This window comes from Lampris incognitus, chromosome 8 (assembly GCF_029633865.1).
Source record: "Lampris incognitus isolate fLamInc1 chromosome 8, fLamInc1.hap2, whole genome shotgun sequence".
Lineage (NCBI taxonomy): Eukaryota > Metazoa > Chordata > Actinopteri > Lampriformes > Lampridae > Lampris > Lampris incognitus.
The window spans coordinates 53,794,010-54,082,367 of NC_079218.1; the positions used below are offsets into that span (position 1 = coordinate 53,794,010).

General features: G+C 44.6%; 4 protein-coding genes across 4 annotated transcripts in view; 1 reads left to right on the forward strand and 3 right to left on the reverse strand.

Annotated features, from left to right (window-relative positions):
* Positions 1 to 45,451: 45,451 nt before the first annotated feature.
* Positions 45,452 to 148,798, reverse strand: LOC130116604 (3-methyl-2-oxobutanoate dehydrogenase [lipoamide] kinase, mitochondrial-like). Its single transcript, XM_056284566.1, has 11 exons — positions 148,424 to 148,798; positions 114,112 to 114,180; positions 110,208 to 110,318; positions 107,963 to 108,010; positions 106,141 to 106,260; positions 105,031 to 105,129; positions 100,902 to 100,975; positions 94,551 to 94,679; positions 75,617 to 75,706; positions 54,840 to 54,995; positions 45,452 to 48,189 (listed from the first exon to the last, which is right to left on the reverse strand). Exons 1-11 carry the CDS (start codon positions 148,667 to 148,669, stop codon positions 48,045 to 48,047), a joined length of 1,287 nt encoding a protein of 428 aa, XP_056140541.1. The 5' UTR covers positions 148,670 to 148,798; the 3' UTR covers positions 45,452 to 48,044.
* Positions 148,799 to 154,321: 5,523 nt separating this feature from the next.
* On the reverse strand, positions 154,322 to 158,401 carry LOC130116451 (uncharacterized). Its single transcript, XM_056284357.1, is given in 1 exon segment — positions 154,322 to 158,401. A coding segment is annotated over 1 exon segment (4,080 nt).
* Positions 158,402 to 198,136: 39,735 nt separating this feature from the next.
* LOC130117149 (proteasome assembly chaperone 1-like) lies at positions 198,137 to 220,381 on the reverse strand. Its single transcript, XM_056285304.1, has 7 exons — positions 220,224 to 220,381; positions 219,672 to 219,772; positions 216,510 to 216,655; positions 211,149 to 211,211; positions 208,230 to 208,428; positions 199,085 to 199,215; positions 198,137 to 198,282 (listed from the first exon to the last, which is right to left on the reverse strand). Exons 1-7 carry the CDS (start codon positions 220,340 to 220,342, stop codon positions 198,205 to 198,207), a joined length of 837 nt encoding a protein of 278 aa, XP_056141279.1. The 5' UTR covers positions 220,343 to 220,381; the 3' UTR covers positions 198,137 to 198,204.
* A 21,471-nt stretch (positions 220,382 to 241,852) lies between these two features.
* Positions 241,853 to 288,358, forward strand: part of LOC130117273 (hepatic and glial cell adhesion molecule-like) — a 50,935-nt gene continuing 4,429 nt past the window's right edge. The window contains exons 1-3 of the mRNA XM_056285477.1: positions 241,853 to 242,025; positions 273,345 to 273,686; positions 274,586 to 274,867. Of these exons, the coding sequence (XP_056141452.1) occupies positions 241,875 to 242,025; positions 273,345 to 273,686; positions 274,586 to 274,867 (775 nt within the window). The 5' untranslated portion in view covers positions 241,853 to 241,874. The remainder of the gene's footprint in view (positions 242,026 to 273,344; positions 273,687 to 274,585; positions 274,868 to 288,358) is intronic.

Genomic DNA, 288,358 nt, shown 5'->3' on the forward strand with positions numbered 1-288,358 from the left:
TGCTGAGCATAACGAATGATGCACATTTCTGCCTCAAGAGGGTCGTCTGGTGAGACGCTCTGGCCCCCACATGCACTTCTGACCTTCATCTCCAACTGCATATGACTTGATGGCTTATTTGCATCAGAAGCCTGCAACTCCTCTCTCCTTTGGCTCAACTTCAACAGCGTCCTCTTTACCTTGAGGAACCAGGCAGCAGCAACCTTAAGCCTCCTCCAGGCAGAGAAATAAGCAATAAGTTGGCCAGTAGCATCAGGCAAGTCCTTGGCAATTACAGCATTCACAGTGAAGTCTTTCTTAACTTCTGGGTCATCCAATAAAATGGCGTTTTCCACAGTACTTTCTGGCCAACACTTCTCTGGCTTCCAAAGAAAGTCAGGCCCTTTAATCCACCTGCTGCCAATCAGTAGATCGTCAACTTTCATACCTCTGGACGCGTCGTCTGCCGGATTGTCTTTGGCGTTGACATACCTCCATTGTGACACCTTTGTAGTGTCTCTGATGGTTGAAACCCGGTTTGCCACAAAAGTATGAAAGCGCCTGTGCTCATTCCTTATATACTTCAGAACAGAGGTGCTGTCTGTCCAAAAGACTGAGTCCTGTAACTGCAGCTGGAGTTCTGCTCTTAACATCCTGTCCACACGAACGGAAAGGACCGCAGCTGTAAGCTCCAGGCGTTGGATGGTAACCTGCTTTAGCTGTCTAACTCTTGCTTTGCCGAGCAGGAAGGCGACATGAACATCATGCTGGTTATTCTCCATCCGTATGTAACTGGTGGTGCCATATCCACCTTCACTCGCATCGGAAAAGTGATGCAGCTGAGCCAGTGTAGGCTGTCCCAAGGTCCTTTGGTTTAATGCACCTCCTGATTTAGAACTCTGACATCTTGTTAAGCTTTTCCAGCCACTTCGTCCAGAGTTGCTGTATATCATCAGGAAGGTTGTCGTCCCAACCACAGTTTCTCCTGCAGAGCTCCTTTAACAAGATTTCTCCAGGCAGAGTAATTGGTGCAATAAACCCCAAAGAGTCGTACACTGAACTGAGCAGAGACAGCATGCCACGTCGAGTGTAAGGCCGTTCTTTCACCAGAATCTTAAACTGGAAGGCATCACTCTCGATGCACCACTGCAGACCTAGGGCTCTCTCTAAGGGAAGATTATCCCTATCCAGATTCAGTTCATGTAAGTCCTTGGCTCCGTGTTCCTCGGTGACCGTGCGGAGCACTTTATGGCTGTACTGACCCACTTTGTCAGACGAAAGCCTCCTCTTTGGCAGACAGCTGTTAGATCTTTAATCATTTTAATTGCCTCTTCTTCTGAAGAGATGCTCTTTAAACAATCATCCACGTAGAAGTTTTGCTTCACTGTCTGAATCACCTCGGCTGGAAAGAGTGCCTGATTGTCCTCGGCTGTCTTCCTGAGCGCATAGCAGGCACAACTCGGAGATGAAACGGCCCCAAATAAGTGGACGGTCATCCTGTACTCTGCAATCTCTTGACTCAGGTCACCCTCAGGCCACCACAGGAAACGAAGGAAGTCTTTGTCTGTTTCTGCCACCTTGACCTGATAGAACATCTGCTGTATGTCTCCCATCAAAGCCACAAGCTCCTGCCTGAACCTTGTGAGCACGCCAAGCAAACTGCTAGTAAGGTTGAGACCCTGCAAAAGTTGGCTGTTCAGTGATGTTCCCTTAAAGGTTGCCCCACAGTCAAATACCACCCGCAAAGTATTCTTCCTTGGATGGTAGACTCCGTGATGGAGGATATACCAGACCTTTCCTTCTTCATAGTTCAACTGGTGCTGAGGTATTTTTTCTGCGTAACCTTTGCTGATGACGTCAGTGACGAAGCTTGCATATTCCAGATAAAACTGCTAATTTTCTCAAATCTTCTTTTTAGCCCAAGTATCCTTTGCTTGGCTACAGAGAGATTATTGGGGAGCGTGGGCTGCTCTTTCCTGAAAGGCATTTTTAGACTGTAGTGCCCATCCAACAGCTTTGCAGAATGGTTTGCAATTTCCAATAACATCATGTCTTCTCTTGACATTTCCTAGTCCTCATATGTCCGTTCATTGAAATCATGCATGTACTGGTTGTTTAGCAGTTCCTTCAGCTGGCAGACTGAGATTCTATTCACAGCAACGACAGCCAGTCCAGCATCCGGGTTAGCGGTGTTGCTGCCTTGCACTGGACCATTAATGACCCAACCAAGCACTGTCTTTATGGCGTATGGGCCTCCTCCACAGCTGTTGACGATATCCCAGGGTTCCAGTAACTTGGGAGCGTTGCTACCAATCAACAAGTCAACACTGGCTTTGATGCAAGGAATTTGGATGGTTGACAGGTATGGCCACCGTGCCAGGTCTTCCTGTGTAATGATATTGTCAGATGTTACAGGCATTTTCCTTTGAGTGAGCACATCTGGTAGCTGGTAATAGCACTCGTTGTTAAGACCAGACACTTCAAGGTCGGTAAGTGTGTATGTTGGGACGACCTTCTCCTGACTCATGGTGCGTAGGAGAAAGTTTGCATCTCTACCTTCAATATTCAACTCTTGCATGAGACTCTCCTAACAGAATGTGGCTGAACTGCCCGGATCCAAAAAAGCGTAAGTATGTATCGCTTTGCCTCCTTTGGTGGTCTTAATCTTTACAGGCAATATTGACAGGACACACTCATCCTTTCCAGCCCCTGTATGCCCACAAGTTCCTTGAGAAACTGATGCACCACTGCATGATGGTCCCTTGGACTGTTTCCAAGTCTGTGCTAGCTCTTTCCTTCTTAACATGAAGAACGGTGGGATGTCCTTTGCCACAACTTTTGCAAGTAAGGCGCCTTTCGCAATCCTTGCTCATGTGTCCAATACACAGGCAGGCAAAGCAGATTCCTTTCTCCTTTAGAAAGTTGAATTTCTCCCGATGCTTCTTTCTGTTCAGGGTGGACACTCTTCCAATGAGTGCTCACGAGAGCAGTACATACAAACAGTGGGATTACGCTTCTCAGTCATTCCTTGTTTCCTTTGGGCATTACCATTAGCTCCTGTTTCATCCGCATTATCAGCAAGCTTTATTGTTGTGGCAAACCTACTTCCTTTTACCTCCTTCCTGTGCAGGGGCTTAGTCATATTCCTCAAGCCAGTTTTCACAAATGAAGAGTCCTGAATATCACCAAAAAACAGAGTCAGATAAAACTTTAACTTCACGTTCAGTGAAAGCAACAAGATCTGTGAACTGTGCCCGGCGTTTGTACTTCTCCAATACGTCATGTGCAGTGGTCCTCCATCTTTCTCTCAATTTGAACGGCAGTTTTGACATTACTGTTCTCGTGGTGGCTGGTGTGTCCAGCTCAGTCATGTATTCAAGTTCTTCCATCATGTTACAACAACTTCGCAAGAACAAAGAGTAGGCCTGCAATGCCTTCACATCCTCAGATTTAACTGGAGGCCAAGCCAGAGCTTTTTCGGTTTAAGCAGCAGCGATCTTGAATTCATTTCCAAAATGTTCGTGCAGAAGCTCCTTTGCCAGTGCATAGCTGCGTTCAGGAACCATATGCTGACAGCTGCATACGTGTTCCCTAGGCTGCCCCCTAGTGAACTGCTCCAGAAAATACAAGCTGTCAGCTTTGCTGGCTCTGTCTTCCACACCATGCTCAAATGCTCGTGTGAAAGCTTTGTATTCAAGAGGATTTCCGTCAAACACTGGGGTGTCTCTAGCTGGTAGAGACATTGGGCGCTGCTGTTGAACGAGAGTTGCTGTAATCTCACTTTGTCTCTGCATTATGTTGTAGATGCCTCCAAATGCTTCCTCTTCAGGTTGCAGTTGCATAGGTTGTGTGAAATCCAGTGATGGTTGCACATGAGGAACAGAGAGCACACGCTGTGCTATTTCATGATAGCTTGTATTGACATGAGCTTCTTGAGTTGGTTTAGCTTTAAGCTGTTTACTTGTCTCCTTAGGACGTGCACCACTTGAAAATGGAACAATTTGCGTTGCTGTTGACTCGTTTTTGTGCCTTAACAAGTTTCCTGAGAGAGGTTCATACTCCTTTGCCATGGGGTTGAGAGATTTGGAAGTTGAATGCTGTTGAGCTTTCCTTTCCAGATAGGAATTCATGCCATCAGATGAAGCTTTGGATACACTCTTGCTGCCTGAAGCTTGAAGGATTTCCATTTTAGCAGCTGTTGCAGCTATTTCAGCTTCTAGCTTGAGCTGCTCCCTTTTTCTCCGTAATTGCTGTTCCTGCTCCTCCAACGCACGCTGCCCCTTCAGAGCTGCTGCACGGGCAACAAGTGCAGCTCTCTCAGCCTCTGCTTTAATGCGTGAAGATGCTGTGGAACTACTGCTTTTCCTGCTGCCAGCGCTGTCTGCTCAAATGCTTACTAGCAACATTTGACACACTGTCTTCATGGTCAATATCATCAATGACCTCATTTTCATCATTGTCATTGTTTTCAACTTGTGATGACCCATTTTTGTCACCATTTTTGATAGTTTGTGTCAACCATTTTTGCACATCATTAATTAAGTCATTATTTATCATCAATTTTGCCTTAAACCATGTTTGTTGTCTTTCAGGTTCATCACCATTCAATAAACCCATCAATGAATTATGCAATGATTTAACTTCATCCCACAAAGCAACAAACTTAGCAAAAATGCATTTTACCTCAGGTTCGCAATCATTTTCTGTCATCAACTCTCCCACAATCTTCTTTAGATTACTCTCTGTCGTGTATTGATTATGTAATTATGTCACGCTTTGATGCAGAATGTAGATGAAGAAGAAATATAGAGTAAAGTGAAGTGATGTTAAACGTGGCTCTCGGTGTGCGTATGATTTAATTAGGTTCTACTTGGCATAATATGCAAGTTAGAAGTGTAACAGTGGCGACGAGGATACTAAATTCGAATAGTTAAATCTGGAAAGTGAGTTTAGTTCGTCCGCGAGATGGAGAACACCAACGTGCCAAAATTTGATTGCTACAACGAGCCTGCTACGCTAGGTCCTCGTTGGAGTAGATGGCTAACGGTTTTCGAGTTGTTCGCAGATGGTAAAGGTCTGATAATGACAGACAATGTCAGCGCAAGTACAAAGATTAGGAGAAGAGCATTACTTTTGCATCATGCAGGGACAGATGTGCAGAACATTTTCTCTACCCTTGATGACACGGGAGGTCTTGAAGATTATGCCAAAGCAGTGGATGCACTGAATAACTATTTCGTGCCTCAGGTGAATACCGCTTTCGCGCACCAGACTTTCTACCAATTGTCACAGAACAATGGCGAGACTGTACAACAGTTTGTAACACGTTTGCGCCAGACAGCTAAAGACTGGTTTTGGGGCGGATATGTCTAACCAGCTCAGGGATGCGGTGCTGAGTAAATGCACGTCAGAATATGTGCGGACAAAGCTGCTTGAGGAGGGTTCGGGACTGACTTTAGCGAGAGCGCTAGAGATTGCTGCACAGTGTGAAAGAGTAGAACAACAGATGGCAGCAATGAAAGTGAGTAACACGAACACAAAGGCAACTGAGACTGTGAACCAGGTATCCAAAGGGAAATGGGTCAAGAAGAGCCGAAAACGTGAAGGGGAAGGAAAAGGGAAAGAGAAAGTGTGCTATCGTTGTGGGCACGGAGACCACTTTGCAAAAGATGAAACATGTCCAGCACACGGGCAAACCTGCAGGAAGTGCGGTGGTAAAGACCACTATGCGAAAATGTGCAAATCTAAAGGTGGCAAACAGTCAGTGAAATATGTAGACTCAGAAAAGGAAGAATAACAGGATAAAGATTACACATTTGTAGTACGTGACAGTAGAAATATTGATAGATTAACATTTAATGTGGGTGGTGTAGACCTAGTAATGTTAATTGACTAGGGGCTACGACCAATATAGTAGATGAAAACACATGGGAAGGACTAAAGAGAGAAAAAATTAAGTGTCAGTCCTCCACTTCAGACAAAAAGCTGTATACATACTCGTCAAAGGAACCACTGTCAGTGAAGGGAGTGTTCACATGTGAGGTGAAGATAGGGAAAAGGGAAACCCAAGCAGAGTTCCCAGTAGTAGCGGGTCAGGGAATACCAATACTAGGGAGAGAGACAGCTATTGAGCGAGATGTGCTAAAAGTGGGTGTAGATGTAGCAGCGGTGACTGATATCAGGGCAGAGGTAAAGAGGGAGCACCCAAAGCTCTTCACAGGGGTTGGTAAGCTCAATACCAAACAGATCAGTCTGCACATCGACAACGACGTGGAACCCGTAGCACAACCACTGAGACAAGTAACGTTCCATCTGAGGGAGGCAGTCGACAAGAAGATAGAGGAGCTGCTAAGCATGGACATTATCGAAAAGGTTGAGGGCCCAACACCGTGGGTAAACCCAGTCGTAGTAGTTCCCAAAGCAAAAGATACTGACATCAGACTATGCCTAGATATGAGAATGGCAAACAGGGCTATCATCCAGGGAAGGTTACATGACATGAACGGTTCAGTTGTGTTTAGTAAACTCGATCTAAAATGGGGCTACCATCAAATGGAGCTCACACCAGAGTCAAGAACCATAACAACATTCGCCATGCACAGTGGAACATACCGCTACAAAAGGCTCATATTTGGAGTCTCGTCTGCGAGTGAGCAGTACCAACATAAAGTGGCAACGGCACTGGCTGCCATCGCAAGAGTTGCAAACATATCCGATGACATCACCGTCCACGCCCCGGATCATGAGACACATGACCAGCGACTACACGCCGTACTGGAGAGACTTGAGAGATGCGGCTTGACCTTAAATGGTCAGGAGTGTCAGTTTGAGATGGACAAACTAGTGTTCATGGGCATGTTACTATCAGAGAAGGGGATAGGGCCCACAAGCGAGAGAGTGAGAGCACTGGCCGAAGCACGTGAGCCGGAGAACGGATCAGAGGTCCGCAGTTTCCTGGGTTTAACTGGGTACAGTAGTAGATTCATACCCCAGTTCGCCGCCATCTCGGAGCCGCTGCGGAGACTGACCAACAAGGATATGCCATTTGTCTTTGGCCCAGAGCAGAAACAGGCATTTGAGACACTGAAAAATAAGTTAGCTGAGGCGGGCCCACTGGCATACTTTGATAAAGATGTCTCCACAAAAGTGATAGCTGATGCAGGGCCGGTAGGCATAGGAGCAGTTCTGGTACAGGAACAGCAGGGAGTTATGATGCCTATATGTTATGTGAGCAGGAGCTTGACAGACTGACAGGAGATATTCTCAAATGGAGCGCGAGGCCCTGGCACTGCTTTGGGCGTGTGAACGCCTACACCCATACATATACGGCAAGAGGTTCGACCTGATAACGGATCATAAGGCTCTGGAGGTGATCTACAGCCCCAGATCAAAACCATGCGCCCGGATCAAGCGCTGGGTGCTCAGTCTCCAACCTTATGACTTTCAAGTGATACACATATCTGGAAGGAACAACATTGATGATCCTCTGTCTCGTCTCCTGGGGGACACTGCAAAGAAGACGACACACGCACATGGAGCGGAAGAATACGTGCAGTTTGTGGCACTGCAAGTGACGCCCAGGGCGCTGACTACAAAAGAGGTGGAGAGAGCCTCTGCAGAGGATGAAGAACTGAAAGGTGAGGAAAGCGATACAGAGTGGCCAGTTTGAGAAGTGTTCAGCCTATGCGCCGATCGCAAAGGAACTATGCACTATAGGACAGTTAGTGTTAAGAGGAATGAGAATTGTTCTACCGCAGAGCCTACAGAACAGAGCTCTAGCGTTAGCTCATGAAGGACATTTAGGTATTTTAGGGACAAAACAGCATCTCAGGGGAAAGGTGTGGTGGCCAGGGATGTACGGGGCAACAGAGAAATATGTTAAGTCATGTCATGGGTGCCAACTAGTGGCGCGGCCCGACGTACCAGCGCCATTGCGGCCCACAGCTCTCCCTGATGGACCATGGCAGGATATTGCCACGGATTTATTAGGTCCGTTACCAACAGAACATTCTATCTTAGTAGTTGTAGACTACTACAGCAGATATTATGAGTACGAGACCATGCGATCCACCATGACAGACAAAGTGATAGACCGTTTAGAGAACATATTCAGCCGCCACAGTCTACCTGTCTCTATCAGGTCCGACTGTGGACCACAGTTCTTGTCATCACAGTTCCAGGAGTTCTGTCAAGACAACGGCATACAGCATGTGAAAACAACGCCTAAATGGGCACAAGCAAATGGAGAAGTGGAGAGGCAAAATGCGTCGATCATGAAACGGATATGCGTCGCACAGGCGGAGGGACTGGACTGGGAGAAGGAACTCCGGAGGTACGTCACCATCTACAGATCCATAGACCACTCCACCACGGGCAAGAGCCCAGCCGAATATACGCCGACGACCGAAGCGGAGCCAAACCATCCCAAGTACAAGTGGGAGATGAAGTCCTTTTGAAACAGGACAAAGCAGATAAGTTCACGACAACTTTCAACCAGACACCACACACGGTAATTAGTAAGAACGGTAACAATGTGGTAGTCGAGTCACCCACAGGAGCTCAGTACTCCAGAAACACAACCCATGTCAAAAGGTGAGCTGAGCTGACGTCATCACCTGCTGGAAAAGAAACACAGACAACACTGAGTGAGAATGAAAACCAGGGACTTGAACACACAGAGAGGTCCACACCAGAGACACTCAGTCAGGGGTCATCCCCATGCCAACCTCTGACAGCACAGACAGAGAGACCTCGACGAGAAATAAAGATGCCCCAGAGATTCACAGGTTTTGTTATGAAGTGAATTCAATGTGAGAATGCATATGTTCATGTGTATGGTAATAGAGAAAATTAATACACAATGCTAGGGGGCAGGAATGTTTATTCTGTGAGAGAATATGTTATTAAAATTCAGATATGACCTGTTGTTTATGTAAAGGAGACATTAGAGTTCTAATCCAAGTAAGGGGTGAATGTCGTGTATTGATTACGTCATTACGTCGCGCTTTGATGCGGAATGTAGATGAAGAAGAACTATGGAGTAAAGTGAAGCGATGTGAAACGTGGCTCTCGGTGTGCATATGATTTAATTCGGTTCTACTTGGCATAATATGCAAGTTAGAAGTGTAACACTCGCTTTGTTTAATTTAGCCTTTCTTGTACTCTGTAACTTTTCAATTTTTTCACAAAGTGCCTTGCTGGTTAACTTAACAATCCGCTTTGGCCTATCTGACTTGATTTCCCCATTTTCATTTGAATCAATATCAGACATGCCATGATCATTCAAGCCTTTAGCGGCCGCCCCGATAGCCGCAGCAGTTCCAGTAGCCTCAGCAGGCCAGTCCAGCAAATTATCGCTGTTGTTTACGTCTGCCATTGCAACAGTCCCGCACGAACCCGGAAACGCAAGTCAAGTCAAAGTCAGCTTGTTTTCTTTTCAACTACCAAGCTTGGATTTACGCTCAAAAATGTGTGCACACAGAGTCAAATGGCCATTAATTATTGTGTAGCGCTACTCATACCTCATGAGGAAGAATCAATATCGGCGTCCCCACCGGTCCCACTGAATCAACATCCGCTGCCGCACTGGACACCCGCCTGGATCCGCAGTCGGCGTCCCTCACCTCGGCAAACCTCGTCCCGCACCGCGGCTCCAGCGTGCACAGGTGGTCAGTCCTCATTCACACTCAGGCAATGCGTGACGATAGTTTCAAAGTTCATGGAAGCGAGTTTTTTGACTATTGTAAGTGGCTTTCCAGTAAGTCACTGGTGCATGCCAGTGAAAGTAATTAACGCGCGCCGGCATCAGCTGTTGCATACACAAACAATGTCCAGACGTTACCGTTGATTTGCTTCTTCATTTATTACTTACGCACTTCTTTTACAGCGTTTCTTTGCATTCAAGTACATCAAACTTCATCTTTCTCACAGTTAGGTAGCCTATAGTAACTTTACACTGCTACTTTATCCTCGACGCCTCGGACGCGGTCAAAAAACTGTATGCCACCTAGCATCCACACCTGACCTCATTAACCCACTTGTATAAATGCACTTCCCACAATAAGAAACTGCCACCTACTGACCAAAAGGTGAATTGACTCAAAATACACAAATAAATAAGTGGCTGTTACAGCCTTTGAGCAAAATTTTCTCCATTCCATACATTTTGGACACATGAAAATAATTGAAATTTTAGCTTGTGACAAATGTAATCTGAAGAAGAAACTTTCAAATTCTGCCCCGAGTTCCAACTTTGTCAGTCATCTTTTTTCTACAATTACTTTTCACTTTTCCTCAGCTGAATTTATGCTATCTTTTTGCTGTTTTTATTTGACTTGCTAAATGTACTTACACATTTTTCTGGTTGAAATCAAACTTCTTGCTCCTTACAATCTCCAGTACATGACAAAGACAGAAACAAGACTAGGTCAAAACCTAGTATATGTGCAATGTTCGAAATTGTGGCCAATTTGTTACAGGTATAGTCAGTGGTAGTGTCTGCTACTGCTTTCGGCTGCTCCTGTTAGGAGTCGCCACAGCGGATCATCCGTTTTCATCTCTTCCTGTCTTCTGCATCTTCCTCTGTCACACCAGCCACCTGCATGTCCTTTCTCACCACATCCATAAACCTCCTCTTCGGCCTTCCTCTTTTCCTCTTCCCTGGCAGCTCCATATTCAGCATGTCCAAACCATCTCAATCTCGCCTCTCTTGTTTTGTCTCCAAACTATCCAACCTAAGATGTCCCTCTAATATACTCGTTCCCAATTCTGTCCTCCTTCATCACTCCCAATGAAAATCTTAGCATATTCAACTTTGCCACCTCCAGCTCCGCCTCCTGTCTTTTCATCAGTGCCACTGTCTCCAAACCATACAACATAGCTGGTCTCACAGCCATCCTGTAAACCTTCCCTTTAACTCTTGCTGGTACCCTTCTGTCGCAAATCACTCCTGACACTCTTCTCCACCCAGCCTGCACTCTCTTCTTCACCTCTCTTCCGCACTCACCGTTACTTTGAACAGTTGACCCCACAGAATAGAGATCCTACAGAAGTACCAATGAGCTGTTCTACGTCACAAAAGACGCAAGCTCGTCCGCCATCGTTGTTTACCTGGAGCGGCCGGTGATCGCGCGCTGTCAGTAATTGACCTTTCGCAAAGTCCCGCCCCCTTTAGATACTTTTGCTATGCCCTTCAAGCATTTCAGAACTATCCAGGAAGTAGCCGGAAAACACCAAAGCATGAAGGAAGAAATCAGCGCATTCCCAGAGAAATTAGTGATGTATTTTGGAGTAATTCTTCCTCAATATCATCCCGTGAAAGGCAGGAGGGGTTACAGTACGCAGGAGGGATACATTCAGAATATTAAAATTAAATCTGACTTGCGTGGACTCCGGGCTGCCGGGTGCGACTGTGATTGAGCGTAAAGCTTACCGGTGATGAGAAACCCCATCAACTAATTCTGAAACACATTGTGGACCAATTGTGCTCTTGCACTGTAGGGTAAGTTGCATATTTCAGCTATTATTGGTATATTTTTGATAATCCAATGTCAACATCACCGTATTATAGTGTTGATTTTGGCCAAGGTTCCCCCATGGCGTTCTTTTATCCCGGCTTTTTCGGGGGTACTGTATGGGCTCCAGGGGGTCGCAGGGCGGCCAGGGACATGCCCCGAGGCCAGAGAACCGCCCCATGATTATTTTTTTTTTACCTTCGGACCAGAACCAGTATTTTCAACAAAATAAGCCAAACGAGATGCCTCCGCAGGCGGGATGCCTTTTCCGAACGACCGGTCCCGACCTGGAGCCCACAGAGGGGGAGAAACGTTTAAAATAGGCCGGATATGAGGAGGTCAGACTGGCCAGAGACCAACCCAGCCGACCATCCCCGCGGGTCTTGATGCTCTGAAATGAAAGGTGGAACCTGGCTAACCTGTGGCTAGCATAACAAAGTTATGTTAGTGGGCTAGCTATCATTAGCTATCATTAAATTAGGTATCTCTGGCCACAGACTAAGCTGGTTACATTCATCAGGTACATTAATAATGTTATTTTGTTAGTCAGTAATACGTTGATATGTTAATAATGGTAATAATCATTGTGTGGGAAATGTTACGGCTACCCCACCCCGCGCCGTGGCCCGCCCACCCTGCGCCGGCAGCCAATCAGCTCGTCAGGGCCGGGCTTAAGTTTGGTGGCCTCCCACGCGCCCGTTGTCAGTTCGTGTTGTAACCTCCTCGCAGTAGCGGCTACTCTTCCCTCACGGTCCTTTTCTCTCCGAACTCACCCCAGCCCTTGGTTTATGTTTTCCCTTGCAAGTTTCCCCGTGGAAGTATCCTGTCGTGTTCCCGTTTTGGATTACCCGCGAGTTTTTCCCCTTGGACTTTCCGTTTTTCTTGTCGCTCATTGCCTTCCTGTGTTTGACTATTTGTACGCGTAAGGAATAAAGTACGCCAGTTTTCGGCTAACCCCATCTCTGTCTGGTGTCGTGCGCTTGGGGTCTTCCACAAACCCTAACAGTACGAACTGACCATGACGACCCCAGCCGACACAGAGAGCGTACCGGCCAGTCCGCTTCGAGCGGCTCTCATCGGACAGATCCAACTGACTAACTCCCACACCCAGCAGCTAGAGGCGGCCTCCGCCGCGGTGAGAGATCTTCAGACTCGGGTCCAGCCCCTCCAGGCCTGTGTGGGTAACCTAACGAGCCAGCAGGCGGCGTTGGCGAGCCAACAAGCAGAGATCCTGCGGCAGTTGCAAACCATTACGGCGGCTCTCACCATCCAGCCGCCGGGCCAGCCTGCCCCTGGAGTCGTGGGTAACCCGCCCCAGTTAACCCTGTGGGGCTCAACCCAGTTCCCCGGGAGCCCTGCCTCTCCAGCCCACGACCATTTGATGGCGACTTTGAGACCTGTGCCATGTTCATCATGCAGTGTGAGCTGGTCTTCCTGCACCAACCCAGCATGTTCACGTCTGATGCTGCCCGGGTCGCTTACGTGACCAACCTGCTCACAGGCCGAGCAGCTCAGTGGGCCACTGTTTCCTGGTCCATGAAGGCCAGTTTCTGCCTCACCTACGAGGCCTTTGAAGCGGAACTACGGAAGGTTTTCCACCATCCATTCGGTGGCCAGGACCCTGGTGCTCGGCTGAGCAGTATCCAGCAGGGCAGTGGCAGTGTCACAGACTACTCAGTGGAGTTCAGCCTGGCCGCAGCTGAGAGCAGCTGGAACGACCAGTCACTTTGGGTCACCTTCCGGAGCGGTCTCAGCGAGGCTGTCAAGGACCAGCTAGCCACCCGGGAGGAGCCCACCTCCCTCGAGGACCTGATCAAGCTCGCCATCCGCATTGACGGACGCCTCCGGGAGAGGAGGCGCGAGCGAGCCCTGCGTGGATCCCCGTCCATTCTCCAGTCGTCCAGCACTCCTAACAGGACCCCTACTCCTGCTCGCCCCACTTTCCCTGTGGCCGTTTCTCCCCCCGCGCCCCAGACCACGACGGGGGAGGAACCTATGCAGCTGCATGGGGCGCACGCGCCTTAGTCCGGCCGAACGGGAGGCCCGGTTCAAGGCGGGTCAATGCCTCTACTGTGGCCAGAAGGGACATCTGATCAGCGGCTGCCCCACTCGGCCAAAAGACGAGGCTCACTGGGGCCCCGGGAGATCCTAGTGAGCCGCCTTTCCTGTTCCCGCCGTCCTGCCCCACAGAACCATCTAGTTAGCGTTACCCTGGCCTGGGCTGACCAGCGGCTCACGGTGGGTGCACTCCTCGACTCGGGGGCTGATGAGTGTTTCCTGGACTCAGAGTTTGCTGCCCAGGCTAACATCCCGCTAGAGACGCTGGAGAAGCCCATGGAGGCCTTCGCGCTGGAAGAGCGCTGCCTGGCCAGCGTCACCCAACGCACCCACTCTGTCTCTCTCACCATAGCAGGTAACCATGTGGAGAGACTTCAGTTCTACATCATCCAGTCCCCGTTAGTCCCTGTGATCCTAGGGCACCCCTGGTTCGTGCAGCATGAGCCACACATCGCCTGGGCCTCCGGTACCATCATGGAGTGGAGCTCCTCCTGTCATGCCCAATGTCTCCAGGCTGCTCCCGCCCCTAGTGCCCCGCCTCCCGACCTCTCCTCTGTTCCCCCTGAGTACCATGAGTTAGGTGAGGTTTTCAGCAAGACCCGGGCCCAATCTCTTCCTCCTCATCGGCCTTATGACTGTGCTATCGACCTCCACTCTGGGGCACCCCTTCCCAGCAGTCGTCTGTACAGTCTGACCATCCCTGAGAAGGCTGCGATGGATGAGTACATCTCCGAGTCCTTGGCAGCGGGGCTCATTCGGCCCTCGTCCTCCCAGGTGGCAGCTGGATTCTTTTTCGTGAAGGAGGAGGACGGGGGGCCTCCGACCCTGCATTGACTATCGCCAACTCAATGAGATAACCGTCAAAAACAAGTACCCCCTTCCTCTCATGAGTTCCACCCTTGAGCCCCTCGCAGGCTACAGTCTTCACTAAGCTGGACCTCCGGTGTGCCTATCATCTGGTCCGGATCCGGAAGGGGGACGAGTGGAAGACAGCCTTTAAGACGCCCCGGGGTCATTATGAGTACCTGGTCATGCCGTTCGGCCTCACCAACACCCCGGCGGCATTCCAGGCTCTCATGAATGACATTCTCCGCGACATGCTCGACGAGTTTGTGGTGGTCTACCTCGATGACATCCTCATCTTCTCCAGGACCCTCGAGGAACATGTCCAGCATGTCCGCCGGGTACTCGAACGTCTCCTCCGGAACCGGCTCTTCATCAAGGTAGAGAAGTGCCGGTTCCATTCCCCTTCCGTTGACTACCTGGGCTTCGTCGTTGAGAGGGGACAGACCCGGGCCGACCCCATCAAGATCCAGGCTGTGGTGGACTGGCCCGATCCCACATCACGGAAGGAATTACAGAGCTTCCTCGGGTTTGCAAACTTCTATCGGAGGTTCATCCAGAACTACAGCTGCATGGCAGAACCTCTCACCAGGCTGACCTCCCCCTCCCATCCATTCATCTGGTCCCCAGTTGCCCGCTCTGCGTTCCAGTCCCTCAAGGAGAGGTTCACCAGCGCCCCGGTCCTGCTCCACCCCGACCCCAAGAGGCAGTTCATCGTAGAGGTGGACGCTTCGGACACCGGGTTGGGAGCTGTCCTCTCCCAGCGGTCAGCGTCTGACCAGAAGGTCCACCCATGTGCCTTCTTCTCTCGCCAGTTCCTCCCCGCCGAGGAGAACTACGATGTCGGGAACCGGGAGCTGCTGGCAGTGGTGGCTGCTCTGGAGGAGTGGCGCCATTGGCTGGAGGGGGCGGAACAGCCGTTCACCATCTAGACGGATCATAAGAACTTGACGTTCATCCGGGCAACCAAGCGCCTCAATGGTCGGCAGGCACGGTGGGCCAGCTTCCTCAGTCGGTTTGACTTCATGCTGACTTATCGCCCCGGGTCCCGCAACACGAAGGCAGACTCCCTGTCCCGACAACACCCGAGGAGGGAGCCAGCTACAGAGGAGCCGACTCCCATCCTTCCTGAGGCCAGGGTGGTTGGCGTGGTTACCTGGGGCATCGAGACCGTGGTCAGAGAGGCGTTGTGCTCCCATGCCGCCCTGAGCCATGTCCCTCCACGCCGCCTATTCATCCCGGACACAGTCCGGCCCCAGGTTCTCCAGTGGGTCCATGCCAGTCAGTTTGCTTGCCACCCGGGTGTCCACCGCACCTTCACCTTTCTGGCTCGGCGTTTCTGGTGGCCTACCATGAGGATCGATGTCAGGGACTTCGTAAGGGCCTGCTCCGTCTGTGCTCGCACAAGGCCTCTCACCAGGCACCCGCGGGTCTGCTGCAGCCCCTCCCAACTCCAAGCCGGCTCTGGTCCCATGTGGCGTTGGATTTTGTCTCTGGACTGCCTCCCTCCTAGGGTAACACTGTGATCCTGACAGTCGTGGACCGCTTCAGTAAGAGAGTGCACCTGGTGGCCCTCCCCAGACTCCCATCGGCTTCTGAGACGGCGGACCTCTTGACGAGCCACATGTTCCGTCTCCACGGCCTTCCCCTGGACCTCGTCTCGGACCGAGGGCCCCAGTTCGTCTCCCAGGTATGGCGGGCCCTTTGTAAGGGGTTGGGTGCCTCTGTTAGTCTCTCCTCTGGCTATCACCCACAGACTGACGGGCAGACGGAGAGGATGAACCAGAGCATGGAGTCTGCCCTCCGGTGCGTGGCCGCCAAGAAGCCCAGCTCCTGGAGCCGGTTCCTCCCCTGGGTCGAGTATGCCATCAACTCCCTGGTCAGCTCTGCCACCGGCCTCTCACCTTTTGAGGTGTCCCTGGGCTACCAGCCCCCTCTCTTTGCTGCGCAGGAGTCGGAAGTGGCAGTTCCCTCCGTGCAGGCCCATCTGAACAGGTGTCGTCGCGTCTGGGAGGTGACCAGAGCTGCTCTGCTCCGGGCAGCTGAGCGCGCCAGTCGGGGAGCCAACCACCCCGTGCCGTGGCCCGCCCACCCCGCGCCGGCAGCCAATCAGCTCGTCAGGGCCGGGCTTAGCCGTCAGGGCTGGGCTTAGCCGTCAGGGCTGGGCTTAAGTTTGGTGGCCTCCCACGCGCCCGTTGTCAGTTCGTGTTGTAACCTCCTCGCAGTAGCGGCTACTCTTCCCTCATGGTCCTTTTCTCTCCGAACTCACCCCAGCCCTTGGTTTATGTTTTCCCTTGCAAGTTTCCCCATGGAAGTATCCTGCCGTGTTCCCGTTTTGGATTACCCGCGAGTTTTTCCCCTTGGACTTTCCGTTTTTCTTGTCGCTCATTGCCTCCCTGTGTTTGACTATTTGTGTGCGTAAGAGTGATCCCTTTGTCCTGGAGGAATGTGGAGAACGCAGCAGATGTAAAATGCAGTCCATTATCAGTGACCAGGGACTCTGGGTTGCCATAGCGGCTGAAGACACTGCTGAGGAATCCTACCACTGTTTCCGTGGTAACAGATGAAGCGAAAGCAACTTCGGGCGACTTTTAGTAGTCGATCAAAGTGATTGTGAACTTACAGTCCCATGTTGCAGTTTCAAACGGTCCAACAATGTCCACGCCCAGCTTACTCCAGGGGCCCTCCGGCAGAGGTACCGGTTGGAGTGGTGCCTCGGTCACTTTTGCTGACTTGTCGGAACTTTGACACAGTGAGCATGTAGATATCTCTGAGCGTACCAGTGCATCAATACCAGGAAACCAGTATAGCTCACGCAAGCGTTGCTTCGTTCGCACAATACCCTGGTGGCCGTCGTGAGCCAGGGCAATGAGTGTGCAGCGCAAGGAGACAGGCACAACCAAGCATGACGCTCAAAACACTAAGTTGTCCTTCACACATAGTTCCTGCCTGATCTTGTAGTATGGTTGCAGCACTGGATTCACCGTTTTAACAGATGGTGGCCACTGCTGGTTGATTTGCTCATGCAGAGATGCAAGTTCAGGGCAGGAGAAGGAAGCATCTTCAAACTTCCCCGCAGACACCGAGACAGGGGCCGTCGACAGCAAGGCCACTAACTCAGGTTCTGTGTCCTCGACCAGAGGGGAGGCAGCAGGTAGAGGTAAACGTGAGAGGTAGTCGGCTGTATGGTTTAATGATCCAGCCCGATACACGACATCATAGGTGAAACAGAGGAGACGCGCAGACCATCATGCAATATGCATCCCTGCTTGATCAGCACCTTTTGTAGAGAGGAGTGCAGTGAGGGCCTGATGATCAGTGCGCAGTGTGAACTTCCTGCCCCACAGATATGTCCTCAATTTCTCCACTGTCCAGATGCACGCAAGAGCCTCTTTCTCTACAGTTGAGTATTTCCTCTCTGTTGAAGTCAGCGAACGTAGAGCAAACGCCACTGTGCGTTCTGTGTGGTCTGGATACATCTGGGTGAGCACAGCTCCCAGTCCGTAGTCAGAGGTGTCAGTCGAAATTGTGGTTGGGAAGTCCGGATTGAATAGAGCAAGCGCCGGGCTGTCCACCAGCAGCTGTTTCACAGTCAGGAAGCATTTCTGAGCCTCTTCAGTCCACTCAAATGTGCTCTCTTGTCGCAGACAGGCACGGAGAAGCTCTACTTCTGTAGTGTAGTTGGGTATAAACTTTGCATACCACGAGAGCATACATAGGAAGGAGCGGAGGCTGCCCGCATCTTTGGGAGCCGGGGCCTGAGTAATGGCCTGCAAATGCTCTGAGTCAGGCTCGATGCCTTTTGCTGTCACCAGGTATCCCAGGAACTTCAGACTGGCTTGGCAGAAGTGGCATTTCTTTTCGTTCAGCCGCAGGCCTGCTCCTTCCAGCCGTTGTAGGACAGTTTCCAGAGCTGTGTCATGCTCCTGTGCTGTGCACCCGTAGCAGATGACGTCATCCAGGTAGTTCTGAACATTAGGCACACCCTTCAACATTGTCTCCATCAACTTTTGAAAGGCTGAAAGGGCTGAAGCCAGGCCGTAGGGAACTCTGCAGAACCGAAACAGCCCATCATGTGTGATGAAAGCTGTTAAATCCCGACTTTCGGGATGCAGCGGCACTTGGTGATATGCACTCTCCAAATCAATAGTTGAGAACACAGTAGCACCTGTCAGTGTAGAGAGTAGTTCCTCCATGTGAGGAAGGGGGTAGCTATCCACTACAATCCCTTTTTTGGGTTCTCGAAGGTCCACACACATTCGAATCCCTCCTGTTTTCTTCTGTGTGACCACAATAGGTGAGATCCACGGCGAAGCATCGATGCGCTCCATCACACCAGCTGAGAGGAGATGATTTAGCTCCGCTGACACCTCAGCTCGCACGGAGAAAGGAAGGTGTCTCAGTTTCTGACACACTGGCACAGCGTCCGGTGACACGGTCACTTCATGCATGAAACCTTTTGCACAGCCTACGGTTGCAGGTGAGGCTGGCTGGGTGTCGAGACATCCCACTGACACTGCAGCGGCGGGCAGAGATACCGCGTTACCTTCGATGCGCAGGCAGAGAGCGGATATGAGGTCTCTCCCCATAAGTGCAGTCCCTGAGTCCACTACATAAAAGCTGGCTGGCCCTTTTATGCCATCCATGTGAACGGTTGCTTCCATGCAGCCCAGCACGTTGATAGGGGTCCGTGAGTATGTCACGAGATGGACTGAGGATTGTTGTAGAGGAGCTTCTTTGAAGTGCTCCTCGTAGATGCATCGAGGTAAAACAGACACTGAAGCACCCGTATCCACCGTAAGTTTCACTGTCTTCACCACTTCCGCTGTTTGAATGTCCACTGAACACTGTATCTTATCAGAGGTGTCTGTTCCTTCCACAAGCAGGAGTGTATATTCAGGCATTTCAACCTCCTTCGCTGAATGAGTCTGCTAAGACTGCTTACACACACGGGCAAGTGTCCTGCTTTATTGCAAACTCTGCATGTTGCTTTTGCAGCTGGACATTCCTGTGAGTTAGCAAGGTGTTTCTCTGAATGACACTGGTAGCAGGTACATGAGGAGGAGGCTGTAGCAGATTTCTGAGCAGACTTTGCATATGCACCCTTGTGTGGCTTTCCCTGCCACGTGCAGTTTTCTGGGTCTGCACAACTTGTACTGGTATTTGCTGCTGACCTGCCATAGACTTAGCCTGTAGGGTAGCTGCTTCACATTGAGTAGCTATGGTAATAGCATTAGCTAATGTCAGGCTTGTCTTTAGCAATAACCTCTCTCTAATGCAAGGGTTAGCTACATGCTCCACGAGCTGATCTCGAATCATGTCATCAGTGTTTGGAAATTCACACGTTGCAGCCAGTTCTCTTAATGCAGCAATGTATTGCACTATGGATTCTTGTGCTCCCTGCACTCTTTTTCTGAAAGCATGCCACTCCACAACTATGTTCACTGTCAGCGTAAAATGGCCCTGTAATGCCGTAATGGCGGATGCTAAATCCTGACCTGTGTCTGGCAATGTATGGAAGATCCGCTGTCCTTCCGAGCCCAAACAACGCAGAAGTAGTGCTCTTTTCCTTGCCTCAGGCCACGCGTTTCCAGTTGCATTGATCACGAGAAGGTAATTCTCGAACATCTTCACCCACGTTTTGAAAAGTATCGCCGGTTATCCCGGGCACGGCAAAAAAAATATCTGGAAACGGTGCTTTGGCCATCTTGTCCGTTTTTAAAGTATGCAGGTCCGTCTCGTCGCCAATTTGTTATATTCTTTGGTAGAATAACCACACGAAGTATAGCTTAATAAACTTTACTAAAATAATTGCAAGGCAGACCGTTAGCTTCCAACATGCTCCGACAGGTTCTCAGCAGCAACTAACAACAAGATTCAAAGTCAACCTAACCTACTGTTACTAGTGACCTAAGAATACAGCGCTCTCTAGTGGTTGGCAGTATAGAAATCAATGTAATATATGGTAACTAGATTACTGAACACAACACAATGCAGAGAGTTCAGCTTCATAGACGTGTATACTACAAACCCCAATTCCAATGAAGTTGGGACGTTGTGTAAAATGTAAATAAAAACAGAATACAATGACTTACAAATCCTTTTCGACCTATATTCAATTGAATACACTACAAAGACAAGATATTTAATGCTCAAACTGATAAATGTTATTGGGGTTTTTTTTGCAAACATTCACTCATTTTGAATTTGATGCCTGCAACACGTTCCAAAGAAGCTGGGACAGGGGCATGTTTACCACTGTGTTACATCACCTTTCCTTTTAACAACACTCAATAAGCGTTTGGGAACTGAGGACACTAATTGTTGAAGCTTTGTAGGTGGAATTCTTTCCCATTCTTGCTTGATGTACGACTTCAGTTGCTCAACAGTCCGGGGTCTCCGTTATCGTATTTTGCGCTTCATAATGCGCCACAAATTTTAAATGGGAGACAGGTCTGGAATGTGTAGCGAATTCGGGAGGCAACCACAAGAACTGCCGCGGCCGGGACGCGAACCCGTATCGCCCGCACCGCGGGAGACATCGCTAAGCGCTCGACTAAAGGGTCGGACGCGCCAACCAGCGGCCAACGTGTCTACTTATCCATGCACGTTACACTACCCGCCTCCTTCGGGAAGCGTGTCCCCGCGCTTAAGCATATCAGCTCCTTCACGCCGCTGGGTGCATACGCTTCCGATGCCCTTACGGCCTCACCATCCCACTTCTGACACCAATGTAGGGAATTCGGGGGGCAGCTCGGGACGCCGCATCCGGGACGCCGCATCCGGGACGCGAACCCGTGGCTCCCACACCGCAAGCGACCACGTTAACCAGTCAACTAAAGGGTCCGACCCGTTAGCCAAGGACCAACGTGTCGAATTATCCATGCATGTTACACTAGTTGGACCCTGTAACCCACTCTTGGGATGCGCAATGCTTTAGGTTCGGGAGGAGCTAAGGGCAGAGTGTAATAACCACACACAGACAAATTAGTCTGAACTGCACCTTTGGTGTGCTGGAAAATACAAATACAATTTACAATTACAATGAAAATAATAATCTGGGCCCTTAAAATAAAGAAATAGTCCTGAAGTGTGGTTTTCTACACTTCAATGAGTCAATGACTAGTTAGAGTTAATTGCCAGAGTTAATTGTCAGAGTGCACTCTGGGGTTTTGTTCAAAGGATACCAGTCTGGGTGACTGGCACAACTTGCCACACCAGATGGTAAGTAGAGTTGTCCTGCAGAGGTTCAGATCCGCTTCTTACTGCTACTCTGGTGGCTCGCCATCTATCAGCTCTCAAATGACTTCTTAGGATTCCGATCATAACAAAAAACCTGACCTGTACATATAACACAGGTTCAGTTTCTTAAATTTATCTTATCTATGCTGTACAACATTCAACAATCAACATTCAAAATAATACTGAGTGTATTACATTGATGAAATAATAGATTCTAAATTAATCCCAAATACTGGAATTATTTAGTTCTACAGCACGTATTTAATATACATGAACAATTTACAAACATTTCACATCAGGATGTATAACATTCACATGCTAACAACACAATGCTACATTAACAGCCTTATTGCTAGCGTACGGCGATTAGCCGAATAGCCCGGTTGCTAGATTACCAAGACACGTGGGATGCGATAACCTCGTTAAAACGGCACTCTTCACAGCCCGTGGCTCGTGCTGTAAAACCGATTCAGTCAATTAGCCACTTGAAAAGTGTTAAGTTTTTATCTCTCAATTTTTCTTTTTATTCTCTTACCAAGCTCACACACATTGCGAAGCAATTATCGCTTGATAATGTGCTTGCAGCGTCCACGCTCTCGTCACGTGTCACTGCCCCTCCTTCTCTATTCACACAGATGCTCCCTCTATCCTAGACTCGATCAATCGAGGCAAGTTAAGAATGGAGCCGATAGAGGCAACCCATTTTAATGAAGTAATAAATCATAACTATAATATGAAATAAAATAAAACATAAACTTAAAAAGAATTAATATTTATAACATATAGTTTTTAAATAAGTTTCTTTTTCTTTAACCCATTATTTCTGGCTGGGTTACACCTGCAGGCAAGCCAGTCTAGTACCCGCACTCTTTTACTACGAAGCCGAAACAAGCAGGGACGTCCCTGAAAAAGATGTCGCTTGGATGGCAGCATATGTTGCTCCAAAACCTGTATGTACCTTTCAGCATTAATGGTGCCTTCACAGATGTGCAAGTTACCCATGATGCCATGGGCACTAACACCCCCCCATACCATCACAGATGCTGGCTTTTGAACTTTGCGCTGATAACAATCTGGATGGTCCTTTTCCTCTTTAGCCCGGAGGACACGACGTCCATGACTTTCAAAAACAACTTGAAATGCGGACTCGTCAGACCACAGCACACTTTTCCACTTTGCGTCAGTCCATCTCAGATGAGCTCGGGCCCAGAGAAGCCGGCGGCGTTTCTGGGTGTTGTTGATATATGGCTTTCGCTTTGCATGGTAGAGTTTTAACTTGCACTTGTAGATGTAGCGACAAACTGTGTTAACTGACAATGGTTTTCCCAAGTGTTCCTGAGCCCACGTGGTAATATCCTTTACATAATGATGTCGGTTTTTAATGCAGTGCCGCCTGAGGGGCCGAAGGTCACGGGCATTCAATGTTGGTTTTTGGCCTTGCCGCTTACGTGCAGAGATTTCTCCAGATTCTCTGAATCTTTTGATTTTATTATATACTTTAGATGAGGAAATCCCTAAATTCCTTGCAATTGTACATTGAGAAACGTTGTTTTTAAACTGTTGGACTATTTGCTCACACAGTTGTTCACAAAGTGGTGAACCTCGCCCCATCCTTGCTTGTAAACAACTGAGCCTTTCGGGGATGCTCCTTTTATACCCAATCATGACACTCACCCGTTTCCAATTAACCTGTTCACCTGTGGAATGTTCCAAACAGGTGTTTTTTGAGCGTTCCTCAACTTTCCCAGTCTTTTGTTGCCCCTCTCCCAGCTTTTTTGGAACATGTTGCAGGCATCAAATTCAAAATGAGTGAATATTTGCAAAAAACAATAAAGTTTATCAGTTTGAACATTAAATATCTTGTCTTTGTAGTGTATTCAATTGAATATAGGTCGAAAAGGATTTGCATATCATTGTATTCTGTTTTTATTCACGTTTTACACAACGTCCCAACTTCATTGGAATTGGGGTTTGTACAAGCTAAACGTATAATTGCTCTTAATTGCAACACTCGCGGCTTCCCGATCACCAGCACTCGCCAGAGCGGGTCTCGCACTCGGCCGCACTCGCGCCTTCATGACGTTGTCGTCGGGTGCTATTGCGCGCATTATCTCAGTGTCCTCGTGGCTCCGTAGTTTCGTTTTGAATTGGGCAAAAGGCATTGTCACATCACTTTCCGTGACATGAATAGCGAACGGTTTGAATGATTCTGGTAGTCCCTTTAAAATCATTGCTACTAACAGCCCATCACTCAGTGTCTCACCAGCGTTTCTCAATGCGGTGATGGCTGTCTCTGCGGGTATAACGTATTCGGTCATCCTCTCACTGCTCGACTTCTGAAGTGAAGTCAGTTCTGCATACAGGCTAATTATACGCGGCTTCCCTTTACCTGCATGATAGTCCCTCGGAATTTTCAGCACTTTCCACCCATTGTCCGCTGCTTCCCGCATTACCAGCGACAAACCTTCATCATCCAGAAACTGAATTAGCTCCGCATATACCTCGGCATTTTTCGCTCCATCTACTGCCCGTCCATCATCATCAGTAGTTTCATTTAAAATAGTGTCCTTTAGCCCTTGTAACCGAAGATGGCCCAAAAATTTCGTCTCCCACAGTTCATAGTTATTTTAGTCTCCTTCTCCGACGAGTCGAGACCAACGGCTACTCGAACTTTCCATCCTGGGTCTTTCGCCCCTGCTATTTGACTCGGCAACCCTTCTATTCATGGTGTTAGCATGCTAACTGACACACGCGGTACGTTGCGATATTTCTCTCGGTGGCAAATCGCTTGATAACTATCTCTGGGTAACACTGGGCCCATAACTTGTTGTCAGAGTTGAATTGTTCGGCGATTCTAGAGTGTATACCCAGCCTACTACTAATACTTTCGGCTGCTCCCGTTAGGGATCGCCACAGCGGATCATCCGTTTCCATTTCTTCCTGTCTTCTGCGTCTTCCTCTGTCACACCAGCCACCTGCATGTCCTCCCTCACCACATCCATAAACCTCCTCTTTGGCCTTCCTCTTTTCCTCTTTCCTGGCAACTCCATATTCAGCATCCTTCTCCCAATACACCCAGCATCTCTCCTCCACACACATGTCCAAACCATCTCAATCTTGCCTCGCTTGCTTTGTCTCCTAACCGTCCAACTTGAGCGGTCCTAGAGGGACCGCTCATTGAGTCTAATATAATCATTCCTAATCCTGTCCTTCTTCGTCACTCCCAGTGAAAATATTAGCATCTTCAACTCTGTCACCTCCAGCTCCGCCTCCTGTCTTTTCGTCAGTGCCACTGTCTCCAAACCATACAACATAGCTGGTCTCACAGCCATCCTGTAAACCTTCCCTTTAACTCTTGCTGGTACCCTTCTGTCGCAAATCACTCCAGGCACTCTTCTCCGCCCGCTCCATCCTGCCTGCACTCTCTTCTTCACCTCTCTACTGCACTCCCCGTTACTTTGGACAGTTGACCCCAAGTATTTAAACTCATATGCCTTCATCACCTCCACTCCTTGCATCCTGACCATTCCATTGTCCTCTCTCTCATTCACGCATAGGTATTCCGTCGTGCTCCTACTGACTTTCATTCCTCTTCTCTCCAGTGCATACCTCCACCTCTCCAGGCTCTCCTCAACCTGCACCCTACTCTTGCAACAGATCACAATGTCATCAGCGAACATCATCGTCCATGGAGACTCCAGCCTGATCTTGTCCGTCAACCTGTCCATCACCATTGCAAACAAGAAAGGGCTCAGAGCCGATCCTTGATGTAATCCCACCTCCACCTTGAACCCATCTGTCATTCCAACCGCACACCTCACCATTGTCACACCTCCCTCATACATATCCTGCACCACTCCTACATACTTCTCTGCAACTCCCGACTTCCTCATGCAATATCACACCTCCTCTCTCGGCACCCTGTCGTATGCTTTCTCTAAATCTACAAAGACACAATGCAACTCTTTCTGGCCTTCTCTATACTTGTCGATCAACATTCTCAAAGCAAACATCGCATCTGTGGTGCTATTTCGTGGCATGAAACCATACTGCTGCTCGCTAAACATCACTTCTCCTCTTAACCTAGCTTCTATTACTCTTTCCCAAATCACGCTGTGGCTGATCAACTTTATACCTCTGTAGTTGCTACAGTTTTGCACATCGCCTGTCACTCCCTCCAGGAATTAGACCAGACCATGAGTTCTTTGCCACAGATTAATTTATTTGTCTACACCGCTTTTCGTCCTTAAATCCACCGCTTTACATCCTTAAATCCCCCTCTTTTCGTCCCTAAATCCACCGTCAAACTCGCTGGCTGCACCAACCTTGAGGGAATGAGTCCACTTAAGTATAAATAAATAAAATCTTCAAAGGAATGAACACAGAAATAAAAACTCCCTACTTTAAATGGAGTACAAAACCTCTTACACCTGTCGACTTCTTAGAGGAAAACTGTGCCACTTTGAAAACATCACGTGCAACAACAATATATGTCCCCTGTGCAACACAAACTGCACACCCAGTTCCCGTGCAGCTCCAATACAAACAAAATCAAAATTCACGAAAATAAATCATATAAATACTGTGAGGAAACAAAATATATAAAATACTGACATAAATAATATTTATGGTAGTTAAACTCCCACCAAATCACAGTTATGGTGATTTCACTTCACAATTTCACCTTCACGTCACACTTTCAGGTCACAAAGTTCAGTTTCATACAATGAACTCAATATCTATGGAAAGAACAACCATGACACTTATTCTGCTTCAAGAAGTAGAACAGTCTTTTCTACAGGTCTATTAAGATAGACTGGCTTAGTGATGCGTTTTCCCTTGTTGTCTAAGGTCGAGTCACTCATTAACAGTTTCACCTTTCTGACTCTTCCATCAGTGCTGGTATACACCTCTGTTATTCTTGCCAGTCTCCATTGATTCCGTGGAGAACAGTCCTCACAGAGGAGGACAATGTCGTTAACTTTTGCATTTCTCTTATCCTTTTGCCATATTTGTCTTTGCTGAAGATTAAGGAGGTATTCCTTCTTCCACCTGGTCCAGAATTCATTTGCCAAGAACTGCACCTGACGCCATCTTTTGCGTAGATATAGATCTTGACTCACAAACTGACCAGGAGGGGGCGATATTATGCTGGATTTCATCATGATGTGGTTGGGATTGAGGGGTTCAAGGCTTGTTGGATCATTCAGGTGCTCTGTAGTCAGCGGTCTGCTATTTATAATAGCCATCACTTCATACAGAAAGGTTCTGAGTGAGGCTGTCAAGTCTTTTAGCAGACTGATCAAGGATTGCTGTTAGAACACTTCTGATCGTTCTTATTTGTCTTTCCCATACACCTCCCATGTGGCTTGATGACGGGGTGTTCATTATGAACTCACATCCATGTTCTTTCAACTGTTCATGATCCAAATACTTCATTAGATTCATGAACTCTCCCTTTGCGCCTACAAAGTTGGTGCCTTGATCGCATCTCAACTGTCTCACATGTCCACGCTCAACATAAAAATTATTTTGGATGAATGTAACAGCGTTTTGGCTAAATTGATCCTGACCTTCGGTGGCTAGATGTTTAAGTCCAAAATTGGCACAGCCGGGTGAGGAGGCTGCCCCAAACAGACGGACTTTCATCCGAAAAATTGATGGCGGAGACACTAGATCACCTTTCTCCCACCATAAGAACCTTAGGTAATCTTGGTCTTCAGGTCTTACGTGGAAGTGATGAAACATTCGTTCCACGTCGCACATAACAGCGACTGGGCCCTTGCGAAATCTACAAAGAACCCCCGCCAAGGTGTTTATGAGCTCTGGCCCAGTGAGAAGGTGGTCATTTAATGGTGTCTTGAAACCTTGCTGAACAATCGAAGACAACACATATCTCCCCAGGCTTTTGTGGATGGTATACCCCATGATGGGGAATGTACCAGACTGGCTGATTGTTACGTTCCTCATCTGGGACCTTCTCTGCATCGCCACAGGCGATAATGTCTTCCATGAAGTTCACATAGTCTGAATAGTATTTCTGGTCTCTCTTGAATTTGCGTTCCAAGCCCTTTAGACGCTGAACAGTGCATTACTTATTATTGGGTAGATTTGGTCTGTCTTGTTTGAAAGGTAAGGGCATTTCATAATGACCACCTTCTTTGTGTTTAATCCCATCTATCATCTTGGTCAAGAAGTGGAGATCTTGCTGAGAGATAGTCGTCTCTTCTCCAACTCTTTCACTGAAATCGGATTCCAGCAGCTTGATTATCTCATCAGGAGAGAATATTTCTTTGATCCGAGTCTTGCAGATGCAGTGAACTTCACCTTTGAGCTTGACTGGTGGTTTGGTTCCAGGTGTGACTTGCCGTACAATGATGAGATGACTTACTCCAACTGCATCACCTTCATGTCCACATGGGTCACCATAACTCACTATGCTCCAACCTAAATCGGTTTTCTGGGCAAAGGGTTGGGTTTCCTCCCCACACACAACCTCTCGAGGCATTAGAGCTTGTGGGCAATTATACCCAATCAGCAGACCAATCTCACATTCCATTTGCGGAGCAATGCATTCTGCTAGATGCTCCAAATGAGGCCTGCCTCGGCAGTCTCTGGAGTTGGGATGTGTGTCCAATTAGCAGCGATGTATTCACGAGTGTAAACTGTTGGCACTGTGATCTTCTTAGAGGAGAATAGCCCTCTTATTTGTAGGCCTTTGAGTCTTTTGCAGGGTACAATCGTCCCTTTTGATGACATTGTTGACAGTTTCAGCTTCACTTCTTATGTGTTTATGTCTAAAACATCTGCCACTTCCTCAAGAATGAATGAGGAATCACTTCGTGAATCTAGCAGAGCGTAGACAAGTACTTCCTTGCTTGAATCACTCTGAGTTGACACATAGACAGGTATTATTGTCGAAGTCTGGGTACTATTGCCATCTTGTACAACTCTGTTGGATGTGGTTTCATTGGTGACATCCTGTTGTAGTGTTGACTTTGGCTTTCTTTCCTTACTGTAACTTATTTCCTTAGATTGTTCTCTCTTTGGTTCTTGTTCTGGTTTTGAGCGATTTTCATTTAGGCATGTGGGGTGACGTGTTGAGCAGGAGTCACAGACCATCCGGTTACCACAGCTCTTGGAATGATGGCCAGGACTCAAACAGCCAAAACACAGTTTCTCACTCTGAATAAACTTGACTCGGTCAGCAACTGGCTTTTCAATGAATTTGCGACACTTGTGCAAGGGGTGTCCTATCTTCTTACAAAACGCACATATGACTATGTTCCTTTCACTGGTGTTGGTCATGAAGATATTGGCACCTACAGTTTGTTTCTTGGAGACGACTACATTTTGACTCTTAACCTTGGCTTTGTCAGGTTCACCTTGCCATAGTGCATGGTAGGACATTATAGGATTACACACAATACTAGCTTCCATTGTTAGGAACGTCACAAAATAGCTGAAGTTTGGGAACCTCCGGTATTCCAGTTGGTATAGCGTGGCCTTTCGGTTCCATCTGGTACTCAACCAGTCAGGTAGTTTGGCAGTCAGTTTCTGATTCTCAGTGCCATCATTGAGAACATTTAGGGCCGGTTTCACAGACAAGGCTTAAGCCTAGTCCCAGACTAAAATGTCTGTTTGAGTTGTCTTAACTCAAAGTGACTTGCACAGACACATCTTAAAATAGTGCTAGATTTAGCCTGTTCTGGATTAAACTAAACCGACTGCGAGAAGGAGGATCATAGTTACTCTAGGACTAAATTGAAGCTTAAATTAATCCTTCAAAGAGGCAGGTTTAATTTCTGCTTAGCAGTTTGTGAGGGAGCGTGGACTACTTGGAATATCTAAATGAAGACCAACATGCAATACAGAGGCCAGCCAGACGAGTACTTGTGGATAGAAGTAATCCATTAAATTACTTTGATGAAATAACTTTTCAAGACTGCTTTCGTATGTATAAAGAAAATGCACTGGAGATCATATCTTTGCTTGATCCTAAACTTTCCTCTCTGTCTCAAAGAGGAAGGCCTTTACCCAGTTCTCTCCAAGTTCTGATCACTTTGAGATTTCTGGCTTCTGGAATGTTTCATCGTGAAATTGGTGATTTATGTGGTGCCAGTGAAGCAACTGTGTGTAGAATAGTTCACACAGTCTATAGGGCCATTTGTGAACTGAGGAATATTTACATCAAGTTTCCTGATGCTCCTGGCCAAGCCAACTATAAAGTGCAATTCTATGAATATGGGCACTTCCCAGGAGTGATTGGCTGTATAGATGGATGTCATGTTCCCATCAAGTGTCCATCAACTCCTGATGCTGAGGAGTATAGGTGTCACAGCCTCTCGCCCTTGACATCAAAGCGATCGCCCTTGACACCTGCTACACGGGCTGACACCTGTTACACCAGCTGACACCTGCTGACCCCCCCTTCACCCTGGCACGCCAGCTGGCCATCAAGCAATCGCCCTCACCCTTAAAAGTCCTCCACTATGGACCAGTCTTCGCTGGAACGTCGCCATTCATGGACTTCTGCCTGCCTGCCTACCTGCCACTGAGCCAACTCCTGCTCTACCCCCGAGATCGGTCACTGCAATAAAGACTTGATTCTTCCCTTACCTGGTTGTCCCGTCTGCTTTTGGGTTCTTTCCTGACACGTGACAATAGGAACAGCAAGAACTGGTTTTCCATCAATGTTCAGGGTGTATGCACTCCTAATTTAGAGTTTTCTAACATTGTTGCCCGTTGGAAAGGTGCAACTCACGATTCAAGGATTTTTCTCAACTCTTCATTGTGTGCTCAGTTTTAGAGAGGACAACATAGTGGACTACTCCTTGGTGACAGTGGATATGGTCAGAGTAACTTTTTATACACCCCATACATAAATCCCACAACAGCTGAGCAGCAAAGATACAACAGAGCTCATATCCGCACTAGAGGGCTGGTCGAGCGTATGTTTGGAGTATGAAAAAATCGATTCCAGTGTTTACGCAATACACTTCATTTTGAGCCAAGAAGATGCTGCAAGGTGATAATTGCTACAGCTGTGCTCCACAACTACCTGAGGCAGCATTGCTGTCCTGATCCTCCAATGGAAGACCAGGATCAAACAGATGTGCCCATGGCTGAGGCAGGGAATGAACAAAGAGGACTTGCATACAGAGCTGCTTTCACATTGCAGCACTTCAGCTAGATGAGATGCATTTAAATATGGAATGTATTCATTATGGCCTATTTTTGCTTGGATGTTTTTCTGTACATGGTGTGCAGCAAATTAAATTAGTGACTAAACCAAAGCTGGTTTAAAATGCAGTTTGTGGTGATTAAAATACTCAAACTCATGAATATGCAAATGACAAAGCATTTACATATATTGTTCATCATGACTGGCAATCACAATTGTCTCATTACTGTATCTTTTTTGGATAGCTCTCTCTTCAAACTTCATATCCAATTCAACCTGTAGAATTCTCATTTTCATTTCATGTTCTTCCTTCAGATATTTCATTTTATGCTCATGAAATTTTCTGGCTAACCTTTTATGCATGGTCATCTTTTTTGTTCTCTGTTGAGAGGTGGCAGCAGCATCTTCTCTTAAGGATGTTATAGTAGATGTAGAGGGCCCACACTCACTGGACACTGCAGGCTCTTCCACACTGCTCAGATTCCTTTCCTCTGGAAAAACAACACTGTTAGAAGCGCAAATAAACTCATATGGTCCATAGAATGAAAGAAGAATAAAGATTGACACAGTCAGTGTAATACATTTACTAAAGGAAGTAACCAATTTACTTTCTTTGGTATATTTACCATTTGTGCTCAGTTCTTCATCTGAGCTATCCAAATGGTCATCGTCTGTATACCATCCAGAGGTCGCTGGGGTTCAATAATTCCAGACAGCAAGTCACTCAATTCATCAGCCTTGTCTTGTTTTGGTGGTCCACCAACAGTATTAAATCTCTCTCTTCTGGTCTGTGCGTTTTCTCTTTTTAAAGCCAGTTTAATGTTCTTCCACAGAGTCTAAAGGCAGATATCATTCAATATTAGTAATGTCAAAAATATGAATATGATAAATGTGGAATACTGATAATAATGTAGATTTCTCACCTGAAGTTGTACTGTTCTTGTGGTTACATTTTCATTTGCATTGAATTCACTGCACATTGCAGCCCACGCATTCTTTTTCTTTTGCTCAGTCGCAGTAGTAGGGTTTTTACTTTCAATAACTGGATGGTTTGATAAAATTTGTTTTAGTAGCGTTTTTTCATACTCACTAAAGTTTTTTGAACGAATTCTTTTTACCTCTGTCATTGTTATGTCTCAGGATTCATACCATTAATTTGTGTTTTCGATTTCACTCCGGGTTTTTATGAGCACCATGAGACGAACAGCATGTGCTCATACTTAACCTGATGAGGTTTAACCCAGGTGCTCTCATTTAGACTTACTTATCTTACTCCAGGACTCCATAGTATTCGACTAACTAAACCAAATTTAAGATACGTTCATGGAGGCTACTTAAATGTCCTAGTTTAACTAGTATGGATTAAGGACTGATCCTGGCTTGATTTAAGCCCTGTCTGTGAAACCGGCCCTTAGACTCTCATTGTGAGCCATGGCAGATTCACAACTGCGTAGAAAATCCACAAACTTTCTTAGATCAGCACTCTCCCTTGAGCCTATTTTTGGCCAGGCATGTAATTTGTCTCTGAAGGCTTTGGCAATCACAAAAGGCTCACCATATCGTTCGTTTAGCAGATCCCATGCTGTGTAATATGAATCTTCTTAATCATTCAGAAAATGGCCTTATACGGCCTCTTTAGCTGCTCCTCCAACATATTTCTGAAGGAAGAAGATTTTCTCTATCGTTGGAATATTTTTCCTCTCAATTAGTGTCTGAAAGGATGACTTCCAGTGATTAAACGTGAGTAGATCCCCACAAAAGATTGTAGGCTCTGGTATGGGTAGTCTGTTTCCTGATATAGCCTCAGCCAAAACCTTCACAAGCTCTCCTGTGTCATCTTGACGCACATTTCTTGGAGACATGTTTTTTGGCGGTTGTGTGTGCTGATACGCAGGGTTCACCTGATTACTTGCTTGTGCAATTGTAGGAAGTTCAGAGTTCTGTGGTTTAAGTTCTTGGTCTGGATAGAACTCATTTTCATCATAGACTTGAAGCCTTGCTCTGGCTGCATTCAGCTTTTTCATCTCCTCCAAACGCTCAAGCTCTCTTTTCAAATCTTCCACAGACCTTTGTCTTGCAGCATGCTCTTCTTGCTGTTTCTTTAAGAGAGCAGCCTCTTGTCTCTCCTTTTCTATCCTACGTTCAGGCTCTTCCTTTTCTGCTTGAAGACGACGAGTTAATGCAGCTGCTTCTTGTTCTGCAACTATCTGCTTATTCTCAGCTTCAAGTCTTTGCAGTTTCTCTTGTTGGCTCACTTGCTCAGCCATAATCTGCAATACAGCTTTTGTAGCTGCATACTCGGCAGCAGCCTCTTGTCTTTTGACTGACGATGTATTAGAACGAATGGAATTAGCCTTAGAACAATTGGAGGCTGGAGGTGAAACACTATAAGCTGAAGATGTGAACACGGAGCTGGAATCAGGCAAAATCAGCTCTTCCTTTGTTCCTTGAATTTGAGACTGAGCATTTTTTACAACAATGCTGGTGATTGATGTACACTTGTCCAGCTTGCGGCGCATGTCATGAGCTGGGCTATCAATTCTTTGGTAATCATCATAAACACTATTTAGTTCAGAAAATTCATTTTGAATAGTGTTGATGTGTTCTTGTAGGATGTTACTGGGATCCTGTTTTATCACAGATTTTGTAGCCACCTTAATTAAAGCTTTCCAGTGTTCATAAATGCTGTCAAAGCGAAGCAGGAGCCCTTGTGTTTTTTCTTTTTGCAATTCTTTTCCCTTTTCTGTTAATGTGCGGGCTCTTTCACTTCTACGAGGCTTTTTGAACTGTACTGCTTGTTGTACAATGTTAGACTCATCTGCCTGCTCTGGCTCTGCAGCTTGTTCTGTGGCAGCTGCTCCACACTGAGTCCTCTCACTTGTTTGTGACATTTCAAATTATTTGGAAATTATTTGTAGTCAGTTAACTTGTCTTGCATAAGCAGTGTAGTTAACAATAACATTTTCACAAAATACTCAAGTGAATCGGCTACACTAAATTAGGTCACTTTTCAAAATACCCTTATAGGAAGGTCAATTATAAAGGCTTGACATTATTACAATCACTTACAGCTGACGAAGGTCCTTCTGACAACACTTAAATGAACTTGCATAGAAAAATATAAACCCATGTATACAAACATTCCTTCAAAAAATCAGCTTACTTAAATGCACACATTTTCCCACGTAAATAAATAACTTTTTCCTTTTCTTCTTTCAGTTAAATGATGAATGATCAATAGACCAAGGACCAATAAATCAATTACATCAACGCCCCTTCTTATCTTATGAAACACTGTTAATGTTATTCGGCTTCACACAGTCTCTGGTGTTTTTCCAATCCTTGTGTCACCCTTCAGACATAAACTTTAATGTCTGACTTTTGGACGTTTTCATGAAAAAACTGATAAACTTGTATGTCCTTAACGCTTAACAGTGCCTTATCTGTATTCCCGTCTTGACGAGCTGTTGGACACAAGCAGGTCGAGGAACGTTCAAGCAGGTCCGAGTTTGACTGTCACTCCCTCCAGGAATTACACCAGACCATGAGTTCTTTGCCACAGATTAATTTATTTGTCTACGCCGCTTTTCGTCCTTAAATCCACCGCTTTTCATCCTTAAATCCCCTCTTTTCGTCCTTAAATCCACCGTTAAACTCGCTGGCTGCACCAACCTCGAGGGAATGAGTCCACTTAAGTATAAATAAATAAAATCTTCGAGGGAATGAACACAGAAATAAAAACTCCCGACTTTAAATGGAGTACAAAACCTCGTACACCAGTCGACTTCTTAGAGGAAAACTGTGCCACATGGAAAACATCACGTGCAACAACAATATATGTCCCCTGTGCAACACAAACTTCACACCCAGTTCCCGTGCAGCTCCAATACAAATAAAATCAAAGTTCACGAAAATATATCATATAAATAATGTGAGAAAACAAAATATATCAAATACTGACATAAATAATATTTATGGCAGTTAAATCGCCCGTGTTCTTGAAAATCGGTACCAGTATGCTTCTTCTCCACTCCTCAGGCATCCTCTCACTTTCCAAGATTGTGTTAAACAATCTAGTTAAAAAACCCACTGCCATCTCCTCTCCTAAACATCTCCATGCCTCCACAGGTATGTCATCAGGACCAACTGCCTTTCCACTCTTCATCCTCTTCATAGCTACCCTCACTTCCTCCTTGTTAGTCCACTGAACTTCCTGATTCACTATCCCTACATCCCCACCTTCTCTCTCTCTCATTTTCTTCATTCATCAGCCCCTCGAAGTACTCCTTCCACCTTCTCAACACATTCTCCTCGCTTGTCAGCACATTTCCATCGCTATCCTTGATCACCCTAACTTGCCGCACATCCTTCGCAGCTCGGTACCTCTGTCTAGCCAATCGGTACAAGTCCTTGTCTCCTTTCTTAGAGTCTAACCCGTCATACAACTCACCATACGCCTTTTCCTTTGCCTTTGCCACCTCTCTCTTCGCTTTACGCTGCATCTCCTTGTACTCCTGTCTACTTTCTTCATCTCTCTGACTACCCCACTTCTTCTTTGCCAACCTCTTCCTCTGAATACTCTGCTGTACTTCCTCATTCCACCACCAAGTCTCCTTGTCTTCCTTCCTCTGTCCTGATGACACACCAAGTACCTTCCTAGCTGTCTCCCTCACTATTTCTGCAGTGGTTGCCCAGCCATCTGACAACTCTTCACTACCACCCAGTGCCTGTCTTAACTCCTGCCTGAACTCCACACAAACAGTCTTCCTTCTTCAACTTCCACCATTTGATCTTCGGCTGTGTCTTCACTCGCTTCCTCTCCTTGGTCTCCAAAGTCATCCTACAGACCACCATCCGATGCTGCCTATACGTCACCACCTTGCAGTCTCCAATCCTTTTTAGATCGCGCCTTCTACATAAGATATAGTCCACCTGTGTGCACTTTCCTCCACTCTTGTATGTCACCCTGTGTTCCTCCCTCTTCTTGAAATATGTATTCACCACAGCCATTTCCATCCTTTTCGCAACATCCACCACCATCTGTCCTTCCACATTTCTCTCCTTGACTCCATACCTTCCCATCACCTCCTCATCACCCTTGTTCCCTTCACCAACATGTCCATTGAATTCCGCTCCAATCACCACTCTCTCCTCTTTGGGTACCCTCTCCACCACGTCGTCCAACTCACTCCAGAATTCGTTTTTCTCGTTCATCTCACACCCAACTTGCGGGGCATATGCGCTGATAACATTCAGCAATACACCTTCAATTTCCAGCTTCATACTCATCACTCTGTCTGACACTCTCTTCGCCTCCAGCACGCTCTTGACATACTCTTCCTTCAGAATTACCCCTACCCCATTTCTCCTCCCATTCGCACCATGGTAGAAGAGTTTGAACCCACCTCCGGTACTCCTGGCCTTACTCCCCTTCCACCTGGTCTCTTGCACACACAGCATGCCTACCTTTCTTCTTTCCATCATGTCAGCCAGCTCTCTCCCTTTACCAGTCACAGTGCCAACATTCAAAGTTCCGACTCTCACCTCCACATGCCTACCTTCCTCCTCTCTACCTGCCTCTGGACATGCCTTCCCCCTCTCCTTCTCCTTCGCCGAACAGTAGCATAGTTTCCACCGGCACCCTGCTGGTTAACAGTTTCGGTGGCGGTCGTTGGTGACCCGGGCCTCGACCGGTCCGTATGGAAATCTTATTTATGAGCCGCATATTTGATTTGGCAAAGATTTTACGCCGGATGCCCTTCCTGACGCAACCCTCCCCATTTGTCCGGGCTTGGGACCGGCACTAAGAATGCACTTGTGCATCCTCAGTGGCTGGGTTGGCGTGTATACCCAGTGCTAGGCCGAAATAAATGTTAACTTTACGGACGAATGAATACACAGCGGGGTGTCAGCTCTGTTCTTACCGGAATCAAACATAGAAAGAGGGACTCTATTGACAGATGCACTATTATATACGTACAGACCACATGTCAATCTCAGTGCATTTCATTGGCTGTTGTCATTGTTCGTCACACAGTACCCGTATGTACTCATGACGTTTTCCTGTGTTAATACGAAAATAAAGATTTATTTCTACAATTGAGAGGACACATTTTGTCAACAGGGATGCTTTAACTGTGCACTATCCCTCGTGCCTTTCAGTACATGGAGAGATGTCTCCCCCCCCCCTCACTCTGCTCTATGCTGGACTGTTACAGTGCGTAATCAGATGTTCTTAGCATTTTAGCAGTATCCACGAGCAGCAATATATTCCATTCATTTGCGTGCGATAAATGTGCAATGAGATGGAACCGTTGGTCATCAGATCCGGCGGCCAAATTGTGTAACTTGTTCTCTCAGTCTTTCTTTCTTTTCTTTTTTTTAAAATTCCCCCCCTTTTCTCCGAAATTGTGGCCAATTACCCTGTTTTCCGAGCTGTCCCGGTTGCTGCTCCACCTCCTCTGCCGAGCCGGGGACGGCTGCAGACTACCACATGCCTCCTACAATACATGTGGAGTCGCCAGCCGCTACTTTTCACCTAACAGAAAGGAGTTTAGCCAGTGGAACATAGTACGTGGGAGGACCACGCTATTCCCCCCAGTTCCCCCTTGCCCCTGAACAGACGCCCTGATCGACCAGGCGCTAGTGCAGCGACCAGCACACATACCCACATCCAGCTTCCCACTCACAGACAAGGCCAACTGACCCTTCGCTAAGCCCCGCCCTAGAACAGCCACTGTCCAGTCCTACGTTAGTAACCTGTACTAAGCAGGGGAGGCCTGGCAAGCTATCGAGGAAATGCCTGAAGCGGTGCGCTTACGGTATCTGCAAATCAGACAGCAGATATCCTAAAAGTTTGGAGGGTGGGGTCGTATTTTGGACTTTTCCTAAGCCTAAAACACAAGAGGAAAAATGTCGAATGCGGATCAAACAGTGTGGAAGAACTCACTCACAGCTGAATCCATCGAGGATAAACAAAAACACATTTGTTTGCTCAAAGGTAAGCTTGCTAACGTTAGCTAGCCTAGCTAGCTAGGTTAGCTATCTAGTACTAACAATGCTCGTTACATTTTAGTCCGGTTCCACCAAACCTTATACCTAACTTTGTATGTTATGAGTTATGTTATCATCTCAGTGCCCCAAACTCTTCCAACATCTCAATCAACAACATCTTTTCAAATGTAGAGAAGTTGCTAGCTAACGTTACATCTGACAACCCTAGTCTCTTATACAGACGCCGATAGTGCTGCTAGCTAGCTAGCTAGTTCAGAGAAAGGGGAAGTATCATAGCAAATTTAGCACATAAAAGAAACTAGCTGGTAACGTTGGTTGCGAAGGTATGCGTGCTCTTAACTATCAACTGTTATCTTTTAGCATTTTGCGAATGGACAGCCTACACCTGAATATCCGAATCCCATAGCTGCTATCCCTGCAACTGTCCAAAGGAAGGAACAGTATGGAGGTTGCCGAAAGCCTCCAACAAAAACGTGACGAGCAATCAAAGTAACATTAACAATTTTATTGAGTTTGAAAGGACATGACATTTCTTTCTACCACGCAGTTTACACACAACTTTTAATTTCATAGATTGATCAAGGAATATGTACATGAATGCATTTGGATTGCTAGGCTACTGAATGAATGCATTTAATTTTGTATCAAAACCCACCCCAGGATTCCCGCTTTCTGTCTGTTTAAAATGTTAAATACAGCATTTATTAATTAATTTGTGTTTTTGTTTCTAACTAAATGATTGTCAAACTGAACTTTTTTACAGAACCAGAAGTGAGGAACAGGACAGCCAAATCCAGTTGCTTGGGAAGGAACTTCATGCATACACTACAAATGCATTAACCGCAGAGTGTCTAAACAACAGTCATGTACCTGAGTACTTCCACTACTGCGCCTGTGATCAGTTCAACAGCTTATGTGAATTTTTCAAACTACCCAATGATCCCATCACTCCACAAACAAACATTCATCTCTCTTACAAAATGCCAGACATCGAGATCCAAAAACTTCCCGTGCGTAGTCAGTTTTTACTCACACTAATGAAACTAAGACAAAATTTTGACCACAAAGATTTAGCATTTAGATTTCAGATTCGTGTACAGTGTCAGCACACTGATAAACTCCTGGGTAGACTACATGTATGACAGACTCGGCCAACTGTCCATTTGGCTGCATAGAGATGTGATTTCACAGAACATGCCTGTTAACTTTAAAGAGGAATTCCCAAATACATTTGCAATTCTGGACTGCACAGAACTGAAAACACAGAAGCCAAGCTCATTACTGTTGCAGAGTCAAACCTATTCAACCTACAAGTCCTCCAACACACTGAAGTCACTAGTTGCTTATGACCCACGAGGTGCAGTTATGTATGTGTCTGCCCCCATTCACTGGATCTATTTCAGACAAAGCGATCTTTAATCAGTGTAATATCATAGAGCTACTGCAGGGTTGTATTCAGTGTGGCTACCTTAAAGTTGGAGATGGATTAATGACCGACAAAGGTTTTCTGATTGAAAAAGAAGTGGAAGAGATTGGTCTCAGACTGAACATTCCACCTTTTGCTAGATCCAACCGTCAGATGCCACATGCAGATGTTGAGATGACCAAAAAAATCGCTAAACACAGAGTTCATGTGGAAAGGGCAATTGCCAAAATTAAAAAGTTTAAGATTGTTTCTGGTAGAATACCAATGTCCCGACTTTCCAACATAAATCAGATATGGTACGTGGTTAGCATACTGTCCAACTTCCAACCACACATCATCAAAGACCAGTGATCAGGAGGCGCCCTGGTGGCTAAGGGTCCCCTCCTCTCGTACCTTTCTGTCTACAAGGTATTACTGTCCTATAATACAGGTACATGTCCATTACATCCTTTTTCATGTTTCTTTAGTCATATTAGTCCTATGTAATATTGTATGATACTAACCTACTTGAAATTACTTGTACACTATTGCCTTATGTAACAAATGACTTTTGGATACAAAATAAATACTTATGTTGACTCAGTCAAATCCTTTTTCGTTTACCTGTTGGCTCAAACCACTTCCAAGGGGGTACATGTTTTCCCCTGTAGTTATATTGATAGGCGGTCTGTTAGCCAAGTAGCTGATGGGTGCTCCCGTCTGCCGCCTCAGTAGTGCCAAGTCCTCGTCCGTTATTGAGGGGGTCTTTGGAAAATAATATGAAAACGTTATTAATATCAATATGGACTACTGCTGAATATGTAAAGTATGTCATTTCGAGGGGAATATGACAGGTCATTCCAGGTAGTCAGTGACAATCCAGTTAACTTACCTGCTCTCGGTGTAGTGACAGTCAACTGGTCTCCGCTTTCGATCCTGTCTAGCTTTTGCGACCACCACCAATGATACGGGCACAGCCTTTATTTTACCACCTCTTGGTTTGTGCCATTGTTGTGGCAAACTTGTGCAGGACTTAGCTGACTCTTCTGTTCTTGCCTTTATAAGATCCAGTGTATGGATCAAGCCCACGATGTGTGAGCAATATCCTGGTGCACTTTAAACAAACGGGAAAGTGCATGTGAGCTCCCCTGATCCAGCTGGCTAGCCTGGCTAGCTAAAACATAGCCTAATGTTAGCTAGATCAGAAAGCTAGCTGGTAGGCTATATGGACTCATAACTAAATGTCAGCTTAAAATACAACTTAAAATACAACTATCTATATTGTCTTACCCTGCTGTTCACAAGCATTGTTGTTCATTTATCTCCTTGTCCTTAACGTGAATAGTTAAGACGTGGGGTGCCTGTGTCTTATATTGGGACCTGTAGGCCTCGATTTTAATTTCCCCTTCATTCACACGCTGACAAATTATACCATGGATGTAGCTTTCAAATGCATATTGCAAGCCTTTCTGTCTACTTCTCTCTGATATCTCCTTGCTTTTCCAGAAATTGGATGCCAATTCACCTGGAATATCTGTCACTGACATGACAGTAAACGCCATGTTTAAATTTCGCGGACGGACGATAGCTTGCCAGGTGTAGCAACAGCAACCAAGGGGGGCGGGACATCGCGAAGGGTGAATTGTGTCTGTGGGGACGCGCAACCAAGCTGGAGGTAACACGGGGATTCCAACCGGCTATCTCCGTGTTGGTAGGCAACAGAAAAGACCGCGACGCTACCCGGACGCCCCTCACTCGGTCTTTCTAATTGGATCACTCAGTCACTTATGCTGTGTTTCATTCATGGATGTATCCCTGTTTTATCCATCCATGTCTTTAAATATCTATGGTTTCTTTAGTTGTTTCATTTCCCGTCGTTAGCTTCCCCTAAGCCTTTGGTAATACATAACAACATATACATCACATGGAAGGCACTTTTTATTTTTATTTTGACTTGTGACTTGGAAAGCAGAGGAAAATTGGGCGGGGAGGGGTGGAGGAGATAAGTGGAAGGCATCTGCCCTTGTGGACTTTAAGCCCAAACTGCAATGGATCGACCGCCACTTAGGCGTAATAATAATAATAATAATAATAATAAGGTTAGGGTTTGTGGAAGACCCCAAGCGCACGACACCAGACAGAGATGGGGTTAGCCGAAAACTGGCGTACTTTATTCCTTACGCGTACAAATAGTCAAACACCGGAAAGCAATGAGCGACAAGAAAAACGGAAAGTCCACGGGGAAAAACTCGCGGGTAATCCAAGACGGGAACACGGCAGGATACTTCCACGGGGAAACTTTGCAAGGGAAAGCATAAACCAAGGGCTGGGGTGAGTTCGGAGAGAAAAGGACCGTGAGGGAAGAGTAGCCGCTACTGCGAGGAGGGGACGATCAGGCGGCGTGGAGGGACGTGTCTCGGGGTGGGATGGCAGCGCAACGCCTGCCTGACCACGGTCTCGATGCCCCAGGTAACCACGCCAACCACTCTGGCCTCAGGAAGGATGGGAGTCGGCTCCTCTGTAGCTCGCTCCCTCCTCGGGTGTTGTCGGGACAGGGAGTCTGCCTTCGTGTTGCGGGACCCGGGGCGATAAGTCAGCGTGAAGTCAAACCGACTGAGGAAGCTGGCCCACCGTGCCTGCCGACCATTGAGGCGCTTGGTTGCCCGGATGAATGTCAAGTTCTTATGATCAGTCCAGATGGTGAACGGCTGTTCCGCCCCCTCCAGCCAATGGCGCCACTCCTCCAGAGCAGCCACCACTGCCAGCAGCTCGCGGTTCCCGACATCGTAGTTCTCCTCGGCGGGGAGGAACCGACGAGAGAAGAAGGCGCATGGGTGGACCTTCTGGTCAGACGCTGACCGCTGGGAGAGGACAGCCCCCAACCCGGTGTCCGAAGCGTCCACCTCTACGATGAACTGCCTCTTGGGGTCGGGGTGGAGCAGGACCGGGGCACTGGTGAACCTCTCCTTGAGGGACTGGAACGCAGAGCGGGCAGCCAGGGACCAGATGAATGGCTGGGAGGGGTAGGTCAGCCTGGTGAGAGGTTCTGCCACGCGGCTGTAGTTCCGGATGAATCCCTGATAGAAATTCGCAAACCCGAGGAAGCTCTGTAATTCCTTCCGTGATGTGGGATCGGGCCAGTCCACCACAGCCTGGCTCTTGCGGGGGTCGGCCCGGGTCTGTCCCCTCTCAACGACGAAGCCCAGGTAGTCAACGGAAGGGGAATGGAACCGGCACTTCTCTGCCTTGACGAAGAGCTTGTTCCGGAGGAGACATTCGAGTACCCGGCGGACATGCTGGACATGTTCCTCGAGGGTCCTGGAGAAGATGAGGATGTCATCGAGGTAGACCAACACAAACTCGTCGAGCATGTCGTGGAGAATGTCATTCATGAGAGCCTGGAATGCCGCCGGGGCGTTGGTGAGGCCGAACGGCATGACCAGGTACTCATAATGACCCCGGGGCGTCTTAAAGGCTGTCTTCCACACGTCCCCCTTCCGGATCCGGACCAGATGATAGGCACACCGGAGGTCCAGCTTAATGAAGACTGTAGCCTGGGTGAGGGGCTCAAGGGTGGAACTCATGAGAGGAAGGGGGTACTTGTTTTTGACGGTTATCTCATTGAGTTGGCGATAGTCAATGCAGGGTCGGAGGCCCCCGTCCTTCTTCTTCACGAAAAAGAATCCAGCTGCCACCAGGGAGGACGAGGGCCGAATGAGCCCCGCTGCCAAGGACTCGGCGATGTACTCGTCCATCGCAGCCTTCTCAGGGATGGTCAGACTGTACAGACGACTGCTGGGAAGGGGTGCCCCAGAGTGGAGGTCGATAGCACAGTCATAAGACCGATGAGGAGGAAGAGATTGGGCCCGGGTCTTGCTGAAAACCTCACCTAACTCATGGTACTCAGGGGGAACAGAGGAGAGGTCGGGAGGCGGGGTACTAGGGGCATGTCGGGGGGATGGGGTGGGAGCAGCCTGGAGACATTGGGCATGACAGGAGGAGCTCCACTTCATGATGGTACCGGAGGCCCAGGCGATGTGTGGCTCATGCTGCACGAACCAGGGGCACCCTAGGATCACAGGGACTAACGGGGACTGGATGATGTAGAACCGAAGTCTCTCCACATGGTTACCTGCTATGGTGAGAGAGACAGGGTGGGTGCGTTGGGTGACAGGGAAAATGTATGGCTTAAGTTGACCAATGGGTACGCGTTTCTTTGTCTAAGGAAAAGGCAATATAAGGGAGGTGACTCCTTTGGTCAGTGAGAATGCACGGATGGCCCCATTGGGGTCTGACTTGTGTTTCTCCGTATGGTACAGTGGGAAAATGCAGGGAGGTGCTCTCCTATACTATTTGTCTTGTCTTGTCTTGTCTTGTACAATACTAATTGTGTTATCATCAACCATCTTGTAATTTTTTCTGAGTCCAGAGTGTTTGCAGGTAAGTTTCCACGACATATTTGGAGGTTCCACCAAGATGCTAGTCTGCTGACCTTTTCTTGACGCGTTGACCGGTCCACATACGGGACAGTCCTGGGAGACTGAGGAAATCCCGAGCCCAATAATAAGTTGTTTTTTTTAAAAAATTTTTATAGATGTCTGCGGTCATCATTTCAGGAAATGGGATGGCAGTTAAGTGATCTACATTTTTGAAAACCTTTTGGTGGGTTACAGAAAATTGATTGACGCATGATTAATTTGTGGACATTGCATTACTCTTCCAAATTCTAAAAAAAAAGAGAAAAAGGGTTTAGTTTAAAAACACGCATTGATAATTGTTGAGGTTTTGTTGTGTGTGATGATGTTATACAAACTTAGCACAAAAAGTAAGGAAATTTGTGTTTGGTAGATTATTTCTTTGTTGTAACAATGCTTCTTGGCAATAAATCTTATATCAGGCACCTGATTGTCAGCACCTGGGGTACCAGAAGCTCAAAACAAGAGTCAATAGCAACAGCAAAATAATGTAACGATCACGGATGAAAAGGCTCGGTAGCCCTTGGCTAGCGGGTCGGACCCTTTAGTCGACTGGTTAACATTGTCGCCCGCGGTGCGGGATATCCTCGTTCGCGCCCCGGCTGCGGCGGTTCCTGTGGTTGTCCCCCGCATTCGCTACATTAGTGTCAGAAGTGGGATGCGCGCGGACGCGCCTCCCGAAGGAGGGGGGTAGGGTAACGTGCATGGAGAAGTAGACACGTTAGCCCTTGGCTAACGGGTCGGACCCTTTAGTCGAGCGGTTAGCGATGTCCCCCGCCGTACAGGAGATCTAGCTTCGCGTCCCGGCTGCGGCAGTTCCTGTGGTTGTCCCCCGAATTCACTACAATAAGCTGTTTGGCATTTGCAGAGAAGATTTGGCAAATTTTTCATGAGCGCAACCCACATACTCAGCTCTGCTTCTCATCCCACAAATGCATGTTGCTTACAAATGTGGCCCCATTTAAAAGGAAAATAAACAGACTTTCCAACGGTATAAGATTTATTGCCAAGAAGCATTGTTACAACAAAGAAATAATCTACCAAACACAAATTTTACTTTTTGTGCCAAGTATAGATACTCTAAGCTTAGAGGGGGAACTTCCTACCTTTTGGAGACAAGAAGGGAGGAAATGTGCCTATAGGGAGAATGAGAGTGGGAGAGAATCTACATAAGGAATTAAAGTGATCTTAGTAAGTTAGTGAGTAAAATAAGAGATCTAAATGAGAGCAATTCAGTGATCCTATTTAATAACTTTGATCTTGTTAAGTGAGTTTTGTTCCTATATTTGTGTCTTCACCAGTGTAACTCCAACTGAATTTTGTGTCCAGATGAACTGATTCACCCCTCTGGGATTTCCTTACCTGTATTACTGAGCATGCATCAAAATTGTTGATATATTTAGCATTTTTTCTCAAGAAAATTTAGTACACTTGGCCCGAATTTAATTTGTTTATACAAGGGCGTGATACGTACTTACTACCTTCGGCTGCTCCCGTTAGGGGTCGCCACAGCGGATCGTCCATATCCAAAACTTACCAATTAAGTAATTTTCAGGCTTTTGTTTTTAATTTGTTCAGAAAACATCTACATAACAAGAAGTAATTGTAAAGGTGTAAAAAAAACACTTAAATATATTTTAATTTGACTTTGTAACACAGTAAAACAAAGGAATGGGGAGTCAGTACTCTCAGAAGCCACTGTACATGTAATAACGCACTACTGACGCTGGCTTTTTGGTTGAACTAAATTTATTTTGTATGACCATGAAAACTCATTTGAGACAAAAGTTGCATTTATAAGAAAACATCTCCATTCCAACCATGGTGAGTTTATTGACGACTAAAAAATTTCTAAATCCAAAGTGAAATACCTGGAAGAAACCAAGTAAAAAAAATAAAATAAAATAAAAATAAAAAAATTGACCAATTATCTATGTCAGCACCTCCATGTCCGTAACAGTCCAATAGTTTGACAGTAAAAGGAATTTGTATTAACATTTCCCTTCAGTTGAAAAATTCATCACAAACACTTCCAATACCCCAGTCTACTAAAATGTTTAATCTTCTCTTTACGTTTCAAAAATAATGTGGAAATACACTGTAACAGTTTTACAATCTTAATGTACCAAGATGGATGATGTAGATTTTTTTAAAGTCTGTCTACATTTTTCTTTCAGGTCAGCAGAGAACAGACTGTACATTAAATGCTTCTGGAGTTAAAATAGTTTCCTCCCAAAGCCATGCTTGTCATATAGTCACTGTAAGTTATTTTAACCTGTCAGACTGTCAGCCTGAAGACATCTCCAAAATGAGAGCTGCTCATCTGCTAAAGGGTCTTGGTAGTGAAAGCAAAACCAGTCCGTTGGCTAATGGGTGGTGTTTATTCCTCATGATGCTTTTCTAGAAAAGTATCATGAGGAATAACCCCGTTATTTACAGACCCCATAGAAGGCACAAGGAACACTCTGGTGTGCAGAGTCCCTGTGGTGAAACCTGCTCAGAACATCTCCAGCACCATCAACCACCACTTCATGTGGGGGCCCTACATATTTTCATTTTAGAGTTCTTTATAGTCCATCAAATCCAAAATTGTTTTTGACTCATTAGTTTTTAACATCTCAGTCTATTAAGAACATTGATAATTAGAAAGCAATGATTCTCAGTGGAAAAGATGAAAACTGAGGAACTTTGAGAGCCTGTTCTTCACAATATCTTGTGTTTTCTGAGAGATTATATTTCATACCAGGATTAAAACAACTCGAGGTTTTCAATTTCCTAGCCTTGCTCAAAAGTTACTGCACACCGTTTCACTTCAAAAGAAAGTGAATTCGAGCAGTTGGGTGACTAACAGACAGCAGGCCTGGTTGGGGAGTGATCTACACGGTCTCGGAGAGCGCTGGTGATGAAACAATTTGAGGTGTGACGAAGAATTTTCTGACTTTCTTTCTTTGGAAGTGTTTAATTTACACCAGTGATAATGGTTTCAGGTCCATCTATGTCAGCTCTCCCGGAATGTAATCTGATAAGAAAAAAAAGTACAAAGTGGGCAAAAAAAACAAAACCAAACAAACCATGAAACATGAACAGGTTACTATGTTAAAAACAACAGCAGTTACATAAATAAGCAAAACTGAAGATAATCCATACCATTACTAGTATATCATACTCTGAAAGTGGCTATTAAGTTTAGAAACACTATGATTGATGCAAAAACAAAGCGTATTATAAATGTGTGTGAACTGCTGCAAAGCAACACAAAGATAAAGTGTGTAAAAGTCTGCCTACAGCTGAAGGACCAGCATCATACAGTAAGGCATCTTTTCTCCTCACCCTGCCTGAGAACATCCTGGAAGTCATGATGAACGAAGACTTCCACTAATGTTCAGCCCTGTGTAACTTTACTCTTGGGACAGAAAAAAAACGATTAACGGACATTCTGTCGTTTGGCAGTTTGTTTTGTAAATGTGTTCAACTTAAGTTGTGACCACATTGTAACCAACCCCAGCATCACCATGTCAAGTAAAATCAGACAAGTTATCTCCGATGCTTGGTGTACTGCAGTCCTGGTAGAGAATAATGGCACTATATGACAAGCTAATAAGCTTGGAAATAAGGAAACCAAAATGTATCTCTACTTATTTTTTTTTAGAGCCATCAACAAAGCTGTTAAACCCTTATTTCATACAACAAGGTGCTACAGCAAGCTCACAAGATTTTATAAGGTAGCTAGAGTACTGTAATACTATGATCATATGAAAGTATTATAGAAACAGTGTGGCTTTGACCCCCCCAAAAAAAAAAAAAAAAAAACTTTAGGCAAGGCCACTGGAGTGTAAGGGACATCCTCACCAGCTTCATCCGAGCTCTTCATCCTCACCAGCTTCATCTGAGCTCTTCCCATTTTTAAAAAGTGATGCAACCAGTAACTGAAAGTTTAAACAAATGAAGTTCTTCAAGGCTGAATTTCTTTTTCTCTCCTTTCTTACTCCTTACTTCACTAAAACAAGTACTTACCACCACACACCTCTCTTCTAGTGCCTAACATTCAAGAGTTCACAAAATCCATACAAATTCATGAGGACATGCAACAGGTATAAATCATAACAGATAACAGAAAGCCGCCGTTGCTTACAAAGAGTGTGGGGCAAGAAAGGGGGATGTTTACGATAATTTGGGAGCCTCCTAATCACATGTCAGCCATCATTTTGTGGGCAGAGAACTATTGAAGTCCATACTAGCTATGGAAAGGTCATTGTTTCCTGGTGGGAAACTTTATCAAATCAGTGTCTTGTTCCTTTGCAGGGTCTCTGAAGCTGAGCCGCAGGCGTGCTTCACACACGGAAGCTTTCTCCCTTGCCATCGATGTGACGCAGGCGCAAGTAGACGTCAGTGCCAATGCCCTGCATAGACTGAATGGAAACAGAGCCACCAAGGTATTCAGCATAAGCCCTGGACGTAGGCAGACCGAAGCCAAACCTGCAAGGCCACAAAGACAGAGAGGAGGCATCACATGAATTAATTATGTACTGCTGCTCCTTCAGGAGAGTCGATCAGAGAAAGTGAAATAACCTTCTTTGACTTTCAACAAGTCAAAATTTAATACAGGATATCAATAAAATTAAATTTTGAAGAATGGCACACTTTTGTTATGAAGATGCAAGATTTTTTTCTGACCCCCCCCCCCTTTTCTCCCCAATTGTATCCAGCCAATTACACCACTCTTCTGAGCTGTCCCGGTCACTGCTCCACCCCCTCTGTTGATCCGGGGAGGGCTGAAGACTACCACATGCCTCCTCCGATACATGTGGAGTCGCCAGCCGCTTCTTTTCACCTGACAGTGAGGAGTTTTGCCAGGGGGACGTAGCACGTGGGAGGATCATGTTATTCCCCCACTTCCCCAAACAGACTGACCAGAGGAGGTGCTCGTGCAGCAACCAGGACACATACCCACATCCGGCTTCCCACCTGCAGACATGGCCAATTGTGTCTGTAGGGACACCCAACCAAGCCGGAGGTAACATGGGGATTTGAACCAGCGATCCCTGTGTTGGTAGGCAACGGAATAGACCACTACGCTACCCAGACGCCAGATGCAACATTTTTTTAATGATCAAATACTGAAATCTGAACTATTGAAACCTCTATACAACCAAATCCTATTCCAAGTAACTAACTTTAAAACTAACTTTGTAATAACACGATCTACTTTGCATGTTGGAGCAAATTTGTGACCTAAATCTGAACCAAGCCCACAATGTTTCCTCTGACACAGGATGGAGTTGGTTGATGGACCATTGAAGATCCTCAGGACCACAGAATCCACCACTGCTAAAATGTACTCAATGTTTTATCAGTGGCAACTTGAGGCACATTTATCATTCATTTAACATCAGCAATAAAAACGGCATGACTTCAATGATAAAATAGGCAACAGGAGGAACAAGTCACAAAAATGTAATAAACAGTGCGTTTTGCTGTTTTATTTATCATGCTTGATTATGCAAATAATAGCGCGCCACACTTTAAGCATTACCATAAAGTTGATCGAGCCATTTCAAATTATAGATGTCCATTAACCATTATTCCAGTTTATATAATGAGTGTACACAACAACTTCACCTACTTGTCCCTACATTTAAGGAGATGACATCAGGCAATGCAGTCATAAATCTCTGTAAACCTAGTTCCAAATGGCTATGTTGGCTACCAAGCTTGACAACCACTATGAGTGCCAGCGTTAAGTATCTCAGTAGGGTTGTCAAGTGGACACCTTCCTTCACTGTTGTTTTGTTTAATTAGGTCCATGACACCTCAAGAATGCTAAATAGTTAATTCTGGCATTTCAGAACCATTCCCCTCCATACCAATGTCTAACGCCCTCCATTACCACTATCCTGCAAATTGATTTGAACAACCATCACCAGCACCACATGGACTTGCCCAGTGACTAACTCCACTTGGCACCTTTAACGTATGCTCTGGGACACCAGAGGGTAGACAAAGGGTAGAGAATTAGAGACCGATTTCCAAACTTTCTTTTTTATCCAAAAATCCTTGAAAAAATAGTTGCAGACCAAATCCTGCAGCTGACTGAGGGTCATAACATTTTCGATAAATTTCAATCCGGCTTTCATCACAAGCATAGTACTGAGACTGCATTACTAAGCGTGTTCAATGACATTCTTATGCATGCTGACAAAGGTGAATACTCTATTCTTATTCTCCTAGATTTAACTGCTGCCTTTGATACCATCGATCACACCATCTTACTTGATGGGTTGGAGAACTGGGTTGGCATTTCTGGTACAGCATTAAATTGGTTTCGCTCTTATCTGACTAATGGATATTTTAATGTTTGTATTAACAATCTTGCGTCGTCATCAGCTCCACTACTGTGTGGAGTCCCTCAGAGGTCTGTCCTTGGGCCAATCCTCTTCTCTTTACACATGCTTCCTCTGGTTCATTTGTTTAGTCACTTTCAAGACATCATACTACTGTTATGCTGATCATACTCAGATCTATTTCTCTGCCGAATGCAATAACCTGAATCAACTGTCCTCCCTCCATGACTGCTTAGCTGCTGCCAAAGACTGGATGTCTCTTAATTTCCTCCTTCTAAACCCCGACAAAACTGCAGTTCTTTTAATTGGTCCTGAGAACTTTCCCATTGCAGTTGATCAGTTTATTGGTCCACTTCATTCAAACATCAAACCTACTGCTAAAAATCTTCGTATCATCTTTGACCAGAATGTCTTTTGAGCACCATGTTACCAAGCTTGTCAAATTGTTTTCTTCAGCTAAGAAATATTACAAAAAAAGAAGAAAAAAATAAATAAATATGTTGTCTTTTAAGGATATCGAAATATTAATTCACACGTTGACTTTCTTCCATCTAGATTACTGTAACTCCTTCTACTCTGGCCTCAACCAAGCTACTTTATATCATCTACAGTTGATTCAGAATGCAGTATCTCCTTTCTCTTCTTCTGTGTGTGTGAATGGTGTGATGTGAGTTTCTCTTGTGTACATGTGTAGTCTGTCCTCCTGTCAGGTCTACATGGTGATGGTGGTCACGTGGCTCAGGTCCTGGGCTGTTCCAGTGGCATCTGGACACTGCTTAGCATCCACCTTGTCACATGCTTCATATATTTTATAATTCCATTATAATTTTGTGATCCTCTTCCAATGTTGTATTCTGTAAATTGTGTACAGACAACATCCATTGCATTGTCTTGGGAAAGAGATCCTTCCTCTTTTATGCTCCCTGATGTTTCTTCCTATTTTTTCTCCCTGTTAAAGGGGATTTTTTTAAGGAGTTGTTCCTTATCTAATGCGAGGGTCTAAGGACAGGATGTTGTATTTCTATGAAGTACACTGAGGCAAATTTGTAATTTGTGATAATGGGCTATACAAATAAAGTTGACTTGACTTCAGTTATAACTTCTCATCCGAAGGACGGCACAGTGTCCCCGTCACCGCACTTGGGCACTGGGATTTTTTGTTGCTTTAGTAGCACCAGAGCGAAGACTTCCCCCTACTGGTCCACCAACACCACTTCCAGCAGCAACTCAGCTTCCCCAGCAGGTCTCCCATCCAAGTACTAGCAAAGCCCATACCTGTTCAGCTTCCGTCATTTGGCAGAGCCAGGGTACACATTGGTATGGCTGCCTGTAGTTACCACAGAGGTATAAAGTTAATCAACCACAGCATGACGATATGGAAGTAGTGGAAGCTAGGTTAAGAGGAGAGGTGATGATTAGCAAACAGCAGTATGGTTTCATGCCATGAAAGAGCACAACAGATGCAAGGTTTGCTTTGAGAATGTTGATGGAGAAGTACAGGGAAAGTCAGAAGGAGTTACATTGTCTGTGGATTTAGAGAAAGCATATGACAGGGTGCCGAGAGAGGAGGTGTGGTATTGTGTGAGGAAGTTTGGAGTGGCAGAGAAGTACTATGTAGGAGTGGTGCAGGATATGTATGAGAGCAGTGAGACAGTGGTGAGGTGTGTGGTTGGAATGACAAATGGGTTCAAGATGGAGATGGGATTACATTAAGGATTGGCTCTGAGCCTTTTCTTGTTTGCAATGGTGATGGACAGGTTGACGGACAAGATCATGCAGCAGTCCCCGTGGACTATGGTGTTCGCAGATGACATTGTGATCTGTAGTAAGAGTAGGGAGTAGGTTGAGGAGAGTCTGAAGAGGTGGAGATATGCACTGTAGAGAAGAGGTATGAAACTCAGTAAGATGGAATAGTTACATGTTAATGAGAGGGAGGACAGTGGAATGGTGAGGATGCAAGTAGAGGTGACGAAGGTGGATGAGTTTAAATACTTGGGGTCACTGTTCAAAGTGCGAAAGAGAGGTGAAGAAGAGAGTCCAGGCAGGGTGGAGTAGGTAGAGAAGAGTGTCAGGAGTGACTTTCGACAGAAGGCTACCAGCAAGAGTTAAAGGGAAGGTTTACAAGATGGTAGTGAGACCAGCTATGTTGTATGGTTTGGAGATGGTGGCACTGACGAAAAGACAGGAGGTGGAGCTGGAGGTAGCAGTGTTGAAGATACCAAGATTTTTGTTGGGAGTGATGAAGAAGGACAGGATTAGGTATGAGTATATTAGAGGGGAAACCCAGGTTGGACGGTTTGGAGACAAAGCAAGAGAGGCCAGACTGAGATGGTTTGGACATGTGTGGAGGAGAGATGCTGGGTATATTGGGAGAAGGATGCTGAATATGGAGCTGCCAGGGAAGAGGAAAAGAGGAAGGCTAAAGAAGGTTTATGGATGTGGTGAGGGAGGACATCCAGGTGGCTGGTATGACAGAGGAAGATGCAGAAGACAGGAAGAGATGGAAATGGATGATCCGCTGTGGCAACCCCTAATAGCGGCAGCCAAAAGTAGTAGAAGTAGATTTACAAAATTAACAAAAGTAAAAATACACTATGTAATCTCACTAGGTGTACCTAACTAACTATAAAAAGCAGTGTGTGTGTGTGAGAGAGAGAGAGAGAGAGAGAAAGAGAAGGAGAGGGGAGTGTTTGTGTGTGTGAGAAAAAGAGAAAGGAGTGTGTGAGACTCCAGTACAGTAGTTGGTGGCGGTAATGCACCTTTAAGCTGGTTTGCCAACCACCAGTAAACACGAAAGAAGAAGAAAAGAAGTAGTAGTAGTAGTAATAGTGGTAGTAGTGAGCGTGTGTGCTCAAGTGGGCGCACGTAGTGTGCACCAAGAAGAATGTGTGTTTCTTTTTCCTACCCCGTGTGGTCAGAAAAAAAGGAGTTTGTAAAATGGGATCTTTGAGTTTCCTCTCCGTGTGCAGTAAATGTTCAAGGCCAATACAAAATATGTGGATGTAATCCAAGTAGGAAGACGTCCAAGTTAGGAAGAGGATGGTTAGTTTGAATGCAAGACCCTCTGTCTAAGGCGTAGCTAAATTCATGTATGGCATGGCGGAGCCAACTAAATACCTAACCATGAAAAGATATCATGACAATACATTTCAGTGAACAACCACCTCAACAAATGAACAGCAATAAAGTTAAGCAGCCCAACATGTAGCCATATAAAGTTATTCTATGCTTCCTAGAGTTGCCCTGTCACCAGTCCATAAAAAAATAAATAAAAAAAGGGGGGAGGTGTTCCTTGGTGTTCGCTGGTGATTCTGATGTTTGTTGATGAGCCAGGTTGGGCCAAGTCTGTGGTTCCGATGTTAGTTGCGGTCTTTGCAGTGCAGTGCAGGTCAGAGGAAACCGGTCGTTCCTTTGTTCTCCCAGAGAGTCTGCGGGTCATCTCTGCTTCAACTCGCTTCGCTGCTCCCGGTGATTGTAGTTAGCCGACTTCTGTTGCAGCTGCTCGCACTAAATAAACGTGTTTGCTCTCAGTTAATGGTGGCTAACAAGGGATCTTAGGCAGCCTCTTGCATTTCTGCCATAAGGCCATGGTCACACATGCGCAAAATTAACATTGGCGAATATTCGCCTCCCCATCCACTTATATTCTATGCAAGCTAAGGGGAAAATAAAACATTTGCTTCCGGTGGTCACTGGGAAGATTACCCTTGCATCCAATCATGCTGCAGTAGGTGGGATGATGGGCAGAGATGTGCCGTTCATTCAATGTTTTCACATCCAAGGTGCTGCGAACGGGCGGAGTATCTTTCCCGCTCTCTGTAATGTCAGCAGAGGTGAGCGGGGAGTTATGGGTATTGTAGTCTACAGGCAGGGCAGCCCCTACAGAGCCCTGACCTCAACTCCACTGAACATCTTTGGTATGAATTGGAATGCCAACTGCAAGCCAAGCCTTATCACTCAACATCAATGCCCAACCCCACAAATGTTCCTGCAGTTGAATGGGAGTGAATCCCCACAGCCATGTTCCGAAATCTAGTGGAAAGCCTTCCCAGAAGATTGGAGGCTGTTAAAGCAGCGGGGTGGGGGGAACTCCATATTCATGCCCATGGTTTTGGAATGAGATGTTCAACAAGCACATGTTGAACCAGCTGAAAATGCCATTACCAGCTGTGTGTGATGTTCAGGTGTCCACATACTTTTGGCCATGTAGTGTATCCATTTATCATGTTAACCAAGACTAGCTGTGATTCAAACACAAAAGAATACCACCAGTTTCATTTTTTGCTAAACATATCACATAAATAATGGCATCTGATAAATTAAGACATTTCCCCACTCTACATTATATTCAGGTTATATTCAATTATGTCCAAGCAGTACATGAGTAGATGAAAAGCTTATCTGAAAATGATCCAAGGTAATCGTTTCTTCATTTGTCATAATAAATATTACGTGCATATCTATGTCATCAGCAAAGCTTTAGTTGGCAGTTTTTCAGAACACCTAACATCCCCATCCTCTTATTTTTAAAGTATCAGTGTACACTGAGTTGTGGCACTGGACTTAGATATTAACAGAAGGAAATGTAGTTGAATTGCTGTCAATTTTAAAAATTTTTTGATATACTCTATTGATCCACGTAGGGAAATTATGCTCTGCATTTAACTCACCCTAGCTGTGTAGCTAGGAGCAGAGTTAACCCAGTTCAGATTGAAACTACGTATATTTGCTAAATAAGATTTCAATTTTAAGTATGTAGAACTTAATGCTATGCCATTCTCTTACCCATGCATAGGGCCAGACTGGGGACCGCTGTTGGTGATGTTGTTGAAGAGGTTGCTCATACGGGGGTCCTGGGCGCTTTCCTCAGCAGTGCTGAAGTGATAGTCCATCACCTTGTTTATTATATTGTGAGGGATACCACCACCACGGTCTGAAATCCTGACAAAAGATCACAAGATATACGTCACAAATGTATTCTTTCATTCTGTTTATCTGCTTATTTTAATTCTGGGATGAAGGGAGAGTTGGTGGAAGACACCATGGACAAATGGTTAGTGCGTTCCAAAGCCCACACACACGTTGACTCACATACCATTCACACAAATGGTAATTGTACAAGTAAGTCATTCATTGGACAAAATCCTTAATTCTCACAAGCCAATGTGTAAACAGTCTTGCTTTTCTCGTTTCCATTACAAAATGACAAACAAAAATGTTACGGGGATCGCCGGTTCGAATCCCCGTGTTACCTCCGGCTTGGTCGGGCGTCCCTACAGACACAATTGGCCATGTCTGTGGGTAGGAAGCCGGATGTGGGTATGTGTCCTGGTTGCTACACTAGCGCCTCCTCTGGTCAGTTGGGGCACCTGTTCGAGGGGGATCTGGGGGGACTAGCGTGATCCTCCCACATGCGAAGTCCCCCTGGTGAAACTCCTCACTTTCAAGTGCAAAGAAGCGGCTGGTGACTCCGCATGCATCGGAGGAGGCATGTGGTAGTCTGCAGCCTCCCCCCAGATTAGCAGAGGGGTGGAGCAGAGACCAGGACGGCTTGGAAGAGTGGGGTAATTGGCCAAGTACAATTGGGGAGAAAAAAGGGAAAAAACTGTTACAGTTCTTTAGACTTAAACTTATGGAACAACTGAAAAAATATTTGGCAACCCAACTCAAAACTTGCTAGACCATCAACAGATATGACACACAGAGTATTCATAAGTCATGACCAAGAAGTAAGGGTTGACCCTTACTTCACAACACCATATAAAAGGTACTCCAGGTACAAAGAAGACATTAAACGAACTCTTCCCGGGGCATCTACATAGCCGAATGGTTAGAGCATGTACCACATAGTCACAATGTCACGGTTTGCATCCAGCCAGCAACCTTTGTTGCATGTCACCCCCCCGCCCTGTCTTTCCTATCTACACTGCCACTGTCAATAAAAGAAGAAATGCCTAAATAAATAAATAAATTTCCTTGACCTGACTTGCTGCTTCCAGGAGAGTCTCTTCCACTAAAATGGGTGTTTCTATGTTTTTGAGTGCTTGGGTAATTTTTCTGCATTAAGTTCAAAAATATATTCATGACGTCCTCTAGTGTAAACTTTTAGGGTTTTTGCATTTGGCATGATTTACCCTTGGTGTGCCATGTTGTGAGCAACCATGATCCACACCCATACTGCACACACAGCTCCAGCCAGTTTCCATAGTACAGGAAAGGCAAAGGGAAGGGAATTACTTATTTTGGTAATGTAGGAGATTGGAGCTGGTAACGGAAAACAAACAACACATTCGTGTAGTGTTAGCTGTTCACATGGAGCTTGTAGTGCTTGCAGTGTTTCTGTTGAGTGTGTATTCTATATATATGAGAAATGGAGCTGGACAATGATGCAGATGAGTGAACACAAAATTGGCAACAGTTAAAGACAAAACTAAGACACGCCAAACGTAGTGCTGCCCTAAATCTGGACGCTTTCCCTTTTCCTGTGCCCTGAATGATGACACATTGGGATGCCAACAGCCTAGTTGAGGGCAAGTGCCACCCCACTTTAGCAATACTCACAAGCAGGACCTCAACAGCATGACATGACGCAGGTGGGCACAGGAATCTTCCATTGCGAATGTGTGATGGAAACACAACTCATCACGGCACCACTTGGCAGGCCACAGCTAAAGGGAAAAACCCTAATTGAAAGCAGCCCAAGGCCAATACCATGGTAGTTGGGTGTGGTTTGTGGTTCAGCTGGAAACAGAGCTTGGAGTGGCTCTGTCACATCAGCAACTCAATGGCAGGCGGTTAAGAATTAGACAACTGCAATCCATTTGTCATTAACCTCTATACATATTACACTGCAGTGGGCTAGGAGGAGAGAGGCTACTACACACCAGAGCTTCAAATAAGTTAAAGTTGACTGCCAAGTCTGCAGCAGAACCATTATAGAGCTGTAAATGCAGAAGAAGAAAAAGAGGATTGTGTTCCATTAAGTGTTTTTGTTGAATAATATAACTGGTGCATTCTTGTTGTTCTTTTGTGAGCCTTTCTGTCAAAAAAACATACCCGTTACCATCACATCTCTAAAAAATCCTGAGGGCTGGTATTTTAAGCATGCCTGAGCTTCACTGGGGTGTTAACACGTTTCTAAAAACAAGACAATAAACTATTTAAAGTAGGATTCTGCCACACTCAGTTGGGGCATATTTGAAAACAACCAACAGAAAGGTAAGCTCAGCTTCTTTTTTTAAACCTAGTTTAGGCAATGCACTTCTTCTTTAACTTTAATGCATACGCAGCTTTGCAACTGGACAGTGCAAAATCCACTTCAACCGAGTAGACAGTTTATTCAATTTCTCTAGAGCTGAATAAAGAAAACAGTCTTGTTTTATGAAAAGTTCTCATTTAAAACGAGAGGACAAAAAGAAAACAACTATAACATAATCCTCATCCAATGCTAGGCAGCATTGGATGGTAATCTGTAGGATGACTTTGGAGATCAAGAAGAGGAAGAGAGTGAAGGCAGAGCCAAGGATCAAATGGTTGAAGAAGGAAGATTGTTTTGTGGAGGTCTGGGAGGAGTTAAGACAGGCATTAGGTAGTGAAGAGTTGCTGGATGGCTGGGAAACTACTGCAGAAATAATGAGGGAGACAGCTACGAAGGTACTTGGTGTGTCATCTGGACAGAAGAGGGAAGACAAGGAGACTTGGTAAAGGAAGTACAGGAAAGTATATGGAGAAAGAGGTTGGCAAAGAAGTGGGATAGCCAGATGAAGAAAGTAGACCAGCATACAAGGAGATGCAAAAAAATAAAAAAATAAAGCAAAGAGAGAGGTGGGAAGGCAAAGGAAAAGGCATATGATGAGTTGTATGAGAGGTTGGATATTGAGGAAGGAGAAAAGGACTTGTACCGATTGGCTGGATAGAGGGAGCGAGCTGGGAATTTAGCTAAAATTGGGAATTTGCTAAAATGTTAGCATAATGCAGTTTATAATCAGCAAACAATGACAGATGGAGAGAAGGATGCATTCTTCCTTTTCTGATCTCGGCCTACCTGCAAACTACCGTGGCACCACACTTACAGCAATAGCAGCAAAGATATACACCAAGATGCTGCTAAACAGAGTACAGCCATCTATTAACAACATTCTTCGTAAAAATCAGAATGGATTTCGCAATAACAGACCAACAGTTGATCAAATACTGACAGTGAGGCGAATCATCGAGGGTGTAAAGGCAAAAATCTACCAACTGTAATTTTACTTTCGATTTTGCAAAGGCCTTTAATTCGATCGACCGTGATAGAATAGAGAAAATCACATGAGCTTGCTGCCTTCCACAATTAACTGTCGCAGCCGTCATAATGTTATACAAAGAAACGCGCTCAAAAGTTCACTCTCCGGATGGAGACAGAGTTTTTTGATATTGCTGCTGGCGTGTTACAAGGTGACATGCTAGCGCTATTTCTTTTTATTCTGTGTCTCGATTATGTACTAAGAACCGCCATCGACACAACCAAGGAGCTTGGCCTTACACTGAAGCCCAGCAGAAGCAGTCGACATCCTGCTCAAACCATAACTGATGTCGACTACGCAGATGATACTGCCCTTCTCGCTGACATTGAGCATGCTACCATGCTGTTGCAGTCTTGAAAATGCAGTGAAACAAGTAGGCCTCCACGTCAACGCTAGGAAAACTGAATTCATCAGCTACAACCAAGAAGGAATCAACTCCTCATCAGATGGTCATAACAAATCTGTGTCGGAATGAATTTACTTGGGAAGCAACATCGAATCCACCGAAAGAGATGTGCAGCTTCGAATTGGAAAGGCTTTGGGTGCCATCAAGGTACTTAATGTCATCTGGAGGTCCACGTTACCAGACAAACTGAAGCGGGGATTTTTTCGAGCAACAGTTGAGTCCGTTCTCACTTATGGATCATCTTCTTGGACCCTCACTAAACGGCTTGAATCCAAACTTGGTGGGGCTTTCACCAGAATGATGCATGCTAGACTAAATGTATCCTGGAAGGAGCACCCAACAAAGAATCTTCTTTATGGCACTATACCCGCCATCTCAAACACTATCTGAGAACGAAGAGTTCCATTTGCTGGTCATTGCTAGAGGAGCAAGAAATAACTTGCAAGCGACACTCTGCTTTGGTCTCCCAAATGTGGAAAGACAGGTGTGGGAAGGCCTACAAGAAATTACATCAATCAACTTGTCGAAAACACAGTATGTCCATCTGAGGATCAACCACCTGCTATGCAGTATAGAGACAGGGGGCGTGAGAGGGTCAGCTCCATCTGAGGATACTTGACCTGATGATGATGATTAGCATAATACAACATTAGTAACTGATGTCCAGAGTCCCAATCCACTATCCAGTCTAAAATGTTGCGGTTATAAATCATAATTAACTGCCATAAGAAAAAGAAGCAAAACCCAGGGGAGAGACACATGGAGCAGAAATTTACCATTTAGTAAGCATGTCGTCTGAGCCAATCAACTTGGTGAAGTCACTAAATCAGGTGCCATCTAAAAGCGAGCACCTAAGGACAAACTAAGGATAAAGGTATTTGGACCTGATCAGCCTGAAATAGTGGCCTTGAAGTTCAAAACAAAACAACATATCTACAAGAATGCACTCAGTAGAGTGCAGATCCCCACCAGACGTATCTCCCCTTCTTCGGTGCTCGGACTTAGGCCAAAAACCAGCTTAAGAGTTAAGTTCAAGTTCAACTTTATTGTAATATGTAGAGAAAAAAAACAAAGGACACAAGGCTAAAGAACACACTATCCACCCAAAAAATGAAAATAAATTATACAGCCGCAATTGGCAATTCTGGGGTTCAAGCCAACACAGACCATTAGAAGGTGAAAGCGTAAACAGCTTAATGTAAAAATATCCACTAAGTTTGGTGATGTTTGGAGAAACTGTCAAGGATTTATGGCCAAATTTGTGCCTGGCCCACGCATATGTGTGGAACTAGTGGCGCCCCCTATTGAGCAATTTCAAAATAGTTTTGGATACGCGTCTCAACATTATGTTACATATCATGTGAGTTTTGTAATTACAATTTCTGATTTATAGTCTGATTTGTGTTATACCACGCCCATTTTTGCATTTGTGGCGCCCCCTAGTGGTCAACTTGAATGAAACGTTCAGGGTATGTTTCAGATACTTATGTGGAAATATCCTGTGAGTTTTGTTAGGACTGGTCCAATGGTTGTTGATTTTGGTCTATTTATGTGCTGAGCCAAGCCCTTTTGTAGTTCATTGGTCAATATCTTGAAAACTAAATAAGATATCAATCAGCAAGATTTATAAAAAAAAATTGTAAGCCTAGCCGAAAAATGATCCACTGAAAATTTGGTAGCAATTGGACCTATGGTTCAAGTCAAAAATCTTTTTCCAAAAATTCAACATGGCGCAAAATCTAGATGGGCGGACTTTAATGGTTCTTGAAGCAAATTTGTAGTGAGGATAGAAGGATGTCTTTACAAAGCTTCATGCAGATCGGACTTCAGCATAGGAGTTATGAATTTTCAAAGTTTAAAATGTTGCCCTTAATTATAGCACCCCCATGACGGGGGCCATATTTCTTGGGTAGCACTTGCACACAACTTCCAGTCAATGGGCAAAATATCATGTCTCTATCGTTTACCATCTCACGGGACATTTCTGACTTCCAGTGTGGGAAGACGGTGGCGCGGACTCGCATTTGCGGCAGCCTCACCCAGTGCCGACTATGCAGACTCAGATCTACATCTGAGTCTGTGTCATCATGTGAATAACTTTTACGAGGATTTATGTCTATGATCGTCGATTTTGTTTGATGGCTGGGAGAGCGGGGCAAGCTAAGCTAACTGCTAGCCCATACAAACCGGCAGCTCCGATAACACCAAGATAACACCGAGGGCTGTCTGACGACGGCCTCGCCTCACGTCGATTGTGCAGTGTTTTAGTCTGCTTCTGCATCGCCGTGTGGAGTATGGGGGAGGTGTGTCGAAGGTATCTGCCTGGGAAAGCTAATGCTGAATCGGCTGAGGGAGCTTGGTCTACTGCATCCTGTGGAACCAAAGACCACGGCCCTGACCGGAGCTGTGCCCGAAGATGAAACACCGAGGGTGGTCTGACAGTACGCGGACGTGGGGCAGGCTAAGCTAACTGCTAACCCTTGCAGACTGGCAAGTCCGACAGTCATCCTGGCTGGCGTTCGTTCCCTAGGAAAGTGACATTTTTTGAATTGTGTAGCAAATTTACTGAATGGACTGTGTTGTTGACTGTTTTCTGTGTGTGTGTGTTTTGTTTTGTTTTTTTGCTCAGTTCTCTCCGGTTTTGTACGTTTTTGATAGTGTCATTTTTGGGAGGTTTTGGATATGTGTTTTTTCTTATATGTTGCACTGCTGTGGGCTGGGAGAAACGAAATTTCGTCTCTTTTGTGTACACAAGTACAAACCCCAATTCCAATTAAGTTGGGACGTTGTGTAAAACATGAATAAAAACAGAATACAATGATTTGCAAATCCTTTTCGACCTATATTCAATTGAATACACTACAAAGACAATATATTTAATGTTCAAACTGATAAACTTTATTGTTTTTTTGCAAATATTCACTCATTTTGAATTTGATGCCTGCAACATGTTCCAAAGAAGCTGGGACAGAGGCAACAAAAGACTGGGAAAATTGTGGAATGCTCAAAAAAACACCTGTTTGGAACATTCCACAGGTGAACAGGTTAACTGGAAACAGGTGAGTGTCATGATTGGGTATAAAAGGAGCATCCCCGAAAGGCTCAATCGTTCACAAACAAGGATGGGGCAAGGTTCACCACTTTGTGAACAACTGCGTGAGCAAATAGTCCAACAGTTTAAGAACAACATTTCTCAATGTACAATTGCAAGGAATTTAGGGATTTCATCGTCTCCAGTCCACAATATCATCAAAAGATTCAGAGAATCTGGAGGAATCTCTGCACATAAGCAGCAAGGCCGAAACCAACATTGAATGCCCGTGACCTTCGATCCCTCAGGCGGCACTGCATTAAAAACCGACATCATTCTGTAAAGGATATTACCATGTGGGCTCAGGAACACTTTGGAAAACCATTTTCAGTTAACACAGTTCGTCGCTACATCTACAAGTGCAAGTTAAAACTCTACCATGCAAAGCCAAAGCCATATATCAACAACACCCAGAAACGCCGCCGGCTTCTCTGGGCCCAAGCTCATCTGAGATGGACTGACGCAAAGTGGGGAAGTGTGCTGTGGTCTGACGAGTCCGCATTTCAAATTGTTTTTGGAAATCATGGACGTCGTGTCCTCCAGGCTAAAGAGGAAAAGGACCATCCAGATTGTTATCAGTTCAAAAGCCAGCATCTGTGATGGTATGGGGATGTGTTAGTGCCCATGGCATGGGTAGCTTGCACATCTGTGAAGGCACCATCAACGCTGAAAGGTACACACATATTTTGGAGCAACATATGCTGCCATCCAAGCAACGTCTTTTTCAGGGACGTCCCTGCTTATTTCAGCAAGACAATGCCAAGCCACATTCTGCATGTGTTACAACAGCGTGGCTTCGTAGTAAAAGATTGGGGGTACTAGACTGGCCTGCCTGCATTCCAGACCTGTCTCTCATTGAAAATGTGTAGCCCATTATGAAGCGCAAAATACAACAACGGAGACCCTGGACTGTTGAGCAACTGAAGTCGTACATCAAGCAAGAATGGGAAAGAATTCCACCTACAAAGCTTCAACAATTAGTGTCCTCAATTCCCAAACGCTTATTGAGTGTTGTTAAAAGGAAAGGTTGTAGAGGAGCTCAAGCAGGAGTCGTGACAACTTTCTCTTTCGGCTACACAACGTGCACCATTTATTCCTTCACCATTACGACAACAACCAAAACCCGCGCAGCATAAGTGTATCACTGTAAACCCGAACCGAGGAAACAGCAGCTGTAAACCAACGTTCCTACTAGCTCAATAAGGGGAATAATGTATCCCCATAACGACTACAAGGTGATGTAACACAGTGGTAAACATGCCCCTGTCCCAGCTTTTTTGGAACATGTTGCAGGTGTCAAATTCAAAATGAGTGAATATTTGCAAGAAAACAACAAAGTTTATCAGTTTAAACATTAGATGTCTTGTCTTTGTAGTGTATTCAATTGAATATAGTTCGAAAAGGATTTGCAAATCATTGTATTCTGTTTTTATTTACGCTTTACACAACGTCCCAACTTCATTGGAATTGGGGTTTGTACATGAATGAGATGACAATAAATTGTTCCTGATTCCTGAAGAAAAAAAAAAGGTTGATAATAAAAATAATCTACTACTACTACTGCTATTGGCTGCTCCCGCTACGGGCTCACCACAGTGGATCATCCATTTCCATCTCTTTCTGTCCTCTGCATCTTCCTGTCACACCAGCCACCAGGATGTCTTCCCTCACCAAATCCATAAACCTCCTCTTTGGCCTTCCTCTTTTCCTCTTGCTTGGCAGCTCCATCTTCAGCATCCTTCTCCCAATATACCCAGCATCTCTCCTCCACACATGTCCAAACCATCTCAATCTCGCCTCTCTTGCTTTGTTACCAAACCACCCAACCTGAGCTGTCCCTCTATATAATTCTTCCTTTTTTTTCAATATTTCACTGGAATTTTCAACATTTCAATATTTTATTTGCATTGGTTGTGCAAAAAACAACAACAAAAACAATGGAAATGATTGTGCCGCCATATTTTGGTAATTACCCCAGCCCCCTCCCACCCAACCTTAACCCACTGCCAATACAATAAAATAAAATAAAACAATAAAAAGAAACATTAAGTATAGTAATAACAAATAAGATAAATCAAAACGTACAAAATACAAATAAAATAGGTTAGAGTTTTACATCAAAAAGAGGCATTCAGTCATCTCATATGTACCAAGTTCAGGAACGTGAAGTACAGAGCACCATGTGCAAATGAGCAATTAGTAGTCATTTCTGTTTACATAAGTCATGCTTTATGATGTCATACATTTTAGTGACTGGACAAAAATATATCTCATATGTCAAAAGTACAATAGCTGATACACAGCATCCAATTAAAATTAAGACAAATAATAGAAGTGGTCTTAATCATAGGAAGGCACTGTCAGATGGTAAAAATAAGACAAGAGGAGCTGCCAAGTAGAGTAAAATTTCTGGGCTGATCCGTGAATGGCCAAATTGATTATTTTTTTTGTTTAAGGAACATCATCATGTCTTCTATCAGGGATGACGACGAAGGGGGTGCAGAGGACTTCCAAATAAGTAGTACCCTTCTGTGAGCAAGAAGGGAACTGAAAGCAATAATGTTTAGCTGCATCGATGTGACGTTTTCAACTAAGTCTGGCACTCCAAAAATAGTTATCCCTACACCAGGTAGGACCTCCACTCCAATGACTTCAAAAATGATTTAAAAATAGGAGGACCAGAAACTTATCAATTTAGGGCATGACCAGAACATGTGTGTTAGGTCAGCTGGGGATTGTGCACAGCGGTCACATTTTTCATCTACTTCAGGGTAAAATTTTGAAAGTTTAAATTAAGAGAAAGGAATTTGATGTAGAACCTTAAAATGGATTAGACTCAGACGGGCACAGTAGGAACAGGAGTTGACACATGTAGTGGCCCTCTCCCACCAGTCATCATTAAGCTTTGTACCCAACTCTTTCTCCCAGGTGCACTTAATATTGCCAAGACCATGGTCTTTGAAAGATATAATTTGGTTATAGATCCATGAGGTACGTCTAGGCATTGGAGGAGTTTCAAGGACTGTGTCCGTGCCAGATTTGGATGGTAATATTGGAAATTGTGCATTATGGCTTTTTAAGAATTGGCGTATTTGAAAATATCAAAAAAGATTTAAGCCAGGCAGGTTGAATTTTGCAGATACGGTCTGAAAGCTAGCAAAGGTACCATCAATATAGTCACTAAAATAGTTTAGTGCCCTCTGTTCCATTGCTCAAAAATAGCATCCAACTTTGCAGGGAAGAATAAGTAATTATCACAAATAGACCCCAGGAGGGAGAATTTCAAAATTTCGAATGCTGATGGAATTTTGTCCAAATTTTAAGTGTGAATGGGACATGAGGCTAGAGGTATGTCAGGAGGGGGATGATGGTATGGGGGCGCAAACAAGAGCTTGAAGGGACAATGAACAGGAGTCAGTTTCCATACGGCACCAGTCCATGTCTGGATGAAGTAGCAAAAAAAAGGTCTTTGGATGTTTGCTGCCCAATAATAAAACATAAATTTTGGGAGCACTAAGCCCCCTTTTGATCCATTTATCTGAAGCAGAGATTTATTTATGCGTGGAGCATGCCTCCTCCATATAAATATTGAGATCCGGCTTTCAACAGAGGAAAAAAGATTTGGGCAGAAAAAGAGGCAAACACATAAAAAGATAAACAAGTTGGGGCAAAACATTCTATTTCACACACTGAACTTTGCCAGTTAACACTAGAACGACTGGGATTTCACTCCTACCTAAAATGACCATGGCCCGTCAAAATGACCGCCCATGGTTTTTAAACTCTATATTCTGTCAAGATAAATACCCAATTGAGATATTAATGCATTGCATATGTTAGTATGTCTGTTAATATACAACTGACACCAAAATTAACATTTTAACAACTTCCATACTATTTTTCAAACAAAATCGCTGCTGTCCAACGCCTGTAAATATGCAATGCCTCGGTGGTTGTCCTGGTGCATCTGATACGGCGCCTGTAACCAGACATATTGGCAATAATCAAAAAATTAAGTTTAGACAATTACTCTGCACTGGAGAATGCTAGTGTGTTTCTAGGGCAGAGCAATGAACTTCGCAAAGGAAATGATGCGACCAACAGTCATAAATAGTGACATGATGCGCACGATGACGCGCAAATTACGAGCCGTCTTTTAAACCACTCATGGTCGTTTTAGGTAGATCTTATCTTTTTTTTTGTGCAACTGATCCAAAAGTCATTTTAACGCAAATATATGCAATTTTAGGGGCACTCACGGAGCGGCAGGTCTGTATCTTTATTTTGGCAAAGTGATAAACTTTGAAAATCCAAGACCGTCAAAATGACGGCCTTGGTAATTCTAGTGTTAAAGATAAAAGGAATAACCTTCCATTTCTGAAGGTCCAATCTCACTTTTCCCACTAGAGCTGTAAAATTCTCTTTATGAAGAGAATTAATGGAACGAGTGATTTTTATACTCGGGTATTTAAAACTAGTTTTAGAAAAATGAAAAGGAAGCTCACCTTTGTTGATCATTAATGCAGAGTTGCTAACTGGAAAACACTCGTTCTTTGGGAAATTTAATTTATATCCAGAGAAAGTGCCAAAGTTTTTCAATACATCAAATATTTCTGGTACACAGGCAACAGAGTCAGTGACATATAATAATAGGTCGTCCGCATATAAGGACAAACGATGTTCAATACCCCAACAATGAATGCCCTTAATCAATGGGGATGCTTTTAGCGCTATGGAGCGGTGTTCAATGGCTATAGCGAATAAAAGAGGTGATAGGAGTCCGTCCTTATGAGTTCCTCATGAGAGGGGGAAGTATGGAGAATGTAGATTATTAGTACAGACGCAAGCCTGTGGAGAGGAATAGAGAAGGCTGACCATTGAGGGGAATTTTTCCTCAAAACCAAATTTTTTCAAGACAGCAAATAAATATCCCCATTCCACCCAGTTCAGTGCTTTTTCTGCATCTAATGCCATAACTACCTCTGCGGCATCTGATGGGGATGCAGAATGAATAACATTTAGGAGGTGATGTACATTAGAAAAAGAGTGGCGGCCCATCATAAAACCTGTCTGGTCCTCTGAAATAATATCCACTAAAACAGTATCCAATCGGCTTGCTAGCTTTTTTGCCAGTATTTTAACATTCACATTCAAAAGCAAAATATGACAGTAGGAGGCACAGTTTGTAGGCTCCCTGCCGGGTTTTAACAAAATTGAGATTGATGCTTGGGGGTCAATGTTGGAGGGAAAGAGCCTATAGAAATGCATCATCAAATATATCCAAAAGAAGAGGGGCTAGTTTATTTGAAAACTTAAAAAAAAATCATTAGTGTACCTATCGGGACCTGGGGATTTGCCATTTTGCATACTTTGAATAGAGCTTACAACTTCCTCCAATAAGAAAGGTTCATCTAGCTCCAGATTGAATTCTGTACTAACAGTAGGAGTTTCTAAGTTATTAAGAAAATTATTCATTAATGTTATGTCACTAGGGGAGTAAAATGAAAATATATTACGATAGCAGAGCCTGAAGTTAAATTTTGAGAGGAGTCAACAATTTGGGAAATCACGTGTGATGCAGATTTACATTATATTTGATGAGCAAGGAGCCAACTTGCCTTGTCTCCATATTCATAAAGAGCGCCGCATGTATGGAGCAACAGTTGTTCTGCCTTGGCAGTTGTTAGTAAGTTGGATTCTGTCTGGAGGTCCAATCTCTTTTAATACAACTCTGGAGTAGGCATCTTGAATGGATTCGGTGAGTTCTTTTATTTTGATCCTACAGTATTTAACAGCATGAGCAGAATAAGAAATAATTCGTCCCCTGAGAACAGCTTTCAATATTTCCCATAGCAATGAAGGAGAAACAGCATCAGTTTAGTTAGAAGTGGTCAGTGGACAAGGCTATATTAATCACAAAATGATTTGTCTAATAATAGAGAGGAATTTAGCCTCCATAGAGGGCGTTGGGTGGCAACAGATGGGAAGGACAATTCAAGTAAGAGAGGGGCATGATCTGATATCACAATGACTTTACATTCTTTTGATTTAACAAATGAGAGAAGTGTCTTGTCAATGAAAAAATAATTTATTCTAGTACACAAGTAATGCACATGAGAAAATAATGAACATTCTTTGGTCTTTGGGTAAAGAAATCATCATGGATTCACACATCCTGTTTGGTTCATATGTGATAATATGGCTTTGGACATTTCAGAGGGGGGTGTATTTTTAGGACTGGTATGATCCAGTTTGGGGGTCAATCACACAGTTCAAGTCCCAATCTAGGATTGAATAGTGAGTATTAGTATAGTGAGACTGGGAAAGAGAGAATAGAGTTTGGTTACAAATTCAGCATTATCCCAGTTGGGGGCATAAACGTTAACCAGTATAACTGGTGTTGGGGACAGGGACTGAGTTACTATAACGACCCTGTGGGTCAGGAATAATGTCAGTGGGAAAGAAGGGAACATTTTTGTGGATTAATATAGCTATACCTCTGGACTTAGTATTAAATTCAAAGTGAAAGATCTGGCCCACCCAAAATTTACACTGTTGTTTTGGTTTAGTCACATAAATGTGTTTCTTGCAGAAATGCTATATCTGTCTGCAGTCCCTTCAGATGTGAAAAAACCCTTATCCGCTTTACTGGCCCATTCAAACCTTTCATGTTCCATGAGATCAGCCAAACAAGCATGTTTCCAATGTTACGGGAATCAGCCATTGGGGTTAGTGTTGACAAGAATATGTATTAAGAACAAGGCTAGTATGTGTGTATGTATGTATATATACACACACGTATATCAGTTCAAAATGATTGTATAGAACTGGCCTGGTCTGTGGCAAATAGGTGGTGTTACCCCACTTGAAATAATTAAACTGTGCCTTAAGCACCATAAAAACCGCCTAACTTGAATCCAACAATGTTAACCATACAAATATAATTCATAATAACATTTGCAATGACCCAGTTTAAAGCAATATCTAGGTTACAAAATAGAAAACAAAATAATATCGCTGGCATTGTCAGCTTTCTAGCATAGGCTAGCCACATAGTGAACTTTACACCTTTCTTATAAAGGGTCAACTTCATGCCATTGAACGTGGCCTGCTTCTTTGCGAGGTTAGCACTTAAGTCGTTGGGAAAAAAATATTTTCTTGCTCTGGTAGAGTGCCTGACCCTTCTCTCTCACCCAGCACATTACTTGTTCCTTATCCTGGAATCGATGGAAGCAGACTATCATCACCCTTGGCTGCTCGCCCAGTGCAGGTTTCAGGTACAGAGACCTGTGCACTCTGTCTAGCTCTGGGGGCTTCTTGAAAATGCCATCACCCATCACTTCCATCAGGAGCTTGGAAACACAATGGATGTTGGACTGGCATTTTCAGGTGCACCAACAATACGGATGTTTTGACACTGAGAGCGATTCTCCAAGTCATCCACTTTAACCTTAATGTAAGCATTTTCAGTCACTAACTCAGTCAGAGCTGCCTCCACTGATGTTATCCTGTCCCTGTGATTCATAAGGCTAGCTTCAATGGTAGTGAGAGTTTGCCCATGGTTGTCTGCAGTAAGATGGATTGCATCAAGTGAAGCTTGAATTGGAGACAGAGCGGTCTGTCAGTTCAGTTGAGAGGCTTGTTCTGAGCTTGTTGAGTTCAGAGATTAGAAGTGAGGCTGAAACAGGTTCCATATCGGCGGCCATGTTTCCCAAACTTTCTAAAAGACATGTAGTGCTTGAAATCTCAGGAATTGATATTTTCAGTTGTTTTTTTTATCCCAAGGGTCCACAGTAGTTTGAGTGGCAATTGGGTTAGACAAGTGTAGGATAAAATAAAACAAGAAACAATGTTTTTTCCAAGTAAAAAAAAAAAAAGTAATTTGATCGGGAGGGACTTCTCGCACATCTACTCTGTCCTACATCCCGGCCGGAAGTCAATATACTCATTCCTAATCCTTTCCATCTTCGTCAAAAATCTTAGCATCTTCAACACTGCTCCACCTCCTGTGTTTGTGTCAGTGCCACTGTCTCCAAACCATACAACATAGCAGGTCTCACTACCATCTTGTAAACTTTCCACTTAATACTTGCTGGTGCCCTTCTGTCACAAATCACTCCTGACACTCTTCTCCACCCACTTCACTCTGCCTCACATCTTCTTCACTTCTCTTCCACACCAGCCACCTGCATATCCTCTATCACCACATCCATAAACCTCTTCTTTGGCTTTCCTCTTTTCCTCTTCCTTGGCAACTCCATATTCAGCATCCTTCTCCCAAAAGAGATCTACTCTAACCACAAAAGTTACAAAAAAAGTCTCGAAAACAGTCTTTGCAGACTTGGAGAAAACGACTCCAATTAATTTACAACAAAATGAGGCTTGAGCGAATAAAATGCAAAATAACTTGCAATGCACAAAAAATAGCAACAAAAGGTAAAATAAAAGATTACAAACATGTACGTGGCAAATTGGCATGCAATGGATAGACTGATTTTTTGGATGCCTTGCAGTCTTTGAATGTTTCTTTCTTTTTCTTTTCACCCCCCCCCCCTTTTTTTCTTCCCAATTGTACTTGGCCAATTACCCCATTCTTCCGAGCTGTTCTGATCGCTGCTCCACCCCCTCTGCCGATCCGGGGAGGGCTGCAGACTACCACATGCCTCTTCCGATACACGTGGAGTCACCAGCTGCTTCTTTTCACCTGACAGTGAGGAGTTACACCAGGGAGACTTAGCGTGTGAGCAGATCACACTATTCCCCCCAGTTCCCCCCCTGAACAGGTTCCCCCGACCGACCAGAGGAGGTGCTAGTGCAGCAACCAGGACACATACTAATATCCGGCTCCCCACCTGCAGACATGGCGAATTGTGTCTGTAGGGAAACCCGACCAAGCCGGAGGTAACATGGGGATTCGAACCAGCGATCCCCGTGTTGGTAGGCAATGGAATAGACTGCTACGCTACCCGGATGCTGAATGTTTCTTTCTTGATGAGGTTTCAAGTCTTAAGCAGAAGTTGAAAATACAAGCCCAAATGCAAAAGGGGCGAGGACACAACGAAAAAGCAAAGGTCTTAACGCCAGGGCGAGGGCACAAAGCCATGGACATGGAGCGCCATGTACACGGGAGTGCAAAGCCCTTCAAAGCAAACAAGGAAACCGAAAGCCAAATTCAGAAAAGGTACAACAACTTTTATAATTTGTAGATGGGTGTGAAATGAAAGAGGACACTTTGGCAGGCTTTTCAAGGAACACCCATGTTTGCTAATTAATTTCTTTGTGTGAGCAGGGACAAATCTGTCTTGCCTTCAAATGAAGAATAATCTTATTAATGTCATATCTAGGGAAGATATTTAAAGACTACATGCTTTAAATCAACCTAGATAAACATTTCTGCCATCAATGTTGACATATCATTTGTTGACACTAAGGGCAAACACTTAGAAATTTCATAATATTAATCATACAAGTGAATACATTATAAAGACAATAAAACCTTGATTCTATAAACTGTGGCTAAGAATTAAGCTGAAGTGGAGTTCATTTCAATTCTGCAAGACACTAGTATTCAAATCATGACTAGATAATTCATTAAATTTCTGGGTTCCACAATCTCCCAGGACCTAAGGTGGGCATCCAACATAAGACACAATCATCAAAAAGGCCCAGCAGAGAATGTACTTTCTCCGCCAGCTCAAGAAATTCAACCTGCCTCAGGAACTGTTGATTCAGTTCTACTCTCCAATAATCCAGTCTGTCCTCTGCACATTCATCACTGTCTGGTTTGGATCAGCCACCAAACAGGACAGGGATAGACTATAACGGACAGTTAAATCTGCAGAGAAAATCACTTGTGCCAACCTGCCCTCCATTCAGGACTTAAACGCCACCAGACTCAGGTAACAGGCAGGCAACATCACTGCAGACCCATCACACCCTGGTCACAACCTGTTCCAACTCCTCCCCTCTGGTAGGCGCTACAGAGCACTGTACCCCAAAACAACCACAGATATTTTAAAAAGAAAGTTTCTTTCCGCGGGCTGCCATTCAAATGAACACTTTACAGTTGTCAAATAAAGCCAACCATGTTGTATTATACTGTACTGTACATTGTACGATACTGGTACGCTCTGTCATGTCCGTCTACCTCAGACATGTATGCAAGTAACCTGCTAACATCTATTTCAGCATCTCTGATATATTTTCTACACCATTGCACTTTGTCACCTCTTACTTCACCTGTTTAAGTCAATGCTTGTGTATACATATCTGAAAGTTGCTGTGTTGTTATTCTATGTTAAGTACACAGAGAGCCACGAAACCAGAGTCACACTCCATGTATGTGCAAACCTACATGGCCAATAAACATGATTGATTCTAAATCTGAATTTTAATAACTTATTTTATATCCCACAGATATGGGAGTTGAACTATTCTTCATGAAAACATTTGCTGAGTAATATTAACTGGATTACTAGATGGTTAAACATCTAATTAATACACATTAATTCAGACATGTACAGACCTTGGGAAAGTTACACTGAAGTCCTCCAAGGAATTCAAAAGAATGTATGACCTTAGATAAGGTGTGTACTTAGCAGAGGACTCAAGAAGGGGTAAGAATGTGTGTGTGTGTATGTGTGTGTGTGTGTGTGTGTATATGAGTGAGTGAGTGAGTGAGTGAGTGAGTGAGCGAGCGAGAGTGAGAGAGAGAAAGATCTGAATTAATCAATTTAAGTCATTGTCCTGATAAAAGAAAATATATTTAACCTTGAATGGAATTCCTGTCTTCATAAGACTTCATATGACCAATCACATGGTGAGGTGAGGAAGTTTTTACTCTGGTGTGAAAGTTTTGTTGTCTTGTGTGGAGATGAGATTAAATCTTTTTCCTCTGATCAATGGTGATGATGACCTGGAAAGGTTGTTAAGTGGTCCCATGTCCTGCTCTGAATCTGATAACCATGTCAAAGTTTCCTGTCGGGTTAATGTCAGTGTGGCACTTCGTGAGGTGAAGAGAAGGCCACTTGTATGTGAGTGTGCCCTTGTGCGCACACAGGCAGAATGTCAGATTAAACCACGTAATTTTTCTGGAAGAAACCAGACTTCTATGACTGGGTTTGCTTCACAGTCATAACTGAGCTCAAAAAATATTAGACCGATTGGTCCAGTAGTATTAGCTATGGACAGACACACATACACAAAGCGGTGGTCGAGTGATCTATAGAGTGAATGAACAAAGGGAGTGGCGGTAGTGAGGAGAAACATTTTTCAAAGCATTTGAATCACCACAACCATGAGAGGTTCTTGATCATATAATCAAAACCACACAAAAAATATTGGGCTGCTGGGTCCAGTAGTATGCGAGATTAGCTATGCACGCACACACACACACACACACACACACACACACACACACACACACACACACACACACACACACACACACACACACACACACACACACACACACCGCATGACCAAACAAATAATTAGCGGAGATAATAACACAGTCTGTGCCATTATCTCTATCAAGCAGTAAGTAGCCTGGGGGGAATATTGCGTTTACGTGTGTGTATGTGTGTGTGTGCGTGTGTGTGTGTGTGTGTGTGTGTGTGTGTGTGTGTGTGTGTCTGCTGATAGATGTCTGGTGAAATTCAGACATTTCAAACATATGATACAGTATGTATAGAAGAAGTTTTTATGACCCAGTGTTTCCCCCCCGTATTCACTTCCTTCACACAAATTTGTGGTCTGTTCATCTTCCGTCTTGGTAAAAGGGCTGCTGCTAAGCCCACAAATGCACAAAAGGCACATTTATCTTCTATTTTCCCACCCACGTCTCGAGAGCTAATGACTAAACTTTGGTGATCAGTCTATTATTGCTCATGTGTTTGTACCTTTCATGAGTTACAATCAAAAGTCAAGAGTCGATGGAATATTGTGACACTGTGGTGATGTTGATCAAGCAATAAGAAATCACTGAATTATAAATTGGCTTTTAATATGTCTACAGATACATCTGCCTAGAATTGTCAGTTGGTCCGTGATAGGGTCCATACAGATCAGTGGTAGATCCCCACTGGGTCAATCAGTTTCAGTGGGTGAAACTGACCGCCAGCCACCTGGGAGCAGTAATTCTGAGTGGCTGGTACTGTACCACTCTCTTCATTGCTGTGGTTTTATTTGCATGGGAAAGGAAGGAGGCAAACTTGGCTATTTGTCTCGTCTTACTCTTGGCCTGCTGAAACAGTCATATTTCTAAAAACTTGGCACCTTCTGATAGCTGGTTCACAAACCCTTTTTTGAATGGTTCAGAGCATTTCGGCCAAAAATAAATTGGTTGTGAACCCGAAAAGTTAGTTCCGAACCGGCACCAAAAAATAGCAGGTTTTTCTGTGATGACATCAATGGGTGCATGACATTCCAGAGGAAGAAGAGAGGAGATAGCCTAACGGTAGATAATGGCGAAATCGGCAGATAACAAGGGTGCGCAGTGGTCAGCTGAGGAAACTCAGGGTTTGGTTGTTATCTGGGCATGTCCCAAGTTTCAGGAAAAACTAGAGAGTAGCATGAGAAAGAGCAAGCTGTATGGCGAATTAGTAGAAGAGACTGCCAAGAATGGGCTCACTCGAACGCAAGAACAAATTATCAACAAGTTAAAAAAAAACTTAAGGACTTCCGAGACAATAACAAAGAGTTGTCCAAAAGTGGAGCTGGACGACGCAATAATATGATGCCATATTATTGGTAGCTAGTAGGTTTCAGTGGGATGTAGCTAATGTTTACATCCGGTGTGCAACGCACAAAGTCCCCTGTTGATGACATACAATGGTTCCGCTAAAAACTGGTTGAAACGCGGGCCTGTTCACCACACAACACCAAGATTCTCAGAATCCTGAACGGAACCGGTGCCTGAACCAGAGCTACTTTGGTCGAAAAGGGTTATGAGAGGAAGTGGCCTCTCTGCAGAAATAATACTTAGGTCCACCTAACATCAGAACTGAGTAAGCCAATCAGATGTGTGGTGAAACTTCTTCAAACTCTACGTTAGCCATCCAGTTGAGTGTATTTAATTACTTATTTGTATCGTGTTGTATTGACATGTATGTGAAACTTCAAATTCACAAACTACATCTATTCATCCATTATCTGAACCGCTTATCCTACTCTCACGGTCACTGGACAGGCTGTCAGGCCATCACAGGGCCCACACACACACACACACACACACACACACACACACACACACACACACACACACACACACACACACACACACACACACACACACATACCTAGGGACAATTTAGTACGGCCAATTCACCTGACCTACATGTCTTTGGACTGTGGGAAGAAACCGGAGCACCCGGAGAAAATCCACACAGACACGGGGAAAACATGCAAACGCCACATAGAGGACAAACCAGGATAACCCCCAAGGTTGGACTACCCTGGGGCTCGAACCCAGGACTTTCTTGCTGTGAGGCAACCAAGCTAACCACTGCGCCACCATGCCACCCACAAACTACATATATTTTGGAATTTTACTAATTTATTAACTACACTTTCAATTTAAAAAATTCAGTGTGGTTTGAATTAATTTCTTATGAAATACAAAACCGATTGCCAGTTAAAGGATAACAATTTTGCTTATACTTTTTAGACCACAAATTGCCTGGTTTAAATCCCAACTCCTAAATAAATGATCAAGGCCACAACTAACATTTTCAAATGCTCTAACCAACTGATTGTGGGGAAATAGACATCATTCACTCACCTGATAACAAAGTCAGTGTCGTTATTGGCAATAGTGACTACCACATCAGGCACATTGTATGGGGTGTCCAGGTGGCTCTCCATGGTGGCCCTGAGGGTTTAAACAACTAGATGTCACTTTTTTGTGATTAATTATTTATTAAGATAATACCAAACAAAATTGTAGATCACCAAGCACATAAGGAACGCCACTCTGGGAACAGGAATAAGAAAACAGGAATGAGAATTTAAAAAAAGATGAAATAGAAGAAAAAATAAATATAATAATCACTATTAATCAAAAATGCAAAAAGGAGAAAAAAAGCCCAAACAGATCAAAACAATAACAAGTCAAAATAAATGCACAAATAACCGAAACACCATAGACACAGAACAATATATGCTAACTAAGAAAAAATACCAATATGAACATACACATATGTACACAGCCCATTAAAGGGTTATGAGGGGGGAAAAAAAGAGGTCAAGGCAAGGCTAAAGCTTATGTTTATTTAAGCCCCTGGATGATCTCGATAACTTTAGACCAATTGATCACAGTATCAACTCAAGCCCTGTTAATTCTGGCAGTGGACCTTTCAACTAAGTAAAAATCTGAAAAAAAAAAGTTAACCATGTTCTCTTCATGACAACAGTGTGTTCACAAACCAATTCTTAATCGTTTTCTTGGCAGCATTTGAGGCAGCTAATATTATCCGTTTCTCCTGAAATAACAATATATTTGAATTTTACCCAATAAGATAAAGAGCAGGGTAGCTGTGAAGAGCTTTATTAGTGTTAGATCCAACAATCTTATTTATATATTCCGAAAGAGGTTTGGATACCTAAGTAGGTAAAGCCACAGTTTTGTAAGGAGACTGGAAGATAAGATGGATCAAGGTTTATATTCGACTTATATAGTGGCATAAGTATCGATTTTGACCAGTTTATTTTATAATCAGAGAAGGAGCTAAACTTGTGGAAACAATTCAGAACATGAGGTACAGAGGTAGCTATGCCCGAGAGATACAATAAAACGTCATCTGCATAAAGGGTAATATGATGAGATGTCCCTTTGATTATGACAAGAGATATGGCATGGTTTTACCTAACTGCCAGGGCTAATGGTTCCAATGTGAGAGCAAACAGACCTGAAGAAAGTGGGAAGCCCTGCCTAGTCCCTCTTGTTAAAACAAAGTAGGGTGGAACTACGGTGGCCAGTTTGGACATGCGCACTAGGAGAGGCATAAAGCATGCGAAACATTTTTAGAAAGGAAGAATAAAAGCCAAAGCATTGTAAAACTGCCCATAAATAACTCCATTCAACACAATACAGTATATAAAGTATATAAATTAAGAGTAAAAAGATGTCTTTATGCTTGCTCAATAATCCAGGTAAGGAAATCACAGAATTGAATAAGTTCATCTAGACACAACGTTTATTGTTTGACTGTTTTTTTCTTGTCTCTTTTCCCACATATGTTAATGTTGCAATGTGAGTCTCCCTTGTGTAGTGTGTCCTTCTGTCAGATCTACATAGTGATGGTGGTTGCGTGGCCCATAATTTGAAAAAACACAATTGGGCTCCTACAGCTTTTCCTAAAATTAATAACAAGAAAAAAATTTTCTGATTAAATCTGATTTGTGGGGGCTTGAAAAATAATTTACAAGGTATAAAAAAATAGAAATTTAAGTAGAGTAGCTATGTTGTATTAAACATAAAAAAATGCGATGTGTGAATGGGTGATGTGAGGCATAATTGTAAAAAAGCACTTTGAGTGGTCGGTAGACTAGAAAAGTGCTATATAAAATGCAGTAAATTTACCATTTACTAAAAAAGCAAGCATAATAAATACAGATTAAAACGTGAATAGAATGAAGGCAACAGTGGGAAGAAAAAGTTTTAGAATAGTGCAAATTGTGTTAGAAGAATGCCTAACCAATCAATAAAAGCTGGATTCGAATACAATGACTGCTAAAACTGCAGGAGAAGAAGACAAACAGCTAATTTGCACATCAAAACCTAATTGGATTTAAGTAAGAAATAAATCAACAAATCTATGTTATGGATATATTAGTAATGTACATCTTTCATTTTGGCCTCATTAAGAAAAATGACTCCAAAATTCTCACCATTTCAAGACATCCCTTGGTTACATAAAGTCAGCTAGATTTTAGTTGGCTGTATTTTTGGATGTACAACGGATATAAAAAGTCTACACACCCCTTTTAAAATGGCAAGTTTTTGTCATACAAAAAAATGAAACCAAGATAAATCATGTCAGAACTTTTTCCACCCTTAATGTGAAATTGCAAGCTATAAAAATAAGGTGAAAAACAATCAAACAATTTAGGAAGGGGCATCCAGGTAGCATAGCAGTCTATTCTATTGTCAATCAACACGGGGATCGGTGGTTTGAATCCCCGTGTTGTCTCCAGCTTGGCTGGACGTCCCTACAGACAATTGGCAGTGTCTGCGGGTGGGAAGCCAGATGTGAGTATGTGTCCTGGTTGCTGCACTAGAGCCTCCTCTCGTCGGTCTAGGCGCCTGTTCGGGGAGGGGATGGAACTGGGGGTGAATAGCGTGATCCTCCCACGCGCAATGGCCCCCTGGCAAAACTCCGGTCAGGTGAAAAGAAGCGGATGGCAACTCCACATGCGTTAGAGGAAGCATGAGGTAATCTGCAGCCCTCCCCGGATCGGCAGAGGGGGCGGAGCAGTGACTGGGATGGCTCGGAAGAGTGGGGTAATTGGCTGGATACAAGGAAAAAAGGGGGGGAACCCGCCCAAAATAAAAACATTTCACGGAAAAAAAGGAAAATACAAAACTTACTGGTTACATAAGTGTACACACCTTTTTACAATTGGGGATGTGGCTGTGCTGATAATTAACCAATCAAATACAAACTCATGTTAAGTAGTAGTAGTTAGTATACACCTGCCATCAATTAACTTTCATGCATGAATTATGACAACCTCAGTCAGGATTTTTTTTCCTTAGTGTTTTTATTCCTCTTCAGGCACAAAAAAAATGTGAACTTCATTTCTTTAAACACCTATTTTTCAAGAGTTTTTCACATGTCCACTCAGGTGGACCGCATGCATTTCAAATTTCAACTGAAGAAATACAAACCCCAATTCCAATGAAGTTGGCACGTAGTGTCAAATGTAAATAAAAACAGAATACAATGATTTTCAAATCCTTTTCAACATATATATTCATTGAATACACTACAAAAACAAGATATTTAATGTTCAAACTGATAAACTTTATTGGGTTTTTTTTTTTTTTGCAAATATTCACTCACTTTGAATTTGATGCCTGCAACAGGTTCCAAAAAAGCTGGGGCAGGGTTATGTTCACCCATGTGTTACATCACCTTTCCTTTTAACAACACTCAATAAGCGTTTGGGAACTGAGGACACTAATTGTTGAAGCTTTGTAGGTGGAATTCTTTCCCATTCTTGCTTGATGTACGACTTCAGTTGCTCAACAGTCCGGGGTCTCTGTTGTCGTATTTTGCACTTCATAATGCGCCACACATGTTCAATGGGAGAAAGGTCTGGACTGCAGGCAGGCCAGTCTAGTACCCCCACTCTTTTACTACGAAGCCACACTGTTGTAACACGTGCAGAATGTGGCTTGGCATTGTCTTGCTGAAATAAGCAGGGATGTCCCTGAAAAAGACGCCGCTTGGATGGCAGCATATGTTGCTCCAAAACCTGTATGTACCTTTCAGCATTAATGGTGCCTTCACAGATGGGCAAGCTACCCATGCCATGGGCACTAACACACCCCCATACCATCACAGATGCTGGCTTTTGAACTTTGTGCTGATAACAATCTGGATGGTCCTTTTCATCTTTAGCCCGGAGGACACAACGTCCATGATTTCCAAAAACAATTTGAAATATGGACTCGTCAGACCACAGCACACTTTTCCACTTTGTGTCAGTCCATCTCAGATGAGCTCGGGCCCAGAGAAGCCGGCAGCGTTTCTGGGTGTTGTTGAAATATGGCATTCGCTTTGCATGGTAGAGTTTTAACTTGCACTTGTAGATGTAGCGACGAACTGTGTTAACTGACAATGGTTCCAAGTGTTCCTGAGCCCACATGGTAATATCCTTTACAGAATGATGTCGGTTTTTAATGCAGTGCCGCCTGAGAGATCAAAGGTCACGGGCACTCAATGTTGGTTTTCAGCCTTGCCGCTTACGTGCAGAGATTTCTCCTGATTCTCTGAATCTTTTGATGACATTATGGACTGTAGATGATGAAATCCCTAAATTCCTTGCAATTGTACATTGAGAAACGTTGTTCTTAAACTGTTGGACTACATTACTTTACGTCATTTAGCCGACGCTTTTATCCAAAGCAACTTACAATAAGTGCATTTAACGTAGGAAATCAGGAGAACTACTAGTCATCAGAGGTCATAAGTGCATCTAAAGAAGCATCTAAGAGCAAAACAAGTGCTAAAGTAAAAGTGCAAGAAAGAGTTTTTTTTTTAAATGAGTGAATACAATAAGTGCTAAGAACAAGTAACAGGGTAGTAGTTCTTGAAGAGGTGAGTTTTCAACCTGCGCCGAAAGATGGGCAGTGACTCCGCTGTCCTGACATCAGTGGGGAGTTCATTCCACCACTAAGGGGCCAGGACAGAAAAGCGCCTTGACCGGGTCGATCGGCAGCAAGAGCCTCTGAGCGATGGGGCAACCAGGCGTCCCGAGGCAGCAGAGTGAAGTGGTCGGGCGGGGGTGTAGGGCTTGACCATGGCCTGGAGATAGGAAGGAGCTGTTCCTTTCACTGCGCTGTAGGCTAGCACCAGAGTCTTAAACTGGATGCGAGCAGCTACTGGGAGCCAGTGTAGGGACATGAGAAGGGGAGTTGTGTGGGAGAACTTAGGGCGGTTGAACACCAGACAAGCTGCAGCTTTCTGAACAAGCTCTAGAGGTCTGATGGCCGACACTGGGGTGCCAGCAAGGAGGGAGTTGCCGTAGTCCAGCCGGGAGATGACCAGAGCCTGGATGAGCACCTGTGCCATCTCGTCGGTGAGGAATGGGCGAATCCTCCTGATGTTATAGAGGAGAAATCTGCAGGAACGAGCAACCGATGCAACGTTTTCAGCAAACGACAGTTGGTCGTCCAGGATCACACTCAGATTCCTCACAGTCCGAGTTGGTGTCACCACGGTGTTGTCAATAGTGATGGCCAGGTTTTGGTGTGGGCAACCTTTCCCTGGGAGGAACATCAGCTCTGTCTTGTCCAGATTGAGCTTCAGGTGGTGTGTCGCCATCCACTCCGAGATGACAGTCAAGCACGCAGCAATGCGTGTCTCTACTTATGTGTCAGAGGAAGGCATTTGATACAGTTAACCGGGCCCTGCTGTGGCAAGTCCTGAAGAAATTTTGATGTCCACCCAAGTTTCTCACCATTCTTGGACAGTTTCACTCAGGAACGATGGCCCGAGTGGTAGTGGGGAACAGTTCTGAGCCCTTTGGTGTGCAGACTGGAGTCAGACAAGGCTGTGTGCTAGCCCCAGTCCTGTTCAATATCTTCTTAGTCTCTGTTACAACACTGTTACGAAGGAGGTTGGAGAAGCAGGCTGGAGTTCCCATTGACTTCAGGCTCGATGGAAACCTATTCAACATCAGGAGGTTTCAGGCAACCACCAAGTTGACCTCTGAGACCATTATTGAGCTACAGTATGCCGACGATTGTGCCCTGGTAGCTCACACACCAGAAGCCCTACAAAACACTCTGTCGGCAGTTGTAACTGCATACAGGAGAATGGGACTGATTATCAACACCCAAAAGACAGAGGTAATGTCAGTTGACTGCCGGCCTCCCAAACCACCCAACAACCTTCACAGCAGAAGGGCAACAACTGGCCACTATTCCTGCCTTCAAATATCTGTGAAGTATGCTATCCGACACCTGCACAATGGACGATGAGATTCAGCACCGCCTCATACAAGCCTCAACATCTTTTGGCCGTCTAAGGAGAAGGGTTTTCCAAAACAGCAACCTCAATCTCCACACCAAAGTGCTTGTTTACAGAGCAGTGTGCATCTCCACACAACTCTATAGATGTGAGGCATGGACCATCTACAGCCACCATCTCAGAAGCCTGGAGGCCTTCCATGTGAAATGTCTCCAGAGGATCCTCGGCATTACTTGGGAGGACAGAGTGCCACACACAGAGGTGTTGGAGCGGGCAGGCAGCTGCAGCATGGAGTCTACCCTAAACCACCATCAACTCAGGTGGCTTGGGCATGTTATTTGCATGCCCAGCGAATGACTCCCACGTCCTCTATGGCCAACTATGCCTTGGTCAATGCACTGCTGGTGGGCAGAAGAAGCGGTTCAAAGACCAAATGAAGACCACACTGAAAAGATGTCAGATCAACCCCTGTTCTTTGGAGGAACTTGCTTTCTGCCGCACAACCTGGCGCTCTCACATCTCAGAGGAAGTGAAGTATATAGAAAACCAGCACACACAACACCGTGTAGCAAAGCATGCGAAGAGGCATGCTCGCAAAGCTACCCCTACCCCCTCCAGCACCACTTTTACATGCCCAGTCTGCAACCGCAACTGTGCATCCAGGATCAGACTATTCAGCCACCAAAGGACCCACAAATAGGAGAAGATGGTCATCATCGGACATGATGGACAACCAGCGAGCAAGCAAGTCAGATGGAGGAAAGGACAAGATCAGCTGGGTGTCATCGGCATAACAGCAATGCGGGAGACTAGTTGCTCACGCAGTTGTTCACAAAGTGGTGAACCTCGCCCCATGCCTGCTTGTGAACAACTGAGCCTTTCGGGGATGCTCCTTTGATACCCGATCATGACACTCACCTGTTTCCAATTAACCTGTTCACCTGTGGAATGTTCCAAACAGGTGTTTTTTGAGTATTCCTCAACTTTCTCAGTCTTTTGTTGCCCCTGTCCCAGCTTTTTTGGAACGTGTTGCAGGCATCAAATTCAAAATGAGTGAATATTTGCAAAAAACAATAAAGTTTATCAGTTTGAACATTAAATATATTGTCTTTGTAGTGTATTCAACTGAATATAGGTCGAAAAGGATTTGCAAATCATTGTATTCTGGTTTTATTCACATTTTACACAGCGTCCCAACTTCATTGGAATTGGGGTTTGTATGTATTTAACAAACCAATGAAATAATTATATCTTTATTGCTGTTAAACCAATTTGTTCACATATTTTCAACATTACTCAACATTTTACTCATATTACATTACTCAATATAATATAATATAATATATAATAATAATAATACAATATATTATATAATAACAATAATAATATAACATAAAATTACTCAGCATTTACTTTCCACTCTCCTAAAAAAGAAGGCAAGTCTCCCTCAAACTGGTTGTCTTTGGTTTTCCAGACAATTCTGTTTTTTTTCTGTCCTTTGAGTTGAGCTTTAACAGGTGGCACATCCTAGGCATCCTCATTACCCTCAGCATCCCCAGCTCCCTCAGCATCCTCACCTCCCTCAGCTCCACTGCCACTACTGCTAGCATTTGTTAATCCCTCTTTTTCTGGCAGCCATTCGTCATCACTGCCACTAGCATCATCCTCACTTGACTCATATGGTATTTGCTCCACTATCCTGTAGCCCTTTTTATCATGCACTGCACTTGAGCATTACAAAATTGAAAGCCACTAACTGCTACCCACATAATGGAACTATCCACCCATCCATTATCCAAACTGCTTATCCTGCTCTCAGAGACGTGGGGATGCTGCAGCCTATCGAGCAGTCATTGGGTAGCAGGCAGGGAGAACCCCTGAACAGGCTGCCAGACCAACACACACACACACACACACACACACACACACACACACACACACACACACACACACACACACACACACACACAGACCTAGGGACAATTTAGTACAGCCGATTCACCTGACCTACGTGTCTTTGGACTGTGGGAGGAAACTGGAGCACCCAGAGGAAACCCAAGCAGACACTGGGAGAACTTGCAAACTCCACACAGAGGATGACCTGGGATAACCCCCAAGGTTGGACAACCCCAGGGTTCGAACCCAGCACCTTTTTGCTGTGAGGTTACCACTGCGAATCCATGACGCCCACAATGGAACTATGCATTCATCCATTATCCAAACCGCTTATACTGCTCTCAGGGTCACGGGAATGCTGGAGCCTATCCCAGCAGTCATTGGGTGGCAGGCGGGGAATACACCCTGGACAAGATGCCAGACCATCACAGGGCCCACACACACACACACACACACACACATCTAGGGACAATTTAGTGTGGCCGATTCACCTGACCTACATGTCTTTGGACTGTGGGGGAAACCGGAGCACCCGGATAAAACCCACACAGACACGGGGAGAACATGCAAATTCCACATAAGAGAACGACCCGGGACAACCCTGGGGCTCGAACCCAGGACCTTCTTGCTGTGAGGCGTCCACGCTAACCACTGTGCCACCGTGTAACTAATCTGCACAAAATATTGTTTTTTTACAAAAACTACAAGTTACATTATAATAACATAACTCAACTGTCTGTGAATGTACTCATTCATCCAGGTCATGGTTATCCAAAGGAATTGAATTGAGTGCAATGCTGTCCTTTCATCTCTACCCAGGAGACTCAGGAGGCTTAGCCTCCAAGAACAACAGTCGGTCACTAACGGCTCCAACGACTCATGACCACTGAATGGAGCACTAACGAAGTCGAAACTAACAGCCCCAACGACCGTCGCTGCTTAACATCGGATCACAAAGAGCCATGCACATCTATAGCTCTGATAACGACTCCAAAGAGGATAAATATCTGAGTTTCATCACCAGCCAGTCAGACTAGCTTGGTCTAGTCAGAAAGGCACGAACTGATGAAGCCTCTTGGATGAGAAGTGAAATGTCTTCACGGATATATACCAAGTCCAGTTGCACTCGATTCAATTCCTTTGGATAACTCAACTGATTTAAAGCCAAAAGGTTACTGCAGATGAATTATTTTCAAGAACAACAAAGTTGCAGTAATGGTATAACTATAGTAGAAAAATAGCCAGTGATGCATGATGTCCAATTTAGTGGACAGATGATAAATCGTAATTTCATCCAAACATAAAAACAATACTTGGAAATTTTAACAATTATATTACTCCTTAGTTGTTATTTGATGTTACCAAATTTTATTTACCTGCAAGGGTCTCCCACTATAGAATGATTGGCAAGATATTCCTGAGCTGCTCACCATTTCTGGCCATCTGCCAGCCATCTTGGGTTTGAGAAATATGTATTGCTTTTACAACGGCTGGCCAGTGGGTGACAGTGTATGGGATGGCGCACTAGCATCCACTGTGGTGGCTGATGTGCAACTATACCATCAAAACTCATGCATATACAAGAAAACGGCTTTTGAATAGCTGTCCAATGTAGTGACCACTATCGAGAAGGGTTAAAGTGACTGTGATTAACCCCATAGGAAGTTCAGCTTTTCTTGTAGGATTTTCCTGACATCTTCTTGGTTACATTCAACTACAAAAAACATGGTCCACAAAGAGCTTACAAAGCATGAATGAAATCTCATTGTTTAAAAGGTGTTGATCAGGGGAGGGGTACAAAAGAAATTCCGATGCATTAGATATATGAGCCCTGCCTGGAGCTGTGGCCAAAAAGGAAACATCGAGGGCAGTCTGACAGGATGCAGAAAGAGGGTAGGCTATGCTAACTACTAGCCCATGCAGACCGGCAGTTCCGACAGTCATCCTGGCGTTTGCGCTCTTGGACAGTGAATTTTTTTTTATATGTTGGATATATGTGTTTTGTAGTTTTTGCAGTTTGTTTGTAGTTTGGATATGTGTTCTTGTAGTTTGGATATTTTTTTTGTCTTTGTGTTGCACTGCTGTGGGGTGGGGGAAACAATATTTCTTTTCAGTTCATGTACGCAGGTGCATGGACTGAAATGACAAATAAATGTTCCTGATTCCTGATTCCATGGAACACAGTGAAGACAATAAAATATGGCCCAACAATGACATTAATAATGGTATAATGGTATTCAATTGATGGTGTGTGTGGGTGAGTGTGAGGCATTAATTAATTGTAAAAGCCTTTGAGTGGCTGTTGCAGCTAGAAAGTGCTATATGAAATTCAGTCCATGTAGAACAGGACGTCCCTCCCGAACTGAGGAGAAGACAAGGAGAAAACTGGTCTGGGAGGCTGCCAAGAGGCCAATGGGAACATTAAAAAAACTGCAGGAATTTCTGGCAAGTACTGGTGGCTCCCCGCATGTGACAAAAATTACCCATATTCTTCATATGTCTGGGCCTTGGGGTAGATTGACAAGATCGAAGTGTTTTCACATGAAAAAAAAAACATCCAAGCCTGGCTAAATATTGGAAAAAGATACATCCTTTCTCTTAAAACCATGTGGAAAAATGTGTTATGGTCTGATGAGGCAAAGGTTGAACTTTATGGGGACATGGGGGGAAAAAAAATTAGAAAATATAGCCGCAAGTGGTGATTCCGGGGTTCAAGCCAACACAGACTTAGAAGTTGAAAACTTAAACAGCTTAATTAATTATATCCCCCAAGTTTGGTGATGTTTGGACAAATTGTCATTGATTTATGGCCAAATTTGCATCAGGCCATGCACTTGTTTGGAGCTGGTGCTGCTCCCTATTGAGCAATTTCAAAATAGTTTGACACGCGGTGTTGTTATTGTTATGTCATTGTTATGAAACATATCCTGTGAGATTTGTAATGATTGGACAAACAATTACTGATTTATAGTCTGATTTTTGTAATGCCGCACCTATTTTTTGCATTTTTAGCAACCCCCTAGTGTTCGATTTGAATCAAACTTTCAGGGTATGTTTCAGGTACTTATCATGCAAATTTTGTGATGACTGGCCCAATGGTTGTTGACTTTGGTCTATATATGTGCTGAGCCAAGCCTTTTGGAAGTTAATTGGTCAATATCTTAAAAAACTAAATAAGATCTCAACAAGCTTTAAACAACTTTTGATAAGCATGGGTGAATAATGATCCACAGAAAATTTGGTAGCAATCAGACCAACAGTTTAGGAGATGTCAAAAATATGTTTTTAAAAAGATTCAAAGTGGTGCTAAAACTAGTCGGGCGGAGATTAGTGGTTCTTGGGGCAAATGTGTAGAGTGAGAATAGATGGATGTATGTACCAAGTTTCTTGTAAATCGGACTTTTCGACGTTGACCTGTAATTATAGCGCCCCCATCAGGCCGATTGGGGTTATATTTCTTGGGCAGCATTTGCACACAAGTTCTCCAATAAATGGGCAAAATCTCATGTGTCTAACATTTACCATCTCACGGGAATCTGCGCAAACATTTTTGAAGAAGAAAAACAATAGGGCGTCCGGGTGGCGTGGCAGTCTATTCCGTTGCCTACCAACACGGGGCTCACCGGTTTGAATCCCTGCATTACCTCCGGCTTGGTCGGGCGCCCCTACAGACATTATTGGCTGCGTCTGCAGGTGGGAAGCCGGGTGTGGGTATGTGTGCTGGTTAGTGCATTAGCGCCTCTTCTGGTCGGTCAGTTCAGGGGGGAGGGGGAGCTGAGGGAAATGGCCTGATCCTCCCACACGCTACGTCCCCCTGGTGGAACGCCTCACTGTCAGGTGAAAAGAAGCAGCTGGCGACTCGCACATGTATCGGAGGAGGCCATGTGGTAGTATGCAGCCCTCCCGGGATCAGCAGAGGGGGTGGAGCAGCAACTGGGACAGTTAAGAAGAGTGGGATAGTTGGCCAAAATAAATAAATAAAAATTAAAAGAAAATAAAAAATCAATTGGGAAGAAAAAGGGGAAGGAAAAAAGAAAACAATAACTAGACCTGCAGGCAGGTATGAACGGGGTCCAAGACCCCCACAAAATTTGAACTTGGCGGCCCGGATCCACGCAAGTCAGACCTGCAGGATCATGGCCCTGATGCAAGCTGTGAGCTGAGAGCATTACAGAGGGGGAAGTGTTGAGGAATGAGTTTGAGCCACTGCAGTACGAGTGTCATATCATTTGTATTTGTCAAGGATAGGGTGAAAGTGAAGCAAAATGTCACACAGGATATGTACAGTACAAGTCTGAATAAAGTATAGTACAGTTTTGTGAATTGTCAGGTGTTTGAAAGTGAAGCTTTCGCTGCAATTGTTTTGTAACTTCAAAACTAGCAAACATTTATAATGAGAAAGTATTGGAAATATGTAGACAAGTAAAATATTTCATGTAGATAGGCAAGCGAACATTATTTATACTGAACAAATGTGAGTTGACCTAAAAAGTAATTCCAGAGTTGATTCAGTTCATCTGGGCACAATGTTTAGTGGGAGAAACGCTTCATCACTCATCTAAGTGACCTCTTCGGTCTGACCTGACTGCAGGTATCCCCACCCTTTTAAACAATACAGTTGCATAACGACCAGAACCAAAGATCGGTTTCATATGTAAACTGCTGTGACCATTAACTAGAGTTACAACGGCCATGTGAAACCGATTGTTGGTTTGGTTGTTATGCATTCTGTGCTGTTTATAAGGGTGGGGATACCAGCAGTCAGTTGAGACTGACGAAGTCACTTAGATGATTGAGAAAACCCCAAGGATCAGGTCCTCCGGCACAAACAGAGCAATACAGTGTATGCTGTTAAGTACCAGGAGGATTGCCGTGACTTGTACATTGGGGGAACCAAACAGACGCTGGCCAAGAGGATGACACAACACAGAAGAGTTAACACGTCAGACCAGGACTCCACAGTCTACACCACCTACAGGCCAGTGGCCACTCTTTAAAGGATGAGGATGTGCACATCCTTGATAGGGAGGAAGGCTGGTTTGACTGGGGAGTGAAAGAGGCCATCTATGTAAAGAGGGAACGACCATTTCTCAACTGAGAGGGGGCTGAGAATACATCTCTCACCATTTTACAATGTTGTAACTGCAAACATTCCCCAATCCTCTGTGAATAGTACACATGGCCATTGTAACTCTAGTTAATGGTCATGGCAATTTGCAGATGAAACCAATTGTTTTGGGTTGTTATGCCACTGTATTGTTGATAAGGGTGGGGATACCTGCAGTCAGTTGAGACTGAAGCGGTAACTTAGATGAGTGATATTCAAATATGATATTGACCTTTATGTAGAGAAAATGGAAAACATTTATTGAGGCTTCATTAACAAGATCAACATTTTCTCTGAAGGTCTGTTCACATAACATTCACGATCTAGATATACACATAACAGACCTAAAACATGATCACAGGATATTGGATGCTGACATACTTTATATTGCAGAAACGTGGTTGCAACACAATGCACCACATAATAATATTGCAGTGCCAGGATGGACATTTCATTCATTATCAAGTCAGGTCTCAATCATACAGCAACATGTCTGTGAATGTTCTCATTCATCCAAGTCATGGTTATCCAAAGGAGTTGAATCAATAGATATGAGTGGCTCTTTCGTGTACGGAGCTACTCATATCTATGGCTCTGTTAGTGACGGGCGTTGGTAAACATCAGAACACAAAGAGCCATGGACATCTATAGCTCTGACGACGACTCCAATGAGGATAAATATCTGAGTCTCATCACCAGCCAGTCAGACTAGCTTGGTCTAGTCAGAAAGGCACTAACTGAGGAAGCCTCTTGGATGAGAGGCAAAACGTCTTCACGGATATATACCAAGTCCAGTTGCACTTGATTCAACTCCTTTGGACATACAGCAACATGGTAATTTTCTCTGGTTTACAGAAAGAACAACATGGTGGTGTTGTCTTCTATCACAAAAACCACACCTCTATTGCTGAGCAATTAGTGTTCTCATTTGGGTTTGATTTCAGAAATAAATGTCAATTTCTTTTTTCAATTTCTTTCGAATTGCCTTCATGTATGAAATATGCCATACAAATAAACAAATATCTCATTCTGACTTCTTAACCAGTGAAACCATTTAAATCCATTGTACAACTTGAAACAAAATTTGAAAATAGAATGAGTAGGATTGGTTGACTGAGGTTTGTAACACAACATTCAAAGTTGGCCCCTCCTCCTCGGCTCAACAACACCAGAAGCACATCTCCTGACCACAGTTACCAGAGCACATCCCCGAGTACAGGCCAACTCTGCACCACTCTTCATTCCCATCCTCTCCTTCAGTGCTCACTAGCATGTGAAACCCAACCCCATTTTCATTCTCATTATGGAATGAGCTATGTCCGCTTGGTATTTCGCCTCGCTATATCTGCGTCTTTTCAGAGCTATGTCATAGCTTCCTCTTGGATGCATGCTTATGATCTCGATCTGGCACCTGATCACTATGTTTTTAGAGTCCTGATAACCAAAGGTTAATGCCAAGAAATGTCCCGTACAAATCAAAATAAGAAAATACAGGCAGAGGACGGGGTTTCTGCAGATACAGACAGCCACACACATCTAGTGGATTGTAAGTGATGATTGAGAGGGATTGTTTTTGTATGAGTCTATACAGTATTTGTAGGAAAATCCTACTCATTCTACCTTTAAAGTTCCAGATATAATCAAAATACCATCAATTTTAGCCAACATTTATGTAAACAAAATTTTTAGGGATCATCTTTCTCTCCCTCAGCCATAACACCATTGCTACCTCCTGTCTCTCAAGTTCCGTTAGTGTTTTGTGGAAACATCAAGTGTGTGCAAAGGACAATGGTCATCATCATTACTGCAACAGGACCATGGGCTACTACTGTGTTATTATCTCACTTCTGAAACTACAATTTCTGAGAGGCTAGATACTGCGAGGCGTATTGTTGCCCTCCACAGTCAGTAGTACATATTGCACATCATTCTTCCTTAGCATTAAGCTCAGAAGAAACAAAAAGTGAACCTGAGTTTCAATGTTTCTAATGATTGACCTTTCACAAAGTACCACCCCAGAATGGTGCTTGTCCAATCCTACCTTAGCAACGGTTTCTATGTGAGGGAGGTCCGCCAAGCTTTCAAACAGACAGCAAAATGCTGAAACAGTGTACCTATGGGATCTGCAAATCGGATACTAGATATCCGAAAAGTTTGGAGGGGGTATAATTTTCTTTCCCTTCCCGAAACCCAGAATGCAAATAGCGCAATGTCGGCAATGGATTTCGCAGTATTGCAGACCCCATGGCAAGCTTAATCCATCCAAAATCAACAAAAATACATGTCTGCTCCAAACTAAGCTTTCTACTAGCTATTATTGATAGCTAATAAAGCTAACGTATTACTGTTACTTTTACCCACACAATGATTATTACCATTATTAACATATCAACGTATTATTGACTAACAAAATAACGTTATTAATGTACCTGATGAATGTAACCAGCTTAGTCTGTGGCCAGAGATATCTAATTTAATGATAGCTAGCCCACTAACATAACTTTGTTATGCTAGTCACAGGTTAGCCAGGTTCCACCATTCATTTCAGAGCATAAAGACCCGCGGGGAGGGTTGGCTGGGATGGTCTCTGGTCAGTCTGACCTCCCCAAATCCAGACTATTTTAAACGTTTCTCCCCCTCTGTGAACTCCAGGTGGGGACCAGCCGTTCGGAAAAGTCATCCCTCCCGCGAAGGCATCTCATTTACCTTATTTTGTTGAAAATACCGGTTCTGGTCTGAAGGTACAAAAAAAAATCATGGGGAGGTTCCCTTGGCCCCGGGGCATGTCCCTGGCTGCCCTGCTACCCTCAGGAGCCCATACAAAACCCCTGAAAAAGCCTGGATAAAAGAACGCCATGGGGATCTTTGGCCAAAATCATCACTATAATACGGTGATGTTGACAATGGATTATTAAAAATATACCAATAATAGCTGAAATATTTAACTTACCCTACGGTGCAAGAGCACAATTGGTCCACAATGTGTTTCAGAATTAGTTGATGGGGTTTCTATTTCTTTGATTGCGACCGGTAAGCTTCACCCTCAGTTACAGTCACACCCGGCAGCCCGGAGTCCACGCAAGTCAGTTTTACTTTTAATATTCTGAATGTATCCCTCCTGCATACTGTAACCCCTTCTGCCTTTCACGGGATGATATTAAGGATGAATTACTCCAAAATACATCACTTTATTTTCTCTGTGAATGCGCTGACTTCTTCCTTCATGTTTTGGGGTTTTCCAGCTACTTCAGGGATGGTTCGGAAAAGCTTGATGGGCATAGCAACAGTAACTAAGGGGGGGACGGGACTTTGCGAAAGGTCAATTGGACCAGCTTTTTAAAAAACAAAAATTCACTGAAATTTCAGTCAAATTGCTCAGCACTACTTGCTTCTGTTCTTGTAACTGTTGACGTTTTAGGCAACTTTACCTGGTTATTCAGGCTCTGTGCCTTAACTTCCAGAACTATGACATTGTCCTCTGCATTCAATATGTGCTCCTCTGCAAGTGCAACTCCGCTCTAGCAATTAGTCACATCATTTCGAAGTCTTGTTAAACCAAAAACCCAGTCTAGTTTACAGTTTACAGGAGAATTCAGATTTCATGCATTTGACTGCTCCAAGAATTGACTTTTGAGTGTTCTTGGTGCAGCTACAAGTTGTGAAGCCATGCTCCTCTTTTAGCATGGTGTAATTGCTGGTATAGTTTTCAGAAGTATTTTTTTCTTGTCCAGCTTTCTTTGCCAGAATTTTGCCTGTTTGGTGGCATTATATATGCAAATATTGATAGATATATTATTCTCTCGTTTAGGGAAGACAAAGTTGTCTCAAGTCACTATATTCACAGGATTTACTGCTGAGCCATGAAAATCAGCTTCTCAGTGTTACACCATAACCAGCAGTTCTCACATTGTTACACTTTCATCAAGGGACCTAGCAGGGGAAGAAGAAAGTCTATTGATCCCTGTGGGGATTCATTCTCTGCATTTGACCCACTCCACTACTATGAGGGGGCAGGGACCAACTCCCAAGTTCAGAGGCCAAGGCACTGGTCTCGGATAATTAATGCCTCACATTCACCCACACACTCCTACACTGATAGTGGTGTCAACCATGCATCTAGTTACCAGACGATCTGCTCTACCTCCTAAGTAACATTTACCAGACAAGCTGCTCTACCTCCTGAGCCACAGTTACAAGATGATCTGGTCTACCTCTTGAGCCACAGTTACCAGATGATCTGGTCTACCTCCTGAGCCAGTTACCAGACGATCACCTCTACCTCCTGAGCTACAGTTACCAGACGATCTGCTCTACCCCCTGAGTCACAGTTACCAAATGATCTGTTCTATCTCCTGAGCCACAGTTACCAAACGATCTGCTCTACCTCCTGAGCCACTGACGCCCAAATGTGTAATGTGTTTTGCTCACAATTTATCAAAGATCCCTTTGTCAATGAGAAACTGTTGTTACCCTGAACTGCCATCAGCTCAATGTCATGTGAGTGGTGGTCAAATCCTGATACACATGGTACACCTTTGAGCATGAAAAACCCTGCAGTAATGTAGTTTTTGATACACTTAAAATCAGCGCACCTGGTACCTACTTTCAAACCCAGAACAAAGGTACTTAGAACACAACCTCTTATCCATTCTTGCTTGCATTTTCTTCAAAACATTACAAATTTTTCATTAACCACATGACTGCAATACAACGGTTATGTTGTGCCTACTGCAGGGTTGAGCTCATCATCGCCTTCACAGCAATTTTTTTTGCTAATGAAAGTAAGCGGAGTGCATATGGTGTGTGATATGAATACAAACACAATAATCATTGTTTAGTTATCATCACTGACTGTCTTCAATCCTATGTTCAAGGGCTTCTAGAGAAAAAAAACTTTTCAGGTGCTCGTCACGTCAGCTTTGCGAGCAAGGGTTAGGGACAGTCCATTAAACATATGGGGGATTTCCTTGTGTGTTACACCGCTTCAGTCTCAACTGACTTCAGGTATCCCCACCCTTATAAACAATACAGTGGCATAACGACCGAAAACGATTGGTTCCATATTATGGCAATTAGCATATGAAACTGGTCATTGGTTTCGGCCGTTATGCCACTGTATTGTTTATAAGGGTGGGGATACCTGAAGTCAGTTGAGACTGAAGAGGTCACTTAGATGATGAAACGTTTCTTTCTCAATAAACATGTCAAGATGAACCGATTCAACTTGTTGTGACATAAAGTAAACAGTTGAAGTTAGATTTTAATTGCAGGTGCTTATAGCGAACACACTCTCATATGTGGTAACGCCCATACAGTTGATGCCAGCTGCGTGACATTATTGAATTCAACAATGGCGACAAAGCCAAATAATATGCCACCCATGTGGGCACATTTTGGCTTTGAGCCAGATGACAAGGGGCAGTCGGCAAATTTGGACAAGGCAATATGTCGCATTTGTAGACTTTTTTTGGGGGGGGGGCATTATTAGTAGGGATATGTTGCTTTTTCACCGCGGTAAGAAAAAATCCATTCTGTCACAGCCCTAGTGTTGAGTTTAATTTATCCAAACATGGACACAACATTCTTGAAAGTGGACACAACAAAATTAACGTAAATAATGAATTATATTGAAAGTAAGACTCCATTAAGATCTATGCAAATGCAAATTCCTAGCCGTACTTGACTCCCAACAAATGGCACAACACTGTCAATAAAACCAATTGCAAACATATACTTAGGTATGTGGACATATGTATTTCATACATATGTACAACTTTGATATAAATCTTCTGAAACCTATATAAATCCGACGATGGTTTAAAATGTGAATGGAGATGTACAATGGTAATGTCTTTCCTCGAGTAAAAGAAAATATTCTGTACCATGATGGAAATCCAAAGATCCAAAAAATTCTTTTCCATCAGTAAATCCGAATCTTACAACACAAAAGTTAAAGATAAGCAAAATGTAGATGGACAAGTAATTATGGATGTATGTTTGAGTGGTAGCTTTACCTCATTGCGTTTTTGAGCAGCTCAGGCAGGATATAATCCAGAGGCAGGGGGATGAAAGGAAAACGAGCTGCCACGTGGCCGTTGATCCTAACTCTGGGCGAGTTACCATACTGATGCTCACATAAACGCCTGGTGGAGAGAGGGATACATAGCATTTACCAGTCCACAAGATCTTACATTTCTAGTCCTCATGCTATATTAGACGAGTTCCTGCACAGAGAACTGGCCCGGATGTCACAGGAAAGTTTAGATGGAGGTGAGCAAGATCCTATTCATTATCATCTATCCATTCCATCCATCCATTATCTAAACCCCTTATCCTGCTCTAAAGGTCGCAGAGATGATGGAGCCTATTCCAGCAGTCATTGGGTGGCAGGCGGGGAGACATCCTGGACAGGCCGCCAGACCATAACAGGGCCTACACACATTCACACCTTGGGACAATTTAGTATAGCCGATATTCACTACATGTCTTTGGACTGTGGGAGGAAACCAGAGCACCCGGAGGAAACCCACGCAGACATGGGGAGAACATGCAAACTCCACACAGAGGACAACCCGGGATGACCCCCAAGGTTGGACTACCCCGGGGCTCGAACCCAGGACCTTCTTGCTGTGAGGCGACTGTGCTTACCACTGTGCCACCTTGCCACCCCCATTCATTATCAGACCCCACTAATAACAGATGTTTAGCTGAATAAGGCCGATGCCACCTCTGAATAGATCAATGGCAAATTTTGGTGTCCCAGCATCACAAAACCCCACACCCCCTCTCATCAGACCTAAACTCACCTGTATCATAATAACACTATAGACGGATATCCTGACATTATTACTTGTAGAAAACCTAAATAAAAACGAAAGAAAGCTGAAAGCCACTTTATTTGACATCGTATTCTTACAACGAATTGTGTTCTTACAATGAATGTGTCCTCTGCATTTAACCCATCCTGTTGTATAGGAGCAGTGGGCAGCTACAGTACCCGGGGACCAACTCCAGTTGTTCTTTCCATTGCCTTGTACAGGGGCACAGACAGCAGTATTAACCCCAACATGCATGGAAACCCACGCAGACATGGGGAGAACATGCAAACTCCATACAGAAAGGACCTGGGACAGCCTGGGGTTCAAACCCAGGACTTTCTTGCTGTGAGGCAACAGTGCTAACCACTAGGCCACCGTACTGCTGAAAAAGCTGCTAAGCATGTCAGAAACCCCACTGCTTTATCTAAAAATATCTATTGTTGGCTGATATAACTATACCAGTAGATGCCCAGTCAATTGAAATTTATTTGTATAGCCCTATTTCATATTTGGCTCTATCTATCTTGGAGGGTTTGACTTGCAAATTCTCAAAAAAGAGAACAACAATGTTCAGCACCTCCTGTCCTTGGATCCTCTATTCAGAGAAGACACCCTTTTTTGAAAGAAAAAAAAAAGGAAGAAACCCCAGGAAGACCATCATTGTTGATAGGTGTGCAGAGTAGACAATGAGGTTTAAAGATTTACAAATAAACCCTCAATGGGACTTAAGAGTTAGCTTCGTTTTTGTAGTCTGTTGTTCGGTGTCTTGTCTTGTGACTTTTTTTTTTTAACTTTTGACTTTTTTTGCAGAGGAGTGGCGGGCAGCGCGGGGAGGTTAATCAGGTGCCTATTTTGGTCAGCTGTGTGGGCTGATTGCCCCTTTGTCTCTCTCACCCCCTCTTTCTGGCGTTGTCCATCTATCATTGATTTATTTGGTACTGCTTTCACCCTTAACAACATCCATATGGTACACTTAGAATTCATCCATGTGCTACACCCAACATTGATTACATTGATTTCCATCTTCATGTTGTCTGTATCGTTGTCTGTATTTTTGTATATATTTTATCTCATCTTCAGCCGCTTCTCCGGGGTCGGGTTGCAGTGGCAGCAAGCCAAGTAGGGCACACTCCAGACGTCCTTCTCCCCAGCAACGCTCTCCAGATGCTCCTGGGTGATCCCAAGGCATTCCCAGGCCAGATTGGACATGTAGTCCCTCCAGCGAGTTCTGGGTCTACCCCGGGGTCTCCTCCCAGTTGGCTGTGCCTGGAAAACCTCAAAAGGAAAGCCCCGGAAGGCATCCTAATCAGATGCCCGAACCACCTCAACTGGCTCCTTTCGACAAGAAGGAGGAGCGGCTCTACTCCATGTCCGAGCTCCTCACCCTATCTCTAAGGCTGAGCCCAGACACCCTACAGAGGAAACTCATTTCAACTGCTTGTATCCGCGATCTCACCCTTTCGGTCACTACCCAAAGCTCATGACCATGGGTGAGGGTTGGAACAAAGATTGACTGGTAAATTGAGAGCTTTGCCTTCCGGCTCAGCTCCCTCTTCACCACAACGGTCTGGTACAATGTCCACATTGCTGCTGATGCTGCACCAATCCACCTGTTAATCTCCCACTCCATCCTACCCTCACTCGTGAACAAGACCCCAGATACTTGAACTCCATCACGTGAGGCAACAACTAATCTGAAGACTGAAGGGAGCAATCCACCATTTTCTGGTAGAAAACCATTGCCTCAGACTTGGAGGTGCTAACTCTCGCTCCTGGCCATTTCACACTCAGCTGCAAACTGCCCCAGTGCACGCTGGAGGTCACGTTAACACCAGTTCTTCTTTCCATTGCCTTGGTCAGGGGCACAGGCAGGAGGCACAGGCATGATAGGAAGACCCTAACATGCATGTCTTTCTGATGGTGGGAGGAAACCGCAGTTCCCAGAGGAACCCCATGCAGACACGGGGAGAACATGCAAACTCCACACAGAAGGGACATGCGACAGCCTGGGGTTTGAACCCAGGACCGTCTTGCTGTGAGGCAACAATGGTAACCTTTGGGACACCGTGCTGCCCACGTCCTATATGAGTCAAAAGCTGTTCATACACAACTCTCTCTAGTACTTTAGAAGAGAACTGACGATTAGAGACTGGTCGATAGTTATTAAGAGACCCTGGATCGAGGTGTGGCTCGTTACGTAGAGGTTTAACCACAGCTGTTTTAAAACTGAAAAAGGCAAATAGTTGGTAAAGAAGTTGACATGAACTTAGTCAAAGTATGAAGAGAGATGGTCTCAAAAGTTGTAATAACAGGGACTATCAGTGACTCATTGTATATATACGAATTTGGTAAGACAGGTTCTGCAGGCGTATCTGGAGTTGAGGGACTAATTTTGTTTCTGATCTCATCAACCTTATTGCAGAAAAAGTCTAGAAACTCATGGGCCGTGAATGGTGAGCAGCTAATAGACGGATGCTTTTTAGTAAGTTTATCTACAGCGTCAAAGAGAAACCTGGGACTATGTTTATTAATTTGATTAAGTGAGAGAAAGATATGCTGCTTTTGCAGCAGATAAAGCACGCTTGCATTTCAATAAACACTAATGTCACATTAGGTAAAAAACTTCCAATTTTGATTTTCATCAAGTTCCAGTCTCCTGCAGGCACGTGTCTCATCATTAAACCAGGGTGTAGGCCTCTTCAAGTCAATTAGCTCTGGTAGTGAGAGGTGCAACTGAATTGAAGAGACTAGAGAGGGCCACATTTAATAATAATGATAATAATAATGACATTTATATAGTGCTTTATCTAGACACTCAAAGTGCTTCACATCTGAAGGGGGTAACTCACTACAACCACCACCAATGTGTAGCACCACCTGGGTGATGCACGGCAGCCATTTTATCCAAAGGAGTTGAATCAAGTGCAACTGGACTTGGTATATATCCGTGAAGACGTTTCACCTCTCATCCAAGAGGCTTCCTCAATTCGTGCCCTTCTGACTAGACCAAGCTAGTCTAACTGGCTGGTGATAAGACTCAGAATTTATCCTCTAGGAGTCGTTGTCAGAGCTATTGATATGCGTGGCCCTTTGTGACCCGATGTTTACCAACGCCCGTCACTAACAGAGCCATAGATATGAGTGGTTCTTTTGTGTACCGATGTTACGGCCGCGCCCGTCGTTATCAGAGCTATTGATATGCGTGGCTCTCCTGTGCTCCGATGTCCAACCGCGCCCGTCGCTATCGGAGCTATTGATTTGCATTTGTTTAGCAGCGATGGTTGTTGTGGGTGTTAGTTTCGACTTCATTGTTCAGTGGTCATGAGTGGTTGGAGCCGTTAGTGACCGACTGTTGTTCTTGGAGGCTAGGCTTCTTGAGTCTCCTGAGTAGAGATGAAAGGACGGCATTGTAAGTGGGAGATAGGTGGTGTCACAGACCTCCTCCTCTATTGAGGGATGGTTTTTCCAGTTTCGCATAGATGGCTTCCTTCACCCCTCTTTCAAACCATCTATCTTCTTTGTCCAAAATGTGTACGTTGCTGTCCTCGAAGGAGTGTGTCTTCTCCTTTAGGTGTAGATAGACTGCTGAGTCTTGTCCTGAGGAGTTTGGCCTTCTGTGTTGGGCCATCCATTTGTGTAGTGGTTGTTTGGTTTCTCCTATGTATAGGTCAGTGCAATCCTCATTGCATTGTACGGCATACACCAGATTGCTTTTTTGGGTGTGTGGTACACGGTCTTTGGGATGAACCAGTCTTTGTCGGAGTGTGTTGCTGGGTTTGAAGTATACCAGGATGCAGTGTTTGTTGAAATTTCTCCTGAGTTTCCCAGAGACCCCAGAAACATACGGGATGACTGTGCTATTCCTTCTGTTCCTTTTCTCCTCGTCGCTCACCTGGTTGGTCTTTTTGGAACGTGTTGCAGTTTTCACAAAGGTCCAACTGGGGTAGCCGCAGGTTTTTAAAGCTCCCCTCAGGTGTTTGTGTTCTTCTCGTTGGGCCTGAATGATGCTGGGCACATTGTCAGCTCTGTGTTGCAAAGTTCTGATGACGCTCAGTTTGTGTTCCAGCGGGTGGTGTGAGTCAATTAGTAGAGATCGGTCTGTGTGTGTAAGTTGCCTGTACACCCCAATGTGGAGGCTCCTGTCTTCCCCAATGTGGACGTCACAGTCCAAGAAGGGCAAACTGTTGTTCTTTATGTCTTCCCTTGTGAACATATTGTTCTTGTCCACTGAGTTGATGTGTTTGGTAAACGCTTGCACCTCTTGTGTTTGGATTTTGACCCATGTGTCGTCCACATATCAGAACCAGTGGCTCGGAGATGTTCCTCTGAAGGAGTTCAGGGCCCTGTGTTCTACCTCTTCCATATATAAGTTGGCCACAATGGGCGATACTGGTGAGCCCATTGCACAGCCGTGTTTCTGTCTTTAAAACAGGCCCCTAAATTGGAAATATGTAGTGTTCAGGCAAAGGTCCAGTAGTTGGCAAATCTGGTCTGGGCTGAGGTTGGTCCTGTTGTAGAGAGTGTCGTCCTGTAGCAAACGTTGCCTCACAGTTTCCTAAAGCCTCCATGGTTGGGATGCAGGTGAATAACGAGGTCACGCCGTAGGATACCATGGTTTCATCCGGTTCCAGTTTTACGCCTTGGACCCTGTCCATGAAGTCAATGGAGTTTTGAATATGGTGAGGTGTTTCGCCCACTAAAGGGGTCAAGATGTTGGTTATATGTTTGGCAATGTTGTACGTGACCGAGTTTATGCTGCTGACGATGGGCCTGAGGGGGTCCATCTTTATGGATCTTAGGGAGTCCATATATGCATGGAATGTTATCTTGTGGGTAAAGACGGTGGTATTGTATCCAATCAATGGTTCCTCCTTTCTGTAGTTTCTGTAGGTACTCTATTATTCAGCCCTTTTATGCCAGAATGCTCACCACACATCAGCTTGAGGTGGAGAGGTAGGAATCATTGAGCCAAGTACACGGCTAAGTCACTAGTCAAGTCACTCGTGAAATTTTCAAGAGTCAGTGTCTACAGTGACTGACTGGGAATAAGGAACTATGTGTAATCTATATTTAAGTTCTGGATATAGATTTATATGTAATATGACTGCTAATTGTTGGTTATCAAGATTTTTTTTCTCCTTGAGCTCGTTTATTCTTCTTGATGGATACTTTTTTTTTAGAAAATTAAATGGAATCGAATGGGGGGGGAGAGATATTTCACTACAAATTTAAAGAAGTGTGTCCACTTGAAAATGGAATCTTGGTGAAATTACTCTGTTTGTTATCATTATATGCCTTATTCACCTTGGTGCCATGTTTGGTTGACTGACGTAATGAGGGGGATTAGACGCGGAAGTGCCATAAACTCCAATCTTAAAACTCAGCTGTAAAAATACTATTTCAAGGGTAATAATGAATAAAATAATGGATCAGACATTTCAAAGCCCTTATTAAAAGACTATGCTACACGTAAGCAAGAGGATTAAATAAAGTGTTCCATGTATACTGTTGGAAGGAAAATTCAAGGGAGGAAAACCCAAAGCTTACCTTGCAAAGTCAACCCACTTCTCAATACTCTTTTTTGGGGAGAGGCGCCTGCAGATGATCCCCACAAAATCGGGCTGAAATAAGAATGGAAATGTATTAAAACTCACTCCAATGCCAATTTTCTGGTTTGATTCATACAACAGTTTTCACACTGATGCCAGCTTTAGCTGCATTTACACATGGTTGATATTCTACAAATAAGAAGAAAGCAAAGTTTGGTAATCTTTCCGTGAATATAATGGCTTTTAGGTTTTAAAAATAGGTTTGAAATTTGTATTGCTTGAAAGAAATGGTGTAAATCCTTGACATATAAATTCACACATTCAAGGAATTGTCTTTGTAGGCTGCTCAACATAAAGGCACCAGGACATAAACATGTTGAGGCAGAAGAAAATATCTGCCATTATCATTAAAGTACGTACTTCTGCGCTAGGGTATTGAACTGGCAAGGAAGAAATTAAAACAAATACCAACAGAAATGACGAAAGTAGGTGGCTATAAAATACAATTCTTTAAAATGACATACAATGTACAAAATACAATTACAGTATAAATAGGATAACAGCTACTAACAAACTTCATAGCCTGTTAGTTAACATTATTTGTTATGCAAATTATTTTTTTTCCAGTGAGAAACATTGGTGGGTACTGAGAATCAGTAGGGAGCTGATAGTGTTTTAATGTCTAACTATTCGTGATAGTGCAGAGAAGCTGTGACAAACTGGTGCCTGTACAGTTAAGGTCAAAATTATTAGCCCCCAAGGAACTATGGAACATTTTCCCTAAAATTCTGCCCAATGTTTGCATCATTCATAAAACTATACATGGTAAAACATTCATCAATGTTAAGGCCCCTAATTGGTACATTTTGGAATGTAAAATAAATGTCCAGGTTTGCATTATACCAAATGTAGTGAAAATTGAGGTGGTCAAAATTATTAGCCTCCATGAGATTTTTTTTTTTTTTGCTTTCAAAACACACCTGAGCAATCAATCAGCTTTCAAACCACACCTGAGCAATCAATCAGCTTTGAACTTTACTTAAGGGCCTCCGATGAACAGAGCTAGTGGCACTTGAACACTTGATGGAGAGGGACCACTCTTACATTATTGGTAAGAAGTAACTTCATCATGCCAAAAAGTAAGGAAATCAGTCTGGAACTCATAAAGAAGACAGTGGATGCTGATCTTAAGGGGGAAGGCTATACTGCCATTTCCAAACGTTTCACAGTGTCTAGAGCAGCTGTACGTTGCATCATTGCAAAGCACAAAGAGACAAATTCTGTTAGAAACAAACCTGGGCGTGGTTGAAAGTGCAAGATTTCAAAAACTTTGGAGAGCAAAATAGTCAGAGATGTCAACAACAATCCACAGATCTCTGCCAAGATGATTGTTGCTGAACTGGCCTCTTCTGGACTTGATGTTTCAAGGAAGACTGTTGTGAGGGCTCTTCATTGTGGTGGGCTTCGAGGTCATCGTCCCAAGAAAAACTCCATTGCTCACACAGCGGCACATCAGAGCCAGACTGAAGTTTGCCAGTGAACATTTGAAACATGGGCATGAGTTTTGGAAGGCTGTCCTTTGGGCTGATGAGACAAAACTTGAGCTGTTTGGGCACATGGATGTTGCTTTTGTTTGGCAAAGGAAGGGAGAGGCCTTTTAACCCTAAAAACACAGTTGCCACAGTTAAACATGGTGGTGGGAGCATAATGCTGTAGGGCTGTTTTGCTGCTTCAGGCACAGGGAACCTTGTTCGGGTATATAGGATCATGAAGAAAGAAGATTATGTTGACATTTTGAAGGATAATGTAAAGAAATCCGCTGCCAGTCTAGCTTTAGGTCACTGCTGGGTCTTCCAGCAAGACAATGACCCGAAGCATTTTTGACCAAGTTGGTCCAAAACTTTTTGACGGACACCAAAATCAAGGTCCCGGAGTAGCCCTATCTGAGCCCAGATCTCAATCCTATTGAGAATCTGTGGCGGGAGCTCAAGGTTAATGTCCATGCTCGAAAACCACACAATTTGGATGAGCAGGAACAATTTGCCATGGAAGAATGGGCTAAGATCCCTCAAGAGACATGTGCCAACCTAGTAAGGAACTACTTTAAGAGATTGTTGTCAGTTATGGGTCAGAAAGACTACACTATTGACTATTAATTGTCAGAGGGCTAATCATGTTGGCCTTGTCATTTTTATTTTTTCAATTCAGCGCATCAATAAAATATCTTAAGGTTAGTGGAGATTTTGTCTTTGTTCTTTTGGAAGCAATTAAACTATAAACACTTTTGGTTATGGTCATTTCCATGGAAACGTTAAGGGTTTTGTTTGATTTCATAAAGGGGGGCTAATAATTTTGACCTTAACTGTATATATGCTTTTGTTATGCAAGTGTGTGTGTCTTTGTATTTTTATGAGAAGGGGGATCGGAAGATGTGCTGTTAATGAGGGTACCTGCACTGGAGAGGAAGCCATTAGCTTCCTGCTTGCATGTGTGTGTGTGCATGTGTGTGTGCATGTGTGTGAATGCCTGGTTGTGTGTGTGTTTAGCACGCCTGGTGGTGTGTGTGTTGAACAGGCTGGCTGATCCAGGAAGCCTTAGATTTATCTTTCCTCTTTATCCTGGATGCTGCTGGCTTGTATGAGCCAAATTAAGTTTTCAGTAAATGAGGGGAGGGGCCTCCACCTCTGCAGGTTGAGGAGAGCCTGGAGAGGTGGAGGTATGCACCGGAGAGAAAAGGAATGAAAGTCAGTAGGAGCAAGATGGAATACATATGTGTGAATGAGAGGGAGGACAGTAGAATGGTGAGGATGCAAGGAGTAGAAGTAATGAAGGCGTATGAGTTTAAATACTTGGGGTCAACTGTCCAAAGTAACGGGGGGTGCAGAAGAGAGGTGAAGAAGACAGTGCAGGCAGGGTGGAGTGGGTGGAGACGAGTGTCAGGAGTGATTTGAGACAGAAGGGTACCAGCAAGAGTTAAAGGGAAGGTTTACAAGATGGTTGTGAGACCAGCTATGTTATATGGTTTGGAGACAGTAGCACTAACGAAAAGACAGGAGGTGCAGCTGGAGGTGGCAGAGTTGAAGATGCTAAGATTTTCACTGGGAGTGGCTAAGGAGTACAGGATTAGGAACGAGTACATTAGAGGGTCAGCTCAGGTTGGACGGTTTGGAGACAAAGCAAGAGAGGCAAGTTTGAGATGGTTTGGACATGTGTGGAGCAGAGACACTGGGTATATTGGGAGAAGGATGCTGAATATGAAGCTGCCAGGGAAGAGAAAAAGAGGAAGGCCAAAGAGGACATTTATGGATGTGGTGAGAGACAACATGCAGGCGGCTGGTGTGCTAATAGAGCTTTACAAACTATTTCACAATCAAGGGAACTGACATTTGCAGTATGCGCACCTAGACAATGTGGTTGGGGATGGATTTACTCTGGCATGTATACGCTTCAATCAGCCCCGAACTGGCTTAGGCATTCTGCACATGAGCCATAGTTCCTGCGGCGGTCTTTCCCCCGGAAGCCAAACAGCATAGTATCAACATGACGAGTGCTAGAGCGAGAACTACACATTTCTGGACAGACGAGGAGACAAACTTTTTGTTGTGTCAGCCAAAAGTTGAATATCCTCAAGTACATGGATGGAAGGAGAACGCGGAATGTTTTCACTGCTCGACATAGAACCTGCTTGCTGCTTGCTAACTTGTTTGTTGCTTGTTTGGTATGTGACGCAATAGGTTACCCGAAGAAGGTCCAATAGCAACCAGCTGAAAGGGTCATGTCGCCACCTACCATACCGGGGTCGGACATACTTCCGTCAATAAAGTGATTCTCCCCCAGTTCTTGTATACGCGGACAATGACAGTAGTCCAATTACATGGCCTATTTGAGCTATAAACGTAGCTCAACTTAACTGTGCATGTAAATGCATTGACTGACAAATGATACACAGCATAAGTGGTACTGGTTTCCCAGATGCACACACAGAGAACACCTCCAGCTCTGTCCCCGGTCACCGAGAAGAAGAGTGTGTAAAAAAATTTATACCAATATTAAATTCAACACTTTCGGGACAGCACTGCATGAATTATTCTGAAAAATCAATTAGATGAGTGGAAAAATAAACATACATTTTCTCCATGAAGGGCGAGATGGTGTGTGGCCAACATACGTATTCCCAGACGAGAGCAAAGAGTGGTGTCCAGAAAATTTCGGATGATGGTTTCATCCTGCAACAAACAAGAAGACAAATGATGGGTGAAATGGCAGGTGTTTAAGTCAAGGAACTAATTCAATGGTCATGTCACAGAAACAAAATTGCCAATGAAACAAAACACCCAAAAGTCAGTTTCATATTCCCTAACTGTTGATACATTACTATAGTTGGCATTCATAGCTTCCTCACGGTGCAATAATCTAGACTCCCACAAAACACTCACGCATGATATAGAGAACATACCAACTATTTTCTATGTGCAATCAAATAGTTCCTGATTCTATAAAACCCTAGTCTTCAAACTTTTTGGTTTTTTAGGTGCTCCCTCCACAAAAGTTTTAGAGATGGTTGACTTAGACATTGGCTACTGTTCACTCTCATAACTATTTGGGACTGAAAGTCCATCCATTATCCAAGCCGCTTATCCAAATTCGGGCTACGGGATACTGAAGCCTACCCCAGCAGTCACTGGGATAGCAGGCAGGGAGACACCCTGGAAAGGCTGCCAGTCCATCACAGAGCCGACACATTCACACCTAGGGACAATTTAGTATGGCCGATACACCTGACCTACACGTCTTTGGACAGTGGGAGGAAACTGGAGCACCTGGAGGAAACCCATGCAGACAGGGGGAGAACATGCAAACTCCACACAGAGGACGACCTGGGATGACCCCCAAGGTTGGACAACCCTGGGGTTCGAATCCAGGACCTTCTTGCTGTGAAGCAACCGCGCCAACCACTGTGCCACCGTACTGCCCACACAAAAACATATAGCCTAAAATTTTGAAGACGATATTGTCAAAGTCTCAGAATTACCCTGTAACATATTTAAGTATTATATAGACACACTGTCAGCCTGTGAATCAATTCAAAAAGTGAAAAAAACTTTGTCGGTTACAAATACAAATCAAACTTTACATACTGCCCATAGAGGGGTCAAGCTTCTTCCCTAGAGTCCACACGGCATGTATGGAGCAGGGCTTTAAAATCACAGCAGTTGTATGGAAGATGAAGCCTTTACCTGGATGTGTTTGCGACACTCTCTGAAGCCTTCAGCAAGCAGCGTGACCACGTCTTTGTGGTCATCCAGGAGCTGCTGTACCAGCTTACTAAAGCGAGCCTCCACTTCTTGGTCCTTGATCTGTCAAAGCAACGTTAACACATGCTAATGCTCTCAATGCTGACCTAACGCCCATTCTAACAACAAGATTTTTCATGGTAAGTATCAGGATGTCAGACATGTTACTATATTTTCAAGATAGGAGACAATATGATGCTGTAACTGTATGATGAACACATTGTGTAGTCTAATGGACAAATGGTCCAGAGAAGACAATGTTAAGTGGTGTTGATCACTTAACATCAGGATCATTAACATACTGTGTCCCATCGAACCTGCCCTCTAACCCCCCAACCCCCACAGTCAAGCCCATCCACCTACCTTCTAAACCAGCGGTGGCTAACCATGTGCCATGGAGAGCCATGTGTATGCAGGTTTTCATTCCAATCCGACTCAACACCAGTTGATTTCACTGATACATTCTTCCTCTTTGGTTGAAGCGTTGTTAATCAGTGAAATCACCTGGTGTGGAGCCTGGCTGGAATGAAAACCTGCATACACATGGCTCTCAATGGCACATAGTTAGCCACCCCTGCTCTAAACCCCCCCACGGTCATGCCCATCCACCTACCCTCTAAACCCCCCCATGGTCAGGCCCATCAAACTACCCTCTAAACCAGGGGTGGTCAATCTTATCCAAAAGGGCCAGTGTGGGTGAAGGTTTTTGTTCCAACCAAGCAATTACACACCTGTGTCTCCTAATCAAGTTCCTCAGCAAAGACTCTACTGGTTGATTAGTGGGTTCAGGCATGTAACTGCTTGGTTGGAACACAAACCTTCACCCACACTGGCCCTTTTCTGGACAAGATTGTCCACCCCTGCTCTAACCCCCCCCCCCCTCACATTACCATCCACCTACTCTCTAAACCCCTCCCATCACATGATCATCCACCTACCCTCTAACTCCCCGTCACATGACCACCCACCTACCCTCTAAACCCCCCACCCCGTCACATGACCACCCACCTACCCTCTAAAAAACCCCCATCAGTGCTAGTCACTGGTTGACAGACACCAGCTGTCAACATTTATACTGAAATGCCACTTTGATGGACTGTGTTGTTAATCGTTTGTGCTTTTTTGTTTTGTTCTCTCTGTGTTTATGTTTGTAGTGGTATCGTTTTTGGGGAATTTTTAGATATACGTTTTTTTAGATATGTTTTTTAGATACATATATGTTTTTGTCTTTTCTGTTGCACTGCTGTGGGCTGGGACAAACGGCATTTTGTTTTTATTTATGTGCACAGGTACATAATGAAATGACAAACTAAATCTTGAATCTTGGTGGAACTGTTCATTTCATTTAAATGTTTTGTACCATGTGATCAGCTGAATGAACAGTAAACTCATGATTTCTCAAGTGCAACTCCAAATGTCTGTTGCTTTTTTTTTCCTGCTAGTCTGCACGGGAAAAAAAACGTTCAGTTCAAAAGAGCTTTGTGCCTTAAAAATAACCTCCATTTATGTATTACAAACGGTGATATTCTATACCATTACATTTCTGCTCAAAACAGATCAGTAAATCCTGGAGCTAGTGCACATGTAAGGTGTTACGACAACTCTACAATTACATGCAGGCCCTTGCACAGTTAAAAATAGTCCAGTCAAAACTAGTTAAACATAGTCCACAAAGATCATGATGTCCCACTTGGCTAACCCTTACCACTTCTATGTATGTATGAGTGTGTGTTTGTGTGTGTGTGTGTGTCTGTGTGTCACTCACCAGGGGAAAGTCACTGAGCATATGGTAGGCTCTGATGTAGAGTTCATGCTGTAAGAAGGTCATGTAGGCAAGATGAGGGTGTTAGAATTCCATCAATACACTGTATTCCTATTGGTGGTCATAAAACTACCCCCTTCACAGAACCACAGTGCTACATGAACCACAGTACCATATGAACCAGAGTACTACATGCGGCAACTGCACCAAGAAAAGTGAGGATGCTGCCACAGGAATGATCTGTCAGTCATAAATGTAGAAAACATGGAATCCAGACAATTTCAAGTATTCACTAAAAGTATTCTGCAAGAAACATAACTTTCCTAGTAGCAGTGACTTTTTTAATAAGCACAAGAACTCCAATTAAAGGAGGAAATCTTGTCAAAAGTTCATCTAGTGACTAGAGTTGCAATGGACGTAAACAGACAATAGAGGCAAGGTTGCAAGGCAAAGAAAAAAAAATACCCCAAAACATTCTCCAAGCAGGTCCAAAGAAATAATACATTCAAACTAAAAGATTAAAATTACAGCTAAAAGTTACATAAATTTATAGCAACTAAAAGAAAAACTAAAGGGATTAGACAAATGTGACAGTTAAGAAACGTATACTTTGGCACAGGCTCTGAAATGACCAAATTCTGTAGGTATAGAGATAGCCATTCTGTTTGCAAAAAATATCCGGTAGTTTTATACCCATGCCCTGACCTATGCCTCATCACAATGTTATCACACCGGTCTACACTGAGCTGCTTGGACTTCATGGCTTGGTTTTTGGCCTGACATGCAGTGTGAATTGTGAAACCTTATATACTACACAGGTGTGTGTGTGTGTGTGTGTGTGTGTGTGTGCCTTGCTAAACTAGGTCCAATCAATTCAATTTGCCACAGCTGGACACCAATCAAGTTCTAGACACATCTCAAGGATAATTAAAGCAACCAGCATGTATTGCTTGTTTTTTAATTGACCACAATTTGGAGTGCCACAGTAAAGGGTCTGAATATTTATGTAAATGAGAGATTTCGATTTTTGATTTTTAACACATTTGCAAAAGTTTCTAAAAACATCTTTTCTTTTTGTCAATATGGGTTATGGCAATTTTATCAATTTAAGATTAAATCTACCACTATCTATCTATCTATCTATCTATCTATCTATCTATCTATCTATCTATCTATCTATCTATCTCTCTCTCTCTCATATATATTTGTATCTGTTGGTTTAAATTCAAGTCATGAATAACTACTCCCCATCACTGCCACCACACCCCAACTCCCATTCTACTGCTCCTCATCACTGCCACCACCACCCCGACTCCCATTCTACTGTTCCCAATAGCTGCCACCACCCCCAACTCCCATTCTACTGCTCCCAATTACTGCCACCACCTCAGACTCCCATTCTACCGACCCCCATCACTGCCATCCCCCCGACTCCCATTCTACTGTTCCCCATCACTACCACCACCCCGACTCCCATTCTACTGTGCCCCATCACTACCACCACCCCCGACTCCCATTCCACTGCTCATCACTGCCACCACCCAATTCCCACTCTACTGACCCCCATCACTGCCATCCCCCCGACTCCCATTCTACTGTTCCCCATCACTACCACCACCCCGACTCCCATTCTACTGTGCCCCATCACCGCCACCACCCCCGACTCCCATTCTACTGCTCCCCATCACTACCACCACCCCGACTCCCATTCTACTGCTCATCACTGCCACCACCCGATTCCCATTCTACTGCTCCTCATCACCTCCACCTCCCGACTCCCATTCTACTGCTCATCACTGCCACCCCCCAACCCCGACTCCCATTCCATTGCTATGTAGCTGCAGTGTGGAGCTGATGTGATAACAGTAAAAAGCAACTGAAAGTTGTTCAAAATCATCAATATATGAAAAATTGCAACACATCAGAAAAATGTCCACCTGCCATTTTAGTCAAGCTCAACACACACAATATGAGCAACAATACAGATATGATTTCCCTTTCTAAGTTTCTTCCATTTTTCCATTAATTTGTCGTTGAAGCTGTGACAATGGCTGTTCTTTTGAAATTCCTACTTTACCTCAAACTTGTCTTCATTGCCACTGTTCAGACTACTTTAGATTTTAACATCTGAAAGAGCTCTCCAGAGTAATTCCCCTTAATGTTTTATCTACGCTGACCCTCAACAAAACTCAATTTTGAGGACAAGGGTAGGAGTATCTCTGGTGTTATCTTGAAATGTCTTACTTACCACTTGCAGGATGGTGGGGTTACAACCAATGATGAAAGGCAGATTACGGAAACCCTTGATGCGATGGGCGATGCGAACAGGCAGCTCCTTGTGCAAGTACTTAGCACTGCTCTGAGATCACACACGTGCACACACATGGACACAAAACACACCTATTAGTAAGGAGGAAAAAAACCTGATGCACTTCAGTGATTAAAGAGCATTCTTACTGATGATGTGCTTGATGTTTTGAGAAAGGGCCCAATTTAATATTCTTCTTAGTGTCTGCAAAGTTGGTTTTCCTCCTAATTTTCAATGCAAGTTCAGAATAATAAGAGTGCGGCTTCACAAAAAGACTTTTAAACTTTTCCAACCACAATAGGCAAGCAAAAGAATCAAGTTTAACAGGTTCTCTCAAAAAGATATGAAAAAAACTGATAGTTTTCTTACAGTTATTACACATGTAATGGGTCGTTTTATACCCATCAACAGAATATATTAACTCAAGCTCAATCAATCAAAATGTTAATGGTCATTTAATCAAATATTTCCAATTGAGAACTGTGTGTAGTTGATCCAGTAATCCATACATTACTGGATTTATTCAACAGATCTCCAAAACAACTTTTGAAAAGACACTGTAGTTTCTCCTGTTGTTTCTTACCACATAAAATAATCGGTCTGCTGCTTTACCATTTACACTTGGCTGATACTGTTATTTACTGGTGGCAGTACTGACATGTACCACATCACTTTAAATGCCATAGCTGCCCTGCACTCACTAGAAGTATCTGACATCTATTACATTCATAATAGGATACTCTTAACGAGGATATTCACAGCTGTTTAACCGCATGTATATTTGCAACAGGTATAGCACACGAAAAACACTTGCAATTTCTCCCTCAATCATTTCTGTTTCTTTGGGGCGGAAGTGAAACAGTGTTTTTTTTTCCCATCTACAGCCTGGCTTGGCTTGGGTTTTCGTCACTGCCCGGGCTCAGTCAACCATGAGCGACTCACATCTACGGTTGAGTCAGACTGGGCAGCGACAGTGTCAAAACCAAAACATTATGTATCTAGGTATGAGTCTTGAAAGTAAACAAGAAGTCGATCATATTTCTCAAACCAGCAAATCATTCACTGCTGGTCTCAGCACAGGAGAACTGGAGGGACACTGGATGAACCAAAAATAATTCACCTTATTCACCTCACCGCCATGCAGAAGGGTCATTGTCTCCAATATCAAAACACTATTTGAAGAGTAGGAGTAACCACAGTGACAGCTGTAAATCATCTCAGTAGCTACAATAAAACATTTACCATGGCTGAGCTGCTTTCTTACCGTTATTTTATTGCTTCAGAATCAATGAAAGTCAATCAGCGGAGCAGCCTTTCACCTTCATTCACTTTATATCATGAAAAACACGACGGTTAAACACAACTGATATCTTTTAAGAAGGGCTTTGAAATTATGATAGCCTGATCTCTGTCATTTCATGTCAGACGTCATCAAGATAGCACCAGGGATGGCAGCCTCGGTACAGTGCTCTTTAGACTTTCTCTGTTTTTGTTTATTATCTGTGTGTCTGGTTATTCAAACCCGATTACTTTAATTAGAGAAGAAGTGCTTAACATTAGGCAGTTAACTCAGATAAGTTTTTCACCAGTTTTCACAAACCCGTAATGTTTTTTGGAGTTCTTAGTTGGAGGAACAGCAGCTCTTTGCAAGACATGGAGGCAAAGCAGATGGGGGGAGCGGGCCAGTGTGCTAGTGAGGCTCCAAAAGCAGGAATTTTGATCTGCACTCAAGGAGAGTCACCTGACAATCTTAACTTCATGATGCCCAACAAAATAGATGAGCTGCTTCTTCTCAATGGGATGAACAAGGATGTTGCATGTTCTGCTGCCCTTCGTTTCACCAAAACATGGCTCAGTGAATCCACACCAGACAGCAGATTACATCTGCCGGTCTTACGCCTACACCAAGTGGATCGTGTTATGGCACTATCAGGAAAACTGAAGGGCAAAGGAATTTGCTTCTACATAAATGACGGTTGGTGTACAGATGACACAGTGTTAAGTAAATCTGCATCCCAAACTTGGGAGTCCCTGTTCATAAACTGCAAGCCATTTTATTCACTGCATGAGTCTTCATCCTTTATCATAGTCAGTGTTTACATCCCACACCAGGCCAGCATGAATGGCGCACTGCAAACCCTGGCCGGCCAGATTACCAGCTTGAAGCAAAAACATACGGACTCACTTTTCATAATCCTTGGGGACTAACAGAGCAAAATTAAACCACAAACTACCAAAATATAGACGGCACATTAATGGTGCCACCAAGGAAAATAACACAATGGATCACTGCTATCCTTTCGGTCACTACCCAAATCTCATGACCATAGGTGAGAGTTGAAACATAGATTGACTGGTAAATTGAGAGCATTGCGTTCCGGCTCAGCTCCCTCTTCACCAAAACGGTCTGGTACAACGTCCGCATTACTGCTAATACTGCACCAATCTGCCTGTCAATCTCCCGCTCCATCCAACCCTCACCCGTGAACAAGACCCCAAGAAATTGAACTCCTTCACTTGAGGCAACAACTCATTCCCAACCCAGAGGGAGCAATCCACCATTTTCCGGAAGAGAACCATGGTCTCAGACTTGGAGGTGCTGACTCTCATCTCGGCCATTCCACATTCAGCTGAAAATCACCCCAGTATGTGCTGGAGGTCGTGTTCTGATGAAGCAAACAAAACCACATCATCTGCAAAGAGCAGAGTTGCAATTCTGAGGTTCCCAAAATGGACACACTCCTCACCTTGGCTGCGCCTTGAGATCCTGTCCATGAATATCACAAACAGAATCGGAGACAAGGGACAACCTTAGCAGAGTCCGACACCCACTGAAAACGTGTTTGACTTTGTGCCGAGAATGTGGACACAGCTCTCACTTTGGTTATACAAGGACCGGATGGCTTGCAGCAACTTCCCGGGTACCCCATACTGCCACAGTACCCCCCCCAGGGTGCCCCCGGGTACACAGTCCTAAGTCTTCTCCGAGTCTACAAAACACAGGTAGACTGGCTGGTCAAACTCCCATGCCCCCCTCAGCAAGGGTATAGAGTTGGTCCATTGTTCCACGGCCAGGACGGAATCTGCATTGTTCCTCCTGGATCCGAGGTTCAACTATCGGTCAGAGCCTCCTTTCCAGCACCCTAGAGTAGACTTTCCCAGGGAGGCTGAGCAGTGTGATGCCCCAATAATTGCACCCCCCCCCCAATCAATTTTGTCAATTTCACATGATTAGCAAATCCATGTAAGAAAATAACTCTCATTGCAATTCCTTTGAAGATTGGCACTGCAATATAGTTTCCTCTTTGGATATTTTACGTAAGCTTGCTTTTAAGAAGGTTGACACCCAGGTTTCGCACAAAGATGTACATGAGCCATCTGGTGTATGAGCTAGCTTTGACTTAATTGCATATTGCAATTAGCACACTGGAGGCCAGCAAATGTGAACAATCTGAGAACATGATAGGGTTCAAGCTGGACTGAGCTATGAAAGGTGAAACAATAACTAAATCAATGATATAAGCATATCAAAATATGTCATGTGAAAAATGTAAAGAATTTTATCCAATTCCAAGACAACATCAATCTGCTTTTGCTGAATGAGATTGTGACAGTACAAGATCTTCAACTATTTAAAGCCATGTTTTAAGTCTGAATTCCACTTGTGTACACCCAGAATGCCCCATAACCAACCAGATAGGTGGAAAATCATGATTATTACTGGAATGACCCTTTAAAGCTTGGAGGGTAGTCATATTTTGTGAACGTGTGCATCAGTTTAGTTTTTGCTTTAATCTACTGAAACTGTTATGGTTGTGTTAAGGAACATGGGTGAAATATTTACCAAAATGTGGTGTCCATCTGGAGACTTCCCAGCATATAGCAGGGTAGCTGGAGTCAGCCGCACTGAGGCCTGAAGAAAAAGGAACAATCACAACATCATGTCCTTTGAGAACAGGTAAAAACCAAGACACAGATCTAGCAATTGGTGGGTTAACCAAGACACAGATCTAGCAATTGGTGGGTTGGGAGAGGGATGAAGAAGGTGGGGTAAATAAATGAAACACATACACACACACACACACCCCATTGATTCCTGCTCAAGGAAAACTAGTGTTTTATACGGTTTGTGAATGTTTTAAAACAAAAAAGGCAGGGGCACTTTTGCAAGTGATATTGGGTAGTTTTTTTTTTGTGAGTGGGGGATGAGAAATATAAGTGTAGTTTACTTAACAAGTAGCTAAACCCTCGACCATTTTTTAGTGAGTTTGCTAACATCTACAGGTAAAAAAAACCCAAAGGTTAAACACATGGTAGGCTTGCCTTGGTACACTGTGATGTTAGCATAGCAGGATAAACACAGCTGCAGCTAAAAAAATTAGTAATGAGTCTGTTGGACGTAGATGTGCGAAAGAACCAGCATTGACAGGGCTCCAGACTAACATTTTTTTAATACCCCCCCCCCCTTTTGTTTCTCTCTCCAATTGTATCCAGCAGATTACTCCACTCTTCCGAGTTGTCCCGGTCTCTGCTCCACACCCTCTGCCGATCTGGGGAGGGCTGCAGACTACCACATGCCTCCTCCAATACATGTGGAGTCCCCAGCTGCTTCTTTTCACCTGACAGGAGTTTCGCCAGGGGGCCGTAGCATATGGGAGGATCATGCTATTCCCTCCAGTTTCCCCTCCCCCCCGAACAGGCGCCCTGACCGACCAGAGGAGGCGCTAGTGCAGTGACCAGGACACATACCCACATCCGGCTTCCCACCTGCAGATATGGCCAATTGTGTCGTTAGGGATGACCGACCAAGCCGGAGGTAACACAGAGGTATTCGACAGACTAACTTTTTACATTGGTTGCACTGGTGTGTTTAAAGTTCTCATTTAGGTGCACTAGCACATAATTTAGGTACACCCAAAATCCCCCCCCGCTTTTGGCGCCACAATAATACAATCTAAGCATTACCTTACTTGTCAGCTCCTATACACATTGGTAATTTCTTAACACATGTAAATGATTGTAAATAGGAACAAAGGTGCAGATACATTTTTTCTATTTAAATCACAGCACTCAAAAAGAAATTGTAATAGCCTCAACTGTTTGAAATAAAACATGCTGATGCTTGACAAATTCATATAAATAAATCAAACTCAAATAACTCAAATGAAAGTTTGCTCTGCTCCCGAGTGCTTACGGAATATCTCCATCAGCTGGCCGGGGACAGGTGTAACAGTCATCACAGCACCCCCCCCCCTTTTTCTCCCCAATTGTATCCGGCCAATTACCCCACTCTTCCGAGCTGTCCCGATCACTTCTCCACCCCCTCTGCCGATCCGGGGAGGGCTGCAGACTACCACATAAGACATGTGGAGTCGCCAGCCGCTTCTTTTCACCTGACAGTGAGGAGTTTTGCCAGGGGACGTAGTGCGTGGGAGGATCACGCTATTCCCCCCAGTTCCCCCTGCTCCCTGAACGGACGCCCCGACCGACCAGAGGAGGCGCTAATGCAGCAACCAGGACACATACCCACATTTGGCTTCCCACTCGCAGACATGGCCAATTGTGTCTGCAGGGAAGCCCGACCAAGCTGGAGGTAACACGGGGACTCGAACTGGCCATTCCTGTTTTGGTAGGTAACTGAATAGACCACTACGATACTCGGACACCCCCACAGCATTTTTCTTGATGAAAAAATAATTAATATTTCTCTACATTTTGAAATACCAGTACATTTTAAGGACTGTGATGTCTCACCACGGGCAACTACATTAACCAGTCGAATAAAGGGTCCGACCCGTTAAGAACATAAATGCCAGGGGGTGAAAAACAGACAATAAAATAAGCAAAAAAAAGAAGAAAAAAACCCACAATATACCCAGCAAGGCTACCAATTCTGTTCCCACAACAAAAATCCATTAAACAAAGTCATTGTTTTTACAGCCTTCTTATTGTAACTGATGTCACGCAGTGTATAAATAGAGGAAGTGTGCTTGGAATATTACATTGACACACTTCCTCTATTTATACACTGGGTGACATCATTAGTGATGTCACAGGATTAGACAAAGTATGGGGGAAGGTTAATTGGTTTATTAGATGTTTTATGTTGATTTGTGATTTGCAGGTAAATTTGCAAATCCTTTGTTATCCGGTAGGTTAAGTGAAGGCATTTTCAACATTATGGTTGAGAATGAATCACTTTATTATGTACCTGGTTTCAGGAGAGGTGTTGGCTTTACCTGCCACAGTGGTGCAGCCTAAACTCAGGTGCTGCTGATTGACTTGAGGAGTATTTAACCAGTTGCTTTGGCGTTGTAAGATGTCAGGATGTAGATGTGTGCACCTGATGTCAATCTGAGCTCAATTGAGTTTTATTCAGTTGAGCCAAGTTTACTGTAGATTTGTTTCTTTGCTTGGTACATATTCTTTTGTTTCACATGTAGCTACACCCTGTAAATAAATAATTTTTGTTAAATAGAAACAGTTTTGAGTCTGCCTCCTACATTTTAGCCACTCAGGCCAGGCTTCCCCAAAGTTGGTGGCAATCAAATGTCCCCCATCACCATTTGCAATTTCACATCTGTCATTTTTCACAAGGGAGGATATGAAAAATGGGAGGATGTGAAAAATGACAGCTTAGCCTTCTTAGACAAAGAACTTGCAACTGGTGATGAGGGACATTTGATTGTTGATGTTTACCGCAAACCAACACATACTGATCAGTACTTAAGGTTTGAGTCTCATCATCCACTGGAGCACAAACATATACGTATATATAGGAGTCATCAGGACACTGTACCACCGAACTGACAACGTTCCCACCAACACAGTGGCCAGGGAAGGGGAGAAATCCCACATTAAACAGGCCCTGTTTAAGTGTGGTTATCCTAACTGGGTGTTTGTCAAAGCCAGGAAGACGCCCAAACAGTGCACCAGCCAATCGAAGAGAGGAGAAGGACAACAGCTGTCTAAGCGTAAACCAGTGGTGATTATGTACACTACCGTTCAAAAGTTTGGGATCACCCAAACAATTTTGTGTTTTCCATGAAAAGTCACACTTATTCACCACCATATGTTGTGAAATGAATAGAAAATAGAGTCAAGACATTGACAAGGTTAGAAATAATGATTTGTATTTGAAATAAGATTTTTTTTACATCAAACTTTGCTTTCGTCAAAGAATCCTCCATTTGCAGCAATTACAGCATTGCAGACCTTTGGCATTCTAGCTGTTAATTTGTTGAGGTAATCTGGAGAAATTGCACCCCACGCTTCCAGAAGCAGCTCCCACAAGTTGGATTGGTTGGATGGGCACTTCTTGCGTACCATACGGTCAAGCTGCTCCCACAACAGCTCAATGGGGTTCAGATCTGGTGACTGCGCTGGCCACTCCATTACCGATAGAATACCAGCTGCCTGCTTCTGCTCTAAATAGTTCTTGCACAATTTGGAGGTGTGTTTAGGGTCATTGTCCTGTTGTAGGATGAAATTGGCTCCAATCAAGCGCTGTCCACTGGGTATGGCATGGCGTTGCAAAATGGAGTGATAGCCTTCCTTATTCAGAATCCCTTTTACCTTGTACAAATCTCCCACCTTACCAGCACCAAAGCAACCCCAGACCATCACATTACCTCCACCATGCTTAACAGATGGCGTCAGGCATTCTTCCAGCATCTTTTCATTTGTTCTGCGTCTCACAAACGTTCTTCTTTGTGATCCAAACACCTCAAACTTGGATTCATCCGTCCACAACACTTTTTTCCAGTCTTCCTCTGTCCAATGTCTGTGTTCTTTGCCCATCTTAATCTTTTTCTTTTATTGGTCAGTCTCAGATATGGCTTTTTCTTTTCCACTCTGCCCTGAAGCCCAGAATCCCGCAGCCGCCTCTTCACTGTAGATGTTGACACTGGTGTTTTGCGGGTACTATTTAATGAAGATGCCAGTTGGGGACCTGTGAGGCGTCTGTTTCTCAAACTAGAGACTCTAATGTACTTATCTTCTTGCTCAGTTGTGCAACGCGGCATCCCACTTCTTTTTCTACTCTGGTTAGAGCCTGTTTGTGCTGTCCTCTGAAGGGAGTAGTACACACCGGTGTAGGAAATCTTCAATTTCTTAGCAATTTCTCGCATGGAATAGCCTTCATTTCTAAGAACAAGAATAGACTGCCGAGTTTCAGATGAAAGTTCTCTTTTTCTGGCCATTTTGAGCGTTTAATTGACCCCACAAATGTGATGCTCCAGAAACTCAATCTGCTCAAAGGAAGGTCAGTTTTGTAGCTTCTGTAACGAGCTAAACTGTTTTCAGATGTGTGAACATGATTGCACAAGGGTTTTCTAATCATCAATTAGCCTTCTGAGCCAATGAGCAAACACATTGTACCATTAGAACACTGGAGTGATAGTTGCTTGAAATGGGCCTCTATACACCTATGTAGATATTGCACCAAAAACCAGACATTTGCAGCTAGAATAGTCATTTACCACATTAGCAATGTATAGAGTGTATTTCTTTAAAGTTAAGACTAGTTTAAAGTTATCTTCATTGAAAAGTACAGTGCTTTTCCTTCAAAAATATGGACATTTCAATGTGATCCCAAACTTTTGAACGGTAGTGTATGTGGCGGGAGTGTTGGAAAAGCTGAGACGCAAACCCCAAAACATGCTGCGCCAGAAGTTCGGGTCGGGTCCCCTGGCAAAAACAGAGAAATAAAGTGTATGCTGTTAAGTGTCAGGAGGATTGCAAACTCAGATGCAGACGTAGACCTGGATAAAGACACTGCATAGTTGGAACTGGGCGAGGCCGCCGCAAACGTGAGTTTGCGCCGCCATTTTCCCACACCGGAAGAGGTCACACCCATATTTGCATATGAAACTGGTCATTGGTTTCGGTCGTTAGGCATTGTACTGTATTGTCTATATGGGGTGTGGATACCTGCAGTCAGTTTAGACTGAAGATGCCACTTAGTTGAGTGAGGAAACATATCTGTCAATAAACGTTGTGTCCAAATGAACTGATTCCACCTTCTTAGGTTACCTTTGATGCGTCTTTACCACCTATTACAGCCATTATCCATTATCCAAGCCGCTTATCCCAATTGGGGTCGCAGGGATGCTGGAGCCTATCCCAGCAGTCATTGAGCGGCAGGTGGAGAGAGACCCTGGACAGGCCACCAAGCCATCACAGGGCCGACACATTCACGCCTAGGGACAATTTTAGTATGGCCGACTCACCTGACCTACATGTCTGGACTGTGGGAGGAAACTGGAGCACCCAGAGGGAAAAAAACAGGGAGAACATGCAAACTCCACACAGAGGATACCCCAGGATGACCCCCAAAATTTGACAAGCCCAGGGTTCGAACCCAGGACCTTCTTGCTGTGAGGTGACTGCGCTAACCACAGTGCCACCGTGCCACCCCCACCTATTACAACACCTCAGAAACATATAATTCACTCTTGCACCTTTAATAAGCAAACCCAGCCACTGAGGATGCACAAGCCAGTGCATTCTTAGTGCCGGTCCCAAGCCCGGACAAATGGGGAGGGTTGCATCCGGAAGGGCATCCAGTGTAAAATCTTTACCAAATAGAATATATGCGGATCATATATACGATTTTCATACCGGATAGGTCGAAGTCTGGGTTACCAACAACCAACACTGGTACTGTTAACCAGCAGGGTGCCGGTGGAAACTATGCTACTGTTGGGCGAAGGAGAGGGGGAAGGTATGTCCAGAGGCAGCTGGAGAGGAGGAAAGGTAGGAGTGTGGAGGGGAGAGTCGGAACTTTGCAGGGCTGTCCCTAAAGAATGGTATAGGGGCGCAGCGCCACTATGATAATGCACCAGCGCCACCTTGTGTCCCCCCCTCAACAATTCTTACCGCAAATGTGAATATGTAGACAGTGGAATGACACGAACATCCAAATAATCTCAGATGCTGAACTGAGTAAACATCATGTAAAGGAATAAAATTTGCAACACTGATTACTGCTCCCACGGTGTAAATGTATTAACATCACACAATACAAGTGACGTATCGAGCAAGGCTCATCAGACAGCAACTGAATATGGAAAAACAGAATAGTTTTCACGTGACGTCACATTCATATTGGAACGTCCACCTGGCGGGAAAAACACTTCCCAAACGGCAGCATTACTGACCCATCCAGAACGAAAATACATATAACTGTCTGTACTTCTGTAAGCTTTCATCCTGGCATTAGTGTAAGGAGAGGGATTCTCCACAAGATATATGTAAACATCGCCAAATTAGAGCTCTGGCAGGGACTTCGCTGTTTTTAGAGACTGAAATGCTGCGGCGGGTGCTGTATATGGATCGCAAGTGTCCAAAACGTGTAGTTTGTTAATATATTTGTTTTCTTCTTTCGTAAGTTGATCCAAATAGTCGTTGCTTGGAACAGCTGGAAAATTGACAGTTCTGTGCTGCTGCTCTACAGAGTTTCCACTGTTGGCCACCGTGCTGGAACTTTGTTTTGCCCGCCAATGTCACATGACTGAAAACTATGGTTTGACACTGTTGATTGGATAAGATGCAGCTAGTTACCTAATGTGCATTTCTACCTGAGAATCCCGCAAAGGCGTTATCAAAGATTGTCCTCGGCTAGCTAATTAGCGACTGACTGTAGGCTAACGTTACTCTGTATTATGTTGAGCAAAAGTAAATGAAGCGGCGGCCCCAACGGTCCAAAACAAAAAACTTTGTAAGGTTTTTTTCGATCGCTGGTTACACCTGCTGTGCCAGTGATGTTGCCAGTGGCAGAGCAACCTGGCCCTGGAACCGAAGTCGAGGATACCGCGATTGCTAACATTACGTTAGCACCACCGTTGGCATCAACTAACAGCAGCAGCACTCGGCAGTTTGTCACACACGGTGAGACTGTGGAGGCTGACAAAGGAAAGAGGCTGTCAAAGTTCACAAGGTGAGTAATATTTTCTAGCTAACTATTATAGGCAGACGGATCTTCTAGGCAGATTTGTTTCACGACGTTGAACGTTCCCCTATCCCTAGGAGGGTTTTGCGCCGTTTGGAAAGGTTGACGTCCTTGAGAACGTTGGCTCCACTATCTCAATGCTGGGGTGTAGTTCAATGAACAAAAACTTCAGCGTCGAAACATTCCAACAAACTCACGAATGGTAACTGTAATGTTAACGTTAAACCAAACAAAATGTTCCTGCCCCTAGATAGATAGATTTGTGTGATGAATAAATGACAGTCAAATTCAATTAATTTGTCAGCTAGTAGGATAACATTAGACAGAAATACCTTATTGTCAAGCCCTGCATCTTATTTATACTTCTATCTTGGACAAAATTAGTGGACTTCCTTAGGTTCAATAGGTTGTCTTTTACTGTATTGGATTTTTGCATAGCCCTGGTTAGTTTACTTTTTTTACCATGTCAGATATAATTTTTTTCAACATTTCCAATTGAAACTATAGTATATTTTTATTTTATTTATAGCTCCAACAAGCACAGGGTTGGTTGGGATCCAGCATGGAAACAGGAGCTCCCATGGCTGTTAGAGACCAGTGATGAGTCCGGCAATGTGGTGGGGATGCTCTGTAGGGTCTGCAATTCCCACCAACAAAAACAGCGTAATGGGGAGAATTGCTGGTCAAAGGATCCTGTCTACACACTCAGGAAGGATGTCATCCGTTCCCACAATATGAAATCAGAGCAGCACAAGAAAGCTTTGCAGAAAGAAATGCAGCGGCTGGCATCTGAGGGATGGTGGGGCCGAGCAAGGCTTCCAATTGCAGGTGAGGCTTACAAAGTATTGCTTTCTCTGATGAGACATAACACATTCCTGTTTTGTTTTATTTATTTATTATGCATCTTCTACCTCTCAGGTGTCACTGCAGCACGACGCCATAAAAAAAGGCCATGGAGACCCTCTACAAGAGCCGCCACTCCCATAACGTGCATCACGCACTGTGCATAGGGCACCAACTGCCCTTTATTTATAATTTTCATAATGATTAATTATTTAAATTTAAGATGAAGCACAATTATAATTGGTATCATAAGACCATTATTGATAATACAGAGATATACATATTTCCTTGAAATAATCAAATGAATTATGGTGCCCCCCCTCCTCCTTCTTCCTATGGTCTGTGCGATTGCGCCTAACAAACACAAGCCTGGCGCTAACTTAAACGTTAGCTACACACTATGGCTTCAAAAAGGCAACAGGAATCGCGAGCAGAGAAGCGAAAAAAGAAGAAGTAGCGGGATGATGCTCGTGCTTCACTTGCAGGTATGTTTTAGAAATGTTAGTTCTTAAAATACTGTAAAGTGCTTTAATGTTAGCCTTGGAATGCATTACATACATTGCCTAATGGTGGGAAACAGCTTGAGGCAACCAGCTTGCTAAAGTTAGCAAGCTAAAGATTTTTTTCCCTAGGGGGGGGTTGTGGGGGTGTGGGTGTGGTTGGTAGTTTGTGCACCACCACACAGCAGGGGGGGCACCACAAAGCAATTACGCCTAGGGCACCCAAATGGTTAGCAGCAGTCCTGCCCTCTACTGGATGGCAAAGGAGGAAGTGGCCCACACCACTAAATTCTCCTCATTCATGGACTTTGCAAAAGACCACCTTGGTTGTGAGGTTCTAGCCCACCTACAGCAGGGTGGGAATGCAAGTTACAGGAGTAGGAGGATCCTGCAAGAGATGCTACAGGTATAATTTCAAAAAGATAGTTAAAATAACTTACATATACATTACATTTTATATTAATAATTGATTTAAATAGGAATCACAACATTAATGATGTGTTCTATTAGGTTTTGGCTCATTAGATCCGACTGGACCATGAGGCAGAGATGACAACATCACAGTTTGTGGGGCTCATGTGTGATGAGACAACAGACATCACCACCACTAAGGAGTTGGTGCTCCTCACAAGGTGTGTCTATACCTTTTTTTAACATGGGGAAATTGCCATAATTGCCAATGCAAGGTCTCTTACAGATATATCTCTGTTCAGGCTGGTTGACTCCAATGGCCAGGCCAAAAGCACCTTTGCCAAGGTAATCCCACTTCAAGATGGCACTGCGGGCACAATTGCTGCAGCTCTGAAGACCAGACTCCAGGAGAAGAATATCTCCATCAAGAAGGTGATGGGCTTCGGCAGTGATGGAGCTGCAGTGGAATGACAGATGGGTTGAAGGTGGAAGTGGGATTACATCAAGGATTGGCTCTGAGCCCTTTCTTGTTTGCAATGGTGATGGATAGGTTGACAGACAAGATCAGGCAGGAGTCTCCATGGACGATGATGTTCACTGATGATATTGTGATCTGTACTGAGAGTAGGGTGCAGGTTGAGGAGAGCCTGGAGAGGTGGAGGTATGCACTGGAGAGGAGAGGAATGAAAGTCAGTAGGAGCAAGACAGAATACCTATGTGTGAATGAGAGGGAGGACAGTGGAATGGTCAGGATGCAAGGAGTGGAGGTGACGAAGGCATATGAGTTTAAATACTTGGGGTCAACTGCCCAAAGTAATGGGGAGTGCAGGAGAGAGGTGAAGAAGAGAGTGCAGGCAGGGTGGACTGGGTGGAGAAGAGTGTCGGGAGTGATTTGCGACAGAAGGGTACCAGCAAGAGTTAAAGGGAAGGTTTACAAGATGGTTATGAGACCAGCTATGTTATATGGTTTGGAGACAGTGGCACTGATGAAAAGACAGGAGGTGGAGCTGGAGGTGGCAGAGTTGAAGATGCTAAGATTTTCATTGGGAGTGACTAAGAAGGACAGGATTAGGAACGATTATATTAGAGGGACCACTCAAGTTGGACGGTTTGGAGACAAAGCAAGAGAGGCAAGATTGAGATGGTTTGGACATGTGTGGAGGAGAGATGCTGGGTATATTGGGAGAAGCATACTGAATATGGAGCTGCTAGGAAAGAGGATAAGAGGAAAGCGAAAGAGAAGGTTTATGGATGTGGTGTGGGAAGACATGTAGATGGCTGGTGTGATAGAGGAAGATGCAGAAGACAGGAAGAAATGGAAACGGATAATCTGCTGTGGTGACCCCAACGGGAGCAGCCGAAAGTAGTAGTAGATCTTTAATAAGCAGTCAGCAGCCATGTTTTCTAGTTACTTTTCCAGTCAGGCCAGCCTCCCTCCTCACTTCGCCAACATTAATGACCAAGCTAGTTGGTTTAATGATTTGTGTACATCTGCCCCTTTTCGGCTACACATACTTCCAGGGCTGTCCCAATTATTAACAAACCCTTGGATCAATGAAAGCATCCATCAAAAAAGAAGGGACTATAGGAAGGCCGAAAGCAGATGGAAAAAAATTTACTCTTGAAGTTCAGTAACTCCACATGAAGGGGTTATTATTGAATTTGAATCAAACTATTAAAGATTTGAGAGCTGCTTACTTCGCTGACTTGACTGATAGTAATAAACATAAAGCTAGGTTTCTGTTTAGTACTATCAATCAGCTTGTGAATCTCTCTCTTCCTACTATTTCCGCCTATTCTGCTATTTACTGCGAAAATTTCTTGTCCTTTGTTGACAAGGTCAATGGACTAAGGTCCAATTTTACCCCCACTGCCCACCCCCTTTCCACCATCCGATTTTAATGTCGGAATTTACTCCTGTTTTTCTGCAGTTCCTTGTAAATACTGTAGCCCTTATGTGTCACTCCTCCAGTCCCTGTGATAAGAGTTCTGACAAAATTTTAAAAATCCATCCTCCCTGGTTTAGGTCCCTGCCTGCTCTCAATTATCAACTGCTCAGTCACATCCAGGACCATACCTGACTGTTTCAAAATTGCCTGTGTTCAGCCCCTACTAAAAAAAAAACCCTCTCTCTACCAACATGGGGATTCGATGCAGCGATCCCTGCGTTACCTCCGGCTTGGTTGGGCATCCTACAGACACAATTGGCCATGTCTGTGGGTGGGAAGCCGGATGTGGGCGTGTGTCCTGGTCACTGCACTAGCGCCTCCTCTAGTCGGTCGGGGCACCTCTTCGGGGGACGTAGCATGCCTCCGACATGCTACGTCCCCATGGCAAAACTCCTCACTGTCAGGTGAAAAGAAGCGGCTGGCGACTCCACATGTATGGGAGGAGGCATGTGGTAGTCTGCAGCCTTCCGGGGATTGGCAGAGGGGGTGGAGCAGCAACCAGAACAGCTCGAAAGAGTAGGGTAATTGGACAAGTGCAATTGGGGGGGGGGGCCTTCTCTTGATCCAGCAAGGGTAGAGAATTAGAGACAGATTTTTAAACCTTCTTTTTTATCCAAAATCATTGAAAAATGTGTTGTGGACCAAATCCTGCAGCTGACTGAGGGTCGTAAAATTTTCAATAAATTTCAATCTGGCTTTCATCATAAGCATAGTACTGAGACTGCATTATTAAGAGTGTCCAATGACATTCTTATGCATGCTGATAAAGGTGAATATTCTATTCTTTTTCTTCTAGATTCAACCGCTGCCTTTGATACCATCAATCATGGCATCTTACTTGATAGGTTGGGGAACTGGGTTGGCATTTCTGATACAGCGTTAAATTGGTTTCGCTTTTACCTGATTAATAGATATTTTAATGTTTGTATTAATAATTTGTATCCTCGTCAGCTCCTCTACTGTGTGGAGTCCCTCAGGGGTCTGTCCTTGGACCAATCCTCTTCTCCTTTATACATGCTTCCTCTGGGTCATTTGTTTAGTCACTTTCAACACATGTCATACCACTATTGTGCCAATGATACTCAAATCTATTTCTCTGCCAAACCCAATAAACTGAATCAACTGTCCTCCCTCCATGATTGCTTAGCTGCCACCAAAGACTGGATGTCCCTTAATTTCCTCCATCTAAATCCCGACAAAATTGAAGTTCTCTTAATTGCTCATGAGAACTTTACCACTGCAGTTGATCCGTTTATTTGTCCACTTCATTCAAACATCAAACCAACCGCTAAAAATCTTGGTATTATATCTTTAAACAGAATATCTCTTTTGATCACTGTGTTACTAAACTTGACCAATCCCGTTTTCTTCAGCTAAGAAATACTGCAAAAATCAGATTACTGTAACTCCCTCTACTCTTGCCTCAACCAAGCTACTTTAAATAGTCTACAGTTGGTTCAGAATGCAGTTGCTAGACTAACTAGAAGTAGCCATAAGCCTCATAATACCCCTATTCTTGCATCCCTCCATTGACTTCCCGTAAAATTCAGAATAACCTACAAGATCTTATTGATTGAATTTAAAGCACTGCATGATCTTGCCCCCCGGTTACATTTCTGATATTCTCATTCCAATTCCAACTGCAAAACAAAAGGTGACAACACCTCTGCAGTTTTAGCCCCAAGTCTCTGGAATAATCTTCCCTAATCCATTACATTTGCTGAATCTCTGGACTGTTAAGTGGCTTCTAAAACCCCATCTTTTCAGGCAAGCCTTTTCATAGATCCCCATCCCTGGCTTCTGTTTTGGTTCATTTTTAGTTTGATCTTTTACTCCCTATGCCATATTTTATATTCATTCAATTTATTTTATGTATTTACTCGTATTTTCTGTATTGAGAGTAAACCACTTTGTAACTGCTTTTTAAAAGTGCTATAATAAATAAAAATGTACTTACTTACATCAAAGATCGGCTCTGAGCCCTTTCTTGTTTGAAATGGTGATAAACAGGTTAACAGACAAGATCAGGCAGGAATCTCCGTGGACTATGATGTTCGCGGATGACATTGTGACATTCTGTAGTGAGAGTAGGGAGCAGGTTGAGGAGAGCCTGGAGAGGTGGAGGTATGCACAGGAGAGAAGAGGAACGAAAGTCAGTAGGAGCAAGACGGAATACAATAATGAGAGGGAGGAAGTTGAAATGCGAGGATGCAAGGAGTAGAGATAACAAAGGTGGATGAGTTTAAAAACTTGGGGTCAACTGTTCAAAGTAACAGGGAGTGTGGAAGAGAGATGAGGAAGAGACTGCAGGAAGGTTGGAGTTGGATGGCAAATAGTTTCAAGAGTGACTTGCGACATAAGGGTACCGGCAAGAATTTAAAAGAAGGTTTACAAAATGGTAGTGAGACCAGCTATGTTGCATGGTTTGGAGACAATAGGAATGATGAAAAGACAAAGAGGCAGAGTTGGAGGTGGCAGAGTTGAAGATGCTGAGATTTTCATTGGGAGTGATGAAGAAGGACAGGATTAGGAATGAGTATATTAGCGGAACAGCTGACATTGGACAGTTTGGAAACAAAGAAAGAGAGGCAAGACTGAGATGGTTTGGACATTGGACATATGCAGAGGAGAGATTCTGGGTATATTGGTAGATGGCGGTATCAGGCAAGAGGAAAAGATGAAGGCCAAAGAGGAGGTTTATGGATGTGGTGAGGGAGGACATGCAGGTGGCTGGCATGACAGAGGAAGATGCAAAGGACAGGAAGAGATGGAAACGGATGATCCACTGTGGCAACCCTAATGGGAGTAGCCAAAGGAAGTAGTAGTAGCAGTTTAAATGAGCATGAGTGTTTTATTCTGCCTATCATTTTCTCCAAGGAATTTTATATTCATTTATTTTATTTATTTAGTTTAATTCCCTTTTCTCTTTAGTCAACATCTGTTGTCTTAAATGTGCTCTGTAAATAAATTGCTGAGTTGATTTTGGCTATTTACATTATCACCATTTTACTCAAGCTACTTGGATTTTACTCAAGCTGGTTGTATCAAGATTTAGGTTGAAAAAGGGAAGTGCATGGTTGTGTAATTACACAGGGTGAGAGTTCATTTTGATTTTTTTCTAATCTCTAAAATTTTGCTGTTTCTTAGATGGCAAGTCCAAAAAGGCAGGCCCTGGTGAGGCAAAAGAGGCCCTGGACAGTATCAAAGTTGATGCCATAATGAGTATGTTATTTAGTGTATGTCTAGTTGTTCTTGGGTTGATGTCCCCAAGCACAGCTAAGGTGCCTGTATATTGGCAAGAATGTAGCAATAGATTCATGTATCATGACATAAGTTACATGATTCAATGGACCTCATTTGTTAGTTAAAGTCATGCTAAATCAAATGTGACCCAAAAACAAGTGAAATATCAATTCAGTGATACCATCAGTATTTATTAGTTTCATCTTTGGCGTATCAGTGTAACCAGATTTGCACGTGGGTAGGACGTGGTGTAGATTTGAGCGGACCCTTTCAACAATCCAAATAATCCCTTAATTTCAATAAAATTGTCAACATCCTCTTCAGTTTTAATTCACAATTGTTCGTGAACTAAAAAAAAAAAACTTCCTGGATTAATTATTTCTGTTTTAGATGTCTTAAAAGCCTGCTGCATGCATTGTATGAACATATTGTAACAAAAGAATTAACTCTAAAAAACATCAAAAATATGTCAAAGTAATTTATCTAATTAAACATTCATAACTAAAGGTAATTCTCCTCTGAATACTGTGCTGATTTGTGGCAATTTCTTTTTTTCCCTGCAGAGGCAGGACTCCAGACTAAATTATAGTTATTGTGGTTCAGTGCAGCATTTTTACAAAACTGTAAAACTAACATTTTGTGGTCAGAGTTTTAAACAGAGTCATGTGGAGTTTTATGCAGTTTGACGTAGTTTCTACTACTAGTTTACTGTTTTGAACATCATTATACTGGCTTTCACAGAATTAGTACAATAAAAAGTATTGCAAAGCTCAAATTTATCAATATTTTCTTAAAACCCCCTGGTTTCCCATGGTCCTGCAGTACATACTAGGGAGCAAATGTGCCATTGAGTACACAATCACGCGTTACAAATGCATACTGAAGACAGCATACATTTAGTGTGCTTGCTTCAGCAAAGTAGCACGCTGTACATTCTTGTCTTGCTGCATATGCAATAATCCAGGTAAGAAAATCAAAGAAGGTTGAATCAGTTCACCTGAACACAACGTTTATTGACATACTACATGTTTCATCACTCATCTAAGTGACATCTTCAGTCTAAACTGACTGCAGGTATCCCCACCCCTTTTTAACAATACAGTACAATACAGTGCCTAACAACCGAAACCAACGACGAGTTTCATGTGCAAATATGGGTGTGACCTCTTCCGGTGTGGGAAAATGGCGGCGCAAACTCACGTTTGCGGCGGCCTCGCCCAGTTCCAACTATGCAGTGTCTTTATCCAGGTCTACGTCTGCATCTGAGTTTTTTTGTCATCGTGTGAAGAATTATGTCTGTGATCATCGATTTCATTTGAGGGCTGGGTGAGCTGGCGTTGGATCAGCTGGGAGAGCTTGGTCTGTTGCGTCCTGTGGGCCGAGGGACCACAGCCCTACCTGGAGCTGTGCCCAAAAAGGAAACATCGAGGGTGGTCTGACAGGATGCGGAAGCAGGGCAGGCTAAGCTAACTGCTAGCCCATGCAGACCGGGGGTTCCGATAACACTGAGGGCGATCTGGTGGCGGCTTCGCCTAGCATCAACTGTGCAGTGTTTTGTCTGCGTCTGTGTTTGTATTGTCGTGTGGAGTGTGGGGGAGGTGTATCAAAGATGTCTGACTGGGAGAGCTTGGTCTGCTTTGTCTGGTGGGCCCAGGGACCACGGCCCCTGCCTGGAGCTGTGCCCGAAGAGGAAACACCGAGGGCGGTCTGACAGGACGTGGAAGTGGGGAAGGCTAAGCTAACTGATAGCCCATGCAGACCAGCAGTTCCAACATTCATCCTGGCTGGCATTCATCCTCTGGACAGTGAAATGAGATTTTTTTGGACTGTGTTACAAATTTACTGAATGGATTGTGTTGTTGACTGAGGGTTTGGTTTTTTTTTTTTTTTTTTTTTTTTTGCTTTGTTCTCTCCGTTTTTGTATGTTTTTGGCAGTGTCGTTTTGTTTTGGATATGTGTTTTTTGTCTTTTGTGTTGCACTGCTGTGGGCTGGGAGAAACAAAATTTCGTCGTATAATCTGTGATACAAAATTCTATCAATAGCAGTGTCCTGTTCTAACAGCTTCAGACAATCTTATCACTTTTGTCTTGTAGGCAGTGGTTACAACAAAGTTATGACATTACTTAGTGACATAAATACTTATTAGCCCCTGAAACGAGATCCAGGCAGTGACTACAAGAAAAAGGTGATAGATTGTCTGAAGCAGTTATAACAAGACAATCACTTTTTTCACTTTTTTTTCCACAAAAGCCAACAAACTAACACCAAATTTGAGCAAACCAAAATTTATAATCTTTGGGAATCCATCTACCAACTCAGACAAGAAACTCATGATAAATGATGTAGAAATCACAAAAGTACCTGAAATTAAATTTATCTGAGTATTAACAGACAAAAAATTAAGTTGGAAGCCACACATAAATTATATTAAAACTAGGTGTCCAGGTAGCGTAGCGGCCTATTCCGTTGCCTACCAACATGGGGCTTGCCGGTTCAAATCCCCGCGTTACCTCCGGCTTGGTCGGGCATCCCTACAGACACAATTGGCCGTAGCCGGATGTGGGTATGTGTCCTGGTCGCTGCACTAGCGCCTCCTCTGGTCAGTTGGGGCGCTTGTTCAGGGGGGGCGGGAATTGGGGGGAATAGCATGATTCTCTCATGCACTACGGCCCCTTGGCGAAACTCCTCACTGTCAAGTCAAGTCACGTCAAGTCAATTTTATTTGTATAGCCCAATATCACAAATTACAAAATTGCCTCAGTGGACTTAACAGCAACACAATATCCTGTTCTTAGACCCTCTCATCGGATAAGGAACAACTCCCTACAAAAACCCTTTAACAGAGAAAAAAATGGAAGAAACCTCAGGGAGAGCATCAGACGAGGGAGTTCTCTCCCAAGACGGACAACGTGCAATGGATGTTGTGTTTACACAACACAATATTGAAACAGGATAAACAGAATTATAATGAACTTATAAAATTTATGAAGAATATGATGCACAGGACGCCAAGCAGTCATCTGTCAGGTGAAAAGAAGTGGCTGGCGACTCCACATGTATCGGAGGAGGCAAGTGGTTGTCTGCAGTCCTCCCTGGATCGACAGAGGAGGTGAAGCAGTGACTGGGACAGCTCGGAAGAATGGGGTAATTTGCCAAGTACAATTGGGGAGAAAAAAATTATATTATAGCTAAAATATCCAATTCATTTGCAATACTGAACAAAGTCAAAGATCTACTAAATCAAGCTTCCCTATATGCATCGTACTATTCCCTCCATTCTCCCATACATTACCTACTGTGTGCAAGTGTGGCGGAACACATAAAAAACAAACACAGATCCAATCTTCAACCTCCAGAAAAGAGCTATACGAATTGTAAACAAAACAAAACAAGACAAAAAAAATTAAAAAAACAAAAACAAAAAACACATGCACTTTTTAGTGCATGTGTTTTATTTACTAAAAGCACTAAAATTTAAAGATCTGGTTGATTTTAAAACTATTCAAATTATATACAGAGTAATAAATAAACAACTATCTATTAGTATCCAAGAGTTGTTGCAACTGAGAGAAAGTAAACACAATATGAGAGGAACCTGTACATTCAAAAAAGGACAGATGCAAAACATCACTGCTACAACAAGGGAGCTGATTCATGGAACAACTACAATGATGAGCTGAAAACATGTGGAACTTCATCTGAGCTAAAAAGACTACAGAAACAAAATATTGAATGGTTATACGAGATAGACCAGTGACCAGTTTGGTTTTTTTTTAGGATCCAAATGGGTTGATTTGTTTGAGTCGACTGACACAGATATCACGGACACTGATGGCTGTAAATTGAACTTTCATTTTCTATTATGAATGCATGAATAGTATTAAGGGGGTAGGGCTAGAAAAGTTTTCAACTTTTCACCCCTTTTGAACAGGATCGGTATTATCCGAGTTGCTTATTTGTCGCTTGGATGTGCCGATGATTTTGTTTTGTTATCTTTAATATGTTCAATAAAATTGACTGATTGACTGACATAAGAAGGCTAAACTGTAATTTTTCTTCCTGGTGAACTCGATGTGGTTGTCCACAGAGTTAATGCGGTCGGTGAAATGTGTTACCTCCTGAGATTTAATTTTAACCCAGGTGTCATCCATAAATCTGAACCAATGGCTAGGTGGTGTCCCTGGATAGGAGCTCCATCTGGTATTTCTATACTAGATCGAACTCAATTTCCTCTCGGGGTATACCGATCCTGAAATCTGATTTATGATCCGCATATTTGATTTATCAAAGGTTTTATACTGGATGCCCTCACTGACATAACCCTCCCTGACATAACCCTCCTCATTTATCCGAGCTTGGTACTGGCACTAAGAATGCACTGGATTGTGCATCAAAACTTTTCATTTGGATTTTTTTACTCCTGATTTTAGCAAATTATTTTTTTGAAAAGAATTCAATACCTTCCAAATCAGTTACAAAACCCAAACTAGCACTACACATTAGAGGGCTCCCTTCTGGCCATAGTACTACTTTTAAATTTGGATTTTTTTTCCTCTATCTGATTTTGGTAAAATTTTATTGAGGAAAAAATTCAATAGATTCCATACTGGATAGAACAAACCAAAACCATCACTACAAATTGGAGGGTGCCCTTCTGGCCATACTACAACTTTTAAATTTGCAAAGTGTTCCTCAGTCTAATTTTGCTGAATTTATTTACGGGAAAAAAAATCAAATAGCTTCCAAACCACTTATAGGAGACAGCCCAAACCAGCACCACACATTAGAGGGTGCCCTCCTGGTCATACATCTTTTAAATTTGTGACTGTTCCTCGGTCTAATTTCGCTGAATTTTTTTAAGGAAAAAATTCAATAGCTGCCTAACCAGTTATAGGCGACAACCCAAACCAGGAGCACACATTAGAGGGCGCCCTACCGGCCATACTCCAACTTTTAAATTTGGATTTTTTTTCCTCCGTCTGATTTTGGTGAATTTGTTTTCTTTCTAACAGAAAATATTCAATACCTTCCAAGACAGTTATGAGAGACAACCCAAACCAGCACCACACATTTGAGGGCACCCTTCTGGCCATACTACAACTTTTAAATTTGGAAACTGCTCCTCGGTCTAATTTTACTAAATTGTTATACAGAAAAAAATCAATAGCTTCCATGTCGGTTATAGTAGACAATCCAAACCAGCACCAGACATTAGAGAGCGCCCTTCTGGCTATACTACAACTTTTGAGTTTGGAAACTGCTCCTCGATCTAATTTTGCTGAATTTTTTTTCAAGGAAAAAAATTAAATAGCTTTCAAACCATTTATAGGAGACAACCCAAACCAGCACCACACATTAAAGGGAGCCCTCCTGGCCACACTGCAACTTTTAAATTTGAAGTTTTTTTTAGATTTTATTTTGGTGAATTTTTTTGGGAAAAAATTCAATATCGTCCAAACCAGTTATAGGAGATAACTAAAAGCAGCATTACATATTAGAGGATGCCCTTCTGGACATACTACAATTTTTCATTTGGAAACTGTTCGTTTGCCTAATTTTGCTAAAAAACTTTTTTTTTTTTTTTACAGAAAAAAATTCAAGGTGTTCTCAATTATTAGGTGGAACATGTGAAAACTAGTACCACATAATAGATGGCTCCGTCCTGTCCATATTACAGCCTTAAAATAAAATGTAATCTACTGGCCATTATAATGGCCTACCGATCTTTCTACAAATCCTATGTTTGAAAGTGGACACAGAGGTTCTCTGCCAAGACGGTTATGGCACTAAGACCTACACTTTCACAGAGTCCAGTTTAACAGCTCAAAGGGTCCCCATACTAAAGTTTTTGTTTTGGGAAAATTCGACATGTTTATTGTGGTTCAAATTAATTCGAAATACAATTCAGGACTAGAAACTACCCAAAAGCATTCTGTGGAATTTTGCATTGTGGTGGTACTTTCGTCTGCTTCCATTAGGGGTCACCAAAGCGGATCATCCTTTTCCATCTCTTCCTGTCATCTGCGTCTTCCTCTGTCACACCAACCACCTGCATGTTCACCCTCCCTCACCACATCTATAAACCTCCTCTTTGGCCTTCTTCTTTTCCTCTTCCCTGGTAGCTCTACATTCAGCATCCTTCTCCCAATATACCCAGCATCTCTCCTCCACACATGTCAAAACCATCTCAATCTTGTCTTGCTTGTTTTGTCTCCAAACCGTCCAACCTGAGCTGTCCCTCTAATATAATCGTTCCTAATCCTGTCCTTCTTCGTCACTTCCAACAAAAATCTTAGCATCTTCAACTCTGCCACCTCCAGCTCCATCTCCTGTCTTTTCATCAGTGCCACTGTCTCCAAACCATACAACATAGCTGGTCTCATTATCTCTTTATCTTAACTATTGTTGGTATTGTTGCAAGTCACTCCTGACACTCTTCACCCGGCCTCCATTCTTTTCTTCGTCTTTCTTCTGCACTACCCATTAATTTGAACCATTGACCCCAAGTATTTAAACTCATCTACATTTGTCACCTCCACTCCTTGCATTCTCGCCATTCTGCTGACCTCACTCTCATTCACGCATATGTATTCCGTCTTGCTCCTACTGACTTTCATTCCTCTTCTCTCCAGTGCATACCTCTACCTCTCCCGTCTCTCCTCAACCTGCACCCTACTCTCGCTACAGATCACAATGTCATCCACAAACATCATAGTCCACAGAGACACCTGCCTGATCTTGTCCATCAAACTGTCCATTACCATTGCAAACAAGAAAGGGCTCAGAGCCAACCCTTGATATAATCCCACCTCCACCTTGAATCCATGTGTCATTCCAACCGCATACCTCATCACTTTAACACTGCCCTCATACATATCCTGCACCACTCCTACATACTTCACTGCCACTTCCAACTTCCTCATACAATACCACACCTCCTCTCTCGGCACCCTGTCATATGCCTGCTCTAAATCCACAAAGACACAATGTAACTCCTTCTGACATTCTCTATACTTCTGAATTAAGATTCTCAAAGCAAACATTTCATCTGTGGTGCTCTTTCGTGGCATGAAACCATACTGCTGCTCGCTAATCATCACCTCTCCTCTTAACCTAGCTTCTATTACTCTTTCCCATATATTCATGCTGTAGCTGATCAACTTTATACCTCTGTAGTTGTTACAGTTCTGCACATCGCCCTTGTTCTTGAAAATCGGTACCAGTATACTACTTCTCCACTCCTCAGGCATCCTCTCATTTTCCAAGACTTTGTTAAACAATCTAGTTAAAAACTCCACTGCCATCGCTCCTAAACACCTCCATGCTTCCACAGGTATGACATCAGGACCAACCGCCTTTTCACTCTTCATCGTCTTCATAGCTGCCCTCACTTCAAAGAGGATGAAGAGTGGAAAGGCAGTTGGTCCAGATGACATACATGTGGAGGCATGGAAGAATTAGGGTTATTATTATTAATCAATGTTAATGTGAAATTCAATGGCTGGTGCCCCGTTGTTGGAGCCCATCTTTATCCACCTCTGAGGTATGCAACTTAGAATGGTGTAGTCATGTTTTGATAGCTAACACCTCTTCTAGAAGGCTATTAAAATTGACAAATGTTATTGTTATTTATTTCAATCACCCCCGATCTATAATGGTGAGTGATACTGCCTGAATACCTTGGCCTGTGCCCTACACAAACTAAGAAATTGTTCTGGCTAAGGTACACAGTTATCCAATTACAGTGGGATACTCTCATCTCAGCTAGTGGATTGTCTACATGGTATGTCACAGTGAACCAGCTGAGAAAGAATATGAGCAACTGCTCACAGAACCTTCTGTAGTATTTGTTCTGCAGCCTTGGCATGTTGAAAATAGTGATTTCCCCTAAATACAGTTGCAATCAAAATTATTCAACCCCCATTGCATATTAGGTTTATTGGCAAAATGTACAATTTTTCAGCTGTTTGCAATAAGCAAATTACACAATAACAGTTTAAATAGTTCAATAAAACTAATATTACAAGGGTTTTATCCAAATTCAACACAAAATGTTACTTTTAATGACTACTGCAGTCTCAAAATTATTCAACCCCCTGAATAGAATCCCTCATAAGAGCACACATTTGCAAATCAGGTGTTGTCTCAAGCACATCTGATGCAACTAATCAAGGGCTTCACTGGTTGCATCAGGTGTGCTTGAGATAGAACACAACACATACCTGAACTGGCTAGGGGTTTGATGACGGTGATGTTTGATTACATGTTAGAAATATGGCTAAGTCAAGAGAATTGTCCAAAACGTTAAGAGATGAGATCATTGCCTTGCATAAACAAGGAAAAGGATACAAAAAGATAGCAAAGGCACTGACTGTTCCTAGAGATACAGTTGGAAGCATAGTTCGCAAGTTCAAAGTTAAAGAAACAGTGGCTACACTACCTGGACATGGCAGAAAGAGGAAGCTATCAATGGCTACCACCAGATTCCTGAGGAGGCAGGTGGACAAAAACCCTCGAGTGACTGCAAAAGACCTGCAGCGAGACTTGGTGGCAGCAGGCACTGAGGTTGCAGTTTGCACAGTAAGGCGCATACTAAACGCTGAAGGGTTCCATGCCTGAACTCCAAAACGTACACCACTACTGACCCAAAAGCACAAGAAAAGTCGGCTCCAATATGCTCAAAACCATATAAATAAGCCAAATAGGTTTTGGGACTCTGTTCTGTGGAGCATGAAACAAAACTGGAACTTTTCGGGCCTATGGATCAGCGGTACGTCTGGAGGAGGAAGAATGAAGCATACGCTGAAAAGAACACCCTGCCAACAGTGAAGCATGGCGGTGGCTCGGTGATGCTCTGGGGCTGCTTTGCTTCCTCTGGCACTGGAAACCTGCAGTGTGTGGAGGGCAAGATGGATTCAATCAAGTATCAGGAAATCCCAGGAGAAAACATCATGCCATCTGTGAGGAAGCTGAAGCTTGGGCGTCATTGGACTTTGCAACAGGACAATGATCCCAAGCATACCTCAAAGTCCACCAAGGCTTGGTTACAGAAGAAGTCCTGGAAGATTCTAGAGTGGCCGTCACAGTCGCCTGACTTGAACCCCATAAAAACCTCTGGTGGTATTGGAAGAAGGCGGTTGCAGCACGCAAACCCAAGAATATTAGTGAATTGGATGCCATTGCCCATGAGGAATGGGCTGAGATTCCTCAGGAACGCTGCCAGAAGCTGGTGTCTGGCTATGCATCATCTTTGCAGCAGGTCATAACAGCAAAAGGGTGCTCTACACTAAGTACTAAAGACGCTTGTCATGAAGGGGTTGAATAATTTTGAGACTGCAGTAGTCATTAAAAGTGGCATTTTGTGTTGAATTTGGAGAAACCACTTACAACATTAGTGTTGAGCTGTTTAAATTGTTCTTGTTTGATTTATTAATTGCAAACAACTGACAAGTTTGTAAATTTTGCCAATAAACCTAATTTGCAGTGGGGTTGAATAATTTTGATTGCAAATGTAGTATATGTTCCCATGAAAAAGCATCCATCCATCCATCAATTATCTGAACCGCTTATCCTGCTCTGAAGGTCACAGGGATGCTGGAGCCTATCCCAGCAGTCATTGGGCGGCAGGCGGGGAGACACCCTGGATAGGCCGCCAGGCCATCACACAGGGCCCACACACACACACACACACACATCTAGGGGCAATTTAGTATGGCCGATTCACCTGACCTACATGTCTTTGGACTGTGGAAGGAAACCCACGCAGACACGGGAAGAACATGCAAACTCTACACAGAGGATGACCTGAGTTGACCCCCAAGTGTGGACTACCCTGGGGCTTGAACCCAGGACCTTCTTGCTGTGAGGCGACCGCGCTAACGACTGCGCCACAAAATAACATGAAAAAGCACTTACTCCTTAAAATATTTAAGTGTTTATTGGAAAAAAATTTACACATTGAACATTTTAAACTGTCAACAAAATAAAGAATTTATGAACCCCAAAAAAATTACATTAAAAAAAAACTATTTACATATTACTAGGAATTCACAATCATTTTTCACTTGCTGCAAAGCACAATACCAATTAGTATCCTCACCAGGAAGTGCTTCTGTTGCCATTCCTAGATGGCACACCTCACATTGAATCTAAATAGAGATAGGGTACATTTTACTTAAAAAATGTACATAGCATCTGTGAAATTCAGATAATTGATCAAGGTTTTACTGGCTGCTAATTACTGTGTGCCTCTCATGATACGTCAAGGTTTTAAAGTACTGCTTACCCAGATGGAGTTTACAGTTCTAGAGAGGTCCTCACTTCCACAGAATCCACAGTATGCATCCTTTGACACTAAAAGTTAATTATAAAGTACCTTACCATGTTCACATCGACTTCATGTTTGTGTTGACCATTCGATATATCTCTAAAATAACAGTCATTGAACCATCTTTTTGAAAATACCTGATCCTTGGAGACTGTCTTCAGCCATGTCACTCCTGATGTGCTTTATTTATCCTCGAGGGATCAATGTCAAAGTTACTGGGAGTACAAGGAAATTTCTACACTGCCATCTATGTGATCTGTGAGGAAACATAAAAAAACATGAACATCACCATAAACAGAAGAATCATCCCAATAATGACTTTGTAGTAATGTGCATTGCAAGACATGCATGCAGAGGGACATTAACTTTACTTGCATCACAAAGACCCCACAGCCTGAGCCATCTTTTTGGTATGGGTAATTGTGCAGGTTTCCAATTTATTTTCACCCATTCTTCCTTTCCAAGCCAGTTGTGGCACATTCTGAAGTACTGCCTCTGTTGATGGGGGAAAAGGGATGGTTGTTTTTATATTTTCTTCTGTCTATAACCAGTTTATCATTTCATTTTAAATATTTTATACCTATATTTGAATTATGAAGCTGTTTGTAGTACTGGTGAATGTACATCATTCACTACCCAAATCTACATGCTACCTGTTTGGACTTCTCCGCTCCATTGGTTCCTCGCTGAGGGTCGACAACAAAAATGGTATTTAAAAGGGCATAGAGATACTAGGAGATAAAAAGAACAAAAGATCCATTTCCTCATACGAATCAAGACAGATTTTGATCTCTGCAGAACACTTCTTTATAAAAGTTCCCTATGCTTATGACTGCACGCTATAAGAAGCTGGAAAGATAAATAAAGTCAAGAAGTATTAATCTAGTATTAATGTATTATCAAACCTAATTTTGTATAGTATAACAGCAGTGTCATGCACAAGATACTAGTACTAGGCCACCAGCCATTCCCCCCGTAACCTTCCAATGACAACCCGCTGAAGCTAAACTTGGATGGGCTTGGGAGATCCCTGAGAAAACTCATTTGCTGCTGGGGGAGATATTGGTGGGCCAGTAGGTGGCACCCTTCCCTGTGCACCAAAGAGAAATAAGAGTGTTAATACTATGCAGCAGAAGGTGCTGTCCTAAAGATGAAATGCTGACTCGCAGTTGTCATTGAGGATCCTGATTCCCTAGTCAAACTCTCATAAAAAATGGATGCTCCCCATGAGGAATCGAAAAAACCCTGTATATCTGATTTTCTGTATAATATCTTACAACAGTATGGTGACTCCCCTGGTTGTTACTGCACAAAGTACTGTGTTTTCAGTGGCCCTACCCGGTTAAATGAAGTATTTAAAAAATATAACCTTTTAATGGTTTAATTGTTAATAATTTGGACTTGCCACAAACCTCCAGTCAAAATTACTTATATTACAAAGGTGACTGTGCCATCATAACCATCAAAGTTGAGCTGTTAGAGGACATATTGAAAAGAAATATCTACAATAGACTATTGTTTGGCCAATGACCAAAACATGTATAAAGCATCACTAATGTCTTTAGATATGCTCAATAATCCAGGTAAGGAAATCGAAGAAAGGTGAATCGGTTCATCTGGACACAACATTTATTGAGAGAGAAGTTTCATCACTCGTCTAAGTGACCTCTTCAGTCTCAACTGACTGCAGGTATCCCCACCCTTATAAACAATACGGTGACTGCAGGTATCCCCACCCTTATAAACAATACAGTGGCATAACGACTGAAACCAACGACCAGTATCATATGCAAATTGCCGTGACCATTAACTAGAGTTACAATGGCCATGTGTACTATTCACAGAGGATTGGGGAATGTTTGCAATCACAGCATTGGAAGATGGTGACTGATGTACTCTTAGCCCGCCCCCCTGCCCCCCCTCCCGGTTCAGGCATGGTCGTTCCCTCTTCACATAGATGGCCTCTTTGACTCACCGTTCAAACCAGTGCTCCTCCCTATCAAGGATGTGCACATCCTCATCCTTGAAAGAGTGGCCACTGGCCTGCAGATGGGTGTAGACTGCGTAGTCCTGACCTGACGTGTTAGCTCTCCTGTGTTGTGCAATCCTCTTGGCCAGTGTCTGTTTAGTTTCCCTGATGTACAAGTCACGGCAATCCTCCTGGCACTTAACAGCATATACTGCATTGCTCTGTTTGTGCAGATCCTTGTGGCGAACCAATTTCTGGTGCAGTGCGTTTTGGGGTTTGAAAGCAACTGAGACGTGGTGTTTGGAAAATACGCGTCTCAACTGTTCCGACACTCCCATCACATATGGAATCACCACTGGTTTACGCTTAGGCAGCTGTTGTCCTTCTCCTCTCTTCGATTGGCTGGTACACTGTTTGGGCATCTTCCTGGCTTTGACAAATGCCCAGTTAGGATAACTACATTTAACCAGGGCCTGTTTAATGTGGGATTTCTCCCCTTCCCCAGCTGCTGTGCCGGTGGGGACGCTGTCAGCTCTGTGGTATAGTGTCCTGATGACTCCTAGTTTGTGCTCCTGTGGATGATGAGAATCAAACCTTACGTCCATCCATTTTCTGAACCGCCTATCCTGCTCTCAGGGTCGCGGGGATGCTGGAGCCTATCCCAGCAGTCATTGGGCGGCAGGCGGGGAGACACCCTGGTAAGGCCGCCAGACTGTCACACAGGGCTGACATGCACACACACACACACACACACACACACACACACACACACACACACACACACACACACACACACACACACACACACACAAATTCATACCTAGGGACAATTTAGTATGGACGATTCACCTGACTTACATGTCTTTGGACTGTGGGAGAAAACCGGAGCCCCCGGAGGAAACCCACGCAGACACGGGAAGAACATGCAAACTCCACTCAGGACGACCCGGGATGACCCCCAAGGTTGGACTTCCCCGGGGCTTGAACCCAGGACCTTCTTACTGTGAGGCGACCGCGCTAACCACTGCACCACCGTGCCGCCCTCAAACCTTAAGTACTGATCTGTATGTGTTGGTTTACGGTAAACATCAACAATCAAATGTCCCCCCCATCACCAATTACAATTTCACAGTCTAAGAAGGCTAACCTGTCATTTTTCACATCCTCCCTGGTGAACTTGATGTTGCTGTCCATACAGTTAATGTGGTCGGTGAAATGTGGTACATACTGAGATTTAATTTTAACCAAGGTGTCATCCACAAATCTGAACCAATGGCTATGTGGTGTCCCTGGATAGGACATCAGAGCCCTCTTTTCCACTTCCTCCACATACAAGTTGGCCACTCCAGGTGAGACTGGGGAACCCATAGCACACCCATGGCTCTGTATAGTACATGGACTGAAGACACAGCTTCAGGAGCAGACACACTTGGTCAGTGTTAAGAGTGGTCCTGTTGCTAAGGGTGGGGTCGTGTTGTAATTTCATACGGACTACCTCCACTGCGTCATCAACAGGAACGCACGTGAAGTGAGACGTATGGTCACGGCAATTTGCATATGAAAACGATCGATTGTTTCGGTCGTTATGCCACTGTATTGTTTATAAGGGTGGCGATACCTGCAGTCAGTTTAGACTGGAGAGGTCACTTAGACGAGTGATAAAACGTTTCAATAAACACTGTGCTTATTTCATTGCATTTTAGTAATGGTACCAAGAAAGGTACTTCTACGACCTGTTGACATGATCACTTCAATCAACATATTATTAATCGATATACTGCACACTTTTGTTATATATGTTCATTACCACCAATCCTGCAGTCCTTACAGATCAATAGTAGTTTATATTCCTTTACAGTTGTACTCACATTTCTCCGTCCTTGATTCAGTAGGAGGAGATGGCAAGTGGTTTCTTTAGCAGCCAGCGCGGCTGGGCTGTAACATTCTAGTGCCTTAAAAAAAGATGACAATGCATGAAGACCCTAATTATACGTAAGTTTAGGGAAACATGGCGACAAAAGATACCTGCAATTAATAAAACAGATGTGAACATTTTGTACGATGGAAGGTTTATGCAAAAAGTGCTATTGATAATGGTGTGTCTTAACTCAAACAACAGTCATTCTTGACTGACTATCCAGTCAAAGCCATTCTATAGTCTGCATTCATTTTCATTTTTAACTGTGCGATAGAAAAGTAGTAACAATGAAACATTTGTTGAAGAGCTTACTTTACCAAATAGCCACTCATCAGGCTTCAAGGACTGAAAATCACAGTGACACAAAGTGATATTTAATTTCTGAGATGTGGATCTAATGACTGCCACAACCATGTCACGTGGTTCTCCTTTCCAAAGGCTGCCCACCTATAATGACATGACCAATAGCGGAGTGATCAGTGAATTTCATATTTGATCAGTACAGAGCCGACTGACCATCTTCTTTTAATGATCAGTGTAATAACTGCTGTGGTACTTACCTCTGAAGGAGAGTGGTAGTCATCTCTTGTGGACTGATCTTTGCCGCTCTCCACATTTGAGTCACTGTCATCAGTTGTCACAGCTAGCCTTCTTTCTTTTTTTGGGGGGAACAGGAACACTGCGGCACTGTGTAAAATTTGGACTCGGATCTTGGGGGTTTTGCTCCCTCCCGCTTGACCTCACGAGACTGGCTGATGTTGTGGTTGTAAAGGTTTTAGGAACAGCTGTTCAGAGGTTCCTGTGGATGATGTACTCTGTGTACCTCCACAGCATGGAGCCATACACTGCCCTGATGAAGGTTCGTGCTCCGAGTCTGGTTTGTTTTTGAAGAATGGACTGACAATTCCAAACCATTTCTCCATGCGGCAGTTTATATCTCTTCTTTTGCTGGGTTCACGAATGTTTCCCTCCGTCTCTAGAGGCGTATCTTCTCAAATCACCTAGCAACAAGCCACTCAAAAGTGGTAAGATAACCCCCTCAAAAAAAAAAAAATCCAAATTTAAAAGTTATAGTATGGCCAAAAGGGCACCCTCTACCGTGTGGTGCTGGTTTGGGTTGTCTCCTATAACCGGTTTGGAAGCGACTAAAAAATAAAAAAATTCCCCAAAATCAGAAAGAGGCAGAAATCTAGGGATGCACCGATACTACGTTTTTTCAGACCAAATACAAGTATTTCATTTTGGGTATTTGCCGATACAGAGTACCAGGTACTTAATAATGTCATTACAGCTCTAACAATAACTTTGAAAACATGTTTTATTTTCATCAGATGTTACTAACTTTCTGACTGTAACAAATTAAATATACAATATTGTAATGTGCATGGATAAGTAGACATGTTGGTCCTTGACTAATGGGTCTGACCCTTTAGTCGAGCAGTTAGCGATGTCTCCCGCGGTGCGGGCGATACAGGTTCGCGTCCCAGCCGCGGCAGTTCCTGTGGTTGCCCCCCGAATTCACTACATTGGTGTCAGAAGTGGGATGGGGCGACCGTAAGGCCATCGGAAGTGTATGCCCCCTAAGGGGTGAAGGAGCTGATATGCTTAAGCGTGGGGACGCACTTCCCAAAGGAGGGGGATAGTGTAACGTGCATGGATAAGTAGACACACTGGCCGCTGGCTGGCGGGTCTGACCCTTCAGTCGAGCGGTCAGCGATGTCAGATACGGGTTCGCGTCCCGGCTGCGGCAGTTCCTGTGGTTGCCCCCCGAATTCGCTACAATATGATGCTCTTGCTGACATTTTCAACATTCAACTTTGTGTTTTTCTGAACAAGCATGGCGCTGCCACACATTTCACTTAAACGTAACCTGTAACACATTCAGTGGATTTCAGTATAACATACAACTGTAGCAGAACAACTGAAATATGTCATCATACGTTAGTGCTATCTGTGAGGACTAACCTTTAAAATATACCAGGCATGGAGGCGGCGCATCACTTAGGCAGGGAAAGGCCGAGCCGTTTTTTTTGTTTTTTGGTCACCTGCAACACCAACTGTGACTGTGTTGCATGTGGTTGTGTGCCAGTCATGTTTTCTGCTTCACTGTGGGCATTATTGAGGTTTTGCCAAGTTATAATGCAGTTGCTTTTGCAGGACTTGGAAGCATAGGCTATATAACTAGTACTCAATTCATCAACTAGATTGTTTTAATGACAGGATTATGGATACACATGATTTGACAAATTTGTTTTAATGTGGGGCGGCACGGTGGTGCAGTGGTTAGCGCAATCACCTCACAGCAAGAAGGTCCTGGGTTCAAGACCCGGGAAGTCTAACCTTGGGGGTTGTCCCGGGTCATCCTCTGTGTGGAGTTTGCATGTTCTCCCCGTGTCTGTGTGGTTTTCCTCCGGGTGCTCCGGTTTCCTCCCACAGTCCAAAGACATGTAGGTCAGGTGAATCAGCCATACTAAATTGCCCCTTGGTATGAATGTGTGTGTGTGTGTGTGTGTATGTGTATGTGTGTGTGTCGGCCCCTGTCCAGGGTGTCTTCCCACCTGCCGCCCAATGACTGCTGGGATAGGCTCCAGCATCCCCGTGACCCTGAGAGCCGGATAAGCGGTTTGGATAATGGATGGATGGATTTTAATGGGCAATGAAAAAAAACCCCACAAGGTTGCATCACTGAGTCACATTGCCTCTGGTACAATGGGGTATTTATTTTAAGCATTTTTAAACTGATTGTACTCGTTTTCTTAGACAGTTCTATGTAGTTTTTACCTATTGAAGCAGAAGAGAAGCAGAAAACACAGCTGACCTGCAACCACAGCATACATTCAGTTGATGTAGCAGGTAAAAAAAAAAAAAAAAAAATGCTTCGCCCCACCCACATGACACACCACATCCATGCTTGGGCTGTCCACACTCAAGTTACACCTGCTTGTAACTGTCATGTCTCGCCCCGATTGGACAAATGACACATCGACGTGTTTGCCTGCTTCTCAGCCGTCACTCTGCATCATCTCTCTGGCTCCCTCTCCTTATCTTCACGTACAAATGGCGAAAAAAAGCATCACTTACTTTTCATGATTTCTGCTGGAATTTTTCTAGTCAGGTATCAGGTACAGTTGTATTGGAGTAGTTTTACGAGTACGAGTATAAGTAGATGAGGACAGTATTGGACCGATACGCGACACTGGTATCGGTACATCCCTGAAAAAAATTCCAACTTTAAAAGTTGTATAATGACCAGAAAGGCGCCCTCTAATGTGTGGTACTGGTTTGGGTTGACTCCTATGGCCGGTGTGGAAGCTATTGAATTGTTTTCCTTAAAAAAGTTTCAGCAAAATTAGACCAAGGAACAGTTTCCAAATTTAAAATTTGTAGTATGACCAGAAGGATACCCGCTAATGTTTGGTGCTGGTTTGGGTTATCTCCTATAACCAGTTTGGAAGCTATTCAACTTTTTCTGTAAAAGAAATTCAGCAAAATCAGACAGAGGAAATAAAAATAAAAATTTAAAATTTGCAGTATGGCCAGAAGGGTGCTCTCTAATATGGGGTGCCAGTTTTGGTCGACTCCCATAACCAGTTTGGAATCTATTGAATTTTTTTTGTAAAAAAAAAAAATCTGTAAAATTAGATTGAGGAAGTTTCCAAATTCAAAACTTGTAGTATGGCCAGTTGGGTTCTCTTATATGAGATGTTGGTTTGGGTTGTCTCCTATGACTGGTTTGAAAGCTAGCGGCTTGGATAATGGATGGAGAAGAAAAAAAAGCAGCGAAATTAGACTGAGGAACACTTTACAATTCATAAATTGTAATATGGCCAGCAGGGTGGCCTCTAATGTGTGGTGCTGTTTCGGGTTGTCCCTGTAACCTGTTTGGTAGCTACTGAAATTTTTCCTTAAATTTTTTTCATGAAAAATCAGAGGAACCCCCCCCCCCAAAAAAAATTTAAACATTATAGTATGGCCAGAGGGGCATCCTCTAATGTGTGGTACTGGTTCAGCTTTTCTCCTATAACTGGTTTGGAAACTATTGAATATTTTTTTTTCTGTAAAAAAAAAAATCACCAAAATTAATCATCATAGACGGAATTGTATTGCAATTTTTTTCTTGATTAAATTAGTTCAAGTTTAAATTTTCAAATCTGAAAGTTGGAATATTCCCAGTAGCGGTGTTAGTTCTCATAGTATTCACCTCATTTAACAAGCTATATGTGGTGTTGGGTTTTTTTTATTCGACCTAATTGATACCAAAACAAGATGACTTTTTCTAAAAGCTGTTTTTATAACATAAACTAAATGAAACAGAAGGTACAGTTCCCCTTTTCCTAAAATAAATTAATAAATAGACGTTAAATTTCCTAACCTAAAAGCTTTAGTATTGCCTTCATTAGATTATTGGACAGTGGAGTGAGTTTAAGAGACATTATTCACATTAACCGGAAGCTTAAAACACTAGAAAACGACCAAGAGTCATTATTGGCCATTTTGGATTTTCAAAATTTAACAACTTTGTCGGGGGGTGGGGGGATACAGACCTGCCGCTCCCTGAAATCTCCTAAAACTGCATATATCTGCATTAAAATGAGTTTGAGATCAATAGCAAAAAAAAAAAAAATTACGATAAGCCTACCCCAACCCTACCTAAAACGACCATGGACGGTCAACATGACCGTCTCGTAATCGTGCGCGTCATGTCACCATTTATGACGTGTTTTGGTCGCATCATTTCCTCCGAGAAGTTCATAGCTCTGTCCTAAAAAAAAACTCCAAAAAACTAGCGTTCCCCATTGCAGAGAAGTAGTCTTTTAGATTTTTGATTATTGCCAACATGTCTGGTTACAGACGCACCATGACTACAACCGACCCGTTGCAGTATTTACAGGCGTTGGGACAGCGGCCATTTTAAATTGTTTGAAAAATAGTATTAAAAATTGTTAAAATGTTAATTTCGGTGTCAGTTAGTTTCTTAACAGACGTACTAACATATGTAATGCATTGATATCTCATCCAAGTGTTTATCTTGACAGAATATAGAGTTTAAAAACTATGGCGGTCAAAATGACCACCCACGGTCGTTCTAGTATTACGTTCCGGTCGTTGTTTGGGACTGTTTCAATATTTACTTTAAATTATTTTCTTTTCTTTTCCATTTCACGCCTTGTTACGTTTGTGAGACTAGCAATATGTGTTTTCCATTTCGTTTTTCAGGTAATAGTTTTACTTTTTCAATTTTGCTATTCAAGTTCGACCATGTCTCTGCAGTTTAAATTGTCTAAAAATAGTTTGGTAGTTGTTAAAATGTTAATTTTGGTGTCAGTTTCATAACAGACATACTAACATGTGCAATGCATTAATATCTCAACTTGGGTATCTATCTTGACAGAATATAGAGTTTAAAAACCGGTGGTCATTTTGACCGCCCATTGTCGTTTTATGTAGGAGTGAAATCCGGAATTTTCCATGTATTACATTTCTTGTCACTTGTTGACGGTCCCTAAAAACTCAGCGCGATGACACAGTGCTATAGAGATCAATGTGATTTCCAAAGTTAAAACCATAAGTATTTATGGAGGAGAAAGAAGCTGTAGTTGACTGTCTACAATGCCAGGTTTGAGAATTTAGTGCTGTTATTTTATTTGGAGTTTTCGGTCGTGAGCTACTGAAGCTCGAAGTCAGAACATCCCAATATAAAACGAACTATACCGCAGTAATCCAAAACTACGCTACCGTTTCTGTGCGTTCCACCTCTTTGATTGTGTGTCCTTCAACAATAAAGCTACATAACCTCTCATTATAGAGACGCTGACAGAACCGACAACTGACAGAAGCTTCGCAAACGTAAAGATCCATTTAATTTGTCCGAGTTCCGCCAACGTTAGCTAAAATGAAGGCCTTGTTGGTTGAGATTTTGCAAGCTATGCTCCGAAATCCAATGCGACATCCCCATCACCCGTTAGCGAGCTAATGGCTAGCAATATCCACTTGCAAGCTACAGCTAGCTAGCCAGCCGCTACAGCAGAACGTCAGCTGCTTACCTTCTCTGCAGACGCGTCGATCGCAGACTGGTTGTAAAACGACGTGACAGTCTTGGACCTCTCTCGTGCTAGTTCAGAATATCCCTGCATCGAAGACGTGGAACGAAGCCTCTTGCTCTCCGTCTTCAACATCGGCGCGACCGCTTTCGTCAAGCGTGCCAGCAGGAGCCTGCTCACCCTGGAGCTAGCCCTGGACGAACCACAGCCCAGCATCTCCAGTGCCGTCCCTGCCACGCCGCCACGCATCTGAGGACAGCTCTTATGAGAACAGGGCGCCCTGTTCCGTACGAGTCCTGGACAGAACGGCTACTACCGTGCCATTAAGCTCCGATGTAAATGTGCACACGGGCACGTATTGGGGTGAGACATACAGAGGGTACGGAGAGGTCTTTATGCGTATTGACCAGTAGTGAGGAGAGCTCGTGTGAAGGCACGATGCTTCAGCCAATCACTGAATTAAGAGGCGGAGACGGAAGCGGTGCCCCGCCCGCTGATTAACTGTTTTAAAACAGTGAAACAATACCGTGACACTGTGGGAATACCACAATGATAAAAAATGAATTAATAAAGAAAACTAGAAAAATGCTTTTCCACAGAAAAAAGCGTGTGAATGCTGAGCTGCAGAAAGAAATCGCGAAAGCATTCCTGAAAATGAATAAATAGGAAAAGTCAGAAAGTCACTAGCCTACCCGAAATACCTGGAAAATGAAATGTGAAATGGCTGAATATTTTAAAAGTTTTAAAGGTATAAGAAATTGAAAAATTTGCCATAATGTGCTAAATACATAAATAGTTTGATTGTTGAATGGTTTCTGTAGTTTAAAGTATGAACAAGTGGAAGTGGTGCCACTAATAAAGAACTGCAAAGCAATAGTGTGAATGCCCAGCATTCACACTAATTAGGCTGGCAGTTTAGTTTCAAATTGATATGTGATGTCACAATAGGACTGAACATTCTAACAGGCAAAGTGTATGGCAGAATTGCTAAACTTTAGAGCTGTATTGTTCAAAAACTATAAAATATTTTTTAAATCTGAATAGGATTCTGAAAGAGCTGAATGTCCTGAACTGTTTAAGCTTTAAATGGGGTTTCTAGCTCAAAACAATGAAGGAGGAAATACAGTTCAAAGGTAATGAGGGTTTCAACCTTTCCCCATAGACTTCCATTGTTTGAAAAAGTAGAAAAAGCTTAATATGTCTAAACGCATAAAAGATTAAAAAAAACGAAATGTGAGCCTTAATGGGCTTAAAGAGATGAACATTTTGATACCTGAATGGTTTCAGTGGCTAAAAGTATGAAGGAGTAAAAGAGGTGGAAAGGTTGCAAAAGTCCCCCATTGACTTCCATTCAAAAAATGGCTGAAAAAAGTTGAATATTTCAAAAAGTTCAAAAGGTATGAAACATCTTAAAGGGGAGCAATAATGTCTTTAATGAGTTGAACATTTTGATAGTTGAATGGTTTCAGTAGCTAAAAGTATGAAGGAGCTACAAAGTGTCAAAAAATGGGTGCAAGAAAAATAAATAAATAAAGAACTGCAACGCAATAGTGCCCAGCATTCACGGGCATTCACACTAATAAACGTGGAAATATTAACCCTTGTATGGTGTCCGTGTTTTTATTATTCACCTAATTTCCGCGGGCTTAGTGGACCCATGACATATTGGGGTATTTAAAACAATACCGCCATGACAAATTATGTAAAAAAAAAAAAACCTAACAGATGGTGACTTTATCTATGTTACAAGCAATTTTGACAGCATATATCTATCATTAATATTTGCCGTTAAATTATGGAACAATGCTAATATAAATGTAAGAACATAGACGTGGAGACATGATTATAGTGGCTCGAGCCACTGCCCCTTTGCCCTCATTGGCTGAAGTGCCCCTCTGGACCAGTTATTATTATTATTATTATTATTATTATTATTAGTATTATTATTTCTTTCACGTTTACTGTTTTACATCCTGTAGAACCGGGTCCAAAGTATGGACCTGAGGCACTATAGGGCAGACGTCACTTGATTAACAGTACTCGTCGTAATATGAGGGCTGTTCCAAGTAGGGCGATCTTCTGGACTGCACTGATTTTGATGTTTCCTGGGATACAGTTGGTGAACTTTTCCAATCCCTTCTTCATGAGTCCTAGCGCTCCATTCCCTTCTTCGTGAGTCCTAGAGCTATAATAATAGTAATAATAATAACAACAACAACAACAACAACAACATGTTGCTGTTGTTGTTGTTTTTGTTTTTGTTGCTGCCGCTGCTAGTGTTATAATTACTATTACGGTTATTAGACCAAAATTAAATCGCCATTGTCATTATAATATGATAATAGGGCAATGACAACAGGAGAGAAGGGCAGCAGGGAGCTGCTAATTGTCACGTGAGTGGTGCGTGCGAACCGAGCGAACGCAGTTGTTGCACTGACAGCAGTGTGTGAAGGGTTAAGGGTGAGTCCTATCAAACTAAATTAAGGAAATTATTAGTAACAAATACAACTTTTAAAGAGATATATCTGTATATAAATCCCCTACCATGTTAGCTAATAACAAGATTGTCACTTTTGCTTGACATTAACATTACGCATATTCTGGTGATACACAGTTGAGGGTAGATTCACCAGGGGCTGCTGCTCCTTTAAGGCAGACGCTCAGAGTGCTGATGTAGGCGCTGCTTAGGGTTTCCGGTGTGAGCCATGTTTGCAGCAGCTAGCGGTTAGCTGGTTGCCAAGAGAGATTGTGCTGTATCGGTGTCGTTTTATGTGGCGAGTAAACGGAATTGTCTCGACTCGATCTCTCCGTCTGCTCATTCCTGGCTTCCCAACATTGGTGACCCCGCACGTTGACAACGAACATGTCGACCCAAAGCGATGATGACACCGCTCCGGCTCCAAGTGATGCTAACGGTATGGCTCATGTTAGCGCTAGCATCTCAGCAGCAACGGTGAAGTTGCCCAAGTTTTGGCAGCACAGTCCCCGGCCATGGTTTCAGCACATTGAAGCCCAGTACGAGCTGGGAGGAATAACGCGGGACGTTATGAGGTATTTCCATGTGGTTGCGGCATTGGATGCCCAGACGACGGCCCGAGCTATAGGGCTCCAGGAAGCCCCCCCGGCTGTGGGAAAATACGGCGCACTCAAGGCATTCCTTTTACAGCTCTTCGAGCTGTCGGAGATGGAGAAGGCGCATCGCCTGTTGTCACTGTCAGGGTATCGTTTGCTATCCCCTCACCCGAGTCTGTTAATGTGAAGAAAAGACAGTCGAGACGTTTCTGGAGATAATTCCGCAGTTTAATATTGTGACAGATATCTGGAGACACAAACAGCCAATCCTCCCTATGTGTCTGTCTTTCTTTGTGTGTGAGCTTCTTTATATATGCTAAACCTCCCTTGTTCATGCGTCACATATGGCCTTGAGCTTTCTTACTGACTTGTTTTACTTCTTTACAATATCCCTTCTATCTGCATAACCTCCCCTCTCTGTTAGCTATCCTCCTTTTGGGTAGGGAGTGTTCATCCTGTTTTGACATGTCGTGCCTGCCTCAAGGGTCTCTCTGTTCCAGACTTCTTACCTCCTCTCACTGACGTTGGCTACACAAGCATTCCTATCTACTTAGTAATACATGTAGCAAGTAATATAATTCACATAATGACATTTAGTTAACTCACCATCGTTTGATATATATGGTTTATGGTTCCAATAATATTTTAAGTAGTACATTTCCCCCTTTTGATCTCCTCCCGGAGATCACCAACTCAACGTTTAATATCTTCATCTAGGTCCCTTTCCACAGGTGTCAGTACCAGAAGGGGCATCATGGGAGGTGGAAAGTCCCCCTCTCGACGTTCAATTGCTGTAACTATTAGTCGGTTAATGAGAGATCTAAAGCATGGTATGAAACTACAGCCACAGGTAACCAAAATTCCCATAAAAACGGCTAGGGATACAAATAATGACATGATCAGTCCCTTCCATTTTCCAAAGAAGTGAGTCATCCATTTTTCAAAAGGATTGCTAATACCCGAATGATCGTGCATAGTTTTTGAAAGGGTACGTAGACCCTCTAGGGCCCTGGTCACTGAACCGTCGGGGGCTGTGTTATTGGGGATAAAGGTGCAACACTGATCTCCGAACATTGAACATACGCCCCCTTTTTCAGCCAGCAACATATCTAAAGCCATTCTATTTTGTATAGTCATCAAAGAAGTGGCCGCCAATTGTTCCGACAACCCGGCCACAGCGTCTCGCGTCAAGTTGGCCAGGCGGAGTATATTGTAATGTATGTAATTGATCCGGTCAACGTTTTTATTAGGAGAGACGGGAAAGAGGGCACTGATGATGGGCATACTCTCAAATCCGGCAGCGACTTGGTCGGCTAGCTTATATTCATCCGGCACTCCTCGGGGGACGCCTATTGCGTCAACATACGTGGGGCCCCCTTGTGATAAGTCAAAACTATGGGCCGTTGCTTGCCTCCGTCGCCTCCCCCACCGTCCCCTCTGCTGCCTCGGCCCAATCAGGGTCACAGGTAGAGAGAGACGGGCAAGGGCGCATCGTCCAACCCAATCGGCTGGGAGTTGGGGCCTAAGCACGGTGCCTCCACAATACCAAAACAAATCGGCCCGGTGATAGTGCATGTTGGTGACGTTGGTCCATCCCGTGATATTAATGCGGTGTTTACACCAGTCTATCGGGATCTCGCCGACATTAGTGCCGGAGTCATTGTGATTTAGAAAACAGGTGAAGTTACTTTTTACCGGAACGAAGGCGGGTGGTATGACATCCTAATTGCCTTTCGCCTGGACCAACGGGTACACACGGTTCAGGCTAGAACAATTGTCAGGGGCTGCATTCATCATTATGGCAATCAGACAATAGAAACCCATGGCATCATGGATATAAGTTGGCGCGGGAACCGTAATCAGCACAGGACGGGCCGAAGAGCAGGCCACGCAACCCTCCATCCCTCTCTCTGCTGCTGTTGTGGCCAGCCATTCCAACCACATATTTTTACCCGCGTACCCCGTGGCGTAGTAGACTATGTCGGACGGGTCTATCTTTTCGGGGTCGACCCTTTTTACTACATCATATTGGTCTGGCCCCGCCCCTTCACCTGTGATGTTGGCGTGTTGGCTTTCCTGGGGAGCGACCCATGTGACACGGAAAAAACTCTGTGTGTCCACCCCTGCTTGGTCTAGGCCTATGGTATACAGGGTGTCATTGACTCCTTTACGCGGACACATTTCTAATAGGCCAGGCCCTTCGTCATTCGCTGTACTGGCAGTGTGCCCCGCCAATCTGAACTCGATCCCTTTCTGTCGGTCAACTGTTTTTTCTATCGAGATCATAATGATCTTACCATCTCCTCCTAATTGAACTTTCATATATTTGCCGTAATCCTCTTTGCGGTGACTCCCCATGTCCCCTGTGTACGCATCTACATAGGACCATTTATAACAGATGGGCCACAACACCTTCCGGCATATGTAGACTGGCTGTTTTTTCCAATAATCTTCCTGACCTTCTGGACACGGGAACAGGTCGCAAAGCCTTACCTGATATGTGGCAGTGGTGCCTACTGGATGGGTCCAATTAACCCACGAGTTGTACCACCCCCTTTTCCTGCCTGGGCCCTGACTGCACCTGAACTCTTCCACCTTTTTCACTTCATCTCTTTTGGCTCTTAGAAGGGACTGATCCAGGGCCCACAACCCTAAACAAAGGCATACCATCATAGTCATTATCCCCATTATAACCCTTGTTCCCCTTGTCTTCATGACTGTCATTCGTAGTTATATCTGTTAATACGTTGGTCTGTCTAGTCGTCCGCCCCTCGGTTCTCTGTCTACGTCTACTTCTGGCCGGGACTTGTGATCGTCCGGCTAGTTCATCTATGACCTAGGGGAGAGGTTACCAGCACTTTCACCCTGACTTCTGCTAACAGTGTCGGCTTCAGGGAGGGTCGGTGAACTTTCGAGTCCACCCGAAGAGGTGGACGCTTCTTGTAGATCATCCTGTATGTCTTGCAGGGTTCTACCTGGTTCCTCGGCTGCCGCACACTGGCTCCAGTGATACCAGGTGGTCCCCTTCCCTTTCAGCCTCACCACGTGTGAGGTCCTTTCCGTTACCTCGTATGGTCCTGTCCACCTGGGTTCCGACCACTTCCTCTTAATGACTCGCAGGAGGACCCACTTGGCCGTTGGCAGGGTCGTCCCTGTTGGAAGTGTCTGCTTCTCGCCCACTTGTTGGGAAAATTCTGAAACAAGAGCTTGTAATTCCTTAAAGCATTTTCCGGCATTCATTCCCCGGTTCCCCATCTCATCTTGGGGAGCCGCTCCCGGCCCCGGAAACTGTCTGCCTGTCATTAATTCATACAGTGTGAATCCCGTTCCTTGGTTTACGGAGGACCTTATTGTCATAAGTGCCAAAGGTAAGGCATCCACCCAATTCATTTTTGTCTGCGCGCAGATCTTAGCTAGTTTTTGTTTGAGGTTTTGGTTCATCCTTTCTACCTTACCTTGTGACTGTGGGTGGTACACGGTTCCGAAGGAGTGCTTCAATCCTAACATGGCTTCCACTTTCTGCAGGTCTGAATTTTTAAAGTGGGTGCCGTTATCTGTCCTTATTTTAGCTGGAAACCCATGTCTTGGGATGTAATAGTTAATTAGGCATTTGATGACCGTCGCACTGTCTTCCTTTTTTGCCGGCCGTGCCTCGGGCCATCCAGTCAACTGGTCTACACATACCAATAGATATTGATATCCCTTCACTTTTCCGGATTCACCCATATCGGTGTAGTCTAAGACAATCTCCTGACCAGGGCACAGGACTAGCGGAAAACTTCCCATTTCTGGCTTTATCGTATTTTTTGGGTTATAGTGCGTGCATATCGGACAACTTTTAACGTGATACTTGGTCATGTCAGACAAAAACGGGTGCCACCAGTGGCAGAGGTTTCTATTCATCTGAGCGGTTCCTACATGACCTACCCTATGGGCCTCTTGTAACGCCCTTTTTCTTATTCCCGGGGGTAGGACCACTCTCCTGTCTGGGCTCCGCCACAGGCCCTCTACTTCTGTGGCTCCCCGTTGAACCCATACTGCTTTCTCGTGGATGCCTGCTTCCCCCTGAAAGTATTTGATCGTTTCATGATCCCATTTGGCCCTCAACACCTCATCTTCATACACTATTAGTTGATAGGATACCCTGTACCCTGTCACTTGTTTGGCTACCCGGTCCGCCTCCTGATTTCCCTTCACCACCGGGGTGTTGGTGGGATCGTGACCCTTACATTTTACTATGGCCACCTTCTGGGGCAACTGTATTGCCTCCAGTAGTTCTTTCATCTCTTGTTCGTGTCTGATCGGTTTCCCCCCTGCCATAAGGAACCCTACTCTTTTCCATTGGGGAATTTAAATATGCACTGCCCCCACAGCATAGGCAGAATCTGAATAAATGGTTACCTCCTTTCCCCTGCTCCATTCCAGAGCTGCTATAAGTGCCTTGATCTCTGCCCGCTGGGCTGACAACTGGGCCTCCATTCTTTTGGCTATTACTGTCTCAAATCCCTCCTCTGTTTGTCTCACCACTGCGTATCCTGCCTGGAGGCCTGTCTCTTCATTTCTATAGCAGCACCCGTCTGTATACAATGTTTCTGTCCCTGGTATAGCCTGGGCCTCTAGATCAGGCCTAACCTTCTCTTCCTGCTCTATTCTACGCACACACTCGTGTGGTTCTCCTCTTCCCATTCTGTCTGCCATGTTGATCCCTTCATGTATAAACGTGACATTCGGGGCTTCTAGCACCTTGGTTATTCGTTGCTGCCGCAGTGGAGTCATGGTAAATCTTTGTGAATTCACATATGCCACCACGCTGTGTGTTGTTAATACTGTAAGGGGGTGTCCCATGACTATGTGTGCTGTTTTTAGCAAAATTTTTGCTATTCCTGCTGCGTGTTGTGTATATGGGGGGTGTCGTTTTTCCATTGCGTCTAGCATAATGCTAGCGTATGTCAACACCTTTCGTTCACCCCCTTTTTTCTGGAACAGAATGCCATTTACCACACCTTCTGTTTCAGAAACATCTAAAAAGAATGGCAGGGTATGATCTGGAATAGCTAGTTCGGCACTTTGGGCGAGCAATTGCTTCAACTCAGTGAAGCAGTGCTCGGCTTCCATGGACCAAGGGAGGTGCGCATTGAGATTGCGCATGCCACATGTTCTGACCATGTGGTGGAGAGGTGTCGTTAGCCCAACATAATTGGGGATGTAATGTCTGCTGTACCCAGTTAAACCCAAGAAAGATAGCATGTCCTTGACTTTCAACAGTTTGGGGTGGCGGAGGATGTTAGTTCTGTGGGCCGCCGATATCGCCGCCCCTTTTTGAGAAATGACCCTGCCAAGAAAAGAGACTTGCGTCCTAATAGCCTGAAGTTTGGTTTTGCTGACTTTAAACCCAGCGGTAGACAAATGGCGGAGAACCTGGTCGGTGGCCAATGCGCAAGAGCTGGGGCTAGGCGCTGCAAGCAACAGGTCGTCAACGTACTGTACCAAAGTGCAATCCGGGGGAAAGGGGCAGTCAGACAGGATGTCTTTGAGAACCTGATTGAAAAGGCCGGGCGAGTTAGCAAACCCTTGCGGCACATGTGTGTACCGGAACTGACGGCCACGAAATGTAAAAGAGAAAACATCACGTAGGTGGTCGGCCAAGGGAAGGCAGAAAAAAGCATTAGCTAAATCTATACAGGTGAACCACTTCTGTTGGGGGTCCAGGGCGTTCAGAGCCGTATATGGATTGGGGACAGGAATGGTAGGGGTCAGCAGGACATTGTTTATGGATCGTAAATCATGAGCCATGCGGTATTTACCTATACCGGGTTTTTCTACCGGCAGGATGGGCGTATTCCAGGCTGAAGTGGAGGGCTCGAGAACCCCAGATGCCAATAGGCCCTGAATGGTCTCAGCAATGCCTTCCTCCGCTTCAGCCTTCCGTGGGTACTGAGGTATCCAAATGGGACAGTCAGTGTTCAGAGTGAAGGAGATAGGGGTACAATCGACCAACGCCACATCCGTTGGTCCAGATGACCATAACGAGTCTGGTAGGTTGTCGATAAGGGCTTGTGCTATGGGGTGATTCGTTTTCTCCCTGCTATGGCTCCTACCAATTTGTTCATGACACAGCGTCACTGTTTCTAGGGAAGAATGGGAAATCTTCCATATGTTAGTAGTGGGGGAGAAGAAGACGCCCGGAAGTTGAGAGCGTTGCCAGTCACTCGCTGACGTGGCTGTTTTAGCCATGGGACCCAAGTCTTTGGCCTGATGGTCAGGATGGAGGGCCAGCGACACGTGTGGTACCGCCTCGTCCCCCATCCTATACCACACCAATTGTGACTCCATAAGGGATGCAGCAGCCGCCACCCCCTCCGGAGCCACATAAAGGTCAGTCAACCAGGCCTCCCATTGATTGCCCTGTATGTCGTCAAATTCTTGTTGGTAGCAATCGTCACCATCCCTATCGTAAAACAGAGTGAGATGTGGCGGGTCGGGGGGAGGAGCATAGGGCGCAAGGTGGGTGATCCAAGGTTTCCAGGCGTTATAGGTGTCCAGAAGACTGCTGTCACCTGGAGGGTCGTCGGGCAACAGTCCCCAGTAAATGTCAGCATACTCTGGTTCAGTTGATTTCAAAAGCCATTGACCCTGTCCAGCCGTATGTGACAGGCAGGGCTGGGTACGTCCATTGGGCAAAGTCACAGTGAGGCCGTCGGTGCTACACAGGATGGAGGCATGTAGTTTCATAAGCAGATCTCGTCCTAATAGGCTGATATGTACACAGGGGGAACATACAAACGGATGTGCGAAAGTCTGTCCCCCCACGGCTGTGACCAGGGGCTTTGTAACTGGCAGTTTTTGTGTTTCCCCGGAAAACCCAACCACGCTCACCATGGCGTCGGACAGCTTATCCTTTGGAGGCATTTTATTCATAGTAGAGTATGTCGCTCCTGTATCAACCAACACCAGCAAATCATCATTGTCTACTGTCACTTTCAACATGGGGTCTGCCGATGCCCCCATGCAAGGGTTTGTCCGTGGGGTGTATCATTGTTCCGGGCCTTCCCAGTGTCCTTGGGGATATTGTCTGCCAGACCCAGGTGGGGCCAGCTGAGGATGTGGAGCCCTGACTCCTCCTCTGTGGAATCCTCCCTGGCCCCGTCCCGGTGACTGGTTCTGAGGACATTCTCTTGCCCAATGTCCCGGTGTTCCACAGATGTGACAAGCCCCATACCGGGCTTGGTAGGAGGCCTGTCCCCGACCCCTCCCGCGGCCCCAGCCGCCTCTCAAACCGCTCCCGCCACGGAACCCTCTGTTTGAATAGCCCCCACCGTACTTCATAAGTCTTCCTGGCGGGGGTCCCTGCTCCCAAGGAGGGAGTGGGTATAAGTCAGGGGTGTGTGGGAAGTCCAGTGGAGGAGTGGGTCCACCACTGACCATCATTTGTTTTTTATTCTGTTTTACATCCGTCGCTTCCTTGCGGGCTCTTCCCAACTCAAGCTTCAATAATTGCTGTTGAAGCTCTTTAGTTTGCTCCTCTTTGTCCTTTTCCTCATCCCTGGCCCTCTGCAGGTGATGTATAAGGTGTTTTTCCCAAATGCCGGGGTTGCTCCCCGGCAGGTCAGGGTTGTCTAGCATTGTTTTTTTTTACTTTTTCCGGGACTCCTTCTAATATGGCTCGCCTAAACCACTCCTGTTGCACTCCCTTTTTATCTGGGTGTTGGCCCGTTTGCCGGGTCCAATCTTCCTTTGATTTGTTAAGATATTCTCTAGGGGTGTGATCTTTGCTCCATTCTAGCTTTGGAACATGTGTTGTGGTTACACCGCCCCGAGCTGCCTCCCCGGCACGTTCAAGCCACTCCCCCAGCTCGGACGTGCCGGAAACATCCGAGCGCTCGGCTCGCGCTCTGAGGAGACGAGCGCTGCACTGCACCAGGTGTTTGCCATCATCCATCAGGCACACCTGTGGCAATCAGGCAGCCTTCTACAAGAAGCCTCCCAGAACGTCTCTCAGTGCTTCGACGTACTGAACCCTGCGGTAAAGTTCTGACAAGCCCTCCAGCGTTCCTTGCATTCTGTTTATTCCCAGTGTCTTATCTTCGTGTCTCTGTTTCCTCCCAAGACTCTCCCTCCGCGATTTCCACGGCTCCCCGCGTCTCCCTCGTCCCCAGCGACCTTCACGTTTCTCCCCGGACCTCTCCTGCGATCTCCCCCCTTGTCACTCTATCTGGACCCCTCCTTTCGGACTCGACTTCCCGGATCTCGGACCTGGACTTTCTCGGACAACCCCTCTTGGATCACGGACTGGACTTTCTCGCCAGGTGCACGCACATTTTTTCAACACCTCCTGGTCATTTACATACCGCACCACACATTGGCTAAAAACACTCACACATAGTTATTCACGCAAACCACGGGACACCACACATAGTTTATTCACACATCCCACTAACAGAACGCCTTTTTTTCACCATACATTTCCCTCCCACAATAAAACCTCCCTTTGTAGCTTTTGAAGTCATCTCGTGTCTGTCTGTCTTGGGTTTCGCCACACGGGTCCGGTTCTGGTGCGCGAGCATAACAACATGTCCCCTATTGGGCGGGGGGAATTTGTCTCTGACTGCAGTATTTATCCCAGCCACTTCCCTAATCAGAGGTACATCATCCGGCTCATTCTCTATATCCCTCAACTCGGGACCTGACATGCTGCGGGCAGCCACCGCCCTCCAATCGCCAAGAGCTAACGTTTTTACTTGTGTTAATTTATCCAGTTAATTTAACCACGCTCCCCCTCCCTCCGAAATGGGTGGGAGCTTATCTACTAATGCCTGCACGTCCCCCAGGTTCCATGGTTTGTATCTATGCCCGCGCCCCCCGCCCGCTTGGACGAGCGGGCACTGGAGGCGAGCCTTTTTCCCCCTGGTTAGTGCCGGGGAGGCGGTTCCTTCCGCGGTCTGTCTTTGTCTACTCAATCTTTCCTCTGCTTCTGTCATCTGCCTTGCTGCCGACGTCAGCAGTCTTTCCACTTTGGTCCCTTCTTTATCTGTATCACTTTCTGTATCTCTTTCTGACGTCACCCATTCGCCTCGGGCGCTGCCCATCGCCTCTAACCTGCAACACACCTCACTTTCGTCATCATTTTGATATAGCCCGGACAATGTTCCGGTTGTTCGTACCGGTTGTGTCCTGACGCTCTGCCTTTTCCTCCTTCTACTAGTTTCCCCTTCTCTTGCTATTCTCCCTTTTAAATGGCGCCTCTTCCTCGGAGTCCTCTTTCTCCGAGGAGCTCTCTTTTTTTCTACTTCCCTTATCTATCTTAGATCTGGCTCCTGTGTCTGGTCTAGGGTCGGATGCGCTTGGTATGGGTGCGGTTTCTATCTGGAATTTGCCGTCCGTAACGTTCAGTACGGAGTATAGCCCTGCTCTTGGCGGTCCCTGAGGTGCAGTAGGTTGGACGTTGGCGTCGTAAGGCGGGGGATCAGTTTTTTTAGGTAGACTATCTTCCTTCTGTTTTTTCTCCTCTGATTCTTTCATGCAATGGCTTATCCCCTGCCACATGCTGGCATAGTTGTACCATCTTAATCTATCTTCCTCAGCCTTTCTCATGACTTTGTTCCATTTACGTTGCGACATTAGACCGCACGTTTGTCTTTGTTTACCGGCTTCTTCCCCACTCTCCTTGCACTTCTTTTCCTGTTTCCATAGTATTTTACCCAGTGGTACCGCGTCTTCTAATTTTCCTTCCTCCTGTTTTATGACTTCTTCTATCTTTGTCTGAACCTTGGCTTTCACTCTCTCTTTTTCTTTTCCACTATCGTTTTTTCTTGCATTTATTATTATCTTCGTCAATACTTCTGTTTGTTCCTGAAGTGATTTCCACTTCGGTTTTTCCGCCTCCTTTTCTTTCCTATCTTCCATTTTTCTCGTTATGACTTATAGCCCTTCTAGGCTTCCAATTTTTTTCTTTGGGGGTCCTCACTTCCCCGGGAGCATTATCCCAGCCTTATCCTCACTCCCTCATCAGGGGGTGAGTGGGTTTGCCACAACCTAGGAAATAATGGGGGACTCTAACCCCTTTTTCTTTATCACTTTTCACGGGGACTCTAACCCCTCTCTTTTTTTCTTTTTTTCTCCACGGGGACTCTAACCCCTCTTTTTTTCTCTTTTTCTTGGTCTGCCCACTTCCCCTCCTTATGAGCTCATATCATTTTGGCATTTTGGTCAATATGCAGAGTTCAATAAAACAGGTTCTGCTTACCTTTTTATTGCAGGTCGACCTTGAGCTCTCGGAAAGTCAGCGGGCGGCCGTGGTGTCCAATTCTAGATTTTTCTTCACATCCCGGACGAGCCCCCATAAATTGTCGGGGTATCGTTTGCTATCCCCTCATCCGAGTCCGTTAATGTGAAGAAAAGACAGTCGAGACGTTTCTGGAGATAATTCCGCAGTTTATTATTGTGACAGATATCTGGAGACACAAACAGCCAATCCTCCCTATGTGTCTGTCTTTATTTGTGTGTGAGCTTCTTTATATATGCTAAACCTCCCTTGTTCATGCATCACACATGGCCTTGAGCTTTCTTACCGACTTGTTTTACTTCTTTACAATATCCCTTCTGTCTGCATAACCTCCCCTCTCTGTTAGCTATCCCCCTTTTGGGTAGGGAGTGTTCATCCTGTCTTGACATGTCGTACCTGCCTCAAGGGTCTCTCTGTTCCAGACTTCTTACCTCCTCTCACTGACGTTGGCTACACAAGCATTCCTATCTACTTAGTAATACATGTAGCAAGTAATATAATTCACATAATGACATTTAGTTAACTCACCATCGTTTGATATATATGGTTTATGGTTCCAATAATATTTTAAGTAGTACATCACTCAACGAACTCGGCGATAGCAAACATTCTGAGCTGCTGGAGAAGATGTTGGCCGTTTTGGGCTCGGCGGACCGCTCCTTCATTTTCACCCATATTTTTCTACGGCAGCTACCAGCGCCTGTGCGCACAGCACTACCCAGCTCCCCCCTCTCCTCCACCAAAGACTACCGCGCTCTGGGTGCGGAAGCGGACAGGATTTTCCTCGCCAACCGGCAGCAGTTCGCTCATGAGATGCTCCCCACCAGGATATAGCTTCCGCCGCTGGAGGACGCAGCGGGCACCGCGGCTGCAGTGGCTGCCCGCCGCCAGCGTGACAGCGAGTTGTGTTATTACCGCAACAGGTTTGGTGCCAGGGTCAAGCAGTGTCGCCCGCCATCCAGCTTCAGCGTCCAGGGAAACGCCAGGGCCGGCACTCAATAGCAGCTTTGAGCGCCGGCGAGAACAGCAGGCTATTGTTGATCAAGGACGCCTTATCTGGCCGGCGGCTGCTGGTCGATTCGGGCGCTCAGCGTAGCATCCTGCCTGCATCGGCCGCGGACACCATGGCCGGCGGACATAGGTACCTACGGCACCAGGTATGTGGAGGTGTGTTTCGACGGGCGGCATTTCGGCTGGGACTTCGTTATGGCTGCGGTGTCGGTTCCCCTCCTGGGCGCGGACTTCTGTGCACCTTCAGGCTGCTGGTGGATGTTACGAACTGTCGCTTGATCGATGCTGTCTCTTTCGCTACATATCCGTGCACACTGGGAGGTGCAGGGACGCTCGGCCTGTCAAACATGCTCGCCGCCAGAGATGCGTATCAACGACTGCTCGCAGAGTTCCCTGACCTTACCACAACTACGTTCTCATCAGCGGTGGGCAAGCACGGCATGGAGCACCATATTGCCACCGACGGCCCCCCGGTCTACGCACGTGCTTGGAGCCTCGACTCTGCTAAGCTCGCGATCCCCAGGGAGGAGTTTGCCACCATGGAATGCCTCGGCATTGTGCGCTGCTCGGACAGCCCGTGGGCCTCCCCCCTGCACATGGTTTCTAAGACTGACAGCGGTTGGCACCCCTGCTGCGATTTTCATCGCCTGAACAACGCCACAACCCCTGACCGGTACCCCATCCCGCACGTACAGGACTTCTCCGCCCACCTGGTGGGGGTCACCATCTTTTCCAAAGTAGATTTGGTGCGGGTCTACCACCAGGTACCGGTCCACCCTCGGGACGTGCCCAAGACAGTGGTCATCACGCCATTTGGACTCTTCGAGTTCCTGCGGATGCCCTTTAGTCTCAAGGGGGCAGCGCAGACGTTCCAGCAGCTGATGGACTCTGTGCTACGGGAAATGCCGTTCTTGTTTGTTTACTTGGATGACATTGTCGTGGTCAGCACATTCGCGGAGGAGCACCTGACGCAGCTCCGTCAGTAGGAAGTGTCTGACTTGTGCCAACTTATCTGCTTGCTTGGACTGTTGACTGTCCTGTCTCTGTTGGATGGACACTGCGAAATTAGGTTTGGGGAGAGACAACCTGGTTTTGAATTGATGTCTGAGAAATAATTCTGCAGGTGTTTTCCTTGTAGTAGACTGTAGTGTACTCCTATAACAGAATAGGAAATTGTGTATGCAGTGCTGCAACGTCATATTGCTACTCTTTCCCTTTTCAAGAGCTGTTTTCAGGTTCAGCACCAAATGTTCTGTTGCCCCATTAGAAGCTGGGTTGTAAGGAGAACTCTTAATGTGTTTCACCCCATTGTTTTTCAGGAATGTTTCAAACTCAGCAGATCCAAATTGTGGTCCATTGTCAGACACAAGTTCCTCTGGAAGACCCCAAGTGGCAAAGTATCCCCTCAAAACTTCCATGGTCTTTTCAGATGTAGTGCTACTCATCAAAGCTACTTCTGGCCAACGTGAATAGCTATCAGTGACCACTAGGAAGTTGAACTTTCCCTTCTGAGCATAATCTGTGTATCCTCTGCCAAGGACGGTTAGGCCAGCTCCAATTGTGAACAGGAGCTGTGGCAGTTTGGTGTCTGTTTAACTGGCATGTCTGGCAACTGTTTACCAGTGACTCTATGTCAGAATCAAGGTCTGGCCACCAAAAGTCACTACAGGCTAATGCCTTCATCTTTACCATTCCCTGGTGATTTTCATGCAATTCTGTGGTCTTAACACCTCTCGTATGATTACCCTGAAACCCCAGATCCCAAAGTCAGATTAAACAGTCAGTTCAGTGTTTCTTGTGAAGTATGGCCTTAATTCATCTTCATTCAAATGCTCTGGCCAACCATTCAATGTGAAGTGCTTCACTCTCTGTGGTACTGCATCAGTCTTTGTCTGTTTTGCAATCTCTTGTTAGGACACTGGCACTTTATCCAAGAATGAGACCCTAAACACAGAACTATAATCTGAGTCTGCCTCTTGAGTCTGTAGTGGTAAACGCGATAATGCATCCGCATTTGCATGTTGTAAGGATGGTTTGTAACATACGTCATACTGATATGCTGCTAAAATTAATGACCACCACTACAGCCTAGCAGCTGCCAATGTAGGCACTCCAGTCTTCGGCCCTAGTATCTTTAGGAGTGGTTTGTGGTCTGTAAGCAGAGTAAACTTTTGTCCATACAGATAGTCATTAAAATTGGTCACCCCAAAGATGATACTAAGTGCTTCTTTCTCTATCTGAGAATAGTTGACTTCTGTTTTAGTGAGTGTCCTAGACATGTAGGCTATAGGTTTCTCGCTGTTGTCTGGAAACTGATGTGAAATCACGGCACCTATGCCGTAAGGCGAAGCATCACATGCCAAAATTACAGGCAGTTTAGGATCATAATGTGTGAGCACTGGCGCGGCTACAAGCTGTGCTTTAGTACGCTCAAATGCCTCTTAACATTTTCTTGTCCAATCCCACTCTTTATCTTTATGTAGGAGCTCAGTCATAGGCTTAATCTCGCTGGACAGGTTTGGTATAAATTTGCCATAGTAATTGAGCATGGTGAAGTACGACCTCAATTCTGTCACATTTTTCGGCACAGGATCTTTGTCAATAGACTCAGTTTTCTCTTTAATTGGGCGCACACCCTCGGCTTCAATTACATGTCCAAGGTAGGCCACACTGCTCTGAAAGAAGGCACATTTCTCTTTGTTAAGCCTAAACCCATGTTCTTCCAGTCTTTGTAACACTTGTTTAAGATTGCGCAGATGTGCGGTGGTGTCTGTTCCTGTTATGAAAATATCGCCTAAGTAGCATACCATACCATCAAGCCCTTGTAATACTTCACCCATAGTGCGCTGGAAAATAGTGGGCGCGCTAGCGACCCCAGATGGCAAGCGGTTGCATACATAGTGATCTCTGTGTGTATTAATGGTAAGGAACGGCTTACTTTTCTCATCCATGTCGAGCTGAGTGTAGGCCTGCGTCAAATCAAGTTTAGTGAAATGCTTTCCACCTGCTAGAGTGGAGAATAAATCCTGAGGTTTTGTAAGTGGGTACTGATCTACATCAAGCCACTGATTTACCGTCACCTTATAATCTCCGCAAATGCGCACTGATCCATCTTTTTTTCGGAATGCACAGTAGCGGCGCAGCCCATTCACTATGCTGCACAGGACAGATAATTCCCTGTTGTTCAAGTTCGATTAACTTTTTATCCACGGCTTCACGCAGTGCATAAGGCACTGACCTCGCATTGCAAAATTTTGGTATAGCATCCGGTGATACACGCAAGGATGCAGTGACGCCTTTTGCATGGCCTAGCTCTGCTCTGTGCTCTGAGCACACTTGCTCCACTGGGTCAGATGCGGCAACGCGATTCACTTTTGACCACTCTTCAGTTGAGCACTCGAATCCAATCACACCCCATCAGCGCCGGTGCTTCACCACGGGCCACTAGCAAGGGCAGCTGTAAATGCTGCTTCCCACATTGCACATTCACTAGGATTTTACCCAACAAAGCTAACGGTTGGTCTGTGTATGTTCTCAATGTAACGTCACATGAATGCAATTTCGTCCCTTTCAGTTTCGATTTGTACAGGTTCTCTGAGATAACTGACATTGCTGCCCCGGTATCTACCTCCATGTACATCCTAACACCACTGCATTTTACCATCACCTTGTAAAGTTTCACATACTCACACTCAGTCTTTACTGAATACAGTCTCATATCAGTTCGCTGTTCAGAATCAGTCCCTGAGTCCGGTTCACGAGTTGTGTCTGCCTGGTCCACAAAGTTCACCTCCGGGCCGCCTTTGTTCCCAGGCGGGCGGGCAGACGAATGTCCAGCAGACCGCATCCCTTGTTCCCTACCGGCGTCGCTGCGCTTGTTCCGACAGGCTCGCTCCAGATGTCCGTTCTTTCCACATCCGCGACACTGGAAGTCTTTGAAGCGGCAGCTCCCCGGTCAGTGTCCTTTCCCGAGGCACCTGTAGCAGTCCTGGTGGCTGTCGCTGACCTCCCTCTGGTTCCGTGCAGTCCTGGGCTCTCGGTGTCTCCGCACTCCGACATGATCCGCTCGCATATGCACAGATGACTGACCCTTCTGCATGCTTTCTAATCCAAAATTCGTGCATTCGAAATTGTTCATTAATTTCACCATCTTTTGCCATGTTAATCCCTCGCCAATGGCGGCATTCAGTAAATTTCGACGCAGCACTTTGTTGGATGTCCCACACGCGAACTGATCTCGGAGCTGCTCCTCGAGGCTCGCGCCAAAATGGCATGTAGAAGCTAATCCTTTCAAGCTAGCAACGTAACCAGAAAAAGTCTCTCCAGACTGTTGTCGACGACTTCTAAAAGCAAACCAATCGATCCCAGCACAATAGAACAGCACCAAATCAAATGCAGCACTGTCGATGTGTGCAGACATAACACGTACGTTAGCTGCTAAGCTGCTAGCATTGTTAAAAAATTACCGATAAAGACGGGAGCAACCCGTTGCACATAAAAATAAAGAGGAAAATCCCATCCTCGTCGCCAAAACTTGTCGCGTATCTAGGTGTATCTTGGTCTTCCTCTTTTATTTGCTAGACCTGTAGTGACATTACAAAACGACTTCGTTAAGCAGGCACGAAACACATGAGTGACCCTCTTGCTCTGTCTTCTTCCAAGGGCGCGCGCACCAGAGTGGCGCGCGTACATTTATACAACATACACAACCAATAGACATCGAGGGTCAGAGGTCAAACATAAAATACATATTACTGCAAATAAAAACATTTGCTTTAGTGTGTATCTTCATACACTACAACAATCAAAAAGGCATTTCACAACTTTCAAATAACAGTTGCAAATACAAACACTGAGCAAATACAACAATCATACAAAGGAAGTTATGAACAAAAATAATAAAATAAATCAGTCAACACAAAAATAAAATAAAAAACATAAGGTGGTCAATCAGGAATTAAAGTGCCAAGATCCTCAGAAAGACATCGGGCTTTTCTTGATTTTATCAATTTTGTACATCTCTTATATATTTTCATCTCATTAACAAATTCATTAAACGGGTTTTGTTTTCAAGTCGCGACATTTGTGTGTAAAGAATTTTGCTAAGATAATTGGGTTATTGTACATAAATTCAGCGTTTCTGTTCTCCATTAAAAGACCACGTTTTATATTTCATATCTCAATTGCGGCATAATGAGATTATTATTCGCTATCCAAGTTTGGAATGCATCCCAAAAGGTACTTTTTTGGGATGCACATCCCAAAAAAAAAGAGGCCCATGAATAATTTCTGTCCATTATAGTAACGCTGTATGACAAAAATTGTCAACTAGTAAGGAAAGTACACTGCTCAAAAAAATAAAGGGAACACATAAGCAATGCAATGTAGCTCCAAGTCAATCACACTTTTGAGATATCAACCTGTCCAGTTAGGAAGCAACACTGATTTGTGAATCAATTTCACCTTTTGGTAAATTGTCTAATTTCCACCAGGTGGAAATTAGACAATTTGCAAGACAACCCCTATAACAGGAATGGATTTGCAGGTGGTGGCCACAGACAATTTGCCTGTCCTCATCTTTTCTGGCCGATCTTTGGTTAGTTTTTCATTTTGCTAGTGCCCGCACCACTAGAGGTGGCATGAGGCGGTATCTGCAACCTACAGAAGTTGCTCAGGTAGTGCAGCTCATCCAGGATGGCACATCAATGCATGCTGTGGCAAGAAGATTTGATGTGTCTCCCAGCACAGTGTCCAGAGCATGGAGGAGGTACCAGGAGACAGGCCAGTACACCAGGAGACGTGGAGGGGGCCGCAGGAGGACAACAAACCCGCAGCAGGACCGCTATCTGGTCCTTTGTGCAAGGAGGAACAGGAGGAGCACTGCCGGAGCCCTACAAAACGACCTTCAACAGGCCACTAATGTGCAGGTTTCTGCTCAAACAGTGAGAAACAGAATGCATGAGGATGGTATGAGGGCCCGACGTCCACAATTGGGGCCTGTGCTCACAGCCCAACACCGTGCAGCCCGATTGACCTTTGCCAGAGAACATCTTGGTTGGCAGATTCGCAATTGGCGCCCTGTGCTCTTCACAGATGAGAGCAGGTTCACACTGAACCCATGTGACAGACATGAGAGAGTCTGGAGACGCTGTGGAGAACGTTCTGCTGCCTGCAACATCCTCCAGCATGACCGGTTTGGCGGTGGGTCAGTGATGGTCTGGGGAGGCATATCCTTGGAGGGCCGCACAGACCTCTACGTGCTAGCCAGAGGTACCATGACTGCCATTAGGTACCGGGATGAGATCCTCAGACCCATTGTCGGACCATATGCTGGTGCAGTGGGCCCTGGGTTCCTGCTCATGCATGACAATGCTCGTCCTCATGTGGCCAGAGTGTGTCAGCAGTTCCTGTATGTCGAGGGCATTGATGCTATGGACTGGCCTGCACGTTCCCCAGACCTGAATCCAATTGAGCACCTCTGGGACATCATGTCTCGTACCATCCGCCAACGCGATGTCGCACCACAGACTGTCCAGGAGTTGACCGATGCCCTGATCCAGGTCTGGGAGGAGATCCCTCAGGAGACCATCCGTCGTCTCATCAGGAGCATGCCCAGACGTTGTAGGGAGTGCATACAGGCACGTGGAGGCCACACACACTACTGAGCCTCATTTTGAATCGTCTTAAGGAATTTCCACAGAAGTTGGATCAGCCTATGTTCTCATTTTCCACTTTGATTTTGAGTATGATTCTGAATCCAGACCTTAATGGGCTAATGATTTTGATTTCCATTGATCATTCTTAGGTTATTTTGCTCTAAACACATTCCTCTGTCTAATAAATAAAGATTTTCAGCTGAAATATTTCATTCATCGAGGTCTATATTGTGTTTTTAGGTGTTCCCTTTATTCTTTTGAGCAGTATAGATAAACAAATATATGCTGAAAAACCATGGTTAACTAAAGGAATACTAAGTTCATGTAAGAAGAAAAATGTTATTGTATAAAGAATTTTTAAAGAAAAGAACAATAGAAGCTGATCAAAAATGTAAGATATATACAAACAAATTAACTAGAATTATGAGAATCTAAAAAGGGTTATTACAGTAAATTACTAGAGGAAAAAAAACTATTAAATAAGCATGGAATGTATTAAATGATATTATTAAAAAAGGAAGTGGGAAGACAGGATACCCTCATTTCCTGACTAGTAATAATTCAACTGTTAATGACATGGCCATGGTTGCAAATGAGTTCAATACATTTTTTGTCAGTGTTGGTCCTGATTTGGCTGAGGAAATTGCAAAGACCGGTAGCGGAGATAATGTGGAAAGCAAGAAAACGTCTGTTAAAGAATCCATATTTATAAGGGGAACAAATGAAAAAGAAATTATTGACACAGTAAAAAATTTCAAGAACAAGAAGTCCACTGACTGGAATGGAATAGACATGTTTATGGTCAAAAATATCATCGAATGCATTGCAAAACCTTTGTCTCACATCTGTAACCAAACTGGTGTTTTTCCAAACAAAATTAAAACAGCCAGTTATACCAATCTACAAGTCTGGCGATAAACACGTCTTTTCAAATTACAGACCTGTTTCCTTGCTTCCACAGTTCTCAAAAATACTAGAAAAATTATACTTTTCAATAATACATGACTTCATCACAAAACATAATGTACTGTATGATCAGCAATATGGTTTTAGAGCTAACAAAACAACTTAATTTGCACTCAGAATTTGTAGATGAAATAACAATGGCAATAGAAAACAAAAAAATATGCAATAGGGGTATTTCTGGATCTAAAAAAAGCATTTGACACCGTAGACCAGGGGTGTCAAACTCCAGGCCTCGAGGGCTGCAGAGTCTGCAGGTATTTGTTGCAACCATGCGCTACACCACCTGATTAAACTAGTTCCTTTCCCTCCTTGATCCAGGAGGTGAGCTAATTAGTTAAATCAGGTGGTGTAGTGCACGGTTGCAACAAATACCTGCAGACACTGCGGCCCTCGAGGCCTGGAGTTTGACATCCCTGCCGTAGACCATGAATTATTACTGAAAAATATACAATCATATGGAATTAGGGGAACCGCACTCTCCTGGTTAACCAGCTATCTAAAAGACAGATATCAACATGTTGAATTACAAAACTTCAAGTCTCACCTACTGAAAATCAGTGTTGGGCTCAGTGTTGGGACCATTACTGTTGATTCTGTGTCTAAACAATATTTGTCAGCTCAGACAGACCTGTAGGTCTTTTGTTTGCTGTGTGTGAGTGAGAGGAGCTGTGTGTGTGTATATGTGTGTCTTACTCTGATCTCCTGCTGTTCATAAACACTTTAAATTGCAGTGCAGGAACGTGAGCATGTCGACGTGCTCTGGAGTGAGGCTGGCTCTCTTCTTTGAGGCGATGTTCCCAGCTGCTGAGAAGAGACGCTCAGAGGGAGTAGAAGTAGCTGGAATACACAAAAACGATTTGGCTTGTGTTGCAAGGGTTGGATACTTTGCCTCATTCAGTTTCCACCAAGACAGGGGACTTTCTGTCTTTGAGAGGGGCTGCTCTCCGAAGTACATCAGCACTTCATTACTGATCGCTTGGTTGCGCGCATCCTGTTCATCATTGGTCTCACTGTCACTGTCTGTTGAGTCACATCCAAGCAGTGAATCGAGAGCTGAAACAGACCTATTTGTAGTTCCCTCAGCTGAGTCTGTGGCATCCTTGTCAGCTGATGCTGCTGTGGCTTCTTCATTCCCACTGGTGTGCTGGTTATTCACAGTACTCCCATCCTTGGACTGTAGGGCCAGAGCTTGTACTTTATTCTGAACACTGAACCTCTCCTCCGGTGTCAGGAATTTCAGTTTTCGAAATCGTGGGTCTAGTGCAGCTGCAATGATCTGTTTGCTTGGGTCATCATCTGTGATGATGACCTCTCTTGACCAGCGTGCAGTGGTCTCCTCTGAAGCAGCCGCCTGGAAGGCCTGCACAGGAGCTGTATCATAGGCAGTGTGGGTGGACTTCAAAAGCCCTCTGACTAGTGGAGGCAGGGCGGGGGCTGTCACATAGCTTTCACCACTCAAGTAGACAGTGGCACATTCAAAGGCCTGGAGAGCTTTGGCCAGTTCATCTAGCAGGGTCCACTGATCAGCTTTGAGGTCTAGGTATTGTTTCCCTCTCTGTGTTACTGCCGGGTCAGACAGAGTCGCAGTCAGTGGCCATCTCTGTTCCAGCATGCGAGTCACCATATAATAGGTGCTGTTCCACCTGGTAGAGACATCTTGGACAAGTTTGTGTTCCGGGGTCCCCATCTGTTTCTGCTTTGTCTTAAGCTTGCTTGAAGCCAGTTCGCTCCTTTTAAAGTGCTTGACGAGACACCTCGCTGCTCCCAGTGCTTTACTGATCTGAGGGTGTTTCAGTGCACGATTGATCACCAACTGTAAAGTGTGGCCTGCACAGCGGATAGACACCCACCCATGTTTTTCCTGCAAGATGTTTGCAGCCAGTACGACATTGGAGCCATTGTCATGAACAACTGCCACAATCTTGCTTGGAGGGATCTCAAACCTTTCCACAACCTGCTCAATCCATGCAGCAATGTTGGGTCCAGTGTGCCGTTCTTCGAGCGGCGTGGTTGTAAGGCAGAAGCTAGTGAGCTCCCAGTCATCACTTATAAAGTGACAGGTGATGCCAAGATATGCCTCTGTCGCGACACTGGTCCAGGCATCAGTTGTCAGGGCAATCTTGTTCTTGGTTGCTTTAAGAGCATCTTTAACCTTACCAAAAGTAGCTTCATACGTTCCCTCCATAAGCTTAGTAAAATGAGTTCTGGAAGGTAAGGTGTAACCTGGATGGAATGTGGTGACCATCTGCTTAAATCCCCCATCTTCAACCATGGATATTGGTCTCATGTCATTGACGAGCATGTTGAGGATGCTCTCTGTTAAGACTCCAGCCATTTGAGGGGTGCATGAGCCTCTCTTCAGGATGAACTCATCCACACGCCTTTGCTTAGTACTAAAATAGAAAGAGAACAAAACAGAAAGCTGTATTAATTATCATCACAATTTGTAGGCTATGGTATCAGTTTATCTTAGTGTACTGACTAATACCAATTAAACCATTTAAATGAATAAATATCTTACAACTGAATTATTGATATGCTCCAACCCAGTCTAACTAGCTAACGCTACGACAAGCTACAGCTGATTAGAGCGCACTGGGAAAGCTAGTTGACTGTCTAGGCTACAGACAGCTCACGTTAGTACCGTGTCGTGTTTTTTTGCAGACTGCAGATTGACTAGCTAAGTAAGATAGCTAGCTAATGTTAGATGGTGCTAACGTTCCCCGTCTCTGCAGTCTTGCCTGCGCTTTAGCCCAAAAAGTTCAATTTTTTTCAACTGAAAAAAAAGAAACCTAGAGCCCATAGCGCAGTAAGTTACTGCAGTCAGTGAATGTTAGAACTCGTTAACATTTAGCTAACGTTAGCAATCTTAACTTAGCTAGTTAATACTCCAGTCTGCAAAAACACGACACTCGGTGATAAATGACGGAGCTAAACAACTCTAAGCTGTAGTGTGCTATGCTGCAAGCTTGGTGCTGTTTAGCTAATGTTACATACAGCTCGTTGGTGGATACGCAGAATCCACATAACTGAAATAGCGTTCGCTTAGCAAGCATCACCCTTGAGACGTTCTGTTTTCCAACATGTAACTTAAGCTAACGTAAACATTACGATACTGTGGCTAACTAGCTAAACTTACCCATGATCCGAAGTAGCAATCATCGTGGCTCCAGGGTGCTTGCGTTTCAAATGCTCATGCATCGCCGTAGTGCTGCTGTGGAATGCCAATTCGGCTTTGCATATTCTGCATTTAACTGACTTCTTTGGCTTGTCATCTGTGAAATACTCACAGACTTTTTATAGTCTCGGTCTCGCTGGTTTTTGCTCTTCATTAGCCTCATTCGCTCTCCTTTCCGCCATCGTTCATACGCTTTCTTCTTCTCTTCGTCGTTCATGCAAAATGCAGTTATATCAGACGATGGAAGCGATACTGCCTCCAGCACTTCCTATAGGGCATTGCAGTTACAAATGAACATTTGTGCGGTTTTGAGTTAACGTTACTGGCTCTGATTGTTTTTATACGACGCGTCGAAGCTAAAATTCTGCGTCGACGAGTTTTTATGATCGACGTCGTCGATTATGTCGACTAATCGTTGCAGCCCCACACCGATTCAATCTTTATTATTCAAAAAAGAGCCATAATGATAGTAAACAAAGCCAACTGCAGAGAACCAACAAACCAACTCTTTATCAAACTAAAAACACTAAAATTCAAAGATCTGGTGGACTTTAAAACTGCTCAAATTATGTACAAAGCGTTAAATCATAAAGTACCCAACAGTATCCAGGGGTTGTTCCAGTTGAGGGAAATGAATTATGACCTGAGAGGAATATGTACGTTTAAAGTCTGTGAATGTTCTCATTCATCCAGGTCATGGTTATCCAAAGGAGTTGAATCAAGTGCAACTGGACTTGATATATATCCGTGAAGACGTTTCGCCTCTCATCCAAGAGGCTTCCTCAGTTCATGCTCTTTCTGACTAGACCAAGCTAGTCTGACTGGCTGGTGATGATACTCAGAATTTATCCTCTTTGGAGTCGTTGTCAGAGCTATAGATGTCCATGGCTCTCTGTGTTCCGATGTTTACCAACGCCCGTTGCTAACAGAGCCATAGATATGAGTGGCTCTTTTGTGTACCGTTGAGCAAGTGGTGATGGGAGGGCTCTGGAATTGCCAGTCTGTGGTGCCAAAAGCTGAGTTTATCTCAGGCTACGCAGCCTTGCTCTCCTTCAACTTTCTTGCTCTAATTCAGACCTGGATCACGTCAGAAAACTCTACCACACCCGCAGCTCTGTCAGATGTATACTCTTTTTCTCAGGGGTGGTGGTACTGGCCTGCTAATCTCCCCGAAATGGAAATACTCTCTTGTTTCCATTCCACAATTTTCTCCGCCCTCTTTTGAATTTAATGCTGTTACTTTCTCTTATCTAGTCAAACTCACCATTGTGGTTGTGTACCGCCCGCCAGGCCCCCTTGATGAGTTTCTGGAAGAGCTTGACACACTTGTCTCGCACTTCCCTGTTGATGACTCTGCACTTATCCTTCTCGGTGACTTCAACATCCACACTGACAAACTAGATCTTCTTCTCTCTTTGCTCTCCTCCTTTGACCTTCACCTCTCACCCTCTCCTCCTACCCACAAGGCCGGCAACCAGCTGGACCTTATCTTTACTAGACACTGTCCTATTTCCAATCTCTCTGTTACTCCCCTCCCCCCTTTGACCATTATTTCATGTCCTACTCTCTCTCCCGCTCTTCTCCCCCCTCAGTCTCTCCCCCTACCCACATGGTTTCCACCCGTAGACACCTCCGCTCTCTCTCCGCCACTGATCTTCCTTTGTTACCTCTATCCTCCCTACACCTGAATCTTTCTCTCTCCTACCCCCTGACACTGCTACTGATCTTCTTCTCTCTACCCTCTCCTCTTCTCTGGACAATCTCTGTCCCCTCACCTCCAGGCCTGCACACCCAACTCCACCTGCCCCTTGGCTGTCCGACTCAGTACATACTGACAGACGGAGCCTAAGATGGCAGAGCGCAAATGGAGAAAAGGCAAACTCCCAGAGGACCTTCTCAACTTCCAATCTCTTCTTTCCACTTTCTCCTCCTCCCTTTCTGCTGCTGAAGCTGCCGTCTATCGCTCTAAAATCCTATCCTCTGCCTCTAATCCTAAGAAACTCTTTGAAACCTTCTCTACACTTCTTCAACCCCCACCTCCTCCTCTTACTTCCTCCCTTCTCCCTAATGACTTTGCTAACTTCTTTGACAAGAAGGTAAACGACATCAGATCCTCCTTTTCTCACCACCCGGTTAGTGCTCCTTGCACTAGCCCACACTCTGCACCCTCCCTCACCTCTCCATGTTCCACCTTATCCCACTTCGTTCCCCCGAACCCGATAAGGTCCTCAACCTCATCACATCCAGTCGCTCCACCACATGCTCCCTTGACCTGGTACCCTCCCCTCTTCTTCAGTCTATAAGCACCGAACTCCTTTCCTTTCTAACCCACCTCATCAACACTTCCCTCCAGGCAGGATGCATTCCATCTGCCTTCAAGACTGCTAGAGTTACCCTCCTTCTCAAGAAACTATCACTTAACCCCTCTGACGTCGAAAACTACAGACCAGTATCCCTTCTACCCTTTCTATCCAAAACTCTCGAACATACTGTCTTTAACCAACTTTCTTTGTACCTCCACCAGAACAACCTCCTGGACCCCAACCAGTCTGGGTTCAGGGTGGGTCACTTAACAGAGACAGCCCTCCTTGCAGTGACAGTATCGCTGCATGCTGCGAAAGCAAACTCTCTCTCCTCTGTCCTGACATTCCTGGACCTGTCAGCTGCGTTCGACACAGTGAACCATCAGATCCTCATCTCTACCCTCGAGGGGCTGGGTATCGCAGGCTGTGCACTCTCAATGTTTGCATCCTACCTGACGGGTTGCTCCTACCAGGTGACATGGAGGGGATCTGTGTCGGAGCCTCGCAGACTGACTACAGGTGTTCCACAAGGTTCGGTTCTTGGTCCTTTCCTTTTCTCCCTGTACATGACATCCCTGGGTTCTGTTATTCGCTCTCATGACTTCTCTTACCATTGTTATGCCGATGACACCCAGCTGATCTTGTCCTTTCCTCCCTCTGACACACAAGTGGAGATACGCATTGCTGCGTGCTTGACTGAAATCTCAGAGTGGATGGCGACACACCACCTGAAGCTCAATCTGGACAAGACAAAGCTGATGTTCCTCCCGGGGAAAGGTTGCCCGCACCGAGACCTGACCATCACCATTGACAACAACGTGGTGATGCCAACTCAGACTGCGAGGAGTCTGGGTGTGATCCTGGATGACCAACTGTCGTTTGCTGCAAACGTTGCATCGGTTGGTCACTGCTGCAGATTTCTCCTCCATAACATCAGGAGGATTCGCCCATTCCTCACTGATGAGATGGCACAGGTGCTCATCCACGCTCTGGTCATCTCCCGGCTGGACTACGGGCAACTCCTTCCTTGCTGGCGCCCCGGCGTTGGCGATCAGATCTCTGGAGCTTGTTTAGAAAGCTGCATCTCGTCTGGCGTTCACCTGCTCTAAGGTCTCCCACACAACTCCCCTTCTCATGTCCCTACACTGGCTCCCAGTAGCTGCTTGCATCCAGTTTAAAACTCTGGTGCTAGCCTACAGGGCAGTGAAAGGAACAGCGCCTTCCTATCTCCAGGCCATGGTCAAGCCCTACACCCCCACCCGACCACTTCACTCTGCTGCCTCGGGATGCCTTGTTGCCCCATGACTCAGAGGCCCCTGCTGCCGATCGACCCGGTCATGGCTGTTTTCTGTCCTGGCCCCACAGTGGTGGAATGAACTCCACACTGATGTAAGGACAGCGGAGTCGCTGCCCATATTTCGGCACAGGTTGAAAACTCACCTCTTCAAGAACTACTACCCTGTTACTTGCTCTTAGCACTTTTTTGTATTCACTCATTAAAAAAAAAATCTTTCTTGCGCTTTTACTTCAGCGCTGGTTTTGTTCTTAGATGCTTGTTTAGAGAGAAGATGCACTTATGACCTCTGATGACTAGTAGTTCTCTTTATTTCCTACGTTTAAAGGCACTTATTGTAAGTCGCTTTGGATAAAAGCGTCGGCTAAATGACTGTAATGTCATGTAATGCATGTGACGCTTCTTGTGTTGCAATTTGATGTTTTATTTTATTCATTGAGGGGCGCTCGTGGTTCATTTTGTTGTAAGTAGTTGTGGGTTGAAAGAAAGAAGAAAATCGCGGAACTGTATAATCGTTTTAGATAGTTATGATTGCCAAACCTCTCCGCGTTTTGAAGTTCAAAGAGGAATTAGACAGGGATGCCCAATATCCGCTTATTTATTCTTGATAGCTGTAGAACTTCTTAATTTTTATGTTGTTCACTGTTTAGATATCGAGGGTATACAGATTAGGGATACTTGTTTAAAGATAAGCCAACTGGCTGATGATACATGTCTTTTTTCTAAAAAAATAAAAATCAGGTTCCAATCATTCTAGAGTCTTTGAAAGATTTTTTAAATGCCTCTGGTTTAATTATCAATCAAAACAAGAGTGCAGTAATGTATGTACATGACACTGACAAAACATCTATATGCGGATTAAAAGTAAAACAATCGGTTCAATACCTTGGTATTAATATAGACAAAGTGTCCTCTGATGTAATGCCATGTGTTTGGACCCAATCGCAGAGAAGAGGCAGAGGCAGTTGATAAGTACTAAATCGCTTTACTGGACTTCGGAAAACAAACAATAACACAAAAAAAACACTGCCAAACAGGGCCGGCAAAAATGCAAACAAGAATAAACATAAAATACTAAACACAGGAAACACTCTCTCACACAGAGGACGCAGACGAGGGTTCAGCAGACACGGGCTTCCGCAGACTGCTTCTCCAAGACTCGACGACATATGTCTGCAAAGCACCCGGTCAAATAGTCCCCAGCACACGTGCACCTAATCACAGGCCAATCAAGGGCAGGTGCCACTCATACTGGCTGACTGCGGGCCGATAGGGAGCTGCATCACCTGTTGGCTGCTGATCCTCTGCCCAGTGATCGTGTCAGTACCCCCCTCCCAGGGACGGCACCTGACGTACCCCTGGCCCGGCTCGGGCCACGGCGCTGGAAATCGCGGATGAGGGTCCGGTCCAAGATGGCCCGCGCCAGAACCCAGCACCGTTCCTCCGGCCAACAGCCCTCCCAGTCCACCAAATACTGGATGCTACGACGCACCCAGCGGAAGTCCAGAATCCTCTGAACTGCGTGGCCAGTTAGCCCGTCGATCAGGCGAGGAGGAGGCGGGGGTGGGACTGGAGGAGACAAGCTTCAGGAGAGACACATGGAACCCTGGATGGACCCGCATGGAAGCAGGCAATTGCAACCGGTAGGAGACTGGACCGATCTGTGCCACCACGGCAAATGGACCCACGAAGTGTGGAGCCAGCTTCCGATTCTCCACCCGCAGGGGGAGGTCCCTGGACGACAACCACACCTTATCCCCCGGCTGGAAGGAAACCGCTGGCCGCCGCCGTCGGTTGGCCTGCTGAGTGTACCTGGACCTGGCATGTAACAGCGCAGCTCGGGCCCTCCTCCAGGTCTGCGTACACCGCCTCACAAGTCGGCTGCCGCCGGAACCCCCACTTCAGCCTCCTGGTCCGGGAACAGTGGCGGCTGATACCCCATCTGGCACTCGAACGGCGACATGCCGGTTGAGGAGGACTGCAAGGTGTTGTGTGCATACTCTGCCCACAGCAGTTGCGAGCTCCAGGAGGACGGGTTGGAAGCAGTCAGACAGCGCAGCATGGTCTCCAGATCCTGGTTCACCCTCTCCGTCTGCCCATTGTACTGAGGGTGGAAGCCTGAAGAGAGGCTGGCAGTGGCCCCGAGGAGGGAGCAGAAGGCCTTCCAAAAACGGGAGATGAACTGAGGACCCCGATCTGACACCACATCACGAGGAAGGCCATGCATGCGGAACACATGCTCCATCATCAAGGCTGCGGTCTCCCGAGCAGACGGGAGCTTGGCCAGAGCAACGAACCGCCTTGGAAAACTGATCCACGATGACCGACTTCCCCTCAGATTGAGGGAGGCCGATGACAAAGTCCACCGACAGGTGGGACCAGGACCGACGTGGGATAGGCAACGGGCCGAACAGTCCGGGCGGACCCTGGCGTGGGGACTTCTGCTGGGCACAGGTGATGCAGGCTGTCACAAAGGAGGAAACATCCCTCCGCATGATTGGCCACCAAAACCTGCAGCCGACGAACTCCAGAGTCCTCCTCTCCCCTGGATGGCCCACCAGATGAGACAAATGCCCCCATTCCAAGACCTGTGGCTGTACTGCAGGGGGCACGTACAGACGGTCCTGCGGGTCATCCCCAGGCCCTGGATCAGTGCGTTGTGCAGCCACCACCTCGGTCTCTATCCCCCACAGGACCGGTGTGATGATGCGGGATGGGGCCAGGGCTCTGCACTCCTCCCTGTAGCATCAAACTGGCAAGACAGTGCGTCGGCTTTGTTTTTTTTACCGCCCGGGCGGTAAGACAACACAAAGTCAAACCAGTTGAAGAAACAAGCCCACCTGGCTTGCCGGGAGTTCAGCCGTTTGGCACTGCGGATGTAGGACAGGTTTTTGTGGTCGGTCCAAACCACAAACGGATGCCTCGAGCCTTCCAACCAGTGCCGCCTTTGTTTCAGAGCCTCCACTACTGCCAGCAGCTCCCGGTCCCCAAAGTCATAATTTGTCTCTGCGGGGTTGAGAGTCCTGGAAAAAAAGGCACACGGATGGAGCTTACCATCCACCTGGGGGGGGTCAAGCGGAACGGGGAGGAGCCCTTCTTAGTGGTGTCGTTTATCAGGGCCGCGATGGTGCTGAAGCCCCGGATAAACCTGCGAAAGAAGTTGGCAAAGCCCATGAATTGCTTTACCTGCCTTACCGACTTGGGCTAGGGCCACTCCGCCACAGCTCGCACCTTCTCTGGATCCATTGATATGCAGGAGGGGGAAAGGATGGAGCCCAGGAAGGAGACTGTGGTGGCGTGGAACTCACACTTCTCTGGTTTGGCGAACAGGTGGTGCTGCAGCAGCCTCTTCAGGACCCTGCGGACATGCTGGACGTGCTCCTGACGGGTCCGGGAAAACACAAGAATATCGTCAAGATATACATACACGAACCTGCCCAGCATGTCCCGCAGGACATCGTTGATGAGCGCCCAGAAGACGGCTGGGGCGTTCGCCAAGCCGAAGGGCATCACCAGATACTCGTAGTGGCCCGTGGCAGTGATGAATGCCGTCTTCCATTCGTCCCCCTCTCGGATCCGGATCAGGTTGGAGGCACTGCACAGGTCGATTTTGGTGAAGATGGTGGCCCCTCGAAGGTGTTCAAAAGCGGTGGCCAGCAGAGGGAGAGGGTACCGATTCTTGATGGTAATGGCATTCAGGGGCCGGTAATCTATGCAGGAGTGAAGTGTGCTATCCTTCCCCGCGAAGAAGAATCCAGCAGCTGCTGGGGAAGTCGATGGCCGGATAAATCCCATCTCCAAGGCCTCCTTAATATATTGCTCCATGGCAGCAGTCTCTGGAGCCGAGAGGGATTACAGGTGTCCCCGGGGAGGTTCTGGTGCCGGCACGGAGCTCAATAGCGCAGTCATAGGAGCGGTGCATAGGAAGGAGGGTTGCCCACTTTTTGCTGAACACCTCCTGGAGGTCAGCATACTCAGGGGGAACATTGGCTAGGTCAGCGGGCTTGGTCTCCACTGCACGCCGGGGTGTCTCCCGAGGATCCTTGAGGCAGGAGAACTGGCAGAGAGGGCCCCACCCCTCCAGCCGACCTGCAGTCCAATCCAGCTGTGGATTTTGTAAGGCCAGCCAAGGATACCCCAGCACCAGAGGATAGGCGGGCGAGTTGATGAGGTGCAGGGTGATATCCCGGTGACTCCCCTCCAGGACCAATGTGACAGGGATGGTGCAAAGCCGGACCTTTCCGGACCCCAGAGGGTGGCCATCGAGGGCTGTCACGTTAATGGCCTCCTCCAAGTGTCGGGTAGGGATGCCCCACTCCTGGGCCCAGGCAATGTCTAGCAGGTTCCTGGCGGTGCTGGAGTCGACAAAGGCGCTGAGCTTATGTGCCTGAGAGCCCCAGAAAACAGTGGCAGACAACAACATACGGGGCTGGGGAGAAGGCGGTATGGAGACTCAACCCATCAGAATCTCCCCAGCTCCTAACAGGTCTCGTCTTTTTCCTGGAGCCGTGGGACAATGGGCGACGAAGTGGCCAGCCTCTCCGCAGTACAAACAGCAGCCTTCCCCCTGCCGACGGACGCGCGCCGCCCTTGACTGACTGGCCCTGCCGATCTGCATGGGCTCCTCTACTCCTAGCGGAGGGGAGGCGGCTGCAGGCACCGGAAAGCGGCCAGTGGGCTGAGTGGCGTAGGCACCGAGCCGGGATCCATGGGTGCCCCAAACCCTCTTCTCCCTCCACCGCTCCCGGATACGATTGTCCACTTGGATGGCGAGTTTAATGACCTCCTCCAGGTCATCCTGCTGCTCCCTGGCAGCCAGCTCATCTTTAATGTTCTCTGACAGTCCATGCTGATAAACGGTGAGGAGGGAGGCAGTGTTCCATCCGCTCTCTACTGCCAGCGTGCGGAACTTGACGGTGTCGTCCGCTACTGTCTCCCCTCCCTGTCGCAGGGTGTATAGTCGCTTGGCTGCCTCCTGTCCTGTCACAGGGTGGTCAAAAACTCAGCGCAGCTCCTCCACGAAGGTTTGGTAGGACTGGCAGGCTGGTGCACGCTGCTCCCACAAAGCAGTGGCCCATGCCAGGGGAGGGCTAGACAGGAGCTGTATAATAAACGAGACCTTGGCCGTCTCATTTACAAACTTGGAGGGCTGAGCCCCAATGGCTAGCTCACATTACACCAGGAACTGGCGGCAGGTCTCGGGGGTCCCAGAACACTTTTCGGGGGGGGGCAGGTTCGGTTCTGGGAGTCGGGATAGAGTGGAAGGCTGGTCAGTAGAGGCGGTTGGGTTGGGTTTTGCTGACGCTGGTGGCGCTGTCTGGGTAGGCTGTCGCTGCGGGAGAGCGGTGGTGAGGCTGGTGATGGCGGCCATCATCTGCTGCTGTTGAGCTTGGACCTGCTGCAGCTGGGAGTGATCCGCTGTCTGCTGCTGAAGCATGGGACGGATCTCTCCAAAAAAAAAAAAACTGGAGTGGAGTGGACGCTCGCCTTCAGTGACTGCAGCTCGGTGTGCTTCTTGCCCAGAGCTGCACCTTGGGCGGTAACGGTGACACGCAACTGCTCTAACTCTGCTGGGTCCATGCCTGGTCGAGTCTTGCTGTAACGCCGTGCGTTTGGACGCAATCGCAGAGAAGAGGCAGAGGCAGTTGGTAAGTACTAAGTCGCTTTACTGGACTTCGGCAAACACACAATAACCAAAAAAACACTGCCAAACAGGACAGGCAAAAATGCAAACAATAATAAACATAAAATACTATACACAGGAAACACGCTCTCACACAGAGGAGGCAGACGAGGGTTCAGGAGACACGGGCTTCGGCAGACCGCTTCTTCAAGACTCGACGACGTATGTCTGCAAAGCACCCGGTCAAATAGTCCCCAGCACACGTGCACCTAATCACAGGCCAATCAAGGGCAGGTGCCACTCATACTGGTTGACTGCAGGCCGATAGGGAGATGCATCACCTGTTGGCTGCTGATCCTCTGGCCAGTGATCGTGTCATCTGATAGAATTTTAGCGAACTTCAGGCTCAAATTAAAAAAAGAAAAATCTTTAGTTGCTGGTTACAGAGAGATTGTTACGGACTCTCGAATGAAGACCAGAGACCAGTGTAGTGAAACCCAAAGGCAGACGGACACAGAGTACAGAGAAACCTGGAGGCAATTTTAATGCAGGGGGGAAAAAAACAACAACAAATAAACAAACTGCCACAAAATAATAACAGCGGAATCTAAGGTGGGGGTGTTGTGACGATGTGCGCGCGCCTGGTTACCAAAGTCAAAATCCGTTGAGCGAGGGGTTGTCAGAGGCAGTCCAAGTCCGTGATCCAGGAAGTCAAGTCCGAAGGGAGGGGTCCAGGGAGAGAGACGCGGAGGGAGATCGCCGGAGGGGGTCCGGGGAAACGTTTTATGGTTGCAGGGGACAAGGAACGAGGGAGACGCGGAGAGCCGTGGAAGTCATGGAGGGAGGGTCTAATGATGAATGGTAAGATACAGTATGATCTAAAATCAAAAGTGTGGTCTCAGGTTATATAAAGGTCCATATATAATGGACGTTGTGTCAGCAAAGCCCATAGGATTATCAAAGACCCCAGCCACCTCAACTATGGACTGTTCCAGCTGCTACCACCAGGCAAGCAGTACTGCAGCCTCAAAGCTGGGACCAGTAGACCCCAGAACAGGCTGTTGAACAAAGAACATTAAAGACACTAAGCCTGGTGCTGGACTGACTGGTACTGACCTGTGGTCTTCAGCAGATCATCGGTTTACACACACAAACACACACACACAGACATAGCTTGGCATACACAAACACACAAATATGTAAACAACTACACACACATATGCATTTATTAAGGCTGGGCCTACACACACAGCACCTTACATACACCTTACATACATACTATTTATTATTATTACTGCTTTTTTATTCTGTTTTGCTGTTATTTTGCTGCTATTGTTGCTGCAGTGTTGTGGAGCCGAAACACAAGAATTTTACTCTCCTGTATTTGTATAACGAGACGTAACAAATAAAGAATCTTGAAAAATCTCGAGGTTAAGTTTCACAATGGGAGGGGACACAATAAAGTATAAAAGAGAGTGCTTTAGACAGGTTGTTCAGTTGCTCCATGGACCAGCTCGGTATGTGTTGTACCTAGGGTTGTCAACTTTTTCACGACCAAATAAGGGACAAAAGGTGGCGTGCCGCGGCAGTTTGGGTATGGTGTTGTGTGAATATACTTTATATTGTTTTAAGCCATTTGTCATAATGATAGCTAATCTCGTCCAGTCAAATTAAAGATCAATACACAGCTCTCATGCCTTGGCAACATACGGTAGGTTTAATGATAGTTTTGTGGCAGGAATGAGGAAAAACACAGGAGACCAAGGCGAGTTTGATGTTTATTCCTCAACTCCAAAAACCAACTGCAGCAGGAACAACCCTGCACCGGCGAGTCCGGGAACGTAAACCACGCCCCCAGCTCACAGTCCTGCTGGGTGAGAGGCACAGCCCCTAGTGTCCGCCACACAGCCCCCCCCCCCCCCCCGAACACCCAGAAGGGACTCCTGGAAAGAAAATTAGTGTCTCACCGGAGGCTTAAGCAGCCTGCCATAACGGCTGCGCCGTCCCTCAGCCGAAACAGTAGGTGAAACACAGTCCAAAGCCGGCTGAGAAGCAGAATGCTGAACCCGTGAAGACACTGCCGGGGTCCTGGAAGGAGGACGACCCCGACGGGGAACCTGGGCCGGAAACACAACTTCGCCTGCCACCCTGTGCGCCGGTTTAAGCCTATCAAGCGTGACACGCTCCCTACGCCCACCCATATCTAGCACAAAACCCTTAGGACCCGTCTCAAGAACCCGAAATGGGCCATCGTATGGGGGTTGGAGGGGCGAGCGGTGAGCATCATGCCGTACAAAAACAAAACGAGCCGACATGAGCTCCGCAGGCACGAACGACCGCGGAAAACAGTGGTGAACGGGGCCTGGAACCCGAGTGCTGTCGGACAAAAAATGATAAACGGCCGGACGGGGTCGAGGAGCGGAACTCCCAGGCAAAAATTCCCCAGGGACGCGGAGCGGCTGACCGAGCACCAGCTCAGCGGGTGACGCGTCGAGGTCCTCCTTAGGAGCCGAACGCAACCCGAGCATAACCCAAGGTAAACGCTCCACCCAGTTACCATCCGAGAGCGCAGCGCGCAGCGCCGCCCTGAGCGACCGGTGAAAACGTTCACACAAGCCGTTAGCCTGAGGGTGATACGCGGTAGTGCGGTGTACCTGCACACCCAAGGATCGCGCAAGTGCCGACCAGAGCTCTGACACGAACTGGGGGCCCCTGTATGAGGTGATATCTGACGGAGTGCCGAAACGGGCGACCCAGGAGGAAAGAAACGCGCGTGCAACATCCGAGGACGTTGTGGAGGATAGAGGAACAGCCTCTGGCCACCTGGTGGTCCGATCTACCATTGTGAGCAGGTGCGTAAAACCCTGTGAAGAAGGTAGAGGGCCCACCAGGTCCACATGCACGTGGTCGAAACGTCTGGCCGGGATCGGAAACGGTTCGAGAGGCGATTTAGTGTGCTGGTGGACCTTAGCGCGCTGGCACGCTACACATGCAGCTGCCCACCCCTTGACGTCCTTGCGGAGGCCAGGCCAGACGAACTTGGAACAGACCAACTTCACCGACGCCCGAACTCCAGGGTGCGAGAGGGAGTGAATCGAATCGAAAACTCGACGGCGCCAGGCCACTGGAACAACGGGGCGGGGACGTGTTGAGGTATAACACCAGTGTATTTGTATGACTATGTGTTACTGTGTACTATTATTTTGTTTACGACTTTGTTTGTCCACAAGTGGGCGGTGTTGCGCTTGCATGCGCGGATTGATTACGTCACTGAGACGCTGTTCATTTTTCTTCTTCTCCCCAAACTACCGAATAAACGGAGCCTGCATTTTTCCCTCCAGCAGAAGTTCGGTAGTCAGTACGATTCTTTATAACGGTTTAATAATCCACTTCATCTGCGCAGAGATAGACAAAGTATTAGTCTAGTCTTCTAACAGGTTATGGGCCCAGATAACGTTGGATTATTTAGTAGCTTGATAAAAGAAGTACACAAAGTGTGATAACCTCGGATGGAGGGATGCGCGCAGGTTAGCACGGAGTAGCGAGTTAGCAAGTGTGAAGCTAGTTAGCATCGAGAGAGGCTGTCGGGAAGCTAACGGAACGCTAAGCTAAGCTAACGCTACCTAGGGAGATGGAGCGAAAGAAGAGCAGGTGGCCCACATTCAACGGACAGGCCGATGAGTATGAACTGTGGGAAGAGCGAATGCTCTGTTGCATGCATGGTGTGGGGCTGAAAACCACCATTCTTACCGAGCCCGCGGGACCTTTGACAGCAGAAGAGCAGGCCCTAGACGAGGAGCGGAACGCGGACGCCTACTGCGCATTGGCGCCTTTATTGGACAACACAAGCTTGGGACTGATCTTCAGAGAAACGAAGGACAAAAGTAAAGAGAGTCTACGGGTGTTGCGGGAACATTACATTGGTAAGGGCAGACCCCGGATTGTCACTCTGTATGTAACATTGACTGGGCTAAAGAAAGCTGATAATGAGACGATAACCGAATACATTATCCGAGCTGAACAAATCATTACGGCTCTCAAAGGGGCGGGAGAAGCACCGAGTGAGGGACTAATGATGGCCATGGTGATGAGGGGGTTACCCGAGAGATATAAGCCATTCACTCTAATGGTGACACATGGCGACAGTGAGTTGACATTGGGACAATTTAAGGCCAAATTGAGAAACTTTGAGGCGGCTGAAGATGCAGATAATGCTACAGCATCGGACGAGACGTCCGAGAGGGTGATGAAGGCCCACGCAGCGCCTAAGAAAAAGCCAGTGAAACGCTGTGAGGGAGATGATGAACAAACGGTGTGCTGGCGATGCGGTGACAAAGGCCATCGGAAATCGGACTGTTCACGCAGCGTGTGGTGCAGCTTCTGCCGGGTCAAGGGTCACACGGACAAAGTGTGCAAGAAGAAGGACCGCGCTGATGGAGCCAGGTGTGCACCCGAGCAAGGTGGTGGCGGCGGTGATGGTCACGGAGCAGGTCGAGGTCAGGGACCGGGGAATGCTGCGGAAGAACAGAACTACATCTTCAGAGTGCAGGCTGGAGAGACCAGCTCAGCAGGACCAGGACGACGGCAACAGTTCAAACCAGGATTGATTGTGGACTGTGGGGCTTCTTCCCACATAGTCAATGATAAGAAGAAGTTCAAGAGCTTTGACAGCTCGTTCGAGCCAGAGAAACACTGCATGGAGCTGGCGGACGGTAAGCGCACTTTTGGTGTGGTGCAAGGGCAAGGGAGATGCTACGGTATGTCTGCTCGACAGTGAGGGGCGACGGTGTAGAGTGACACTGCGGAACGCACTATATATTCCATCGTACCCCCAAGAGCTCTTCTCTGTGAAGTCTGCGACAGCACACGGAGCCAGTGTGTTCTTTGAAGAGGGCAGAGATGCCCTGATGTCACCGGATGGTACCAGGTTTGACTTTTTTGTACAGGAGAAAATGTACTATTTGCAAACTGAATGTGTTGTTGAAAAGTGCCATGTTATGCTCGCGCACCAGAACCTGACCCGTGTGGCGAAACCCAAGACAGACAGACACGAGATGACTTCTAAGTCTACAAAGGGGGGTTTTATTGTGGGAGGGAAATGTATGGTGAAAAAAGGCGTTCTGTTAGTGGGATGTGTGAATAAACTATGTGTGGTGTCCCGTGGTTTGCGTGTATAACTATGTGTGAGTGTTTTTAGCCAATGTGTGGTGCGGTATGTAAATGACCAGGAGGTGTTGAAGAAATGTGCGTGCACCTGGCGAGAAAGTCCAGTCCGTGATCCAAGAGGGGTTGTCCGAGAAAGTCTAGGTCCGAGATCCGGGAAGTCGAGTCCGAAAGGAGGGGTCCAGGTAGAGGGACACGGGGGGAGATCGCAGGAGAGGTCCGGGGAGAAACGTGAAGGTCGCTGGGGACGAGGGAGACGCGGGGAGCCGTGGAAATCGCGGAGGGAGAGTCTTGGGAGGAAACAGAGACACGAAGATAAGACACTGGGGAATAAACAGAAAGCAAGGAACGCTGGAGGGCTTATCAGAACTTCACCGCAGGGTTCAGTACGTTGAAGCACTGAGAGACGTTCTGGGAGGCTTTTTGTAGAAGGCTGCCTGATTGCCACAGGTGTGCCTGATGGATGATGGCAAACACCTGGTGCAGTGCAGCGCTCGTCTCCTCAGAGCGCGAGCCGAGCGCTCGGATGTTTCCGGCACGTCCGAGCTGGGGGGGTGGCTTGAACTTGCCGGGGAGGCAGCTCGGGGCGGTGTAACCACAACATGCCATGTGAGCCATGATATAGAGACTTGGCATGAGATAATGGGCCACTGCAACTATGACGATATCATAAAGCTACAGGATATCACTGATGGTATGCATATAAAGGGTAAAGTGTGTAAACCTGACAAAGAGTGTGCAGTATGCATAGAAGGGAAGTTTACCCAAAACAGGAACAGGAAATCTACAGACAAAGCCAAGACACCACTGGAGTTGGTAAACACTGATTTAGCCAGTCCTGTGGCAAACGAGTCCATTAATGGTTTCAGGTACATGCAATCATTTACAGATGTGTGCACAGGGGCAGTGTGTGTTTATTTCTTAAAAACAAAGAGTGACACAGTGCAAGCGACCGAGAAATTTCTGGCAGATGTAGCTCCCTATGGGACAGTGAAATGCATAAGGTCAGATAATGGAACTGAGTTTACAGGCAAGGAGTTTCAAACCCTGTTGAGACGGAACAAAATAAGATATGAGAAGTCCTGCCCATACTCTCCCCATCAAAATGGCGTTGCAGAGAGAGAAGGATGCACACTATTCGAGATGGCAAGGTGTATGCTAATAGATAGTGGTCTACCAAAGAGCCTCTGGCATTATGCTGTACAGGAGGCAGCCCACACCAGAAACAGATGCTTCAACAAGCACACAGGCACTACGCCATACACGGCAATGACAGGAAAAAAGTGCAACATGGCTAGAATGCAAAAGTTCGGGACAGAATGCTATGCTTACCAGCAGGACAAGGGAAAGTTAGATTCTAGATGTGAGAGGGGGCGTTTTGTAGGACACGACAAGAACAGCCCGGCCTACCTAGTCTACTACCCTGACCAAGAGAAAGTACAGAAACACAGACTAGTTAAATTTGTACACAAGGCAACTAGTGAAAATGAGACTCAGACACCAGGTCTGCACCCAGAAGACTGGGTAAGAGAGAGAAAGTCTGTTGAGACAGCTGCAACTCAGCCTAGAGTACAGAAAAATGTACAGACTGACGGTACACAGTCAGCACCCGAGGATGATGAAGAGGAGCACCCAAGGGTGACGTCACAAGCTTCAGCCAGTGGGAGGTACCCCCAAAGGGAACGCAACCCTCCGAGATACCTGATTGACTATAGTCAGGGCGACAGTGATGACAGCTCACTCACTACTATAGATTATGCATACAGGGCAGTGTGCGGTGTCCCTCTGACCTTTAAAGAGGCCATGGAATTGCCAGAATCAGAAAAGTGGTCCAGGGCAATGGACGAGGAAATAAAGTCTCTAAGAGACAACAAAACATTCACCCTTACGAAATTGCCAGAGGGCAAGAAAACAGTGGGAGGAAGGTGGGTGTATTCGATAAAGACAGATATAGACGGACACGACAAGTACAAGGCTAGATTTATAGCAAAGGGATATAGCCAGAGAGCTGGGGTGGATTATGGGGAGACATTTTCGTCGACAGCCAACCTAACAAGTGTTCGAGTGCTTCTACAGAAGGCGGCTCAATATGACTTGATTTTACACCAGATGGATGTAAAGATGGCCTATCTTCATGCCCCCATAGACTATGACATATACATAGAACAACCTGAGGGTTATATTGAGAAGGGAGAAAAACTAGTGTGTAAACTAGAGAAGTCAATCTACGGCCTCAAGCAGTCTGGCCGCAATTGGAACTTACTGTTACACGAGTGTTTGACAGGTGATGGTTTTACACAAAACCAATCAGACCATTGTGTGTACTCCAAGGAGTCAAAGGAAAGGATGTCATTGGTGTATTGCCCTACAGACGAAATGGTTGCGGATGTAATGACGAAGCCCGCATCCAAGGTAAAACTGAAGACATTTGCTAAGGCAATGTTTGGTGTTTGAAATGTGAGTGGTATGGGTTATACCAAGTTTCTTTTCATTTGTTCTATAAATATGAAAAGGTATACAGTAAGCACATGATTCATAAGTGGGACTGTTGAGATATAACACCAGTGTATTTGTATGACTATGTGTTACTGTGTACTATTATTTTGTTTACGACTTTGTTTGTCCACAAGTGGGCGGTGTTGCGCTTGCATTCGCCGATTGATTACGTCACTGAGACGCTGTTCATTTTTCTTCTTCTCCCAAAACTACCGAATAAACGGAGCCTGCATTTTTCCCTCCAGCAGAAGTTCGGTAGTCAGTACGATTCTTTATAACGGTTTAATAATCCACTTCATCTGCGCAGAGATAGACATAAAGTATTAGTCTAGTCTTCTAACAGGACGGCCGGTGGAGACATCGCAGAGGAGGGCAGGACTGCCTTCCTGCATCACAGCGTCCTCTAGCTTGAGACCGGTACGCGTTGACCTGAGGGCAAGGACGTCCGGGTCGCTGGGCTGGTCGGCAGCCATAGCGGAGAAATCCACACCGAGGTGCACAGGACACACAAGCACACGCGACAGACAATCAGCAACAGGGTTGGACTTCCCGGCCACATGCAGAATGTCCGTTGTGAACTCGGAGATCGCCGCAAGGTGGCGCTGTTGACGGGCAGACCACGGCTCAGTCACCTTGGACATGGCAAAAGTCAGCGGCTTATGATCCACATAAGCCGTGAATGGGCGACCCTCCAGCAGGAAGCGGAAATGCCGGGTTGCAAGGTGCAGTGCCAGCAACTCCCGGTCAAAAACGCTGTACTTGCTCTCGCTATCCCGCAGTTTGCGGCTAAAAAATGCGAGTGGCTGCCACGCGTTCGCCACACGCTGTTCAACCACAGCCCCCACGGCTATGTCAGACGCATCGGTTGTTAAAGCTATGGACGCCGTGGGTGTGGGATGGGCGAGGAGGGCAGCGTTAGCCAGAGCGCACTTAGCTCCGTCAAAGGCCTGGACCTGTTCGGGAGTCCAGTCGACAGGGTCGTTAGCCTTCTTAAGCCGCAGGGCTTCGTAAAGTGGCTGAAGGAGGTGGGCAGCGCGAGGGAGGAAACGGTTATAGAAATTCACCATTCCCAAGAATTCCTGCAATGCCTTAACAGAGACTGGGCGGGGAAATTCCGCCACCGCTTGCACCTAAGAAGGCAACGGTGACCCAAGAAGTCAACCACCGGCAGTCCAAACTGACACTTGGCCGGGTTGACTATCAGGCCGTGTTCGTCCAGACGACGGAAAACCTGTTTCAGGTGCGCCAGGTGCTCTTCAGCTGACGGACTGGTCACTAATATGTCGTCGAGATAAACGAACACGAAAGCAAGGTCACGCAACACCGAGTCCATCAGCCTCTGAAAGGTTTGCGCTGCCCCCTTCAAGCCAAAAGGCATGCGCATGAACTCAAAAAGCACAAACGGGGTGATCACTGCGGTCTTGGGCACGTTCTCTGCGCGCACGGGAACCTGATGATAGCCGCGCACCAGGTCCACCTTAGAGAAGATAGTGGTACTTGCCAGGCGTATGGAAAAGTCCTGTATGTGTGGGATGGGATAGCGGTCATTGGCGGTGACGTTGTTCAGGCGGCGAAAATCGCCGCAAGGCCGCCACGACCCATCCGCCTTGGGCACCATGTGAAGCGGCGAGGCCCACGGGCTGTTGGAACGCCTCACTATACCCAGACGCTCCATGATGGCGAACTCCTCCTTAGCTATAGCCAATTTTACCGCGTCGAGGCGCCGCGCGCGCGCAAAAACTGGCGGTCCCACCGTGGGAATGAAATGTTCTACCCCGTGTTTAGTAACCGCGGTGGAAAAGGCAGGCGTAGTCACCGATGGAAAATCCGCCAGCAAACGCTGAAAAACATCCCCTAATGCTAAAAAGTTAGCGTGTGTTAACGGCCCGGCTCCCCCTGTCTCGCACGGAACAGTGGCGAAAGACACAGCATCAATTAAACGGCGGTTTGCAACATCAACCAGCAGACCATTAGCACACAGAAAATCCGCGCCGATAATAGTAACAGTAATGGCGGCCACTACAAAGTCCCACTCAAAATGGCGCCCGTGGAAGCAAACAGTCACCAACATTGTGCCAAACGTCGCAATGGACGAACCGTTAGCTGCACTTAACTGTGGGCCGCCGCCTTCGGCCGACCTGTCTGTCTTGGCAGGAGGGAGTAGGCTCTTTTGCGAGCCTGAGTCCACCAGAAACCGTCTTCCTGACATCGTGTCCTTAATGAAGAGCAGCTCACTACGTCCGCCAGCGCCCACAGCTGCTACTGAGCGCTGGCCCTGGAGTTTCCCGTCGCCTCAAACGTGCACGGAGGGACGCAGCGCCTCGCCTTGCCGCCGAACCGCCGGTGGAAGAAACAGAGGCCTCTCCCGCGCCGTCTCCGGGCAGTCACTTCAGCCACCACTGCCGGGTCCGCGTCCTCCGACGTCGGCTGCAGAGGCTCCGATGCCACACTCTGCACAGAGAACCGTCTGGTAGCCAGCAGGACCCGATCGGCCTCCTCAGCCAAACCTCGGCAGTCACCAGCGGCCAGACACGGAGAGTTAGCCAAAGCCGCGCGCACAGGAGACGGGAGCTGGCGCAGGAAAACGTGCGGGAAAAGGAACCCGCCTTCGTACGAGCCTAGCAGCGACAGCATATTGTCCATGAGATCCACAGCCGTCCCGTCGCCCAAACCGGATAGGGAAAGGATTCTATCTGCCCTCTCTGCGGTAGATAGACTGTACCTCCGGAGCAGAAGATGTTTGAGGGCGACGTATTTATCGTGTTGCGGAGGGGCGCGCAACAGCTGCAAGGCCTGGCGTGTGGACTGCTGGTCCAGCGCAGCGACGACCAAATAGTATCTGGAGTCGTCCGCGGAGATTCCACGCAGGTGGAACAGCGCCTCGACATGCTGGAACCACGAGGCCGGGTCGCTCTGCCAGAACTCGGAGTTTCACAGCCGCGGCGAGAACGGCCGGCTGTGAGAGTTGGGGCGGCGTGGCCGAAGTGGATTCACACTCCTCTTCTGCTCCAAATATGTTCTATTCGGGGTCACCAAAGGTGGCAGGAATGAGGAAAAACACAGGAGACCAAGGCGAGTTTGATGTTTATTCCTCAACTCCAAAAACCAACTGCAGCAGGAACAACCCTACACCGGCGAGTCCGGGAACGTAAACCACGCCCCCAGCTTACGGCCCTGCTGGGTGAGAGGCATAGCCATACCTGTCCGCCTGTCCGCCAGTTTGTTAATTTACAGCAGGTAGCTTTGACACAGTTAGTCCTTTATTTGAACCATTACCTATTACCTTTACTATTAGTCTAAGTCAAAACACTTGTGACTCTTGCACTGTAGGTTAGAAAAAGTTATCCCCTTCTTGTTAATCTTACAAGTGACAAACTAGAAGTAACAATAGCTTGGGTATGCTGTAGTTTTTCAGAGGAATCAAACAACAGAGACTCACAGAAGCTGCACCCTCTGTGTACACAAACAATCGTGGGGAATGAATGCGTCATATTCTTATTCACTAAAACTATATACAACCGGGAGTTGCAGAGAAGTATGTAGGAGTGGTGCAGGATATGTATGAGAGAAGCGTGACAATGGTGAGGTGTGCGGTTGGAATGACAGATGGGTTCAAGGTGGAGGTGGGATTACATCAAGGATCGGCTCTGAGCCCTTTCTTGTTTGCACTGGTGACGGATAGGTTGACGGACGAGATCAGACAGGAGTCTCCGTTAACTACAATGTTTGCGGATGACATTGTGATCTGTAGTGGCAGCAGGGTGCAGGTTGAGGAGAGACTGGAGAGGTGGAGGTATGCACTGGAGAGAAGAGGAATGAAAGTCAGTAGGAGCAAGATGGAATACATATGCATGAATGAGAGGGAGGACAGTGGAATGGTGAGGATACAAGGAGTAGAGGTGACGAAGACATATGAGTTTAAATACTTGGGGTCAACTGTCCAAAGTAACGGGGAGTGTGGAAGAGAGGTGAAGAAGAGAGTGCAGGCAGGGTGGAGTGGATGGAGAAGAGTTTCAGGAGTGATTTGCGACACAAGGGTACCAGCAAGTGTTAAAGGGAAGGTTTACAAGATGGTTGTGAGACCAGCTACACTCACCGGCCACTTTATTAGGCACACCTGTCCAACTGCTCGTTAATGCAAATTTCTAATCAGCCAATCACATGGCAGCAACTCAATGCATTTAGGCATGTAGACATGGTCAAGACGATCTGCTGCAGTTCAAACCGAGCATCAGAATGGGGAAGAAAGGTGATTTAAGTGACTTTGAACGTGGCATGGTTGTTGGTGCCAGACGGGCTGGTCTGAGTATTTCAGAAACTGCTGATCTACTGGGATTTTCACGCACAACCATCTCTAGGGTTTACAGAGAACGGTCCGAAAAAGAGAAAATATCCAGTGAGCGGCAGTTCTGTGGGCGAAAATGCCTTGTTGATGCCAGAGGTCAGAGGAGAATGGCCAGACTGGTTCGAGCTGATAGAAAGGCAACAGTAACTCAAATAACCACTCATTACAACCGAGGTATGCAGAAGAGCATCTCTGAACGCACAACACGTCGGACCTTGAGGCAGATGGGCTACAGCAGCAGAAGACCACACCGGGTGCCACTCCTGTCAGCTAAGAACAGGAAACTGAGGTTACAATTCGCACAGGCTCACCAAAATTGGACAATAGAAGATTGGAAAAACGTTGCCTGGTCTGATGAGTCTCGATTTCTGCTGCGACATTCGGATGGTAGGGTCAGAATTTGGCGTCAACAACAGGAAAGCATGGATCCATCCTGCCTTGTATCAACGGTTCAGGCTGCTGGTGGTGGTGTAATGGTGTGGGGGATATTTTCTTGGCACACTTTGGGCCCCCTAGTACCAATTGAGCATCGTGTCAACGCCACAGCCTACCTGAGTATTGTTGCTGACCATGTCCATCCCTTTACGACCACAGTGTTCCCATCTTCTGATGGCTACTTCCAGCAGGATAACGCGCCATTTCATAAAGCTCGAATCATCTCAGACTGGTTTCTTGAACATGACAATGAGTTCACTGTACTCAAATGGCCTCCACAGTCACCAGATCTCAATCCAATAGAGCACCTTTGGGATGTGGTGGACCGGGAGATTCACATCATGGATGTGCAGCCGACAAATCTGCAGCAACTGCGAGATGCTATCATGTCAATATGGACCAAACTCTCTGAGGAATGTTTCCAGTACCTTGTTGAATCTATGCCACGAAGGATTAAGGCAGTTCCTAAGGCAAAAGGGGGTCCAACCCGGGACTAGCAAGGTGTACCTAATAAAGTGGCCAGTGAGTGTATGTTGTATGGTTTGGAGACAGTGGCACGGACGAAAAGACAGGAGGTGGAGCCGGGGTTGGCAGAGTTGTAGAAGCTAAGATTTTCATTGGGAGTGATGAAGAAGTACAGGATTAGGAACGAGTATATTAGAGGGACAGCTCAGGTTGGACGGTTTGGAGACAAACCAAGAGAGACAAGATTGAGATGGTTTGGACATGTGCGGAGGAGAGATGCTGGGTATATTGGGAGAAGGATGCTGAATATGGAGCTGCAAGAGGAGAGGAAAAGAGGAGGCCAAAGAGGAGGTTTACGGATGTGGTGAGGGAGGACATGCAGGTGGCTGGTGTGACAGAAGATGTTGAGGACAGGAAGAAATGGAAACGGATGAGCCGCTGTTGCGACCCTAACGGGAGCAGCCAAAAGTGGTTGTAGTAGTAGTAGTAGTAGAGGCGATAATTCCCTTAGTGAAACACCTTTAACGTGTCCTACATTCACAGACCACTGTAAACTTGATTTTTTTAAACCATTGAAAATGTAAAAGAAAATATGTATTTCAAATTAAAAATGAGTGATTAAGTAAGTTTGTGTGTGTCCACAAATTTCGCTAGTGATGTGAAATTTCAGGGGCTAATCTATTCAAGGCCTAAACACAAACCTAAGTATCAGTTATTTGGCAAACTGGTAACTGGTGGTGAATGGGCAGCACAGGGGAAATACGCAAATACTTGCAAAGCGGCAAGTGGGATGAATGACCAACACCTGTCGTCAGTGAGTTGCAGTCGTCAGGAGATGACGGGATGGATACATTTGTCAACGTCATGAAAGGAGAAAAAAAGATTTCATCAGATAATTAACACAAGGATTTTCCTCAGTCTAGAGGAAAAATGATTTTCAATGGCCAGTTTGTGTGTATTAAGCATTAAGCCAGCCAGCCAGATTTACAATGTTCGTTTTTGCTACATAATTGTACTACACTAAGGACGCTTGAGTCCTACTCTGTTTGGCTAAGGACTGTTGGTCAACTTAGGCCACAATAACCCGATATAATCTGTGAACTTTAAAGGAAAGCACAATAATGGTTTAATATGTATAATGGATCCCTAATCACCTCAGTGACAGATGCATAAGTATTTTCCCCCACGCTGCCTCTGCTTATTTCCTGCTCTTTGCTTATGATGCAACGCCAACTGTATATATTCAATATTTTCAGTAAAACTGGCTTGGGCAGTTGCCTGTCATTAACCAGTCATGCTTTAAATCAGGACAATGAATGTGTGAAAAAATGTACTTAGCCCGAAGAAATTAGGTTGTTTAGTTAGAAAAATTAGTAAATTTGATTTTTGTAATAAAAGTCAAGTAACATGATATATACGTAGACTGCTGCGAATTATATAAAATTGTTGAAACTGTGAAAACATAGGACCTTTAAACATGCCAGGTTTCTGTGATGCTTCTTGTGAGTTTGTCTTCAACCAATCTGTAATTTTCCCCACATAGCTACCTCCATCTCACGAGACTAGGAACTTATATTTGGCAGCCCATCCTGAGGTGGCACAACAGTTCAGTACCAAGTCCCAACTGAGTAGTGTTCCTGATAATGAAAGTGCTTTCTGAACCTGTTGGTGTAGTATAGACATGGCACACGACAGCATGGGCTGGTGATGGAAAGGGGCCTTAAGAATTTTATTTTGCTTCCGTGCTCCTTCCTTGCTTACCTCATTGACCATCCTCTTATACCTTCTTGCTTAAGTGTTGTGAATTCTTTTTAAGCGCTCGCCTAAAGACTGTCCAAGGATGGACAGTTGCCTAAAGACTGCAAAAGTAATTACTCCTTTCACAATTTCACAACAAATTATAAATCTGTCAGCACATCTTTTTTATTAGGGGTGTAAGAAAATATCGATACACTTGAGCATCGTGATATAATATTTTATGATACTGTATCGATTCTCAAGAAACACTTATCGATTTTTAATTGTTTGCATGTAAAGGTTTGTGACAAACATTTTGTGTTGTGTGTAACCCCACGACTGCTAGATAACAGTGCTGTAATCTGTCTTCAGCCATCTGACTCTTCCACTCCAACCCAACATAAACTGAGACAGGAAGTAGCATAAGCACAAAGAACACAGGCCTATGAAATCATATTATATCTCGATATATTGAATTGTAACCCCTGTATCGTGATACGTATCGTATCGTCAGATTCTCACCAATACACAACCCTCATTTTTGTGTGTTTACAATTCATCCTTTTAACACCCACAAGCCATCAGTGATGGCCCTAGTGTTCTGAAAAGACTTTTAGTTCCTTGTTTTATTTCCATAACAGAGCAAAGAGCTCAAATTGTAATAAAAAGTAGACCGAGAGAAAACACAGGTATATTTTTTTATTAGAATTGTATTTTCATACATAACATACAAACCTTATTTACAGCCATGGGAACATTTAGATATAAAGATTGCTCTGAACGTCACTGGTTTTGGCAAACTTGGACAGGACATCTGCATTTGGACCTACATCCAGCTGGAGGAAGAAGAGCAACAATACGAGTTTGTTGAAAGCAATGTTAACATGATACTAACCAATGCAATAAATAGATTAATTCAGAGAAAACGTTAAGGGAAAGTATTTTCTAACCCTAAATTAAAACAGGGTTTTCACAACTTTTTGAACTTAAGCTAACTGACCAAAAAGTTTCAACAGTTTAGAAGAGCATTAAAAAAAATGAGGACAATCCATTGAATAGTTTAGAAATTACAGGAATTGCAGATGTGTGTCGCCTTTGGAAAAATTACTGACAGACTCAAAGACTGAGTTTCTGTATTTTTTAGTTCCACTTCCAAATGAAACAACAAAGGCAGCAAAATCACAAATCTCTCGATAATTTAGAACTCAAGGCACATTAATTCCTATTGATTCTTACTGAAAGCACAGAACATTTCTATGTGCACATGAACTGGGAGCTCACATAAGAACACAACTCTTAGTCAACAGAACGCTGCCTCACAAGCACAAAATCTCCAGTTAGCGGAGAACCATAGAACTGCATGTGGAGTAGCGCCTCATGCTTTAAACAAACATGCGCAACCGAAACCCTAAAGGGGCGTCCTGATGGACGACCTAGGTGTGAGGTGAGGTAATGTCACTGTCTCGGACGCTGGCTACACTGCGGCTGCTGGCAAGTAGGAAAACTCATTATTGGTTTCATTGTTCTCACAGATCATGTTGACAATATCAAATAAATAAATTAAAAAAATACACCAACCTTATCCTTTAAGTATATCTACTTAACTTTCTGTAAGTAGAGTTTTAAAATGTAACTCACCTTGATAATTTTGTTAAGGATGGTCAATACAGGCTTGTAGGCCTCCATGGTGGTGGAGTCTGGTCTAATAACATCACTGTAACACTGATAGGCAACAGCGGGGATATGATGGACCTGGCAGTGGCTGAGAACTGAGGAAAATGAACAAAGATTTTTCATGCTATTTCACCTCACAGCAACAATGGATTGATGCATACAAATCAAATGGGTCAACATTAGTACTGAGATTTTACAACCCATATATGAGGTCTGTCAAGTTAATTCCAAATGCAAAATACTTAAGATAGGGTGTCTATTTGGCTTAGCCTGAACGCACAGTCTGGGGGTTCAAATCTCCTGCTGCATGTCATCACCATCTCCTCTACCTTATAGGTTTTGTGTATCTTCACTACCCTACCTAATAAAGGTTAATTGACCACAAAAATTTTTTTGGGAAAAAAAACACACCTTTGATTAGCCTAACCAGACAAATCAAGGTGATTTGTTGAATAATCCCTAGTTGATTTCTCAATCAAGAGGAAATAGCAGGTTAGAGGATGGTTTTAAGGTTTTAGAATATTGAGAAATTGACTGTGTATGTGAGGAAGAATCATTGCCTTTGAACACACACACACACACAAAGTATATACAGTTAAGGTCAAAATTATTAGCCCCCAAGGAACTATGGAACATTTCCCTAAAATTCTGCCCAATGTTTGCATCATTCATAAAACTTTACATAGTAAAACATTAATCAATGTTAAGGCCCCTGTAACAGAACGGTTTCCTTTCTCTGGTATCAGGACAATGACCTCAGCAAAGATAGAGTAGTCAGGAAAATGGAGGTCAAGCTTACCAGTCACAAGACTACTAAGACTTTCTCCAGACCCATCTCAAGAGTGTATTCTTCTCTTGTCTCCAGAGGATTAGATTATGTAAATGTGTATTGTGGCAATTTAAATAATGCCAGATGGGGAGTGTAATGGAATGGTTTCCTTTATTTTTAGAGCCTCCCTGCCACTAGCGGCATAGTTCCATAATCAAAGAGATACACTTCCACAATATATTTCCTACAGCGAGCCACAACCACAGTGGAGGTGTAACCCAAAACCTGCACCTACTGAAAACACCACCAGTGACCTCGCCAGGTTCCTAGCAAAGAGCCAGCTGGTAACTGGAGGACTGACTGAGTTTGATGACAAGCTGGCGAATTATCTCAGCTGGAAGGCTACCTTTCAGAGTACCATTGCAGACCTTGGTCTTACTGCCAGTGAAGAAGTAAACTTGCTCATCAAGTGGCTGGGCCCAGAGTCTTCAGAACATGCTAGAAGGGTCAAAGCAGTCAACATACGTCATCCATCTGTTGGTTTAGGTATGATCTGGACAAGACTCAAAGAATACTATGGCTCAACAGAGGCAATAGAAAGAGCATTGTTCTATAGAACAGAGAACTTCCCAAAGCTCTTCAGCAAAGAACCTCAAAAGCTCCGCGAGCTATCAGACTTGCTCTTAGAACTGTCAGCTGCAAAGCTAGATGGATATTTACCTGGTTTAAGTTACCTCGACACAGCCAGGGGAGTAGGTCCAATTGTAGAGAAGCTACCCTTTCACCTCCGAGAAAAGTAGACAACAGTTGGGTCAGCATTTAAAGAAGAGCATAGAGTGGCCTTCCCACCTTTCTCTGTCTTTTCTGAGTTTGTGCAGAAAGAGACCAGAGCAAGGAATGACCCAGGCTTTACAACAGCTTCTATCTCCTCTGTCAGCTTCAAGAAAGAAAAGCCCCTCGGTAATTACAACAGACAGCCATCAGTTACGGTGCACAAGACAGATGTATCAGCAGAGGTAACCACAAAAGTAGAAAGGGTAGTTGAAGATCTAAACAGACACTGTCCTATACATCACAAGCCGCACACACTGAAAGGATGTAGAGGTTTCAGGATGATACTGCTTGAAGACAGAAAGAAGTTCATCAAAGACAACAACATCTGCTACCGTTGCCTTGCATCCACCAGTCACCAGGCAAAGGACTGTAATGTCACCACCAAGTGTGTGGAGTGGGAGAGTGAGAGGCACTTGGCAGCTCTTCACCCTGGCCCAGCACCACAGACAACCGAGCCCCTCTCTGGCCCTAAACAGCATGGCGGGAAGGAAGCAAGCTCATCAAAGCTGGATGTTACAGCAATGTGTACAAAGGTATGTGGAAATGGATTCACAGGAAAATCCTGCTCGAAGATTTGCCTTGTGCATGTCTTCCCTGAAGGTCAGCGACACAACAGCAAGAAGATGTACACAATTGTGGATGACCAAAGTAATCTGTCCCTAGCAAAGACTGAGTTTTTGACATGTTTGACATTCAAAGCACAGTTGAACCATACACCCTTGAAGACCTGCGCTGGCGTAGTAGAAACATCAGGTAGAAGAGCTTGTGGCTACACAATGGAGTCAGTAGATGGGAAAACGAGTTTTCCTCTCCCTACGCTCATTGAGTGTAATGCTATCGCTAACAACAGGGAATAAATACCCACTCCTGAAGCTGCACTACACCACTGCCATCTGAGGTCAATAGCTGCTGAGATACTGCCCTTGACCTAGATGCAGACATCCTCCTGCTCATTGGACGGAACCTTCTGAGAGCTCACAAGGTGAGAAAGCAGCTCAGTGGCAGAGACAATGACCCATACGCACAGAAGCTTGACCTGGGCTGGGTTATCATAGGCGATGTGTGCCTCAGCAGTGCTCACAAACCAACTAAAGTGAGGGCTCTAAAAACGCATGTATTAGATAATGGACGCCCAAGCCTTCTCACCCCCTGTGACAGCCGCATCAATGTGAAGCAGAACTTCAGTCTGAGTTACTCGAAAGCCACTCCCCATCAACTTCAAGCTTCAAGCCCATACTCAAGACCCACTGAAGAGAGTTTAGGAGAGACAGTCTTTCGCTGCACTGATACCGACAACCAGATTGCACCATCTGTCGAAGACATGCTCTTTCCTGAAGAAGATGGAAGGAGTCTTCAAAGATGAAACTAACAGCTGGGTCGCCCCATTACCATTTCGCAGCCCTAGACGTCTACTCCCAGACAACAGACCCTATGCCTACAAGCGGCTTATGTCTCTTCGACGACAGCTGGACAAGAAGGAAGACATGAGAGAACACCTTGTCGAATTCATGCAGAAAATGCTCGATAACAATCATGCAGCGCTGGCACCACCTTGTGACAAAGATAAAGAGAGATGGTATCTTCCCACTTTCGGTGTCTACCACTCACAGAAGCCTGGTAAAATTCATGTGGTGTTTGACTCGAATGCACAGTTTAATGGAGTCTCTCTCAACGACTTGCTGCTTTTGGGGCCAGACCTCAACAACACCCTTTTGGGTGTGCTTCTCCGCTTCCGAAAGTAACCTGTTCATGTCACAGCAGAAATAGACCAGATATTTTAATGTTTTGTTGTTCAGAAAAATCACAGAGATTTTCTTCGCTTTCTCTGTTATCTTGATAATGACCTCAGCAAAAATAGAGTAGTCAGGAAAGTGGAGGTCAAGCTTACCAGTCACAAGACTACTAAGACTTTCTCCAGACCCATCTCAAGAGTGTATTCTTCTCTTGTCTCCAGAGGATTAGATTATGTAAAAGTTTATTGTGGCATTTTAAATAATGCCAGACGGGGAGTGTAATGGAATGGTTTCCTTTATTTTTAGAGCCTCCCTGCCACTAGCGGCATAGTTCTATAATCTTGAGTCTTTTGCCTTCTAGTGGCATAGATAAGTACCGCAGTTTCAGCTACTTCCTTTTCCTGTGATAACAAGAAAATTGTGTGACAACACAGCAATATTCATGCTCCATCATTAGCCATCACCTAGTTTCTACCACTTTGAGTGGCAATATCTGTAAGCAAAGCTATTATCCACCATTGCTAGAATCTTTATTTTGAAGTATTTTTTACATATTTGCCACAGTTTGTATAATTTTGGTAACATGTATGACAGCACATTTTAATGATGGCATTCAGGCTATACTTTTGATGCTAGTGTAAATACAGTGTTCAATGCTATACCTGATTAGTTACAACTTACATTTTATTCCTGCAAAGAAAATGTTAATTTTATACTTACCTGTTTCCTGAAAAATAGAGGATTAGTTATCCTAACTGTAACTCTACATTGAGTAAGCTATTTTGTATTGTATACTGATGTATGCTTTTCTGTATGTTTATTTTCAGTTTCACACTTCCTTGTTATTAAATCCCGTCCATATACAACACTGGTCTGTTCCTTGGAGGATATGATGCAAGGGAGAGTTTAGCTGGCTGTAAAACCTAATATAGGACAAGAGTCACATTGGGTGTAGCAGTACAGCCCCTATTTGGTACATTTTGGAATGTAAAATAAATCTTCAGGTTTGCTTTATACCAAATGTAGTGAAAATTGAGGTGGTCAAAATATTAGCCCCCATGTGATTTTTTGCTTTCAAAACACACCTGAGCAATCAATCAGCATTGAACTTTACTTAAGGGACTCGAATGAACAGGGCTAGTAGCATTTGAACACTCGACTGAGAAGGCCTACTCTTAAATTTTTGGTAAGAAGTAATTTCATCATGCCAAAAAGTAAAGAAATCAGTCTGGAACTCAGAAAGAAGACAGTGGATGCTCAGCTTAAGGGGGAAGGCTATACTGTCATTTCCAAGCATTTCACAGTGTCTAGAACAGCTGTGCGTTGCATCATTGCAAAGCACAAGGAGACAAATTCTGTTAGAAACAAACCTGGGCGTGGTCAAAAGTGCAAGATTTCAAAAACTTTGGAGAGGAAAATAGTCAGAGATGTCAACAACAATCCCTGTATCTCTGCCAAGATGATTGTTGCTGAACTGGCCCCTTCTGGACTTAATGTTTCAAGGAAGACTGTTGTGAGGGTTCTTCATTGTGGTGGGCTTCGAGGTCATCGTCCCAAGAAAAACTCCATTGCTCACACAGTGGCACATCAAAGCCAAACTTAAGTTTGCCCGTGAACATTTGAAACATGGGCATGAGTTTTGGAAGGCTGTCCTTTGGTCTGATGAGACTAAATTTGAGCTGTTTGGGCACATGGATGTTGCTTTTGTTTGGCGAAGGAAGGGAGAGGCCTTCAACCCTAAAAACACAGTTGCCAGAGTTAAACATGGTGGTGGGAGCATAAAGCTGTGGGGCTGTTTTGCTGCTTCAGGCACCGGAAACCTTGTTCGGGTGCATGGGATCATGAATAAAGACAATTAAGATGACATTTTGAAGGATAATGTAAAGAAATCTGCTGCCAGTCTAGATTTAGGTCACTGCTGGGTCTTCCAGCAAGACAATGACCCGAAGCATACATCCAAGTTGGTCCAAAACTTTTTGAAGGACACCAAAATGAAGTTCCTGGAGTGGCCCTCTCAGAGCCCAGATCTCAATCCTATTGAGAATCTGTGGTGGGAGCTCAAGGTTAATGTCCACGCTGGAAAACCACACAATTTGGATGAGCTGGAACAATTTGCCATGGAAGAATGGGCTAAGATCCCTCAAGAGACATGTGCCAACCTAGTTAGGAACTACCATAAGAGGTTGTTGTCATCAGTTATGAGTCAGAAATGTTACACTATTGACTATTAATTGTCAGAGGGCTAATCATTTTGGCCTTGCCATTTTTGTTTTTTCTTGTTTCGATTCAGCGCATCAGTAAAATATCTTAATCAAGTTTAGTGGAGATTTTCTCTTTGTTGTTTTGGAAGCAATTAAACTATAAACACTTTTGGTTATGGTCGTTTCCATGGAAAAGTTAAGGGTTTTGTTTGATTTCATAAAGGGGGCTAATAATTTTGACCTTAACTGTATATCAGGAATCAGCAACATTTATCTGTCGTTTCATTTCATGTTTCCCCCAGCCCACAGCAGTGTCCACACAAGACTGCTGACTTAATTCAATCATTCAGATATACAAATAAGAACACATCACTTTTTTTCCATTTCATTCATTAAAAAAGGAAAGAGCTTTTCATTTGTCTATTTATTACATTGGAAAAAACTTTGTATTTTCTTATACAATTAAAATCATTTTGAATGCAGTCTTATTGCCTATAGACTAATAAAACTGACAACTGTTCAGCTTAGCCCAAACTTTCCCTGTGACTTACTCAAAGCATACCCCTCAAACAACCTGGCTAGATGTTAGTGTCTCTTGCGTTCTAGCTGGGTGAGGATTAGAGGTGCTACACTCACATTAAGTGTTGGATGTCCCAAAGCTTTTTGCAAAACAAGAGGGAGGTCATTCTGTTTGGTTCATCAGTGAAAGCTTTACTCTCAGTTCCAAAATCCAGGTAAGTAGGAAGTGGTGACAGGGCATTTGTAACTAGAGCTGCTAAGTTGTGGAATGAGCTACCCTTCCCATTTTGTAAAGTCACCTGTCTAGCCTCATTCAAACTTTGCCTTAAAACATCCATCCATCCATTATCTTAGCCGCTTATCCTGCTCTCAGGGTTGCGGGGATGCTGGAGCCTATTCCAGCAGTCATTGGGCGGCAGGCGGGGAGACACCCTGGACAGGCTGCCAGGCCATCACAGGGCAGACGCAGACACACACACACACACACACACACACACACACACACACACACACACACACACACACACACACACACACACACACACACACACACACACACACACACACACACACACACACACACACACACACACACACACACACACACACACATTCATTCCTAGGGACAATTTAGTATGGCCAATGACCTGACCAAATGTCTTTGGACTGTGGGAGGAAACCGGAGCCCCCAGAGGAAACCCACACAGACACGGGGAGAACATGCAAACTCCAAGACAGAGGACGACCCGGGATGACCCACCAAGGTTGGACTACCCCGGGGCTCGAACCCAGGACCTTCTTGCTGTGAGGCGACCGCGCTAACCACTGCACCACCATGCCGCCCTGCCATAAAACACGTCTTTTTAAACATCAATCAATCAATGAAGTTGCATTTTATATATTTTATGTTTTATCCGTTTTCAGAACCTCAGAATTGCATCTCTGCTCGTGGCAGATGATGTGGCTTTGTTGGCTTCATCAGAATGTGACCTTCAGCGTGCACAGGGGCGGTTTGCAGCTGAGTGTGAAATGGCCGGGATCAGAGTCAGCACCTCCAAGTCTGAGACCATGGTTCTCTACCAGAAAATGGTGGATTGCTCCCTCCACTTGGGGATGAGTTGTTGCCTCGGGTGAAGGAGTTCAAGTATCTCTGGGTCTTGTTCATGAGTGAGGGTAGGATGGAGTGGGAGATTGACAGGCGGATTGGTGCAGCATCAGCAGTAATGCGGACGTTGTACCGGACCGTTGTTGTGAAGAGGGAGCTGAGCCGGAAGGCAAAGCTCCCCATTTACCAGTCAATCTTCGTTCTAACCCTCACCTATGGTCATGAGCTTTGGGTAGTGACCGAAAGGGTGAGATCGCGGATACAAGCAGCTGAAAGGAGTTTCCTCCGTGGGGTGTCTGGGCTCAGCCTTAGAGACAGGGTGAGGAGCTCGGACATCCGGAGGGAGCTTGGAGTAGAGCCGCTGCTCCTTCACATCGAAAGGAGCCAGTTTAGGTGGTTCGGGCATCTGATTAGGATGCCTCCTGGGCGCCTTCCTTTGGAGGTTTACTGGGCACGGCCAACTGAGAGGAGACCCCGGGGTAGACCCTGAACAAGCTGGAGGGACTACATGTCCAATCTGGCCTGGGAACGTTTTGGGATCCCCCAGGAGGAGCTGGAGGGCGTTGCTGGGGAGAGGGACGTCTGGAGTGCCCTACTTACAGCTTGCTGCCACTGCAACCCGACCCCGAACAAGTAGCTGAATATGAATGAATTAACATTTAATAAATTTTATATTCTTAAAATATATTTTAAACATGCTTTTAACTGACATGCCTTTTATTAATTTTACCATATTTTTCATCTTATTCTTGTATATATCATTTTGGTTTATTTTTGCTTTTGCTTTGTCTCTATGTTTAATGTTTATGAACAGATGGTATTTCATTCTTAATTCAACAATTAATTCTTTTTATCGTTTAAGGACTTTGTAATACTGGTTAGAAATGTGGTACACAAACACCTATCATGAAAGCCAAAAGCCACTTTATTTTGTCATTGTGCAGTTATAATGAAACGTGTTTTCTGCATTTAACCCATCCTATTGTAGAGGAGCAGTGGGCAGCTGCAGCGCCCGGGGACAAACTCCAGTTCTTCTTTCCATTGCCTTGCTCAGGGGCACAGGCAGGACTATTAACCTTGACATGCATGTCTTTTTTGATAGTGGGAGGAAACCGGAGCACCCAGAGGAAACCCACGCAGACATGGGGAGAACATGCAAACTCCACACAGAAAGGCCCTGGGACGGCCTGGGGTTCAAACCCAGGACCTTCTTGCTGTGAGGCAACAGCGCTAACCACTGGGCCACCATTATAATCATTATCATTATCATTGGAGAAGGATAATGTCTATCTCACTGACAAGCTCAAAGTTACATGTTCTTGTTTGTTCTCTTACAAGTGCAATCCTGAAGGAAGTGCCTTCTGGACTGCAGCCCTGGCATTCAATACCTGTAATGTAAAGTTTATCATGTGCAGCTTTTGTTGAGATTGTGTAAGGGAGGTGTTTGTTTTTTTTTTTTATTGAGGCCATACTTTTCAGTTTAACAACATTCCAATGAAGTATTTGGCTATCCTTAAGACCATTATTACTGTATGCTAAACAAATGTGTCCCTGTTTGACATATATTTTCAAGACTGCCAAAATCGACTCCCTTGTCACAGCTGATAATTTGTAGGCTATGGGACAGACACACCTACAACATGGGGAGCTGCTAGTTCACCTCTTTGGAACTCTGAAATAAACGTCAAACTTGGCATTCAATTTAGTGACTTACCTGTTTAGGTAGTTTTTGAAATCTGAAGGGTAATAACTTCAGGGTTATTCAGGGTTACCCAATTTCCCCTAAGGGATGAATAAAGTATTTCTGATTCTGATCCGACTCTGGTTAAAGTGATGCCATGTTTGCATTATCTTGTCTGTCCTATGTCTCCCTGATCAAATCCCTTCTTTGCGTAATAAATTCTGAAATGCAAGATGATTTTGTTCAGTAGAATGAAATGTTTTATACCTGCGGCTGGAAGTCCACTGACTATATTAGGCTGCTCAAGCAAGGGGCAGATGATCTTTCTTTTGGAAACACTGGTCTGAAGACAGCGCAAGAACAGGCCCATGCTGTCACGGAGATAGTCTGATGTCATGTAATCAGCTGCAAGGCTGTCCGACAATACAATCACATTCAGACCTCTTGGCTGGAGACAACCAAATACCTGCAAAACACAAACACAAAAATATCATAACACAAAGCCCACTGAAATACAATGCAACAACAATACCTTATACGCTACTACCTATTTTTTGTAATATAGTTGTGTATATGGCTAAAAGAAATCCATCCATCCATTATCCAGGCCGCTTATCCCCACTGGGGTCATGGGATGCTGGAGCCTATCCCAGCAGTCATTAGGCAGCAGGCGAGGAGACACCCTGTACAGGCCACCAATCCACCACAGGGCCGACACACACCCACATACACAGTCACACCTAGGGACAGTTTAGTGAGGCCGATTCACCTGACCTATGTGTCTTTGGACTGTGGGAGGAAACCAGAGCACACGGAGGAAACCCACGCAGACACGGGGAGAACATGCAAACTCTACACAGAGGATGACCCGGGATGAACCCCAAGGTTGGACTACCCCGGGGCTCGAACCCAGGACCTTCATGCTGTGAGGCGACTGTGCTAACCACTGCGCCATATCTTGGTACATTTGCAGGTAATCTACTGCTAATTTGTCATCGACTGCCCTGCATGGGTGTAGGGCAGTGGGGAATCCAAAAGTTGTATGCTGTTCAGCAGATGATCAATTTCTGTTACTTAATTTTTTCACCAAGTGAAGCCATTCAACTCTTTTACACAGCTGTTCAGATAACACTCTTTACAATGGAAATCAGTGAAAATACCCATTTACTGAAATTTACCTTCCTACCTACACCGTTAATGCTACATCACACAGGAACACATTTCTTGAATGTTTTTTTTCTCAATTTCAGCATGTTGGAAAATGCTGCAATTAGGCAGCCATGAAAATAAAACAAACCAGTTACTGCAAAAGAAGGAAAAATATATTAATCTCCCAATAAATGGCTGAAATATGCAAATATCCAACTGATTCCAGAGAAGGGCCAGGGACGTTTTGCCCGATTTGTTGAATGAGACAACACAGGATGAATATAAAAAGTCTAGCACACCCATGTTATAATGGCAGGTTTTTGGGATGTAAAAAAAAGAAACCAAGATTGATCATGTCAGAACTTTTTACACCCTTAATGTGAAATTGCAACCAATAGAAATAAAGTAAAAACAATCAAGAAACCTTTTAGAAAAAAATAAAAATACAAAGCTAACAATAACCTGGTTACATAAGCGTGCACACCCTCTTATAATTGTGAATGTGGCTACGTTCAGAATTAACCAATCATATGCTCAATAGTAGTTAGTATTTAAATAACTACTAAATATGGGAATAACTAATTAATTAAGTAAGGGTATTCAAACCAGCGATCCCCTTGTTGGCAGGCGACAGAATAGACTGCTACACTACCCGAATGCCGGCAACCAGGTTATTCTAGGAATTTCCCCCACAAGTTTTCAGTTTGTTTTTCACTTGAATGTTACAGGTTGTAATTTCACATTAAAGGTATAAAAAGTTCTGACATGATTTATCTTGGTTTCATTTTTTTACATCACAAAAACCTGCCATTTTAACATGGGTGCATGTGTAGACTTTCAGCCATCATTTATCTGCAAATTTCCTTTACAACTTATTTCACTGAATACTGACATAATTGGACACAGCTGAGTCGGAGACATCGTCCCTGGTGCCTAGCTTGACATTTCAGCACAATCTAGTCGCAAATAAGTGAATTTCAGCTAAGTGATGCTTCTGTGGTTATGACTGTGTTATTACAACCATGGACAGTCATAGACTTGGTTATGTGATGCGATAAGAGTCACAACCCTCCAACTATGCCCTTCTACTTCCGTTGAGCAGTATTTGAGCGAGAGATGTATTGAAAGAATGTGAATGGATACAGTTGGAGGAACAGCACAAAGTTACATTTGTATTTTTCAGTAGTTCGAATTTGATAGTGCTTTTTTTTTTTTTGCTTGATTTTCTATAGTTTTATAGATAGTTCATAGCATTAGCACTCTTTGCTGCAAATTGTGCAAAGCTTCCTTAGACCTTCCCTGGAATCAGCTGGACATTTGCATATCTCCTCATTCATTTACTTGGAGACCTGTTTTGCCTTTGTTTGCGGTCGCTGGTTTTACTTCCATGGTAGCCTAATTATAACATTTTTCTAACATACTGAAGTTGAGAAAAAAAAAAGAAAAAAAAAAACAACATTCAAAATGTGTGTTCTTAGTGGTGGCATCCAGGTAGTGTAGCGGTCTATTCCATTGTCTGCCAACATGGGGATTGCCGGTTCGAATCCCCGTGTTACCTCCGGCTTGGTCGGGCATTCCTAAAGACACAATTGGCCGTGTCTGCGGGTGGGAAGCCGGATGTGGGTATGTGTCCTGGTCGTTGCACCAGCGCCTCCTCTAGTCGGTCGGGGCGCCTGTTCAGTGGGGAGGGGGAACTGGGGGGAATAGCATGATCCTCCAACACGCTATGTCCCCCTGGTGAAACTCCTCACTGTCAGGTGAAAAGAAGCGGCTGGCGACTCCACATGTATCGGAGGAGTCATGGTAGTCTGCAGCCCTCCCCGGATCGGCAGAGGGGGTGGAGCCGAAATCAGGATGGCTCGGAAAATAGGGTAATTGGCCAAGTAAAATTGGGGAGAAAAAGGGAGAAAAAAAAGTGTGTTCCTGTGTGATGTAGTGCTTAGTGTAGGTAGGAATGTAAGCATTTTTCAGGGATTGTTCCAAATTGATGTCATGACAAGGTGGCTCTATAACTTCTCAGTACATCTGTTGTCTTACCTTTTCAGTCCACTGAAACAGCTGATCCTCTGCAATGTAGTCAGTGATTTTGCACATCAAAACCTTCAAAGGGAATGCAAAAGAAGCTTCTATTTAATTACAGCATTCTGTCAACAACTGACAAAGTCCTGTTTCAGATTAGGGTTGGGTATCATTTGGATTTCATTAATCTGATTCTCGAACACAGTTCTTCTCAACTCCTCGTTCTAATTCTTACAGTTTTGAAAATGAAGCAAACATTTTTCTTAGGTATAAACTATTACCTCGATATAGTATTGGGGTTTTAAGATGTTGGTCATCTCCCTAGAATATTATATTTACCACACCATAGTATCTTCTTTTTTCCTAATTAAATTCTTTTATTCGGATATGGCAAGAAGATATTGTAAAACACAGCTGAATTCTGAGTACAGTGCAATGCTGTACATCCACATAATTTTCCAAATTCAAAATATACAAAAATATTCAGAAAATGAGAAGAACCAAATAGAATAAACAACTAGAAGCATGCACTCAGTAGAGTACCGAACTCCGCCAGGCCTATAGCCCCTTCTTCCATGCTGGGTCTTAGGAGACAAAGCAACCCTTTTACCACCTACCAGGAGAAAGGAAAATACGGAGGCACTCCCTGCATATTCTCCTCTCCTCCGGTGCCCGGACTTTGGTGAAAAACAAGCTGCAGAGTTTGCACTCAATTGCGATATAAAACAAGGTTTTGAATCACCGCAACCACGAGAGGTTCTTGATCATACACTGTATGATCAAGTGTAGGGATGCACCGATACCACTTTTTTTCAGACCAAGTACAAGTACTTACATTTGGGTACTTGCCAATACCAAGTAACCGATATGAGTACTTAATACCATTACAGTTCTAACAATGACTTTGAAAAGATGTTTTCTTTTCTTTTCATCAGAGTTTCCTCACTTTCTGACTGCAACAAATTAAATACACAACATGATGCACAGGATGCTGTTGCTGACATTTTAATATTCAACTTTGTGTTTACCTGAACAAGCATGCAGTGCAGGGTTTAGAAAGGGAAGGAATACTACAGAGCAAATTTCTAACCTCAGAATTCTGTGTGAAAAATACCTACAACACCAGCAACAACTGTGCTACATTTTCATTGATTTCAAAAAGGCGTTCGACAGGGTCTGACATAAGGCATTATGGGCCACCATGAAGAAATACAACATCAGACCAAACCCTGTATGAGTCATTGAGCAACTATATGACAAAGCAACTAGTGCAGTGTACTACAACGGGGCGATTGGAGACTGGTTCCGCATGACAGTAGTCGTCCGTCAAGGTTGCTTGCTCTTGCCAACTCTCTTCAACATTTTCCTGGAGAGAATAATGACAGATGCGCTGGAAGACCATGAAGGAACGGCCAGCATTGGGGGGGAACAATCACAAACCTCCGTTTTGCCAAATACATTGACAGCCCGGCCAGTAATGAACAAGAGCTGACAAGCCTGGTTGAACTCCTTGAAAACACATCAATGGCATACGGCATGGAGATCATTGTCAAAAACACCAAACTAATGACTAATAACACCAATGGCGTTACCGGTAACATTCAGGTCCATGGTCAGACACTCTCGACAGTCAACAAATTTAAATATCTCGGGGCCATTGGCACAAATGAAGGGTCCAAACCAGAAGTCCTTTCCCGCATTGCACAAATGTCTGCGGCACTCACAAGGTTAAAACCAATCTGGAAAGACAAAAACATTAGTACCGGGTCTAAAGTCAGATTGATGTGCTCACTAGTCATCTCCATCTTTTTATACGTATATGAAATTTGGACACTCACAGCAGATCTCCAAAGAAGAATAAGCGCAATGGAGATGAGGTGCTACAGAGAGATTCTAGGCATCTCATACAGAGCCCATATTACGAATAACAAGGTGAGAAGAAAGATTACACAAGCCACTGGAACACATGAAGACTTGTTGACAATCGTCAAGAAGGTAAAACTGAAATGGTATGGTCACATCTCGAGAAGTTCCGGCCTTGCCAAGACCATCCTGCAAGGCACAGTGAGGGGCAGGCAAAGACGAGGAAGACAGAAGAAGCGATGGCTATGTAACATCAGATAGTGGACAGGCCTTGACTTTGCCAACTTACAGAGGGCAGTTGAGGACAAACACAGATGCGAGGACTGGTTGCGGATTCAACAGTGGTGTCCCAACGACCTCTCGAGAGGTTATGGGATAGAATAGGATAGAGGATAGGAACAAGCATGGCACTGCCACACATTTCACTTAAACGTAACCTGTAACACATTCAGTGGATTTCAGTGCAACACACAACTATAGCAGAACAACTGAAAAGATATGCTATTATATGTTTAGTGACATGCACAGACACAGTATGTCACGTAGGCGGGGCAGAGCGAGTTTTTTTACCTGCTACACCAGCTGCATAGGTGTTGCTTACCAGCCATGTTTTCTGCTTCACTGCATGCACATTGAGTTTTGCAAAGTGATAATGCAGTTGGTTTTGCAGGGTTTGGGAGTGTAGGCTATATTAACTGGTTTTAACTACAGGATCATGGCTACACAGATTGATCGACTGATTTATTTTAATGTGCAATGAATAAAAAACCCACTAGGTTGCATTGCTACATGGCACTGCCTCTGGTACAACGAAGTATTATTTCAATAATTTTTAAACAGATGGTACTTGTTTTTTTACACGGTTCTATTACGTTTTTACCTGTTGAAGCAGAAATGAAGAAGAAAACATGGCTGGCACGCCACCACACTTTCTACTGCCCACGCTACAGCGCAGATGCTTTTGCCCTTGCTCTCTGCTTTGCTCTTTGATTCTCCAAGTTTTCCTACTTTTTTGTTACTTTTTGCTGCTTGTCCCTGAGCAGTACTCAAATCTAACTAGATTTGTACAAGTTTTTCATGGTTTTCACAGAGTTTCACAGATTTCATCTCTTTGAAGAGAAGAGATTGTCCACAGCTCTGTGGCTGAAATGAAACGAGACCCGCTGCCCTTAGGAACCAGACTGGCTTTTCTTTTTGGGGACTGTTTTCACTTCTGATCATGGAATGTAAGGAATTAATGTGGATAAATTGACGTTTGGGGCACTGGAACATATTAACTAGACTGAGGCTTCAAAAGACGTCTGAAGGTACTGACATTCACGTAGGGGTGACAACCCAATGCAATAATGAATAATGTTAACTGAATGTCAGGGAACAACTTGACAGAATGAAGTTGAAGATAGCTTTACAGTACAATAGGAGAGACCCGAAATAACAGCAAACAGTGATCCTATTCAGGGAGGTAATGACATTCACTTAGGGATGACAACCCACTGACAAATGAAATAATGAATAATTTCAATTGAATATAAGGAAACAACTTGTCAGAAACAAGTTGAAAGAAGCTGTGACTACAATAGGAGAGACCCGAAATAACAGCAAACAGTGATCCAGCGAGGAGCAGCTCCAAGGTCTGCAATTCCTGTTTTGCCCAGCTTCAGGAAGAACTAAGTGTACTCAAAGTGCACAGCTACTTTATGTGACTCCAGTTGCCCGCAGCCATAGCCTGTCGCAAAAACAAAGGGCAGATAATACTCTTAACAAAATAAATTTAGCGTTACTAAAAATCAGGTTTTTGACAGGAAAAACATTTTTAATCAATGATTTTATCATCAAGCACATCATCAATTTTATGTTTTTAACTGAAACTTGGTTAGACCAAGATACAGTGCCTTGCAAAAGTATTCAACCCCCCTTGACAGTCATCACTACTTTCTGGATTATAAAAGATACTCACACATCTGTTCCTGAACAATATTATTTTTGTGAACCCATAAGCTCTAACACCATGTTCCCAAAGCCAAAATAAGTTATGTTTTGCTGACTTTTTATTAATAAATTAAAAACTAAGGGGCATTCGGGTGGCGTGTTGCCTATCAACACGGGGATGGCTGATTCGAATCCCCGTGTTACCTACGGCTTAGTCGGGCGTCCCTACAAGACACAATTGGCTATGTCTGCGGGTGGAAAGCCGGATCTGGGTATGTGTCCTGGGGTCGCCGCACTAGCGCCTCCTGTGGTTGGACGAGGCACCTGTTCGGGGGGGAGGGGGTACTGGGGGAAATAGCGTGATCCTCCCACGTGCTATGTCCTCCTGCTGAAATGCCTCACTGTCAGGTGAAAAGAAACGGCTAATGACTCCACATGTATCGGAGGAGACATACGGTAGTCTGCAGCCCTCCCCGGATTTACAGAGGGGGGTGGAGCAGCGACTGGGACAGCTCGGAGAGTGGGGTAATTGGCCAGATATAATTGGGGAGAAAACAGGAGACGAAAAAACATGTTAAAAAATAAAACAAAATAAATAAAAACATTTGTCTCTGCCAACTTTTACATTGTGTGCCCCAAACACGTCTGTATTTGTAACAAGGAAAAAATGAGAACAGCCAAATAAACCAAACACAAGTCATTACACCCAGGGAGACCCATCACTGAGGACGTCACGGTCACTGCTGTCTTTGTTCTCACCTTGTCATACTCTCATCATGATCAAGAGTTGTTCACATTTCCAATCATTGGAACCCTTGCTTTTGCCAAGTGATTGAGTTTTTTTTGGTGAGGCATCAAAGTGGGCCCTTGGCATGGTGTGTTCACTCAATCCGTCAGACTACAGTGTGTGGGAGATCCAAAACTCTCTACAAAGACAATCATCACAGAAGAGTTTTGCTCAGCTCTCTCGTTCACCCCGTTGGTACTTCTGTTATTCCTTCTTGATCATCCCTCCTGTTCAGTTAGTCTAGCTGGACTTGAAGCTTCAGCAGTTCAGTCATAGCTACCTCCATAGTCCATTATAGTTGATCCGGTTTTCTGCCTTCTCAGTTCTTTTGTTTGTTTTATTTAATTTCAAATGTCTCTGAATTACACACTTTTGTCTGATGTGTCTTGGCTGTTTAAGTATCATGCCAAGCTAGCGTAATTTGTCTCGTCTTCAGTTGCTCATCACTGTCTTCCAAACAACAGCCAGCTGGGATCGAACAACCCACTACGTGTTCATGCTGCATCTTCCACTGTGTTCCTCTCTCTCGCCTTAGTCATAACCAAACCCTCTTATATGTACTGTATTCTGATCTCAGCCTTCAAGTCCGAGTTTGAGTGGGTTATTTTGGACAAACTGTTCACAGACTTGGTGTCTTTGCCACCATCATGTTGCAGGCTACAACAGCAGTCGATGTCATCATCATATTTATATAACAGTAAAGTGTAAATAATTCAATAGCTAACCTTGTGTCAGTTTCAGTCATTTAAAGACTTGTTTACAAAGCTTATTTTGTAACTACTGTTCAGGGAATCACTTACTGAAGGATCCTCTACATGTCTGTAGAAAACGCCTGTTGGCTGCTCACTAGTTTGTCCGACTCTGGTCGAAGTCCTCTCGTTCCAAAGCGTTGCATGTCCTATTGCTTTCCAGTTCTCCGTTTTCACAAAATACGCTGACAAAAAACCTGGAGAGAAAAGACATTGGCCTTTATCTGTACACAAGCATGAAAAACTAAAGCTGCTGTAAAGTTAGGAGAAAAGGTACACAACCATGATGAAATATTAAAACCCCTTTTAGCATCCCCTGGACAAAGAGGATGCTAAAGGATTGAAACTGACAAACTGAAAAGCATCAGATTTTATGAATTATAAATTCATCTATCAACAATCATTTACTGTATATTCACCAGTTTTTTGCTTACATGCAAGGTTTTGTGTGTGTGTGTGCAACGACAAATATTTCTGTCACCTTCATTAACTGAGGCAACATCTTGTCATAGATCTAACCATAGGTGCTGTTCACTGGGAACATATCCTCACCAGTTTTTGAAACACTGGATCGTCTCCCAACTCCTTTCTAACAAACCTGCATTGAGCAGTGATTGTAAGCGTTCCTTACAAATAATAAAATGCCTGCCAGACAGGGTTGCCCAAGAAGAATATGCAGGTCAACATCAGTGGGACAAAGGAGCTGACAGTTAGTACTCAGTTATGGCCAATGCAACCATATCCTGTATTTATATTGTTAACCCAAAGATTTTTCATATCCTCAAATATTTCCTAATAGTAAATATATATTCTCATTTCAATCAATTCCCACTTATATTTGGGACAGCAGTAGCTCAGAAGGTAGAGCAGGTCATCTGGTAACTAGACGGCAAATAAACGGTCCTCTCCCTTCCCTCAATACCTACGGTGGATGTGCCTTTGAGCAAGGCACCTAACCCCCCCCCCATCAAATGCCCCAGTGAAGCTGCTCAGTGGCCATCAGTGATGACTGTGGTTGTAACGGGCAGCTCCCAGCTGTGAATGTGTGAAACTGTCTTACAATGCTGTGATTGCAACCATTCCCCAATCCTCTGTGAATACTACACATGGCCACTGAAACTCTAATTAATGGTCACGGTAATTTGAATGCGAAACTAATTGCTGTTTTCGGTCATTTTGCCACCGTATTGTTTATAACGGTGAGGATACCTGCAGTCAGTTTGAACTGAAGAGGTCATTTGAAAGGAGCCGATATGCGGAAGGAGCTGATATGCTTAAGTGCTGGGACGCCTTTCCCGAAGGAGGGGGGTAGTGTAACGTGTATGGATAAGTAGACACGTTGGCCCTTGGCTAAGGGGTCGGACCCTTTAGTCGGGCGGTCAGCGATGTTTCCCACGGCGCGGAAGATACGGGTTCGCGTTCCGGCTGTGGCGGTTCCCGTACTGCCCCCCGAACTTGCTACATTGGTTTCAGAAGTGGGATGGTGAGACTGTAAGGCCATCGGAAGTACCTGCTGCCGCTTGGAAAAATGATCTGTGAGCATGGAGTGAATTTCCATTTTTATGCTGATGATACTGTTATATTTATCTGTAGCACCAGATGACCCCAATGCTCTCAATCCCTTGATGAATTGTCTGTCTAGTATTAAACAATGGATGAGTGAAAATTTTCTCAAATTGAACGAAGACAAGACAGCAATTCCCATTATAGGCACTAATGCACAGAGAGAAATGATATCAAGTAGAATGGGAAGTCTGGCTGTACAGACTAAGACTGTAGTAAAAAACCTGGGTGTCATCATTGACTCTGAGTTGGATTTTAAATCACATACCAACAATGTTACAAAGATTGCCTTTTTTCACCTAAAGAATATTGCTAGAATTAGACCCTACCTCTCCCTGGAAGATGCCAAAAAGGTGACGCATGCTTTTATCTCTTCGCATCTAGACTATTGCAATGCACGTCTTACTGGTTTACCCAAAAAAAAAGTATCGATAGGCTGCAACTAGTACAGAATGCGGCAGCAAGGGTCGTAACAAAAACCAGGTTGACAGAACACATTACCCCAGTTTTAGCATCTTTACACTGGCTTGCTGTAGCATTGAGGATTGATTTTAAAATTATTTTACTTGTGTTTAAAGCTCTACATGGTTTAGCACCCTCATACCTATCTGATTGCTTATCTGATTATGTTCGAGCTGCTCTCTTAGATCCTCTGGTGCTGGCCTGCTCAATGTCCCTAGAATGAACTACAAAAAGTATGGCGAAGCAGCATTTTGTTTTTATGCACCGACGGCTTGGAATAGACTCCCCCAACAAATAAGACAAGCAACGTCCATAGATAGTTTTAAAATCGGCTCAAGAGCCATTTTTATGCTCTTGCTTTTAATTAATTCCATTTTATTTCTTTTACTCTTATTTTTTATCTTTTACTGTGGTTTTATTTCTTGCCTTGTTTTATGTCTTTTGCCTAGGTCTGTGTTTTATTACTGTTAACTTATTTTATCTGTATTGTTGTTGAATTTTATTGTTTCCCTTGTTTTGAATGTAAAGCACTTTGAGCTGCATTTTTTGTATGAAAGGTGTAATACAAATAAAGTTTATTATTATTATTTAGATGAGTGATGAAATAATAAATGTTGTGTCCAGATGAACTGATTCACCTTTCTGTGACTGCCTTACCTGGATTAAACAGCTGCTGAATGAAAGTGTGTAGTTAGTTGTGGGCTTTGCTACTGCACGACCACGTGGCTATGTTTTCCATGTTTTGGCCTGTTCACTACAAATTGCATATCATTTACATTACGCCCGATCATTTTCATCACAGTGAACAATAAGTCACCTTTATTTTACATTAATCTTACGTTATCTTTGCGGGACAATGCAAAAGAGAGGATTGATCTGAGAAGTTTGCTGGGGCTTTTTAAAAAGCGATTGGCGAAGATCTGCACTCTACTGAGCGCGGTCCTCTGGTTAATCAACCTATTTGCGCTACAACTGGCTGGGAAGCCTCAGTGCTTCAGAAAGCCTAATTTCGCGATCACTATGGTTTGGCAAAGTAAGGTTAAAAAGTACAGCTAGATCGTTCTATGTACACATCACATTATTGTACATGTATTACTAAAATCCAGTAGCTCTGTAAGCGGTTCTACATCTACACCTATGTATTGTTGTAAAATCTGGCGCGCTAAAAAGGCCATAGAAGATACTTACTTGCAGCATTATGGCCCACTGCTAGGATGAAGTCTGAACACTGAAGAAAACGGCCTCCTAATGCCTGGCTGTCCTCGGAGTACCATGACAGATGCACCTCCCTAAAGACATCAGTGATGTGGGTTAGGGAAGACTGCGAGAGACTGGCTTATCTAAGCACTCTATCAATTAACCTGAAGATACAAGGTTAAAGAAAAAAAGAAAAGAAAAGAAATTTAATGAAGTCTCTGGTAAAGAACTGTCAAGATTTTTACCATTCATTAAAAACAGAATCAAAACTGTTTTCAGGGCCGCTACACTCAAAACGAAAGTGCCGAGATAAAACAAAACTTTAGCATCTTGATGAACGTTGAACGCAGGTCAAGATTCACATATTCAGTTCGTCTACGTTTACCTGCTGTACAACGATAACCTCACACTTCGGGTTGACAAAACTGCTTATATTAATAAAAACAAAACGTCGTTTACTAACTAACCTAACTAACTACGACTTTCCAGCATGGGTTACTCGCCTCTAACAGCAGTTTTAGCAAACCTCAGCTTGGTTACTACCTCTTTTCCTGCACTTCTTGGCGAATTTGTTCGTCCTCATCGTTTCCGTCCAGGTCCTCATCGTATTCTTCGATAGCGCGTGAGTACACAGACTGAACTTCCCCGAAAAACGTCGCCATTGATACTGCGCTAGCGTCCGTGAAAGCGGCAGTAACGCTGTTTGTCACTTCCCCATCCGTACCGGAAATTTGATTTGTTCTACGCATGTGCGAAAATGCGTCTGGGTTTAACTTCTTCTTCTTCTTCTTCTTCTTCTTCTTCTTCTTCTTTTTCTCCGAGAGCCTAGGTACGGTGTAGCGCATTGCTTCCTCCCACTGATGTAGAATCGTCATTGCTACTTTTGCCCTTTGAGACGTTGTATATGGCTATACGGATCTGTGGTTTTGAGGAAGTGTACTACTTCACTAACTCTCTGTTTTTAAAGCACCCCGTCCCAAAGCAGTGTTCTAAGGGACATTTTTCTTATTTCTAATTTGCCCAATTCCATGAACAAAACTCTCATTTCCCTGGCATAGCGCGGACAATGCATCAAGACATGTTGTACAGACTCCAGGACTGTTCAATGACACAGTCACTGATCTACAAGGACCACACAGTATTCACAGTTGCCGTCTCTGTGCTTCCCCAATTCAACCCTCTTGCTAGTCCACAATTTCCCAGTCTTAGCCTTGTCAATTTGATCTCATCTTTCCTAGGCATGTTCACTTTTTTGCCAGGTTTAACAGATGTTTGGATGCTGTATAGCTTTATCCCTCTATCAAAGAAAGTTGAATTAGTTCATCTGGATACAACGTTTATTGACAGATACGTTTCATCACTCATCTAAGTGACCTCTTTAATCTAAACTGACTGCAGACATCCATCCCCACCCTTATAAACAATACAGTTGCATAACGACGGAAATAGGCATGACCACTAACTAGCGTTAAAATGGCCATGTGGCCATCCATAAAACGGCCATTTCAGGTTTACCAGAGCCTTCCTATCAACTGTAGCAGCAAAGATATACTTCCCCTCAATGGTTGTTTCCTACATCACCTATTGTCTTATAAGCTGGTCTAGCACACACGCGGCAGCATTAAAACCAATGGAATCGTTAAACAAACAAGCACTCAAAACCTTAGACAGAAGACATTCACTTTTCATCATTGCCATATTCTAAAAAAGTATAATCTACTTAAGCAGGGAAAACCTCATTAAATACAAAAGCGTCTGGTGTTAGACGTGATAGGGGTTTTATTTGCCTTTTCCCCTTCTTCCTTTTCTTACATACTTGGACTGGTTTTCAGTGAGAAATGATTGGAGGTGTGGTTAAGCAGTGTTTATAAGAGGACGTAACTGTGTGGCACAGGTGCATCCCCTGCAGTTAATTAATGGCAGCAGTTTGCATACATATGCCTCAGGCTACACCATTTTGAACACGCTGTTCAGGACACTACAAGTCCACACCTTTCCAGCTCAAGACCATCAAACCTAAGCTGAAATAACATACCAAGACAGTGTCCACCACTTACGGGAGCTGTGAGACCCATATGGCCGAGGCCTTGTTGGGGGGGACCTGCTAGCCTGCTACCTCGGTAACTGGCCCACCTCCCGGCTATTCTTGGAAATCAGTCCTTCTTCCCTCGTTTCCATCTTTTCTACACACTCCAGGTTAGGACTAGTATTGCCTGCTTAGGCCTTAACCCCTAGACCCGACTAGTCCGTAACACTGCCTAGTTTATAAGATCATGCATGGTTTAGCGCCTCCTCCTCCTCTGTCCAGCTTCATCAACTTCAAATCTGCCACAAACAGAGCTACTAGAGGTGCAGCTAGCCGGGGCTGCACAATCCCACTCAGGAGAACTGCATTTAGTCAGGCCGTCTTCTCCTTTAGAGCATCATATCAATGGAACTCTCTACCACAATCAATTAGAGTCCCCATCCTATTATTCATTTAAGTGCCATGTGAAGAAATGGCTTATTAGGAACCAACAATGCCAAAATTGATGCTGTTCGTACACACTTTTAACATGTTGTTATTTTCTTGTTTGCTTGCTCTTGGTCTTGGTCTTGTATTTGTATTTTTTTTATTTTTGTACTATTGTAGAGCCAAAGGAACGGAGAAGGTTCACACTTTAGCCATGTAGGCAACTTTCTTTAATCCACGGTAAATCAGAGAGACAACAAAACCATAGCTCGACTGAGCGGAGGCGGCAAGAATAATCAGAAAACTGGCTGAACAACCATAACTTAACCCTGCGTTAACCTGCCAGGGCAACCCTGACTTAACCCTTAGTTCCTGGGGTGAATTCTATCCCCAATACGTGTCCACCACACTATTCTATTATCCTAGGGTGCTGAACAACATGAGGCAAAGGGACTGGCGATGGAAACTAGCCCATTAGCGAGCTCGGGTAGATTTACATTTGTTTCAGATGTTGATTAATGGACATTGTCCCTTCCCAAATAAACGTTTTAAATAAATAAATAGATAAATGTGTCCTAATCACAGAGGATTGGGGAATATTTGTAATCACAGCATTGTAAGATGGTTACAGATGTACTCTTAGCCCCCCCCCCCCCCCCCCCCCCGGTTCAGGGATGTTCACATAGATGGCCTCTTTGACTCCCCGTTCAAACCAGCGTTCCTCCTTATCAAGGACGTGCACAACTGCACATCCTCATCCTTGATAGAGTGGCCTGTAGATGGGTGTAGACTGTGGTGTCCTGGCCTGACGCATTTGCTCTTCTGTGTTGTGCCATCCTCTTGGCCAGCATCTGTTTAGTTTCCCCAAAGTACAAGTCACGGCAATCCTCCTGGCACTTAACAACATACGTATTATACGTACTATATAATATAGTACGCTTGTACTATATGTACTAGTGTACTATAGTATTGCTCTGTTTGTGCCAGGGGACCTGATCTTTGGGGTCGACCAACTTCTGGCACAGCGTGTTTGGGGGTTTGAAAGCAACTGAGACAGGGTGTTTGGAAAATATGTGTCTCAACTCTTCCAACACCCCCCCCCCTCCACACACACACATACAGAATCACCACTGGTTTACACTTAAACAGCTGTTGTCCTTCTCTCTGCGATTGGCTGGTGCACTGTTTGGGTGTCTTCCTAGCTTTGACAAAAGCCCAGTTAGAATAACCACACTTAACCAGGGCCTGCTTAATGTAGGACTGCTCCCCTTTTCTGGGCACTGTGTCGGTGGGGACACCGTCAGCTTGGTGGTACACCATCCTGATAACTCCTAGTTTGTGCTCCAGTGGATGATGAGAGTCAAACCTTAAGTACTGATCAGTATGTGTTGGTTTGCAGTAAACAGAAACAATTAATTGTCCCCCATAATCAATTGCAATTTCACAGTCTAAGAAGGCTAACCTGTCATTTTTCACATCCTTCCTGGTAAACATGATGTGGTTGACCACGGAGTTAATCTGTCGCCATCTTGCAATGCTGTGATTGCAAACATTCCCAAACCGTCTGTGAATAGTACACATGGCCATTGTAACTCTCGTTAATGGTCACGCCCATATATACATATGAAACTGGTTTCGCTCATTATGCAGCTGTATTGTTTATAAGAGTGGGGATACCTGCAGTCAGTTTAGACTGAAGAGGTCACTTAGATGAGTGATGAAACGTATCTGTGAATAAACATGTCCAGATGAACTGATTCAACTTTGATTTTTTTTTCAAGTTGGATTCATTGGGCATGCATAAAGACACTTTGTTCCTCTACTGTCTGCATCCCACTCTTGCTGCCATTGATGCTTCGGTTTCTCACTAATGATGCTGCAGTATCCCATTCTGCCAGATTACACTTTCACATCTACACTGTGCATGACTGAACTTGCCCGAGCTACCCTATCTGTCACCTCATTGCCCTCAACCCCAGCATGTGCTGGCACCCATAGAAAACCCACACTACATACCTGCCTCTCCAGTTTAATGACCATCGTTAAAGTCCCCCCAACCATGTCTGGTCTAGCTCTGACCCCCTTATGCCATCAAGGTAGACAATGAATCGGTGCACAGCACAACTTTACCCAAACCCCTTCTTCCACCCACCACAGTTCCCACAATAAATTGACTAATTCTGTAGAGAATATTGCTATCCCATCAGGCAACCTTCTGCTTTGACAGATTTGCAAATGGGTTACATATAAGTCAAATCCTACTCTTCTGCTTTCAGGATCTCTTGAGCTATACATGTAGATACTTACTATATAGTTACCCCAACTATTCCTTAGGTGTTCCTCTACATATGCCACATGATTTCCTATTTTACCTTTCTGTATTAGTTCTTTTATTGACAAGTCCACATCAGCCTCTGTCCACAGTGATCGAGAGATAGGTGGCCAGCATACAAAGGGCCCTACCTTTACTCCACTAAATCCCAGTTCCTTTCAGTATTTTCTTATGGAATTTATATAGCTGCCCCTATTAAGCCTACTGCCACCTCTTTCAAACTCCCAGCACCCCGCTAGCAGAGAAATTGATGGAGAGCTGATCCAAAGCCTTTTAATGTTGTCCAGTAATTTGGCACCAATTTCGCACAGTGCAGCCTCAGTGGAGCCTCCCCCGTTTTGACCAGTAGCGGCAGGATTGGCGTTTTCCAGAATGCCCCAATGCACAGCCTCAGAGCCTTGGCCTGAACATCCAATTTAGCCAGTGTAGATTTGGCGGCCAAACCTTAAACCAAGCACCCACACTCAAATAGTCCTCTTATCATAGCCTTATAAATGATGAGCATTCGTTTCCAGTCTGCCCCCCAGCAACATCCAGTCAAGCATCTCATAATATTTATTACTGTCTCAAACTTACCAATTTTCACACAGGCGCTCTTGTATGTCAATTTTTCATCCAACCACACACACCTAAAAACTTAAAGACCCTAAATCTTTCAAGGGATTCTCTATATACCTTAAGCCCCTGACTATCCATTTTCTTCTTTCTACCAAAGATCACATATTTTGCATTTGTTATCGACAACCTAAAACCCAATTTATCAGCCCAAGCCTGCACCTCAACCAAGGCACTCTGAATCTGCTTCATTAAATAGCCAACATTATGGAAACTCTTCCATATTGCTCCATCATCTGCAAAAAGAATTACCAAAGCCATCTACCACTTCATCAAACATATGATTTACCATTATATTAAATTGGATAGGACTGATAACACATCCCTAATGGAGTGATCACGTGATGAGATCGGCGCTGGCGCCGTACTATGGTGACTCGCTATGAGCTACTCTCGATTTGTTGTATGTTTTCGTGTTATATGTAGCTTTTGTTGTCACTTTTGCACATCTTTCACTTCCATCCATTCATCATCCGAACCGCTTATCTGCTGGAGCCTATCCCAGCAGTCATTGGGCAGCAGGCGCGGGGACACCCTGGACAGGCCGCCAGGCCATCACACACACACACACACCTAGGGGCAATTTCAGTATGGCCGAGTCACCTGACCCCTACGTACATGTCTTTGGACTGTGGGAGGAAACCGGAGCACCCAGAGGAAACCCACACAGACACGGGAAGAACATGCAAAACTCCACACAGATGACCACTCCCAAAGTTGGACTTCCCAGGGGTTCGAACCCAGAACCTTCTTGCTGTGAGGCGATCACGCTAGCCATTGTGCTGCCCATCTTCCACTTCTAACACACAATTTTAAGTAGAAATGTAGACAAATTTCCACGCACTTTAGCGGGGACCGGCCTTTTGTGAAAGGTCTACCAGGCCGTGGTGACGCTTGTCCGTCCTCACTTCACGGGAAATTCTGCGACCAACCCAGAAGTTGATAATACATTATGGAAATGAACTCCAGGCCCTATGACTGACACTGCAGTCACTCCTGTAATATAACAAAACTCTCCTGTATTTCTAGATTGTATTAATTGGACTTTAAATAACTTCAAAGAAAATTGCAAATTAATAGGCAGCAATGGCCCAACTAGCCATTAGCTCAAATCGGCTAAGAAATATATCTATATTGATTGGACACAATGGGGTACACGGCAAGGTGGCGCAGTGGTTAGCGCGGTCGCCTCACAGCAAGAAGTTCCTGGGTTCGAGCCCCAGGGTGGTCCAACTTTGGGGGTTGTCCCGGTTCGTCCTCTGTGTGAAGTTTGCATGTTCTCCCAGTGTCTGCGTGGGTTTCCTCCAGGTGCTCCGGTTTCCTCCCACAGTCCAAAGACAGGTAGGTCAGGTGAATCGGCCGTGCTAAACTGTCCCTAAGTGTGCGTGCGTGTGTGGGCCGTATGATGGCCTGGCGGGCTGTCCAGGGTGTCTCCCCGCCTGCCAGCCAGTGACTGCTGCGATGGCTCCAGCATCCCCGTGACCCTGAGAGCAGGATAAGCGGTTCAGATAATGGAGTGGAATGTTCAATGCTTGCTTTGTTCTGTTGTGGAATTTGAGTGGTAATGGTCTTTAACTGTGATCTACAGAGTGGTCTTGATCTGGTAGTCTGAGATCGATTGCTTCTGTCTCCATCCACTACCAAGGGGAATTCGTGGTGATTTCCCTCATTCCAATAAAATATCACCGAGGAAGGCACCCATCTTATCACCTCAGTGATTATTTCACCCCCTTTTCAGGTATGTTTTAGATTATAAACCGTTAATGTGACCTTTAGTAATTTGTGATTGTTATTGTGATATTTTGAGCAAATAGGAGCTGAAGTTTGTCAAGTTTAGTTGTCTGTCTGTGTGTGTGAGAGAAAACGTGACCCCACACTGTAACAAAGCAACCTGTTGTTTTGCTGAGTGCAGACACCATTTTGTGCTAATACTGTGGATTCACATGTTGTAATATATTTGCTCTGTTATTCGTGTAACATGTTTGATGCACTTTAGTGAGTTTTGTTGAATTTTATGAGTTACTGAGCTTCAACTGTTTTTGGTAAAATACGGTGTATACTATCTTACTTCTCTACTTGCCTATAGCTATGTTATTTTGTAAATTGTTACTTATTTGTGAAGAATTGATTCCAATAAAATACTCATCGAGGAAGCACCCGTCTTATCACTTTGGCGATCATTTCACCCCTTTTTCAGGGGCGTAACATTTTGGAGGCACCGCTGGGATACGCTCTTCAGATGTCCAGTCCCCACAGCCTGCAGTGAGGAAGTTGTTGCTGTTCGAGGGGAGCTGGAAGCTGGTGGCTGAGTTCACGTTACCTGAGACCAGCCGGAGATCATCGGGTAAATTGAAGGCCATTCAGTTCAGAGTCAACTCCTGCACAGTAAAGGTTCCTACTGTCCTGTCAACATGATGACAGCCCTAGAAGAGCTACAGGAGGAGGTAATAGTAGAGTTACTAGAGACAATTTGCTCGGAGTTTGTGATTTCCTTAATATATCAGGTGATCAAAGAGCTGATGTTGAAGGAAAGTCTTGTATATCACGAGTGATTCATGTGATGAAATGCCTTGGAAAGAGAAGAAGGAACGGACTTAGAGGATGGAGGCATGGCAGCATTGTTGCTACTGAAAGACAAAATTGCAGATTTGACCACCTTTCCCTCAGTTTGTGCTGAGGGAAAGGTGGAAAGGACAGGGACAGAGAGAGAAATGGAGGAACAAAGAACGGTGAAGTCTCAGCTTCAGTCCCAACCTACCTTTAGCCCACAAGTCAACATTCAGCTCTCATTCAGTGCTCAGCCACAGCAGCCAAACCCATGTTGGCCCAAAGATTTCAAAATCTCGGCTCAAATAGGTGAACCAGGCCAGAGAGAGAGATTGACATTTTTCAGCCTTGCTCATCAGATTGAGAATGGACTAAACAGAGGTTATCCCGAAGTAGAGATGGTAGATGCTGTAATTAGAGCAGCTATGCAGCTACTTGGAAGGAAAACCCCACCTGACTCTCCCCACGCTCTGACGCATCCTGCGCTCCCACTTTCAAGAAAAGCACCCCACAGAGCTCTACAAGCAGCTAGCTTCTGAAGCACAGAACAGCAAAGAAATCCCTCAGATTCCTCATGCGAGTTTTAGATTTGAGGCAGAAAGTACTGTTTGCGTCCCAAAAGTCAGAGTCAGGGCTTAAGTACGACCCAGCTTTAGTCCAGAGCATGTGTTTACAGACATTACTTATCGGTCTCCAGAATGATAGTATCAGAATAGATATGCAGCCCCTCCTACAGGATCCTGAAACCTCAGATGAGTTTTTGTTAGAGAGGTTAAATATCGCCTGTGCTAATGAGACCAAAACAAAAAACAAAAAGAAGCATAGCACCCCACAGTCAGCCTCAAGTGTAAGTCTAGTGCAGTCAGAAGATAATTTACCTGCTAAGTGCCCTGTGAAGCAAGCCAAAACAACGGGTCCCCCTGAACTGCTAACAGAGATACAAGAACTTAAGGTAGGCGTAGCTTCTTTAAAAGGTCTCAGTGCAAAGATAACTCAGATTAAAGACACTCTACAGCAGACAAGGTTCCAGCCACAGCCCTGTACTCCACCTGCAGTTAGGTCAGATAGACACCCTCAGCTACCTGTGCCACCGCAGCAGTATTACAACAGCTACAGTCAGCCTCAAGCACCTGCTCCAATGCGACTTCAGTACGGACCTAACCAGTACGCCAACTGCCCTCTCCGGGTTCCACGGAGATGTTTTGTCTGCCAGCAGACAGGAGTGAATGAACGCTGCATGCACTGTTACTGATGTGGAAGTGGAGAACATTTCCAAGCCGGATGCAAAATCAAGAGGAATCAAATCACCTAGAGAGGCTCCTTTAAACGTGGAATGGTGCTAACCGTAACTAGCAGAGTACCAGAAATGTGCAAATTGTGGCAGTGTAGATTCACCTGACAATTGAAACAATGCTCATCTTGTAAAGAGAGACTGTATTGTTCAAAACCATGTCAAAACAAAACTGGACTGAACACAAGAAAAAATGCACTTACCTGCCCCCTCTAGCTCGAGTTGGCCACCCCCACAAAGTCACCTCGCCAGTTGGCAGGCAGCGCCTTATTGGATGTTATCTGAATGCCCATCAACTGCAAGCTTGGGGACACGGGTTCTCAGGTATCAATAATTGATGAAAGAGGGAAGGAAGAATACTTTCCAACTATAAGGCTAAGAGATGTTTCAGAGATCCTCGACTCACCTCATAATGTTGTTGTAATACAGTAATTTGACAATTGGTGTCGCTGATGCGCTGCACCGTCCTCTAGTGTCTGCTTGTAGTTCCGGTTTGACTTCCTGAATAAACACGTGAAAGAGCAACAGGTTATGGGCCCAGAACGTCGCTAAAAGGCTGTTTTACATGGAGTTTTGTGTGAGATAAATGGTGTTGAGTAATTCACAATGGAAGATAAGCTGTTTATTGACAAGCTGAGCGGACCAGAGAACTGGGCAACGTGGAAATCTCAGATGGAACACTTGCTGAAAGCGAAAGGACTGTGGGGCATGCTAATGGAGACGGATATCCTAGCCGCAGATGCTAATGCACGTGCACAAGCTGAATTCACGAAACGGAGAGAGAAGGCATTCTCCGTGTTAGTGCTGAATGTAAGTACACCCCAGTTGTACCTGATAACAAGCTGCCAGACTCCAAAAGAGGCGTGGAACACACTGAAAGGACATTTTGAGAGAGATACTTTGCACAGTAAAAAATGATCATATGCTGCCATTCAAGTAAAGGGCGTTTTTTATTTGATTTGACCCGATGTAATTGCATTTATGATATTTTGGGTCTATATATGTATTAAAATCACTTTAATTCAAAGGAAATCAGGGCCTCATTGGTTTAATGTATTTGACTGATTTAAAACCAAAGACTATTTTTCCATCCAGTGTGTCACGTGACTACTGACGTAGCCAAACTTCGGTACTCAAAATCTCTTGATTTTCCGCCATTTTTCTTTTCACCGCGCGGAGCCCTGAGGAGAAGTCAAGTTCACTGCCAACTTGTGCCAAGTGCCAATTTCTCGGTAAGAAGTGAGCTGAAGCGCGAAAAAACCCAGTAAACGTTGAATATCTACATGTTTTTGTAACATTTGGCACACTCGGGTGTGATTTTTAAGTGACTGTTCCTGAAGAAAAAATATTTCAGATGTGAAATGAAGGAAGGAGAAAGTTTAAATGAACATTTAAAACGAATGAAGGAACTGACTGATCAGCAAGGAGCAATAGGTTCTGTGATTGAAGAGGAAGACCAAATTATAACACTCTTGGGTAGTTTGCCACCAAACTATGCTACAATTGTCACTGCGCTAGAAACAAAGATTGACAATTTGACACTGCAGTTTGTTCAGCAAGCATTAATAAATGAAGAGCAAAAGCGAGTGAATGCTAATGATAACTCCAGTGGTGCTACGTCAGGTGGTGCATCAGCCATGTCATCACAATTTCGTGGAGATATGCAGACTAACTCCAAGGCAGTGGGAGCTGAAAGACCAAGCACGTGGAGATGTTACAAATGATGTTACAGAACAGGCTGCCCACACCTGTCCTGAAGCAAGAGACACCCTACGAGAGATGATGTGGCAAAAAGCTGGACATGAGTCACATGAGAGTGTTTGGCTTTGTTGCTTATGCACATATACCAGACATAGAGAGAAGAAAACTGGACAATAAGGCTGTGAAGCTTCGTTTCATGGGATATGCAAACAATGCCAAAGGCTATCGCCTGTTTGATGAAAAGAAAAGGAGGATTCTAATTCGTCGTGATGTCATCTTTAATGAATCAGACTTCGACTGGAAACAGGAAGTGGAAGTGACCTGTTCAGAGGACGAGGTAACCATGAACACATGAGAGTGGAACACCAGATGATGAGGTCACTGTCGATGAAGCTGCTAGAGAAGGCGGCAGAATTAGAAGGGCTCCAAGGAGATATGGATATGATGAGTTGGCTGATATAGTGACTGTTGATCATTATGCCAATGTGTGTCGTGTCATAGAGCCAAGCACACTGAAAGAAGCAATGATGAGTACTAATGACATGAAGGCAGATATCTTGACCAAGTCACTGACTAAACAGAAGTTTGATTATCTTAGGAGAGAGATTGGGCTTTTTCTTATGTAATTCTGTTTACTGTAATAGGCTCTGTTTTTCTGTTGAAAATGGTAAGAAAGCTGTAAGCAAGGTAAAAGGAGTAAGAAAAGGAATCTTGCAAGTTTTTTCAGTTTAATGATTTATTATCTTGACATTATTTGTGAAGGAGAGCACGGCTCTTAGTAATATAATTTAGTGTGATGTGCCTTAATGCCATTGTAAAATTTAGTGGGAGTGCTGTAATACAGTAATTTGACAATCGGTGTTGCTAATGCGCTGTACTGTCCTCTAGTGTCTGCTAGTAGTTCCGGTTTGACTTCCTGAATAAACACGTGAAAGAGCAATAGATTTGACATTGACTGCCGCCAATGCAACTGAAATGTGGTACTCGGTATGGATTGAAACAGCTTTCCGGCTCGCCTCTGAAACTGACCAAGCAGAAGAAGTGATTATTCTATTGCCGGTAATGAAAGGCTGGCACCTGTCTCATTCCATTATGAGCTTTAATGGGATTGAGCACATCCTGACAAAGACCGAAAAGACTAAACTCTATAGCACAGTGAGGAAAGTTTTCCCAAGTATTAAAAGAAACAAGGTGAGAGCTTTTATACAGGCTGTGTCTATACTGAGGCAGCATGTTGGAGAAAACAGGCTTGGCGCTCCAGTCATAATTATGGAGGTGGTAGATTCTCATGTAGTACTCTGTGAGTGGTATCTCTGGCAGTAGTATCCTGACCAGGCGGTTTGTGTTGACCACTTGCGCCACACTGATTTTGACGTGCAAATATGGGCAGTTTCATGCCAAACTTGCCCATGAACAATCACTCACCACCTGTCCATGGGGTTCATCCACAATAAACTTTAAAGACAATCTTCTCAAGGCACAGGCACCTCGTCTGGGGTCATGACCCCGTGACACCTTTTGATGTTCCATGGCTGTGTATCCCAAACCCAACAGCAAGTCATCTGAAACACACAAATAACTGAGATCCAGATTGACAAGGCCTCACATGGTCTGCAGGATATGAGGCAGGTCACGGTTTCGGTGGATTTGCGGGGCACTGGAGAAAAAAAACCCTCCAGGTTTAGAGAGGAGATTCCTGAATGTCCTGGGAGGTACCTTTGGCAAATTGACAAGTCTTAAGAGTAGCTCCAGACCCTGACTCTGCGTGATGCGCATCCCCTTCAGGTTTACGGAGGTGAGCCATTGGGCCCCTTGAAAGGTATGTTGGCACATCACCATCTCAGGGCGGCAGCCATGGGACCAGTCCTGGCACAGGCAGGACCATTTTAATACTTCACTGTGCCCCTGGCCAACAACATGCAAGTGCCCCCCCCCATGATCGCATTATAGCCATCATCATCAAGTGCATTTCAATAATAAAATATCTTCAAGAGAAATTATGAACAGATGCACAAATGTTCAATATGGCTTTGTTTAATTCATAGAACTAATTCCATAGAACTCAGTATAGTAGCACACAGTAAATTGATGCTTCAATATCTAGCACATCAGTTGACTGCAACAGTAAAATAAAGCAGATACTTGAAAGTACAAACAGTGTCACAGGAGAGAGACTAAACTTCAAACCACAGAGATTATTTTGAAAATACAATAATGGGAAATTATTGGTTATCTTATCGCTATCAGCCATGAGAAGTAGGTAATTATTGGTTGGAGTAAAAAAAAAATCCATATCGTGCATCCCTATTTGTAAGAGCATGTTTAACTAATATAGGCCAACATTTTCTGCTATGAAACAAATCATTGTATGGCTCGATTTCATTTAGCAGATGGACCTTACATACTGTCCTTCTTTCTTGACTTTAAATATGCAAACTGGTGCACAATATCCTCAAAATCAAGACTTAACAAGTTCCGTGTTCGATGGCCAGGACTGAAAGTGAAGAAAGCCGTCTCTGTGACATTGTGGTCCTCAGCTCATTTTTTACTCGTTTTAAAACGAAAAATGACCTCTCACCCTCACAATTTGAGACAGGCGATGTTAAAAACATTCTTAGCGCAACATACTGTAACGTGCATGGATAAGTAGACACGCTGGCCACTGGCTCGCGGGTCTGACCCTTTAGTCGAGCGGTTAGCGATGTCTCCTGCGGAGCGGGTGATATGGGTTCGCTTCCCGGCCGCGGCAGCTCCTGTGGTTGCGTTGTCCCCCGAATTCGCTACAATACATAATCGGAAATGTTGTCTTAAGACTATTACTCTCAAGAATTTGCAGCAACTGTGCAGGGGACGTCTCATTCTGTACAAAATGAGTGAACTGTAAGAGATCGTTCGCCAAGGACGTATGTCCAGGTCTGTCGGATAAGTGGAGCTAAGCTTCGCAGCTCTTTCACGCCCATCACGTTCATCACAGTCCCTCTCAAATAAAACGCCAAAGAGTTCAGACACATCTGTGTAAGCATCGATCCATTTTGATAGGCAGGAAGTGAGTCTGTCGATGACATAATATGTTGCAACTTTAAATCTCAGACTGCCATTAGTAAAGGTGACTTCGCCGTCATCATCAGACTCGTCTGCAAATTTTTCTTTTTCTTACACGTTGAATGTCAAACTGGTAGTCTTATGTAGCACTAACAGAGCGTGCTGATTCGTCCAGCTCTGCAAACTGGTCTCGTAGAGTGCCAACATAGGAGTGCAATGATCACAGAAGACCAACAGCAGTTGCTAAATCCATGTCACTTTTTTTGTAGTTGATCACTTGTTGCTTTAAACCTGCCCAGTACCCTCTCCCACAAAATAGTCATTGTTACCGTCTCCAGTTTATCAAGTTTGGAAACCAGCACAGCAGCCTCGTGTTTGGTTTGGAGCGCTTCATCACAGCCCAAGGCTATTTTGGCCAATGCATCTCTAATTGCCTTGTAATTCTCTTTCAGAGCTTTGGTGGAGTCTGCTCTACAGCTCCATCTGGTACTGCAGAGGTATTTTAAAGTGTGGTTACTGTAATAGTCGCTGTTTTTTAGTGCTGTATTCCAGCGATGGGTTGAGGCACTGCAAAATGTATACAGAGACTGTAGCAGTTCAAAAAAAGAGTCGACCCCCTCACAGCAATCATCATTGCTATTGACACCCACAAGAGTCAACGAGTGGGCAGCACACAGTGTATATTGGATTATAGGGTTTTCTTTTTTTAACTGCGCTTGGAGTCTGTTGTATTTGCCAGACATGTTGCTCGCATTATCATCACTTTGCCCACGACAGTTTGACAAGTCCAACCCCAGGTTTCCATCCATATTAATCAGTTTCAGATAAGCTAACACCTGTGTGGCTGTGGATGGGCTCAAACCCGATGAATCTCTCTACCACTTTGCCATCTGAACTGACAGATCGAAAAACAAACGTGAGTTGATCCACGTGTACTAAATCTGGTGTTGAATCAACGATTGCAGCGAAATATTTAGCATTTCTGATTTCCCCTGCTATAGCTTGCTTAGTTTTCTCACCCATTAATGAAATGAACTCCTCACACACGGTTGAGGACAGGTAGGAGGGCTTACATTTACCCTTATTGCCATGCTTTTCGATGTGCTCCTTTTAAAAAGGGGTCAAACTCTGCTATCAGTTCAAGTAGTCCCAAATAGTTTCCATTGTGCTCAGAGCCCAGCAGTTCATTGTCCCCTTGGAATGGCAGTCCTGTCGCTCCCAAAAATCTAATGACAGCGACCACACGTCTAAGTACCTCTTTCCAATACCGTTGCTCTGCCTCACACTGCCGGGCAAGAGCTGCGTCCACTCTGCAGAAGTGTTTAGACCTCTGCATTAACGAAAATACGTTTTGTCTATGTTCTGCACCCTTTTTTTATGATCGCTGATCCTCTATGGATGTTTCCAATCGCTGAATCCGCTGATAAATGCATGGTTTGCAGGCATAGCAGTAAACAGAGCCAGTCGACGGCAAATAAAGTAGCCATTCCCTTGGAACAATGTGATTATTTAACATAACTAATCGAGCTTAGTTACGTGTCTGCCTGTGTGTGTGAGAGAGAACAATGCCCTATCACCCGATGGGGAATGGTCAAGTGGAACGTATGACTAGAACATTGCTGCAGATGCTTAAGACACTGACTGAGACCCAGAAATCAAACTGGAAGGAGTCCCTGAATAAGCTGGTTTATGCCTACAACTGTACATGTTGCGAAGTGACAGGCTACTCACCATTCTATCTCCTGTATGGCAGATCACCCAGGCTTTCAGTCGATATGCTTTTTGGGCTACACATGAAGTCAGGTTCCAGTGACTAGCGAGATTATGTGGAGAAATGGAAACAAGGTATGGAGGAAGCACATGCCATTGCTAACCAAAGTGCTCGAAATGCTGCTGAAAGGAGTAAAAGGTACTATGACACAGAAGTAAGGAGTTCAGTGCTACAGCCTGGTGAGTGTGTTTTGATTAAAAACTTGACACCCAAAGGAGGACCATGTAAACTCTGGAACTATTGGGAGGACAGGATACAGTTCACACAGTAGTGAGACAAATGGGGTCTGAACTGCCAATTTATGAAGTGAGACCTGAAAAGGGTAACGGACGCTCCAGAGTTCTGCACAGAAACTTACTAATGCCCTGTGATCACTTACCTTTTGAGACACAACCAGAGTTGGCTAAAAACGACAAAAAGAAATGGAAAGAGAGACACCAGCCTGCATCTCAAACTCAAGAGCCTGATGAGGACAGTGGGGACGAGTAGAACTTCATTATGAGCCACTGCAGGCCCCACAGTGTCAGCAGAAAGAAATGAGACATCTGGTGAATCAGATATGGAGCTTGAACACAGACACCCACCAGCGGAGGAGAGAGTTGAAATGCCAACTTCGGCTGCACCACCAGTACAGCCTCTTGAGGGAGATCAGCTGGAGGAGTTCAATGTGCCCGCTGAAAACCTGCAAGGTGATGAAGTAGACTTACCACCTGGGAATTTGCTTGATGAGCACTCACCACATGCCTCTCCCTCAAGTACTGCTGCTGAACCTGAGAATCTGCCCTACCAGTGACCTCAAAGAGAGAGACACCCACCGAGACGTATGACCTATGATCAGCTTGGCATCCCTTCCTGCTGCAGTGTCTAATCAGCACCTCAGTTGTTGCCTGTCTACCCTGCTCCAGGACTGGTCCCATCGCTGCCGCCCTTACAGCCATACTACTTCCAGCCCCCCTTCATGTATGGACCGACAGGCTGAGGCGACAGACTTGACATGATTGACTAAATCCATGGACAATTCAGAGACCGTTAATAGAGACCATTGCCATGGACAAATTCATGGACTGTTGACATTGACTAGTGCCCTGGACAATTCACGGGCTGCATGACAATTTATGGACTGTTCCTATAGACTTTCATTGACAATCTGCAGACTGTTTAAGGACTAACGGACTGTCAAAAGACCTCATTGACTGTTTACGCAGTGGCTAGTCACCAGACATGGATTGTGACCCTTGACCTTTGTTTGAGTCCCAACTCGCAGAAGAAGATCGTCAGTCAAGTTCACAAGAGATTGTGAAAAATAAAATAATAATAATAATGTCGGGATGACATTTACTTTGTAGGCGAGAGTGTGACAGGTTGGAGGGATGAATGGTTCATGTTCATTGCTTGCTTTGTTATGTTGTGCAATTTGAGCAATAATGGTGTTTAACTGTGATCTACAGAGTGGCCTTGATGTGGTAGTCTGAGATCGATTGCTTCTGTCTCCACCCAGTACCAAGGGGAATTCGTGTTGATTTCCTCATTCCAATAAAATACTCAAGGAAGCACCCGTCTTATCACTTTGGTGATTATTTCACCCCTTTTTCAGGTATGTTGTGGATTATAAATAGTTGACGTGACTTTAGTAACCTGTGATTGTGATTTTGAGCAAATTAGAGCGGAATTTTGTCGAGCTTAGTTAAGTGTCTGTGTGTGTCTGTGTGTGTGTGTTGTGTGTGTGTGTGTGTGAGAGAGCGAGTGTGAGAGAGAGAACGTGCCCCCACACTGTAACAAAGCAACCTGTTGTTTTGCCGAGTGCATACGCCATTTTGTGCTAATACTGTGGATTCACATTGAGTTTTGGTGAATTTTATGAGAGTTACGGAGCTTCACCTGTTTTTAGTAAAATACTGTGTATACTATCTTACTTCTCTACTTACCTGTAGCTATGTTATTTTGTAAATTGTTACTTATTTGTGAAGAATTGATTCCAATAAAATACTCATTGAGGAAGCACCCATCTTATCACTTAAGTGATCATTTCACCCCTTTTTCAGGGGCGTAATATTTCATCGTCCCATCACGTGTGTGTGTTTCAGCCCTGTGAAGGCCTGGCGGCCTGTCCAGGGTGTCTCCCCGCCTGCCGCCCAATGGCTGCTGAGATAGGCTCCAGCATCCCTGCACCCCTGACAACAGGCTAAGCGGTTTGGACAATGGATGGACTTGACTGACATTTCTGTCGAAGTCCTACTATACAGTGTTTCCACACTACATACAAGACACATGGATTTACACACATTTCAACAGATTTCACAGAAAATATGTCTTTGTACAGATTTAGTCAGGAGACATCTGGCAGTTACTTTCAGTTGGTTCTTCTAGCTGATTACACACACACACACACACACACACACACACACACACACACACACACACACACACACACAAACCACAAACCAGGCACACACATACACAGAATTGAGACTCATTCTTTCCATTTTAATTGTTGAAATGAAAAAAAAATCACACCATCTGTTTCATAATACACTTCATGTGTCTATTAATAAAGAATTTATTTTTACAGTTTCAAGGCATTTCACTTCTACTTCCAGGTTTGGCAGTATATATTTATTTCCGTTCAGCTGTTTCAACTACATTTTTTCAACTCTGTGATTCTTCAGCTGATACACTCCAGCTTTCCTTTTAGTGCACTTCAACTCCCAGTTCTGCCTGTAGGCGATTATGTTCCAGCTTCCAGTTAACATTTCAGCATTTTCAGCTTCTTTGGGTGCTGACTTCATCTCCCACCTGCCACTATTACACTTAAGTGTGCAAGATTTTCAGTTAAGCAATTAAATGCATTTCAGTTCATATCAGCTGGTTTATCAGCCGTTTTCAGCATTGCTTCAGCAATTTATTTCAGCTGTCAGCCTCCAATTTATTTCAACTTCAGCATCCAAATTTTGATTCTTCATTTCAGCCGTTTTTTTTCCAGCAATTTTCAGCACTGCTTCAGCAGTTTCCTTCAGCTTTCAGCTCCCTCGTTTTACTTTTACAACTCAGCTGTTTTTGCAGCAATTTTAAGCACTGCTTAAAATTGATACTGATATTGATATATCTAGAAAATGCATTTTCTAGATATATACTCTTACAACTGGAACGCCCTCTTAACAGTCACATATAATGTATTATTCTTACCAAGAGATGTCAGTAATGGACAATGAATCACAATATATGACACTCCTCCCCCACTTAATGAACAAGCTGCACTCAATAAACACAACAAAAATGCATCAAAATCACAAGGCAATAGTATGGTATCTAAAACACAACTAAATGTACCATGGGTGTAACCAAAATGTGTAGCATGTCACTGAGTGTTACTGAAATCAACAACCATCCAATACTGTCAAATTGTGTAAAAACAAATGCATCACGCTTGACCTATTCGACTATGTCACAATAAACCAAACACAGCTTCAGTTTTTTTCTCTTTTTTTTTTTTTTACCTGTACTCAGGGAATGAGGTCGATTGCTGTACCCAGACATAACCCTGGGGATTATTCTGCCCCATTCTTCTGGGTATGTCAATAACTACACATTTAGGCGTTCAGGAGACGGCCGTTCTCTGAGGATACCGGTGCTAGCACTGCCACCTGCCGAATCCATGCTGGCTGTAGCAGACAGTTCAGTCTGAAACCGCTGGAGTGGGTCCAGAAGAGACGGGCTCAGTAGCACATGGTACATCCTGGGTGAGTGTGGGCTGACCTGCTGGAATGGCTTAGCACAAACCACTGGTGGAGTTTCCCCAGGTGTTGTAGGTCCAGAACGCAGTGTGTCTCCTCCAGACAATGTCTCAAGTGGTACTGACTGTAAGACACAGGGCCTGTCTGTGCTATGACTGTAGCAGGAACCCAGTTTGGCCCGTTGTTATAGTTACATGCCACTACACGATCACCTGGGTGGATAACCTTTCCTTTGCTCTTTGTCTGCGTCTCTCAACCTGGGCTTGTTGTTTTAGCAGAACAATCTCTTTAGTCTTGGAGGGTTTCAGAAGGTCGAGGTTGCAGTGTCACTTTGCTTGCTTCGAGCGCCTCGGTATTTTCCTTGAATGAAACGGCGTCTTTGGCAGAGCTAGAGCTGGTCCCTTAGTGGCACCTTCAAACGTTTCCACGTGCTGTTTAGCTCTAACTCGCTGGCCTGGCATATTTTCACAGCATATTGTAGCGATTCGGGGGACAACGCAAACCACAGAAGCTGCCGCGGCCGGGACGCGAACCCGTATCGCCCGCACCGCAGGAGACATCGCTAACCGCTCGACTAAAGGGTCAGACCCACGAACCAGCGGGTTACACTTCTAGGGGGGTACTGTAACGTGCATGGATAAGAAGACACGCTGGCCGCTGGCTCGCGGATATGACCCTTTAGTCGAGCGGTTAGCGATGTCTCCTGCAGTGCGGGCGATACGGGTTCGCCTCCCGGCCGCGGCAGTTTCTGCGGTTGCGTTGTCCCCCGAATTCACTACAATATTTTCACAGCATTGTTCAAACGGAGTTCCGCTTCTCTTACCAATATTTCTATTTCTTGGCACATGTGCCGAACATAATTTGATCATGAATCATTGATTCGCAGTGCATTGAAGTTACAGGTACTAGGCTTTAGCTTAAGGTCTGTGAGAAAACTTACCAAAGTCTCACCTTCGTGTTGCATCTGCGATGTAAACACATACCTCTCGTAAGTCTCGTTCTTTTTTGACAGGCAGTGTTCGTCGAATTTCTTGATGACTTCGTCCAGCTTGTTTTGTCCCCCTCGTTTGCAAACGGAAATGTGTTGTACACCTCCAGCGCATCAGCTCCAGCGATGGTGAGTAGCATGGTGGTCTTTGGCTTATTTGACGCCCCTGTCACCCCTATAGCCGCGACATACAGCTTGAACTGCTGTTTTAAATTTCTCCAGTTCGCGTCTACATTTCCACTTAACTTTATAGTCCCCGGTGGTTATATCGCATCCATTTTCTGTCTGGTTCACTCCTGGTACCATGATGTAATGTTCTGTTATGTAATAAATCAAGCTGACAAGTAATTCTTGTCTCTGTGTATTTAATCACGTATTGTCTGCTCCATGGCTGTCACATGCCCCAACCCTAGAACGTTCTGCGCATGAACCTTAACCCCCAATACTGCCACCTACTGGCCCGGTGGGAACATATTGTAACGTGCATGGATAAGAAGACACGCTGGCCGCTAGCTCGCGGATCTGACCCTTTAGTCGAGCGGTTAGCGATGCCTCCTGCGGTGCGGGCGATACGGGTTCGCTTCCCGGCCGCGGCAGTTCCTGTGGTTGCGTTGTCCCCCGAATTCGCTACATTGGTGTCAGCAGTGGGATGGAGCGACCGTAAGGCCATTGGAAGCGTATGCGCCCTGAGGCGTGAAGGAGCTGATATGCTTAAGCGCGGGGACGCGCTTCCCGAAGGAGGGGGGTAGTGTAACGTGCATGGATAACAAGACACGCTGGCTCGCGGGTCTGACCCTTTAGTCGAGCGGTTAGCGATGTATCCTGCGGTGCGGAAGATATGGTTTCGCTTCCCGGCCGCGGCAGTTCCTGTGGTTGCGTTTTCCCCCGAAATCGCTACAATATCATTACATTACCGACCATCCCCGTCACTGTACTCACGACTCCTCTTTTTCACTGCCACGTGTGTCGTCCTCCCGACGATGAAGCTAATTATCTTTCTTGCTAGCGTCCAATGATCACGGCAGAAAGGGTCCAAAAATAACAGTCCGGCTTGAAATCCTCCTTCCAACCGAGTGCGGGATACACGCGGATGCCGTTTATCCTCGTCGCCACTTTATTGTGAGTATTTCTCCAGCGTATACTGCAAGTTACAATATAAATCACGGAGACCGACGCCTTGGTGCAGCACGTTCTCTTTTATACTCTTACACCGGTGTGCGCCCTCTGGCGACAGTTACACGTAATGTTATTTTTACCAATAGATGTCAATAATGGAACATGAATCAGGAATCCGGTGTGCTGGGTGCAGACCAGAAAGAAGGAAAAAATGGATACCGATGACAACGAGCAGGTTAATGCTGATGAACTGGTGGCAAATACAAACAAAACAACAACAAAAAAGAGAAGCAATCATCAGCTGATGATTGCTTATGGCATGAATCCTGCTTGTACTGTCTCATAAAGAATTTACTTGACTCACTGGATTATATATATTATATATATGTATACACACACACACGTTAACCCTATACACCCTAACTTTACACACACACACACAACACACACACACACACATTCTACGTGTGTGTGTTGTGTGTGTGTGTGTGTGTGTGTAAATGTGTGTGTGTTCTACCCAAGCCATCTACATTGGCTTTTGTGTAAGTCATGTACCAAGTCACTGCTAAGCCCTGCCATGAAAGAATGTCTGTGTGCTCTGTCCGGGTATGTGCCCAGCATGGGCAAATCCTGCTAACTGTCTTGAAGAGAATTTGTGCCTCAGACCCAAGATGAATGCAGAGAAGGAGGCATCCTTGTATGCCAAAGCCATTCCTCGGGTCTTTCTGCTTATGTGTCACCTTATTTCGTTCCACCCAGGTATGTTAAATTTACTAATTCTTTAAGCAACACAGTTTTGCTCATCATAGGGAAAGGAAATTAGGCGTATCAAAATCAGATTTAGGGCCTTTTTTTTGCTGAATTTCCTCAACTTAATTTTTTTTTACATATATAAGCTTTAAAAATGAAAATCTTTAAATGTGAGAAGTTTTACTTTGATTAAATTTCAAACACTAATCTGATAGTAGAGCAGATTTGGGGAAGATGGTCTGTTTTGTAGCTTAAAAATCTGACAATGGTTTTGAATTTACTTTTAAACCAGTCAGAACCATTGGGACTACAAGATGAAAACTTCATGATGACAAACATTTCTTGGAAATGTAGGCATAGGATAAAATATATAAGATTTGACTCTGAATTTCCCTTGAACTGTTTAGCTGAATACAAAGCAGACGTTTCTTTGAACAAATGCAAACACATAGCATGTTACACAGTATCAAACACATAGGCTGTTATACAGTATCAAACATGATCTTATACAGTATCAAACACATGATGTTATACAGTATCAAGCATATGATGTTATGCAGTATCAAACATGATGTTATACAGTATCAAACACATAGGCTGTTATACAGTATCAAACATATGATCTCATACAGTATCAAACACATGATGTTAAACAGTATCAAGCATATGATGTTATACAGTATCAAACATGATGTTATACAGTATCAAACACATAGGATGTTATACAGTATTAAACACGTTATACAGTATCATACATGATGTTATACAATATCAAACATGTTATACAGTGTCAAGCACATATGATGTTATACAGTATCAAACGTATGATGTTATACAGTATTAAACATAGGCTGTTATACCGTATCAAACACATATGACGTTATCCAGTATCAAACACATAGATGATTTTCAGTAGCAAACACATAGGATGTTATAGAGTATCAAACACATAGGATGTTATACAGTATCAAACACACATGATGTTATACAGTATAGGATGTTATAGAGTATCAAACACATAGGATGTTATAGAGTATCAAACACACATGATGTTATACAGTATCAAACATATATTATACAGTATCAAACATGTTATACAGTATCAAACAGGATGTTATACAGTATCAAACACATATGATGATATACAGTATCAAACATGTTATACAGTATCAACATAGGATGTTATACAGAATCAAACACATAGGCTGATAGACAGTATCAAACATATAGGATATTATACAGTATCAGTTATACAGTACCAGGGCTATTCTGCAGTAGCAGTCCATTACATTTCAGGGTGACCAGGTGTTACGCTTTACGTTACACTAAATTGCATTTTTGTCCTGCATCCGATATATTGAGAAGACATCCTGCATCTTGAAGCAAAATAACAAAAGTTCACAGTTCTATATTCAAACTTTCAAAGCTTGCTTGTAAATTAGTTTTCAGTCAAAAATAAATCAGTGAGGCACATGATCAAATACCACTGTCATTATTGATCATTAGTCATGCCTATAACAATTTATTTTTAATCTGTTATTCAAGCATATTATTTATTGTCATGCACTGACTAGAAGGCGAGAGTGTAACCGCAGGCGAAATAGAAATATGTTTAAGCCTATTATTCATTATATCAAAGTTATGCACATGTTGGTAATCCACAAAAGATAGATACACACATTGTCCCACAAAACCTTGCTGTTCGTTCTGCATTCTGAAAGTTTAAATCTGGTTACTCTTCTACATGTGAGTCTATTGGCCAGACAATGGAAAATATATATTCTAGCTGAACCCTTTACAAACACTCAACCCTTCATGTTGTTCATTTGGGTCAGTAACCACTTAAAGGTTCTCAGTACTTTTCTTGTATACTGTGATGTTGTATTACACTCATTGTATGTTGTTAAAGGTGAAATAGGTGGGCTGCTGTGGCAGTTTTGTGTGATGAAAATGTCAACACTTAGTGGTGAACTTTAGAGTTACATGCTGACATTGCAAAAACACATTCACCAGGTATAGACAATAGCATACGTTGATCTCAAGACTATTACAAAACCAACATGTTCTGGTGTTTGGCAGTGCCATTACTTTGGCGGGTTCATTTTGTTCTATCCTGTCAGGTTAGTGGTTGTGTTTGGTCATTATTGTCACAAGCAGCAGAATCACTGAGCTCTTCTGTTCCTGCTATCCTGGCATGGCGCCTGTGTTGCTCTGAGGATTCTTTTCACTGTCTGCCAACAGGGAATTTACACCAAACAATTGCCACTTTTGTAAACTCATCCCAGCCTTCTCTGGGCACTTACTGCCGTTACCATGGAGAGCAGTCTTTCAACTTTTCTCCAGTACACTCAACCCCAGTGGGTGGGGGATTGCTCACACTCATTTCAGAACCCTACCATCTGCTATCTATATCACTTCCCACTGGCCAGTGGTAGCAAGAAATACAACATTGATAGAGAAGAACACCTTCTTTTTATCTCTTAGGAGTTATTATTGAGGTTCAGTTTGCATTATCCTTACCTTCAGTTAAACAAAAACAGAAAAAAGAAAGAAAGAAAAGAAAAGCAAAACGAAAGGCTTTTGGTCAGCTTTGTAGCATTTATGAAATACTCAGTAATTTGATACAAAAATGAAATGCAAATGAATGGAAAGTAAATGAAAACTCATCTTTAAGAAAACAAGTAATTTTTCCTTTTTCATTCAGTTACACCTCTGCTTACACCTGATATTGTTCCCATCACAAATAGAACACAAATTCTTTGCTTGGTATTCATTTCTTTACCCAAAGTTGCCTACAATTCACGAATATACTGGGAATACACAAGATTTTTGAGTCCGCACACTGTATATCTGCTCCCACTGTGTTTAATGGCAAGATCAAAATTTTGTTCCCAGAAGGATCTTCGTCAGGATAATGAATGAGGAGTTCATCCATATGTAGCGAATTCGGGTGGCAGCCGGGAACTGCCGCAGCCGGGTCGTGAACCCGGGTCGCCTGCACCATGGGCGACTGTGCTAACCAGTCAACTAAAGGGTCCAACCTCTTAGCCAAGGGCTAGCAAGTCTATTCATCCATGCACGGTACACTACCCCCCCCCTCCTTCGGGAAGCACGTCCCTGCGCTTCAGCATATTAGCTCCCTCACGCCTCTGGGCGCACGTGCTTCTGATGGCCTCACGGTCTCACCATCCCACTTCTGACACCAATGTAGCGAATTCAGGGGGCAGCCGGGAACCGCTGCAGCCAAGACGCGAACCCGGGTCGCCCGCACCAAGGGTGACTGTGCTAACCACTCAACTAAAGGGTCCGACCCTTTAGCCAAGGGCTAGTGAGTCCGTGGTCATTACACTTAGAAAGAAACACTAATAAGTGGAGATATGGACTAAAACCAGGGGACATAATTATATGTACATATGTGTGAATTTCATCATCAAAATATTGTAACGTGCATGCATAAGTAGACACGTTGGTCCTTGACTAACGGGTCGGACCCTTTAGTCGACTGGTTAACGTTGTCGCTTACGGAGCGGGAGACACGGGTTCGCGTTCCGGCTGTGGCGACGGTCTCCCGGACTGCCCCCCGAATTCGCTACAATATCAATTACCTAATCTATCAAAAAAAAAATCTACATAGTGCTGATACCTCAGCTAACCATCCTCGCTCCACCTGTTGTTAGGGCCAGGGGTGACAGTAGCACACCATGCGCTAATCAGTGTGCTTCTCCTCCAGTTGCACTTCTTGTGAGCCCGAGGTGGCCTGTTCGCCAGCGACGGCCCCCTGGACATTTGAGGGACTATGTCTTGAGTGATGGGGTAATTGAGGACAACTGACCCTCAGATAGAGGTTATGCAGCGATCGGGGAAGACGGGCAAGACCTAAAGGAAACAAAAGTAAAACACTATGTGGGGCAACTATATGTATGCATTCATTGCAAAACACAGAAAAGTCTGTCGCATCATGTCTCTTAGATTGCAAATGCAAACTTAGCTTCCATGTACTTTCTGCCCTGTGATTTACTACCATGCCTAATTGAGCCGTGTGACATTATCCTTTTCTGGTGGTGGGACCTCTACTTTATGCCCCGGATAATCGGAATTTGCTGGTTCAAACAAGGACAGCTACATTATGATCCTACCTGATGCTGCCATTGCTAGCATATTACTCAGTAAGTGCTGCAAAAGGCTTTGGTTTGTTTGTGTACAATCATTGCTGGCAAAACTCCACTGTCAATTGTGTGATTGGATTATGCCCACACAGTCCCCAGTAAGGCAGATTACAACACCGAGGGCTCTATTTTCGTGAAACTGGCATAAGTGCAAAACACAAGTGTGATGTGCTGGTGCACTTAGGCACGTGCAATATATGTTTGGTTATTTGGTTATTTGGTGCCGTAAATACTACAGTATATGCTCACATATATTATCATATATGACATCTCCCTCCTTTTTGAGTGTTATTTTAATAACCTGCTGGGAAAACTCAGAGAATGACCATTCTCAATGGCACATAACCTAACCCAAAATTATTTAAATTGAGACAGTTCGACATACTATTATTGGTCCTTATTCTGACTCAACAAAGACACTAATACAACTGTAAACATTTTCACAACAATTATCAATGAATTTCAATTCAATTAACTTCCCACAACATGACCAATGCAAACATAAATGTCAACACACATTTCTTCAGTTTCTTTCTTCACACACACCCCTTTTTTATCAACACCCCCCCCCCAAAAAAAGGGCCATAGAGCCATACAATATTGTCTATAGGTTCATCCTGTTAACTGGCTTGGACACCCGTCCAGATCTGGTCACAGTCTGACCGGGCAGAGGGGTGTGGGAGTAGCCACACTGACTGACAGGAACAGTCTCTATCATGGTGGCTGTGTCAGAGTGGATATCTGTCCCAGAGTTCTCATCCGGCGCTGCTGTGGTGGGTTGGGGGAACTGGCCCTGGTTGGAGGTGACGGCGGTTCCGTCGCAGCACCTCTCCATTCTGCGTCGTGATGACGAAGGATCTTGGGGTAGAGCTCTCACCTGAGATTACCGCTGGCAGAGACCACGATTTTTCATGGTCTAACTTGGAGAGCACTGCGTCTCCTGGTTGCAGGGCAGGCAGTGGCTTAGCTCCATGGCGAAGGTTGTAGTAGTGGGCCTGTTTGGCCTTTCCTCCCCTGTCCTTCTCTTCCACAGCTGCTCTGCTGGGCCATTTTGGCAGGAGATTTTTCTCCAAAGTGGGGAGTGTGGTGCATATTTTCCTCCCCATCGACAGCTCGGCTAGGCTTGTAGCCTGTGGTGGAGCAGGGTGTGGACCTATAGTTGGTTAGATCCATCACTGGGTCCTGTTGCTTGAGAATTTTCTTAGCTGTCTGCACGGCCCTCTCAGCGTGGCCGTTGCCTTGTGGGTGGTGAGGACTGGATGTATAGTGTTTGAAAGTCGAGCTGCTTGGCGAGCTCTCTGAACTCTACACTTGAAAATTGACGTCCGTTATCACTTACCACCTCTTCTGGGATACTGAACCTGGCAAAAACTGTTTTCAGCTTTTGGATGACTTGTGCGCTGGTTGTGGAGGGAAGGTGCAGTATTTCTAGAAACCTCGAGTAATAGTCTGATATTACCAGGTGACTGCAGTGATTGAGCTCGCAGAGGTCCATGGCAATTCTCTTCCAGAGGTGTGGAAATGAGAGGTTCCTTCTACTGAGTTCTTTTCATTCCACAGCACACCTGGCACCTCATCACTAGCCTGTTAATCTCCGCGGTGGTCAGTATTAACACCTATTTAGATAGAGGGGACCTTCACTCAGATGCCGAAGGTGCTGGTAGGAGGAGTCTTCTCACACGGTTACGAGAGAGGGGAAAAGCTGATTGGATGATTTTATTTTTTTTTGGTTGAGAGACTGCAAGCAGAGCCTGCCGAATTCATATGTGTAGTCGAAATTGAAATGCAATGCGATATTTATAAATTGATTAGAAGATTGTATTGTAACGTGCATGGATTAGTAGACACGCTGGCCGCTGGCTCGCGGGTCTGACCCTTTAGTCGAGCGGTTAGGGATGCCTCCTACGGTGCGGGCGATACGGTTTCGCTTCCCGGCCGCGGCAGTTCCTGTGGTTGCGTTGTCCCCCGAATTCGCTACATTGGTGTCAGAAGTGGGATGGAGCGACCGTAAGGCCACCGGAAGCGTATGCGCCCTGATGCGTGAAGGAGCTGATACGCTTAAGCGCAGGGACGCGCTTCCCGAAGGAGGGGGGTAGTGTGACGTGCATGGATAACAAGACACGCTGGCCGTTAGCTCGCGGGTCTGGCCCTTTAGTCTAGTGGTTAGCGATGCATCCTGCGGCGCAGACGATACAGGTTCGCTTCCCGGCCGCGGCAATTCCTGTGGTTGCGTTGTGTCCCGAATTCGCTGCAGTATTATATTTATGAAAGAGTTTTCCTTTTTCTGTAGAGTCTTAGGCCTTCACCGAAGGCCTAGAATGCCCTGACGGTCCGCCGCAGATTGAATGGCATTGCAGGTTTGCTCGGGCAAGGCAGGAACATCGCGGGAGAAGGCACATTCACAGCCATTTTCAGAAAATATCAGCCAAAAGCATAAAAACAATCTTTGGGTTCACTCGCCGCCAGTTTGTAGTGTTGGATGGTGCACAATCACGAGCAGGCAGGTCGGATTAGAACGGCCGTTTACTTAACTCAAGGATCATGTAGGCAGCCATCATTAAATTCTGTTTACCACGACAAAACAGGAAACAGCCTATTCACATAGCACCTCCTAGTGGTGCAAGAGGGTAACATGAATATCAATATAAACAGAACACAACAGCACCACTACTTTCAGCAACATTGTTAATCATGTCGCCCTGTGATGAGCTGGCGGCCTGTCCAGTGTGTCTCCCTGCCTGCCGCCCAATGACTTCCGGGTATTCGTGAATTTGATAAGCGACCAGCGAAAGTAGTCAGTGAGTGAGCAAGGGGAGAAAGAGACGACAGAAAGACAACGAAGGGTTTAGAGAGCAGTGAAAAGGCGGGAGTTAATGAAGAAGAAGACTATGTGGCTGAATTAATAGAAACTCCATTTCCTAGATTGCCTTTTCAGGAAAAAATAGAAATAATCCAGAAAGGTCCACCATCACCCGCCTTGCCAGGACTGGTGCAAGCTACCAAGAGGTACCAGAGGCATTTTCAAACTAGCAGCTACAGTCGCTATCTGTAGCTAACGGGCAGCCTGCGCACCAACATACTGTACTGCTGGCATTGCTTGCTTTTCAGTCCCGATAAGCGGACCCTGGTCCAGCACGGGATTTAATGATTTGAGTTGCTTAACTAAAGCAGCTCTGAAACGTCAGTCCACCCCGGGACACATGCGTGCCACTGTTTCTCTGAAAACATCTGGAAACACACTTATTGACCTGCAGCTGAGTGAGCAACAGCGGAGAGAGACCATTGCGCACAACAAGAAGGTAAGTATGTGCAGAAATATGTCACCAGACTAACTTTTTCAGTTTGTCGCACCAGCACATAGGCCGCGGAACCGGTATGGCCAGTAGGGCCGTGGCCATACCTACTTTGGCGTGCATCAAACATAAACGTGTAAAAATTCAAATCGCAAATACGTGACATTCTTAATGTATTGCACTTCTGCGCGCTTCCCGGGCTAATTTCCGCTAGCTGTAAGCCTACGTACAGTACGTAGCCTATCACGAGCAACAAACTCTTTCCTAATGACTGATTGGTTATTTGTGTCACGTGAGCTTAGCGTCACACGGACGTGAATTTCACGGAACAAAATACCAGCGCTCTATGTAAGTAGACTAACTGCTAGTGTGTTCGCTAAGCTTTAAGCAATAGTAACGTTAAAATGAATGATGAAGCGTCGAAAAACAACTGATTTCTTCGGGTCAAAGTTAACCAAGCTAGCTGAGACAACCACCGTCACTCCAGCCCACAATGAGCCCTGTGAGGAACCGGAAGTAGAATGGCTACCTGTCGCTGCTCCAACTGGCCCCTCTGCCGCCGCTACCCTCATCGTTATGAGCCTGTCGCCACATGCACACAGGCTGCTGACACTGCTCTATACAATTCCCGTGTCCACTGCCAGCGCCGAGAGGTCTTTCTCAACCTTCGTCGTATAAAGACTTATCTAAGGTCAACAGTGACTCAAAGGAGACTCAATGACTTGATGTGCAGCCACACACTCAGGGATGCTTTGGCCAATGTGGATGGTCTCGCCATTGCCAGTGACGTCATCCAGCCCAACGAGAGACGGAGGAACTTCTCTGGGAACGTTTCAGACGGGGTGGTGAGCGTTGACATTTTTTAATCCTATGCAACTGGACTTCATGTGTCAAATGATTTATGCTTTCTAATCATACTGATTATACTATTTGATTGTGACTCAAGTGTAGGCTATAATCAGGACAAATAAAAACGGCAATAATAAATAATAATAAATAAAGTTATGCGTTACGAGTGTGGCTTGGGGGGGGGAGCGTCACGTCATTCTTGGCCCTACCCATTCGAAATGCGTTCCGCCGCCTATGCTGACCAGCATATGAGTTGACAATCAGACCAAAACAGTTTCAGTCCGACAGCGAAAAAAGATTTTTATTCCCCCCTTAACGTCCATTAATTGTGCAGTCGTACCGGTGCTACCTTTGAAAAAATCACTCGCACCTTCAAAAAAGAAAAAAAGGTCACAAAATGTCTGGAGTCAGCCTTGACCCTCATCCTCACTGAAAATTCAACTCTATTCTCAGTGAGGATCAAATAGTTTCAGAGCAAATGAATTGAGTTTCATAATATTACATTCAGTTTCAAGTTTATTGGAATTGACTTCCAAACTAATAAATTCAATTTCAAATTATGCTATTCAGATTCAGTTTTTCAATACAATTATTCAAGTTAAACGATACAAATTCAAATTTTGATTCAAATTCAGTTTTTAATGCAATTATTCAAGTTGAGCAATTCAAATTCAAATATAAATAATTCAAATTCAGTTTCTAGTGACACATATCTCTGCCCATAGGTGAGACAGAACAGGGAGATTTTGAAACGGCTCAGCCACACTGTGGTGCTTTTGGAGAAGCAGGAACTACCATTTACAGGACATGACGGGAGCAGAAAATTGGCGAACAAGGGGAATTATTTGGAGTTGTTGGACTACTTAGCTGAATAGAACAGTGAGCTGAGATGCCGCCTGGCAACATCTAAGGTGTTTGTTGGTATGTCAAGCAAAATCCAGAATGACCTGATCAGTGCCACTGCCGAGGAGTTATGGGATGCAATGAAAGATGAGGTGAGGAACACACCATTTCTAGCGGTCATGGTTGATGAGACAACCGACGTGAGTAACTCAGTCAGCACAGATGTCACTTGTGTTACGTTACGTCACTGACAGTGGCGTGAAGGAGAGCTTTTCAGATTCGAGGATGTCACTGCGGACAAGTGGGTGGAGGCTGGTGCAGCTCACATTCTTACTTTTCTTAACGAGGTTGGATGTACTTCAAAAGTAGCTGCTCAGTGTTATGATGGAGCAGCGGTGATGACCTCTGGTCTCCATGGAGTTCAGGCCAGGTTAAAGGAAGCAATCCCACAGACATTGTTCGTTCACTGCAATGCGCAGACATTGAATTTAGTCATGTCTCAAGGTGCTGCAAAGATCAGGGACTGCAAAATCTTTTTTTACCCATCTCAGTGGCCTGGCAGGGTTTTTCTCAAGATCACCTAAACGCACAAAATTATTGGATGACATATGCCAGCGCTGACTTGTCCCAACATGGTGGACGTATTCATCTCGCTTGGTCAACACAGTGTACGAGAGGAGAGAAGAGCTACTAGAGGTGTTTGAACAAATTGTAGATCATCCCAAGGACTTTGATGCTGACAGCGTTTGCTGTGCAGATGGGATGTCAACCTTATGTACAGCTTCGAGTTCCGTTTCCTTCTGGCTACCTTCAACTCCATCTTCACACACTCGGATGTACTGTTTAACATTCTGCAGGCTAAAGTGTTGGACATGCAGTTTTTTTCTGAGGAGGATTAGTGACTTTTGTGACATGACACCATTGAGAGAGAGAGAAGGTGAGCTTCCATGCCATCTATGAGGAAACAGTTGGTGAGGTTGGGGTACCCAGAAAGCGGCAGGCTGGAGCGCAGTATGACGTGCGCACTCATTACCAACAACTACACAGTGGGCTAATGGACAACCTGCACACACAGGTGAGGGACAGGTTCAAAGACCACGAGAGACTCTTGTTTCTTGCACTACTAGGCCCACAGCAGTTTACTGCATATAGGCAGAGCTTCCCCAACACGGATCTCTGCAGTCTGGAGGAAAGTTATGGGTGCCACTTCCACATATCCCGTCCGAAGACTGAGCTATGTGTAATGTACGCTATGTCTGACTTCGAAGGACGGAGCCCTTCTGATCGCCTCCACTTTCTCCAGCATAAGGGACTGACTGAAAGTATGCCCCAACTCCACCTTTTCACTTGCCTCAGCACTGAAAAGGATAGCTGTTAAAACGAAACAAAACGAAACAAAACTCATCACAAACAAATCATTATTTGTTCATATTTATTAATCAGAGCATTCACAATAATCACTCAAAATTAGCGGGGGGGGGGGGGAGAAACAGCTGTTTACAGTTTGCAGCTCTCTCTCTCTCTCTCTCTCTCTCTCTCTCTGTCTGTCTAAATGACGACAGAACTAAAGGACATGTTCTGTCTGTCTGTCTGTCTGTCTGTCTGTCTGTCTGTCTGATATCGATCGTTCTCTCCGTTTCAGTACTGTCGACAGCGCCATTATCGCCACGAAAGAACTTTGGCCTGCTTAGGGTCTGACTGACCTACTGGTTTAAAGAAACGCAAAAAATTTGATTTTCTTTTTGACATTTCACCAGTTTCCTCCTCGTTGCTGAGGGTACCACAGTAACATTAGCTCACGTGATGTGTACAAAACTCACATGCTTCAGCGTCACCGAGTGACCTGATGTAGGGGCGTCAATTGGGTATGGCAAGGTATGGCATACCTTGGCTGCCTGGTCAGTGTGAAATACTATATTTCAGTTACACATTTCTCAGTGTTTTAAATGATCCTACTACTGTAGCAAAATCATTCATTGCACGAAGTCGAATCAAATCGAGTGAATCGGCACCTCACTCGGCTCAACTCCTGTCTTTCGGTCGTCACTGACTCAACAGTGAGGAGCTCTCTCTCTCTCTGTCTCTCTCTCTCTCTCTGTCTCTCTGTCTCTCTCTCTCTCTCTCTCTCTCTCTCTCTCTCTCTCTCTCTCTCTCTCTCTCTCTCTCTCTCTCTCTCTCTCTCTCTCTGTGCGTGTCACGCGTGTTGCTAACTGACGCGGGCGCCAGAAACAGAGGAAGAAGAGTGCGTGTAGTGTGTAACTAGCTAATAACTGTAGCATACGCAATGGATGACTTTGAAATTAAACGAAAACTCTCAAAGGGAGAGCTTCTTAAAATCCCAAATGAGTCGGGGAGGCTTCGTCATGGAAACAGAATGACCTCGTTGTGACAACAGTAATAGTCTAACTTGTTTTAACTGTTGCCTTGATCAAGTTCAGCTGGCGGAGATGATTTGTGAATGTAGTGTATGGAGATACACACGAAAGCAAATGTTTTTATTTGCAGTAATATGTATTTTATGTTTGACCTCTGACCCTCGATGTCTATTGGTTGTGTATGTACGTGCACAAGAGTGGCGCGCGCCCCTTGGAAGAAGACAGAGCAAGAGGGTCACTCATGTTAAAGTGTGTTGTTTCCTTCTACTAATGAGACTTTACAACTTGTTTCAACCCCACTGGGCTATGAACTTTAATAATAACTTTGGCACGTAAGGTTATACATCATGCTCGGTCCGTTATTCAAGGTGCAACAACATAAACGACCTCTGTGGAAATAAGGAACTAAACAATGGTTCCTAACAATAGTTCCTATTGTTACATCCTTTCTCTTTTCAGAGTTTCTTCTTTTTTAGAAACTTTAATACATTTTTTAACTGTCTATCGCTGTAAACAATAAAATATAAACAAAACTCTTTGCTACTAACAGTGCACGAATATCAACATTCAAAATGTTTTTCATATTAACAATGACATATATTTATCAGTTACTTACAGCTCCTAATGAAAATGATCATTATCAACTACTGTGTATCAAAGTGCTATGGCTTCTCTTCACAGTTTAACATAACCAATGTTTAAATGAATACCTCAACTTGCAGATAACCAGGTGAACAAGAACATACGTACACAACATTTGTGATTCACTTTTTTTTTTCATTCATGTCTCCCCCCCCCCCCCCCCCCAAAAAAGTCCATTAGTGCTACAGATCCATTCATCTGTGTGAGGTCACAAAGTCTTTGTATCGCTGCGGCTGCACCACAGAGCGGCCTGATCTGGTGGTAACAGGGTTGGCCCTGTCACCAGTGTCCTTGGTTTTGTGTCCTGCTAAGACACTGCGAGAAGGAACACTCTCTGAACGTCCGGGTTCAACTCTCTCTGGCTGACTGGGGCTGCTGATCTCCATGTCCATAGTGTCAGTGAAGATTGCTCCTGGTGCATGCCTGAGGTGTCTGCGATTTCTCCTGATGACACCACCCGTGTGCAGCTGGACCTCATAGGATCTCCTGTCGACCGGCCTCAGCACCTTGCCCACTCTCCAGCCAGTGTGGGGTGTGAGAGGCTGAACTCTCACACATTCACCTGGGGCAAGCGTGTCCAAGTCTTTAGACGACCTGTCGTAGTATGCCCTCTGACGTTGTTGGTTATTTTGTAAATCTTGTTTCACCTGCACAACTTTCGGCTGTAACAGGCTTGCCTTGGTTGGCAGTAGTGTTTTGGTACGGCGACTGAGTAGCCGCTGTGCTGGTGTGGTATCAGTACCCTGTGATGGTGTGTTGCGGTGGTCCAGAAGGGCGAGATAAGGATCCTGTCCAGCAGCCTTGGCTTTGAGCAAGAGTCTTTTTGCTGTCTTAACGGCTGACTCAGCTTTGCCGTTGCTTTGCGGGTAACCTGGTGATGAGGTTTTATGGTGAAATCCCCACAGTCGACTGAACTTCTGGAATTCTTGTGATGAATACTGTGGGCCATTGTCCGAGATTACAATATCTGGGATACCTTGGCGGGCAAAATGAGCTTTCAGCTTCCGTATCACTGTTGTTGACTTGGTATCTGCCAGGTAATCTATTTCCCAAAAATGTGAGAAAAAAATCAACAATTATGAGGTAGTCTTTGTTGTCAAACATGAACAGATCCATGCCCACCTTTACCCACGGCCTGCTTGGCATATCATGTGATATTAGTGTTTCTTTTTGTTGCTTAATGTCCATTGATCTGCAGATGTCACACTTTGCTATATATGATTTTATTTGGTCGTTCATGCCCTGCCAATAGACACACTCCCTAGCCCTCCGTAGGCATCCTTCCACACCCAGATGTGATGCGTGTAGGTGGCAAGTGATGTATTTCCTCAATGCATCAGGGATGACAGCGCGCTCACTCCTGAACACTATTCCATCTTGGTGGCTTAACTCCTCTTGGAATGAGAAGTAGGGCTTGATTTCCCTTGGTGTTTTTGACTTATCGTCAGGCCATCCTTGCTGCATCATTTTGATGAGAAGCTGCAGTGTTTCATCCTCTTTTGTGGCAGATCGTATATCATGGTAGCCTGTCTGCTGCGATAGGTAAGTGTTGTGCCATGTTGACAGTCTCTAGTTCTGCATCCAGTGCACGCTCAGGAAGATAAGCTCTGCTCAGAGTGTCTGCTAGCAGCATGTCTCTACCTGGCACATATACTACATCTAGATCATACTTTTGTATGCGCAGCATCATTCCCTGCAGCCTTTTGGGTGCACTCAGTAGAGGTTTTCTCACTATTGTTTCCAACGGCTTGTGATCACTTTGCACTGTCACTTTTCGGCCGTATGTTTACTGGTGAAATCTTTCCATGCTAAAAACCATTGCTAAGAACTCCTTTTCTATTTGTGCATACCCATGCTCTGTTTGAGTGAGTGCTCTGCTTGCAAATGCTATTGGCTTACCCATCTGCATGAGCGCTGCGCCTAAGCCTGTGTCTGAAGCGTCACACTGCACTGTGAGTTCCTCATCTGGGTTGTAATATTTCAGTACTGGGACCTTTGCTATAGTCTCTTTCAATTTGAGGAAAGCCTCCTTGTGCTGTGCTGTCCAGTTCCACTCCCTGTTTTTGTGTGTCAAATCTCTCAACACTATGCACTGGAGGTGGGGACAAAACTTGGCTAGATAATTTACCATACCTAGCAGCCTTTGCAATCCTTCCACATCAGTCGGTGCCGGCATCTTCTCAACGGCACGCGCTTTCTCTGGATCTGCCCTGAATCCATCAGCCGTCAGGCGGTGTCCAATGTATGTGGTCTCCTTTTGTCTCAGCTTGAATTTGTCTTTGTTCACTGTCCTGTTGTTGTTTCTGTTGTGACAATACTGTCTATTGTCATGATGTTTTCATATTGCACTTTTATCAATTTCATGGCCTCACTGGCTCTCCTACCCAGCAGAGGCACTGTACCGGCTGCATTCACCACCTGGAACTCTAAGCGATATAGCTTGTTGTTTCTCGGGTTTCTTATTTTCACTTTACATTTTCCCAGTGGTTTTAATTTGGTTTTATTGTACATTACTAGTACACTCTTCGTGTGTTCTAATTTGGCATCTGGATTCAGCAGGTCAATTGGGATGATATTGCAACTGGCACCACAGTCTATTTGGAATTTGACCATGTCCTTGCCTAGAAGCATGCCAGCATAGAGAAGCTGAGTTTTCTTCATTTTCTCAGTTTCTTTTACATCCTCTACAGTCTCTGTATGCACATCTTTCCCTGTGTCAGTCTCTACTGCATCTACAGCTTTTGTCTCAGTTTCAGTGACACAGGTGATAATATCTTCATATTCATCACTGTCATTTTTAGTTGTTATTTTACTCACATATTTCTTCTTCCTTAGTTCCGGTTTTGCTCTGCATTTTGCTGCAAAGTGGTTCTCTCTTCCACACTTTGTGCACTTCTTCCCAAACGCTGTGCACTTTCGTTTACTTTTCTCATGCGTTTTTCCACAATATCTGCACTCCACAGTGTTGCTCGTCTGTTTCAGATACTGTGCTCCTTGCACAGCATGTACCTCTTCCACCATCGATGCCGAGATGGTTTTCACATTGTCCTTTGAGAGCTCAGCGGCTCTGCACAGCTGCAAACATGTGTCCAGTGTCAAGTTTTTCTCTCCGAGCAGTCTTTCTCTTATGATTGTGTTGTTACCTCCACACACAATCCGATCCCGAATGAGCGAGTCTCTCACTGTCCCAAAGTTGCATGTTCTTGCCAACATTCTCAGTTCCATGACATAACGGTCTATATTTTCACTGGTGCCCTGGTTTCTTGTAAAAAAAACGATAACGTTCCACAGTCTCGTTAACGCTGGGGTCGCAGTGATCATCAAACGTATTGATAACGTCATCTAACCTCCATGCATCCTTCGGTGTGTCGCCCAGTAACGTGTCCATAAGTTCCCTGCCGCTCTCCCCGACAAGATAGCTGAACAGTTTCACCTTGTGTTTGTCATCGGCGTCAGCCATGGCTGAATCCACATACAGAGCAAACTCGTCCCTCCAGGCCTTCCATGTCTTCGAAAGGTTGCTTGATTCCAGACATAACTTTTGCGGTGGTTTTAGCCCATCCATGTCACGCGGCAGTTTCACACTAGCAGCTAACGCTAACATAAACTGAACGTTGCTTAGCAACACTAACTGCTCTCCCGCTCCTAGAAAACTTTCCCGCACCAAACTTCAAACCGAGTCGTCCGCCGCTGCCACCATGTTAAAGTGTGTTGTTTCCTTCTACTAATGAGACTTTACACCTCGTTTCAACCCCAATGGGCTATAAACTTTAATAATAACGTCGGCACGTAAGGTTATACATCATGCTCGGTCCGTTATTCAAGGTGCAACAACATAAACGACCTCTGGAAACAAGGAACTAAACAATGGTTCCTAACAATAGTTCCTATTGTTACAACTCATGTGTTTTCGTGCCTGCTTAACGCAGTCGTTTTGTAATGTTACTACGGTCTAGCAAATAAAAGAGGAGGACCAAGATACACCTTGATCGTTGAATAATTCAGTTATCCTGTAGATACACGACAGGTTTTGGGGACGAGGATGGGATTTTCCTCTTTATTTTATGTACAGCGGGTTGTTCCCATCTTTACCGGTAATTTTTTAACGATGCTAGCAGCTTAGCAGCTAACTTACACGATGGCACTGTATAGTACAGATGATACAGGACTGCAGTTCGACGAAACGGCGGAAACCTTCAACCATTATGAAGAAAGGCTTATGCAACTCTTGTCTGCTAACCAAACTGAGCAAGATAGGAGAAGAGCCGTATTTTTGTCCGTGGTTGGACCGAAGAATTTGGCCTTGCTAAAGGACTTGATATCACCGGAAAAGTTCAGTGAAGTTGCTTTTGCAACCTTGCTACAGACGTTGCGGGATTTTTACACGCCAAAGAACGTACTGGCGGGAAGATTTGCTTTTAGAAGCCGTTGACAACAGTCTGGAGAGACTTTTGCTGGTTACATTGCTAGCTTGAAAGGATTAGCTTCTACATGCCATTTTGGCGCGAGCCTGGAGGAGCAGCTCCGAGATCAGCTCGTGTGTGGGACATCTAACAAAGCTGCGCCAAAAGTTACTGAATGCCGCCATTGGCGAGGGATTAACATGGCAAAAGATGGTGGAATTAATGAACAATTTCGAATGCAGGAATTCTGGATTAGAAAGCATGCAGATGGGACAGCCATCTGTGCATATGCGAGCGGATCCTGTCGGAGTGCGGACACACCGATAGCCCAGGACTGCGCGGAACCAGAGGGGGGTCAGCGACAGCCACCAGGACTGCTACAGGGGCCTCGGGAAAGGACACGGACCGGGGAGCTGCCGCTTCAAAGACTTCCGGTGTCGCGGATGTGGAAAGAACGGACATCTGGAGCGAGCCTGTCGGAACCAGCGCACCGACGCCGGTAGGGAACAAGGGAGGCGGTCTGTTGGACAGTCGTCTGCCCGCCCGCGATATTATGAACCCTACATAGCCCTCGCCAAAATCCCGTACCCTGTCCCAAATCTCGCGAACGGACGCCGGATTTCCGCTGCGTTGCTAAGGAAACAATCAACTATCAACTCGGTGCGAAGCAAAGCTAACGTTAGCTACCTTCAATTTTGTAATTTTGTATTTTTCGCAATTTTGGACAGCTGGCTGCTTTTGTAATTTTGGACTGCTGGCTGTCAACAACAGAACGGAGGTAAGTAACGTTAGTTGTCTGAAAATGAACATATATCTAATAAATAGACTTTCTCACATTTAAGAAAGCTGATCAGTAAGTTGTTACCTGTGTATAAAAAGCAATCTCACTATTTACCAGCTAGCTAACTTACTGCACAAGTAGAGTTGACTTTGTGAAGGAAAGTGAGGTTTAACATGCCAAAACGCGCACTCCAGATGAACTTCCCCTCGCTGCACACCCATAAGTCCCTTCCTATCTCTCTCGCCCCCTCTCTCTCTCGACCCGCACGCACGCGCGCGCACGCACGCACGCACACACACACACACTTTCTGTCTGCTCATCCCCTACTTCCTTTTGCTTTACAGAAATGGCAGATATTCTTTGCTGTCAGATTTGCAAGCCCACTCAGATTGCAGAGGAGAAAGCAAAAGAGCTCGAGGTTAGGTGCAAGTATTTTTTTAAGAGTAGTGTAGTGTAATAAGCTGACACTTATTTAAAGATGAACCAACAAAACATTTGAAAATATTCGTTTTGATTGTTTTGCTCACCATGTTACCCCATATTGTGGCAGTCATAATTCACTGTTGTTACCGTATTGATTTGCCACAGTCCAAATCTCATCTTTACACTGCTATCTCGAACCCACTCGCCATTTCATGCAGTCATATCTGTCGATTGGGTTGAAATTATGATTGTGAGGGAAAGAATAGCCTTAAGTTGACTAACCTAACAATTTTAGGTTACAAGGTCTGCCTCTGCTCCTTGGATACGTTATTGGTATTATATTAATGTTGATTGTGGATAACTTAGACAGGTTAAATTGTGGGTGTACAGCGTTTCCTTGATGAGCGCTAACCCCATAACATGTTTTCGCGTTGCTACGGTGGCGCACACGTGACAAAGCCAGAACGGGATTTTGGCGAGGCCTATGTAGGGTTCATAATATCGCTGCCCGCCCGCCTCGGACCAAAGGCGGCCCGGAGGTGAACTTTGTGGACCAGGCAGACGCAACTCGCGAACCGGACTCAGGGTCTGAACAGCGAACTGATATGAGACTGTATTCAGTAAAGACTGAGTGTGAGTATGTGAAACCTTACAAGGTGATGGTAAAAGGATGTACATGGAGGTAGATACCGGGGCAGCCATGACAGTTATCTCAGAGAGCCTGTACAAATCGAAACTGAAAGGGTCGAACTTGCATTCATGTGACGTGACATTGAGAACATACACAGACCAACCGTTAGCTATGTTGGGTAAAATCCTAGTGAATGTGCAATGTTGGAAGCAGCATTTACAGCTGCCCTTGCTAATGGCCCGTGGTAAAGCAACGGCGCTGATGGGGCGTGATTGGATTCGAGTGCTCAACTTAGATTGGTCAAAAGTGAATCGCGTTGCCGCATCTGACCCAGGGGAGCCAGTGTGCTCAGAGCACAGAGCAGTTTTCAGCGCAGAGCTGGGCCGTGTAAAAGCCGTCACTGCATCCTTGCGTGTATCACCGGATGCTGTACCAAAATTTTGCAAAGCGAGGCCAGTGCCTTATGCACTGCGTGAAGCTGTGGATAAAAAGTTAATCGAACTCGAACAACAGCGAATTATCTGCCCTGTGCCGCATATAAACCGAACCAGCTAGCTAGCTAACTAGATTAGAATTAAAGCAACCCACCTTGCTATGGCTTTGTCGTTTGCATGTCCATGCACCGTGTCCACGCTGTTCTTGATGTGGAGTTCGATAAGCCCAGGAAAGCACTGAATGCGATTTCGTTACGTACAGACAAGGCTCAACGTTTTCGGTTTTTATTTTTCAAAGCCATCCAGCATGCCGAATTTCGCCACGAGAGGGAGCAGTTACATAACCTCACACGAACAGGAACAACTTTTGGATCAGTGGAGACATAAAAATCCGGGTGAAAATCAGTTTAAACCATCTGCTCCTTTTAAAAAAAAATCTGGGTATTTTTCGGTGAAAATCGGTAAAAACCGAAAACGCTGAGCCTTGCGTTCAGAATAGTTTGCGATGTTGACATTTTTAATCATTTTCTCCCGTTATCCGCTCTCCATTTGACGTATTTGTCTCCCCATGGGTGTGTTTTCCAGCGATGTAATTACAAGGTGTGCAACTGTGCACCTTAAGTGTTGTCCACTTTTTCCATGAGTTGTGGTGTGGTGTTTCCTAAAGGCATTGTTTCCGGTGAATAATGAGCTGGACTTCTCGGCTTGTTGAGGAAACTGGCGGCACACTGCAGTACATTACGTCCTTAGATGTGTCGTGTTCCAGCCAACTAAACTCTTGCTTCCATTCACTCCTAAACTACGTTTTTTCGTAGTCCGCCTTTTGTGTTTGTGGTTCTTCTGTAGGGATCGTGCTCGCAGCTTGAGTAACGTTAGGCTTAGTAAACCCATACTTCAGCAGCCCCGACATATCGGCAGCCAGCCGGCGACGAGTAAAACTAAGTTACCGTTAGCAGTTTTCGTAGAACGTTGAATAAAAAGGCGCGAATTAATCGGGATGTTTGTGGAACTGTGACGTTGCGTTTGCGAAAGGCAGTGGGATTTTTTTTTTGATTTAACCTTGACTTGGTGGCCACGGAGGGCCACCTACTGGGGATGTATGGTGGCCACAGAGTAACTTTTTATGGTCACGGGCCATCGGGCCATGGTTAATGTCGAGCCCTGCTACACTCAGCTCGACATGGATGAGAAAAGTAAGCCGTTTCTCACCATCATTACACACAGAGATCTCTATGTATGCAACCGCTTGCCATATGGGGTCACTAGCGTGCCCGCTATTTTCCAGCGCACTATGGATGAAGTATGACAAGGGCTTGATGGCGTGGTATGCTACTTAGACAATATTTTGCTAACAGGAACAGACACCGCCGCACATCTGCACAATCTTAAACAAGTGTTACAGAGTCAGGAAGAACATGGTCTTAGGCTTAACAAAGAGAAATGTGCCTTCTTTCAGAACAGTGTGGCCTACCTCGGGCATGTAGTTGATGCCGAGGGAGTGCGTCCAATTAAAGAGAAAACTGAGGCTGTTGACAAAGCTCCTGTGCCGAAAAATGTGACAGAACTGAGGTCGTACTTAACCATGCTCAATTACTATGGCAAATTTATACCAAAATTGTCCAGCGAGATTAAGCCTATGACTGAGCTCCTACATAAAGATAAAGAGTGGGATTGGACAAGAAAATGTCAAGAGGCATTTGAGCGTACTAAAGCACAGCTTGTAGCCGCGCCAGTGCTGACACATTATGATCCTTAACTGCCTGTAATTTTGGCATGCGATAGTTCGCCTTACGGCATAGGTGCCATGATTTCACATCAGTTTCCAGACAACAGTGAGAAACCTATAGCCTACGTGTCTAGGACACTCACTAAATCAGAAGTCAACTATTCTCAGATAGAGAAAGAAGCACTTAGTATCATCTTTGGGATGGCCAAGCTTAATGACTATCTCTATGGACGAAGGTTTACTCTGCTACAGACCACAAACCACTCCTAAAGATACTAGGGCCCAAGACTGGAGTGCCTACATCGGCAACAGCTAGGCTGCAGAGGTGGTCATTAATTTTAGCAGCATACCAGTATGACATACGTTACAAGCCATCCTTACAACATGCAAATGCGGATGCATAATCGCGTTTACCACTAACAGACTCAAGTGGCAGACTCAGATTATAGTTCTGTGTTTAGGGTCTTATTCTTGGATGAAGTGTCAGTGTCCTCACAAGAGATTGCAAAACAGACAAAGACTGATGCAGTACTACAGAGAGTGAAGCACTTTTGAGTGGTTGGCCAAAGCATTTGAATGAAGATGAGTTAAGGCCATACTTCATAAGAAACACTGAACTGACTGTCGAATCTGACTGTGGGGATGTGGGGTTTCCGGGTAATCATACCAGAGGTGTTAAGACCACAGATGTTACGTGAATTGTATGAAAATCACCAGGGAATAGTAAAGATGAAGGCATTAGCCCGTAGTCACTTTTGGTGGCCAAACTTTGATTCTGACATACACTCACCGGCCACTTTATTAGGCACACCTGTCCAGCTGCTCATTAATGCAAATTTCTAATCAGCCAATCACATGGCAGCAACTCAATGCATTTAGGCATGTAGACATGGTCAAGTCGATCTGCTGCAGTTTAAACCGAGCATCAGAATGGGGAAGAAAGGTGATTTAAGTGACTTTGAACGTGGCATGGTTGTTGGTGCCAGACGGGCTGGTCTGAGTATTTCAGAAACTGCTGATCTACTGGGATTTTCACGCACAACCATCTCTAGGGTTTACAGAGAATGGTCCGAAAAAGAGAAAATATCCAGTGAGCGGCAGTTCTGTGGGCAAAAATGCCTTGTTGATGCCAGAGATCAGAGGAGAATGGCCAGACTGGTTCGAGCTGATAGAAAGGCAACAGTAACTCAAATAACCACTCATTACAACCAAGGTATGCAGAAGAGCATCTCTGAACGCACAACACGTCGAACCTTGAGGCAGATGGGCTACAGCAGCAGAAGACCACACCGGGTGCCACTCCTGTCAGCTAGGAACAGGAAACTGAGGCTACAATTCGCACAGGCTCATCAAAATTGGACAATAGAAGATTGGAAAAACGTTGCCTGGTCTGATGAGTCTCAATTTCTGCTGCGACATTCGGATGGTAGGGTCAGAATTTGGCGTCAACAACATGAAAGCATGGATCCATCCTGCCTTGTATCAATGCTTCAGGCTGGTGGTGGTGGTGTAATGGTGTGGGGGATATTTTCTTGGCACACATTGGGCCCCTTAGTACCAATTGAGCATCGTGTCAACGCCACAGCCTACCTGAGTATTGTTGCTGACCATGTCCATCCCTTTATGACCACAGTGTTCTCATCTTCTACTTCCAGCAGGATAACGCGCCATGTCATAAAGCTCGAATCATCTCAGACTGGTTTCTTGAACATGACAATGAGTTCACTGTACTCAAATGGCCTCCACAGTCACCAGATCTCAATCCAATAGAGCACCTTTGGGGTGTGGTGGACCGGGAGAGTCGAATCATGGATGTGCAGCCGACAAATCTGCAGCAACTGCGTGATGCTATCATGACAATATGGACCAAACTCTCTGAGGAATGTTTCCAGTACCTTGTTGAATCTATGCCACGAAGGATTAAGGCAGTTCTGAAGGCAAAAGGGGGTCCAACCCGGTACTAGCAAGGTGTACCTAATAAAGTGGCCAGTGAGTGTACAGTCAGGGGTAAACAGTTGCCAGACATGCCAGTTAAACAGACACCAACCTGCCACAGCTCCTGTTCACAATTGGAGCTGGCCTAACTGTCCTTGGTAGAGGATACACACAGATTATGCTCAGAAGGGAAAGTTCAACTTCCTAGTGGTCACTGATAGCTATTCACGTTGGCCAGAAGTAGCTTTGATGAGTAGCACTACATCTGAAAAGACCATAGAAGTTTTGAGGGGATACTTTGCCACTTGGGGTCTTCCAGAGGAACTTGTGTCTGATAATGGACCACAATTTGTATCTGCTGAGTTTGAAACATTCCTGAAAAACAATGGGGTGAAACACATTAAGAATTCTCCTTACCACCCAGCTTCTAATGGGGCTGCAGAGCGTTTGGTGCAGAACCTGAGAACAGCTCTTGAAAAGGGAAAGAGTAGCAATATGACGTTGCAGCACTGCATACACAATTTCCTATTCTGTTATAAGAGTACGCTACAGTCTACTACAGGGAAAACATCTGCAGAATTATCCAAAGGAGTTCAATCGAGTGCAACTGAACTTGGTATATATCCGTGAAGACGTTTCGCCTCTCATTCAAGAGGCTTCCTCAGTTCTTGCCTTTCTGACTAGACCAAGCTAGTCTGACTGGCTGGTGATGAGACTCACAATTTATCCTCTTTGGAGTCGTTGTCAGAGCTGTCGATGTCCATGGCTCTTTGTGTCCCGAATCGTTACCAATGCCCATCTCTAACAGAGCCATAGATGTGAGTGGCTCTTTTGTGTACCGATGTTTGGCTGCGCTCGTCGTTATCGGAGCTATTGATATGCGTGGCTCTCCTGTGCCCCGATGTCCAGCCGCGCCCGTCGCCATCGGAGCTATTGATTTGCATTTGTTTAGCAGCGACGGTCGTTGGGGGTGTTAGTTTCGACTTCATTATTCAGTGGTCATGAGAGTCGTTGGAGCCGTTAGTTACCGACTGTTGTTCTTGGAGGTTAGGCTTCTTGAGTCTCCTGAGTAGAGATGAAAGGACGGCATTGTAAGTGGGAGATAGGTGGTGTCGCAGACCTCCTCCTCTGTTGAGAGATGGTTTTTCCAGTTTCGCATAGATGGCTTCCTTCACCCCTCTTTCAAACCATCTATCTTCCCTGTCCAAAATGTGTACGTTGCTGTCCTCGAAGGAGTGTGTCTTCTTCTTTAGGTATAGATAGACTGCTGAGTCTTGTCCTGAGGAGTGTGGCCTTCTGTGTTGGGCCATCCGTTTGTGTAGTGGTTGTTTGGGTTCTCCTATGTATAGGTCAGTGCAATCCTCATTGCATTGTACGGCATACACCAGATAGCTTTTCCAGGTGTGTGGTACACGGTCTTTGGGATGAACCAGTCTTTGTCGGAGTGTGTTGCTGGGTTTGAAGTATACCGGGATGCGGTGTTTGTTGAAAATTCTCCTGAGTTTCTCGGAGACCCCAGAAACATATGGGATGACTGTGTTATTCCTTCTGTTCCTTTTCTCCTCGTTGCTCACCTGGTTGGTCTTTTTGGAACGTGTTGCAGTTTTCACAAAGGTCCAACTGGGGTAGCCGCAGGTTTTTAAAGCTCCCCTCAGGTGTTTGTGTTCTTCTCGTTGGGTGTGAGTGCTGCTGGTCACATTGTCAGCTCTGTGTTGCAGAGTTCTGATGACGCTCAGTTTGTGTTCCAGAGGGTGGTCGAAAAGTAGATATTGGTCTGTGTGTAGGTTTCCTGTAAACCCCAATGTGGAGGCTCCTGTCTTCCCCAATTTGGACGTCACAGTCCAAGAAAGGCAAACTGTTGTTCTTTACGTCTTCCCTTGTGAAGTTAATGTTCTTGTCCACTGAGTTGATGTGTTTGGTAAATGCTTGCACCTCTTGTGTTTGGATTTTGACTCATGTGTCGTCCACATATCTGAAACCAGTGGCTCGGAGGTGTTCCTCTGAAGGAGTTCAGGGCCCTGTGTTCTACCTCTTCCATATATAAGTTGGCCAAAATGGGCGATACTGGTGAGGAAGCCTCTTGGATGAGAGGCGAAACGTCTTCACGGATATATATACCAAGTCCCGTTGCACTTGTTTCAACTCCTTTGGATATATACCAAGTCCAGTTGCACTTGTTTCAACACCTTTGGATAACCATGACCTGGATGAATGAGAACATTCACAGGCATCTGCAGAATTGTTTCCCAGACATCAATTCAAAACCAGGTTGTTTCTCACCAAACCTAATTTCGCAGAGTCCATGCAACAGAGACAGGACAGTCAATAGTCCAAGCAAGCAGATAAGTTGGCACAAGTCAGACACTTCCTACCAAAACAGAAGGTGTTGATTCGAAACCACAGGGGAGGGGAAGGTGTTAAATGGGTGCCTGTGTGCATTGTAAAGGCACTTGGTCCTGCCACGTATCTTGTGAAAGTGTATGGAAAGGTGTACAAGATACATGTCAATCAAATTATCAATACTGAGATTGAGAACTGTAATGTGTCAGATGAATCGGATGATGATCTGAGGGTTGTTCCAATTGTATCACATGCATGTGTAGCAACGCCTGTAAATGTTCCAGAATCCACTGAGAGGGTTGTGTAGCAAGGATCCAGTGAGACTGCTCCCTCCTCAGTTGCAGAGGGTGTCCAGAGGCCGCAGCGGCATGTGAAGCCGCCTGATAGGTTAAATCTGTGAGAACCCAGTTGTTGTTATAACAATGTAATGTTGAAAAGATGTAAAAACAATTAAAAATGAAATGTTGTTGTACTGTGAAGGTACTGGGTTCAGATTTCAGGGGAGGAGTGTACTGTGTGGAGATACACACGAAAGCAAATGTTTTTATTTGCAGTAATATGTATTTTATGTTTGACCTCTGACCCTCGATGTCAATTGGTTGTGTATGTTGTGTAAATGTACGCGCGCCACTCTGGTGCACACCCTTGAAAGAAGACAGAGCAAGAGGGTCACTCGTGTTTCGTGCCTGCTTAACGCAGTCGTTTTGTAATGTTACTACGGTCTACCAAATAAAAGAGGAAGACCAAGATACACCTTGATCGTTGTGTAATTCAGCTATCCTGTAGATACACGACAATGAACTGGTCAGCCATGTTCATTTGGCAAAGATTGGATTATTGAACTGTTGCCATGTCAAGTTATTTGGTGGGTGACGTTTCACTGCTTTATTGGAATTGCTGCGAACAAGTAAGATGACAAAGTGGTTTATTATTATACTGCTGTGTTGTTCTGATGGCCGCCGTGCCTAGCAGTGTGTAGTAGGCTACTACTAGCCTGTGTGTTGCTGATTTGGACCACTGTGCGTAAGAAGTAGCCTAATTAGTTGGTTTGGTTTTCTGTGATTTATTTTTATTTCTGTATGCTGGTTGTGGGTGTTGTTAGCTAAGCCTGTCTGAAGATGTAAGTCAACTTGTGCCGTTAGTGTCACATAAAATCTCCTTCCAGTCAGATCGATTACGCCTTTTATGTTGATAATTTTTTCACTTGTATTCAAATACTGGTACCAAGCATTCCAATTCTTGTAAAATATACCAGTTTAGCTGAGCAGCATAAGACCATTTCTATCCGTCAGCTCACGCGCACAGCAGCCTAGCAACGCATTGTATAACTGCGAGAATCTGTGTATGTGTATGCACGCTCCGAGAGAGGGACAGAGAGACGGGGGGGGGGGCAGCATCGCAAAGCAGTCATCTATCACAAACTAACCAAATGTTTCTGATTTCGGCATATTATAATCTGCAGCAGGGCCAAGGCGTTACACCTGTGGCGGGAATACAAATTCCGTCGCGGGCGAGGAGCAATGTCTAGGTGAGTCAAGGCCCTGATTAGGGTGGCGCGATTGTATAAATGGTTGTAGCTAACTACCAGCGCAGAGCCACATGGTTGAGATGGAATGAGAATTTGAGGGACTTGATTTGATGTCACTTGATGTCGGATGTGACGTCATCTGAATTTGCCATACCTTGGCTTCTGGTGAATTGACGCCCCTGACCTGACATCTCTCTTTTAAAAATCAGATTTAAATGCATGCAAAATAGGCAAACAAGCGATTTACGAGTAACTTCAATTGGAAATAAAAGAATGACAGAACAGATAATATTAAATATTACACAATTTATTTTTTTTACAGATTTTGATAATGACAAAGTTGTCAGATCCAATCAAATAGGTGCCGGTCCAAATCTGGGAAGTCCCGGATCCTGTTCCGACAGGACCGGCACAAATCAAGCCCTGGTAATGCTGCGGGATAATGATCCAAAATACAAGAGTAACTCCACCACAGAATGGCTCGAAAAACACTATATTGTGGGAGTGCAGGAATGAGGAGACGGAGAGATCGAGTCGAGTCAATTCCTTTTACTTGCCAAACGAAACGACACCGATACAGCACAATCTCTCGTGGCAACCAGCTAACCGCTAGGCTGCTGCAAACATGGCTCCACCCCGGAAACTCTAAGCAGTGCCTACGTCAGCACTCCGAACGTCTGCCTTAAAGGAGCAGCAGCCCCTGGTGAATCTACCCTCAACTGTGTATCGCCACAATATTAAGATTTTGGAGTGGCCTAGTGAAAGTCCTGACTTGAACCTCATTGAGATGCTGTGACAGGACTTTAAACGAGCAAGCCATCCTTGAAAACCATCCAATGTCGCTGCATTACAGCAATTCTGCAAAGAGTGGGCCAAAATACCTCCACAGTGATGTGAAGGACTGATCTCACTTATGGGAAATATTGGGTTGTAGTTGCTGCTAAAGGTGGCATATCCAGGAAGTTCAGGGGGGCAGTTACTTTTTCACATGGGTGATATGAGTGTTGGATAACTTTTTTCCTTTAGTAAATGAAATGATCCTTTAACACTAGAACGACCGGAATTTCACGACCATGGGCGGTCAAAATGACGGCCGGTTTTTAAATTCTATATTAACATAAATACCCAGTTGAGATATTAATGCATTGCATATGTTAGTATGTCTGTCAGGAAACAACTGACACCAAAATGAACATTTTAACAATTATAATACTATTTTTAAACAATTTAAACTTCAGACAGACATGGTCGAACTTGAATAGCAAAATTGAAAAAGTTAAAATATTACCTGAAAAACAAAACGATAAACACATATTGCTAATCTTGTAAACATAACAAGGCCTATAAAACGTGAAATGTAAAAAAAGAACTGAACGTTGCGAAGGAAATGACGCGAATAACCCATGTGACATGATGGGCAGGATGACGCGCAAATTACGCGTGGTCGTTTTGACCATCCATGGTAGTTTTAGGTAGATCTTATAACTTTTTTTTTGTGTGCAATTGATCTAAAACTCATTTTAATGCAAATATATGCAGCGTTAGGAGCATTCAGGGAGCGGCAGGTCTGTATCTTTTTTCACAAAGTTATTAAACTTTAACAATCCAAAACGGTCAAAATTACCACCATGGTCGATCTGGGAGTTTTTAAGTTCCGGTCGTTGTTTGGGACTGTTTAAGTATTTATTTTAAGTTCTTTTTTACATTTCACGTTTTATAGGCCTTGTTACATTTGTTAGATTAGCAATATGTGTTTTCCGTCTTGTTTTTCAGGTAATATTTTCACTTTTTCAATTTTGCTATTCAAGTTTGACCATGTCTCTCTGAAGTTTAAATTGCTTGAAAATAGTATTATAGTTATTAAAATGTTAATTTTGTGTCAGTCGTTTCTTAACAGACATACTAAAATTTTATTCCATTATCTAAACCGTGTATCCTGCTCTCAGGGTCGCGGGGATGCTGGAACCTATCCCAGCAGTCATTGGGCGGCAGGCGAGGAGACACCCTGGACAGGCCGCCAGGCCATCACAGGGCAACATACTAACATATGCAATGCATTACTATCTCATTTGGGTATTTAGCTTGAACTCATAATATACAGTTCAATAACAGGCGGTAATTTTGACTGCCCATGGTCGTTTTAGGTAGATCTTATCACAACTTTTTTTTTGCAATTGATCTAAAACTAATTTTAATGCAAATATGCAATTTTAGGAGCATTCAGGGAGTGGCAGGTCTGTATATATATATATATATATATATATATATATATATATATATATATATATATATATATATATATATATATATATACACTACCGTTCAAAAGTTTGGGATCACCCAAACAATTTCGTGTTTTCCATGAAAAGTCACACTTATTCACCACCATATGTTGTGAAATGAATAGAAAATAGAGTCAAGACATTGACAAGGTTAGAAATAATGATTTGTATTTGAAATAAGATTTTTTTTACATCAAACTTTGCTTTCGTCAAAGAATCCTCCATTTGCAGCAATTACAGCATTGCAGACCTTTGGCATTCTAGCTGTTAATTTGTTGAGGTAATCTGGAGAAATTGCACCCCACGCTTCCAGAAGCAGCTCCCACAAGTTGGATTGGTTGGATGGGCACTTCTTTGAGCAGATTGAGTTTCTGGAGCATCACATTTGTGGGGTCAATTAAACGCTCAAAATGGCCAGAAAAAGAGAACTTTCATCTGAAACTCGACAGTCTATTCTTGTTCTTAGAAATGAAGGCTATTCCATGCGAGAAATTGCTAAGAAATTGAAGATTTCCTACACCGGTGTGTACTACTCCCTTCAGAGGACAGCACAAACAGGCTCTAACAGGTACTATTTAATGAAGATGCCAGTTGGGGACCTGTGAGGCGTCTGTTTCTCAAACTAGAGACTCTAATGTACTTATCTTCTTGCTCAGTTGTGCAACGCGGCCTCCCACTTCTTTTTCTACTCTGGTTAGAGCCTGTTTGTGCTGTCCTCTGAAGGGAGTAGTACACACCGGTGTAGGAAATCTTCAATTTCTTAGCAATTTCTCGCATGGAATAGCCTTCATTTCTAAGAACAAGAATAGACTGTCGAGTTTCAGATGAAAGTTCTCTTTTTCTGGCCATTTTGAGCGTTTAATTGACCCCACAAATGTGATGCTCCAGAAACTCAATCTGCTCAAAGAAGTGCCCATCCAACCAATCCAACTTGTGGGAGCTGCTTCTGGAAGCGTGGGGTGCAATTTCTCCAGATTACCTCAACAAATTAACAGCTAGAATGCCAAAGGTCTGCAATGCTGTAATTGCTGCAAATGGAGGATTCTTTGACGAAAGCAAAGTTTGATGTAAAAAAAATCCTATTTCAAATACAAATCATTATTTCTAACCTTGTCAATGTCTTGACTCTATTTTCTATTCATTTCACAACATATGGTGGTGAATAAGTGTGACTTTTCATGGAAAACACAAAATTGTTTGGGTGATCCCAAACTTTTGAACGGTAGTGTATATATATATATATCCCCACAAAGTTATTAAACTTTGAAAATCCAAAACTGTCATAATGACCGCCTTGGTTGTTCTACTATTTAAACGTATGTTGTGTTTACTCAGTTTCTCTTTGTGTTATATTATATTTTGTCTAAAGATCTAATACCATTCAGCGTGACAAATGTGCAAAAATAGAGGAAATCAAGAAGGGGGAAATACTTTTTCACTGCACTGTAAATACAAGACGATCGAACACACACTATAGTACACAGGCAAACAGATTTATTAGATCTGACAGATTTTTCTTTCAGTTTTAAGATTCATTGGGCCTTTTGTGAATGTCCCTAAGGCACAAAGGTTTTCCACTGGTTGCTCTCTTCAAAACAGTCTTGAGTACAATAGAAGGCAACAACACACTTTCCCACACAAACATGGACAGATAGTTTTTTTTTTTAAACTGTTATTCAGTTTCTCCAAGGTTAAGGGCCTTTTTCATTTGGCTTTTCTGTCACTTTTTCCATAGCTTGCACTGTCTGTGAAAATGACATTTGATTTCTTACTCTTCGTTCTTATGTACATTGGCCTATAGGGTTGTTTAACTTAATTTGGCAATGCCCTTTTCTGTATATCACTTAACATGTGGCTTGTTTACAGTGTTGCTAGTTTGGACTCTTTCTTTGTCTGCACTGAAGATAATCTACTGAAAGAGAGTTTACTGAACCTGAGTAGGGCTGTCACGATCACGAAAGTTTAATAGATGATTAATTGTGATGCAAATAATCGCGATTAACGGTTTGATTTTTTTTTGCCCCCCCCCCTTTTCTCCCCAATTGTACTTGGCCAATTACCATATTTTTGAGCCGTCCTGGTCGCTGCTCCACCTCCTCTGGGGTAGTGGATCCATAGATGTTTTTTTTTTTATTTGTGGTAATAGCGCTTTTGACCGCCACCTTTTTGCTGCAAATCCAACAAATTGCCTCCTCCAAGTTATTGGGCTCTCCTCTTCCATTTGACTTGGAGCGCCAGTCAAACAACAAACGGTGGAAAACGACATGGAAATACTGATGGAAATATGAGATTTCTGTTAGTTTCATCCAGCTGTTTTTATACAGATGAATGGAGACAACTCTAACAATTATGCAAAATGATCACGGGCAGGTCAAATAATCGTGATCGGGCGCTTATGTAATAATTGTGACAGCCCTACATCCTGTGTAAGAAACACAATCATCTTGCAATAGTGTAATGGTTTGCTAGCACTTTTCTGTACCACAGCTACTCATTGATATGGGAAGTTATGGTAAATGGATGGAGTTGTATGATTGTAATTTGGGTAATGCAGAAAAAAGAACAATAATGGTAAAAAAAAAAATGTCTGGTGAAATTGGGGCTAGAAATACAATGATGGGAAATAATGAAGATGAGAAACTAATGCTTTTTTAAACTTTTCTAAATGTCTACTCAGGTGGGGTGATGGCAGTTAACATCACTAGTTCCAATACTCTTATTAGAGGTACATGTGGAGGAGAGGCCCTTCTATCTGTCCGCTATAGCAGTCTCAGCTCAGATCCACCTGTCATCAAGTGGCAGCTGAAGAGGGACAAGCCAGTCACTGTGGTCCAGTCCATTGGTACAGAGATTATTGGGAACCTAAGACCTGAGTACCAGGACCGTATCCTAGTGTTTGAAAATGGAACATTGCTGCTCCACAACCTCAAGCTCTCTGATGAGGGAACATATGATGTAGAGATCTCCATCACAGATGATACCTTTACGGGTGAAGGTAGCATCATGCTTACTGTTGATGGTAAGTAGACATGCTCTAGTGTGAGGTTTCACAACATATAAAAGAGATGTGGTTTTTTAGTGCGCTGGTGCATTGGCTTGTGACCCAGGTTAGCCTTATCCTGCAGATTTTCATTGCAATGCTGTGTAGATAGGTCTTCTTGTGCTTACTCAACCTATCAGCATTTAATTATGTAAGATTTAGCATATCTGACATAATTAGGTGCTATGATATGAGTGGGGATATGGGGTGGCACGGTGATGCAGTGGTTAGCATGGTCGCCTCACAGCAACAAGGTCCTGGGTTTGAGCCCCGGGGTAGTCCAACCTCGGGGGTCGTCCCGGGTCATCCTCTGTGTTGAGTTTGCATGTTCTCCCCGTGGGTTTCCTCCGGGTGCTCTGGTTTCCTCTCACAGTCCAAAGACATGTAAGTCAGGTGAATCGGCCGTACTAACTTGTCTTAGGTGTGAATATGAGTGTGTGTGTGTGGGCCCTGTGATGGCCTAGCAGCTTGTCCAGGGTGTCTCCCCACCTGCCACCCAATGGCTGCTGGGATAAGCTCCAGCATCCCCGTGACCCTGAGAGCAGGATAAGCGGTTCGGATAATGGATGGATGGATATGAGTGGTTGAGTAACTGCAAGCAAGCCTACCTATTTAGGGTTACAAAGAAAAGCCACAGGACAAGGGGGTACTTGAGGGCTGTGTAGAGAAACATTGCTGTAGTGTTTGGTCTCAAATATATTGAAAAGATTATCAAAGGTAATTTATTTTCTTGAGCTATGTGTAAATGTTAATTGACAATAGATAGGAAATAGGTATATTGATATCATTAGTAACAAGTTTGATTTACCAAAGCCATGAAGTTCTGGATTAAAACATGATATGTCAGTGGATTTTGATACATCATTGATATCCCACAGAGTCCATATCCAGGCCTTATATACAAGCGGAGGCCTCATCAGTGCTGGAGCTCAGCGAGCAGTTCACCCTCAACTGCTCCCATAACGAAGGAACCCGGACCACGTACAGCTGGTTAAAGGGCGGGAAGCCACTGACCAATGACACACGGTTACTGTGGTCACCTGATCAGAAGCTTTTGACCATCACAAGAGTGCTAATGACTGATGATGATGTCTACATCTGCATAGTAGAGAATCCGATTGGCAGCATGAAGAGCCTGCCTGTCAAACTCACAGTCTACAGTAGGTGAATTGCCTTGACCACATAATATTAATATGGAATATATAACTTTTTGACACACTGTATGGATTTGCCAGCCGTGTAAGCAGTAGATCATGCATCTAGTTTTTTTTTTTTAAATGCTATTTTACATTGTATGTGGGAATTCTGGCCATATGATAGATTCGTGATGGTTCATTTTTCTAAACTGTTGTTTGCCAGTGTTTACTAACCTTCATTGAAATGATGATGGTCTTTAACTCATGGTCTAACAAAAGCATCTACCATGTTTTCAGTGGTTAAAAAATTCTAAAAGCTTTAAACTGTTCATATTACTATAATAATAGTATGTTCTATATGATGTAAAAGACATAATGGTTGCTATCGTTCAGTTCCATTCAAGTTTACATGATAAAAAGTAAGCTTGCACATACAAGGAATAGAAGTAAGTGTGGTACTAACAGCGGGTCTAGCGCAGCATTCTAAAATGTACCACTAAGAGCTTAATTTGTGCCAGATGCTGTTCTGGTACATCTGAGTTTTGGACCACCTGCATTCTGGCACCTATTTGCAAGGATCCCACATCTCTTGAGAAAAGCAAAAATACTGTATGCGACTTTAACATCCCAGAAAAGAAGCCAAATGCTGAGTTTTTTTCTTTTTTCTTTTTGACTTTCTCCGAAATACTTCATTGGCTTGTCTGTCTGTGAGGACCGGTAATGAACTTATTGATAGCTACAGGGGCGCCACGCCACGGTGGTGCAGTGGTTAGCACGGTTGCCTCACAGCAAGAAGGTTCTGGTTTTGAGCCAGTGGCGCCGTAAGTGGGTATAACGTTATGAAGATTCTAAGGGCACCAGCCTAGAGGGGGCGCCACAGCGGTGCTCAATTTAAAAAAAGTATATATATATATATATATATATATATATATATATATATATATATATATACACTACCGTTCAAAAGTTTGGGATCACCCAAACAATTTTGTGTTTTCCATGAAAAGTCACACTTATTCACCACCATATGTTGTGAAATGAATAGAAAATAGAGTCAAGACATTGACAAGGTTAGAAATAATGATTTGTATTTGAATTAAGATTTTTTTTACATCAAACTTTGCTTTCGTCAAAGAATCCTCCATTTGCAGCAATTACAGCATTGCAGACCTTTGGCATTCTAGCTGTTAATTTGTTGAGGTAATCTGGAGAAATTGCACCCCACGCTTCCAGAAGCAGCTCCCACAAGTTGGATTGGTTGGATGGGCACTTCTTTGAGCAGATTGAGTTTCTGGAGCATCACATTTGTGGGGTCAATTAAACGCTCAAAATGGCCAGAAAAAGAGAACTTTCATCTGAAACTCGACAGTCTATTCTTGTTCTTAGAAATGAAGGCTATTCCATGCGAGAAATTGCTAAGAAATTGAAGATTTCCTACACCGGTGTGTACTACTCCCTTCAGAGGACAGCACAAACAGGCTCTAACAGGTACTATTTAATGAAGATGCCAGTTGGGGACCTGTGAGGCGTCTGTTTCTCAAACTAGAGACTCTAATGTACTTATCTTCTTGCTCAGTTGTGCAACGCGGCCTCCCACTTCTTTTTCTACTCTGGTTAGAGCCTGTTTGTGCTGTCCTCTGAAGGGAGTAGTACACACCGGTGTAGGAAATCTTCAATTTCTTAGCAATTTCTCGCATGGAATAGCCTTCATTTCTAAGAACAAGAATAGACTGTCGAGTTTCAGATGAAAGTTCTCTTTTTCTGGCCATTTTGAGCGTTTAATTGACCCCACAAATGTGATGCTCCAGAAACTCAATCTGCTCAAAGAAGTGCCCATCCAACCAATCCAACTTGTGGGAGCTGCTTCTGGAAGCGTGGGGTGCAATTTCTCCAGATTACCTCAACAAATTAACAGCTAGAATGCCAAAGGTCTGCAATGCTGTAATTGCTGCAAATGGAGGATTCTTTGACGAAAGCAAAGTTTGATGTAAAAAAAATCTTATTTCAAATACAAATCATTATTTCTAACCTTGTCAATGTCTTGACTCTATTTTCTATTCATTTCACAACATATGGTGGTGAATAAGTGTGACTTTTCATGGAAAACACAAAATTGTTTGGGTGATCCCAAACTTTTGAACGGTAGTGTATATGTTTCTTGTTTTTCCCCTTATCCCACCTGATTACCCAATGGCATATGACCAGCTCTTGTCAAAGACCTCTCTGATTCGCGGTCCACAGGAAGGACAGATCCACAGGAAAGAGCCCACAGGTTCAATCTGGGCTATGGTGGTATCACATTCCTTTTTGTTAAAAGCATTTTATATGTAAATTTGTCAAACTAAGAAGATGGGTCCCTTATTGGAGAAGCTGTTCATGAGGGGGATTGTTGGGCAAGCTGGTAGCATGGGATGAAGGTAGAGGAAGGGGTTTAATGTTTAGAGAATTCAGGAAAATAATAAAAATAATTATCTGATTAATTCAATAATTAAAGGGCGCTCAGACATATTCTTTATAGGGGCGCGCCCCCGGGGTAGACCAACCTTGGGGGTCGCCCCAGGTCGTCCTCTGTGTGGAGTTTGCATGTTCCCCCCATGTCTGCGTGGGTTTCCTCCGTGGGCTCCGGTTTCCTCCCACAGTCCAAACACATGTAGATCAGGTGAATGTGTGTGTGTGTGTGTGTGTGTGTGTGTGTGTGTGTGTGTGTGTGTGTGTGTGTGTGTGTGTTGGCCCTGTGATGGTCTGGCGGCCTGTCCAGGGTGTCTCTCCTCCTGCAGCCCAACGACTGCTGGGATAGGCTCCAGCATCCCCGCGAGCCTGAGAGCAGGATGAGTGGTTCGGATAATGGATGGATGGCTGATAGCTAGAGTGGCTGTCATAGCATGATCACATAACACATGTCTGTAAATTGACTGCTTCTGTCAAACCGAATGTGCAGCAGCTGAAATTCCAACGTGAGAATTGTGATGGCCAAAGGCCATTTATAAATTTACACACTTCTTGTTTTTATTCTGTTGGACTTGGACAATGTAAGAATTTGCTTGTTAGTGGTTTGGTAGTGCACTCTGGGTAACGAGTGATCGCTGTGACATCGTGGTGTTTCATGTATGGAATGCCAAGCATCTGGGTGTTGCGTGGATGTAAGGAGTTGATTTTGTTTGAATGCTGCAGTATAGGTTTTAAAAAAAAGTTATATGATTACGATCAGCCCTCATAACATATTTGTTTGATAATGTTAAAGGTATACCTGTGTCATGACCAGAGGTGGATAAAGTACACAACTCCATTACTTGAGTCAAAGTACTGATACTCCTGGTCAAACATTACTCCAATACAAGTGAAAGTTGTTCAGTCAAGTTTTTATTTGAGTTGAAGTACTGGAATCAGGCGCACTTTGCCATTTCATGTACGCAAGTGCATGACATGACACAAAATGTCGTTTCCCCCCAGCCCACAGCAGTGCGACACAAAGATAAAAACACATCCAAAAACTACAAGGACACACACACCCAAACTAACACATATATCCAAACTAAACAACAACAAAAAAACACTGTTCAGGAGAACGAACACCAGCCAGGATGACTGTCAGAGCTGCCGATCTGCATGGGCTAGCAGTTAGCTTAGCTTGCCCTGCTTCCGCATCCTGTCAAACCGCCCTCGGTGTTTCCTCCTCTAGCACAGCTCCAGCCAGGGGCCGTGGTCCCCGGGCCCACCAGACGAAGCAGACCAAGCTCTCCCAGCCAATCCAGCACCAGCTCCCCCAGCCAGACACCCTCGACACACCTCCCCCGCACTCCTCACGATGACACCAAAAACACCACAGTCAACGCTGTTCAATTATTTATAGGTACAATGATAAACCTTAATACCGGAGAGAGATGACTCGGCACAACTGTTTGCATTAATGGTCATAACCCATGTTATTTGTCCCCCCCTCAACTGTGAACAACGCAAAGGTTCCTACTATGGCATATGACCTAATACTACACCCCCCTTTTCCGAGATAAATAATTTTCCCTGGAATGTAGTAAATAAACAATGTCAACAATTGGTAAACAGACTCAATTTCTGTTTCCTCTGTGTAAAATCATTTCCAGTTATACAAACACATTATAACAGTAACATAAACTTATCCTTCCTTAACATTTCTTTTCATCCACAATTTTTTTTTTAAAGAAGGGTGGGGTCAACTGCCCAATACCTTCTACTGAGTGTGTTTGGAGTCAGTGGCGTGCTCAGTCCTCTCTGTAGTTAAGTAATATATTTTTGTTGGGTGCTCTTTGGTCCAAGGTTAGTAGTTTAAGATGAGAAAAAGAGAACAAATCTCTCTGACCAAGGCACTCCGTGTAATTAAAATGTCTTTATTGGAACTTGGACATATCCAAAAAGGACCTAAAAATGCCCACGCGTAGCAGCTCAGGCCTTCTTCAGGGCATAGTGAGACAAAACAGGAGTGAATGGTTTTTGTGCAGGCACAGAGCACAGGTGGTAGTTGCTTGATTGGATCTGAAGCAGCCAATTGCTAAGACCCGCCCCTCACACAGATCCTAGAGCGCAGTCACGTGCCAAACACAGTTCTTTGTAAAAAGAAAACAAAAACACAGATTAAGTGTACACACACCCACAACTATAGCACAATAAAGGTACATGTTCACAGTGACTCGGAAAGACAGTAGACTATAAATTAGACATTTTTATAAAAAAGGCCTATAGTCTATCTCCTCGTTCAAACCGGGATATTCCATTGCCTTAAAATTCCAGATCCAAAAAGTTTCCTGCTGCAGCAACTTTTTCAATCTATCCCCCCCACGTACAGATTTCTTTATCATCTCAATACCCTGGACTCTTAAGGATGAAGGGTCGCTATGGTGTATTTCTCTATAGTGTTTGGCCATTGGATAATCTTCATTGTTGATCCTTATTGCATATTTGTGTTCAGAAAAACGTTTTTTTAATTTCCTCTTTGTCCTACCTACATAAAAGCACCCACATGGGCACTGTAGGCGATATACAAACAAACTCAGAATTACAATTAATAAAGCCTTTGGTTTTGTATTCCTTTTGGGTTTTCAGGTCAAGGAATGTCTTGCACTGAATGACACCCACACAGTGTTTACATGACCCGCACTCATAAGTTCCCCAAAGGTCTTTATGCAACCATGTCTTTTCTTTTGAGCCTGGCAGGTAACTCCTGACAAATTTGTCTTTTGTAGAAGGTGCTTTTCTGAACACTGTCATAGGTGGATTTGGGAAAAATGGCCATTGGATAATCTTCATTGTTGATTCTTATTGCATATTTGTGTTCAGAAAAGTCAACTCTTTTTACAGACAGCTTAAAGGCACAGCTATGGGTGCGTGTTTTGCGCTGAATTATGCAAACCTTTTCTTGGGTCACTGGGAAGAAACATTCATATACAATCAATTGAATAATCATTTTTGTTATAAGATTGTATTTTGGGGTCGCTTTATTGATGACATCCTTTTAATTTGGTCAGGAAGTGAGGGTGAACTCTTACAATTCCATGGTTATATCAATGCGACAAATTTTAACATTAAGTTGTCAATTGACTATTCCAAAATGTCTGTAAACTTTCTAGACTTATCGATTTCTATTGATGGGAGTGGCTCTCTACAAACCACAATATATAGAAAGAGTACAGACAGGAACACTTTACTCAGATCTGACAGTTTCCATGCCAAGGGACTTAAAGACAACATTCCCTTTGGACAGTTTCAGCGTTTGAAACGCAATTTGCAGCAATGATTCAGATTTTGAAAAACAGGCCAAAGACATGAAATTGAGATTTTGTGAAAGGGGTTATTCCCCAATTTTGATTGATGATGCAGTAAAAAAAGCCCAGTTCCAAAATCGGTCTGACCTCTTAACGAAAAATAAAAAAACTAATATGGTTAAAAACAATCCCAGACCATGCTTCATCACACAATACAGCTGCTGTGCCTCCAGGATGAAACAAATAATCAGGTCCAATTGGAAAATGATTAAAGTGATCCAGTTCTAAAGGACATTTTCCCAAATCCACCTATGACAGTGTTCAGAAAAGCACCTTCTACAAAAGACAAACTTGTCAGGAGTTACCTGCCAGGCTCAAAAGACAAGACATGGTTGCATAAAGACCTTTGGGGAACTTATGAGTGCGGGTCATGTAAACACTGTGTGGGTGTCATTCAGTGCAAGACATTCCTTGACCTGAAAACCCAAAAGGAATACAAAACCAATGGCTTTATTAATTGTAATTCTGAGTTTGTTGTATATCGCCTACAGTGCCCATGTGGGTGCTTTTACGTAGGTAGGACAAAGAGGAAATTAAAAAAACGTTTTTCTGAACACAAATATGCAATGAGGATCAACAATGAAGATTATCCAATGGCCAAACACTATAGAGAAATACACCATAGCGACCCTTCATCCTTAAGAGTCCAGGGTATTGAGATGATAAAGAAATCTGTACGTGGGGGGGATAGATTGAAAAAGTTGCTGCAGCAGGAAACTTTTTGGATCTGGAATTTTAAGGCAATGGAATATCCCGGTTTGAACGAGGAGATAGACTATAGGCCTTTTTTATAAAAATGTCTAATTTATAGTCTACTGTCTTTCCGAGTCACTGTGAACATGTACCTTTATTGTGCTATAGTTGTGGGTGTGTGTACACTTAATCTGTGTTTTTGTTTTCTTTTTACAAAGAACTGTGTTTGGCACGTGACTGCGCTCTAGGATCTGTGTGAGGGGCGGGTCTTAGCAATTGGCTGCTTCAGATCCAATCAAGCAACTACCACCTGTGCTCTGTGCCTGCACAAAAACCATTCACTCCTGTTTTGTCTCACTATGCCCTGAAGAAGGCCTGAGCTGCTACGCGTGGGCATTTTTAGGTCCTTTTTGGATATGTCCAAGTTCCAATAAAGACATTTTAATTACACGGAGTGCCTTGGTCAGAGAGATTTGTTCTCTTTTTCTCATCTGAACCTTCTACTGAGTGTGGAGATTATTCTGCCCCATTGCTTACTCTTTTTTTAAGGGTACCTTTACCTGCATGTGCACACAAAGTCCTTTAGGCACTCTGGAGGCCCTCTCACTCTGGATGGGTATCGGCTCTCAGTCACTGAGCTCTGCTGCTGATGTTGATTGTGAGCCCCTTTTGTGACATGTGTTCTCACTGTATCCGTTTCGTGGTTTACCTCTGCTAATGTATCAGGTAGGTTGGTTGCAGTATCAGGAGCCACCACGGTTGAAGAGAGGTGAAACCTGTTTCTCCGTAGGGTGCCCCCCCCCGGGTGTCTCCACGAGGTAAGACCTAGGTGTACCTGCCATCGACACTACTGTGCCTCGCTCCTTAGTGTCTCTGATTCACACATCTTCACCCGGTTGGGTGGGGGGCATGTGATGTGTTCTGTATCTTTGATTGTACTTATGTTGCTGTTAGTGTCTGTATACTTGTTCTGTCTTTTTTTAAAGTTTCTCCATGTCTGCACATCTCGGTTTGAGTTGGGAAGGGATAACAGGAACAAATGCTCTAATTTTTCTTCCTGTGAGAAGCTCGGTGGGACTGTGTCCATTTGCCAGTGGAGTATTGCGGTAGGCCATGAGAGCAAGGTATGGCTCACTTGATTTTTGAACAGATTTTTGATTGTTCTCACTGCTCGCTCTACCTCCCCGTTGCTCTGCGGAAAGTGAGAACTGGATGTCACATGGCTGAAGCACCAGTCCTGCGTAAACTTGCGGAAACACTCTGATGCAAACTGTGGACCATTGTCTGAGTACACCTCATGTGGAATTCCATGGCGAGCAAATATTGACTTAAAGTGCTGGATCACTGCCTCTAATGTTGTGGATATCAGTTTGGCAAATTCAAAGTATCTGGAAAAATAGTCAACAATGCCTAGGTAGTGTAGAACCTAGCCACTGAGGATGCACAAGCATTCTTAGTGCCGGTCCCAAGCCCGGATAAATGGGGAAGGTTGCATCAGGAAGGGCATCCGCTGTAAAATCTTTGCCAAATCAAACATGTGGATAATAAGTCAGATTTCCATACCAGATCGGTTGAGGCCCGGGTTACCATCAACCGCCACTGGTACTGTTGGCCAGCAGGGTGCCGGTGGAAATTATGCTACTGTTGGGCCAAGGAGAAGGAGAGGGGGAAGGCATGCCTAGAGGAACCGGGAGAGGAGGAAGGGCAGGAGTGTGGAGGTGAGAGTCAGAATCTTGAATGTTGGCAAAGGTAAAGGGAGAGAGCTGGTTGATATGATGGAAAGAAAAAAGGTAGGTATACCGTGTGTGCAGGAGATCAGGTGGAAGGGGAGTAAGGCCAGGAGCATCGTAGGTGGGTTCAAACTCTTCTACCATGGTGCGAATGGGAGGAGAAATGGGGTAGGGGTAATTCTGAAGGAAGAGTATGTCAAGAGTGTGCTGGAGGTGAAGAGTGTGTCAGACAGAATGATGAGTATGAAGCTGGAAATTAAATGTGTATTGATGAATGTTATCAGCACGTATGCCTCACAAGTTGGGTGTGAGATGGAAGAGAAAGAAGAATTCTGGAGTGAGTTGGATGAAGTGGTGAAGAGGGTACCCAAGGGAGAGAGAGTAGTGATTGGAGCGGACTTCAATGGACATGTTGGTGAAGGAAACAGAGGTGATGAGGAGGTGACGGGCAGGTATGGTGTCAAGGAGATAAATGTGTAAGGACAGATTGTTGTGTATTTTGCGAAAAGAATGGAAACGGCCGTGGTGAATACATATTTCAAGAAGAGAGAGGAACACGGTGATGTATTACAGTGGAGGAAAGTGCACACAGGTGGACTATATCTTATGTAGAAGGTGCGATCTGAAAGGGATTGGAGACTGCAAGGTGGTGACAGGCAGAGGTGGAAAACCCACCTTCAGAAAGTAGAAGTACAAACCATGTATTTGTTCCACCCACGGACTAAACCAGCTGATTTCGCTAATTAGTTCTCCAACATGGCTTAAGTGTTGTGCTAAGTAGAATCAGCTGGTTTAGTGCATGGGTGGAGCAAATACATGGTTAGTACTTCTACTTTCTGAAGCGGAGTTTTCCACCTCTGGTGATAGGAAAGAATGTAGCTAGGCAGCATCAGATGGTGGTATGTAAGATGACTTTGGAGACCAAGAAGAGGAAGCGAGTGAAGGCAGAGCCAAGGATCAAATGGTGGAAGTTGAAGAAGGAAGACTGTTGTGTGGAGTTCAGGGAGGAGTTAAAACAGGCACTGAGTGGTAGTGAAGAGTTACCAGATGGCTGGGCGACTACTGCAGAAATAGTGAGGGAGACAGCTAGGAAGGTACTTCGTGTGTCATCGGGACAGAGGAAGGAAGACAAGGAGGCTTGGTGGTGGAACGAGGAAGTACACCAATGTATACAGAGAAAGAGGTCGGCAAAGAAGAAGTGGGATAGTCAGAGAGATGAAGACAGTAGACAGGAGTACAAGGAGATGCAGCATAAATTGAAGTGAGAGGTGGCAAAGACAAAGGAAAAGGCGTATGGTGAGTTGTATGAGAGGTTAGACGCTAAGGAAGGAGAAAAGGACTTGTACTGACTGGCTAGACAGAGGGACCAGGCTGGGAAGGATGTGGAGCAGGTAAGGGCGATCAAGGATAGAGATGGAAATGTGCTGACAAATGAGGAGAGTGTGTTGTGTGTTGAGAAGGTGGAAGGAGTACTTTGAGAGGCTGATGAATGAAGAAAATGAGTGAGAGAGAGAGAGAGAGAGAGAGAGAGAGAGAGAGAGAGAGAGAGAGAGAGAGATTTGATTTTTAAAAGTACATTTATTCAGATGACATTCCAGTCCAACAGCTGATATTCAAACATATTCATCTTTTTATAATCCAGCTCATAAAATGAAAACAGTTTCAGGAAAAAAAAACATTGAGTACAAGTATTCGTAACAACAAACAGAATTTCAAACTTAATTCAACTTGACTTGCATAGCCCAACATAACGAACACAAATTCGCCTCAGGGGGGTTTTGCAGAAAAACAACATCCTGTCCTTAGACCCTCCCACGCACTGGGGCCTCCCATAGACCTACCCCCGTCCGTTCGACCGGCGCCTCCCCTGGGCCAGCGTCCCGCGGGCTCTCTCCACCCTCACACTTCCCCTCGCAACCATGGGTGTCTTCTGGATCCAGGCCGGAGGAGGAGCCCAATCAGTTGGGTCGGTCACAGCTCCCGCTAGAGGTTATGGAGCAGAGGATGCGTGACCACCTCTGCCTCTACTGCGGGAGGTCGGGCCACTACACCAAGGCCTGCCACACTCACCCAAAAGACCCGACTCACTTAGCGAGGGGTGGCCTAGTGAGGCTGACGACCCTTCCACAGCCCCAGCCCAAGAAGGAGCACAACCAGCTGTTTCCTGTCACTCTCACCTGGGGTAACGACTCACTCTCTGTTGGTGCACTCCTAGATTCGGGGACGGACGAGTGTTTGATGGACATCTCGCTGGCCCGGCAGGCCGGCGTTCCACTCGTCCCCCTAGACACACCCCTCACAGCCCAAGCCCTAGATGGTCGTTCACTCGGTAGGATCACGCACAGCACTGCTTCCCTCACTCTCACTCTCTCGGGTAATCATGTAGAAACTATGCGTTTTTTGGTTTTGCACGCCCCCACCGCGCAATGTAACCACCAAAAATCTCTCCAAACTGTTGTCGACGGCTTCTAAAAGCAAATCTTTCCGCCAATACGTTCTTCTTTGGTGTGTAAAAATCCCGCAACGTCTGTAGCAAGGTTGCAAAAGCAACTTCACTGAACTTTTTCGGTGATATCAAGTCCTTCAGCAAGGCAAAATTCTTCGGTCCAACCAGACAATACGGCTCTTCTCCTATCTTGCTCAATTTGGTTAGCAGACAAGAATTACATAAGCCTTTCTTCATAATTGTCGAAGTTTTCTGCCGTTTCGTCGAACTGCAGTCCTATATCATCTGTACTATACAGTGCCATCGCGTACGTTAGCTGCTAAGCTGCTAGCATCGTTCAAACATTATCGGTCAAGACGGGAGCAACCCGCTACACTTAAAATAAAGAGGAAAATCCCATCTTCGTCACCAAAACTTGTCGTGTATCTACAGGATAACTTAATTATACAACGATCAAGGTGTCTCTTGGTCTTCCTCTTTTATTTGCTAGACCCTAGTAACATTAAATTGAAATATTGCATGTACATAAGTATTCACGCCCTTTGCTATGACACTCAAAATTGAGCTCAGGTTCATCCTGTTTCCACTGATCATCCTTGAGCTGTTTCTACATCTTGATTGGAGTCCACCTGTAGTAAATTAAATTGATTTGATATGATTTGGAAAGGCACACACCTGTCTATATAAGGTCCCGCTGTTGACAGTGCATGTCAGAACAGAAACCAAGCCATGAAGTCAAAGGGATTGTCTGTGGACCTCTGAAACAGGATTGTATCGAGGCACAGATCTGGGGAAGGGTACAAAAAATGTTCTACAGCTTTGAAGGTCCCGAAGAGCACAGTGGTCTCTATCATTCGTAAATGGAAGAAGTTTGGATCCACCAGGACTCTTCCTAGAGCTGGCCGCCCAGCCAAACTGAGCAATCGGGGGAGAAGGGCCTTGGTCAGGGAGGTGACCAAGAACCCGATGGTCACTCTGACAGAGCTCGAACGATCCTCTGTGGAGATGGGAGAACCTTCCAGAAGGACAACCATCTCTGCAGCACTCCACCAATCAGGCCTTTATGGTAGAGTGGCCAGACGGAAGACTCTGCTCAGTAAAAGGCACATGACAGCCCGCTTGGAGTTTGCCAGAAAGTACCTAAAGGACTCTCAGACCATGAGAAACAAGATTCTCTGGTCTGATGAAACCAAGATTGAACTCTTTGGCCTGAATGCCAAACGTCACGTCTGGAGGAAACCAGGCACCTCTCATCACCTTGCTAATACCATCCCTACAGTGAAGCATGGTGGTGGCAGCATCATGCTGTGGGGATGTTCTTCAGCGGCAGGAACTGGGAGACTAGTCAGGATCAAGGGAAAGATGAATGGAGCAAAGTACAGAGAGATCCTTGATGAAAACCTGCTCCAGAGCGCTCAGGACCTCAGACTGGGGCGAAGGTTTACCTTTCAACACGACAACGACCCTAAGCACACAGCCAAGACAACAAAGGAGTGGCTTCGGGACAAGTCTGTGAATGTCCTTGAGTGGCCCAGCCAGAGCCCAGACTTGAACCCCATTGAACATCTCTGGAAAGACCTGAAAATAGCTGTGCAGTGACGCTCCCCATCTAACCTTACAGAGCTCGAGAGGATCTGCAGATAAGAACGGGAGAAATACCCCAAATATAGGTGTGCCAAGCTTGTCGATTCATACCCAAGAAGACTTGAGGCTGTAATCGCTACCAAGGGTGCCTCAACCAAGTACTGAGTAAAGGGTGTGAATACTTATGTACATGCAATATTTCAGTTTTTTCTTTTTAATAAATTTGCAAAAATTTCTACAAAACCTTTTTCACTTTGTCATTATGGGGTATTGTGTGTAGATTGACGAGAAAAAAAGGAATTTAATCCACTTTGGAATAAGGCTGTAACATAAAATGCGGGGAAAGTGAAGGGATGTGAACACTTTCCGGATGCACTGTACTTTATCACGGATTGTATTAACTTCTCTGAGTATTTTAATCTTGAACAATCCGGTAAAAAGCCAAATCGTAATTAGGGGCATACTCTTGATCTGGGGCTATCTTATAATGTTTCTCTTAATAATATCGAAGTGCAAGATTTTAATATCGCTGATCACAAAGTTGTGATTTTTTTCACACCCTGCTCCTGCTCCCTTCCCTTACAATCCATCTACCTGTATCCGCTCTCAGTCTTTTAATTGCAAGTCAGCTAGTAGTTTTAGAAAAACGTTTTTATCAGCTCCGGCTAGTAATACCCTTAACCAGAAGGATCTCTCTGTAAATGATTTATTGGATAATTTGAATACCTGTCGTATGATCCTTGATGGCACTGCCCCTATCAGAGTTAAACATGTCAAACAAAACGCCCTCCCCTGGCTCAATGACCAGACAAGGGATTTAAAGAGGCAGTGCAGGAAAGCTGAGAGAAAATGGAGGAAGGACAAACTCAAGGCATCGCTTGATAGACTAAAAAGTTTGATGCTGCCTTATCAGAATGCAGTTAAGGAAGCAAGGCATTCCTACTTTTCTAATTTAATTGCTGATAGCTGCCACAATCCCAGGGTTTTATTTTAGGCTATAAATTCAGTGGTTAGCCCCCCAGTCAATCTTTGGATGCATCCACTGAAAAATGTGAGCAGTTTCTCTACCACTTCATTAAGAAAATAGATGATATTCAGCTCCACATTACACCGGTGACGCAAAATGTCCCCACTTGCATTAAACCCTCCGCCAGTCCTATTTTACACTGTTGGCCCACAAATTCTCTCGATTATCACCGTCTACCGGTTTGTTCTCATCTAGTTTTAAACACATAATAGTCCGACCTCTCCTGAAGAAGGCTACTCT

Bases quoted from the DNA above. Each gene is read 5' to 3' on its own strand.
- LOC130116604 (XM_056284566.1), bottom strand. From the start codon at position 148,669: ATGCGTGGCGGCGTGGCAGGGACGGCACTGGAGATGCTGGGCTGTGGT. The intron at 114,181-148,423 runs GTAAGCAGCTGA...CTTTTTCTTCAG, and splicing joins TCGACGCGTCTGCAGAGAAG to GCCTCAGTGCGGCTGACTCC. The intron at 54,996-75,616 runs GTGAGTGAATGA...ATCTTTTGTCAG, and splicing joins GACACTGACTTTGTTATCAG to GATTTCAGACCGTGGTGGTG.
- LOC130117149 (XM_056285304.1), bottom strand. From the start codon at position 220,342: ATGGCGACGTTTTTCGGGGAAGTTCAGTCTGTGTACTCACGCGCTATC. The intron at 211,212-216,509 runs GTAAGTGATTCC...TTCCCTTTGAAG, and splicing joins GACATGTAGAGGATCCTTCA to GTTTTGATGTGCAAAATCAC. The intron at 208,429-211,148 runs GTAAGACAACAG...TGTGTTTTGCAG, and splicing joins TGTTTCAGTGGACTGAAAAG to GTATTTGGTTGTCTCCAGCC.